Source organism: Arvicanthis niloticus, chromosome 9, assembly GCF_011762505.2.
Source record: "Arvicanthis niloticus isolate mArvNil1 chromosome 9, mArvNil1.pat.X, whole genome shotgun sequence".
In the NCBI taxonomy this organism is placed as follows: domain Eukaryota; kingdom Metazoa; phylum Chordata; class Mammalia; order Rodentia; family Muridae; genus Arvicanthis; species Arvicanthis niloticus.
In genome coordinates, this window is record NC_047666.1 from 59,141,548 (window position 1) to 59,428,113 (window position 286,566).

At 46.5% G+C, this 286,566-nt stretch overlaps 4 protein-coding genes and 1 long non-coding RNA gene across 14 annotated transcripts; 3 read left to right on the forward strand and 2 right to left on the reverse strand.

The window, feature by feature from the left end:
- Positions 1-12,381: 12,381 nt before the first annotated feature.
- On the forward strand, positions 12,382-32,761 carry Usp18 (ubiquitin specific peptidase 18). Its single transcript, XM_034511786.2, has 10 exons — positions 12,382-12,632; positions 13,789-13,885; positions 15,084-15,229; positions 20,784-20,863; positions 21,094-21,240; positions 21,824-21,919; positions 22,383-22,550; positions 30,133-30,264; positions 30,858-30,907; positions 32,344-32,761. Exons 1-10 carry the CDS (start codon positions 12,485-12,487, stop codon positions 32,387-32,389), a joined length of 1,110 nt encoding a protein of 369 aa, XP_034367677.1. The 5' UTR covers positions 12,382-12,484; the 3' UTR covers positions 32,390-32,761.
- A 33,418-nt stretch (positions 32,762-66,179) lies between these two features.
- Slc6a13 (solute carrier family 6 member 13) lies at positions 66,180-103,283 on the forward strand. 5 transcript variants are annotated; one of them, XM_034512044.2, is made up of 15 exons: positions 66,180-66,333; positions 68,733-68,939; positions 84,064-84,198; positions 87,557-87,715; positions 90,233-90,317; positions 90,955-91,087; positions 91,819-91,953; positions 98,008-98,111; positions 98,987-99,111; positions 100,020-100,132; positions 100,425-100,562; positions 101,189-101,291; positions 101,646-101,746; positions 102,419-102,589; positions 102,857-103,283. In XM_034512044.2, exons 2-15 carry the CDS (start codon positions 68,738-68,740, stop codon positions 102,977-102,979), a joined length of 1,827 nt encoding a protein of 608 aa, XP_034367935.1. In that variant the 5' UTR covers positions 66,180-66,333; positions 68,733-68,737; the 3' UTR covers positions 102,980-103,283. The 5 variants fall into 5 exon arrangements, with proteins under 5 accessions (XP_034367935.1, XP_034367936.1, XP_034367937.1 ...); XM_034512045.2 differs by having other exon boundaries at positions 87,575-87,715; XM_034512046.2 differs by lacking the exon at positions 102,857-103,283 and having other exon boundaries at positions 101,646-101,765; positions 102,419-102,583.
- LOC143443521 (uncharacterized) lies at positions 66,348-71,360 on the reverse strand. The gene is made up of 3 exons (XR_013112599.1): positions 70,367-71,360; positions 68,239-68,448; positions 66,348-67,966 (listed from the first exon to the last, which is right to left on the reverse strand). It is a non-coding gene; the product is annotated as an uncharacterized LOC143443521 (long non-coding RNA).
- Positions 103,284-108,733: 5,450 nt separating the features above from the next.
- On the forward strand, positions 108,734-131,363 carry LOC117715083 (sodium- and chloride-dependent betaine transporter). Of its 2 annotated transcripts, none has more exons than XM_034511747.2 (15): positions 108,734-108,809; positions 113,408-113,637; positions 118,057-118,191; positions 119,470-119,610; positions 120,156-120,243; positions 121,183-121,315; positions 122,835-122,969; positions 124,525-124,628; positions 124,924-125,048; positions 126,034-126,146; positions 126,605-126,742; positions 127,492-127,594; positions 129,118-129,218; positions 129,588-129,758; positions 130,817-131,363. In XM_034511747.2, exons 2-15 carry the CDS (start codon positions 113,424-113,426, stop codon positions 130,958-130,960), a joined length of 1,845 nt encoding a protein of 614 aa, XP_034367638.1. In that variant the 5' UTR covers positions 108,734-108,809; positions 113,408-113,423; the 3' UTR covers positions 130,961-131,363. The 2 variants fall into 2 exon arrangements, with proteins under 2 accessions (XP_034367638.1, XP_076796615.1); XM_076940500.1 differs by lacking the exon at positions 108,734-108,809 and adding an exon at positions 112,694-113,025.
- A 7,156-nt stretch (positions 131,364-138,519) lies between these two features.
- Positions 138,520-236,299, reverse strand: Iqsec3 (IQ motif and Sec7 domain ArfGEF 3). 5 transcript variants are annotated; one of them, XR_013112600.1, is made up of 15 exons: positions 235,646-236,299; positions 207,000-207,083; positions 190,674-190,944; positions 174,606-175,711; positions 172,760-172,921; positions 155,711-155,833; positions 155,169-155,335; positions 153,460-153,599; positions 152,256-152,381; positions 149,771-149,870; positions 149,493-149,654; positions 147,178-147,270; positions 145,630-145,679; positions 144,562-145,543; positions 141,927-142,066 (listed from the first exon to the last, which is right to left on the reverse strand). XR_013112600.1 is itself a non-coding variant. In XM_034511690.2 (14 exons), exons 1-14 carry the CDS (start codon positions 236,182-236,184, stop codon positions 141,622-141,624), a joined length of 3,585 nt encoding a protein of 1,194 aa, XP_034367581.1. In that variant the 5' UTR covers positions 236,185-236,298; the 3' UTR covers positions 138,520-141,621. The 5 variants fall into 5 exon arrangements, 3 of the variants coding, with proteins under 3 accessions (XP_034367581.1, XP_076796616.1, XP_034367582.2); XR_004607602.2 differs by having other exon boundaries at positions 141,942-142,083; XM_034511690.2 differs by lacking the exon at positions 144,562-145,543 and having other exon boundaries at positions 138,520-142,083; positions 235,646-236,298.
- Positions 236,300-286,566: the final 50,267 nt, after the last annotated feature.

Genomic DNA, 286,566 nt, shown 5'->3' on the forward strand with positions numbered 1-286,566 from the left:
ATGTAAAACCGTGTTGTCACGTGTGGAAAAGAATTTGATACTTCAATAAAAAATGGAAATAAACTTAAGTGAGGGCTAAACAAATACATTTATCCTATGAACTACTATTCAGAAATGAAATCGAACACACTATTGATATTACTCATCAATAATAATATGCTTATAAATAATACACTCGTGTGTATTTGTGTATGTGTGTGTATGTGTGTGTCAGAGCTAATATCTATTTATATAATGAATTGACACAGAAACACAGGGCTAGCTTCCAAGGAAGTAAAAGTTTACTGTGGAGTCACATTTGAGCGACAGTGACATGGGAACACAGAGCTAGATTACCCTAGGTTCTGACAAGAAAGCAGTTTCCCAGTAGCAGAACAAAGAAAGTCACCAACCAAGGCAAATTTAAAATACAGTGGTGGGCACATCAGAGAGGCAGCTAAAGTAAGATAGGTCTCAGATGCTATCTGAGGACGTTTTTAGCTTTTGGTCTTTTAAGTTATTAAGTTCCAAAAGTCATATCTGTTAACCACAGACTTAAATTCCTGCACAGAGGTGAGCAAGGAAATGGTTATTCAGGGGAGTTAAAGCTAGCGCAGATAAGGTCTGACTTGGCTCTGGACCAGCAACATTTCAACCCCTCCCTAGCATGATACGTCTATCCAGTTAATCAGACCCTGCAGCATCTTTTTAGAAAATCTCCTTCACAGACACATTTGAAGTGACAAAATTGTAGCTACGGACATCACATGAGTAGACACCAAGAGTTAGGGAAAGAGGTGGAGGAACAGGGACCTATGAGCTGTTCTTTCATGGAGGCAATGCTCTGGGCTGGGCTGCGTCAACACTGGTTGAAATTTGTACTATAGTTTTGCAAAACATACAGGGAACATAAGATGAGTCCAGAGTCTCTCTAATTTTCTTATAACGGAATGCATGAATATAAAGATCTCCAAATAGAATGAAAAACCTAAACAAATGAAATTATTCATCTTAGCCAGATCTAAATCTTGACAAGATTTTAGAAAGTCTCCAAATTTGATGATAATTGTACCAGGTCACAAAATAAATCCTTTGATTCTAGGAGATAGATACACAGTGAATTGTTTAGAGCTGAAGAATCTGGATTCTGTAATTTACAACCAAATAATCCAGGAAAATAGAAAAAGCCATATCTAGATATGCTTGTGGTGTGTTTGGTATATACACGTTCAAGGCTGAGAAACATTTAGAGGGTTGTACCCCAAATAACACTAATAGTGAGGAAAAGTCATGTTGGGGTCATTTCCCTTATGTGCAAATCTATTTTTCAAAATAAGACATTTAGCAATAAATTTGAAGGGCCCTCCAGTGAAGCAACACATTGCTAGAGGACAGAGAATGTCAGGGCAGGTAACAGACACTTTCTTTTCCCCACCACTGGCTGGCTGTGTTTTTTTGTCTTCTGAGCCTTTAGCTGGGAAAATGAAACTTAAGGTTGTACGTGTCTGCCTCAGCACCACCTCCTTCTCAGGGTGAGGGTGTGTGTGTGTGTGAAATTCTGTTGAGGGAGATCAAACTCACAGTCTTAAAAAGATCATTGTTTATTCTTGACTCTATACAGACCACAGACATTTAGAGTACAAAAATGTCAACATTCAGAGAGGAAAGCAGAGAAGAGCCGTGGAGATAGGGGTCACCTGATGGAGCATACAGACATGATCTTGGTAGAGAGTTACCAAAACTTTATTAGCCATTGCTCTCTTATATTTTTGGTTGTGAGCCTAGCCTTTAACGGCTGAGCCATCTCTCCAGCCTCATTGCTTTCTTTAAAACAACAAACTTTCTTACTCCATGCTACAGGGTCTGCCCTTCATATGAGCATTGCTGTCCTGGCCTCTGACAGGACTTGTCTCTGAAGTAACTTTCTCCATCAGGGAGGAGACTGCTCTGTCTCTCCAGGGCAGTTAATAATTTCTTCTGTGACAAGTTTTTGAGTGAGGTGGTTAGGCATGACGTCTTGTTTTGTAATTTAACTTTACAAAAAGCTAGATATTCTGCCAGTGGGGATTCCGATAACACCGAAATTACTCCAAGTAGGCAGTATGGACCAGCCACAGGAAAAGCTCCTGAGGGCTCAAATTCACTTTTAGAACAAGTATTGTGGTTTGAAGTTAAATTCTTCCCTCCCTGGCACTGAAAAAACACAATTGTATTAGCAGTCTTCAGAAAAAGATATATAGTACCTCCTAATTTTGTTTTATATCTAATTTTTTTGTTTTGTTTTGTTTCGAGACAGGGTTTCTCTGTGTAGCCCTGGCTGTCCTGGAACTCACTCTGTAGACCAGGCTGGCCTCAAACTCAGAAATCCACCTGTCTCTGCCTCCCAAGTGCTATGATTAAAGACATGTGCCACCACTGCCTGGCTTATATTTAAAAATATGAAACAACATAATGCCTATGGGAAAGCTGCATGCATGCCCTTTTCTGTACCCTAAAGGCAGGTTCTCTTTCTCTTTTTCCTTTCTTCTTCCCTTTCTGAGGTGGAGTCTAACTCTGTATGCCAGGCTGACCTTTAACTTGAAGCAATCTTCCTACTTCTGTTTCCCAGGTGTTGGCATTACAGATGTGTTCCACCCCCCACCCCCAGCAAGAGTATGCTTTCCAGATGATGTTTCTTCCCTCTAATGCTGGAGTGTGAAACTATGACTACTGAGGCTTTAGCAGTAGTCCCAATAACATCCTTTACAGCAGAAAGACCCAGTTCAGGACACTCGGCTTATCTTCACTACTATGTCCCCACTGCCAGTCTGGGACTGTTCTGCATACCTTGGATTTTGATGACCTCGACTAGATTAATGAAGACAGCTAGCTGATTTGCAGAACATCTGTCACTTTGGAGATGCTCAGATGTTTCGTGGGAGCAGTCAGGGCAAAGGTCAACGACAGGAGGGTAACAGGAGGGAGCTGTGTCCCTTTCTGTTCATGGCATCCTGTTACATTCTGTTACTTTACATGATTGCAACCGTGCAGACACCAGTGACCTCCACTGCAGCCGGAAGGACACTTCTTGCTGACTACTTAGTGTTTACATTACTTATATTATCTGCAGCCACAATGTAACATTACATGCAGAGTATTGCTGTAATTGGTGTGTGTTCCTGGGAAAGTCCTTTGACGTGGTGTAAATACCCAAGCCCTCCCTCCACCCTCATAGTTTACTCAATTATTCACTTGCATTGGTACAGACAGTCGTTTTCTGATTCCCTTCCCATTCTTTGAGCAGAAAGGGATCCTGCTTAGGTTCCTCTTGTGCTTTTCTTTGCCCCAATCTGGGAAGCACCATTTTCCCCAAGCATCTCTGGTGTCCTTTGTTTGAGAATAACAACTAGAAGCCAGAAGCCGTGCCTATAGATGTGCCGCTGAGTGTCACCCATCCATGCAGTCTCAGCCGGCCGAGGCAGAGAATGCACGCACACATATACACGCACACCTAACTGCTCACTGAGAACCATGGGTCCATGCAGACCCAGAGCTGCAGGGCTTGGCTCCCATTCTTCACTTTCAACTCTATTCCCGGGCAATTTAAAGTAAGTGGCCAGTTCTAAACTGTGGTCGATTTGCTCACTTATTTCTGCTTCTGGGTATAACTAGTCTCTCACTCCTACCAGCATCTTCTCATGTGGATACATTCCTCACCCTGCCTGTGTCTTCTCAGCACATGGAACCTCACTCCAGTTCTCTAGGCTCTGAGGCTCAGGAGAGCTGCATCCATTCTGTGTATGGGTGGATTCTTCAACTAGAGTAGGTTCTGACGTGGGTGGTGGGCAGTCCCCTCTTTGTTGTCCCCCTCCAAACCCTGTCCTGGGTTATTTTGGGGTACTATTGGAATCTACTTCAGGGATGCCTACCTTGCTCAGTTTACCTCCTGGTTAGAGCCTTGAACTGTTCTGGAAGGTAAGGAGAGACCAGGGATAGGGCTCCAATAGGAGTTGTAATGAGTTCTTACATCATTCAGGTATCTCCTGTCCATGATTGACCCTAGTCCATTCTGTACTGGTACAGATGCCAATCACTTGCTTCACTGAACAAGCAGGATTGGGAAAAAAAAGTCACTTGGCTATAAAGAGCTGTTTGCTAGTCACCACTGGGAACAAATACAATTTGCTCCCCAGAACTCTACAGGTATGATACATTGATCCAACTTTCAAATTTTGTAACATCCTCCTTTCACCCCCCCACCCCCCAGCTTTTTGATGTTCCTGTTTTTGGACAGAAGCAAATAGGTAGAAGAAGCTGGTCACATAATTGATTGGTTTGCAAGTGTCTTGGAGACTTAATGTATTTGTTCATGATGTGTGCAAATGCCACGTTGTCTACCTCAACCACTGATCAAGAGACTGTGTGCTGCCCTGGGCACCATACCACTTTCTACTTCCAAATATGGGAATCTTGGCTTATTATTAACAACTGTGTATAACGCATGCTTCACACACACACACACACACACACACACACACACACACACACACACACTATAGGCAGGTGGACATATTTGCATACCTTATGTTGAACTACAACAGCCAAACAGAATACAGACTCTACCAGATTTCATAAAGTCCCGGTAGCTTTGGATTAGGGGTATCTTCAAACCAGGCTTGGCTTAGGCTGTGGCTGTCCTTTGATGACCAGTACCTTCATGACCACCTAGTGAGCTAATTGCAATGGTCTGCTATTTTCCACAAAGGGCAGGGCTGGTCAGAGGTTCCGTTAGAATGTTGCTTTCAGCACTTAGCAATTTGTCACCCTGAGTTAGTCATAACCTCGTTGATAAAATAAAAATTTAACGTTTTATCCTATAAAATTGGGATTAAACGTAGAGGTACAAAAGAACATTGTGTAGATAAAATTATTTTCAGTGTTTAATTATGAGCCTGGCAACTAACAGAGATGCAGTAAATGTTATCGCTGTCTCCTTACCCCTTGGGGACAGCCTCAGCAAGGGAGTTATCTGCTACTGGCTCTCAGAGCAGAAGCTACAGCAACTGTGAGTATTTCCAATCTTAAAATTTGAGATAGAAAAGAGCGCTGTATCTGGGGAGTTACCGGGCCAGGTCCGGCGAGTACGCTGTGATCCTGGTGCAGGCGACTGTAGATTTCTTGGGGGCGCACACCCGCTCCTCGCTCCTCCCGCAGGCCCGCCCGCCCGCCTGCTGCCTGAGTTTCGCTTTCCTTTGGATCTAGGGGAAAACGAAAGCTTGGCGGTGAGGGGGGCGTGGCCGGGCGTGCAGAAGGCTTGGCCCGCAGTGGCAGGGCGGGACTGGAAGCCGCTGTGCCTTGCGGACAGCACACACTCCTGAGCTGCGAGGCTGAGAGGCGGCTTGACTGCTCTGCTCGGGTGCCGCGTCCTTCTCTGGAGTCCATTGCAGATCTCGCTAGTCTTCGCTCTTTGGCTTGACTCGGTGCTTGAGGCAAGTTTGGGGCTAACTTTGAAAGTGTCTTTCATCCGCCAGTGCTTTGCTTATACGTCTAAGATGATTAAGAATTTCCTTAGGCTCTGCGAATAATGACAGTCTGTATTCTTGGCATGCATATACTGGGTCAATGGATTTGCTTCCCAAGCAGATATATTTATTCAGACTGTAGTTGTGGTTTATGTTTAATTTAAAATAGAAACTATAAAAGTGGCTTGTTAAAATTTCAAACAATGCAGACAGATGTGTAGAGATGTTTCTCTTAATTTGCAACTCAGTATCATTTTTATGTATACTTTATCAGAAACATTTAAAATCATATCTTTAACACTGTTCTGTATCTTGCTTCTTGTTCTGTGCCTTTCCAGGCCAGTGTTTTAACTGATGCGTCCCATGAGAAGTGCGGACGGACTTATTTAAATAGCTCATGGACATTTAGGTTATGCCCTGTTTTTTTTTTTTTCTGGTATAGATGTTTTATCAACAAATATAATTTTTATGCTCTTGTGCAAGTACACAATCATACTCGTGAGAAACTCCTAAAGTTGAAAACAGTGGACTGAGAAACTGGACAGGTTTTTGTCAAACCTCATAAGTCAGGGTGTTTTAGATTTACTTTTCATCTTCTGTGAAGAAAGCTAAATATACCTTTGGGTGGAAAACAACAACACCCCCCCCCCACCAAAACAAAAACAAATCAAAACAAAAAAACCCCGCAAAAAACCCTAACACCCTGGATGTCCAAGTTCATGGTGTTTCAAAGTTACAACTTAATTTCATACTTGATATTTAGGTAGCTTATACTTTGGAATTGGCTCAAAAGTGAGGCAAGTATTTCAGAACATTTTAGAATGTTTCCTGTGAAGTGTCTTTTGGGTGATTGGATACCATCACCTCCTATGTTCATAAGAACAAACTGGGCAGAAAGTGGCATGGTGGGGGGGGAGGTGGTGAGGTGTACTGCTCTCTCCTGACTCACTACACACTAGCAGAAGACTTCAAAAAAAGAGAGAGAGGTTTTTGCTTATTCTCTTCCTTTCTTCCTTCCTCTCTTTCTTTCTTCACTGGAAAGCTGTGCTTCACAGGCTTGGCATTTTTATGCAACGTTATGTTTATAAGGGAGAAAATCACGTTGCCTCCTTCTCCCATTGAGTGTATCATGTGACTGGGCTGTGGTCAGAGCCCCAATGGGCACTGGGAATATGTATCAGCATCCCCAGGCTGAGGATATGTCTAAGGGCAGGCTAAGAAGAACACTAATTCGTATCATCCCACACAGGCCAGAGGAGCCCCCAAGTACTCTGTTACTCTGGGTTTCCTCTGGAGAGATCTGGTTTTGCCTGTTATACTCCCATTGCTCATAAATGTGAGAGATAGAAAGGAATGGGACCAATACCTAGAGATAGCAGTGATTCATGCCTTCAGAAATCCTGGGAATTTTAGCGGGGGGGAGGGGGGAGCTGAATGAGGCAGGGGGACCTAGAGTTTGGATGTGGTGGCTCAGCTCACACTTGTAATCACAGCATTAGAGGGACTGAGGCAGGAGGAGTTTTGCTGAGAATTTGAGGCCAGCCTAAGCTACATAGTGAGACCCACTCTAAGACAACAGCATGCAGAAGTCTGGGGTCAGTGGACCACATTACTAGGGCTTGTCTCAGAAGTTTTGAAGACCAAGTTGCTTAGGTATTGCTGGCAATGTGAATTTTATTGGGTGTTTATATCTGGGAACTGTTCTCCCCGATCCCCAACGTTAATGAACAGCTAGGGAGGGACTCACCACACAGAATCCCCGTCTTGTGTCACTGGCTCCTAGCTCTTTTCTCAAGAACCTTGTTGATTCTGTGGCCAATGTTGATTATTTCCACCATCTCCCCTCATTGCAAACTTCAGCAAGGATGGAGCTGGGCTTCTGCTTTGGAGCCAGCATGCCTTAAATCAGTGGGTGAGTGTGGGAACGCAATGTCCGCTGCGATGACAGCTCTATGCCTGGTCCAGCCTCATCCTGTCTACCCACTTGCCCGTACATTGTACGTTTCCATTTCCTTCCCCATGATGTTCTGCTACCTGCCTGCTCTCCCCATCATAGTCAAACTAAGCTTTGTAGACCTCCCCTCTGTACACTGGCTGTGCTACGAAAGCCTGAGCTGTACATGTGCTCTGCCTAGTGAGAGGGCTGCTTCCCTCGAGCCTCAGCTAGACAGTGCCTGCTTCCTTCCGTTGTCCGTAAGTCCACTAGCCTTAACTCTGGGTTCCAGATAATGAACTGATTAGTAGTAAAATAAACATCATGGATTGGTTTGCTCCCAAAGCAGACTGCCTCCAAGCAGCAACCGACCTTTCTCCAGCCTTGTGCCATTGCCTCGCCACAGAAATAGTTATCTAAACTTGATTTTTACTGTCTATTTAGAATTTATTTTTAACCATATGCATGTATTGACTATTTTCCACTAACATTAAGTCTGAATCTATAGTAAGAAATCAAATAATGTTTTCTGAAATTTTCTGGTGGTGGTGGTAGTGATGTCTGTGTGTGTATATGAATATTTGTGTGTGTGTGTGTGTGTGTGCGCGCGCGCGCATGTGTGTGTGTGTGTCTGTCTGTCTGTCTATGTGAATATATGCATGAAGGCCAGAGGTCAGTCACCTTCAGTGTAGTTCCTCAGTAGCTATCTAACTTGTTTTTTGAGATGGGCTCTCTTATCCTGGAGACTACATACAGATGCGCACATCTGATTTTTTTTTTTTTTTTTAATGTGAGTTCTAAGGGATCAAACTCAGGTCCTCATGCTTACCAAGCAAGTTCTTTACAGACTGAGCCATCTCCCCAGTTCTGAGATTGGATGTTTTGAGTAGGCATTTTATTTTTAAAAGATGTATTTACTTTTGATTTCTGTGTCCCAGGGTTTGCCTGCATGTGTGTGTGCACCAACACAGAACGTGGCATCAGAACCCCTAGAGCTGGAATTCTGAGTTGCCATGTGGGCCCCGGGTTCTCAACAAGAGCAGCAAGTGCTCTTGAGGCTAGGCCGTCTCTCTAGCTCCCTTGAGTAAATATTTGCCTTCTAAGATGCAGCCTGTTGTGACACGCACTGTAGTTCCTCCACATCCATTGATGAATGCGCGGTATCTATGGTCTGTATAATACAAGCAGTGCTCATATCATTGTGTTTCACATGTCTCCAAGGACACATTGGAAAATTTCCTTACAGGGCTTAGATGTAGTTCAGTGTAGACCATTTGCCTAGCATTCGAGAGGGCCTAGAATCTCCAGCAGTGCAAATGAACTAGGTAACCGAGACAGACAGACAGACAGACAGACAGACAGAGAGAGAGAGAGAGAGAATCATCAGCAACAAAAAAACAAAACGAAACAGTAAAGGAGAGAGAGACAGAGGGGGGAGAGGGGGAGGGAGAGGGGGAAGGAGAGGGGGAGGGAGGGGGACAGGGGGAGAGAGGGGGGAGGGAGGAGGAGAGGGGGAGACAGAGGGGGAGGGAAATGGAGAGGGAGAGGGAGAGGGAGAGGGAGAGGGAGAGGGAGAGGGAGAGGGAGAGGGAGAGGGAGAGGGAGAGGGAGAGGGAGAGGGGAGTGGGAGCAGGATCTTAAAAATTTGGCATTGGATTTCTGTTTAAAAGATGATATCAAATTTTTTTCTCAGTTGATTGATTGGACCTTTTTTGGTTGTGAGCTTAACCTTTAATGGCTGAGCCATCTCTCCAGCCCAAAATCTTATATAGGAGGCTGGCATGGGACAGCAGTGGGTAAAGGCCATTTGCTGACAACCTGAGTTTGGTTCCTAGGGCCTATGTGGAAGGAGACGGCTGACTCTAACAGGTTGTCTCTGATCTCCATTTGTGAGCCATGACATTCATGTATACACACACACACACACACACACACACACACACACACACACTCTAAATAAATAACACCAAAACCCTTTTAATCTTTAAAAATCATGTTTAGGCCCAGCACGATAGCTCAGCAGGTAACAGTGTGTGCTGTACAAGCTTGGGGCCTGGGTTCAAGCCCCAGACGGAACCCACTCAGTTGAGCTGTCTTCTGATCCCTGCATGTGTGCTGTGGCACACACCCATGTGTGTGTGAACACACACATTACTAAACTTTAAAAAGAAAATATCCCAGAGCAGGTGAAAGCAAGAGACCTCAGTGGAGCGGGCAGCCTAAAACTCCAATAAAGGCCTTATTTTTCTTGTGTAAACTGTCTTACATTTATTTGTAACTGTTGTAAGAGTGGACCTAGTTCTCCACTCAGCTGTCTTGGCAGCCTCCTGACTGACTTCAGTGAACTAAGGAGCCACAGGGCTCAGGCACACATGTGCGTATTTATTGTGTAGCTGATGTGGGAGAGGCTTTTATATTTGCTTTCTGTTTTTAATTCATCTGGACAATTGTTTTTTTTTTTTGTTTGTTTGTTTGTTTTTTGTTTTTCTGTTAATCGTTTGTGATCCTCCGGGTTATATAACAAAGTCTGTGCAGTTGACTTCTGAACTGTTTTTATCACAGTGTTATTTATTTATTGCTTTTTTTTCAAATAAAGTCCCCAGCATTTTCCACTGTGCATATATATATATATATATATCCTATTTACCCATATTCCCTCCAACACTTGGCTCAGTAACAGTTTTAAATATACCTTTTATTCTTAATTGACACATAGGAATAGTACCAATTCCTCCTTGGTGTGGTGGCATTGCTGCCTGCCATTCTGGTACTCAGGAGGCTGAGGCTGAGGCAAGGGTACTGAGTTTGAGATCAGTCTTGGCTACAGAGTAACATCTTTCCTCAATCCCTTCCCCCCCAACTGAATTTTTATAATAGAAGGCATGATAAATGGCCTCTCAATTCAGCACATTTGTAGTGTGTGGTGATCAGATTCTGTCAGAATTACTGACTGTTCTCAAAAGAATAGCGTAAAATGATAGCATGTCATGGTCTCAAATTGGGTCGCCATGACTGGTAGTACCAGTTAGTAACTTTCTGGACTGTTTGTATTTCCTTCCATTTTCAGTTTGGAGTTACTTATGCAAATTTACTTATGCAAATCTTTTTAAAGCTCGGCAAAACTTACCCATATCCCCTTTCCCCAGAAACCCAGCTTCTGCACACCACTCATATTACCTTCCTTTTTGCATCAATATTCAATAAGGTCTCTATAAGGTCTCATTCTGTAGCCCAGGCTGGCCCCAAACTTGTTACTCCTTTTCCTCATTCTCACAAGTGCTGGCATTACTGGTGTTTGGCAACATGCCTGGCTTAATACCCTTAGCACACACAGTCTTCCACCCTCGTGTTTTTAGTAAGCTTGGCTACAGTCTGACTTGTTCCTTATGACCACAACCAGACTTAGGTTGCTCATTTAGCCGCTGAGTTCTGACTGGCTCCTTTTACACTCCCTTGGCCAGCTTGTAAACTGGCACAAGACATGAATTAAGAATGTTCCATTTTGGTGCTGGAGAGGTGGCCTAGGATTCAAGAGTGAGTACTGCTTTTTCAGAGGACCAGAGTTTTGATTTGGGCAGCTGACAACAGCCTGTAATTTGAACTCCAGGGAGATCTGGCGCCCTCTTCTGGTCTCCAACAGTATCTGCATTTATAAGCACACATCTATACACAGACAGGAGAATTTATACACTAGGTAAAATGCTGGCTATGTGAGTAAGGACAGGAGATGGGATTCCCTACACCTATGTAGATTCTAGGTGGGCATGGTGGTCTCCCTGAAATTTTAATGCTCAAAAGGTGGGGGACAGGGAATTCCTGGAGTAATCTGGACCAGACTGTATTGGTCAGTCCTGAGTTCACCTGAGAAACCCTGCCTCAATGACTGAATAAGATGAAATGAAATCAAGAAAGACCTCCCCCCAACCACTCATACCAGCCTTTCTCTAAAAAAGAATCTAATTGGGAGAGTCCTAGCTGAGTCCAGCTGATTAGAGCTCCATAGCCAGTGGACTCTCGGGTCTCTTGTTTTCCTTCCTTGGGGAAATAGAAACACAGAGGAAACTGCAGTTATGAGCTCCAGCTTAGACCTGTGGCTATGCGGGGAAGCTGCTGGCAGAATTGAAACCCTTTCAGAAGGAACTGGGGAAATCAAATGGCACATGGCTCCTGAGGATAGTTGGGTGTTTTCCACTTTCACAGTATCCCCAGTTGAAGATGCCAATATGCCCTTTCCAGCAGGCTGCTGTGTCTGGCCCAAGCACGAGAGAGAGAGAGAGAGAGAGAGAGAGAGAGAGAGAGAGAGAGAGAGAGAGAAGCAAGCAAGGCTGGTACAGCAGTTAGGCCTTTTGTTCTCAAACATATGTGAGACTTCTGGGAATCCCAAAGAATTTTGGGGGAGAGTTTACAGGTGGCCAAGGTCTGTGTTGTCAGGAGGAAGTAAGAACAAGGGTTTGGGGTTCATAGTAGTACATTTCCTCATTTGTAATATGATCTTGTGCTTACAAACCTCTGGTTTGGGTGAAAGAGACTCAGTTGTCTTCTGGGTCTGGGAAGGGATGAGCTTAAAGCATAGCCCTTATGCTTTACCAGGAAGTACCTTAGATGTCTGCAGGCGTGTTCTAGGGGGTCAAGGATGTGGAGAGTAAGAGATTTGCCTATGAGCTGTCTCTACTCAGTGGAATGGACACCTTTTTCAGCTGTTAAGGATTGAGAAGGGCGAGGAGACCATCGGCTTTTTGTCCAGACCATTTGCTAAGACAGAGAACCCAGGAGGAAGAAGAGGCCAGTGTTAAGACATGACCATGCTGAGGAAGGATGAATGAAAGGGTGGAAGGAAGAGCTGGGATGTTCATCTTGTCATTAATTCCTGTTTTGGGGCTGTCTAAACCAGTCTTCCTCTAGCAGTGAGACCATGACCACATGCTTCTCCATCTTACTCATATCTATTGTTTGTGTTTCCACAGAGAGCCGTTTGTCTCCGGCTTGTGTAGACTCTTCCTGGAAGTGAAGTTGTGGAACCCTGACCTCCAGTCCTGCCTGTCCCAACCTCAGGGTTTGGGCGTGATCACTAATGGGCAAGGGGTTTGGGCTCCTGAGGAAAACCTGCCAGTCAGTTGTGGCTGAGCCTCAGCAGTATTCCGCACTGGGGGAAGAGACGAGCATGAAGAGGAAGAGAGTGCCCTCTAGAGAACTCGGCAGCGCCTGGGACCGCCCTCATGGTCATTAGAGCCCCACCTTCTCTTATCTTTGTATAGAAATGCTCTGTGTGCTTTGTTTTGGAAGTGGCACATTCTCCATTAGCGTCATTCTAGTGACTTTTGTCTGCTTAAAGAAGGCGCCCTGTTGATCTGTGAGCTGAAATCTGTTGCTCCTGAAACCACGTTTGCTTTGACTTGTCTCAGAAGCTCTTTGTCTAAGACTCTGAAATTTGGGATGCTCTGCTCTCTTGGTCTTTCAGCCTCTCACCGTCGGGGGTCAGCTGAGCCTGTGGGTGGGCTGGGGAGGGAGGCTGGCTGCTGGTGTAGCACAGAAATGTTATTTTTGGTTTTCCCATGCCCTTGTAAGGTGTTTCCTCTTCTTGAGGTAAGTGTAGGGCTGGTGAGACTTCCCCAAAGCTGCCTTTATTGTCCTTCATTTGTTTCTTTTTTTTCTCCTTCCTTCCTTTCTTTCTTTCTTTCTTTCTTTCTTTCTTTCTTTCTTTCTTCCTTCCTTCCTTCCTTCCTTCCTTTCTTCCTTCCTTTCTTCCTTCCTTCCTTTCTTCCTTCTTTTTTTCCTCTTTCTCACTCCTTATTTCTTTTTTTCCTTTTAAAAATTTTTTTGAGACAGGGTCTCTTTGTGTAGCTCCAGCTCTCCTGGAACTCACTCTGTAGACCATGCTAGCCTACTCAGAGATACACCTGCCTCTGCCTCCCAAGTGCTGGGATTGAAGGCGTGTGCCACCTACATTTCCGTGGAGAGGCCCGAGGGACTCCTCTCCTGGAGCTCACTGTAGACCAGATGGATACCGTGCTTCTCTCTGAGCCACACTGACCCCCATTCTGCCTCAGGAAGCAATAGCTCCCTGCATACGGTCTCAGTGTTTCTTTGCTTTTTCTTCTAACAACTGCTGTGTTGTTCACCGTCACTGTGTGATGTGTCACTGTGTGATGTCCCCTTTCTCTAGTGCATTAGTAACACTTGTATCATTTAACTTTTCAAAGCCCGACGCTCCATAGCGCCTTTTCAGATTGTTTACAAGCTCCCTGGGGGAAGTCTTCGTGTCTGTGAGGGGATTTCTCAAGAGTTCATGTCCTTAGTAGACCCCAGAAAAACATTTGAGCTTTGTTTAGTGCTGCGTCTTGCCTTCAGTATTTTTTCCCCCTCTTCATATTGTAGGTCTGGTTGGTTTACACAACATCGGACAGACGTGTTGCCTCAACTCCTTGATTCAGGTGTTCATGATGAACATGGACTTCAGAATGATATTGAAGAGGTATAACTGTGGTCCCGATTGATAATGCGCATGTCACTCATGGCTTAGAATGTTTGTTCTTTCACAGCGACCTTGACTTCGACAAGTCCCCTTTCCAGAGATGTCTGAGAAAAGATCTTTTCTTGTATATTTTGTATGGCAGGTCGGCCTCATTCTTAGTTTAAGAACACGCACATGCTGCCCTTCACCTCCTTTTGGTTTTAGGTACTGTGGGTCATTAGTGCTTCTTTTAAATATATATTTTCAAAATTATTATTTTATTGTTTTATGTATGTGGGTACCACATGCATGTCCACAGAAGTCTGAGGAGGGAGTTGGATCCCATGGGACTGTGAGCCATCATGTAGGGTCCTGTGGAAGAGCAGCCAATATCCTTAACTGAGCCATCTCTCTAGCCCCTACACACAATGCCTTTAATCTCAGCACTTGGGAGGCAAAGGCAGGCAGGTTTCCGTGAGTTCAAAGCTAGCCTGATTTATAATGATTTCCAAGACATCCAGAGCTACACAATGAAACCCTATCTTGAAAAACCAAAAAGAAAAAGGAGAGGAAGAAGGAGAGAGAGAGAGAGAGAGAGAGAGAGAGAGAGAGAGAGAGAGAGAGTCCTCAGATACTTCTGAAGTACAACCATGGCTGACAGTCACTGGTCTAGAGTCGGGACCAGGCTAACTTCAGAGGAAGTCAGTGGTCTAATAAAAGTGAACAGATGCAGACATTTTATCAGTGATTCTATTTGGCTCTATGCTTTCTCTTTTTTCTTCTTCCACAAAGCAAGTGAGAGGCACCTGTAGGTAAATGGACCATTGGCAAAACACTGTCATCACCTACCCATATTGCCCTTTCTTCCTGGGACCTAATTGAGCATTTGCTTTCGTAGTATGAGTACCTCAGGGTGGACATTTACCTGCTCACTCTAGTGTGGGCCCAGCATACGGTGCAGCTGTCCTTCCTTGATGCAATGGTTGGGCCTAGTTGGGGACTGTGTTGTTCTCCCTCTTAGTAAGGTATTCTGTACACTCCAGTCTCTGAGTCACTGAGTACACACATAGACCTACCCATTCCCATCATTCCAACTTAATCCAGAGAATGGCATGGGCACAGAGAGTCTTTGAAATTCTTTAACTGATTTCAGTTAAAGAAATTGCTCCTGGCCTGGAGAGCGATGGGTTTGAGCTGCCTGGCTGTTCTTACTTGGCAGGATAACAGTGCCACGAGGGGCGGAAGAGCAGAAGAGAAGTGTCCCCTTCCAGCTGCTTCTGCTGCTGGAGAAGATGCAGGACAGCCGACAGAAAGCAGTGCTGCCCACGGAGCTTGTTCAGTGCCTCCAGAAATACAACGTGCCCTGTAAGAGCCTTCTCAGCTCTTGCCTGCCCACTGACACACAGTGTTGGGTGGGGAGGGAACCTTAGGGAAAGAGTGAGGGCAGTGAGTGACCATCAGAGGTTTTGGTGTTGATCTGAAATACACATCTCTTTACTTAAAAAAAAAAAAGTTTAACATAGGACTTTTTAAAAGGACTGTTATCAGCTTACTGCTTTGAAAGATTGGTTCAGCACCTAGCTATTTTCAGGGTGTCGTGTGTGGATTTGACACATTTATGCAATGTCTGATAAGCACATCAGGGTAATTAGCTTGTATTTCTCCTTAAACACTAATTAAACTTCTTCTTCTTCTTCTTCTTCTTCTTCTTCTTCTTCTTCTTCTTCTTCTTCTTCTTCTTCTTCTTCTTCTTCTTCTTCTTCTTTTTTGGTTTTTCGAGACAGGGTTTCTCTGTGTAGTCCTGGCTGTCCTGGAACTCACTCTGTAGACCAGGCTGGCCTCGAACTCAGAAATCCGCCTGCCTCTGCCTCCCAAGTGCTGGGATTAAAGGCATGTGCCACCACCGCCGGGCCTAATTAAACTTCTTAAATGCTGTTGCCTACAGCCAAGGGTACCTCTGCCAAAACACACCCGTCAATCCTCCCTTTTGTCCTTTGTCCCTGTTAACTTTTAACCGTCACCTTGACACAGCCAATCATCACCTGAGAAGGGGACTTGCCCACATTTGATGGGTGTGTAGGTGTGTCTGTGGGTGATTGTCTTGATTGTTGATTGACTAGGAGGGCTCTGCTCACTGTGGCCCACACACATCACTGGGCTGGCCGTCCCAGGCCGTATAAGACAGACATTTGAGTGGGAGCTGGAGAGCAAGCCAGTCAGCAGCATTTCTCCATGGTTTCTCTTTCAATTTCTTGGCTTGAGGTCCTGCCTCAACTTCAGTGATGGACTGTGACCTCCAAGTGTAAGCCAGATAAAACCTGCCGTCCCCTAAGCAGCTTATGGCACAGTTTTACAGTTTTATCACAGCTGCAGAGTGGAACTAGAATGTCTTCTTCTGAGGACCTAACTCAGTAGCCTCGGCCTTGGGTTCCTCTCTTTCTTATAGAATACATAAGAAATATATAACAAATTAAATGGACCTACATGCAGCAGAATGCTAGCGCTTTTCCCTCAGTTTTCATTTGAAGTGTTCTGTAAATGTCTGTTGAATTTACTCGGCCTGTAGAGTTCTTTAACTCGCTGTTAGTTTTAAAAAGATTTAAGATTGTGTTTATTACTGTTATGCTTATATGTGTGTGTGAGGGGCGTATTCACACACAGCATGTGTATACATAGCATGCGTCTAGAGCTCAGAGGAGAACTTTCAGTAGTTGATCCCTTCCTGTCCTGTGGGTTCTAGGTGTCATACTCAGGCTTCCGGGTCTAAGCCAGGCATCTCACCAGCACTGTTGGTTCTTTGGGTACAGATGATTTGTCCGTTCTTGAAAGTAGGGGTGAGAAAGCACCCAAGTGCTATGTTCTGGAATCTATCTCTGTGTTTAGACCTAAGAATATTTACCGTGTATAACTGGGTGTATAATGGGTGCTCCAGTTTTGGGACTGTATACGTTTACAACTTTAAACCTTTTTGTTGAATCGACTGGATTTTAGTGAGTGTGTTTGGATTTTAGTCTACTTTGCCGGTACAGGTATTGCTGCTGCTGGCTGCCTTTGTTTCTGTTTTCTCGTTAGACCCTCTCAGCCTGCTACTTCCATTCTGTCTGTCTTTACCGGTAAAGTGATTTTCTTTGTTTTTTTAGATAAGTCAGTAGGGAATTTAACTGGTTTACATTAAATATTACCACTGATAGCTGGGGCATGCTTTTGTAAAATGATGTAAAATTTCTGTACTTGTTTGGGATAATTCTTATTTCCCTTTTCCTTTCCTCTCTCTCCATCTTCCTTGCCTCCTCCTCTTCTTCTTTTCTTCACTTCAAGCTCACTGTGTAGCTAACTTGACCTGGAGCTCCTGTCTTGTAGCTTCTGCCTCCTGTTTGCTAGGCTTAGAGGCATGTGTCATCACAGGCAGTATCTTTCTTTTTTCTTATTCATCTTTGTAAAGAGCTATTTTTCTTTTTTTTTCTTTTGTGTACAGGTGCACTATCTTCTCTTTTTAATTTTTTTTAAAAATTATTTATCTAATGTACATTTTTGTTTTCTTCAGACACACTGGAAGAGGGCATCAGATCCCATTACAGATGGTCATAAGCCACCATGTGGTTGCTGGGAATTGAACCTCTGGGAGAGCAGTCAGTGCTCTTAACCACTGAGTCATCTCTCTAACCCCTGTCATGTACTTTTATAAGCATTTCTCTTGGGGCCAATTTGGTGAAGAATTCTTCAGGTTTTTGTTTTTCTTGGAAAATCTTTATTTTTTTGTATTTCTGAGGGATAGTTTTGCTGGGTATAATATCTCTGGTTGGTGTGTTGTTGTGGTTGTGGTTGCTGCTGCTTCAGGATTTTGTATCTCTCATCCCACTCTTGCCTTAAAAAACATCTTTTCTAACTAAATTTGTTAGGAGGCTTTTGAGCTCCCCGGACTTGGATGTTTATATTTGCAATGATTTGGAAAGTTGTCATTGATTAATTCGGTAGGTTAGCTGTGCCTTTTCTTTCCCACCTCTTCTCATAGCACCTGCATTGTGAATGATTTCTTAATTAGTTGTGTGTAATATGTCCCATAGACTTTGCTTTTAGTTCTTCTTAACTTCTTTATTTTTTATTTTTCTAATTTGGTTATTTCAAAAGAGCCATGTTCATGCTTAGAAATTTTTATTTCTGCTTGATCAGTATTGTTGAGGGTCTCTATGGTGGTTTTTCTCTTAACTTATTAGATTCATTAGTGTCACGATTTCTCTTTATTATCTCTATGTGGCAGCATTTCTCACTCATATAATGCTTTCTCTAACTTAATTTCTGTGTTAATTCTCTAGCGTCATCAAATTTCCTTGTAATCATTTGTTTGAATTCTCTGTTATATAATACATTACTTTGCTTTCCTTTGGAGACCATTGCTAGAAAGTTATTGTGCTCCTTTGGAGACATTGGGATGCATAGTTTTTCATGATTCTTAAATGATCCAGAGTTTGAACTATTAAAAAACTTTTAAATAATTATGGGTGTTTTGCCTGCATGTATTTTTGTGTACCATGTACCAAGGTACGTGATACTCTTGGGGGCCAGAAGAGATTGCTGGATTTCCTAGGACTAGAGTTACAGACAGATACTAGATATCATGTGAGTGCTGGGAATTGAATCCAGGTTCTCTGGAAGAGCAGTCAATGTCTGTTGGTATTTGAATATCTGGTGGATCAGTTTACCTCTACCTTAAAAAAGGATATTCTTAATTTGTTGCAAATCATAGAGGAAAACTAAATGTGGGTTTGACACACATGATCTTTACTTTTGTTTTATTTTAAGATTTATTTACTTGTTTGTTTATTGTTTTAAACATGCTAATCCAGGCACATGAGCACCACAGCGTGTTTGACATGGAGAGCAGAGACAGCTTTTGAGGATTCTCTCCAGACACAATGAGCTCAGAGTTTAGATTCAGATCCCTCCGGCTTGCTCAGAAAGTGTCTCTACTCTCTGAACTATCTTGCCCACGCTCTGTTTTTACTTTTGGGAGCATTTAATCACTTTAATGAAGAAACAAGCTCCTGGAAGCATTTAACCATGTCATCTATATTCCCACTTTTCTTAAGCTTCCCATGGTGCTTTGTGCATCCCAGGGGACCTTTTATTCTTGTTTGAATTATGACCAGCTGGAACCTGTCCTCCATTATAATATAGGTTCCCAGGGACATGCATTTTCTTTGGTTCATGCAGTGCCCCCCCAAGTGTGAAGTATACAGTGGGATAGACAAGTATCCTTGCACTTTGTAGATGACCAGGACTCTTGGCTCTGGAAGCCCTGACAAGGTTAAAAATAATGACTTCAGATGGTGGCCATCTGACTTTGTTTCTGTTGCTGTGATAAAATACCCCGAAGAAAAGCAATTTAGGGGAGAAAGGGTTTGTTTTAGCTCACAAGTCCAGGGTATGGTCTGTCATAGCAGGGAAATTGGAATAGTGGACAGAAAGTTGAAACAGCTGGGCAAATCACACCCATTGTCAAGCTCAGAGAAAGTGAGTGTGGACATTCTCGCTTCTCATGTTTGGCTTATTCTCTCTATGTTTATATGGTCCAGGACCCAAACCTAAATAGTGCGGCCCACAGTGAGCTGGGTCTTTCCATAACAATTAAAACAGTCAGGAAAACCCCTGCAGATATGTCCACAGACCAACTCACTCAAGACAGTCCCTGACTGAGACCCTCTTCCCAGGTATTTTTTGATTGTGTCAAGTTGATAATTAAAACTGACCACCCCAGAAGCTACAGAGTTGCCCTGGCAGTTTAGAGCACTTGTTGCTCTTGCAGAGGACCCAGGTGTCACTCCCTTCACCCGTGTGGTGGTTCACAACCATTTGTAACTCCAGTTCCAGGGGGATCGGATGCCCTCTTATGACCTCCAGGGGCACTAGGCATGCACACAGTACACATACATACATATGGGGGGGGGCATCTACACATATAAAATCAAGAAATAAATCTATCAAAACAAGACAAAACTGACCACCACAGCATCTTAATCTATTTTTTTAAAAAAGACATCAGTGTTAGCTCTGTGTCAGGAAACCTTCTGCACATAATTCCCAGGCTGAATCATTTAAATGTCTGACAGACTTTTTTGAGTTGGGATTCATTATATAGATGGATTAATATATTCACATTCATCATTGTAGATTTGAGTGCATAAGGCGACGTGAATGATAGAGATTTTGCCTCCAGGGAACTTACATTTTTAGAAGCAGGACAGGTCAAAATCAAACAAGAATGAAGAGCATCAAGTCTGTGCTGTGCTGTGTGTCATGAAGGGAAGACGACAGTGTCTGGTAGAGGATGTGGCATGTTCTGAGAAACTGCCTCAGCCTGAAATGTCTTTGCATTCCGGCACAGGTCTGCCCTTTTGTGAAAGTCTGCAGCCTGTTTCTCGACTTTTCTGACTTCCTACTTCTTTGAACTAACACCGTTAAAAGTCAGTTGTGTCCGTTCCCGATTTCAGGTCTACTTACATGACAGGTAGACAGTTCCCCTGCAAAGTTCCTGCTCTTGGCTAGGATCATCTAACATGGATATTGGCCTTTATTCTTTGCACCTTTGGGAAAACCTGGTCAGATTAGCAATAATAAAAATTACCACCAGGGGGCAGAAGAGTCCAAGTCGTAGAGTCCAAGCTCAGCAGAAAAATGGGAGAAAACAGTTGGGATAGGTCCGTCTACTGACAGGGAGGATGGTGAGAGAAAGTGGTGGCAATATTAACTCAGAGAAACTCTTAAAAAAAGAATCAACACCAAGCATAGTTTTTATTTAGTCTATTTTGAAAATGAGGGAAAGCTAAGAAAGGACAAAGTGTTCACGTGGCTGGTGTCCTGGTGGTTTAACGGCATGACATGTCTCCTTACTAATTGTGCCCCCCCCCCCCCCCCCCCCCAGTGTTTGTCCAGCACGATGCTGCTCACCTCTACCTTACAATCTGGAACCTGACTAAGGACCAGATCACGGACATAGACTTGGTAAGGGCTGGAATCTGGAGAAGTCAGAGACGTGAGATGTTGCTTGTGGGACCTGCTCCCCTACTGTGTGCGCTATTGGCGAGGGATGCGGTGCGGCTTGGCGTAGCTCCCTGGTGTGCACCTTTATGTGCCAGGAAGCAAAATTTCTAGAGCTTTTGTCTAAAAAAGCCCACATAAGCTGACCTAAAGGGACTTCTAGGTCACCTCACCTCCTTGCTCTCTACTTGCAGGCAGAGCGGCTGCAGAGTCTGTTCACAATCTGGACGCGGGAGTCCTTGATTTGCGTGGGCTGTGCAGCGGAGAGCAACAGGAACAGCAAGCTGCTCACTCTCTCTCTTCCTCTTTTTGATATGGACTCAAAGCCTCTGAAATCACTGGTGAGAGACTCTTTGTTGGTGACTTTGTGTATCCCGAGGTGGCCCATTTCCCTTTGCTTTCATCACCTACCCTTGGATTTTGTAAAAGTAACTCGTGGGCCAGCAAGATGATACAGCATATGATGGTGCTTGTGGCCAAGTGTCATGACCTGAGTTTGATCCCTGGGTCCTACATGGTGGAAGAAGGGCACTAGAGACCCAGTTCCTGTTCTCCACATATATGCCTTGGCATGTGTATGCCTCCCTACCATAATCAGAAAAAAAAAAAAAGTAATACAATTTTTACAAAGTGGCCCGTGTTTCACTTGTATACCCTGGGCCAATCTCTCCTTTGACTTGGGACAGGGTACATTTTTCTGACCCCCTTTTGCTTCCTTGTGTTCTTCCTCTAGTGAGTCCCTTCCAGTTTTGTTCCTCCCTCCAGGGGATACTTTCTGAAATTCTGCCCCGTGTATCACATGTGCCCACATAGGGGGAGTGGGGCTTAAAGGGTAGCTTTGGGCTTTCACTAGCACCGGGAGAGGACTGTCTTTGAGATGGGAAACATGATTGCGACTTTCTGCTTTTCTTCTGGGTGGGGCAGGAGGATGCCTTGAGATGTTTCTTCCAGCCCAGAGAGTTAGAAAGCTCAGACAAGTGCTTCTGTGAGAGCTGCGGGAAGAAGACGCCCTGGAAACAGGTACTCCTTAAACCCAGACACTTCACTGGCCTGGGGTTGCCCCATGGGGTTTCTTGACAAGTCTTTGCAGACCCCTTAAGGGTATCTCATAGTGGCTGACATAGGGAATCTGAGTACCTAGGGTCCTGGAGCTTCTCATTTGCATAACTTCAGACTTGGCATCTCAGACCTTATCACTGAGAGGGACAGGAAGAACCTTTTTAGGGACAAGAAGAGAAGATTCAAGAACAGTAGATAGGGCTTTCCACTTAGGGTTGAGATGCCTAGAGTATATCTCACAGTTCCTGTACCTGAGCAGAGGCCTTCTGTGAGGATGTGTGGGTGACACTCAGTCACATGAGTCTTGAAGGTGCTCTGCACGTCCCCTGTGGGAAAGAGCACACTACTGGGCTTGACACTGCTCCGAACCTGCCCATTTCAGGTGCCTAAGGACTTCATCTTCATTCTGATTTTGCCTTTTTAGGTTCTGAAGCTGACCCATTTGCCCCAAACCTTGACCATTCACCTCATGAGATTCTCTGTCAGGAACTCAAGGACGGAAAAGGTCTGCCACTCAGTGCATTTCCCTCAGAGCTTGGATTTCAGTCAGGTTCTGCCATCTGAGAAAGATCTTGGCGATACCAAGGAACAGGTGAGGGTTGCCTTCCATCCCTTATTCACCCCAGAAGACTTTGTTCTGACATAACCATCCGTTCCCATCAGCTGCTGGACACACTCACCCCTAAGTGCTATAGTTGTAAGTACCAAGTTCATGCTAGAGACTTGGTCTGTGATGCAGCAGACTGTGAGGTGACATGGACCAGCATCCTGTGAGCCAAACACTTCCTGGGTGAGGCTCTCATCCAGAGGCTCAGACCTCTTGTTCGACATATTTAGCAGAACATATTTATATACAACAGTGGCGAGCCAACAGCAGCTTGGTGTGATCCACAAAGGAGGATACTTCGCTCTTTTTTAAAGATTAAAAATATTAAACTGCATTTACTTATTTGTGTGTGTGTGTGTGTGTGTGTGTGTGTGTGTGTGTGTGATGAGCAGAGTCAGAGACAACTTTTGGGAGGAAGTCAGTTCTCTCCTTCCACCACCTGGGTCCCAAGGATTGAACCCATGTCATCAGTCTTGGCGGCCATCACCTTTACCTCCCGAGCTGTCTTGCCAGCCCAAGACAGACTTTCTTTCTTAAGCAATATTTAATGGTCAAACCTATATCGTTCCAAAGCAGTGGTGGGTCATCTCCCTACTGTGGGTTGGAAGTGGGAAATGCTACATTTGCAAGCAATAGCTCTCACATACATGGCTCCATTGCTGGACTGTTTCTTCTGTTGGATCCGTCTGTTTGTCTGTTGATGCTCTGGAACCATAGTAGTAAAATAAGAAGCTCATCCTTACCTCTCAGGTGTCTGTCCATGTCTCACACTATTCACCTTTGCTCTCCTCATTTTCCTGCTCAGTCTGGTTGTGCAGTGCATTTCTATTTCTTTCTATTTAAAGGATTTCACTATGGAAAATTTCAGATCAATTCAAAAAAGTGGCGACATATATAACCAGCCCTCACCTCTCACCCAGCAGTTGACTATTTAATCACTCATTCACAGCTAGTCTTGGCCTCCACAACCAGCTTCTTCTTTTGCTCAACCGTTCTGGTTGGTTGTGTCAAGTCAACTTGACACAAACTAGAGCTACCTGGGAAGAGTTGACCTCAGTTGAGGAGCTGACTGCCTCCATTTGGCCTGGGGTAAGCCTGTGGGGATATTTTCTTGATTGATGATTGATGTGGAAGGGCCCAGCCGACTGTGCGCAGTGCCACCTCTTGGTGGGTCATCTGGGTTGTATAAGAAAGTAAACTGAGCAAGCCATGGGGAGCACACTGCTCTTTTTATTGAGGTCCACTTGGATAAAGTTGAATCATTCTAGTCTGCAGTTGGCGGCTTTACCATAGTCCCCAGCCCTTTTCTGTAACCTGATCATCATATATAGATATTGCTTTCCTTGAAACAAATTTTGGCAACAAAAGTTGACACACACGCGCGCGCGCGCACACACACACACACCCACCACACCCACCCTCACTCCCACACCACATACACACATACACATACAGACACCACACAGACAAGCACGCACACACCACACACCTACCCTCAATCCCACCCCACACTCCCACACTACACACACACACACACTACCTACCCATCCTCACTCCCACCCCCACACTCCCACACCACACACACACCACACACACACTATACCACACTACATATACACACACACATACACCACACACTCACCACATGCACACCCACAAGCACACACACCACACACAGACACCATACACCACACACCACACACACATACATACACTCACATCTCCCACATCCCCCACAGCCCTCCACACCACACACACACCACACCACACACACAGACACCACACACATATACACACCACACACACATAAGCACACACAGCATACCACACACACAGACACCACACACTACACATACCACACATACAGACACTACACACACACACACACACACACCACATACCACATACCATACACACACATACATACACCCACATCCCCCACATCCCCCACAGCCCCCCATACCACCCCCCACACCCCCAGCCCTCTCACTCCCCTCCCACACACACCACACAAAGGTACTCAGTGTTCTCCATTTTGCCCACCTGTCCTCTTCTCGGGGCTTTTGCACTCTTTCCTGCATTAATGATTTCCCAAGACACAGGTAGAGGACAGACACTGTTTGCCCATGTGGAGGAACTATATAAAGTATTCTTTTATTTATTATTAAAAAAAAAAAAACCTCCACAGGGAATGACATTTTGTTTGTTCACTTGAAAAAAAATTAAATCTAGGTGGGTATGGTTGCTTGCACGTATAATTTTAGTTCTTGGGAAATTGGCAGTGTGTGTGGTATGTGAGCCATGCGTTTGCAGACAGCCTATGGTACATAGTAAAACCCTGCCTTAAACCGAAAGAGGGCTGGAGAGGCGGCTTAGCAGGTAAAGGCACCTGAGGACAAGCCTGATGGCCTGCACTTGATCTACCTACATGGTAGAGCGGGAGAGCCGACCTTCTAAGCTGTCCTATGCCGTCCACACCCACTGCCTGCACACATGTGCTTGCACACACTGTGCACACACAGTGACACATATGTAATAACTAAATGTGATGAGTCTAGAGTCACCTTAAAAAAAGACCTAAGGAAGCTTACACTTTAGTTAATTTTCATTTGTAAATTTTTATCTTTCCTGTTGTGTGCACACACAGTTGTGCACACACTCATGGAGGTTGGAGGATGATTTTGTGGAATTGGCCTGTCCACCTGCTTTTGTATGTTTCTGGAGGAGATTAAACTCACTGGGCCTGTGCGCCAAGTGCCTTAACCTGCTGAGCCATTTGGCTAGCTTAAAATTAATTAATTTTTAATCAACAAAAGTCATGCTGGGTGTGGTGGCATACACCTTTAAACCCAGTGCTCTGGAAGCAGAGGCAGGCAGATCTCCATGAGTTCAAGGCCCCCCTGGTCTTCATAGCAAGTTTTAAGGTAGTCAGGTATACATAATAAAGAAACCTTATCTCAGCAAAACAAACAACACAAACAAAACAAAACAAAAAAACCCAACCCCTCCAAAACAAACCAAATAAATATAAATGGTATGCAATGTGATTGATATGTGTCCATACATTGTGGAATAATTAGTTAATATACCTATCACCTTGCAAGCATATCTTTGTAGGGAGAGTTTTTAAACTACTTTAAACAATTTCCAACGTGCAACACATTGTTATTTACTATAGTTACTATGCTGGTATCTAGCCCTGGTAATTATCCACCATCCTAGTCTGTTGGTATTCATTTTAGTCTAAGACTAACTTTTGTAGGTAGAAAGTCATCTTTTATTTTCTTCAGGGAGTCTGAAAGCATGTAGATGTTTTACTTCTGAATGTCTGTAATTATGTTTACTTGTAGAACAGTCACAGAAGGATACGCAGGCAGGGTACTACTCAAAGGTTGGCAAGCATACGCAGTGGGCTGCCAGCAGGACTTCTCATGTTTCTTGGATGCTAACTTTAAAGATTTGTTTTATTATAGTTTTTAAAAGATTTATTTATTTCATTTTCATGTGTGTGAGTAGTTTGCTTGCATGGATGTATGTGTATCATGTGCCTGCCTAGTGCCCATGGAGGTCAGAAGAGGGCATAAGACCCACTGGATTTGGATGGCTGTGAGCTTTCACCTAGGTGCTGGAAACCAAACCTCTAGACAAGCAGCCTGCATTTTTAACCATTGACTCATCTCTCTAGCCTATATTATATTAGCGTGTATGTGTGTGTGCCTGAATGTATATGTGTGCACTACATTTGTGCAGGTGCTAACAGAGACCAGAAGGGTGTCAGATCTCCTAGAACTGGAGTTAAGGATGGTTACATCTGATGTGGGTCATCTGCAGGAGCAGCACATGCTCTTTCTCTCAGTCCCAGATGCTAACTTTCAGAACAATATATTATAAACTAGTCATTTCTTTCTGTATATTCCTTTAAAAAACAAATCGTTATATATTTATTACTAATTAATGAATGTAGTGGTTTGAATATGCTTGGCCCAGGGACTGGCACTATTAGGAGGTGTGGCCTTGTTGAAGTAGGTGTGGCCTTGTTGGAGGAAGTGTGTCATTGTGAAAGTGGGCTTTGAAAGACCTCCCTCCTAGCTGCCTGGAAGCAAGCCTTCTGTTTGCCTCTGGATCAAAATGTAGAACTTTCCGCTCCTCCAGTCCCATGTCAGCCTGGATGCTTCCATGCTCCCACCTTGATAATGGACCGAACCTCTGAACCTGTAAGCTAGCCCCAATTATAGGAGTTTATAAGAGTTGCCTTAGTCTCTTCACAGCAATAGAAACTTTAAGACAATGATTTTATTCCTTTTTTGTTATTCTCATTTTTTCCAGTTTTAAGGGTCAGGTTACAGTAGGTTGAAACTTCATCTTCCATCTCCTCAGAAGACAGAACAGTAGCCTTACTAGAAGTTCCTTAGATGGAGCGATCCACCAGCAATTGTAATTATACATTGTATATATTTGTAATTGTAAATATACATTGTAATAGGACATGGTGCAAAAGGAAGAAGTTGTAGCCATCTTTTGGGGATGATATATCCCATTACTGTTGCTCAGTGCAACCTGTAGGGCCTCCTAGCTGCTCCCTCCTTCAATCCCATTAACACGGAGGATCCTCATCTGCCTCTCTGTGGTGCTTTTGCTTGTCTGGTTCCTCCAACGGCTGCTCTTCAAACGTGTGAGGTGCTAGTGACTTACAGGAGACGTAGGCTGTGGGTTCATGGTCTCTTCTTGGTGCCTGGAGGTGAACTATGGTGGCCCAGACTGTATGCAGCAGGTGCTGGCTGCAGCACTGAGGGGTGCTGGCTGCAGATATGGGACCTGAGCTCCAGGCCCCAAGCCTGTTGGGCAGAGTGCACACATGGAGCTTTAGGAAAGAGTTTTGATTAATGTGGTGAGCTGGCTCCACACTCTTCTTTTATCACAAGGAATTGTCTCTTATTTTGTTTTCCTATGGTTATGAGGGGGTGATATGATTTACTATCAGCTCTAACGCATGCTTTGATCTGTGATGGTGACACTGCTTTCCTGGTGTCTGTTGTATGGTTTACTTTTCTATTTCTGTGATAGAAAACATCACAGCCAAGGAAACTTACAGGAGAGTTTATTTTGGGCTTATGATTTCAGAGACGTAGAGGCCATGATGGAAAAATGGAGGTGGTAGGTGGTACACGTGAGCAGTGGCTGAGAGTCTGTATCTAGAAAAGCAAACAGGAAGCAGAGGGCTTTCAAATCTGAAAGCCTACTCCCAGGGATATACAGCCTCAAGCAAGGCCATACCCATAATTCTCTCCCAACATCCACCAATGGGAACCAAGTATTTAATTCTCAAGACTTAATGGAGAATATCTAATTCAAATTACCACATTCTGCTCCCTGGGACCCAAATGATATGTTGTTGTCATACAATAATGCAAAATGCATTAGTACAACTTCAAAGGCCTCACCGTCTTTCTCAGTTGCAACACTGTTTAAAAGTCCAGAGTACAAGTCTCTTCTGAGACTCACGGTAGTCTCTTAGTTGTAACTTCCTATAAAATAAGAAAACAAGTTACATACTCCAAACATAAAGTGACACAGAATATATACTGTGATTCTGAAAATGGAGGAATGGGGGCAAAGCAAGGAATGAGGACTAACAAACTCCAAACTCTGTAGCTCCATGTCCTGTGTCAAAGGACTCAGATCACTCTCCTCCCCCTGTCCCTGCTTTGCTGCCTGCAAGATACATATCTCTCTTGTATGGCTCTATCCCTGTGCCACGGTCTCTTTGGCAGATGTCTTACAGCTTTGGCACCTCTAACGTCTTGGGGAATCCAATGCAGCACAAGCTTCACCGAATGGCCTCTCAGGGCCTCTGTGCAGGGACTCCTCTGCTGCACACTTGGCCTTATTGGCTCTCTTAAACTGCAGAAGATCCCACAATTGCTTTGCTTGTTTTCTTCATGACTCTAAAGCCAGCATGACACTGCTAAGTTTGGCCACCAACTCGGAATGACCCCAGGACCCTTCATGTCACATTTCCAGTTGCATTTTTGTTCTTTCTAGAAAATTCCTTAGGCCTTTTTCTTTCACAAGTTGCACACTTACCTGGGTGGGGTCTTGCCCTGGTGGTACTTATTCCACTGCAGATTTGGCCCCTCTCTAATGGTGCTAATCTTAACAATTACAGACTTGCTTGCAGCTCATACCTTGGCTGTAGCATTAAGCTTGTCAGTGTCTTTTTTTTTTTCTTTCCAATTTGTAATTTTGTTTTTCTTTCTGCTCTATTTTCTCTTTTGTCATTGTAGACCTGTATAAGAGTGATTCCTAATAACCATGTGACAGAATCAATATTAGGCTGTTTTGAAATCTCCTCTGCCAGAGAAATTATATATAAATTCATTATATATATATAAATTATTCATTATATATAAATTATTTATAAATTATGTATAAATTCAGCCTCACACAAGTTCTCAGGGTGTGGGCAGAAATCAACTCCGTTGTTTGCCAAAATAGCACACTAATGGTCTAGAGCCTAGTTGCTAATATTCTTCCCCTCTGAAAATTCGTAGTTCTTAGCACTCCTGACTTCCAAACTCCCATGAAGCGCTGTTTATGGTATTCAGCCACTCTTCTAGTTTAAAGTTCCAAAGCCTTTCACATTCCTCAAAAAAAAAAAACAAAAAAAAAAAACAAAACAAAACAACAACAACAACAAAAACCCTACTATGGTCAGGACTGTCACAGCAATAGCCTATTCCTGTTTCCAATTTCTAAACCAGTTGGTTTTCCATTGCTATGATAAGACACCATGACCAAGGCAATTTATAGAAAAAAAAAAAAAGAGTTTATTTTAGGCATATGGTTTCAGTGTGTTAGAGTCTAGGAAGGTGAACCAGAGGTAGCCAGCGGCCAGTGGCTAGAATAGCAATTGGGAGCTCATATCTTGATCTACAAACAACAAGAAAACACACTAGAAATGGGGAAAGTTTTGAAACCCCAAAGCCCAGTGACATTCTTCCTCCAGCAGAGTCAGATCTTCTGATTCTCCCAAACAGCCATTGATGGGGGACCAAGTCTTTAAATGCCCAGGACTTAGGGTAACATCTCATTCAAACCAGCACATCTGTCTACCCAGGTCTTCTCCCATGAGGTCTGTCTCTGACGGAGCTTCTCCTTCTCATCATTTTGTGCACATTTACTTTGTGTCCATTCCGCCTCAGCCCTGAATGTCACCTCATTAATTCTCATGGTCTTTATCACTCACCTCAAATTTATAGCATTCGAGTTTGTTTTCCTGTTCAGTCCCTACCCTCTCCCCACCCCAGAGCTCTCATCTTACTGAGAGCTTTTACTCAGAAATCCCAGGGATCAAATTCAAATACCCCCTGTTCCCCCTTTGCAATCCAGTTAGTTACAAAGTACTTGTGGCTGGCTAGACCTCATTTTACCCATCGAGGAATCAGTACCTGACCTAGAGTAAGCAAAGAATAAAGAATGAACATGGAAAGAGATGGTTTCGCTGTTCAGGGCTGTCTATGAGAGGCAGCATGGTGGCTGAACTGTCTCTGTGTTTGTCTCCCTCCAGTCTGACATACACTACGAACTCTTTGCCGTGATTGCCCATGTTGGGATGGCCGACTTTGGTCATTACTGTGCCTACATCCGGAATCCTGTGGATGGAAAATGGTTCTGCTTCAATGATTCACATGTTTGTTGGGTGAGAATCATCATCCGAATTGCTACTTGTCTTAGATTAGCTACCTCTAGTAAACCCCAAGCCTGGGGCTACCTGGGTCCTCACCATGAAGACTGTGCTTCTGTACTCTGAACGGAGGTGCTTTTAATGGGGTGCAAATTCCTTTTAAAAAAAAGATTTATTTATTTTATATATGTGATTACATGTTCACTGTGTTCAGACAGATCTCATTACAGATAGTTGTGAGCCACCATGTGGTTGCTGGGAATTGAACTCAGTACCTCTGGAAGAGCAGTCAGTGCTCTTAACCACTGAGCCACCTCTCCAGCCCAAGTCATTCATATATATATACTTGAAAACTGCTTCTGGGCTATAACTGCACATGTTCAGCTCAGTGCCCAGGTTTCTGGTGCTCTAGGCTTGGTGCCCTGACACTTCAGACTCTGTGGGAAACTTTTCTAAAGCCAGAGTTGTAACTCTTTTGGATAGGCATAACCAGGCTTAAAGAGAGGAATAGACTTCTCCAGGGTGAAGAAGGGCACACGACAGTCCCATACATCCCAGGGATACTGAACACACAGTTGGGTGCTGACCTCTTCCTTATGTACTTCCAGGTGACCTGGAAGGATGTCCAGTGTACCTATGGCAATCACAGATATCGCTGGTAAGAGAAGGGCTGGGTTCTTGAAATACAGTGAACTCACTCTGAATTCTCAGCCATGTAAAATCCTTAAGGTTTCAGCATTTCTTACATTCTGAGGACTCTCAAGACTAATTAGTCAGTTTCATCTGTGACTAGCTTCCTACTACAGCATGCTTCTCTCAGTACTGAGATTTCAGCAATGCCTATGGATTTGTAATGGAGTCCAAATGTACTGTCTGCCATTTTCTTCCTAGTTGTAAAGCCTTCCTTATGGCCTCTTTCCGTTGTGTACAGCCTTTACAGATTGACCCAGACAGATCTGTGGGGGTTTCTGACACGCTGACTTTGATTCCTGAGCGCACCTCCCCACAACAGTCTTTTTTTTTTTTTTTTTTTTTTTTTGGTTTTTCAAGACAGGGTTTCTCTGTGTAGTCCTGGCTGTCCTGGAACTCACTCTGTAGACCAGGCTGGCCTCGAACTCAGAAATCCACCTGCCTCTGCCTCCCAAGTGCTGGGATTAAAGGCGTGCGCCACCACCGCCCGGCCCCACAACAGTCTTAATTGCTTGCTTATGTAACTTTCTTTCACATTTCATATTTACTCTTTGAGGGCGGCAAGGCCTGCTCTTGACATTTTTTTTATGTCTAGCAATGACTTGACTTGCATTTAGTAAAACTCAACAAATACCTCTTAAAACCAATCATTACAGAGGAGATGCTGGAAAGAAAAATAAGAGGCTGGAAGAAGACAGATCAAAGAGCCTTTGTAAAGGTTTCTTGGCTGTTACTTTTTTTTCCTTGTCTGGGAACAATGGCATATACAAAAGGTGATCAGAGATGGCTCTCAGCTGAGAGGCAGGCTTATCCACTTGAAAAATAAAGAGGCAGATGCAATTGTATTTGAAAGCCTCCACCAACCCTTTTGCCAGCCTTTTATTTCTTTCAGGCATCTCTATTAGATGCCAGATCTTCGTTTCTGATTGCTGTTAATGTCTTCCTGATTTACAGTAGGGACTGGCAGACCCTCTGTAAAGACAGAGGGAGGAAGTCTTCAGCCCTACGGAACACAGCTCCCACAGCAGCTACGTGGGCTCTGCCCGAGGCTGCACACATGACCGACTGACTTCAATCGGCTCTATGGCTGAATCTGTTTCCAAAACAGAGTTGGATTTAGTTAAATCTCACAGATTTTCAGCCATCATATTTAGATGTCAATTAATAGCTACCCACTCAGGTCGCCAATTTGGCCCTCTGAGGGAATGGCTAGGTGGGTCATTGACCTAAGTGTCAGGTGCTTGACCTAGGAGCCAGGAGGTTTACTGATGCATGTTGTAAGAGCCAAGAGGTTTACTGGTGCATGTTGCAAGAGCCAAGAGGTTTACTGATGCATGTTGCACTGTGGTTTTTTACTGAGGATGCTTCATTTTTCTAGGCTGACATGTGCTCTCTGTTTTCCAGGCGAGAAACTGCCTATCTCTTGGTTTACATGAAGACTGGATCCTGACTGATATACTCACACTTTCAGAGAGGGATAGACTCTTATCTCTGCTCCTGCACCCATGACTGCTGCATTTCAATGAGAATCATAATTTAAAAACCATAATTAAGCCCTATTTATAAGCAAGAATTATTATTGCTGTGGCTTGGATGTAGTTTGTCTCCTGAAATCTTACATACAGAAGGCTTGGTATTTAGGATGGCAGTGTTTAGGAGACAGAACTTTCAAGAGACAGGGCCCACTGGGAGGTAATCGGTTCATGGGATCTCTCTCTTCTGTGCACTAATTGTTCTTTTTCTGTTTCTCTACCCTGCTGTGATGCAAACAGGGCCCTCCAGCCTTCAAAATTCTGAGTCAAATAAACGTTATTGTACAGTATTCGGCCTCAGGTATTTTGTTATAGCAATAAGAAATGCATGGATATAATTGTTAATATATTAGCAATGACCCTACATAGGTCTCGATCAGTTGGAATGGATAATTTCACCAGTGGATCTGGCTAGATCACGTCCTGATTGTGACCTTCAGTACGAGATGTGACCTATTCAGTTGGGAAACTGTGGGAGTCCAGACAGATAGGAATCAGTGCCTGTAGAAGAAATTGGGTTGACAAGGGACAGTGGAGGGAAGTATTTTATTTAGTATACTAGTGACTGTACCAGTATGTACTGTGTAGGCTTAGGATTTTCAAAACCTACTTTAATAAGGGTTTTTAAATGCTTCAGCCTCCTTTCTAGGCTACTTACCAGAGGTAGAGGAAAAAGAAAGGTTAAAAGGAAATGGGGGATACGGACCTGTTTAGAAATAGTTCTTTGGGGGAAATTTCAGTCTTCGTTGTTAGGATATCAGCAGTCTAGTCCAAAACACCAAGCACAAATGAGTAGTAGTGGCTCAATCCAGAAGAAACCTAGAGGCTCTGCCAAATTGGCATGAGTTGGCAGGAGTGGCAAGAAGTGCCTCTCTCTACGAAGTCATGACAATCGAAGATAAGCAAAGTGTTGCAAGACAGATCAATGCAGGAGTGTCCTTTCACTGTCTGTGGGGTGATATTTATATTCTTTCTAAATATCACGCGACCTCTCAAGCCTCGGTTCCAGCAAAACATCATGCCCTTTCACAAGACAGCATCCAAAAAAAAAAAAAAAAAAAAACCCACCATGTATCTATTCTCAGAAAAATATCCTCTCATGTGTCTGCTTCAGCAAAACATCCTCTCATAAGACAGTTCCCAGAAAAACATTGCATGACACAACTGAGTCTCCAAAAAAAACCAGAAGCTTCCATCTCAGTACTGGCTAAAAATCATCTCAACTTAAAAAAAATAATAATGATATTTATATTATAAATAGTGTATTACATTACTGTTGTTATTGTTTTGATTGATTACTAGTGTCTGTGTGTGCCACAGAATGCATATTGAAGTCGGTTCTCTCACCCCACTGTGGGATCCAAGGATCAAACTCAGGTGGTCAGGCATGTTGTATGACAAGCCATTTTATTCTGTGAACAACCTCACTGACCCTCAGCCTGCCTTCTTTTGATTTGTTTATTTTTCTTTTATGAGTATGTGTTTTGGTTGCATGTTTATCTGTACACCACATCCATCCATGAAGTACCTGTGATGGCCACAAGGGGGCCATCAGATCCTCTGAAACTGGAATTAGAGATGGTTGTGAGTCACCACATTGGTCCTGGGACTCAGATCCAGATGCTCTGGAAAACAGCCAGTGTTCCTAACGCCTGAGCCATCTCTCCAGCCCCTCAGTCCTGACTTTAGTTTATTACACATTTACTTGGAAAATATATCGTGATCATCCAGTCTCTGTGATGTCAGTCATGTACTTTTGCATAGCCATGACCAAGATATCCGTGAGAACAACCTAAAGTAGGAAGGCCTGATTTTGACCGGCACTTTGGATGCATGGTTGCTTAGCACGTCATGGCAGTATAAATATAGCGGAAGTAGGTTCCTCCCCCGTCGGTGGACAGGAAGAGAGAGAACTTGAGAGCAAGAAAGAGGAGGGTGAGAGGAGGAAAGAAAGGGATTGGGAATCACTTACACCTTCAAAGCCACACTTCCATCCACTTCTTCCAGCAAGGCTCCACCTGAAGTTTCACCCTCTTCTCAAAACAGTGTCAGTAGCTGGGAAACTCTTGTTTAATGAAACACAATCCAAGTGCATAGACACTGAGGGCTTGCGCTACAGGAAACTGCTGTGGGGCGGGGAGTAAGCCTTCCAGTGGGAGGAGCTTAGGGCGGGGGGGGAGGGTAAGCCTTCCAGTGGGAGGAGCTTAGGGCGGGGGGGGGGGGTAAGCCTTCCAGTAGGAGGGGCTAAGAAAATAGGATCTCTGTAGGGAAAGTCACGTAGCTGAAAAGACAATATTTAAAGTTGAATGAAGTCCTCAAACATGACTTTCCCATACTGGGGAAGCAAGTGATCAGAGGTGCACTGAGACTGGGAGAGAGGTGGAAGATCTCAAACTAGGCTGAGGGGTTGGGTTTAACCAGATGGCTAATGAACTACTGAAGGGGTTAAAAAGGGAAGAAGTGCTTAGTTATGTTATAGTAACAACTAATTTCAGGTGAAAAAGATTACAGAAAAAAAATTATAGTGGGAACAGAAGTTTTGGGTGAAGAATGTGGTGGGGGTGGGGAGAGGAATCCAGAGGAGCCAATAGCAACCTGGGAGGTGAGCAGGGTAGGAATTAAACAATTCATACATTCATATACTTAACGTCTTGTTCAGTGTTTCAGAACTGTATCAGGCTTCTCTAGAGGGACTGAACTGATAGGATGGATATGTATTTAAAAGGGATTAATTAGAGTTGCTTACTCTATATGGCTTGGCTAGGCCAACAATGGCTATCTTTACACCGAGAGGCTGAGGAACAGTAGCTAGTGCTTAGCCACAAGGCTGGATGCCTCAGCTCCTCATCAGCTGCTGAAGGATTCCTCAAGAGCTGCTTGTCTTTAGCTCATGTTGGTAGGCTGAAGGAGCTGAGTTCTGGTGTCAGCAAAGATGGTGGCTGCAGTGAGAGCATCAAAAGAGTAGATGCACTTCCAGGCAAGAGGCTAAGAGAAGCAGGCAAAGAGCAGAAGCTTTCCCCTGCAAACTCTTTATATCTGGGCTGCTACTGGAAGGTGCTGCCCACATAAAGGGTGGGTCTTCCCACTTCAATTAACCCAATAAAGGAAAAGTTCGTCATGGGCATTGCCAGGTGCTCTTAACCCTGGAGACAGCTCTCCGGCTTCAAACCAGCCTTTAAATGTAACATATTAATTTATTTCCTTTTGTTAAGACTTACAGAATAGGTCTTTAAGAATATTACTATACAAAGAGAAAGCTGAGAAGATGGTCTCTGTTTTTTGTGGGTACCCGTACACATGTGCATGTACCCACAAGCCGGCACACACACCTATACATAATTAAAAACAATGAAAATAAATCTCTAAAATGTTTTTATTTGTAGAGATTATATGTCCTGTAATTTTCATTAAAAAAGGAAATTTAATGTAAAGATGTTTGATGTACATACCCATCACTTTATATATGATAGTCTCAATTAAAGCTGTTTATTTATCACTCATATATGAAAATAACAAAATGATAAGCAATAGTCTAAGAAACGGATTTTTAATGTATGTCATTTAGAGGCATTTTAGCAACATAAAGCATTTTCAGATGTTATTTGATTTGACTTGATTTTATACAGCTTCTGTAATTTCTGTAATAATTTCTTTCTCTCCATCTCAGATTCTTGAATTAACATTTGAAAGCGTCAGGCTCAAACATCCCTGCAGCAAGGAATCTCATAATTAACATTTCCATTAGTTACCTTTTACAGAGGCTAGCCTGAAGTCCAGCTTTCCCTTTACTTTCAGATTTCCCCAGTGCTTGTCTTCGACCTGTCTTCTCTTTCAAAGAGAACCCCTTGGTCCAGATGCAATGGGCTCTTACACAGAAACACTCTAGGGTTTGGTAAACACTCATAAAGTACAGCTCCCCCTAGGGGGCACTGAGGTAACGTTTTTTCAGTTACAGAAACAATGGCAGAGATCTCAAAATCCTTGTTTCCTTATCTTGACTGGTTCTACAGAATCTAATGATCCAAGGGTCCCAAGCCCTCTCCTGTCCCACTGCAAACACACCAAGTAGTTCAAGAGATTTGTCAAAGAGAGCTTCCAAACTGAGAGAGACCGTCATACAGATGACATGGTAGCCCAAATAGATCAACAAGAGAACTTCCAGAGACAAGGCCTGTTACCAAATGGCAGTTGCCAACAATGGTTCAGATGAATTCCAAGTTGCTCAAAAAACATTGGCACATGCTCGAGTATACTTCCCCTGCAACAAGCAAGCAAACAAACAAACAAACACAAACAAACAAGAAAGACCAGGAAAGCAAAGCCAGGGAGAAACTTTCTCAAGGATCAGACTTTCACAATAATCTGAAGCAAAGTCCAATTACTCCAAATACTCGCTTTTCCGAGTCACCAATGTTAGAAGTAAGTTTGGGGTCACAAAGAGGCCACCATTCCACCTGCAGTGCCGGGGACAAGGCGGGCTTCACTGTTGATCAAGAAGATGTGATCGGAAGACCTTGTACCTAGCCTTTATTCTAGCTTAGGCGGTCACTGTGTCTTTACCTCATTGGCTGGGCCCATCTTATTCAACTGGACAGTCTTTAAAGAATGGGCACCCAGGAAATGAAGGAAGGGGAAAGGGCCTCTCTCTCCCAGGCCATCAGAGTCCTGGAATGCCATAGGGGCCTTTTATAAACTGGATGTGCGTGAGAAGAATTATTTCCTTGTCCCAAACTCAAGTTTTATAGTATTTAATAAAAGAACTCATAGTTAATATTTCTTATACTAGATGGCAGTAAAGAACAGCTGCCGGTGGCCGGACTGGAGAGATAGAAAAGTGTCTTCTTGATGAGATAACTCCAGTAGCTCCTGGACGTTCCATGCTTTCCTCTCTGTCCAGGTCACTTGCTGTGAGTGGCAGATACCCCCAAGTGTGCCTTCTGTCCCTTCATGTTCACCATATTGTTACTTGATTTGGAGTAGCAGCTTGTGTTCTGTCAACCCAAGTTTGGCCACCTGTCTTCCACAAGCCAATCAAAACAGCTGATTTAATAGAAATGTAATAGAAATTAGAAAAGGGTTTTTTTTTTTTTTTTGGTTTTTTTTTTTGTTTTTTTTTCCAGTGTGGATACATTGAGTAGAGGAACAAAGTCATCTAGTGATCCCCCAAGTCCATACCCAGGGGTCTGTAGTGAGGTTAGCATGTAAGGAGAGGCCTAGCATTGTGCATATGTGAAGATCTTTTAAACCTTCCTATCAAAGATAGCTCAAGGCAGCAGTCCATCATAGCAGAGAAGTCATGGTTTCAGGAGTTTGAGGCAGCTGGTCAGATTATGTCCTCAATCAAGAAGCAGGGAGATGACCAGAGGCTGGAGAGATGGTTCAGAGATTAAGAACACTCACTGGCTGCTCTTCCAGGGGACCTGGGTTCAATTCCTAGCACCCACGTGATGATTCAAAACCATCTGTCACTCCAGGGAATCCAACACCGCTTTCTGGCTTCTGCAGACGCTGCACACACGTGACGTGCAGCCATACATGCAGGCAAAGCACCCCCACACATAAAATAGTAAATAAACCTGTAAAAAAAACCAGAGAAGGAAGGACCAATGCAAGTTAGTGCTCAGCTCGCTGTTTTCTTAAAAAATATTTGTTGTTATTGTGTGTGGGGGCTCATGCATGGAAGTTAAGGATGCTTTCTGGGGCTGCTCACCTTTATGTGGGTCTTAGGGATTGAACTCAGCCTGTCAGGCTTGCAGGTGAGAATTCTGGGAAGCAAAAGTACATTAACATTAAAAGGACAATCATTCCTCCTATCTCTAGCAGGACTGAAGGTGGACTGGCCTTCATGTGTTTTGGGTCCCTTAGCTAGCACAACTGAATGTCTCGCCCTGGGCCAGAGAGCCCATGCTCTTGACTAGGAGGTAATTGTTAAGTTTCAAACCTCGGACAATGGCTGAGGTGACTGTTTAATATATCAAAGCAGACCTGGCCTCCAGGTTCTCCCAGCATCCTTCAGTCCCTTCCTGTTACAGGGTATGACTGGCATACCCCCCTACTATCCCCTCCCCCCAATTCTCCAGCCAAAGAGGCTGGGCTGCCCTTCCATGATAAACTCTTCCTTATATAATTCAGACATTTTGACTACCTGCTTTTGTACCTGGTTCCCTTCTCTCAGTTCCCCCTTCCCTCTTTCCCCTCTCATATGGCCCAGTTCAGTCTGGTCATGTCTACTCTGGACTCTCCCAGATGTTGTGCCTCTGGCTATGCTCGCCCACATATCTATAATAAACTTTCTCCTCTACCATACCTAAGAGTCCGTCTCATGTTCTTTCCTTACTTTCCTCCTCCTTCCTCCTCCCTTCCTCTTCCTCCTCCTCCTTCCTCTTCCTCCTCCTCCTTCCTCTTCCTCCTTCTCCTTCCTCTTCCTCCCCTTCCTCTTCCTTCCCTTCCTCTTCCTCTTTCCTCTTCCTCCCCTTCCTCTTCCTCCTTCCTCTTCCTCCTCCTTCCTCTTCCTCCTTCCTCCTCCTCCTCCTTTCTCTTCCTCCTCCTCCCCTTCCTCTTCCTCCTCCTCCCCTTCCTCTTCCACCTTCCTCGTCCTCCTCCTTCCTCTTCCTCCTTCCTCCTCCTCCTCCTCCTTTCTCTTCCTCCTCCTCCCCTTCCTCTTCCTCCTCCTCCCCTTCCTCCTCCTCCTTCCTCTTCCTCCTTCCTCCTCCTTCCTCTTCCTCCTTCCTCTTCCTCCTCCTTCCTCTTCCTCCTCCTCCTCCTTCCTCTTCCTCCTCCTCCCCTTCCTCTTCCTCCTTCCTCCTCCTTCCTCTTCCTCTTCCTCCCCTTCCTCTTCCTCCTTCCTCTTCCTCCCCTTCCTCTTCCTCCTCCTCCTTCTCCTCCTCTTCCTCTTTTCATTCAGCAGTAGCTTTTCCTTAGAGGGTCTTCGGTGGCGCTGTAACAACATCGATTTCAATAGTACTTTAAAGCTATTTAAAATGCCCGTGTGCCTGCCATCATTGACATTGCTTAGCAGGTTAAAATATTCGCTGCTAAGCCTGACAACAGAGTCCTATCTCTGCTTTGTGTGATATCAGGATTGAGGAAAATAGGGGAACACAGGCCAGTCTCTAGACCAAAGAGAGAAAGAAACTCTGAAAACCATCATAGTAGAGTTCAGAGACATAGAAAAGGTGAGGAACTGAAACAAGGAACCTGTCTGCTCTGCTCCCTGCTGAGGGTGGGAAAGCCAAAGGCTCTTCCTCAAGGCTCGGGTAACTGAGGAGGCTGTTAGCCTGGAGCAGAGGGATAGGGTGCCTCAAATTCCATAGCTCCTTCTCTGCCACGCAGTTTTGTATCTGCATAGCCGAGGGCTCTAAAGTTCAGGTCCAGTGGGTTCCCCTTGCATGTCTTCCCTCCCGCAGGGGGTTAAGTGTCCAGCATGGTCAGAGCCTTAGATGAGTCCGATAGCTGATCTCAGTGCCGCTGCACCTGTTCCAGCATACCACAGCACGCTCCGGGAAACATCTTGGCTTGGGTGTTAGCCGCCCCACAGCTAAAATCAGAGTCTCTGAAGTGGGAGTTAAGAAGTGACTCCTGGGATTGCTAGAAGGGAAGCCCCGAAAGCGATTATAACGCGGTTCCGTGACTAGCCCTAGGTTGTTTTAGGCTCAGCGTCTACTCGAACAGAATGACCAGTGACCATCTTTATACCTGTCAGGATCTAATATTAGAGAAGTCAGGAAGAAATGTTTTGTGTGTCCACATGCCTGTATGTGTCTAAATTACTCTGGCCTTTTTTCTCCTCTCATCAGACCCTTATGTAACTTTTATTTTAAATACCAGCTTATACATTTAATTTTTATCTTACATTTATTTAGTTGAACGAGTATACATTTTTTTCATTGTGCATTTATTTATTTATTTATTTATTTGCTTGTTTACTTTTGAGATATGGCGCCACCGTGTAACTCTGGCTGACTTGGATTTTGTCATGTTGACCAGGCTGGCCTCAAATTCAAAGACCTACCTGCCTTTGCCTCCAGAGTGATGGGATTAAAGACATGTGCCACCAGCTTTTTTTTTTTTTTTTTGCTTAACCATTATGACTATTATCAGATGAAATCTCAAAGTAGTTTTAATGTGCAATTTCACGATGGCTAAGAAGGTTGAACATTAAATATTTTTTTGGCCAGGTATATTCCTCCACCCTTTTTTTGAACTCTCCTTAGCTCCATGCCCCAATTTTTAATTGCATTTGCTGACATTTTGGTGTTTAGTTTTTTTGTGTTCTTTGAATATGCTTAGACAGCAACCCTCTGCCAGATGTGCAGATGGTAAAAAATTTCCCTGTTCTGTGGGCTGTCTATTCACTTGAATGACAGTGCCCACGGCTATCCAGAAACCCTTTCATTTCATGAGCTCCCGTTTGTGAAGTGTCGGTTTTAACGCCCGTGTTACCAGCATCTAGTTCAGAAAGTGCTTTCCTGTGTCTGTGAACTGAAGCATAGATTCAGGATACCTGGGTTTATGTTGGGATCCTTTGTCCATTTGGAGTTGAGGTTCATGCATGGGGAGACATAGAGATCTGGTTAAATTCTTCTACGTGTAGTGAAGTCGGACCAGCATTGTTAAAGTGTACTCCCTTTCCCTAATATTTATTTTTGGTCTTTTTGTCAAAATTCAGGTGGTTGTAGGAAAATGGGATAATATCTGTGTTCTCAATTAGGGTTTATTATAGATGAATGTTGGATGTTGTCAAAGGCTCTTTCTGCATCTAATGAGATAATTATATGATCTCTGTCTTTGTATGTGGTAGACTGCGTTTATTGATTTACATGTATTAAACTATCCCTTTTTCCTGAATGAAGCTGTCTTGGTCATGGTGGACACTCTTTTTGATGTGCTCTGGAATTTGGTGTGCAAGGATTTGGTTGAGAATTTTTATGTCAATGTGTATCAAGGAGGTTGGCCTGTAGTTTTGTTGTTGTGTCTTTATCTGCTTTTGGCATCAGAGTAACATTATTTTCATAAAAATGATTTGGAAATATTCCTTCCATTTCTATTTCACAAAATAATTTGAGGAGTATCGGTGTTAGTTCTTCTTTAAAAGAATTATGTGCTGAATCCAGTCTGCCCTGGACTTTTACTAGTTGGAAGATTTTAAATTACTGCCTCTATGTCAGTGGTTTTTAATGTGTGTTTTAAAATTATTTTCTCCATTTTTGTTTAAGTATTGTTCATCATTTGGGTCAATAAATTTATCATTTCTTTTAGTTTTTTTAGTTCAGGGAATACAAATTTTCCAAATATGTCCTTATGATTCTCTGAATAATCTCAGAGTCTGTTGTAATGTCTCCACTTTCATTTCTAAATTTCATTAATTTGGATCCAATTTTTTGTTAGTTAATTTAGTTATGGATTGGTCATTTTTAAAAATCTTTTAAAAGAGCCAACTCTGTCTCATTGTTGTTTCGTATTTTCTTTTTTATTTCTAGTTTGTTAGTTTCAGCCCTGATTTTGATTATACAGTCCCACCTACTGTTTTGGAGTGTTGTTCTTGTTTGTCCAAAGCTTTCAGGTACACCATCAAGCTATTAATTTGAGGTCTAACCAAATCAATTAAAAATTGGGGCATGGAACTAAGCAGAGAGATCTCAAAAAAAAAAAAAAAAAAAAAAAAAAAGAAAGAAATATACATGGTCAAGAAATATTTAATGGTCAACCTTCTTAGCCAACAGGAAATTGCACATTAAAACTACTTTGAGATTTCCTCTTACAATAGTCATAATGGCTAAGACAAAAAAAAAAAAAAAAAAAAAAAAAAAAAAGAGCTGGGCATGGTGGCACATGCCTAAAGAATTAATTAATTAATTTTGATGCAGGCACTTAGCTCTGTAAATTTTCCTCTCAGGACTGCCTTCATTTTGCCTCATAGATTTTGATCCAGTGTGTTTCTATTTCCATTCAACTCTAGAAATGTTAAATTTCCTTCTTCTTTTCTTTTTTGATCCAACTGTCATCCAGTCACATGTTATTTGGTCTCTATGGGCTTTGGTACTTTCTGTGGTAATAAGCGGATATATGGTATATGGCTTATAGTCAGTTGACGTTAGGTAGAGGCTTACAGCCTAAGGGTAGTACCATCCGGAGGCACTGACTGCCTACATCTCTTTAGTTGGGCTAACTGGAGTCACAGTACAGTTTGGTTTCCATGATGACTATCATTTAAGACCGTACTGATATTAGGGACTAATATCTACATCTATCTACATCTATCTATCTATCTATCTATCTATCTATCTATCTATCTATCTATCTATCTATCATGTATGTATGTATGTATGTATGTATGCATGTATGTACATACGTATGTATGTATGATTGCCTACCTAGGCAATCAGTTTTTTAGGTTGTAAAGTCTGTCTGTTTGGGTCTGTATTTTAAAGAAATGAAGGCACATGAATCCAGGTTTGTGGCGGGGGTGGGGCAGCAGGGATGATAACTAGTGAGGACATCCTATTGAGCTCCAGTGATGTACACTTTTGGGGGGGAACCTTCATTCATAAATATTTCAGGCCCCACCATGCTTCAGGCACTGCCATGAGCAAGACTGGCAAGTCCTAGCTTTTACCTTGCTGGTCTCAACTTGATGCGCATGTCTCCAGCATGGCAGCTTCTATTCATGCTCTGGCAGTGCTGGTGGATGACACCATGCTCTCATCAGAGGGTGTGGGGCTGTAGGTCCTCTGGGTGTAAAGCTGTTCTAGTAAATCTATTTTTAAAAAAGGGGGGAAATTTTGTTTTTAACTTTTTGTAAAGATGCATTTGACTACTGGCTGTTTTATACATTATTTTTCATATATATATATGTCATGTGTATACATAATTTCATCATCAGCAAAGATCCATTTGGAATCTTGCCTTTTCTGCTTTTTGATAAACAAGTTCCATTTCTTCCTTGTACTCCAAGAACTTATCTATCATTACCTGATCATATTTTCCATTTTTCTTTTGTTTACATAGATAATATGTTTTCTCTGTGTGTTGGGGCTTGTCTCTGTCTGTTGGACAACTTAGTCTTACTCTGCAGTGCTGGCTGCTTTGCATGTTTGAAACACGGTGCTGTGTTGTGTGCTCTCCCCACTTCCAACCCTGTCCAGTTCTGTTCTGTGTTTTTGTTGTTAGTGAGGTAGCTGCAGGAGTTCTTATTACTAGGAAGGGGGCCGTTCATCTTCCATTCAATGTTTTATACTTCGTATTTAAAAAGTGCAGTTTGATTTGAACTCAGCAGTTGTCTTCTTAAAGGGAGGCATCGAGCAGAACTAGGAAACGTATAGTTCCTGCCTCCCTCTTTGTCCAGTCTCTTTTAAGGAAGTGTTTTCCAAGGAACTAGAAGTGAGAGATACTGTCCAGTTTCAGATGGGGTAGGTGTGAAGTTTAACTTGAAAGGTATCTTAGGAAAAGAAAAGAAAAGAGCTTTGTAAAATAAAATCTCAGTTTCTACAGATGCTTTCTCTGTGGCTCACACTGCCTGCTTTTGGTTCCTTCCTTAATGTTAGGAAAGGTTTTGAGTATTTCCACTTTGAAAGTGTTGCTGTGCTTGTGTGTCTTGAGTTTTCATCTCAGTGAATGAATGGCTTTGTTGGGGGCCGACTTTTAGCAGAAAGCGGCTATCAGCTTTGCAGCCATCTTGAGCCGTATACCCTGACATGAGACTTGGATTACAATAGCCTACAACAGCTGAGAACACTCCGATAATCTTGGTTTAGATACCTTGAGATTAAAGGTGCGTGAGATTAAAGGTGTGTGAGATTAAAGGTATGTGACTTAAGAGTATGACTTAAACGTATAGAGATCAGAGTTAGAGACAAGACCTAAGGGCATGATTAAAGGTGTAACTTAGAGGCGTGACTTAGAAGTAAGACATATAAAAGGCAGAGACAGAACAAATCAGAATCAGACATTAGGCAGAATATAGAGGGAGAATCAGACAGGAGACACTTAGAGGAAGAGAGACTGAAGAATAAACGGGATTGAATCACACCCTGTCTGGTCTCCATTCTTTGAGTCTGCCCTCACCCTCGCTCTTGCTGAACCCTGACCCGCAGACCGAAGCAGCAGCTTGGGCCGGGATACAGTGACCGCCCAAACGTGGGCCGGCCCGGGCCTCAACATTTTGCCTGGGCTGCAACATTTATTTTGGCCGCCCCAGCGTGGGGCTAGTGTGGACCCCAACATGGCTTAGGGTCAATGAATGAATGGCTTAGGGTTTCTGTAGAAATTATGAGGTAACTAATTATCTAATTAAATAGGTTTTATTTTACCAAACTATATGAAAGTTGTCACTTTATGAAGAACTTCATCCAGTTATTTTCATAAACTTCCGGCCCTCTCTTCCGCAATATTCCCTGAGACTTAGCCCCAGAGTTGTTTGTTTTGTTGATGTATCCTTTGGGACTGGGCTCCACCACTCTGCATTTTGATTGGGTGTGGTTTTCTCTAATGGTCTCTGTCTGTGGCACAAAGAAGAAAATATAATATATATAATATAAATAATATATATAATATGATAAAATATAATATACATAGTTTATATGCCTTTTGCTCTTTGTAAAATTATTAAAATACTTGTGAGCTAAGAACTGAAGGCCATTCAACCCTTTTAAAAATCATTTCTTTTATTTTTGAGATTATAGTGAAATTATATCATTTCTCACTTCTCTTTCCTTTTCTCCAAACCCTCCCATATGTCCCCTCTTATTCTCTTTCAAATTTATCATCTCTTTGTTTTCATTAATTTTTGTTGCACAATATATGTCTAGAAAATAATCTACAGAACAGGAGGTAGTCAGTTACATCTTTAGAAAAAATGAGAACATATATTTTCTTCTTTTTTAAGACAGATTTTCTAAAACATTTTCACATCCAGAGGATCTACAGCCCCACACCTTCTGATGAATTCGTGTCATTATTCAACAGCACCTGCTGGGGGCATGTTTAGAAGGTGACATTTTGGAAACCACACATATCAAGGTGATGGCACCAAGGCAAAAACAGAAGAGAAAGTATTCATTCATAAATACATAGCTACAACCTGCTCAGTCTGTATAATGCTACTTCTGCGTATGTTTTCAGGGCTGACCATTGGTATTGGGTAACCTGTTGATGTACTCCTCCCTGCCAAGGACTGTTTCTCCCACTCCCTGCATTCCTTAGTTACCCATAGTTCTCTGTGTATGATGAAGCCTTGTGGGACCCCGCCCCCTCCCCACATCTACATAGGTTGTCTACTGTTGCTGTACATGTTAAATGTTAAGGCTGCCATCTTGATGAGATTTTAGGCTGTCATGGGTGTAGCTTCTAACATCTCAAAGCAAACTTCCTGTTTCTCAGGCCCTTACAATCTTCTGGCCCTCTCTTCCGCAATATTCCCTGAGTTGTTTGTTTTGTTGATGTATCCTTTGGGACTGGGCTCCACCACTCTGCATTTTGATTGGTTGTGGTTTTCTCTAATGGTCTCTGTCTGTGGCACAAAGAAGTTTCCCTGATGAAGGGGAGGACTAGCTTATCTGTGGATAGAAGAACAAATACTTAGAGTGTAGTTTAGGAATTACGGTGGTTCAGTAAAATGGCAGTTGTAGGCTCATCTCCAAAATCCATGACTTCACCAGCCCTGGGGAGTTGGGTAGGTTATCAGTACCAGGTATGATTTCCCCCTTGTTGAGTGGCTCAACCTTTTAAAATTCAAAATGTAAGCAATAGATGCCCAGACTCCATTTAAAAACCATCTTTTCTATTCACTCTTTGTTTATTAACCACTTTTATTCAAGGAGGAGAGTTAGGGAAAGGCTGAGAAAGGTGGCTGTTTGGGTGTGTGGCTTTTGGATCTGGGTGACTGTCTGAGGAAGAATTCATGTTCTTTGTAGCGTATTTGTCTGTTGGAGACCTGGGACTCACACAAGGCAGTCTGTACTCGTGAATTGCTGTCTGTCATCTTCTGACATTTTAAATTTTAAATATGTCATTTTGATGATTCAGTTGACTTTTTCTATACTTAGAGAATTTGATTTATCTTCACCACAGATTTAGATGTCAGATAAGAATATAAGAGAAATTATTCCTCTCTTCCCAGATTTGAAAGTATGCATACGGAAAAGTCACATTAAAAGTGGATTTAGGTTTCTTGCCTTTCCTGTCTCTGCAGAGTTCTTCTCCTCCATTAGAGTTTAGCTTGTGTGCTTAACACTTTCAAAGCTGGTCATCACCGCTTTCATCACAGAGACTTTGACGCAGCTAACAGAGGGAGAAAAAGAAGTTTAATCTGCTAGCTATGATGGTGCACTCATTTAGTCCCAGCTCTTGGGAGGCAGAGGCAGGAGGCTCTCTGTGAGTTCAAGGCCAGCTTGGTCCACATAGAAAGCCCCAGGCAAGCAGGGGTTATATAGTGACTCTCAAAAAAATAAAAAAATTTAAGTATTTTATAACTGTGTGGTCCGCACATTCAGAAGCACAAGGTCGCAGTAGTTGCTGGTCCATAGTTGGAGAGAAGCAGCGTCCTCATCCTCTCTTGGGTGTTGGTTTCACCTCCTGGTGTTCCTGCAGAAGCCATGAGCAGTGGCTGCTATGAGCCAGCTCTGCCTGCCCGACTCCGACTTGAGCCACAGTGAGATTATGAATTACTGTATGTCATACTTGGAAGAGCTGGGAAGCAAACATTCAGTCTGTGATTGCCCATAACCTGAGAGGAACATGGGACACTGCCAGATCCTTGAGATCAGCATTATTTCCCTAGTGCTTCCGTTCCAGCTCTGCTTTGTGTCCTCAACAGGGTCTGAGAAATACCCATTTGTGTTTCTTAGTTTGCTGGATGCAGTTCATTGCCTGCATCTTAAAGGAGAAAGCAATAGTTTGTAGTGGATTTTGGAAATTTTAAACTATGTAAAATTTGAAGCCTCATATAACCCTAAAACCATGTCCAACAAAGTTTCACATGTTTAACTAGCTTCATGTATGTAGAAAGAAGCCTTGTTTATTTTAAAAATTTATTTTTAAAAATTTAATTATGTGTACATACATGTGCTGGTGTGTGGGTACATTCATGTGAACGTGCTGTCATAGTCCAGGCAAGAAAGTTACAGACCACCACACATGTAAGGCCAATTAGAGTCCTTTATTTAAGCCAGAAAGCAAGTGCAGGTTCTTCCCTCAAGGAAACTCTCAGCATGCTGCTCAGGGGACAGTGTTTACAGCAGCAAAGGACAATAAGATCACAGTTGGGTGTAGATCAGGGGACCTACTAACACTTGTTTGGCTATACTTTCAGCAAATGCATCTGAACCATAGCCAAGGTCATGGAAGATCCTGAATGTGCTGTCAAGGCAGGAATGACTATCAAGGGAGGGTAGGGGCTGAAAACTGTCTGAACAGACACAAAGTAGAGTGAGGGGAAGATGAGGACAAGATGACATCACCTCAGTCACTTCGGCACAGGTATCAGATCTCCTGGAGCTGGGCTTGTTGGCCAGTGAGACGCGCAATACGGGTGCTGGGACCTGAACTTGAGTCATGATAAGAGCAGCAAAGACACTTAACTGCTGAGCCACCTGTCCGGCCCTGAAAGTTGCTTTTGAAGTTGATCCTTAAGCACACTACTTTTCAGACATCCTGTCCCTTTAAATCAAACCACATCATTACTTTGAATATGGATTTGCCGGTTGGTATTTATAGCATTAGAGGGAGAGAATAACTGTTAGTGTGTCTTTGAAATTGGAGTGTTCTCTTGGCCTGGATCCACTCACCTCTGTGTGGCACAGGATGTACAGTGGGAAAAGACAGACTAGTTATGAAGGATGTGTGCTGGCTAGTTTTATGTCAATCTGACACAAGCTAGAGTCATTCTGGAAGAAGGAGCCTCACTGAGAAAATGGCCCACTGGAAAGAGAAGCTCCTGGCATTTGATTTTCGCTCTCACTGTAACAAGGTGTGATTAGCCTAGTACATCTTCTGACAGTAGTGTTTTTGGAAAAGGTGAAGTGGAAGAGGCAAGATTTCTTTCCTTTCTTTCCATCTTTCTCCATCCTTGGATTAGTTTAATCCAATGTAGTAGGGTATTAAATAGAAGAAGATGATGTTATGCAGGGAGAGGGACAGGCGTAGAGGGTGCTAGGAGGAACACAAGGGCAAATGGCAGGTGGCCGTGACTGTAGAATGTTGCATACGTGTACGAAGTTCTCAAAGAATTAAAAAAAAAACACAGAAAAAGTAACTTAATCAGATGAAGCCTTTTACTTTCTAAACATTGCATGGTTCTCCAATTCAGAACAAGTATGTCTTGTAAAATATTTTCTATTATATGTAGTTAATTAACTAATTGTGTGTGTGTGTGTGTGTGTGTGTGTGTATGAGTGTACGTGAGCCTATGTATAATGTATGTGGACATGTATATGTGATTCTCAGGAATTAAACCTCGGGAATCTTATTTTGTGGCAAAAACCCTGGGAAACCTGGAATTCCTTCCTGGAAAACGTAACCACTGATTGGAAGATATTATACGGGGTAAAGGAAGAAAACACTGCACTCGCAAACGCGTGCACTTCCCCCCCCCAAAAAAAAACAAACCCGTTAGAACTGCCCACATTCCAGAATCAAGCACTCCCCCACTCTGCCTTCAGTCAGTCATTACTAGAGGCCGATGTGATGTGTCACTTCTTAAAGCCAGTGTGACTCATAATCACTAATGACACGGGTTTTCACCTTCGCGAACGCGCATGCTCCATACCCTCCGCCCTTACAAAGCCTGTGTGTCATCATCATGCCTGCTTTGTGTCTCCCTACCCACATTGGGGCCACTCAGAGGGTGGCCTTTTGTGGCCCTCCCCCTCAATAAATCCTCGTGTGATGTTTGTTGTGTGGTGTGATTTTGTGGCATTCCTTACACCTGACCCACCAACATACTCTTCCACAGCAAAACCCTTTTAAAATCAAAACCTCAAAAAAGCCACAAATAATATTATCATATGATTAAACTTTAAAGTAATTTTGGATTTTTAAAAAACTTTTCACAGATTTACCCTTCTTTAAAACATTAATTTTATTATTAGTTATTACTAGTGTGTGTACATCCACACATGTGAGCCGGTGTGCCACAGTGTGTGAGGAGATCAGAGGCCAGTTTTCCCAAGTGAGCACTGGCCTCTGGATACTGAGTCTTACTGGTTTTCTGTGACAAGTGCCTATACTTGCTGGGTTGTCTGGGTGACCCTGTTTCTTCTTTAAGTTGTATTTCTTAGGAAGAAATAGTATTAATTACAGGTAGGAAGAAAATAAATAATATTTTATATGGTAAAGATTCATGAATTAGGTATGAGATTAATTAGGCATGAGTTTTCTGCACCTTTACTTTTGGTGCCTATGTCACAGTGGACAAAAAGGCACCTAGAAGCCTTAGAAGCATTGGGATAGCTCTATGCAGAGAATCTGTGTTGGGGAACACGCTTGAGATGAAGAATGTTCTATAAATTAAAACATTCAGTAATCTAGGTGAGAACCGTAGAATCACATAAAGTAAACAGGATAGGATTTAGGGGTCAGACAATCTGGGGTTTAGCTTTAGGTGTGACCTCATGTTAGATCTTTGGAGCATGTTTTCCTACCAGTTTTAGGTAACATGCAAGTCACTATGTAAAGTGGTTTCAGATAACTGAATTCGTGGGTCTCAGTCCCGATGACACCTTAGAATCATCTGGAGTGTTTTAAAAACCCACAACCAAACCTGCCGTTGCCCCTGCAGACCGCAAGCATCAATGCGGCTCTTTCTGGATAGCTTGGCGGAGGTGTAATTTATATTCCGAATATCTTTCTTCTTTATAAAAAAAAAATCGGTGATTTTTAGAGACTTGCAGAATTGTGCAGCCATCACCACACAGGAGAACTGCAGAGTGTTTCCATCACCCGGTTTGCAGTTGCTCCCTCTGTCCACCCGAGTCCCAAGCAGCCACCAAACAATGTGCAGATTTGCCTTTTCTAGGCTCAGGCGTCAGGATTTCTTCTGAAGCTTTCAGCTTACTTTAATAGGCAGCTGCGGTGGAGGACCACAGCTTTAAACTCATTTCGAGCAATCCTAGTGAATACTAACAGCTGGATGTAGTAAGAACACTGCACACAGTTTTACATTTGTGGCCCCACCCTTCTGGGTACAAGGATCCCTCATTAGTATGACTGAGATCATGAATTCGATAGTGGAGCTTAGTGGACAGTTCTGACTCACCTTTATACATCTTAGTACCATATTTAAAATCACCTCCATTCTCTTTCAAGTGTCTCCAAAATATCTCAAGGATGTTTTCCTGGATGCTGGAGAGACAGCTGGCTCAAAAGTTGAGAGGGATTGCTGCTCTCCCAGAGGGTCTGAGTTAGGTTCTCAGCACCCATGTCAGGTGGCCTTCAACCACCTGCAATTCTAGCTCCAGGGGTCCAACACTATGGACTCTGTGGGCACCTGCACATATATGCATGCACATGCACGTGCGCGCATACACACACACACACACACACACACACACTCTTGTGGTTTTGCACCTCACTTCTTGGGGGGGGGTGTTCCAAGTGCAGATACACAATGGGCTGGAAGGATGAAGTGGAGCCCAGAACAGGTGGGCTCTGCAGGATCTCTGTCCAGCTGTGAGCTCTCTTTCAAAATCTGTAAAGAATTGCATTGGGGGGTGGGGAGGGAGTTGGAGAGAGATAGCTGCTTTCCCAAAGAACCTGGGTTCAATTCCTAGCACCCATGTGGCAGCTCACAACTGTCTGTAACTCCAGTTCCAGGGGAACTAACACCCTCACACAGACATACATGCAAGCAAAACACAATGCACATAAAAAATAAAAAGGAATTATTGAAAAAATTTAAATAAATCTAAATCTTAAAAAAGAATTGTTTTGGAATTGTGAAGTGAATCGCATTGGCTCTCTAGATTACTTTCGATACAATGGCCATGCTTACTATGCTAATCTCCAATCCATACGTATGGGCAATCTTTCTATCTTCTACCTTCCTTAATTTCTTTCTTCAGAGACTTGAAGTTCTTGTCATAAAGGTCTTTCACTTTTGCTTGGTTAGAGTTACACCAGATATTTTATGTTATTTGTGGCTATTGTAAGAGTATGGTTTCCCTAATTTCTTTCTCAGCCTGTTAATTGTTTGTGTAAAGGATCGCTACTGATTTATATATATATATATATATATATATATATATATATATATATAATTTATTTATTTATTTATTTTTTTTGGTTAATTTTGTATCCAGACACTTTGCTGAAAATGTTTATCAGCTGTAGGAGTTCTCAGGCAGAGTTTTTGGGGTCACTTATATACACTATCTTATCATCTGTGAATAGGGACACTTTGACTTCTTCCTGTCCAATCTGTAGACCCTGGTCTCCCTTAGTTGTCTCATTACTTTAACTAAAACTACAGGTACTATGTTGAATAGATACCAAGAGAGTGGGCAGCCTTGTCTTGTCCCTGATTTTAGTGGAATTGCTTTAAGTTTCTCTCCATTTATTGGCTTGCTGTATATTGCCTTTATTATGTTTAGGTATGTACCTTGTATTCTTTTTTTTTTTTTTTTTTTTTTTTTAATCTTGTATTCTTAATCTCTCAAAGACTTTTAATATGAAGGGGTGTTGAATTTTGTCAAAGGCTTTTTCATCATCTAATGAGATGATCAGATGTTTTTTTCTTTCAGTTTGTTTATATGGTGGATTACATTGATGAATTTTTGTATATTGAACTATCCCTGCATCCCTGATATGACACCTACTTGATCATGGTGGAGCATGTTTTTGACATGGTTTTAGATTCAGTTTGCTAGTATCTTATTGACTAGTTTTGCATCAATGTTCATAGGGAAAATTGGAAATTATCTTTCTTTGTTGAGTCTTTGTGTGATTTAGGTATCGGGGTGACTGTGGCCTCTTAGAATGAGTTTGTCAATGTTTCTATTTTGTGGAATAGTTTAAGGACTATTGGTGCTAGCTCTTCTTTGAGATTCTGGTAGAATTCTGCCCTAAACCATCTGGCTTCGGACTTTCTTTGGTTGGGAGACTTTTAATGACCAATTCTATTTCCTTAGGGGTTATAGGGCTATTTAAAAAGTTTACCTGATCTTGATTTAACTTTGGTAAGTGGTATATTTACCAAGAAAACCATCCATTTTGTTTATATTGAAAATGTTGCTAGGTTTAGTAGTCTGCAATGGCATTTGCGATCTCTTTGAACGTGTAGGACATCTGCTCAGGACCTTCTGGGTTTTAGAGTCTGTTGAGAAGTCAGATGTAATTCTGATAGGTCTGCATTTATGTGTTACCTGGTCATTTTCTCTTGCAGCTTTGAATATTCTTTCTTTGTTCTGTACATTTAGTGTTTTGATTATATAGGGGTAGGATTTTTTTTTTCCTGGTACGGTCAATCTATCTAGTGTTCTGTAAGCTTCTTTTATATTTATAGGCACCTCTTTCTATTGGGGAAAATTTTCTTCTATGATTTTGTTGAAAATATTTTCTTGGTCTTGGAACTGGGAGTCTTCTCCTTCTTCTATTCCTATTATTCTTAGGTTTTTTTTCATAGTGTCCCAGATTTCCTGGATGTTTTGTGTCAGGAACTTTATAGATTTAGCGTTTTTTTTTTTTTTTTTTTTTTTTGACTGATGTATTAATTTCTTACATCATATCATCTATGCCCAAGAGTCTCTCTTCCATCTCCTGTACTCTGTTGGTGATGCTGACATCTGTTGTCCTGTTCTCTTCCCTAGGTCTTCCGTCTCTAGGATCCCCCCAGTCTGTGTTTCTTCATTGCTTCTATTTCCATTTTACGGTCTTGAGCAGTTACATTCGTGCCCCTCACCTCTTTGATTGTATTTCCTGGATTTCTTTAAGGGATTTATTAATTTCTTCTTTAATCTTTTTATTATCTTCATAAGGTTGGATTTAAGGTTATTTTCTTGTGCTTCAGCTGTGCTAGGGTGTCCAGGGCTTGTAAGATAGCTGGGCTCTGGTGGTTCCATATTGCCCTGGCTGTTGCTGTATTCTTATGCTGGCCTTTGGCCATCTGGGTTTTGTTGTTATTGTAGGTTTAGGTGCTGATTTCTGGGTTTATCGTTGTTTGATTTTTTTTATGTCCCCCACCCCCTTGGTTTATGTTTCTTCTTAGTCTTCCCATCTGAGTGGCCTGGGGTTCTGGTAAATAGGGTGTCACCACTAGGGTTTTCATGGCCTGCCTGGGCCCTGTGGTTTCTTGTGCTAAAGTTGCCCCTGGGGTTCCTATTATCAGTGTGGTCTGGGGTCCCTGGTGCCTGCCTGGCCTCCAGGAAAGCAGACAGGGTTGTGCGGCAGGAAATGAAGCACAGGGTATGGGGTGCAGTTTACTGCTGTTGCGTGTGCTTTCAGGGGAGTAGGTGCACAAGAGCTTAGGGGTGGGTTGTTACCTGGTGTCCTTGGTGCTGGCAGGTCTCTGGGAAAGCAGGCAGAGTTGTGGGCTTCATTAATTCTTAATTTCATCATTTCTTAATGATTTTTAAGAGCTATGCATATGACAGACTTATTTTTTGGTGGCAGATTGGAGGGTCTTGTAATGAGTCTTCCAGTCTTAGAGTTGTAAGATAGAAGTTATTAAGTTTTGTGATGTAAACTTGAAACATGTTATAATTCTTTATTTTCCTGTCCTGCTTAGGGTGACCTTCCCCACTGGACAATAATAAAAAGACCTTCCCGATGGCTTAATATTTTGAGAGTTTTTATTCTGTATTTACATCTTTGCTCTGTCTTGAGATAACTAGTGTGAGTAATGGCAGAATTCTCAAGATTATTCTCCTCTTGACTGTATCTCTTAAGTGGTTTATGGGATATTGTTCACATGCTTCCCATTATGAGCTATGTGCTTTTTTTCATTTTAATACATTTGTGTGTGTGTGTGTGTGTGTGTGTGTGTGTGTGTATACATGTCATGGTATGCATGTGGAGGTCAGGGGACAATGTTTGGGAGTCATATTTTTCCTTCCATCATGGGTACCCTGGGGACTGAATTCGGGCCATTAGATTTGGTAGCAAGAGCCTTTACCCACGGAGTCATCTCACCGGCCTGTGCTTTGCCCCACTACACATATGTAAATGTAGTCATTCCTAAACTTACAGTGCAAATGTAACTCATCACAGTATTTGGGCTCAGCATGTTCGCTGTGTTAACTTCTATTGCTGCCTAACAATGTCACCAGACACCTACTAGTGCCCGAGAGGTAGAGGCAAGAGAATCGGTTTAAGTTTATGCTGAGTGTTTGAGGCCAGCCCGAGCTTCATGAGATCCTGTCTCAGGAATCAAACTCAGAACCACCAACAACACGACACAGCTGACAAGCCTACAAGTGGGTGTAATAGGAACTTCCTATCAGTCGCTGAGCTGGCAGATCAGAAATTAGAACACAACTTTGCTAGGTACTTGGCTCCAACGTTTTCCAAGATGGTGACCAAGGCAGTGTTTGAGGTGTTTGAGGCTGTGACCACATCTGAAGCCAATGTACTGGAGATCTGTTTCCAGCCTCCAGTGTTTGATGGCGGCATTCAATTTCAGTGGGTTGTTGGGCTTAGGTGTCAGCTTTCAGCTGGAAAGCAGCCAGAAGCCATCTCTGGTTCCTTAGCTTCTGTACTATCTACAACGTGGCTGCTAGAATCCTCAGACAAGCAAAAGGGAGCCAGTGTCTTAAAACCAATGTTTCATTCTTATGTGACATGGTCACACATATGTGGTCACACGTTCATGCCCTTTTTGTCTTATTCTTCACTTGGTTAGAGGCTCTTCACAGCTCCTGCTCCCACCCAAGAGGACATCATAGAAGGATGGGAAAAGCCGGAGGCTTTGATCACAAGAAGCCACGTTGTCCTTCATGCCCACATAGTCCACGTGACAAATGCACTGTTGTGGGAAGCCGTGGAGCTGCTAATTCCCTTAGGCTTAAAATCCATTCTGTGCACGTTTCCCTATCCAAGACTGAGAAGGCAAATGCTTCATCTTTGCTTTCTAGAATTCGTAAGAGCAAACCCAGTCGATTTTCACTTGGGCTAAAATTTTATAAGCTGGCTGCAATTTGGTTTATTACTTCCCTATGGCCCGTCTCCTGCATTTAATGAAGCTAGTAGTTTCTACTTAAAAATAAATAAATAAAAATTTCCACATCTCATTAAATCTGCTGCTGTGAGCTCTAAATTCCACAATGCTTCTGTGTGCTCTTTGGTCTGTCAAATGGTTTGCACCATTTTTAACAACTTTTGTAAAGCATAATTATTGCACTAGACAAAGGAGTCAGATCTTGACCTTTTCATTTCTTCCTTCCCTCCCCCTTCCTTCCTTCCTTCCTTCCTTCCTTCCTTCCTTCCTTCCTTCCTTCCTTCCTTTCTTCCTCCCCCCTCCCTCCCTCCCTCCCTCCCTCCCTCCCTCCCTCCCTCCCTCCCTCCCTCCCTCCCTCCTGCTTTTTTTCTTTCTTTCTGTGCATAGCAAAGTTCTCACTTCTACTCTGGGTGCTTGGGACTCACCATGTAGCCCAGGCTGGCTCTGTATTTGTAATGATTTTAACCCTTCTTTGCTTTTAAAAGTCATAAAGTTGATGGTGTGCACAGTTAAGAGTCTGCCAGTGTGTTTCTTCTTCACATCACAACTCCTTTCTTCTGCAGCCTTGTTGCTGTACTTTCCCTCCCTGGTTGCCATTCCTAAACATAGAAACGTGAGGATTCCCTCATGGTTGAAGTTATTCATTCTTCCTGTGCTTCATGAGTTTCTGTTTTGCCCTAGGGAATGTGTCAATTGGGGTTTAGTAAATTGGTTTCTTGGGGGTACAGTGTGAATATATAGGAGGTGGAGAAGAAAGTGAAAGCCAAATTCACAGTTTCAGAATACTTTGCCTCACATTCACAAACTGGTTCTCACCTGAGGCTAAGGTTCTAGGTTGCTGATAGGCAGTTCTTGCCATAGTTGCTTGCCTACAGACCCATTTACGTTTAGTCAGAGCTCCCTCCCTCCCTCCCTCCCTTCCTCCCTCCCTCCCTCCCTCCCTCCCTCCCTCCCTCCCTCCCTTCCTCCCTTCATCCCTCCCTCCCTCCCAAGATCATGTTTAATACTCTTTCTTCTCTAAATTTGTGAATTAATACCTAGCTCCTAAATCACACCTTAAGTCTTATCGCTAAAATTTTAGGTACCCCAAACACATCAATCTTTCCATGCTTCTGTTACTCATAGGAAAGCATCAACTCCATTCATAGGAAGATACCCGATACCTGGATGAAAAGTGTGTCTGGGAAATTGTATATGTAAGTCACCCACTGTCATTCTGTTTGTTTCCAGTATGACTAATTAAGCCACCATTGCATGGTAAATATTTGTTTGCTGAGCAATATGTTTCTTACCAGGGAGATGACTGCAGCTGGGTGGGAGGCACTGAGACTGTAGGAGACACAAATGGACGGCCCCCTCCTGGGGGGGGAGTAGTGCTTTAGCTCACTCTAAATCCAAGGTATTTATTTATTTATTTAGCTGAGTTTTTTAATGTTGCACCTGCTTCCTCTACAGAAGATAGGAACATTTTTTTTTAAGGGAGACATGTATACATCTAAAATATAAAAATATGAGATTATAGATACGTTAATCTTTACTGTAGTAACTATCCTATTATACCCACACATATATCCTGTAAAATTATTTATTCTGGCTATCTCATATGAAAGACACAAAATCCTGGGGGTTTATTTACAAGCTGTAAGCCTAGATTGGGCAAATTTTATGCTATGCTCACCAATATCCAAACCATTTGCCCCTTGCTCCTTGCTGTTTGAGTCTCCCCGGACTGTGTTTCTCCACCAGCCTGTCCTTGGGGTGCATTTCTCTTGGCCAGGTGCTCATGATCCATCTGGCCTCATGGTGGCCTCCTCCTCTCTCTGACTCTTCTTCCTTCCCCCTTGGTCTCTTCTGAGACTTGTCACTCAGTCCTCAAGTCTTACCTTTCTCTCTCTACTGACTAATCACAGGCTCTAGCCTTTTATTAACCAATAGTTTTAAATTGCAGAGCAAGGTTTGCTCAACAAAGGCCAGTGTATGTGCGAACACACTCATCTGGACGGTCTGAACAGCAACCAGATCTTGGGATTCATAATTTAGCATTTGTATACATAACAACAGGCCAACCCCCAGCAATATCCCATGTCACTGTGTTGTAAACTTTAAATCAGCACACTCTATATTTAAAAACCCCAAACTAAGAAACAGAATTACAATTACTAAGGTCAAGATGGAGAGAAAGAACCATAAACAAAAGATAATGTTAGGAAATGTTTATGGCTGAAAATGGATGGTGGTAGAAAAAGCTACAAATGGAGATCTCTTCTCTTCCCTCTTTCTTTTTCCTTCCAAGTCATCTTTTCCCTGAGCAGCAACAGCATCGCTTTGTTGTCTACAGAGTAGAGCTGGGCCCAGCACCAGAACCAGAAGAACCAGCAGGAGCAGAAGGATGTCAGATGAAGGCCAGAATGGATGGACATGCTACAGGGCAAAACCAAACTCCAACAGGATTGTTAGCTGGGAGAGAGAAAGCCCACAGTCACAGCCAAAGGAACCCGGTGGTGGCGGAGGGCAGTGGAGTAGATAGTGAGGAAACCATGCTCAAAGGACTAAAGCAGGGATAACATCCTGCAGTGTCTATGAGGCACCAACCATCCCAGAAAGCTACGGGAGAGCTCTTGAGTTCATGTTCGAAGCAAAATGTTCAGACTGGACTTCTAAATAAGATAGTAGTGCTTGTGTTAACCTTGAGAAGAAAAGTTCAATGTTGAAATGAGATTTAATAGGCCCTAAAATCAGGTAATTGATGGACACCCTCTTCATGGAAAAGAGCACAAACCTAAGAATTAAAAACCAGGCACGGGACTGGGAGGTGTTTGCGCAAGAGAAGGGCCCCAAAGCAAAAGCGGTTTTATGCTCCACTTTGCCTCTGCTGCCTGAGCCAAAGAACCTGCTGAATCTGGATTCTCAGTGGGTTCCCAGGCAGCTTCCTGGTCCTCTCCAAAGCTCAGTTTCTCACTGTGAAATAGGGATGGACAGAGCCACTCTCTCTAGGTTGTTACTGAAGACTAAATAAAAGAAGGCATGTGAATGCATGCAACGCCATGCTATACTGATGGTGTTCCATAGTCCCGGGTCTCGGTAGTGATGGCTGTTGTATTTAGAACTCTAGAAAAATATCTTTAACTTATTTAAACACCCTTAATTTTCTGCTGAGTGAGGGGCATGCTCCTAGACTTTTATCTCAGGTCACATGACACCAATTTGCTGTCTTCAAGAAGCTTTGATGATGTCTAGACTGTAATTATTGATGTTTGTAATTAGGTGAATATTGCTTCTGGGGATGGCTGGTGCTGCTGGGGGAAAGGAGTGTGGGATGCAGAAGTAGAAGGATGTCCACACTAGCTCACTCACCTCTGTATGAGCTTGGACTGAGATGTGTGTGGAGGATTCAGGGCTGAAGTACAACCTGGAGAGGACCCAGTCTTGTGCTCTCTTTTACAGGTGAGAGACAGGCTCAGGAAGGCAATGGGCCTCTAAAGGCTACACTTAGGGTCACGTCCAGAATGATTCTTATTGTACGCTTTGCCTTGCCTCCCAGGATAGCCTCTCGTTCTTTTAATTTTATTTTATCTACCTGTGCCTTGTCTTCTCTCTCTCTCTCTCTCTCTCTCTCTCTCTCTCTCTCTCTCTCTCTCTCTCTCTCTCTCTCTGCATTGACAATCCTGCACAATGCTCTTTTGGTAGCCCACCTTATTCTAGTGGTCAGGCTATTGGGCTATCCTAGGCTTCTTTTAGTCTACTACTATGTAGAAAGAATTCTCTTGTTTGATGTGTTCATTCCTTTCCCCTTTATTATTTTTTTTTGTTTTTGAGACAGGTTTAAGATGACTAGCTCAGGCTGGCCAGGGACTGATCATGCCTCCTGTCTTAGCTTCCTTGTGGCTGGGATTACAGGTATGCAGCACTACACTGAATTTCTTGCTGAATTTCTTGACTGACAGAGACCACGAAATCAATTGCCTCTAACCCGGCAATGAGAATGCAGCATTAAACATCTGTGAGGAAGTTTTGGAGGCCAGAGGTGGACAAGGGTGTTCGGAACCTGGAGAGCACCCAGAGACAAGCAGCAGAAATGGCGGTGATGGGGATGAAGAGTGCAGAAGGAAGGAGAAAGGAGGGTGGGGGTGTTTATCTTGGAGAAGAAATGACTGAGGTGGCTTTGAAAAAGAATCCAACCACAGAGCATCCTCCAGTGGACAGAATGAGAAATTAGTTAACAGCAGCAAGATTTGGGCTGCAGAGGTTTTCAAACTGAGCTGTCCATTTGAGATAACATGTTTGTTTGTTTTGTTTTGTTAAAATCAAGCTTCAATATACAGTCCCATGGGATTCTTTGTGAGTGCAAATATCTGCAATGCATTTAGCACTTCTCAGGAGATTCTGATGGGCAGATAAAGATTGAGACCAGACAACAGGCGACAATTAGGCATTTGGTGAGGCTCATGTTGCTTAGGGAATGGTGAAGAATGTGGCTGCTTTTTGCCCTTGACTGAAAAGTCTACCTGACAATAAGGTAAAGAGATTTGATTAAAAACAGCCTGGTATAAATTCTGTTGTGTGGTTATAAAGTTCACTCTTATGAAGAGTATTCTGATGAAAAGGAGTAAGCTTAGAAAGAAAAAAAAATACAAAATGTATGATTTAAGTAATAAAGGGGCACCAGGAAGTGAAGTGGAGCTGAATTCGGTGTTCAAGGAGATAAACAGATTAAGGGAGTGGTGCTCTTTGGGCAAGGTCCCACCCAGCTAAACATTGTGTTTATGCTTTTGCAGTTGAACAAGAAATATTTATGTCATGATAGGTTGATAGGTGTTATTACCTGGTTATTGTTTTCATTTGGACTTTTAATCTGAAATGAACTATAATTCAGAAATGAAGGACAAAGACTTTTGATTAAGAGGAATAGTGGCCATGGAAAGCTTAGATTCAGGCATGGTAGTGCACACCTTTAATTCCAGGAGACAAAGACAAGCAGATCTCTGAGTTCAAGGCCATCCTGGGACAAAGCAAGTCTAGGTGAAGAAAAGTTTAAATCTAGGTGTGGTGGTACATGCCTTTAATCCAAACATTCAGGAGACACAGCCAAGCAGACCTCTGAGTTCAAGGTCAATCTACAGAGCAAGTTCAAGGGCAACCAAGATTAGACAGTGAAGGAGTTGGAAAGCAGAAAACTAAAGCTGGTGATAATGTAATAACTTGGCAGCTTCGGCCATATGACTGGCTTTAGAGTCACGAGTAAGGGCACTACTGGGACAATTGATGATGGTTAGCTGGAGCGAAGAAATTAGCAGTGATTAAGAAGAGACAAACATCTCTCTTTCATCAAGGTGAAATTTTCTGGAATGTGTTTTCTGAGTATAGAAAGAAGCTGTGTTCCAGAGATAGACTTCTGTCTTAGTTAAGGTTTCCACTGCTGTAAGGAGACACCATGACCAAGACAACTCTTATAAAGAACAGTATTTAACTTGGGCTGACTTATTGGTTCCGAGGTTCAGTCCATTATCATCATAGTGGGAAGCATGGCAGCATCCAGGAAGGCATGGTGCTAGAGGAGCTGAGAGTTCTACACCTTGTTCCAAAGTCTTTTTACAGCAATGGAAACCTTAACTAAGACAGAAGTGTCCCCCCCCAACTCTCTCTCTCTCTCTCTCTCTCTCTCTCTCTCTCTCTCTCTCTCTTTTTCTCTCCCCCCCTTCCCCGTGTGTATGTGCATGCGCATGCACCAGAATAGGAGTGTGGAGGTCAGAGAGCAGCTTGTGGGAGTCATTTCTCTCCTTCCACCATGTGACTTCCAGGGACTGAATTGGAGTAGTCAAACTTGGCAGCAAGCTCCTTTACTCACTAAGCCATCTTGCCCTCCAAAGTTTTTAAGCTATTTTTCGAGTTCCAGTGAAATTTCCAGCAAAACAAACATTTTAATTTCTCCTCCTCTTCTTCCTCCTCTTCCTTTTTCTCCTTCTCCTCCTCCTCTTCTTCTTCCTCCTACTTTTTTATGTCAGTATACTGTCACTGTCTTCAGACACACCAGAAGAGGGCATCAGATCCCATTACAGATGGTTGTGAGCCACCATGTGGTTGCTGGGACTTGAACTCAGGACCTCTGGAAGAACAGCCAGTGCTCTTAACCTCAGAGTCATCTCTCCAGCACCCTCCCCCTTCTTAAAAAACAACTTACTTTTTATTTACATGCATGTGTATGTACATGTGATGAAGGAAGTCCTGAGGAGGCCAGAAGAAGGTGTACCCCTCGAATGGAAGTTCCTAATGTGGGTGTTGGGTACTCAACCTGGGACTCCGGAAGAGCAATGCATGTTCTTAGACATTAAGCCATCTCTCCAGGCGCAGGGCCATTTCTCTTGGCATTTTATGTACTCACCTCTTTCTCAATGTAAACACAAGGCGTGGATTTTTGTCTCCCCTTTCCCCTTTAACATCTTAGAGCTAAAGGGTGGCATGGTAGTTATAAACAGTGTTCATTAGACCCACGGACTTGAGTTCAAACCCTGGCTGTCGCCATTCATTAGTTATGTGACCTTGAGTGTGTCACTCAACTCCTTGCCTCAGTAAGCCATCATGAACCATGCCTAGCTTGGTTCTAACAGTAATTGCTGTATAAAGGGATAGAGTGGGATGCCCATGTCACGTGACACGGTGCCCTGCACATTGGAAGTATGCCGTGAGTAGTAAAAGTAACAATTCATGGTGGTAATATATTTTTCATAAGTTTTGATTCTTTGAGACCTTGTGTTGATAGAACTGAAGCTAATCCTATCTGCAATCAGACACGAACATAGAAAAATCATGAAGAATTTCAGTACCTCTGGGTTCTGTGCCTAATACCCCAGAGTTTGTTCACTCCAGTCACACACTGGGACTGCTATAGCCAAGGAGTGAAACTATCTTAACTCACACGCCTTAAATTTTAAACTAACTTGAGATTTAAAAGTTAAAAAAAGCTTCATACATCCTGTGCTCTGATATAAGCATCTTATACAATCATCATGCAACTGTCAAAAATGGGAGATTAATATTGATAATTAAGTTAATGATCTCATTTAAATCCCACTGATTTTTATGTTGATGAATCTTTGTAGCCCAGGATTTTACCTACACTCCAATTCAAGACCCCAGGATGCATTTAGCGTTTCTCTAGTCTCCTGTATCTTAAACTTGCCTATGTATCTTTTCTTATCCTCCATGATCTGAACACTACATTAATTAGGTCTGCAGCAAAATACAAAAGCAACCTGAGAAAGATTTATTTCCGTCATGTGGGAAGGTCAAGGTGTCAGGAGCTTGAGGCTGCCGACCGCATTGCATCTGTGCTTCAGAAGCAGAGGGAGGTATGTGGAAGTGCTTGGTCTATGTTCTTCTCTTCAGCCAGCCCGGGGCTCCGGCTTACATGCAGGGCTGGTTCTCCTCCTCCAGTGAGCCTGATCTAGGCAGTTTCTCACAGGGATGCCCATCCAGTCGACATTAATCACCACAGACTCGATGGGAGAAAGAACAGTTGTTTGTTGTACACCCTTTGCTGGGGGCTGTGTTCTGCTCTCTCAGGATCAAATAGGATTATTGGTAAGGGTAGCAGTGTTTTGTGCCTGTATGAGTGACTCTTCATACGTGTTTCAGGATGGAAATGGTACTGGTATGTTGTATGACTGGGTGCCACACTTGGCTGCTAAGCTATCCTTCCTGGCCTTTCTACTATGAAGTTAACATCTTTCCCTTTGTAGTGAATATATATTTTGGGGGAAGATACTTAGAAACTATGAAAATTCTGGTTTGCCTCCAACTTTTCACAGATTTACCTGGTGCGGTGGTTATTAAAGTTGGCTGTCCAGTGGTGCTTTCCTATTTCTGTCTTTCCTTCTACACTTGCTAACCGGAATTCCATTTTAGGGAAAAGATGTATTTTGTTCCCCATTCACTTGCTTACTTTATTATTTATATTACCATGAACATGAGTGAATTTTACTCTGTGGTCACAATCTATTGTTAACAGTGTTTCTTTTGTTTCTCAGATGGTTACCATCCTATCGAGCTGTCATCAGGGATTGCTTGAGAAAAGTTCCTTGCTCCTTTCTTCCCATTAAAGGGCTCAGGTTGCCCATTTGTGAGCAGGAAAGGGTCCAAGGCTCTCTCTGCCGAATCTTTGACACTCAGAGGTGGAAACAGGCTATGCTTCTCTGAAGCTTCTTCTGTCCCTGATCTGTTCCTAGTGGAGACAGAACATACCTGGGAGAATGTGTCACGACACACTGACATTTCAGTATGCCCAGAGTCGGCTTGGTGCCAGCCACTACCCACGCTTTTTCATGAGCTCATTTTTCTTCATCCAATTCTGCTTAATGTTCAGTTATTCTTTCTAGCAGTCTCTAGAGACTCCTCTAATCCTCCTGCTGAGTGAGAACTTGTAAACACTCATTCTGACAGTGCCCGATCCTTGCTCTTGTCCCTGGATACCCAAGGGTTGGGAAAGCAAGGGTTGGTTGTCCCGTGTGATTGACGTGACACTCCAGAACAGGCAGCCTGAAGACTGCCACTGACAGTTCTACCAATGGTTCTCAAACTACTTCTTCATCACTTGGCTGAGCAGTGAAAAATATCAATCAGGACAGCATAGAAATGAAGGAACCCAGGATCACAAGCATTTAGAAAGGAATAAAGGAGCAACCAAAGAGGCAGGTGTAGCAACAGTTATGTGAAAACTGAAGAATCAACATTCCCTCATGTCAGAGCAACTCCAGAGCAATGGGGTTGACGCTGAGGATGCTCTGATCTCTGGGAGTGTTTCCTGCAGAAAAAAAAAAATCACATTATTGCATGTGTGAGGTCTCAGAGACCCAGGCAACACTGCTGAAGGCTATGTGGTACCCAGATTTCTTAGGGAACTTATTTGGGTCTCAAATAACTTCCAGCTACCTGGTAATTAGAGAGTACAAATTTCAACATTCATACTTAGTAGGTCAGTTAGTAGGCTGCTAGTGGGTACCACTTGGCATAAGGCTAGGAAGTCAGTCACATTGCTTTGGGCTTTTAGCACGAACTTGCAGCCTCTCTTTGAGAACCCTTTTAATCTTTTCTTCACACCATAAGATGAGACAGATGGATGGTTAGGAAAGAAGAAAAAAAAAAAAAGAAGCTGCTGAAACACAAGAATAATTTCTAGGGGCTGGAGAGGTGGCTCAGTGGTTAAGAACTCTAGTTGCCCTTCCAGAGGACCTGGGTTCGAGTCCTAGCATTCTCAGTAGTGGGACTAGCCCACATCTGCTCAGAAGTCTAGCTTCAGGGGATCTGACACCCTCTCCTGCTCTCCAAGGATACCCACATGGATGTACACATACACAGACATATACACAAAAATAAAATACAATCTGTTATTCAAAAAAAGAACAGTCTCCATGAAGCTCATTGTGGATAATTCTTTAACAGTGTTGGTTATTATTGGTGAACTCGATATATCATCAGATCCATTCTTTCCTGGAATCTCACACAACTTTCCAAGGTGGGAAACATTGTCTCCATTTTATAGTTGTGAGAATGAGAGTCTCAGAAGCTGAATGCTTTGCTCAAAACTCCAAGCTCCAGAGTAACAGATGCAGTGCTTGGCCCCAGTGCTGCCTGGCACCAGAGTATGCAGTGTCCCCCTGCACTGCCCTGCAGCAGGTGGTGGACCCAAGGCTGGGCTCTAGTCTTGGGACTCACAGCTGAAGGAACAGCCGGCCACCTCCATGGGTCATTCCTGCCTAGAAAGAAAGTCCTGTGACTAGCTGTCTGCCTCACATTGTCAAATCTTCCCCGCTGACTTTGTTTTAAACCTTGGCGTTTCATTAATTGCAGCTAAAAAAAAGTTCTCACACATTTTCAAATAATTCAAATAACACTGGAGCTTCAAAAAGAAGAGAAAATCCCCTTTACTACCGTTTCCTAACCCAGTTCTAGTCTGAGTGCAACCCCTATTAACTTAGAAACCTTTTTCAGACGTTTCCACATCGTGCTTGCACACATGTGCATGCGTGCCTGTGTATGTGCGCGTGTTGGATGTTTTACTGACTTCTCACGGTTTAGTAATCTTAATGTATTGTCGTTGTTGTTGTTTTCCTAAATCATCGCCCCTTCCAGAATGTCATTTGGAACCCGATAAAGTTGATATAATTTTAAATTAATCTGAATAGCACCTCATCAAATAAGCACCTACAACTCACTGATTTCCAAGAGCCTTTATGTTGTGAGAAGACAGAGTAACTGGTTGATCCCTTTACAGAGTTGCCAGAGCTTCAGGGGGAAGGGCAGACAAGCTATGGCAAGAAAGCATGCTGTAGTAAAATCACAAGAAACCGGTTGAACTGCCAGGGTGTACACAGTCCCTAGGTCAGGGAATCACTCATGTGCAGATTGTCTGGTGGCAGCTGAACTGCCAGGGTGTACACAGTCCCCAGGTCAGGGAATCACTCATGTGCAGATTGTCTGGTGGCGGCTGAACTGCCAGGGTGTACACAGTCCCCAGGTCAGGGAATCACTCATGTGCAGATTGTCTGGTGGCCGAGAGGAGGGAAGAACGTGGGAGGGGGAAGGCAGGAGGCGGAATGTGGGCCGGGTCAAGTTTAGGATTACAAGCACTACAGGGCGGTCTCCAGCCACGCTTTAAATAGCCAGCCCCTTCCCTGGCCCCCTGGAGAATTCTCGGACAGGACCTCAGGCAGAAACTTCACCAAGGTTCGGAATATTCTCTGCTCTTTCTCTCTTTTTTCTGTTTCTGGGTCTCAGAACGTAGGTTGGTGGGATCCATGGATTTACAATCATGATGTCCCCTGGACAGTGTTCTTGGTTGGCTCTTGGGTGTGCAGGTGCAAGCGTTTTCTGCTCTTCTCTTGACATTCTGAAAGGGGTGGCTCATGACTTAAGGGTGACAGGAAGAGGGGTCGAGAATCCTAATTGGAGAGGAGAATCCTTGAGTTTCAGTGTGAATATATAATTCATCTCTCCACTCAAGCCTCACAGCTGAGTCTATGCCAATGTTCCCACTGTCACAGACCAGCAAACTAAGGCTTCGTTACTCATTAACCTTAGGAGTCAGGCATGAGTGCTAGAAACGGCTGCGGTCTGAACCGGGCTTGCCTGAACCCATGCTCTTCCCACTGCTCCTGAGAAGCATGGGGCTGAGAGGCAGAGGGTTACTGCTGGGTTGCTGGGAGAGGAATGAGGCCAAGTAGGATGAATGAGTTTGCCTCACAGGAAGACATCTCTGTGATGGTTAGTTAGTAAGGGAGGGCAGGATCAGCATGAGGCCAGGAAGACCAGTTCAGTCAGGTGAGGAACAACATCCCAGCTCCGTTGCTGGCGTTTCATCTTCTTGTCTACAGCTAATTTGGATTCCTTTCCCCAGCTTGTTAAATAACCAGAGGTGTCTTCCACGATTTGCCTTTTTGGCTGACTTTTCCGGACCCTGGGGTTGCAGGCAGAACCTGAGGAAAGCCCATGGCTTGGAGGGGTTTCTGATGAGAAGGTTTCACAATCTGAATTTGTTTTGGGGTTCGGACGAAGCCCACCTGCTTAGCTGTCTACAAAGAGGCCACTCTAAATCAACCACAGTGCCTCAGGTACATAGTCTGAGCACTCGGGAAGCTGAGGCAGGGAATCACCATGAGTTTATGTTATACATCAAGTCCTTGGACAAGCTGGGCCATTGACCTTGTATCAAAACAAACAAACAAACAAACAACAACAAAAACTAAAATAAAGACCAAAACAAGAGGGGCCACTGCATACAACAAGGAGGGAGTCACTAGAAACACTAACGTTAAGTATGTTGGTAAAGCAAGGCAGTGAACATGAGCTCACTGGTAGAAGTGAAAGAGTAGGAAGTGCAGAGTGACCTCAAGTCTCCGTAGGATTTCCTACCTCGGTGGCAACACTGACTTGGCTTAACAGAGCAGCGGCTGCAGGTGTTCATGTACAGTCATCTTCTCAACGGTGACAAGGTTGTTGTAGGAATTAAAGGGACATGTGTACAATGCTTAGTCCAGAGTAGCTGCTCATTGAATTTAAATCGAATCTGAATTCATCTTCAGTCTCGCTACCAGTCTAGGACAGTGCTGAGGTAGAATTTTCTTTTCACGCCATCATCTTGGTCGTAACAGATTTTGATGCCAATTCCGTTAGTGACAGAGGAAGGGAGCAAGGGAGGAAGGGAAGAAGGAAGGAGGTGGGAAAGAGGGGGAACAGAGAGAAACTTTTTTCCATGTATGCCGAGTCAGTAAGAAATGGAGGTGAGAGGAGTGAGTTCCTAGACAGTTCATTTCTCCCAGTCCAGTTCCGGGTCCCATCCAACATTCCTCAGAAGACATTTCTTTGAACAAAACAGTGATAGATAGATAGATAAGAAAAACATTCCTCGGATGAAGTCACTAAGAAAGAAACATCTTAATGTATGTCCCAATCTTTCAATGCATGTAGCTATTCTGTAAAGTGTCTGTCAAACCTGATCATTCTTTCCATACTAATCTCACTTCCTATAGCATGGACACCCTTCTGTTTCAATATACATTTTTTTTCTGTAACAGTTTTTTAATGGCTGTATAGAAGTGCATAATACATATCTACCATAACTTACCAACTCACCTTCTATTATTAGCATGTGTATTCTTTCCAACTTCTTGTTGCTGTTATGAACAATCGACACCTTTAATAGCAGATCTTTCCCCATGACCATAGTTAATTCTTTAGGGTAAATCCTTCGAGGGACACTAGTGGTCTCGAGAGCATGTCAGCTGTCATCCTTTGGGCAGTCTCAGCTTATAGCGGCATTGAATTGCTCTTTAACGTGTCACACTTGGTTGGGAGAAACAAGAGGGAAGTGTAGACAGAACATGCATCAGGAAAGCAAAGTCTACCCTTCTGTGTCAATGCTGTCTCCTAAGTGTGACAGGAACAGGCAGTCCTAGGAACTCCTCTCTAGCTCTGCCAATGAGGGGCGCTAAGGAGGAACAGATCAGAGGGCAGGGAAGGAAATCACCCCTTTTTCAGGGAATTTATTCCCTCAGGAATTTTCTGAAGGGCGGAGGTGTCCCCTGTGGGCTTCCCACCAGTGACAGAACACTCCACTTGTTTTCCAGGTGGGATGGATAACAGGGTCTCGGGAACAACCAGTAATGGAGAGACAAAGCCAGTGTGTCCAGTCATGGAGAAAGTGGAGGAAGATGGTACCTTGGAACGGGAGCACTGGAACAACAAGATGGAGTTTGTGCTGTCAGTGGCGGGAGAGATCATTGGCTTAGGCAACGTCTGGAGGTTTCCCTATCTCTGCTACAAGAACGGGGGAGGTGAGAGCCACTGTGCCACCCCAGTCTCCCCAGGAAGGAGAACTCTTCTGTCTGCTATACTCACTGTCCCTCTGGGAAGTCCTATACATAGAATGCTGGAATTGCAGGACCCTGACTGGGTCATTGAGGACACTTTGCAGGAGTCTGAGGCTTAGCTAACCTGTGTGGGTGCCCTAGGGCTTTCTCTCGTAGAAGAGTGAGTACAGGCTCAGATCCAGATGGATCAGGCCATGGATTCTGCCTCTGCTCTTAACTCTGTGTGATCTTGGTCAAGTTCCCGAAGCCCCCAGAGTCTCAATGGCTGTTCCTGTAAATCAAGATAGCAATACCTGTTTTTCAAGGTTCTTGTAAGGATTGGCAATACTACCCACAAAGTGCTTAATAAATAGGAGCTGCAGTGACGCTGCTGCTGATACCGAACTCTTCTGGGATCTTGGGATTCTTTAGCTTTGACCTTGTGTCACCCACCACCACTCAGCTGGTACCATGACATTCCCAATACCATCTCTGTTTCCCAATTCTCACTAGAATCATAATCTTTGACCTTCATGGCTTTCCTTTAAAATCCTCCCCCCACCCTCTGCCTCTCTCTCTCTCTCTCCTGTGTGTGTGTATGTTTGTGTGTGTGTGCTCCCATTTATACACAAATACTAGCTTCTTATTTTCCTTCCCAGTCTTCTGTGGTAATCGCACTAATCCACAATTAGGGAATTTCCACACCCCTGTGGGAAGCCTTGGACAGAGTCCCCAGATACTTAGAGCTGACCGGTGGGTTAGGAAACCATGCTGTTCTGTTGATGGATAAAGCTTCCAGGGATTGGAGGTCATGGGTCTGTTTTTGTAATGAGGCTGTATCCTGAGCTGGAGGAATGCAGAACCCGGAGGTTAGGTCACCAGGGGAGAGTCTGAGAGGAAGAACACGAGCACACCTTCCCACTTGCAGGGGAGCAGAGGCCTCTGAACCTCAAGCTCTCAGAATGGATTTGAAGGCATGAGGTACACAGTCCAAGTGGTTTTGGAAAGAGGACATACTCGGCCCAGGGTGGAGGTCGGAGGGATTATGAGAGACCAAGAGAGAGGGGCCCTGTACCTATGGTGTCTTGTTCTTGGGTTTGTGGATGTTAGAGACCGGGGTTGGAAGTTAACTTGTATTTTCCCCCAGAGGAACGGGAATGAGGTAATATGTCCTTTCTCCCTAGGAATTCTGGCTAGTGGCCTGAAATCACAGGACTTTGCTCAGTCTGTACTGTGAGAGAAGGAGGGAGGTCTTCTCGTTTCTTATCTAGCCCTAGATACTTCTATGCTAGTTGAGGAGTGAGGGTCTTCCCTTCAGAGCATTAGTTGGAGGGATACGGATGGCCCAGGGCACAGACAGAAGTAAGAGGCTAAGCTGCACCCTGGGCCTGGGAGCCTAGGAACCAGCTTACCTTCTCACGTGGCAGCAAGATTAGAGAGCGAGATTTCCCCAAGCCTCTCTGGAATTGGGTAAGGGTTGAGGCAGTGATTTCCAAGCTTAGTTCAGAGCCACTGGGGGTGAAAAGGCGGCAGTAAAGGGGAGCAGAGGCGTGGCATCTGGGGATGTTGGACACACAGAGCTTCCTGTGCCTGGCAACTTTGGGATCTGAGCTTTGCCCCAGGACTTCCTGGCAATTTATCTAGTCTCCGTCTTAGAAATGGACACACAGGGAAGTCCTAGGCCCTCAGTTTCTCCTGTGGGTGCCTGGGTACGGCTGCTGAGACTCCTCTCTCTCTTGGACAGAGCCTCTGACTTCATGTGGCAGTGGAGATGTTTTTAGGGGTCCTGAGATTGAATCCAGTGTTGCCACCCACAGTTTCGGCCCTTGCTGGAGCTGAGGACTTTGTGTGCCACCTCCCCGTTTGCTGATAAATAACAGCAGCCCAGGGTTGTGGGGTGTGGGGGGAGTTCTGATGGACTTTGGAGCTAGAGGCTAATGTCCAGGTTTGCTCTGGAGGGCACGAGCCGTCCAGGGCTGCTGGATGAATTAATGAGACAGCTCCTTTGCCAAACACTGATGAGGAACCCAGAGCCCTCGCTTTTCTTTTTTCTTGCTGTGTGCTCGGCAGCTCACCCCACAGAAAGCAAGCTCCTTCAGAGCTGTGGGCTGGAGTAATTGGGTTTTGCACCTCCTTTTAGCCAATGGATAAATGGATGCCTCACACCAAGGGGATTCTTCTATGCTGATTTTGGGAAGAAGGTTGCAGAAAACAGAGAGCATTTGAACCAATTTGACTCCTTTTTTTCTTGCTCTAATGGTTTTAGCTAAGCCCATTGCTCTCTGACTTGGGCTTCTAGAGATGACCAGGATGTTCTGAACAGGTTCTGGGAAGGATGCGGGGTTCTCCAGGGAGGCACCATGCTTAATAATGTGTTCTATCAACCTGCTTCTGGACTCTTTCTCTAAGTCCACAGATTCATACAGTCACTCCTGTGCTTGGGGTGGGGGAGGGCAGGGGCGAAGGTAAGGTGAGAAGTTAGACTACTAATGCATTTGTGCTGCGACAATGTCAAGCACTGGGCATCTCCTCAGAGCTTAGTGATGTCTCCTTTGGTTTCAGCTTTCACACTTGGCAGATCTAACTCAAAGCAAGCTCTACAGCATGGAGGAGCTGAGATAGATAAACGAAGGACTGGGGAAACAGTTGAAGCTTCAAGCTAAAAGTTAGGGAAGCTGAGAGAGAGAGCAGTAACAAAGCCACCAGGACTCAGAAGCTATGAATGGCATTCCCAGGGGGATGGTTAGGAGGGGTGCCTACCTCAGTCACCCAGACAAAACCCTTCCTGTCACCTTTGGCCCAATGCCGGTGTCACCACCACCAAGGTTCTCTAGGGTTGCCAGGCTGTCACTTGTGTTGGCACGTAGACAAGGGAGCCTTGACTCTGTGCCATTCAACAACAAATACTGGGCACCCTGCACATTGTTCTAAGTGCGTGGCATACATTTGTAAATGCACCAGACTCATGCCCTGTCCTCATTCTGTCTCCAACTCTGGAGGAAGGAAACAGGTGACAGAAGTGAGGCTTTACCAAAATTATTGCAAGTTATCAAGTACTGTGGAAAAGAGCAAGAAGCCCCCAGTAAAGGGCATTAGGAGTGTGGGTGTCAGGCTGTGGCTGTTTTTAAGGGAGGTGGGGATATCATGGTGGGCTTCGTGGAGAACATTTGAGTAAAAGCTTTCCCAGAGTGATGGGGTGTTCATGTGGTCACTGAGGTAAAAATGCCACAGGGAGAGGAAACAAAGGTGAAACAGTCCTGAGCAAGAGGCCACCTGGCTATTGGGAAGAACAGGAAGGTGGCCTACAAGCTCAGAGCAGGCTGCATCGTTAGAAGGTGCAATCAAAGTGGTAAAAGGGAGGGCACTGTCTGGTTTTTTGTGCCTTTTGTTGATGAGACAAAAACCAACATCTGTTTACCATAGACAAGGCACCCACAACAGTCCCAAGAAAAGACTCCACCTGAGCCCAGCTTGCTTGTTTACAAGGGCAGGGATGACTCAGGCAGCTGTGTCACTAAAAACGACCTCCTCAGCATGCGCAAAGCTCCCTGTACAGCTGGAAGACAGCCCCACCAGAGACCTCTCTTTCTCAGTATTTGTCCGAGGTTTTACTGGTTTGGAGAGAAGAGCCTCATGATTCTAGTAAATGTCTTGAACTCTCCAAATCTTATGATCGTCCCTTCTCCCAGGAGGAGGGCATGTTGAGATTTGGAGCTGCATAGCACAGGTGTAGACCTGATAGGGCCTTGCTGGCTACTGGAAAATGCTAGCTTTTCGTTTAGTCATGAAGAGCGAAGGCAGGGTTTTGAGCAGAAATGGCAAGGTCATATACTTAGGGTACTCTCACTGGCTGTTGTGCTCAGAGCTGCCTACAGCGGACAGACCAGTTCTAAAGCTAAACATTTCGAATTCATTCCTGATACTTATGATGGTTAGGGTTGGTTGTCAATTTTACAGGTTCTGGAATCATCCAGGAAGCAAGCCTCCTGGACACCTGTTTGAGATTACTTAGATCAAGTCTGGGGCTGTTCAGGTGGCTCAGCATCAGGAAAATGCACCGGCTGCCAAGCCTGATGACTTGAGTTCAATTCCTCTGACCTCTACAAAGTTGTCCTTTGAGCTCCACGTGTGCTGTGGCGCCAACACACCCCCCCACAGATACATACACACAAAATAAATGTAGTACTAATTTTAGATTAGATTAGCTTCTGAGTATGCAGGTGAGGGATTATTATCGTGGCTAGTTTAACTGAGGTGGGACAGTCCATCCTAACAGAGGGGTGGCACCACTCCTTGGGGTTGGGTCCTGGGCAGTATAAAAAGGAGAAAATGTGTAACGTGGGCATTTATCACTTTCTTCTTCCCGACTGTGGATGCAAGGTGACCAGCTGCTTTAAGCCCCTGCTGGCTTGGCTTCCTCACCAGGATGAACTGTATTGAAATATGTTTCAGAATAAACCCTTCCTTACTTGTTACTTCTGTCAGCATATTTTACTAGAAGAGTAGAAAAGTAACCAAGACTAATTCCTTCTCTCAAAACTATTGACTATACCCAGATGTGTGATCCAAACTGTTTCAGAACACGGGTCTTCAGATGAGGCCTCTCCAACTCTCTGGACCCTGGATGCCAGCAGAATGAATTTCTCAATACCTGACACACCTCAGTTTGGAGTCTCTGTGTGAGATAATCAGAATCTGAGTCCTTGACATAATTCTTGTTGCTAACTCCCTGACTAAGCAGTCAGAGACTTTTAACCTGAAAAGAGTTGCTTTACCAGAGTCATAAAAGGCTTTAGGTTTTAAGAGAGAAAGAAGTGATTGAGTTTGAGGAACGCTGGTCCTGGGCAGCGTGAGTTTGGAAGCTGTGTGAAAGATCTGACTGGAAATACACACTTAGCTGTCACTAGCATTTTGAAAGCATTAAAAAAAATGAAAGCCTAGCATGATGGTTTATATCTGTAATCTCTGGAGGCTGAGGCAGGAGGATTATGAGTTCAGTGCTGGCCTGGGCCACATAGTAAAGCTTTTTGTCTTAGAAGAGAGAGAAATACACACACACACACACACCCCACATACACAGGGAGACAGAGACAGAGAGAGATACAGAGAGAGAAATCATCAGTCTACAAAATTGAGAAGAGAGAGAGAGAGAACCCACACAGGGACAAGGAGACAGCAGTATTGACGCAGGTCAAAAAACCAAGGCGTTTTGGAAAGGCAGCTGAAGATGCATGAGAGCAAACAGAGGAGATGCTTTGAAGGGGCTGAGAGGGTGACGTGTGAGCAAAATCGCTGGCCCACAGCAGGGAGGTCACGGGAGATTGCAGCGGAGTACCAGGCCAAACCCTGATGAAAGTGGGTTAAAGAAAACCAGGGAGATGGGCAGAGCATTGGAAACCATAAATACAGATGTCGCTGAAGACCAGCGAGGAAAGCACACCTCTGTTTTCAGCATCCTTCTTCCTGGGTGGAAGTAAGCCAGCCCAGCACCTGGAGAAGGAGCATGCCCACATCCTGCAACTGTGGCACCACTCCCGGAGCTGGAGAACTTGCTGAGGTTGTAAGCTTAAACTATTTTTCCAATCCTCCATTCTCAGCTCCTGGAGAGAAAATAAAGATGGCTTTCTCCGAAGGCCTGTCCAGCACAGGCCTCAGGCATGGGGATAAAGAGACTCTGGTCATTACAAGAGGTGTTGGTGGGGCAGGTGGAGAGGGTAGAAGAGGTAATACCATCTCATTTGGCTAGTAGAGTTTCAATTACTTACCTGTCAATCTCAGCTTTGACTGTCAATGTCTTTGATTTACATTTTAAGTCTGAGTTGCTGGCAGCCTGGAGTTTTGCATCCACACAGCTGAAGACCATCTAATATAGGACCGATGCCGCCCCCCCCTTCCCCTTCTCCAAGTTTGTTCTAATTCTCAGTCTTCACACACCCACGTCCTGGGGGCCTCTGACCTGAGCTCTCAGGTGGGATCTCTCTGGCAGAATACCCAGGGCTAGAGTCTTCAGGTGAGGCTGCAGGATGACATACCAAAGACGGACTCCATGGCAGTGGTGTGCTGGAGGGAAGGCAGAAGCGAACGTCAGCTATAGGCGTAAGAAGAGAGCAGTCCAGCGAGACCAGCATAAGAGGGCCAGAGGAAACCATTAGCCAGTGTGCTGTCTGTAGCTACAAAAGAAGAAAGTGAATGAGAAACAATTTCCCCTCACTTCCTAATTTTTATGTTTTTTAACAGTGCCATTGTGTGCATCCACTGCACACGGTACATGCTCCATCCACTGCACACGGTACAAGTTCCACTAAGACATGTTCCATAAGCTCTTAGTTCTCATGAGTCTCTTTCCTTCCCCTAAAAAGTTTGTGTCTATTTTCATATTGTACACATGCGTATGTATATAAATATGTATACACATATTTTATGTGCATATATATAAAATCTAATACAAATGAGAAGAAAAAACAACACGCCTACCTTAACTCACTTAATGTGATTATCTCCAATTACATTGTTTTCCTGCAAACCACAGAACTCTGTTCTTGTTTACAGCTGGAAAAATTTCCATCATATATATAAATGATATATATATACACACATATATATATATGCACACATATATACATATATATGTATATGTGTATATATGTATATTTGTATATATGTGTGTGTATACACACATATACACACTCACATACATACATATACATGTACACACATTTATACATATATAAGTTTCTTCTGCAACTTAGCCCTCAGAGTGGTGCTGCAGTAACATTGAGGAGCAAGTGTCTCTGGGATGTGCTCACTCGGTGTCTTTTGGTTAATACTCAGGAGTGCAGCTGAGTCAAGTGGAAGAGCTATTGTAATAGACGGCTTTCTGAGGGATCTCCGGACTGATTTCTGCAGTGACTGAACTAGTTAAAATTCCCACTGGCATCGTGTAAGGCTCCACTTGTCCTCACCCTCGACAGCATGTGTGATTTGTTTCCTTGATGACTGCCATCCTGACTGGGGTGAGGTGGGATCCCAGTGAACTTTTGATTTGCATCGCCTTGATGGCTGGTTAAGTTGAACATTCTCTTGTGTGTTTACTGTTTACTGTCTCTCCTCTTCCGAGAACTGTCTGCTCACTTACTTCATTATAACTTATTGATTAGATTGTTTGATTTCTTGTTGCTTAGTTCTTTGTATTTTCTAATATTAATCATCAGCCAGATAAATTGTTAGCAAATACTTTTCTCCCATTTTTTTTTACCCAGTTTCCTTTGCTGTACAGTCTCTTTTTAATTTTGTGAGGGGCCGTTATCAATTGTTGGCTTCCTTTCCTGAGTTCTCACCTAGGTCTATGCCTTTCATTGCATCCTCTAATTTTTTTTTTTCTAACAGTTCCCCAGTTTTAGGTCTCACATTAAGGCCTTTGATCCACTTGGAGTTAAGATTTGAGCAGGGAGAGACAAAGGTCCAGTTTCATTCTTCTGCACGTGGATATCCAGCTCTAGTGGTTGAAAAGAACTACTGTTTCTACAGTGCATATTTGTCAAAAACTAGGTGGCTGTAGCTACGTTGGGTTTATAACCAGTTCTGTGTTCTCATTCACTTTGTGGCAGGACCTCACTGTTCTTGTAACCGAGGCTCTGTAATATAGCTTGAAATCAGTATGGCGATACATCTAGCATTATCTCTTTGCTCAGGATCGCTTTCCTTATCTCAGGTCTTTTGTGAGAAGTAGTTTACTTAGAGAAATAGTTATCTTGGAAGCACATGCCAATTTGGTGAGTGAGTTACTCCATGCCCACTCGGTCTGGCTAGCGTTCATTACAGTGTAAATATTTCCCATGTGCTCACTGACTTCTGTTGCTACTGTAGAATATAGTTCTTTGTGACTTCAAAAAGTAATGGACCATTATAGGTGACACCACAGAGTGTGCTCCTTCTGAGAAGGGTGGCTAGCTGCAAGACTCTTTTGGCAGTCCCTCCCACCTCACGGGAAGTGGGCAGCACATTTTAGAATTTTGGGGGAGACTTACATGGGTGAAATGAGGGCATGGGTAACTTTCTTCTCCCATGTCTCTTCCTGCTTCTATAGAGTCTCATTTTGTAGCCCAGGTTAGTTGCATGCTTATAATCTGCCTTCCTCAGCCTCCCAGGTGCTGATATTAAAAGCATGTGTCTCTATGCTAGGCCCTGACTTCATCTTTTATTCATGGAGATCTGAAGAGGCCATGGCCCTCAGGACTCCCTCGCCTATGCTCAGGTCTCTCTTGATTAGCCTCCGATCACTGGCCCCTCCTAAGCTTCTCCTGGCGAATGTGGACTTTGCTCATGTGCTGAGGGGCAGAGCTGACCATGGGCCTGCGGTTAAACATTGGCTTGTTCTGTTGGGAAAGAGCAGGCAGCATAGATCTGGAGGCTTGAACCAGATGTCAACTTTCTGAAATGACCGGGGCTTTCCCTATAACCCTTCACATCAGCTACTGGGTTCTTTCTCCTCTGGGGTTTCCCATTAGGCCCTGGATCTCGTAGGCTGAACTATTCACAGTCTTTATTCTTGGCCTTCGGGGCAATTGAGTATTCTTCAGTTTAATGCCTGAATTGTGGTGTGGCTACAAATTAAAGCGCTATTCCCATTAACTTTCAATTAATTGGCATACTTAAGATGTATAAATTGTAGCCTCTTGACACTCACATAGCCACAACAGTATCTCCACTGTCCAGCCAATGAACAGACTTCACCCTCAAAAACTTTCTCCTGGCTATTGATAACTCCTTCTTCTTCTTTTGGCCCCTGCTGCTGCGTCCCTGTACAGACACAAAGCTCTGCTCTGCCACCGTGAATTTATCTGCTTTTTTTTTTTTTTTAAATTATGTAAGGGGAATCATGAGCTCTGTACCTTCCGCCCCTCTTCTGGCTTCTTTCATTCAGAATAATTGTTTTGAGATTCAGCTATAGTTTTCTTTTCAGTAGTTCATTCCTGTTTGTAAGGCTCCCTTAGGGAGTCCAGGAGACAGCTCAGATGGTAGAGAGCTTGTTTTGCAGGCATGAGGACTTGAGTTTGCAAAAAAATAAAAAGGAAGAAAGAAAGAAAGAAAGAAAGAAAGAAAGAAAGAAAGAAAATAAAACTAAGGCCATGATGGCGATCTCAATGCTAGCCAGGCAGAAACAGATGAATCCCTAGGGCCAGCCTAGCCTACTTGGTGAGTTCCAGGCCAATGAGGGACTCTGTGTCAAAGGAAAAAATTGTATGTGTGAGGAATAACACCTGAGGCTGTCCTCTGATTTCCATACACATGTGCACACACATACATGTGTACACACATACTCATGCACACACAAACATATGTGCCCCACCCCCAAATTAAAATAACTTTAAAAGGCTATAATGTTTGTTTTTTTTCCCTTTGGCATTTTGTCTGGTTTTGTTATCACAAAATGCAGGCTTCATAAATCGAGTTTGACAGTTTCCTTTCTTGTCAATGTTGTGTAAGATGTTTCAGTTGCATGGTGGTGCTCACCTTTAATCCCAGCACTGGGGAAGCAGAGGCAGGAGTTCAAGGCCAGCCTGGTCTATAGAGCAAGTTCCAGGACAGCCAGGGCTACACAGAGAAACCCTACTTCAACTCTCCCACTCCTCCCACAATAGAAGTTTATGTTGAACTGGTATGATTTCTTCTTTAGGTACTCAGAGAATTTACCAGTGAAGCCATTAGAGCTAAAGGTTGCTTCATGGGAAAGATTTTTAATATATTCTGTGTGTGCATGTTGCATACACGTTACATGAGCAACGTGTATGCATCCATGCATGCGTACGCATGTTGTAGTAGGCACGTACATGTCAGAGGACAGACAACCTTTGGGAGTAGGTGCTTGCTGTCCACCTTGTTAAGGCGGAGTTTTCTGTTTCTGCTGCTGCATTGCTTACTCCAGGCAGGCTGCCCTGAGAGCTACTAGGTGGTCCCTCCTGTCCCCGCCTCCAACTCACTGCAGAAACCCTTAGGTTACACAAGAACACTGCTGAGCTAGCATTTTGAATATGGGCCACGTACGGGTACTGAACTTGGGTTCCTTGGCTTGTGCAATTAGTACTTTCACCCACTGAGCCAGTGCCCCAGACCTTGTGTTGGTAATTTATGTCATCTGGAAAGTTTATTGATTTCGTTATCTCAAGAAGGCAGCTTTTGGTTTGGTTGATTTTCTCTCAGGGTTTCTCGTTTTCTACTTTGATTTAGTTTGGGCTGTGTTGACTCTTATTTCTCATTTATTAAGGAGGAAGCTGAAGTTATCGATTTGACTACTGCCATCTTGTTATGATAATAGACATTTAGTGCCACTGGAGCAGAAACTCTAATTACTGCTTTAACAGAACACACGGATTTGAGCATGTTGTCTCTTATTTCATTCTACTTAAGAAACTTTCTAATTTTTCTTTTGGTTTTCTATTTGATCTATAGATTAGAAGTTTTTTAAAAAAAAACAAATATGTAGGGGTTTCTAATGTTTTCCTTTTATTGGTTTTTAATTTAGTCAGAAAAATATCTCTCTAAATGAGTTTTTTCTTATTAAGATTCCTTTGTGGACTAGTGCATGGCTTATCTTGATAAACATTCTATATATGCCAGAGAATAACATACTTTTCTGTGCTGTTAGGATGCTCTATAAATGTTATTAATGAAATTTATAAATGGAACATTTATAAATGTTATAAATGATATGGTTTTCAAATATTTTACATCCTTATTAATTTTGAATTTGTTATTTAAATTATCGAGAGAATATTAAACATTTTAACTTTAACTAGAAATTTATATACTTTTCTTTGTGGGCCTATTAGTTTTGCTTTATGAATCTTTAAGCTCTATTTTACAGTGAATATGAGGTTGAAATATTATGTCCTCTTGATGAATTGACCTCTTTATTATTTTGAAATTATCTTTGCCCTTGAAAATATTCTTTGCTCTACAGTCTAATTTGTGTGATGTTACAATAGATATTTTTTGTAAGTTTTTCTCTGATATTTTTAGACATTGATAGCCATTAAAAATTAATTAGTATAAACAGATAAACATTCCTTAGGCATGGTGATGTGTGCCTATAATCACAGCATTGTGATTGAAAGATTCTGAGGTAGGAAGACTGTAAGTTTTGGGAAAGTCTGGTCTACTTGCTGAGACCCTGTCTCAAACCAAACCAAACCAAACCAAACCAAACCAAACCAAACCAAACCAAACCAAACCAAACCAAACCAGATTCCTACTCTCTTTCAATAAGTACTAACATGAAATATATTTTTCTATGTTTTTACTTATAATCTCTTCGTTTTCCCTAAAACCTCAAGTGCATTTCATTTAACTAGCATATATTTGAATCTTACTAGTTTTTTTTTTTAGGCAACCTAAAATTCTGAGTCTTTTAATCATTATTTAGAGCATTTACATTTAATACAACGAATCATAAGGTAGGTTAAAATATAACTTCTTGCTTTCTGTTTTATATCTGTCCTATTACTTTCTTGTTTCTCCTTTCTTCATCTGCCCTGTGTTGTAGTGATTGGATATTTTAGATATTATTCCACTATTTGCACTGTTCCTTTGATGGCTTACTAATCATAACTTTTTATTGTGTTAGTTTAGACTTTGTAGTCTGTCTCTTTAACTCATTAACATTTATTTCAAAGGATATTGTGCTACTTTATATATAACAGTTTTATACTCCCCTACTTTTCCTGATGAGTATTGTATTTTTGCTATATATTTTAGTTTTCATTTGTTATAAACTTTTTACATTAAAAAAAAAATTTGTGTGTTTTTGAGACAGGGATTCTCTGTAGCCTTGGCTATTCTAGGATTCACTCTGTAGACCAGGTGGGTTCTCAAACTCACAGAGGATCCACCTGCGTCTGCCTCTGGAGTGCTGGGATTAAAGGCATGTCCCATCATGCCTGGCTGCACCATAATTTTTAATAAGTCAGTTGTATTTTTTGAATTTTATTATTATTCCTTGACAATTCAATGTACCCATAAACCTTGGTCATTTTAAAGTCCATCACTGCCCTCTCTCATTTTTCTCCCCCTCCCACTGAAACTGTTCTCTTTCCAAGCATGCCTGCTCTACTCTGATGTCTTCTTTTTTGGGTTTGCCTCTCTTAGTTAACGTGATTGTTCTCGTGAACATGGACACGGGGTAAGCTATCAGAACATGAGTAACTTATCAGTGCTACAGCACTGAAGAAAGAAAGTGACACTCACTCCCCATAACCGATAACTGTCCACAGACCTCTTTAACTTTTCTTGTAGTGTTTATCTTTAATTCATGAGATTTTATTCTCATGAACTTCTTTCCTATGCATGATGGGATATTGACAACCCCAATCCTGTACAGGTCTTGTGGAGTTAATCACAGCTGCAGTGAGATCATGAATTCCATGATTGTGTCATGTCCAGAAGGCTGATCTTCTGCACCCTTCCCATCCCTAGGCTCTTGCATTCTTTCTGCCCCTCTTTCCGTGATGTTTCCTGAGCCTTGGGTGGTGTAGGGCTTGTTATGCAGGTCCTATTCAGGGATGCTCACTCGACAGGCATGTATCCTCACTGCTTTGACCAGTTTTGAGTCTCTGCATCAACCATTGCCTGCTGCAAAGAGAAGCTTCTCTGATGAAGAATGAGAGGTATACTAATTAATCTATGAATAGACACGTAAATATTTGGGAGGCAATTAAGTCAATTGTATCTTTTCTTTTCTTTTTTCTTTTTTTTTCTTTTTTTCTTTTTTTTTTTTTTCTTTTTTTTTTTTTTTTTGAGCAGGATGAGGAGACAGGGTCTTAATAGGTAGCCCTTGTTGGCCTGGAACTCACTATGTACAACGAGCTGACCTTGAACTCAAAGCTCTGCCTGCCTCTGCTTCCTGAGTGTTGGGACTAAAGGTGTGCACCATGATGTCCACCCTAGTTGTATTTTTAAGAATTTAATAAGGAATATTGTGAATTAAAAATTATGAAAAAAGAGTTTAATAAGGAGAAGGCAATTTTTTGTTTTGTTTTCAAGACAGGGTTTCTCTGTGTAGCTCTAGCTGTCCTTCTCACTGTGTAGACCAGGCTGGCCTCAAACCCCACAGATCCACCTACCTCTGCCTCCTGAGTGCTGGGATCAAAGGCACACGCCAACACTGCCTGGCTTGACAAAGCAATTCTTATGTTTGTCAATGGAGTTACTCACTCTGGAGTTCTATACTCCTTTGTGGATATATATTGCCATGTGGCTTTATCGTTCCCTCTGCCAGAAGAACCTCTTTAACTTTTCTTGTAGTGTATATCTTTAATTCATGAAATTTTATTCTCAAAGGATATCATACCGCTTTTTATAAGAGTCTTATAATCCTCTATTTCCCCTCTGATAGCGTGTCCTCTTGATGAACTGACCTCTTTAAATTAATTAATTAATTAATTAATTTGTTTGTTTGTTTGTTTCGAGACAGGATTTCTCTGTGTAGCCCTGGCTGTCCTGGAACTCACTCCATAGACCAGACTGGCCTCGAGCTCAGAAATCCACCTGCCTCTGCCTCCCAAGTGCTGGGATTAAAGGCGTGCGCCACCACTGCCCCGCAGAACTGACCTCTTTATTTTGGTGAAATTATCTTTACTCTTGAAAATATTCCTTGTTCCAAAATCTAATTTGTGGAATGTCAAGGTAGACATTCTTTTGAAAAATTTCCTCTAAATTTTTAAGAGCTTGATAGCCATTAAAATTAATTAGTATAAACGAATGAACACTCCTCGGGCATGGTGATGCATGCCTGTGATCACAGCGGTGTGATCTTCCTGCTGATGGGCTCGTTCTTTTCACGACTTACGAAACTTTCATTTAATTTTCATTTCGGAGCGATCTTTTTCTGGGCATAGAAGTTCAGGCTGACAGCTTGGTTTTGTTCTCCTTTTTACTATAGCACACTTGCTGCCCTCTGGCTCGCTTGCCCTGTTTCCAAGGATTAACTTGATGTTGTCCTTATCTTTACTCTTCTGTATATATGTGTCATGTCCTCCGCCGGTTAATTTTAATGTCCCCAGGTCCCTCCATACCCTAAAGTCCTAAAGGATAGTTTAGGTAACACGGTTGTGTTGTGCCTTGGTTTGGGTTTCTTCACCTTTCTTTTGTTAGGTAGCACTGGAGCTATCCCTGGTGCAAGGCTGACTATTCCCTAGTGACGAGGAATACATACACTACCCGTCATCAAGAGAGTCTCCACAGCTTTGGTATGGAGAATGGAATCAGGCACTGAATGAACATCATTATTTATAATCTTTTGAAATGGTTCTTTCCAGTAGAGGGCCAAACCACCCTGAGTGCACTCAATCTTGTCTGAATGGGTCTTTCTCTCACCTTAGGTCATTTCCTCTCTCCTGGTTCAGGTGGAAAGTTCTAGGGTCTCTGTCTCTGTAGCCTCCCTTTTCTGGTTCTCTTTCCTGTGAATTTTCTTGTCAACTTTGGCAGTAGCTGGAGGTCCATGTAAAAAAAAAATACCAGCATGTCTGGCACCTATAGCTTTTCTTTAGACAATGATTATGGAGAAAGAACGAGAACAATTACCAAAGTAATTGATTTTAGCTTGATAAAAGGCCTCGTTTATAATCCCAGCCCTTGGAAAGCTGTAGCAGGGTGATTATGACCTTGAGAATAGCCAGAACTATATGTAAGCTCTTGTCTCAAAACTTGTCTTTAATAAAAAGTCTGAAATTTGTATAATAACTTTTTTGAAAAGAATGAAGAGTTATAGCCTGTGTTGTGAACTCCTGGTATTTATCATTCAATGGTTTTCCTGCTGTTTCATGCTGTTTCCATACAAGTGGTATGTCACTTAGGCAGTAATCGATTGATATTCAGTCAGGAGTAGACCTGGCAGGCACTGTTCACACTGCACAGTGACAGCAAAGTGTGGCCCCATACGGCTCCCATATAATTTGGTGTCTCTTGATCCCTGCTGTGGTTATAGATAGCTACACAATGTCACCTGCAGCTTGCACGGCTCCTGCTCTAAGATACTGACTGGTACTGAAAGGGATGGATGTGGACCATGAAGGGAAGGTTGCCAGGTAATGGCCATCCGATTTTCTACCCACAGGTGCTTTTTTTATCCCCTACCTCATCTTCCTTTTTACGTGTGGCATTCCTGTCTTCTTCTTGGAGACAGCACTTGGCCAGTACACCAACCAGGGAGGCGTCACAGCCTGGAGGAAAATCTGTCCCATCTTTGAGGGTGAGTAACCAACTCTGTGTCCAATTCAAGGGTCATGAACTACTGTTTGTAACCCTTATTTAGGGTGACCAAGTGGTGAGCAACAGGTCAGAGATTAAAACAGAACCACGAGCCTCCATATTTATCTTTGTGACCTTGCTTTGTGACCTGCAGACTAAGGTCGTTTCTCTGTCCATCAAATGGCATGAGGATAAATGACTGAACGAGACAAAAGCTTTGGACTCAATGGGCGAGTGCAGTGCTGTCCTAATGTGTGTTTTAAATAGATAATTGTGATTTTGTTTGAACAGAATACATTTAATCAATTAGAAAACATTTTAAAAGAGAATTTTATTTTTAAAAACATATTTTTTTTAAAAAAATTACTTTTATGTGCATTGGTGTTCCACCAACACATATGTTTAGGTAAGGGTATTGGATTTCCCGAGGACTGGAGCCACAGGCAGTTGTGAGCTGCCATGTGGGTGCTGGGAATTGAACCTGAAAGAGCAGGGCTGAGCCATCTCTTCAGCCCCTTAAAAGAGAATTTTAAATGAGGACATTTTGTCCATTATTCTACTGCATTGGCATAAGGACTTAAAAATTTAGACTGCTTCATTTCATATCTTCTCTCTTTATAGATAAGATTTTAATTTATGCTTTTATTTTGAAATAAGTATACATTCACAAGGAGCTCTAAGATAGTACAGGGAAGTCCCATGGACCTTTACCAGGTTTCCCCAATAGTGACTTTGTTTAAGAACTACAAGGTATAGTAGCAAAATCCAGAAATTGACATTGGGGTCATCCACAGAACTTACTTGAGTTTCTGTGACTTTTCACCACCTCCTGTTAATCGTGTGTGGTTCTAACTTTACCACGAGTGGATTTGCTTGACCACTACCACCATTACCACCACCAAGAGCCCCATCACCATGCCGAACCATACCGATCCCCATAACATGGCTACATTCACCTTTGCCCCCGTTCTGACACACCCTATTCTCCTTTCTATTTCTGTCACTCTGAGACATTCTGTCATTTAGTGTTCTTCTGAAGCAACTCTGTGATTGGGTTTCTCGGTCACTCCTCTGCATCCAGCAATCCATCCAGGCTGTCTTGTGTGTTAATAATCCATGTCTTCTCCTCGGTGGACAATCGATTTACAACACATCTGTTTAGCCTTTTATTCATCAAGAAATATTTGGGTTGCTTCTAGTTTGCAGGGGGTTTCATTTCTCTATTTATTCTCCTTTCTGTGGTGCCTGTAACACACTGCTAAGCAATATCCATGATTTAGGGTCTGGTTTTCAGTTTGTTTTGTTTTTCATTTTCTGCACAGCGATCATTTGATGGTTTGTAAGCTTCCATCAAGTGAATATATCATAATTTAGAAATTCTCTGCATGAAGCCTTGTGCTCATTCTCCAGTACTTATAAAACTTTCATATTCTGCCTGCACCTCTGTCTATTTAGACAGCTCCCTCCTGCTTTGAAGTTATTTGTTTAGGGACAAACTCCTGGAGTAGGATCCTTAGATCAAATAGATACCAAGTTGGTGACTCCCCCTCCTCTTCCTTCTCTTCCTCTTTCTTCTCTGTCTCTCTCTGTTTCTCTCTGTCTGTCTCTCTGTCTGTCTCTCTCTCTGTCTCTCTCTCTGTCTCTCTCCCTTTCTCCCTCTCTCCCTCTCTCCCCTTTTCTTTTTTCCCAGATAGGGTTTCTCGGTGTAGCCCTGGATATCCTGGAACTTACTTTTTTGACCAGGTTGAGCTTGAATTCACAGAGATCCACCCATCTCTGCCTCCCAGGTGCTAGGATTAAAGGCATGTACTATCACGCCAGGCAAGTTGGAAACTCTTGAGCTGGTTCATTAGATTGTCCTATGGAAGTATAAACCAACTGACATGTCACAGGACATTAGTAGCATCTTTCTCTTTAAAGGTTTTTGAAAATTCTCTTCCTTTTTTTTTTTTTTAAAAAAAAAATAAACCATTTCCCCCATTTCTTGTGGTATTCAGAATTGAACCCAGAGCCTTTACATGTCTTACCATTGAATTACATTCCTAGTCCTGTAGAACATCCTAATAGCTAAACAAGTGTAGAGACCACCGAGTTACAACATTTGTAAAATCAACCAACCAACCAACTAACCAACCAATCAATAAAACAGACAGACAGACAGATAGACAAAACTTCACCTGTGTGGGCTATCACTTGGGATACTGAAGCAGGAGATGGGGAGTGAGAGACCAACCCGGGCTATCTAGCAAGTTTGAGGGCCCCCTTGTCTATATGAGACCCTATCTTAAAAAATATCACCAACGTTGTAGCTACAAAATGGTACTTTAGCGTGTTACTCGCACTCTGGTAGCTGTTAGGGATGGTGACAACTTCAAAGGTGTTTACTCAGTATTTGTATTCTTTCTATGTGAATCGCCTGTCTCTGCTTTTGTGGTTTTGTGTTTGTGTGCCTGTATGTGTGGTGTGTGCCTGTGTCTATGGTATGTTCCTGCATGTGCGTGTATGTGTGTGTGCATCTACTTGTGGTGTGTGTGTGTGTGTGTGTATGTGTGTGTGTCTGTGTGTGTGTCTGTGTGTGTGTAGGCTAGAGGTCAACTTCGGGTGTTTTTCTTCAGGCACTGTCCATTTTTGTTTTTTTTTTTGAGACAGAGTTTCTCCCTAGCCTAGAACTTTTCAAATAGGCCAGTCTGGCTGTTCAGGGAGTCCTAAAGATCTACCTGTCTGTGCCTTCCCAGATGTGGGACCAGAAGCACATGCCACCACAGCTGGCTGGCTGTGCCTCCCCAGATATGGGATCAGAAACACATGCCACCATGGCTGGCTTTTTTCTTTTTAGACATGGATTCTGGGGATGAAATGAAGATTAGGTCCTCATGCTGCAAGGCAAACAGTTTGCCAACTGTGCCCTACCTTCATTCCTGCTCTTGTATTTTTGTTTCAGAGACATGTCAGTTTAACTCTGGAGAAATAAACTAGTGTCATGGTAGAGTTAGTCTCACCTGTTTTGGGACAGGGCCTCATTATGTAGACCAGGCTGTGTTTGAACTTGTGGTAATCTAACTACCTCTGCCTCCTGAGGGCTGAGATTTCAGGTATGTGCCACTATGTCTAACTCTGATTTTAGGTATTTAAAAGATAACTTAGAACCTGATAAATATCAAAGTTCAGGCTTACCAGCAGAACACAAAAGAAACGTGCTGGACCAATCTAGGAGACCACTAGAGCTTAAAAACTCTACTCCTTTGGCCGGGAGGCCAGGCCCAGCACTTCTTGTTATGGGCCCTGCAAGTGGCAAGCAAGTCCCTTCCTGCCCAGGCATGGGTGGTGTGTGAGAATTTTTGCACTGTCCTGGCCCAAAGCTTCAGTCCCGTCCCCAGGCATCGGCTATGCCTCACAGATGATCGTCAGCCTCCTCAATGTCTACTACATCGTTGTCCTGGCCTGGGCCCTCTTCTACCTCTTCAGCAGCTTCACCACCGACCTCCCCTGGGGAAGCTGCAGCCATGAGTGGAATACAGGTAAGACCATTGCTGAAGAGCCCAGCTCCCTCTCCTGCTGTGCTACTTTAACCAGGAGGGAGATTGCACCGCATTCCAGGCAGCTAGTCCACATTTTAAACTCAGAATCAGACAAATAGATCATGAAAAAGTAAGGGGCTGGGGTGGAGTTCTGGGATAGGATACATGTTTGGTGTGTAGGCAAAGTCCTGGCTTCCCCATCCAACACTCCTCGAAAATGTGAGATGCCACTAGCCTCGGAAGCAAAATGTCACGGACTTAAACCCCCTGCCCCCCACATACTCTGTCTGTGTACTTTGCACATAGAACTGTCTTCTTCTGTGTTCACCTACTTGTTTATTTCTATCTGAAATATGGCCTGTTGGATGTCAGCTTATTTATCTGTTTTTCACATCTGATATGATTTTAAGTTTTTCAAACTTGTAAGTTATCTGGCCTCAACTTGGCGATGAGCTGTTTTGCCCATTATCAGTGAAATTTATGATCTCGATTAACTCCTGTGTTTACAAAGCCACGTGAGCAGCCTAGAACAATAGAACTATCAAATCTGATATACTGAGAACTGTTTTAACAGCAAAGCTGCCCAGGGTGGGACTTCCAGTAGCCCAGCCTATGAAGATGAACATGTTCTCTGTGCAGCCCACTGCGACTGAGCAGCTGACACATGGCCAGGGTCTGAGGTGTCTGAGGAACACTGGATGGGCTCGTGGCTCCCCCGCTGAGTACCCCAGATAAAGCACACGCTGGCTGCTGTTCTGCTTCTCATTGCTACATGTCATGGTCACTGTCCAAGTATCTTGTAGGGCTTGTCCACAAGACCGTATGAAGTGGCAGTGGCAGAGATTAATGAGTTTCTGAGCAGAGGAGTTACTTGGCTCTGAACTGGAGGTAGAATCCTTGACTTGCCAAGTTCAGACTGACTTTGGTTATGCCTTCTGGATCTGGTGTGTGCTCATTCCTCCTAGCTCACCATGACAATTCGGTGTTTCATGCTTCCTTCTCCAGCGAGCCCTTGCCTGTCCTAGGCTACCACTTGCATTCTGTCATGTTTGTCAAATGAAAAGCAAAATCTTAGAGGCACGCGTCCCAGCTCCCCAAGATTGCAATAGGCTCTTCTCAAATGTACAGGTGGCTTTGCACTGACCCTTGGCCCTCCTGGGCACATTCCTTCTTGGTGCTTACTGATGTGGTTGTTCTAATTAGCTGGAAAGGCGACGAGGCAGAACAGGTGCATTCTCCTAGCACAAGCTGGCTGCCTACCTTGTAAGGTTTCACAAAATGTCGAGGACCTGGGAATAGAGCTCTAATCTAAGACATGTGACTGCATGAAAGCAAAGAGCTCTACTGTTTGGGAGCTGTCACTGAGGCACACGGTCTTAGGTGTTTACTGTTGCTGTGTTGAAACACCATGACCAAAAGTAACTTGAGGAGGGAAGGGCTTGTGCTTCCACACCATTGTCCATCACTGAAGGAAGTCAGGACAGGAACTCACAGGGTGGGGACCTGGAGGCAGGAGCTGATGCAGAAGCCATGGAGGGGTGCTAGCTATTGGCTTGCCCCTCATGACTTTCTCAGTCTGTCACCTTAAAGAACCCGGAACCAGGGTTATAGCCTAGGATGGCATCGCCCACAATGGGCTGGGGCCTCCCCCATCAATCACCAATTAAGAGAATGCTCTGTAGGGTAACCTACAACCCAATCTTATGGAGGCATATTCTCAATTCAGGTGACTTTCTCCCTCTCTAATGACTCTAGCTTGTATCAAGTTGACCCAAAACCAACCAGCACACACACTATGAACAATGTAGACAGGAATATAGAAAGAGGTGGTGTACCTTGTCAGGCTTGGTGGTGAGTACCTTTACCTACTGAGCTATCTTGCTGGTCTCCCAAGTATCTGTCTTTATATTCATCAATATTATATTGCTGATAAAACATTAAAAAGAGTGTCAACATTCTGTCAAATTCCAAAGTGGTGTTCAGGTAACAGAGACCCACCATCTATATTTTCATGTACTGTTCCATTATTCCCTTATACTGACATCTATGTTCTAGAGATCAGGGAAGTGATGCTTGGGGTGTCAAACTGTTCCTCACCCCAGGCCACACAGCCAATACCTGGAGAGTCAGCGTTCAAGCCCCTGCTTCTGTGTTCCTGACTACTTTGCTATGTGACTTTCCTAAAACACGTTCTTACCATTCCTCCAAGATTGGGGCTCTGCCTGGGACAGTTCCCCAGGGATAGCATATATTTAGAAGCACCTGGCACGCAGAGCCTCTTCTTGAGTGCGGTTGGATCACACTTTAATGAGAAGCTGTAGACAGAGGGTGGGAAATCTACAGTGGGGGTGTGTGAGTGGTGAGGTGGGCTGGTGGAGGGCTGCTGCTCTAGACATGTGTGGTTCAGAGGGTTCTAGCCCAGGGCTTCCAGACACCTTATTTTGATCCTGTTCTCTTTAGCCATTCGCAAGGTTGACTGAAATTTCTCTTTCTTCCTTCCCTGGGGTTTATGGGTAGAAAACTGTGTGGAGTTCCAGAAGGCCAATGGCTCCCTGAATGTGACTTCTGAGAATGCCACCTCCCCTGTCATCGAGTTCTGGGAGTAAGTGAGACCCTTCTCCTTTTGGATATGCCTGTGTATTCTAAAGAAGGGCGTGGGCAGGGGGTTTCCCTGGGCAGCTCTGTGTGATTTAGATCTGTAGTACCTTTACTATGGTCAGTGCAGGATTGTTCTCAGATGAACTTTGTAAGTCTTATATTAGAGAGTGTCCATATACACAGTGAGTACCTATACACCCGGCCACCCTCCTCTGTGCCTGAAAGTGTTACATCTCATCTACACCCGATCCCCAAATGTTGTGCACCCAAGGCTTGATTCCTGACATCAAGCATCCTCAGACGGATGAGGAAGTTCATGTCTGCATCCCTCCCCCGTGCTCAGTGGACACTCTGAGCAAATTAAACCCGGCACAGTGGATGGTAGCCACACTTTAGGTCTACCTCCATATTGTGCAAAGAAGAGCATCACAAGTCTCAATGCAAGGAGCTGACAAGCCTTAGACAGGAGTATAGACGTATTGCTCTCCCTGGCATGTTTGTAGCCCTGGGTTCTAATCCTTATACAGGAACCCCCCCCCAAAAAAAAAATAAATAAAGAAAGAAACAACAACACAGAAAAGAGGGAGAGGAAGAAAAGAAGGAAATCCAAGAGAGATGACAGAGTCTATCTGCTCTCCTAGGAGGCGAGTCCTGAAGCTCTCAGATGGCATCCAGCACCTGGGGTCCCTGCGCTGGGAACTGGTCCTGTGCCTCCTGCTCGCCTGGATCATCTGCTACTTCTGCATCTGGAAAGGGGTCAAGTCCACAGGCAAGGTCTGTACTGGCAAGCTCCTGCTCTCTCCCATCCAAGGACAGCCTGCCTTTCATAGGGGCTGCCACCCTTGGTTTAGCCTAGGGAGACAGGAGCGAGTGACATGGCAGTTTATTTGGCATCCTTCCTTGATTCTGTGCTTCTCACGGGTTCCATCCATGTACCTCTGGGGGATAAATAGAAGGAGAGAGGGAGGAGGGCCAGCACCAGAGGAACTCCAGTTTGCAATCTACATTGTTCGTGAGCATCTTGCAAAGCCAACAGAGCCACGGGGCTCCCCAGTTTATAAAATAGTTCCAGTGGATAGAGAATGCTGTTAGACCACACACCTCCTGAGCTTTTCTGGAGACTTGCCCTGGAGGCCTCTCTTAAGTCTTCTTTACTAATCTGACTGCCCACAGAGGAAGGATCACGTGGCACAGACATTTGCATACCAGACACCATTGTTTGTAGCTCTAAGCACTTGTGTGGGCAAATGTCTGTTCATCCGGCCACTGCACAAATACTGAGTAGAGTGGAGGGTGGGGCTGGAGGGAAGGAGAGGTGAGTTGTGGCCAGAGGCTTGGAAAAATGGATCTGAACAGCTGTGAGGCTGAGGGTGGAGCAGGAGGGGAACTCTCTTGGCCTTTTCTGTGGGGTGAGGGCTCCTATGTCAGCCCCCATTCCTCTGCTAGGGAATTCCAACACGCCTTGCTTCCTCACTCTCTCCTTGTCTCTCCTGGGCTGGGGCCAGGTGGTCTACTTCACAGCCACTTTCCCTTACCTCATGCTGGTGGTCCTGTTGATTCGAGGAGTGACGCTGCCCGGAGCAGCCCAAGGAATTCAGTTTTACCTGTACCCCAACATCACACGTCTGTGGGATCCCCAGGTGAGAAGCTGCTACAGGGCCACCATAAAGCTCTGGGGGTCCTTGAGGTATATGGAGTACCCTGGATCCTGGATGGTCCCTAATGCATCTGTGGTAGTGGTCATCAGTGTGGTGGGGGCGGGAGATATGGGCCAGCAATTGTTTATGGTCATACGGAGCCTGCCACTGCTCTTTCTTGGTCTACAGCTGCCCCAGAGAACCCAGAAGACTTGGGATCCTGGCAGTAACCCACTGGGGCTAAGCATCTTTACTGGGAGGTTGTGCCCCTTTTCTCTCCTCATTCTCAAATCCCATGTTTCCTCCTGGGCTTCCTCCCTTCTTTCTCCCTGCTCAGCCTGCCACCCCGTGCCCTCTCTCTGGCCCAGTGACCCGACCCTTCAGCCTCTGCTTTCTGCTCCCTCCTCTGGCAGTTGGGCTGGTGTCAGATTTCCTGTCAGTTGTCTCTTTTCCTTCAGGCCCCCCCTTTTGCGGTCTACACTGCCTATGGCTTCACTGTGTCCAGGGAGGAGTGCTGGAGGGTTGTGTTACTTTACAGTGAGGAAGCACAAAGCAGCCTGATTGTGAAGCCCCTGCTTCTGGCAAGGGTCTGCTTGGCAGCCGTCTTAAAGGGTGGTCAAGTGGCCTGGGCACGGAGGAGACTGCTGCCTAGTGTTACATAATGCTGCCCACACTTCCTTGGCTCAGAGGGGAGACTGTGGGTTAGTCAGTGATACTCTCCTTGGTTTGGGGGCGACTCTCTGTATTAGTTCAAGGACACCCCCCCCCCACTGAGGGAATTGAGGGCAAGTGGGTCCCAATACCTAGAAGACTGTTGGATGGTCTTCCAAGAGGTTAAAAATAGCAAGGGACAAGCCCTATCTGTGAAGTTGCTGAAAGATAGAAAGGCAAGGGATGGGTCCAGGGCTCCTGAGTCTCCCTGTTTGAGGCTAGAGTTCTCCTTTAGGTGAAATTTGGGTTGACCAAAGTTCCCAAGTCTTTAGCCTCACCTGAAGGAATTGCAAATCTTCTCAGGCCAGCCAGGCCAGCCCTGGTCAGACTCTCCTCACAAATTCCAACAGCATCAAGTCTTCCTGTGGGATATGAACCTTTCCTCCTCCTGTCTGGGTCCTCAGAAACCACAGAGATGCAGGCTACTATCAAACTGCCACACATGGCATTAGGACTCGGTCTAGCTATAGAACCAACCTATAGGACCAGAGCTGTCGAAGTTTCCAGAACTATAGAGCTCTGACTTCTCTACTGTGCAGATAGGCAGACTGCAGCCCCAGGCTGGACACAATATTTAAGTGATGTTTCTGTTCCACGATTCAGAAGCCCCTTGTCTTTACCTGAACCAAATGGTTGTGGTGGATAGTGGACAGTAAGCAGGCCTCTCTGGGGCAGCAGTGTAAGCAGGCTAGGTAAAGTCAGGCTAGGATCCACATTGTAAAAGGGACCCTTTGAGATTCTAGAACAACAGAGCTAGGAATCTGTGGGGAAATCTCACTTTTATTGTAGGTAGGGCTGAAAGCAGAAAGGCAGGACCAGGCAGGTAAACTGAAAGACCAAATGAGTCCAATATTTATGGCTTTGTCCTAATCAGTTATTTTAGCTAATGACCTGTATATCCCTGGCACTATTAAGAGGTTTCCGTGTCTTATTTTAGCTAATCCCCACAGCATATTAATGAGCTACTTCTATTTTATAGATAGAGAAACTGAGGCCTAGAGATCCTTAAGATTTTGTGGTTTTGGAGATGACGACGGCAGGGCATCATGCAAGCCAGGCAAGTTCTCTTACCCCTGGGCTTTAAGGCTGTTTATATTCACATCTGCAACTGGAAGCAGGTCTAGATGCTGACAAACCCCCACAAACTTTCTGATCTCTTCTGGAGGGCAAGGTCCCTGTCTCTTCACCTTGGCTTTCTTGCGCAAGTTATTCATCAAAACCTGTATTGAGCCAGGCCCATTCTAGATGCAGTGTTTGCTATATAAGTTTCCAGAAGATATGAGTGTGGGCCAGGCAACCTTCAACTCCAGGGGTTCATAAAGCTGTGTCTCAATTGCCTCAGAGAGGAAGGCTTACTGAGCGCCGAGCTCCATGCAGATTGGAGCCATGGTCCAATCTGCAGGCTGCTGTAGGCTGCACGGGGAACTTGCCTGTTCCATAGGCTCTGTGGCTGTGGGCAGGGAGCAGTTTCTAGAGTAGCTCAGTTGAAGGTAGGTCTTGTCATCAGTGAGCTGAGTATTGCCTGCCTGCAGGGTGGGACATCCTGCTAGGCCCTAATTGAATGTAGTTGGCACTCCTCGGGGAGTGTGATAATTCCAACTGGTGTTCGCCTGGCACTTGAGAAAGGTACAGAATCCCCACTAGGTAACACAAAGACTAAAGGCATCTCTCCCGCCAGGAGCAGAGGCAGAGAGCCAGGGGAGACTGCTGGGTTCCTCTCTCATTTCCGCCTCTCTGCCAGGCTTGCTGTGTGCTGGCTGGGTTCCTGCCTTTCCCAGGCTCCAGGGCTCATGCTGAGAACTGGCTCATAGGAACACCGCACCTGCTTTGCTCAGGCCATGCATCTCTCCCTCACCCTAACCTCTTGCTCTGCTAAACTTTGGCTGATGAATAAGGACAGGGAGGGGGGGGGTGTAGAACATCCGAAGAGCCCCGTGGAATCTTTTAGCCCCCATGTTGCAATTCTTACGAAGTTGTAGCCATAGATCAGAACTCGTTCTTTCTTGTGGTGTCATCTATGAGCTTAAGCAGAAGCTGCCCAGATGTGCGATGTGCCTATATCTTGCCGGATCTGACACGGTTGGATTGTTTCCATCATTTTAAAGATGGAGACACGAAAACTTAGGAAATCGAAGAGGCTTGTTAAGAAGTAGAAGCTAGTATGTGGGGGGGGGGGGGGTTGATCATGACTACTCACTTGGAGTTTGCTGCCTGACCTTTCATCTTTGATATTTTCAGAAAAAAATATATTTAAAGAAGACTCGTGTAGCCTGCGTATACATATACATCCACAGCCACATACATATACACATATGTAGTCCAGGCTGGCCTGGAACTTGCTTTATAGTTAAGAATGACCTTGAATTCTTCTTATTTCTTCTGTCTCTGCCTCCCAAGTGCTGGGATTACGAGGCATCCACCATCAGGACCATCTGAAAGCCTATGAATTATCTTGAGTTCTAAGGCCTACTTTTGCATTACTCTAGTGCAGGGAATTAACATTTATTTGTACGTTAAGCATTTCATATGTATTGTTTTATTTGCTGTTGTGTGGATTTTCCTCGTTAGAATGGAATGGCTCAGAGAGGTTACATCAAGCAGCCAGGAATGACTGAAGGTGGGGCTGGAGCCCTGATGTGTTTGATCACGGTTGTTCTGATGTAAGCCATTGCCCTTCTCAGAATAGCAGGTATTTATCCACAAAGTATAAAGACATCAGCCTTGGACATCAGGTCCCTCAATTCCTGTCTCCCCTAAAGGCCTCTTTTACCCTCACCCTACCCAGTGTTTTTCATACTCCTTTTTATCTGGGTCAATCTTCTGGCCCAGTGGGAGACACATCAGAGTTTTGTTCTGAAACCTAGGGTGCCTGGAATGATCAGGCAGTGGGTTGCCTGTGGTGGGGAACAGAACAGCTTGCTCTGTGTGTTCCTGAAGTCCTTCTCCCCCCCCACAACTCCAGCAGGCTCAATGGGCTGCAGCTGCACAAAGTGAAGCCTGCCAAGCTCACAGCTAGAGGGCTCTCGTCAAAGGCCACATCTGACCCTTGAGCTAGAAACGCTGGCCCTCCTGTGGCAGCTTCTCTGTTCTCATTAACCTCTCTCCTGACATGGCCCTTTCCTCTCTCCTGTCCCCAACCCCTGCTAGGTGAGGCAAACAGCCAAGCCACGGTTTCTCTGAAGATTTCTTCCCAAAATCCAAGATCAAAAATATTCATGGTCACAGGATGGAGCCACTGCTTGCCTAAAGGCCATCCCAGTGTCTCTGTAGGGACACAGGGCTGCCCTTGTAACACAGGGCCAACACAGTGAGGCATGGGGCCAAAGTCCAAGGCTAGCAAGGCTTGCAGGCTGTACAGCCATGACCTGAATGCCTATTTGGAAGAAAGCAGTTGGCATTATGAGAGCTGTCCCATTACCTCAACCCTCTCACCTCCAGTACAGGGATGCCCTCTCTGTCTAGGCTCAATGCCTCTTGCCTCAGTGTTCTGCTCTTTAAGTGGCCTGAGCCCTATGGAGAATTTGGGTAGAGCAATATGAGTGTAGAGAGAATATCTTGTGCATTATATAGATGCATTGCTGTCAGTTAAAAAACCTATGGCCTATAGGAAAGGGTAGAATAGAAGGTGGGGCATTCGGGAGACAGAAAGAATCCTGGGAGAGAGCCAGGAGCTGGCAGTTTGCCCAGGATGATGTAAAGAGATGGGTACATAATACCTGTGCACAGGTAACCAACCACATGGCAGAATGTAGGTTAAAATGATTGGGTTATAATAAGTTATGATCTAGTCAGAGAAGAGCTGAGCTATATGGCCAAGGTATTTATAAATATATTTTGAGTCTGAGTCTTATTTGTGGGAGGATAGGGCTGAGAGGAAGACCCAGGCCCTAACTTCTACAAATGAGAGGCCAATGAACTTCTCTGTGAAAGCTGGGACAGCTTTTGGAGACCAGAGGATCTGGAACATCTTAAAGGAACAGCCACACATGGGTGACTTCATTCCGGATTCCAAAAGTACCCTCACCTGTCCTTCTGGTCTTCTTTGGGCCCTTACTCTGCCTGCCCCATTGCAATTTCCCCTCATGGTTATCTGGTGTCCCCTGTGCTGTTGTTGTCTGGTGAGCTCTGGCGCTTCCCCATCCTCTGCTGTTTCGTTCTACTGCTGGCTTTTTCCTGGAAGGGGTTCTCGGTGAGTAGAGAGGACAGAAGGCTTCAGACTCTTCCCTGTTCTCTGCCATCTCTCTGTTTGGTCCCCATGCCTGTGGAGACAGAACTATGTAAGAGGAGGGGTAACTGGCCTCTGCCATCTTCTCTCAAGGACTATATGAGAGTGATCCTGTAGCATCACCGGGGAGCTTTGGAAAAGGTATGAGTTCTGGGTTCTCCTTCAGCCTTTGAGATTCAGAGTCTCAGCTGTGGATGTCACCTGAGGACCTGGAGTGATTCTGAGGTGTCAGCTGCCTTGGGTCCCCCTAGACACCCAGGGTATAGAGGAAGATGGGTACTTGGATAGGACTGAGTGTGATCAGAGAGAGTGGAGAATGGGGTGTGGCTACAGCAGGGAGATGAGGGTGTGGCTATGCTTAAGGAATTGGGGATGGGCAGGAAGTGTCTGGAGAGCCTTGTGTGGGGCCAGAGGGGGCACTGGAGGTTGTTATCTGTGGAAGGAAATGGTGGGCGGTCAGAATGCCATAGCCTCCGGAGCCCATCTCCGGCAACCCTGCAAATGGCTTAGCCCTGAGCCCTGGTGTTTTTCCTCGTTGGGTTGTTATTCTAGCTGTTAGATCTAAACTACAACATGCAAGGCCAGGTCAGCCAGCTGAGATAACAGTGACCACCACACTGAGGTTAGGATGGAGGAATTTTTTGCTTTCCACTTCATCCTCGGGACCCCCATGAGAGGGGGATTATTCTCGCTCCCTTTAAGACGTAGATTACTGTGGAACAAAGCTTCATGCTTTGAAATGGCTTTGATAGTGTGGACCACATTCCTTGAAATGCCTTCACCATGGGCCACACTGCCATGAAACTAATAGGAGGACAGGAGGCAGAGCCAAGGGCTTTGTAGCCATGATTGAAAAACTGATACCCAGCTCCAGGTTTAGAGCATCCTCACCTCTCCTCCAAGCCTCTGTTAGTTTTCTTTGAATGCCCAGCATCTGTTCCATCTTGAGGCATCTCTAAAAAAAAAATCCATTTAGGGAACCAAGATAGAGAGGCTAGGTGAGCAGTGGGAACAGGTCTGCTACTATTGCTAGCCAGGGGCCTGGAGCATGCCTGCATTCTCCCATGGAGACATACATACAGCCTTTCGTATGGTTCAGCTTCCTCCTTTCCCTTGTGTAGGTGTGGATGGATGCGGGCACCCAGATCTTCTTCTCCTTTGCCATCTGTCTGGGGTGCCTCACAGCCCTGGGAAGCTACAACAAGTACCACAACAACTGCTACAGGTGACTCTCCTGCTTCTTGTCAAAGTAGACCAGGGTGGATCGCACTAGCTCATGCACCCGATCCATCTGCATCTTATCTTAGTATCCCAGGGCTATGGAAAGATCTAAGGGCTAAGGGCTGAGGATTACTTTTCAAAAGGTAGGATGGTTGTGATTGGCTGGAAGGCCACATAGGGTTCCCAACATTCTCTGGCTTATTAAGAGGTTCATGGGTTCAAGAGAGCTATTCCAATAAGACTGGGAAGTGATTATAAATGTCGTGTAACGGTGACTCTGTCTTGGTGACTATCTGGCAAATGATGTGTGCCCTTACATGTTCTCACCTCACTGTCCCAAGCTACTTCCCAGATACCCCTCTTCATTTTATGGTCCCCCTCTAGTGCTTACCTGGCTCATATTCAAGAGTTTAAGCCAGTTTTAATGTTATCTGAAATACAGCCCAAGATTCTACTGTACATTTCAAGATCATATTGAGATGTCTTAAGAATTACTTGTCATTTGTGATTATCTATGTCCAAACTTCATGGGCTCATACCAGAATGACCGTATTCCCAGACGTATAGCAGCATTGTGCCAGGCTGGAGGGGATGGAGTACCTGGAACGTTTAATGCTTCCCTTCTACACGGCATCCTTGCCTCAGGACCACTATGGTTATTCCACATACAAATCAGTCAGGGGTTAAACAGGATGGATGAAGGGTGCACTTTGAACAGTCTGAATTCTGCCAGGGAACCTCACCCTTGGCCTTTGCCACTGTGGGGGAGGCTGTGCTCCTCAGAGTCCCTGCTAGCTCCTGGACAGGAAGGAAGTCCAGGCTCTTGGTAGTTCTTTTCTGACCTGCTGGTTGCCTCCTTCTCCCATCTGCCTCCCACAGGGACTGCATCGCCCTTTGCATCCTCAACAGCAGCACCAGCTTCGTGGCTGGGTTTGCCATCTTCTCCATCCTGGGCTTCATGTCTCAGGAGCAGGGCGTGCCCATATCTGAGGTTGCTGAATCAGGTGAGTGATCTGGGGAGGATGAGGACAGGTGCACTTTTGGTGACCAGGATCCAGAGGTAACGTCAGAAAAGCTTCCAATTTATTTTCAATACAGGGCATTGAAGCAGTATCTGGCTCATGCTATGTGGAGAGTGTGTGGCCTGTACCATGTGGGGTAAACCCTGGGAAACTGATACTGATACTCTACCAGCTGTTCTAGTGTGGGAACTGTGTCCAAGGTCACAGGGTACCCTTGGCTTTCCAGAGGAAGCTTCCTGTGGTTTAACCAGGCTTTGGCAGGAGAATTTGTTCTTGCCACTTGAATCAGCTGAAGAGCAGTGATTTCATAGTAAACGTGTCAATGGATTCTAAAAGTAATTTTAATTCACTCATTGTGGGTACAGAAAAGGCTTCTGGGTAGTCAGAGTGAATTGCAAACCAAATGCAGCCCTGGAGGAACATCCTTTTTTACTACAATTGTTAGCACAGTAAAACAACCGCCCTTTCCTGCTGTGGTTTTCAGCAGCGCCCCCTCCCCCACCCCCACTCCCCATTTACTCTTACTTTCTTTCAGGTCAGCTTCTTGGATTTGTTTGGCCCGCTTCTCCTGGATCTCATTCTTAGCTTGAAACCTTTGGCTTGTTTGAGCCAGTAGACTCGCTTGTCCGGAGCCCTTCTTAGATGCAAAGTTCTTCATTGCTAGGGTCCCTAGGTTCTCTTCTTGACAGTGCTACAGCGGGTGGTGTCTTGGAAACTGGGAACCAAGTAGAAGTCTGGGTGGCTTGTGTCAGGATGTGCTGGTGATGATAACTTTGAGGGCAGTTTCTTCCAGCTTTGTTATTCCATGGCCCCATTCTGGGAGGCCCTGGGGTTGCAGAGGCCTGGAGTTGGCTCAGGCTCCGGGCTGTGTTCCTCTGCTCCCACTGTAGGCCCTGGCCTGGCATTCATCGCCTACCCTCGAGCTGTGGTGATGTTACCCTTCTCACCGTTGTGGGCCTGCTGTTTCTTCTTCATGGTCGTCCTCCTGGGACTAGATAGCCAGGTATCAGAGGCGGCTGCTCCAAGCCTAAGGGATGAATGGTTGCAGAGGGTGCTGGTTGAGTTTCTACCCCATGAGACCTTGAATCTCTGGGGACTGGGTGAACATCAGAGGTGAATGCTTTTCCAGGGACCCAGGAGGAGCTTTCAGGGTAGGTCAGCCATACCTACATACAAGGCTAACTGCTCTTGGGGGCTGGAGAGGGAGGCGGTGGGCTGACAGAAAGCTGGAGCTGGCTGACAGGGCTTGCTGAGGGAGCTTTCTTTCCTCCACTTTCTCTTACCCTCTCATCCAGTTTGTGTGTGTAGAAAGCCTGGTGACAGCGCTGGTGGACATGTACCCCCGGGTGTTCCGTAAGAAGAACCGGAGGGAGATCCTCATCCTTATTGTGTCCGTCATTTCTTTCTTCATTGGACTCATCATGCTCACAGAGGTGAGAGTCTGGGATCTGGATGAGGGCTGGGTTAGCAGCCAAACAGACAATGACACCCACTGGGAAGAGCCAGACAGGCCTAAGGGATTGGGGGCATTGGGACTCCCTCTCTAGGACTCTGGTGAGAACCTGTGCTTTCCCAGGAGTGACCTCAAAGGGAAAGTGGCACCTCGGGGATGGGTGGTCTTCTGTCAGTGTCACACTGGAGAAGACAGGTGCCAGAACCAGACACCTTGAGACACCCAGTGGTGACTGCCCTGATCCCTCTTTAAAACACTGCATACACTGTCTGGAGCTTTGGGGGCTAAGCCTAAATAGTCTCAGGGACAACAATAACAATACCAGCTCTTGGATATGCTCTATCTTCTATCCAAAAGCAATGATTAAAACCAAGCAGAAACAAAACAACAAAACAAAACAACCCCCACCCCCACCCCCCAACCACAAAGCCCAGCCTATGGTTTTCTGCCTTAGTCTGCTCAGGGCTTCAGAGCGTAAAGCTCTCTTGTCTTACTGTCTGTGAGCCTTACCACCTCTCCCCAGCTGTAAGGCTGCAGGGTCATAGGGGTCAGAGGGGTCACAGGGGCTGGTCCTTCTGCTTCTTCCAATAATCATTTCCCATGCAGGGCGGCATGTACGTGTTTCAGCTCTTTGACTACTATGCAGCCAGTGGCATGTGCCTTCTCTTCGTGGCCATCTTTGAGTCCCTCTGTGTGGCTTGGGTTTATGGTGAGTGGCTTCTGCCCTGGGCCCAGAGCCTAACCCACTCTTCCATGCCAGGACTCTCAGGCCAAAGTGAGATGTTTGCTGCTCACTCGTGCCTTTCTTGTCACAGCTGTATCTAATGCACCCAGAGAGTCCACCTCCTGTTCCGTCTGAAGGTTTTAAACAGCCGCAGTCTTGTCTTACCTCGATGTTGCGTGTGCCAGCGAATCCTACTTGACTTCTTTCTCCCAGTCATGGTTTCAAAGGGCAGCTATGTCTCTTGTCTGTTTGTCTATACCCATCCTAGTCTGTTTGGTCCCATTTTGACCTCTCACAGCCTGAAGCTTGTCTTCTATCCTTTTTTCTTCTCCTTGACAGGAGCCAGCCGCTTCTATGACAACATTGAGGATATGATTGGGTACAAGCCATGGCCTCTTATCAAATATTGTTGGCTCTTTTTCACACCAGCTGTGTGCCTGGTAACAGAACCCTCAAGGGGTAAAAGCAGGGTGCTGGGTGGAGGGGAATTGTGGGTACAGTGGAGTGGAGGCCCATAGCTTCTTAGGCCTTGGACATCACCTTAGATTTTCATTCATCCTCTCATTGGATAAGATAGGAAGATGAATTCTTTGTTTCCCTTTCACAGAGGGATTAGTTCAGGCTCAGGTCACTGTCAGAGGAGTTGACCAATGGTACAGTGTGAAGCTGATGTCCTAGACAGGACTGGAACACACTGCTCAGAATTATGCCTGTGAGCATACAAACACACACACACACACACACCATCTCAGCATCTCGTGGGAGAAATGTCAGCTTTACACCCGCTTTATAGACACACAGGCTCAAGAGATGAAATACTCAGACCAGCTAGAATGTTTCAGAGAGTTGGGACTCTTGGTGCGGGAGATGGCACACAATTAAGTCCTAACTAGAACGACTGAGGAGAGAGGGACCCAAGAGCCCTCCCTGCAGTGACAGAGGGTGACTGGACATGCTACCCAAGAGTGGATTTTGAGCAGAATGTGGGTGGATCTTGGAGATTGACTGATAAGCACCATGGCCTGCTGGGAGAACAAACCCTAGCTGTGGGGGTGGGATGGCCGAAGCACAGGGCTCCAACACCAACCTCTTTCTCTTCTGTTTTACTGCAGGCGACCTTCCTGTTCTCCCTGATTAAGTATACACCACTGACCTACAACAAGAAGTACACATACCCATGGTGGGGGGATGCCCTGGGCTGGCTCCTAGCTCTGTCCTCCATGATCTGCATTCCTGCCTGGAGCATCTACAAGCTTAGGACTCTCAAGGGCCCACTCAGAGAGGTAAGAGAAAAGCAATGGGGGATAGGAACCTCACAGGATGGCAGGAGAGTTGCTGGAGTACAGAGGGACCACCCAGCTATGGGTACCAGGGATCCAGAGGAAGAGTACTTGGGGGTCTTAAAAAGACACACAGGATAACTGTAAGACCCAAGCCGTGACTGTGGGGTTGGCAGCTGGAAGCAGGCTATAGCAGAGAAGGCAGACAGACATTTGTAATGAGGAACATTGGCAGGCACCCATCCCTTACAATGATAACTGTCCTTTCAGAGACTCCGCCAGCTCGTGTGCCCGGCTGAAGACCTTCCCCAGAAGAACCAACCAGAGCCGACTGCTGCAGCTACACCGATGACATCCCTTCTCAGGCTCACAGAAGTGGAGTCTAACTGCTAGGGCCATGGCCTTTGACACAGCTGTGAGCCTGGCTGTGAGGACAGCTGTAGATGCAGAGGGCAGAACCACCCCTCTGTACTGGGGCAGAAAGACAAAAGGGGATATTTGGGACCCACCTTCTGAACTGGGTACCTCCTATCTTGATGCCCCTATTCTAGGGTGGTCCACACATTGTGAGACGCCCAAATCAATAACACCCTTTTGAGGCAGCTTGGGAAGCCCAGGGAGGGCTAGGGAGGTGACAGCCTGGCTTGTCGCTGGATCCTCTTCCTTTCATGCTATTAAATCCAACTTCCTCCCACAACTGCTTGTCAACATGCCTGGTTTCTGTCCTCTGTTCATACCTTGTCCCCTGTTCGTTATGACATTGTGGCTCTAGGGTCCTGCCTATCCCCAGCTCTCCTTTCTTCCCAAGTTCTTATGAATCACATAGCAGGCATAACTGCTGTGGTGGGGAGGGAAGGCAGATAATGGGGCCAGGCCATTGTCCTCCATCACACATTTAGATTGAACGAAGTTGGCCTCCTCTCTCCACGCTTCCCTAGTGTCATGTGTGGTCCCACCCCCACTTCCCACCACTGTTCCACCCTCCTCTCCCTTGTCCTCATCATGGGATAAAAAAAAGAGAGATGAAGAGAAGGACAAGGGGACCAGGCCCTGGTTACAAGAAGGAAGAAGACAGACTGACTGCAGTTTCTTTCTTTTCAAATGATCCCTGCTATGTCCCTGCTTGTCAACACTGTCCCATGTGCATCCATGGGCTGATGCAGGAGAAGGAGTTGATGCAGGGTGAGAGAGGATTGCCAGCAAGGCCTTTGCTGACCAGAGGGGGACTTACAGAAGAGGTCCTGCCCAGACACTGCCAGCAGAGGGACTCCTCAGACAGTTTCATTCTCAGCTTGCAAGGGGTTCAGACACTAGGTACCGTCACTTCCACATGTGACCACTAGGGGGAGGACTGTCATGTCCTCAGTTCTAGTGTCACGTCTGAGCTTCAGGGATGAAGCAACCCTTAAGTGCTAGCTTTCAAGAGACCAGGCAGGAGGCCAGCAAAGTTCTAGGATGTTGTCTGGAGGTCAAAGCAATGCCCCAGGCAGGCCTTTACAACTAGCCTCTAAGGGGATAAGAAGAAACTCCAGTTGCTTTTGTGTGTTATGGAAGTGGATGAAACTTGACTCTCTACCCATCTAGCTTAAGGTCTACCTGAGTCCCTGAAGGTTCACTGGGCTTTCTCTGCTGCTGCCTGACTTGACTAAGTGTCCTATGACTCTCTGAGCTGTTCAGGCTCCACCCCTGCCCCCAGGTGTGGTTTTTTTTTTTCAGCTTGTGACCTGTCAGTTTTTAAGGGAAATGTTTTGAAATCTTTGCTAGTTTTCCAGTTTCTGTCTCGTGTTGGAAGAGTCTGTCGAAATCAGGGACAGTGGCCCTCCTGACTCTGTGGGGACCTGGACTCTTTCTCCTAGGTGACTGACTCCATGGCTACAGACTCAGTCACGGTCCTGCTGGTTTAATGTTCCCAAACCCAGGATTCTACACACCATACTCCCTCACCCACCTGACCATGTTTCTAGGACACCTATGGCTTCAGGGTTATGCTGAACTTCACTACAAACATGGGCAGAAGCCGAATTCAACCCATTTCTTTTATTTCTTAATACAGGATGTCACTATTAGCTTTGGCTGGCCCCAAGCTTGCCTTTAGAGCAAGATATCCACTTGCCTCTGCCCCACTAGCTCTGGGATTAAAGGTGTGCACCACGGTGTCTGTGTCAGTTTCCTTGACAAATGAACAAAGGGCTTCGAGAGGGAGTCACTAAGGGTGGAGGGAACCTGGGCGGGCAGTTCTGAGTGTATGCTCTCTGCCTCTCTGTCCATTCGTTTGGTCAGAGTTTTATAAGTATGCCGAGGAAGTGAGGTGGCTCAGTGACAGTCATGTAAGCCCTACTTAACAGAGTCCCAAACGGTGGCATCTGCAATGTGAAAAACACGTGTGTGTGTGTGTGTGTGTGTGTGTGTGTGTGTGTGTGCTTCTCCGACTTGTGTCCACTTTGTGGACAGTCTTGGTAGAAACTCCTTGGAATTCACACTCACTTTTCAGATGTGGCTAACACCATGCACCCAGCCCACACAGTTCTAACACAGGGATCAGATGAAGTCAGGGCCCAGGTGCTCTTTTAGTCCAGTTTTGGGGACAAGCATGGGAGACAACGCTGGTTGACAGGGGGAGAAGGTGGAGATTGGAGAGATGTGGCTGGTGTCGTCAGAGTTGGCCAACAGTGTTTCGATTTTGCTTTGTTTTGTTTTGAGACAGGATCCCAGTCTTAGCTCACATTGTCCTTGAACTCACTGTGTAGTTCAGGGTGGTCTTGAACTCACAGAGATCATCTTACCCCAAATTTCCAAATGCTGAGATTATAGATGTGTGTGGCCAGGTCTAGCAATAGTCAGAGTTGGGAGCTATGGTACTTGAGTTTGGCTTTGACTGAGGTAGAGGCAGAGGTGAGGTGAAGGGTTGAGGAGAACTGTGTCCCTATCTGGAGGGACAGAGGCTGGATCCTGCAGTTCCCTGAAGAAGAAAGCAAGACTGGAAGGGGAGGCCACACAAAGAGGTCAAGTCAGTAGGCGAGCATTAGGGGAGATAATCTCTGAGTACAGAAGGCAGAAGCATAGGGACTACTGGTACCCGAGAAGATGCTCATGGCATCAGAGAGGCACTTCCTAAGCCCTGAGCCCACTAGGCTGCCTGGAGACCTCAACTGCCCAAGGCTCAGACTTAAGTAAAGTCTCCTACCCCGGCCATCCTTAGACAGTGTACACCTATGCGTAGGTCACCTGGGTAACCTCAATAGAGGCTTACAGTCTATTTTGGATCTCAACGCTCACATTTGATAACAGACAAACTAAACCTCTCATCCCCAGTTTTCTTCTCTAAACTATGCTAAAACTACTGCTAAAACTACAGCTTACCCCATAGCATCACCAGACTCCAGCAGAAACAGGCACCCAGGAAGCATTCTGGGTAAACACTTTCATTTACTGTGGCTGCATCCCAACAGTGGCTCTCCTCATAGCAAAAAAAAAAAAAAAAAAAAAAAAACAAAAACACAACACAAACAAACAAAAACCCACCCCAGGAGGTGTCCAGGACAGCATACCACCTCTTAGCCTCAGGAAGAAGGATGTATATCTACTGAGCTAAGTGAATTTGCTAGGAAGTGAGGGAGAAATAGCCCCAAAGTTGCCCAATGGCCCTGGGGCTGGGCCCCTTCATTCCCTGGTTCTGAGAGAGCAGCATATGCTGTCCTAGCAAAGAGATGAATATGATTGTTTCTCCTGCAGTGGTAGTCGTCTCCCTCTTTCCTTTCTTCTCTGTCTCTACCCATCCACCCACCTATCCAATACAGGCCACCGGGCTGCTCTGAGGCAGCACTATTTTAACTGCTAAAATGGCAGCAGAGACTCATGAGATGAGACTCCTGCTTGGTAACTGTTCATGATCCTAGAAAGGCGCGTAAGCTCTCAGAACTGAGAGGTACAGGTTCCAATCCCGGCTTCTTCAGTACTGCGAGTGGTCACAAGGTGAATTGTTTTGCTTCTATTCACCCCAGGATTCTTCTCAGGAGGAGTCTTCTCATATCTACACCCCAAGGCTCCTAAAGGTGACAAGACACAGTGTACTCAGCCTGAGGTAGGAGCTCAGAAAATAGGCTCCATGCCAGGTACCTATGAGTACGTATAGGGTCAGAAAATGATGGTTGCTAATGGCTCTTCCTCCAGGGAGATGGTATATTCATTTCCTCTCTTTGCGGTACTTAGCAGATGCTTGCAAAGACATAATCTCGGCTTCGTGAGTTTCCATTGGTCTGAATAACAGCCTCCTGGTGCTGGGAAATGTGGACTTTGGGATAAACTTGATTAAGGGGGACCATCGTTAAGAGAGGGAGACAAAGGTCTGAGGTGGTAGGGTAAAGAGAAGAAAGGATTAGGTAAAATCAGACTTTACCCACTGGGCAGAGGACTGCCAAAGCTGGCTATTTTGTTTTTCATAGACTCTGGCATCTCCTGTGTAAGAAGCACCAGAGTGGTGGCTCGAAACCTTCCTAACACTGTGACCCTTTAAAACAGTTCCTCATGTTGTGGTGACTCCTGACCATACAATTATCTCGTTGCTACTTCATAACTGTAACTTTGCTACTGTTATAAATCATAATGTAAGTATCATAATGTAAGTGTGACCCACAAGGACGTCACAACTCATAGGATGGGAACTGCTGTATTGGGGGTCATGATGGTGGGTCAACGTGCAAGCACGGAGCAGACCCAGCAGGCAGGGCAGGTTGCACCATGCCAGCTGAGCACGGGAGTTAGAAGTTAGAAGTGTAGGGCTCCTGGCAGGCAGGCCGTGACTTTTTTCTCCAAAGCTGGTCCCCAGCTCCACTTCCGGTTTCACCGAGGCAAAGAGGTTGAGAGCCAGACTCATTCTGGTTTTCCTTGATGGGCAACAGAGGCCGAAAGGGGGACCTGAGGGCTGGTGAGTGGGGTGCCAATGGAAAATTACAGACTGCCAGTCTCACTTAACTCCCTCCACTGCTAAGACGTTTTTTAGCAGATAAAGGGGAAGTCCACGCAAAGGAAAATTTCCCTTTCTCCCCACAACTTCCCCTGTTTCCATTCCACCCAACACTGAAGAAACATCTTGATCTTTCCAGAGGCCACAGGCATTTTTTTTTTTTTTTCATATCCATGCTCTGAAGGCTTGCCCAGAGAACCCTGTTTTGGAAAATCCTCCCACCATTGCTGAGGGCACACACATTTCCCACGGGTATGCACATTTGACAGCTGCCAGGTTGTTCCAGACAAGTCTTTGGTGTGTGGCTCCCTGCTGGAAAGAATCAGAGTGTCTAGATCTCAGAACCCCCACGAGAGTCTACAACAAATACTGACAACTGTCCTTAAGTACCTGTGATTTCCCAGCACAGCCATGTTGACTTTAACACCCCCACAGCAACCTTGAAAAGCACCCATTATCCACCTTTCCAAAGTGGGAAACTGAGGCTTAGAATCTTCCTTGGCTGAGAGCAGGGTGGGGGTGGGTGGGTGAGCTGAACCCTGGATTCTATTTGCATTTCCCTTCCTGGGATATGCAGGTCCTGGAGCTTTCTCTAGGAAAATCCCAAAGAGAAGGCAGTGACTGCGAAGGTCTAGAACTTTGCTGGGGAGACACAGAGGCCAGGTACTTGGTGGAAAACTCCAGTGTGTGATTCACCCTCCTCCCATGCCCTCGTCACTGAGGCTAGCGCCCCTCCCAAGGTCCTCAGTGTCCAGCCTGAGTTGGTGGCTCCCATCCCATTGCTCTGGTAAGAGGGGCTGTACCTTGCCTAAGAGGGAGCCAGTGTTTGGGGTGGAGGTGAGGATAAGGGTGAGAGGCCAGGAGCAGGAGGAGAGAGGTCTGGGAGGTAGGGCTGCCCGAGGCAGCTCTTCAGCAAGGTTCTGGGGGCTTGTTCTGGACAGTGCCCATTGGGAAGACACTAGTCAGGAGTGAGGGGGTCTGAGGGGACAGAGAGGCAGGGTCACGAGGCTCAGTGCCCTGAGGGTAGATGTTGTAATCTATGCTTATAGACTTCTCAGTCTCTCTTGTTGCATGTGGTATTTTGTCCCTTCACTTTCTACAGGCCCCCTTCCTGGTCTGGCCATCTGTCTCAGGACCACTGGGTGGGGCTGAGGCAGGGAGGAGCAGGAGCACTGAAGGTGAGAATTCCTCTTCCAGGTCTGGAGCCTCTAACTGCTTACTCATTCAGGAGCAGGAGCTTTAGCTGGGCTGAGAGACCAGGTGAGTGGGAAGCATGCACAGAGCGCTCAGTCTGGTTATCATACGGTCCGCTGTACCCCTGAGTCTGGAACGCTAAGGGCTCAGAGCAGAGGCAAGACCCTGCAGAACTGTGTGTCTGGGCAGGAAGCTGGGAACTGCGGTCCCCTGAGGCCACAGGGAGTCTGATGCCACCCTCACTAGCCACACAGTGAAATTGCTCAGGGACAAGCCCAAGTAGTAGGAGAGTCCACAGATGGGGAACTGGCCCCAGGAGGCGGGCCATCTGCCTGCCAGGGGAGGGCGGTCAGTTTTCAGAGGTAGGAAGGGTGAGTGGATGGATCTGGAACTAACGGTCACAGGTTGGAAGCGCCAGCCTCCTAGTCAGCCAGGGCCAGAGCAGAAAGTCCGAGCTCCTCTCGGGAAGGGGGACACCAGCTAGACTGGGTCTGGGTCTGAAGGGGGGAGGGGGTGCTGAAGAAGATGTGGGCCGCCACTGTGGAGTGCAGCTGCCTACCAAGTGTGAAGGGCTACGAGGAGCCAGGCTTTGGGGCCATGCACACAGGTATGTGTGTGCAAAGGGACGTGACGGAATGGCACCGGCATGTTCAGGGGTGGGTGCTGGTATGTGGGTATGGGCTGAACAGGGGCTGGGTCTCTCCTGTGCTGGGAGAGGGAGTGACGGTGCCTGGGTTGAACCCTAGCAGGATGTGGGGTGGGGAGGGTTTCTGGAGGTGCCTTCTAGAACCAGGGTGGGCTTCCATCTCATCTGCCCAGCTCCTGAGAAGAGTTAAGACTGTACTTTCTGGGCCTTTGGAGACAGAACCCAGGATTGGCTCAAGGGCACCCAAGTATGGTGAAGTCCCTCCCCTGTCCCTAGAGCAGCACAGCCTGGCAAAGCAGGTGGACAGCCTGTAGAGATCTGTGGCTGCGGAGGTAACGGAGCTTGGGAAGGGGAACAAGTTGTCCTTGCCGTCACAGAATCATTCCTAGCAAACAGACTAGAGGTGGAGGGGCATCCTGGGGGCGGAGGCTGTCTTTTTGAAATTTTTTTGTTGTTGTTGTTTGTGGGTTTTTTGTGAGACAGTCTCTGACTGTGGAGCTGGGCTGGCCTGGAACTTTACCATCCTGCCTCGATCCTGAGATCCTGAGTTCTCAGGCATATGCTATTCACTATACTGACCCTTGTGCTTTTAACAAGTAATAAAAAGAGAAAAGAGGGGGTCCTGTGCAGCTTGTTTTTACGGCTAACATCCTCCTGGACATTTCTTCCCTGAGTCTAACTTAACTGCCCAGTGCTGTGGTTTCAGCCTCCCGTCTCCTGCCTGCTCACCGTGGCTCTGAGCCATCTCTCCTTTTGCCTGCCTTTGATTTTATTCTGTGGTTCCAGTCTTCCTCTCGAAAATGTTTTAAAGAATTTTTATTTGTTTATTTTTATGCATATGGATGTTTTGCCTGTGTGTGTCTGTGTCCTACATGTCTGGCAACTGAGGGAGCCAGAAGAAGTGTCTCCTGGGACTAAAGTTACAGACAGTTATGAGTCATCATGTAGGTGCTAGAAGTGGAACCTGGGTCCTCTTCAAGAGCAGCCTGGGCTCTTAAGGGCTGATCCATCTTCCCAGGCCCAATCTTTTATTTATAGAAAATTATATTTATATTTATTTTTATTTTCATTATATAATAATATACTAATCTATTAATATCAATAATATTGTTGATAATATTAATTATATTATAATTATATAATTATAAATATATAAATATATAATATATAATATATATGTAATATATATTATATATAAATATATAATATAATATAATATAAAAATATAATATATATAATTAATATATTAGCATATATATGCTAATATATATGAGCACTGTATTTACATAATTTTTTCTTTCTCTCCTTCCTCCCACTCTTTCCAACCCCCAATACTGTTCAAATACATCTTATTTAATTATTGTTCATATATGTATGTATATATGTATACATGTATAAGTATGTATATATATACAAATACTGATAAAGTGTTTTGGGGAAAATATATTAGCATATTAATATATTTATATAAATATAATTTGTATTAATATATTTATATAAATATAATTTGTATAAATATATTTATTTATAGAAAATTATAGAATGGCCCATGGCCATTCACTATCTCAGGTCCTGTTCTTCCTTCTCTTTCTTAATAAATCTTAATCTCAGGCCCAGACTAGGTTCTGGGTTTGCTCCTCTGACCTCCCCCTTCTCCCATCTTTCCCATCATGCATTTCTCATCTATTCCTTTCCCCGCCGGGTCTTCCCCTCTTACCCTGTTCATCTTTCGATGGCTGCCAGTCATGGGGAGAGTAGAAGGTTTGTCTTCTGCCAGTTCCCTTGGGCTTCCTTGTGAGTGGAGCTTACTGATCTCAGCTATCCCATGGCTTAGCAAGCAGAGGCAAGCTGTATGGCCTTTTCCACATCTCTTCACTTTTACCATTCCCTTCTGCCAATACCCCAGTCCATTATCTCTAAGATTTAAAGCTTAGCGAGAAGGTGTTATTTGCCTGAGTCACAAAGCAAGAGCCTTCCTACTAGTGTGAATTGGTTCAGCCTTTCAAGACGCACTGAGCTGAGCATGTGCTGTGTGTCAGGGGTTGCTCCCCATCCCTGGGCCTCACTTCCTCATCTATAACGTAGGTCTAATAGTACTAGGTACTTCAGAGACTTTTAAGATGGGATTTGATAGCAGACATCAAGAACTGTGTGTCTGTAGTCCCATGGTGACTCAAAAGTTGGACCTTTCATAGTTGTAATTAGCAAGTCTGTGTGAACTTGACTTTCTGTCTGGTGCTTTTTCAACAGTGTTTTCAACTCATTTATTAGGTCTTTATTTGTTTGTCATTTATCATTTGGACATGATTCAGGGCTCACTCTGCAGGGTGCCAACAATTTCAGTCTGGGTTTAGGCCTCAGTGACTGCTCCCCTGGCACTGAGCACCCATGGGCTCTGGTTCTGCAGTCCGGAGGCCTTTCTCCCTGCCTCATCTTTCTCCCTTGTGTCTGAGAGGCTGGAGCCTGGAGTTTGCCCCAGCTACTCTCCTTATGCTTTTCCTGTACAGAGCTGGCAGTAAGAAGCTGAAAATATCCCAATACCAAAACCTCACCTTGCCATGCCTTTTCATTCCTGGGATAGCCTGCACCCTCCAAATCACCTTCAAAAATTTTCCACAACTGTAGCTGGTTTCTGCCCACGCCTTTCTAACGGACTTGGGCTTGGGCTGTTGCCTGGGTTAAAAGGACCAACAAATAAACATAGAGTCTTCCTTCATAAAAAGACTCCCTTGTGTACTGGAGGAGTATGGAGTACATGGTAGGCCTGGTAATTTGATTCCCTGAGTGTCCCTGAAGGTGAGGGCCAATGGACAGAGCTTCCCTGATAGTCCAAGCACCTCCTTCTCAGCATTTCCCTGGGAGGAAGGCCCATAGTAGCCTCACGATAATCAGCTGTATGGAGGCAGGGAGGAGAAAGCAAGCATGGGTTCCAGATGCAGTTGGCCTCCTGGCAAGTGACAGACAAAAGGAACAGAAAGAATAGCCAGGCTATTCTTGTAAGAGACGGGCACTCAGCATCTTGAGGTCATCTTGAAATGACCACCATCCAAGTGACCCCTCCTGGGCCCAGGATCTCCTACGTTTCTCAGGACAGACAGACATAGAAACGGCCTCCCTTGAAGGCCTACAGCTGGACCTGATGCCAATTTTGTCCTAGGCTGGCCTTACTTAAAGGCCCCACCTTCTCCTTCCCTCCCAATCAGAGCCCACATTGAGCCAGCTCCCATGTTTACCAGGCCTCCATCGATCCCGATTGCTCAGGAAAGGTCCGTGAGCCACCTCGGCCACACCTGCCCTTTAACCCAGCACCTCTGACAGCCCATGAGCCCTTCTGGTCTGGAGGCCAGAGGCCGGGTTGCTGTTATTCTCGGTGTACTGAAGATCTGGACAGAAGGGCCAGCTGGAGTTGTGGCCGGCCATAAAGATCAAAGGGGATCTATAATGGGCTTTTAATCACAGCTCTACCCCTGGGTGGTGTTGAGCAAGTCTCTGACCCCTGAAAACCTGCTCTGTCTGTTGCTTTATCTGCTGAAGACTTGGCAAGCTAAGATCTGATTCCTGTTGGCTCAGCCTCATAACTCTGAGAGCTAGAGTGTCACTTTAGGTAGAAATGACATCAAGAGCTTGGGAAGAAAGGTAATATGCTAACAGGACTGGGAGGGAAAATCAGGGAGAAGGGAGAAGGGTATGCAGGGTGTGTGTACGTGTGTGTGTATGAGTGCGTGTGTATGTGAGTATGTGTGTGTGAATGAGTGTGTGTATGTAAATATGTGTGTGTGAATGAGTGTATGTGAGTGTGTATGTGTGTGAATGAGTGTGTGTGTATGTGTATGTGTGCATGAGTGTGTATGTGTGTGTAAATAAGTGTGTGTGTATGTGTGAGAGTGTGTGTTTCTCTCTCTCTCTCTCTCTCTCTCTCTCTCTCTCTCTCTCTCTCTCTGTGTGTGTGTGTATGTGTAACAGTCCTTTTCTTCCCTCATTAGGTTTCTGCCTCTCACAGTCTTGCCTTACCTTACAGGGCCTCCCTCTCCAGTATGGATGGAAAGGTTGCAGTCCATGAAGATGGGTATCCTGTGGTCTCTTGGGTCCCTGAGGAGGGAGAGATGATGGACCAGAAAGGCAAGGGCCGGGTGAAGGATCGAGGCCAATGGACCAACAAGATGGAGTTTGTGCTGTCAGTGGCTGGGGAGATCATTGGGCTAGGCAATGTCTGGAGGTTTCCCTATCTCTGCTACAAAAATGGAGGCGGTGAGTTCATGTTCAGGTGATGTGGTGGGAAGTACAGCATCCTGCCAGCTGCACTCCTCCTCCCCTGAAAGTGTGGTCAAAAAAGGGGGCACAGCCATGAATCTGGAAGGCTCCTGTTGGGTCCCGCCTCCATCTCTAGCCTCCAGTGTCCCTCCTTCTGAACTGGGGGTGATATAATATCCAGGACTAGGTGAGATTTAAGTGAGACAGTGAGCAGAAGCACAAGGTCTAGGTTTTTTTTTTTTTTTTTTAGCTTCTGCGTCATTCCCCATAGATGATAATGGCTAAAGGGGTTCATTCATTGATCCATTCATTCAGCTGTCGTGACTGCAGGCCTCTCACGAGCCAAGGCTCTGTTCTACATGCAAGTCAGAGATTGCTCTGTGTGCTGCATCCTGATGAAGGCTGCAGATCACAGGCAAGAAACACACGTGGCATGTCATGGTGATGACTTGAGTGACAGAGAGGAAAGGGAGAGGGTTTCCAGGGCAACATCTAAGCAGACATGAAGAGTGTGGAAGAGGGGTCCCTTGTGTGACTGTTGGGATTCATTCTTGGGTCTGAAAGGTGGTGGTTCTTGCACAAGTGGCTTATTTTTATTGTAAATATCAGGACCTGTTCCAGGAAGAGGAAACACCCTTAGAGATAGATAATCAGTGTTTAGAAAAGCCTTCTAAACCCTATTTATATTTAACTTGATAAATATCTAGCAGGTGTGTCCATCCCTTTGACATGGGTTTAGCGTTGATGGAGACAAGCTCTTATGGGTCAAAAATATTTTTTTAAAACGTTGCATCTGTATTATAAGTAACACAGCCTTTACAGATCACTCCATGGACAGGAGAGTCTAACATCTTAATGTGAGCTGGGAGTTGTGACTGGGTCCTGTATCTGGGACTGCCATTTTTTATGTGGGAGGCTTGAATGCTGTGGGTTTTGACATCATACTGATTCTGAAAGTGTTCTCCCAAGGCTACCAGGGTTGACTATGACTGCGCAGGTGGGCTTTTGCCTCAACCTTTTTCTCTCCTCTTTAACATGAGGGAGTAAATGAGGTCTGGGTTCTCACCTTGGAGTCACTGTTTTTTGGGGGATTCTAGAAAAATAATAAGAAGGACCAGCAGTCAGTTCTTTCCTTATTCCAGATAAACTGGGAACAGATTTAGATGAGAACATGATGTCAAAGATGAACCCAAATGTCACTGTTTTGCTTTAGGCTAGAATCGTTCTAACTCCCTGTGATAACAGGACTCACCTCCCCCTGACCACAGGCCCTACTTGATGGAAGTTCATTCTTTATTAAGATATGTAGAGAGATTCATTGATTATTGGTTAATAAACACAGCCCTGCACAGAGAATAGCTTTTCCAAGGAGCAGAAAAATAATAAAGCCATAATATGAGGTCATCTCTGGGTGTGAAAGAGTGGGGTCTTTTAATTTAAGCATCCTTCAGAAATGCCTCATCCCAGACAGAGCCTCCTGTAAGTCGTACCACTGACTCTGAGATTCAGGGGAGAGCTGGTGGCCAGGCCACTGGCTAAAGTAGACTGGAGCAGAGGAAGAGAGAATCTAAAATAACCTCAAGCTGAATCTCCAGTGGCTAAGGTCTCCATGGACATTGTCAGGCTGCTTATGTACACAGCTGGATACACACCACAAGGCTGTGGCCAGGCAGTGTTCCCAGGCTAGGATTAGATCAACCCATGTGAGGAGAGGACATTTGTAGTGCTGATGTTCTGGGAGCTTAGTTGAGAGCTGTGTGCCAAGGATTTCCTCTACCATACTCAGAACCAGCCTCCATCCAGCCCCAGAGAGCCCGAGGAAAGCCTATCTCTGGGTCTCCAGGGCTCTGCCTCTTCTGTGGGGTGAAAACCCACATTCAGGGCATAGGAAAGATACTCCTGCAGCTGGTGGGAAAGGCCTGTGAGCCATGTGCCCCCATGGACTTCCTGAGAAGGGCCCTCCTTCAAAGTGTGGAATCGGTACTCAAGGGGCGTTAGTTAGTCTTTATTTATTTAAAGTTTTTCTTTTCAATTTATTTTATTTTACATGAGTGACTACTTTGCCCACATGTATGTATGTATATGCACCACCAATGTGCCCAGGACACATGGAGGTCAGAAGAGGGTGTCCCTGGAAATGAACTCATGGATAGTCGTGATCTGCCATGTGGGTGCTGAGAACTGAACCCAGGTCCTCTGTGAGAGCAATGGGTCTTTTAACAGCTGAACCATCTCTCTCCAGCTCTATTAGTTAGCCTTTAAAAGGGAATTATGGTGTATGCTAAGGCGTGAGTGAATGTGAAGATATATCAATGAAACAAGTATAACAGGATAAGTGTTAGGGTTCCATTCATGTATTACATGTGAGGTGCCCAGAGTAGGCAATCCATAGAGAAGGAAAGCAGAATGTCATGCGCAGGGGCAGAAGAAGCAGAACTCATGTTGAATGCACATGGAGTTGCAGTTTACGATGATGCTCTGGAGACAGATGCACAGCCCTGGGAACACTTTCCTGCTATGGGAGCGTCCGCTTATGAAAAATGTATATATTCACATTGTACATATTTTAACATGCACATATACACCAAGAAGAGAGGAATTCCTCAGCAATTATGCCGAACGAAATTTGTATGGAGGAGCAAAATTGGAAGCATATGTTAGGATGCAGGCGTTTTTTTCACTGTAACAAAAAACTAAACACAAATCTAAAAGTCCAGTGTTAAAACACTAACAATAGACTGTCCCCCACACTAGAACATTCTACAGGTGCTGGAGTGGTGTCATGTACTTATTGTCACAAAGAGGTTTGTGATATGAATTTAAAAATGGTTGTTGAGTAACATACTGTAATTTTTGAGAAGAAGAAATGCGTGCTTACAAGAAATCTAGAGAGAGGGCCTGTAGTACCAATACTTGGCTCAACCAAGGACGAAGCATCATAAGGTCAGGACCAGATGGATGACACAGTGAGATCTTATCTAACAAAACAGAGCCAGGCGAATTCTGAAAGAAGCAATTGAGGTGCAGTTCCATGGCTGAGCACATGCCCACTGTGCACGTGAGACACTGGGTTATCATCCTAGTGTCAACCCACGAAAGATGGTGTTTCAGTCAGGGTTTGTATTCCTGCACAAAACATCATGACCAAGAAGCAAGCTGGGGAAGGAAAGTGTTTATTCAGCTTACACTTCCACATTACTGTTCATCACTAAAGGAAGCCAGGACAGGAACTTGGAGACAGGAGCTGATGTAGAGGCCATGGAGGGATGCTGTTTACTGGATTGCTCCCCCTGGCTTGCTCAGCTTTCTTTCTTATAGAACCCAGGACTTTTAGCCCAGGGATGGTACCACCCACCATGGGCTGGGCCATCCCCGCCTTGATCATTAATTGAGAAAATGCCTTACAGCTGGATCTTAAGGAGGCCTTTCCTCAAGGGAAGCTCCTTTCTCTGTGATAACTCCAGCTTGTGTCAAGTTGACACACAAAACCAGCCAGTACAGATGGGGATAGATGGAGGCAGGCAGGCAGGGAAACTTCTGGAAGTATATCCAGTACTCCGTGCTTTCTTTCCCTTCATGCTCCCTGGTTTTCCTCCTTAGTGGGAGCGATGACTTCAGAGGCACTATGGTGTAACCATACGTAATGGTCAGGAGTGAAGCCTCAGGGTCAGGATACCTGGTATGGTGTTTGTTTCCTCATCTATACCTTCATTCTTGTGTTTTCAACCTGGCCTCAGTTTCTTTATCTGTAAAGGGGGATGAGAATAGTATCTCCCCAGTGGGAGATTGACTTGTGAGGGTTCAACTCTGGTGAAGCTTAGAAGAGTGTCCTGCACAGAAAGAACCAATGAAGTGCTAAGTTGCAAGAGAAATAAGAATCTTCTCCCTGGGGGGGACCTCTGGGTCGAGATGGTACCCTAGCAGAAGTGCAGGTTCCTGTAGGGTCTGCTGCAGAGCAGGCAGACCAAACAGCCCCAGGGCTTGGGGAAAATCCTCTGAAAATGATTGGTGAGAAAAGAATGCTTCCAAGCTGGCTTGGTCTGTTTATGTCTAAAATGTATCCATCTTGATAGTCTAATAAGCATATCAAATTATGCAGAACACATGTTTTTGTTTCAAGACTAATACATTAGTTGATTTGTAAAGCGAAATAAATGGCTCATTTATTCGAGCTTCCAATCTCAAGAGTCATTTCCTTTTCTCCAAAGACTTCTCCTGACTTTTTGTGTGTGTGTGTGTGGGGCCCATGTCAGGATCTTCTGCTGGGCACCCCTGACAGCATGCACAAGGCAGAGGGATGACGCACTGTAGGTCTTGGGCATGGTGAGAAAGGAGGCTGAGGGTAGAGTTGCTGAAGGGGGTTCAAAGTCTGGAAGCAGCAGGTGGCTCAGACTCCGCCTTTCTTTTTCCTCTCAGGAGCTTTCTTCATCCCCTACTTCATCTTCTTCTTCAGCTGTGGCATCCCGGTGTTCTTCCTGGAGGTGGCACTGGGCCAGTATAGCAGCCAGGGGAGTGTAACTGCTTGGAGGAAGATCTGTCCCCTTCTCCAAGGTGAGTGTCATCCCCTGACCCCCCACCCCGTCCTTGCACCTACCGTCCTGCCCAGCTCCACGCATTGTCAGTGCTTTTCTGTTCTAGGCTCACTGTCCACGCAAACTCACTTGCCAAGCTCTCCTGTCCTGTGCTATGTGAAATCGGCCTCTTGAGGCTAAAATTTAGATGCCCAGGGAGAAGGACGTGTCAAGAGAAACAGTATAGAATTACGGGTACCGAATTAGATGTGACTGTTGGAAGATGCAGCCAGGGACCTGAACTTTAACCTTCATCTGACTCAAGGAAAGTAATGTCTCTGATACTATGTTGTGACCCAAACAGTCTTCAAAAGACTTCACAGGCACAAGAATGCTGCTGATGGCTATAGCCAGCATCTGAGAGCCCGGCTGTGTCTGTGTTCATGTGTGCACTTTGTGTGCATCTGTTACCCAGGCTTCCGTCACTCCCTTGATGGGGCCATTCATTGAGAGTTAAAACCAGGGCCCTGTAAGCTCTTTTCTTCTTGCCTCTATTAGAGACAGCTTACTCTTCTCTGTAGATCTGTGGTGGGGACATAAGCAGCTAGGGTATCTTTTACCAGCTTTCCTTAGTGGCTCAGCCAGTTCTGGGCCTTCAACAGAGGGCTCAAGAGCTTCCTTGGCTTTGAGACATCCCTTATACCTCAGATGCAGAGAGGGTTCATCCCTCATGCTCATCCCTGAAGGACCACCAGGGGTCAGGCTGCCTGAGTTGTTTGTCCAAAAAGGGACCAAACTGAGTGTACCTGATGAGAACTGGGTACCCTGGCTACCTGACCAAAGACTGGGGAAAGGCAAGGGTGGTTGCAAACTATACCTCTTGTAGTATCCGGGAGACTTCTAATGAGGCTACAGCCCAGCAGAGCACTACAGCTAAGGTCACTGTGAGAATTTCCACATGTTTCTACTGAGGAGATCAGGTTCTAGCTTCAGCCTCAGCGGCTTTGGATGCTCTTGCCAAGCTTGCCCTGCCTCTTCTCGCTTTGCCACTTCTCATTTTACCAGTGATGTATGATGGTGACAGGAAAATAGAGAGAGTGCAGGCAAGAGAGCTAGAGCTTGAGATGAGGATGGCGACAGACACAGAGGGGGTGGGGAGAAGGAGATGCTAGCACTGCAGTGGGAGCATATGTAAGATAATGAACTTATCCCACTTTCCCCGAGAAGATGATATGAACGTTGGTGTATGGGCATATGTGACAGGCAGACCCTCCCTGAAATTCTTCTTTGCTTGTGCCAATCTTTCTCTTCCCCATAGGGATTGGCATGGCTTCTGTTGTCATCGAGTCTTATTTAAACATCTATTACATCATCATCCTCGCCTGGGCCCTCTTCTACCTGTTCAGCTCCTTCACCTCGCAGCTTCCGTGGACAACCTGCACCAACTCGTGGAACACAGGTATCTGTGTGTCAGCTCAGCCACTGGGCCTGGCTCAGGAGGTTGGTCAGTGGTGGCTGGTGACAGAGTGCATCATGGACCTTGCCTTAGAGCTGACCTGTGTGGACTGTGCTCTCAGTTCTCCTGGCTGGCCCTTTTGTGTGCAGAGTCCTTCTTGAGAACAGTACAGGGGAAGTTCAGTGTAGCATCAAGGTTCTTTGTCTGTAGGATGAAAAACCAGTGTGGCACAATGGGCAGGCCAAAGGCAGGCTATTGATGAGAGCTGCCCACACGGACTGTGCCTGTCTGTGGTCCATGCTGCTCTGGAGGACTTCAGTGTTATCATTCATAGGAGTGGTCAGACTCACCAGGAACAAGTGCAGGGGACACAAGCTATACAGGGAGGAGGAGTTGGTCCCACTGATATCCTAGCTCCTGAGGAATCTCTTGGGCCTAGAAATGGTGGGAAGGTCTGGTTGATAGGTCAGAGGGTAAGTGCAAAGGCATTTTTCCTCATCTGGTTCCTAACTGATCGTTCCCAACATTCCCAACCCTGTCCCCTACAGAGCATTGTGTGGACTTTCTGAACCGCTCATCGGCCAGAGCAGTGAGCTACTCTGAGAACGTCACCTCACCCGTCATGGAATTCTGGGAGTAGGTCCTGGGCCTGGTTGCCATATGCCAGAGGCACTAAGAACAGGGAGCCTGGATGTCTGGATTGTGCAGACATGAATGTTGGTGGTGCATGCTTAAGACTGAATGCTTTCTATTAGCACCTCTGCCCATTGGACAGTTATCACTTAGCGATAAGGGCACCTTCACATCCAGCCTTGGTTGCCGACCTACCTATATCTTCATACTTACCCCAAGCCTTCACTTGTCTGCTTGCATTCTTCCATCTGCATCCATTCATTCTCATGGCTCTCCTCCTATGACATCTCCATACTCCAGCTGTACCCACACATCCCGGACCTCTATCCACAGAGTTATAGAAAACACCTTTATTTTCTTCTGGCATCTGGCTGTGTGCAGCTCTTCTAAACCGCGTTCACTGGTATCCAGTTGGTAGCTTGACGCTGACTAGGATTTGCACCACACAGATGTGCTCACCATTCGCTCTCCTCCAGGATGGTGCACACCTCCACCCCCACAGGCCATGTCCACTACCTGCTTTTCCTTGTGGTCTACCTGTGTCTTCACACCGATTCACGCTGCACACATTCACACTCTTCTATCTACCCATGCCCTCTCCCCTGCCCACTTTGGGTGATCTGAGCTCTCCCCTAGGCAAACACATCTCCACCCTCATCTTTAGATGTTAGCGCACTTCTGTTCCCTACCTCTGGTTCTGTTGTTGTCTCTGACCTCCCTCAGTATGCATGTGTCTATTCTCCCCCCAAACTCCTGTGGGATTACAGCGGTTTGGTCTTCTAACAGCCAGGGAAGATTAGACCACAGGTGGGAGCATGGTGTGACCATGGAGAGGTTGGGGAGGGAAAGGATGGGACAGCTCCGAATCAGGAGACTTGGTGATAGAAGCAGATTGTCCCCTTTGGGCTTTCAGCTGGTTACTTATTTTTCCCAATCCCTTAGGAGACGGGTGTTGGGTATTACTTCGGGAATCCATGACCTGGGGTCCCTGCGTTGGGAGCTGGCCTTGTGCCTCCTGCTTGCCTGGATCATCTGCTACTTCTGCATCTGGAAGGGTGTCAAGTCTACAGGCAAGGTAAGGGATCCTGGCTCCTCGTGTATACTTACAGTCACAGAGTCCCCAGGGACACTTGAAAGAGGGCCCCCAGGAGAGCAGAAAGAGCAGTCCAGGAGAGATACATTTATGTAAGAGTAGAAGGGTTGCAGGAACATGGGGATTTGGGTCAAAACAAGGGGAGACCTCCAGCCTCCAACAGATTTCAAAAGACCTGTTTATCTAAGTAATACAAAATAAACTAGAAGAGTCTCACTTTGGGAGCTTACTGGTTTCCAAGCCATTAGCAACATGGGGACAGGGTTGTTTCCTACTCTTCTTTGCATGTGTGCATCTGTGTATCTGTCTCCATTATGTATGACAGGGTTACATATTCTTATGACATGCCTGTTGTATTTAAATGAGACATGAAGAAGAGTTTCCATAGAAATTAGCAAACAGAACTGTCTTTGGTGGTGGTGGTGGGGGGGTAAGTTCCAATCAGTGAAAGGGTTTAAGCCAAGAATGGGCAGCAGTGGGCTTGCTCTGTCGTGAGATTTTAGACCTAGGCTTCATTTCCAGTCGGGAGGACCAGAAATGATGTCTCCCACTTTTCAAAGATGAGATTGGCAGGTACTGAGTGTTCTGATTGAGCACTGTAAGGGAGGACAGGTTGATCTCAGCGTGGGGTTTCAGGGAGTGTAGTCACGGTGGAGAATGTGGATCATGACTGTGGTGGCAGGAACTTGACGCTGCTGGTCATTACATGATGGTGACTAGGAGGCAGAGAGTTTGGGTGGAAAGCAGAGCTGGGTTGTAACAATCTCCATCCTTGTCCAAAAGTCCCACAACTTCCCCACATAGCACCACTAGCTAGGAACTAAGTGTTCAGCACAGGAGCCTGCCAGGGACATTTTCACATCTAAATGGTGATACTCCTTCTTCCTTGGGTTGTGGTTCAAAGAGGCAACAACAGTGAAAGTAAGAATAACAATGGTGGTGGTGGTGGTACCCAGACAGACACAATCTGATCAGGGTAGTATAGGATCCCTTTTCAGTCTCCAGGGTGTTCATGGACCACTGCTGCTGCCCCAGTCATAATCTGGAAAAGTGCAATCTGGATCGCCCTACTTATGGCCAGCAAACCTGGCCACCTTCCTCCTGGAGAGGGACCCACCCTCAGGGGCTTTGGGGAGGGCACCCAGGGTGGTGGATGGAAGGGACCAGGTTCTGGACTTAAAGTCCTCTTTGAAATGTTGTGGGCTGGGAGCTTCTTCTTCTGTCTTCCCCACTGGCACTCTCCCCTCCTGTTGTCCCTGCTGATGTGTATCACACTTTGCTGGGGAGTAAGAGCCACTGGAATGTGTGAAGGGAGGTGTGGAAAGTTTCATAGGCTCGCCATCAGCTGACTGTATGAAGCTGGGGGTCTGAGCTCCCCATGGATGGATGTGGTGTGATCTGCTCTGCCTGGGGTCAGGCAGAGGCAGGACAGGACAACCACTGATTCCCCTCTGCCTCTGTGTACCAATGCCAGGAGTGGTTTTGCCTGCTTGCCTTCCAGGTTGTTTACTTCACGGCCACTTTCCCCTACCTGATGTTGATTATTCTCCTGATCCGGGGTGTTACCCTTCCGGGAGCCTACCAGGGCATCGTCTTCTACCTGAAGCCAGACTTGCTCCGCCTCAAGGACCCCCAGGTGGGCACCACAAGGGGATTATTAGTGGATATGTGTCTCCCCCAGACTGTACTGGACTTTCAAAGTCTTCTATTGCTTTTCTTTTGGTTTAAGAGAAATAGATGTTAGCTGGGGAAAAACTAGCCATCATAGAAGAAATGTTTGACACATGAATGGAGGTACCTTGAAATCCCACCACCGCCATTAGCCATTAGTGTATCAGTCTGCTTCCTCTCACCACCCCCCAGGTTGTGTGCATATATTAACACAACTGAGGAAATTTTATTTAGAGAAATAGATCCTTTTGACGTAAATTATATTATACACTTTTCCATGCTATTAAATGCATCTTTAAATGTCATCTCAGTGTCGGTATAATATTCCCGCCAAACCTAATTTATTCAACAAAAATACCCCAAGGGCCTCTTAATAGCTAGGCACTACCTGGTGCTGGGTCACAGTGGAGAAAACAAACCATCTCTCTGCCCTGCTGAAACCTGAGCTCCAACCTCAGACATTGAGGTGATGTCTACTTTTAAATATACATAGTCTATCAGTATCTGGGGGTGATTGTCATGACACCATACCCACTACTCTTTGGTCTCTCCTTAGAAATGGTGCAGTCTTTGTGTCTGACACAAGCTTGACCTAGCACACACACTAAATCATCTCTAGATTGCTTATAATGCCACAATTTCAACTTTTTTTTTTTTTTTTTTAACAAATAGTTGTTCTATTGTGTCCATACAGGGAACAGTGCTAAGAAAAAAGTCGGTCCTTGTTAGGACAGGTACAATATATTTTTTTTCTGAATATTACTCAACTGAGGTTTGCTTACCCCCCCCTCCCATTCCAACCCCCATCCCCAGTGTGTCTCTCATCTGCCTGGGACTTAAGGCAGACTGCCCGGCCTGAGGTCTGTGCTGGGCTTTACAAGTGCCTATCAGCATGCCTGGCTTTTTAACCTGCTTATAGGACTAAGCTTAGCTCCTCAGGCCACTGCTAATACCCCAGTACCTCAGCCCCAGTTAGAATGTATTGTACTCTTTGGTAACTTTGTAGACTCAATAGTAGCACTTTATACTTTGTTTTATTGTTCACTACAGGTGGGGCTGGGCACGTCCTCAGGAATGTATTATCCATTTGCATTTCTTCCTCTAAGGCTTGCCTAAACACTTTTTTTTTTCTTCCATCAAGAAGCCTTGGTGGGTTTCTTTATATTTTTAGGAGGTAGCCTGTGTACCAGGTCACAGTTCATAAGGTGCCATGTAGACACACTGGCTGAATGAATGCCAGGGACTCTTCACTTTACCTGGGTCTGTAGATGCCACCTGGGAATGAAATAGCCCACAGGCACTTGATACTTCCTGAGTAGCCACAGAGCCAAGTCGGAAATGGGTCCTGCCTATGGGAAGGTGGCTTCGGAGAAAGGGGACAAGTTACCGGGCAGTAGGATGCAGGCATGATGTTGTGCAGGACATTAAGAAGCGGGCTGTGCTGTAGGCAGGCGCTACATTCTGCTAGGCACAGCTTGAGGCCCTGGTTGCCTCTACTGACTTTCTTGGGCCTCATGTAGGTGTGGATGGATGCGGGCACCCAGATCTTCTTCTCCTTTGCCATCTGCCAGGGGTGCCTGACAGCCCTGGGCAGCTACAACAAGTACCACAACAACTGCTACAGGTGAGAGGGTGCGAGGGCAACCCTGCCTCCATGGGAGCCAAGCAGGGCTTGTGTGGGCACCTTTCTGGGACAAAGCTTCTTTCCCTGCTTGCCTGGTCTCCTCTTGCCTTGACATCTGGTGTTTTGTTTCGCCTGTGCTATCTCACGCTCCCTGCTTTCTCCTTTTTCTTCTGCGTCTTTCCATTTCTCTCCCCTTTCTTTCTCCTTTACCATCTGTCTTTTGATCGCTCCCTTTTGGGTTGCCTTTTCTCCTTTCTCCTTTCTTCCCCATCTCTGACCTCACTTATCCCCACAGGGACTCCATTGCTCTCTGTTTCCTGAACAGTGCTACCAGCTTCGTGGCTGGGTTTGTTGTCTTCTCCATCCTGGGCTTCATGTCTCAGGAGCAGGGAATACCCATATCTGAAGTGGCTGAGTCAGGTAAGGGACACTCACCATGTGCTGCTTGGGACTCCAGGAGAGGAGGGTCAGAGAACAGACCCCTCCTGAAGAGAGGGAAGAGTCCCCATACCAGAGCTAGGGACCTTTTTAGCTTGGGGTTGGGGAGGGGTTGTGTGACATAAGCAAAGCTTTTAGAATTGTGAGAGAGAAGAGGGGAAAAGAGAAGAGAAGTAAGCAGAAGAAAGGAGGAAAGGTGTGTGCAAGTGTCCCAAGGAAGAGCATAGAGTTGAACTTGCTTTAAATGGCTCCACCCACATGCCTACACACAGAGATTCACAGATGCACTAGATGCACATATAGGCACACATAGGTGCTTGCAAACACATATTCATGTGGACACTCAAAAATGCCCAACACCCACACAGATGTTCACAGATGCACAGAGATACGCATATTAGACCATGGAAGTCCAAGCTCAAATGTTCACTGGCACACACATATGCTCACAGAAGCACATGGATATATTTAGTCATTTACAAAGAATCCTATGTAAAAATTCACACACACACACACATGCACGCGCACACACACACTCATAAATGAACATAGCAGCACATACAAAGCACAGAAATCCACATTCACAGGTGCTCACAGACACACACAGATCCTCATATAAGCTCAGGGCATATGTAGATGCTGACATGCTCAGAATCTCATAGACCCTACAGATGTTCACAGATACAGACACTTGTGGGCAGATGCTCACAGCTGCACACAAACATTCATAGAAGATTCACATGCTTATGAACAATAACAGACACACATAGATGCACACACATAGAATCTCACAGACACGATGCTCACAGCACATAGACCCTCACAAACCCGCATGGTACTCACAAGCATGTCAAGATGTACACAGATGTCCCCACACTCTCCTGAGTGCTCCTGGTGCTCAGGAGAAGGTTCTTCTTCAGGTAGTGAGTGGTCTGGAGCCAACTCAGCTGTATTGTGTGCCTGGCAGGTCCTGGGCTGGCCTTCATTGCCTTCCCCAAAGCCGTGACAATGATGCCTTTGTCCCAGCTGTGGTCCTGTCTCTTCTTCATCATGCTCCTATTTCTAGGACTGGACAGCCAGGTATGGCACCCTTGTCTGGGGTCCCTCTTGCAGCTTCTGTTCTTCTTGGTGGCACTTTTCCTCACGCACCTTCTCCCTGACTATGGATCAAAGACCTCACTATGGTTCAAGTCTTTTGCCTGATGCTCTGATGGGTGGTCCCAGGTGTCCTCCAGAGCTTCTTCTGTGAAAGGCTACCACTATGTTCCACAAATACTCACCCCCAGCCTCATGATCCAGCACCATTCTTCCTAGCCCAGGGGTACAAAACCTCCCCTCTTCCAACCTTCCGTCTGGGATTTCTTGATATGAAGTTGTAGATGAGAGCAGGGCTGGCTTAAGCAAAGACTGCCTCTGCTTCCCAACATCAACATAGGTTAATAGGGTGATGCATAGTAGGGTTATGTAGGGCCAGTGCAGGGCAAGCCCTGTGTCCTGGCTGCACAGCTGACCCTCTCTGCCACTTTCTTGACCCACAGTTCGTCTGCATGGAGTGCCTGGTGACTGCTTCCATGGACATGTTTCCTCAGCAGCTCCGAAAGAGTGGCCGGCGGGAGCTGCTGATTCTTGCTGTTGCCATTGTGTGCTACTTGATGGGGCTCCTTCTGGTCACCGAGGTGAGAGGGTAGCATTGGGCTGCTGACCCTTAGAATCATTCTTTTCTTCTGCCCAAGGGCTTATATCCTCTGTTTCCCTCTCATGGTGAGATTGAAGGTCCCACTCACTGAGATCTAAATGTTGGTAATGAAAGCCCCCCCACCCCCCGCCCACACACACACAATTGACCTAAGCACAAAGGGAACTGAATGGGGTTAGTGTCTGGAGCTATTTTGGCTTTTGTGAAATTCGTGAATCTACCTGGAACATCGCTGGGCATGTTCGTTTCTGTGTCCGTCTCCCTTTCCTCAGGCCACTTGGCTCCTAGGCAGTTTTCTCTCGGTGGCAGCTCCTGGTACCTTTCCCCATTTAGTGAACCAGGCTTTCTCTTGAGTTTGACAGGTGTTCAGGTTAAGACCTTTCCTTAGGCTTACAGTATTGGAGAGGACGGCCACAATCCAAAAGGAATGGAGCGAGGGATACCATTTCCACCAAGAGGGGACACTGGGCAATAATACACCACCATAGGCCCAGCACCTCTCAGGTGTTAGGGATTATTATCCCCGAGGATGATGGTAGTTCCTGATGGCAGAACCAAGCTGAGCAGACTCCTGGTAACTGTAAAACCTCTCTTCTGATCAGGGCTGGGCTGGGATGGGCAGGGCAGGGCTGGGCTGGGCAGGGCAGGGCAGGGCAGGGCAGAGAAATTCACCTTGCTATGGGAACAGGTGCTAGTCCTGCCCAAGCTCAGCTCCCTCTTCCTCCACAGGGTGGGATGTACATCTTCCAGCTCTTTGACTACTATGCCTCCAGCGGCATATGCCTACTCTTCCTCTCCTTGTTTGAGGTGATCTGCATCGGCTGGGTGTACGGTGAGTGGGGCAAGTGACTATGGAACAAGATGCCTCAGGGCTGATGAGGGCAGGCTCTGACCAGGATGGGTGTCTAGGTCAGGATGGCCTGATTCCTTTTTCTAAGACTGTCAGACATACCTGGAAGCTCAGTGTCTCTCTTAGACTTAAGTCAAGGACAAAACAGGCTTCCTCCATCAGTAGAATTTTAGTCAGAGGGGACCTTTAGGGATGTTTGGACTGACATCTCCCATCCTTAGATTCCTTCATTGCCTTTCCAGCAGCCAAGCCACTTGTGCCAGCTTTGTTGAACATTAAACATTCTACAGACAGTCCTCATGCTTTCAAAACAGTTTTTTCCCCCATTATATGTGGCTTTCTTACAGGGAGGTGAATTCTGTTGTGTCTGGACTTTCAGGGATGGCCTAGGCCCCTCAACACTGAGATCATTAAGTTGCCTCAATGTTTAAGCCATTGTCATGCTTAGCAACAGCTGGGGTTCCAGGCACTGCACTGTGCAGGTCACATGCCACTTCAAGACCTACATATTAGCCTCATGTAGTGGAAAGGCAAGTTCACAACAGACACTCTTTGGCCTAAGCTTGTACAACTACTAAACGGAGGTGCCATCTCCTATCCAGGCTCCTCAGCAACAGGTTGGGGACACCATGCTAGTGTCACAAGGCCCAGAGCAGAGAGAATAAGTAGATGCCCCATATTAGGGTCTCAGAGGAAGCCTGACCAGGGAGGTTCTTACTTCCCAACCCTGGTATTCCTATGGTGTCCTTTCCTGACCTTGGAGCTGGCTCCTCTTCCCATGCTAAACATTAGATATCTGCCTGACTCTCCTGCAATTCTTGTTCTCAAAGGCTCGAATAAACTCAGTCAAGGGGGCGGATATTCCTCCTGGCAATATTGGTCTTGGAGCTTGGACCTTTAGAAGTCAAAGCTGTGGCCCTTGGAGGGCTGGCATTCAAGTGACAGTGGTCATTAGGAAGGCGGTGAGCCTGGGTTAGAGGAATCCCCCAGTCGTGGCCACCAGTGAATGGTTCTTCACATCCGAGGAGACCAGTTCTCCCTGAAAGAGGGCCAGTATGAAAGTTGACATAGGCAAAGCTAGACAGTGCCTTCACTAAGCGCAACCCAACCTGGCAGTGCCCAGTGTGAGGGATTCACAGCCCTGGAATCAGGAGCACCGCTGTCTCTATTCCTGATACTTTTCTGGCTCTTTTCCCCTCCGCATTACGGGTCAGTAAAGCTTTACTGGGACTGGCTCATTAGGCCTGTATACTCCTGTGTGCATAGGACAGACACTATTCACCCTTAGACAGGGCAGCAGAGGTTGTTTCAGCAGCCTGTGGGTAGTAGCTTTTGCCACTGCTGCTGCTGCTCCTCTGTGGCTGGGAGGCCAGGCTGCATTTCTTCATCCACTCTGTTATTCTCTGTATCATAGCTGGGGCTGGGGGAGGAGTGGGAGTCTTTCCCAATGACAAGAAGCCTTCACCTCTGGTTCTCACCTTTTTTCTCTCACTCTGCTGGCTCAGGGGCGGACCGTTTCTATGACAACGTAGAAGACATGATTGGCTATCGGCCATGGCCCTTGGTGAAGATCTCCTGGCTCTTCCTGACTCCTGGTCTTTGCCTGGTATATCCCTACCCACTGCCATGTCTCCCTCTAGTCTGCAGAAGACTTGGTATCTGAGGGCTCTTTCCAGCCTAAGCAGAAGGGCTGGTCCCTCACTCTCCCTTTTCTCTTAATCTTCTCCATCTGAATTCTGCTTCAGCCCCCTCTCACAGCCCTACATATCCCTGACAGGCCTCTTCCTGTCTGTTTTGAGCTCCTTAAACCCATGCTCGCTACCTGCCTCAGTCCCTGTGATCGATGGCTCAACAGAATCGTCCTATCTCAGATGCCCCTTGATGTGGTTGGGTGCTTCTCTGTCCTTGGCTGTTGGTATAGCCAGGGGAGGGACTCAGTGGCTCCTGTCTCACCCTGCCCCTCTCTCCCTTTTAGGCTACCTTCTTCTTCTCCTTGAGCAAGTACACACCTCTCAAATACAACAATGTCTACACGTACCCTTCTTGGGGATACTCCATTGGATGGCTCTTGGCTTTTTCCTCCATGGCCTGTGTCCCACTTTTTATCATCATCACCCTCCTGAAGACCCAGGGCTCCTTCAAGAAGGTAGGTGGCCATGAAGGTGGAGGGGACTCAGTGAAGAAGGCCCTTGAGGGAGTCTTAGGCCAGGATCACATCAGCTCTTCATGTAGGAAAACCCTGGGGTTGTATGGAGATCTTTAAGGCCTTTGAAGACCAGGCCTCTGGAATCTTAGGTTCATAGAATTTGACATCAGGCTGACCTCGAAGGCAAACTTCGGTTAAGGGAAAACAAGGACCAAACAGGGGCCAGATGCAGGAGGGTTAAATTCTGGAGTGGGAAAACTGACAACTGCACCCTGGCCCCTGACTTCTTGTGCCCAGCTGGGACACAACAGATGACTCCTATGTAGTTTGAGGTATGCCTTCCTGAAAGAAGCCATTGCCAATGGCCCATAAAGACCTTAATTTTGTCTGTCAAGTTCAGATTGTCCTATACTAAGGGAGAGCGGATCTTCAGTAGTTCAAGCAAATGGGCTTCTTGAATTCTTAGGTACCAGGAAGGTCAGAGATTGAGAGCATTTGGTTTGGCTGCAGAAAGGCCACTGGGGTCCAGTCTCTTCCTGTGTCCTTGTACCTATATCCTGAGCATGCCATGTCCTCATTGTTATGCAGTCATAGTGAGGTTGTCAATATTTCCAGTGCCCATCACCATAGCTACATTCAAGGCCAAAAGGGGCAGGGCTGGCATAACCAAAAAATAGCATCATGAAGTAGTAGCCTCTTCCCACTACAGGTAGCTGGGAAAATACTTAAAGGGGCATATAGCATTGGTAATTAGAATGGTAGTAAGGAGAATCATAACACTTATTTATCCCTTGCCCTGTGCCAAGAACTGTCTCAGTAGGTGTCTCATTATCTCCATTTTACAGATGAGGAGAGTGAGGGACAGAGGGATGGAATCACTTAGGTTGTTCTAGTCAGAACCGGAGCTCAATTCATACTTTTAATTGCCTCTCATTGTCTGTTCTTATCTCTCCAACCTGGAGTATAGCCATGAGTGCCTGACTTTGTTTCTAGGGACATACACAGCATCTTCCTGTTCACCCCAGTGCTTACTCACTCCCTGCCTCTCTTGCCCTTAGCGCCTTCAAAGACTCATCACGCCGGATCCCAGTCTGCCCCAGCCAGGGCGGCATCCACCTCAGGATGGCTCCTCATCTCAAAACTGTTCACCCTCTCCAGCCAAGCAAGAACTCATTGCCTGGGAGAAGGAGACTCATTTGTAGGAAGTGCCAGAGGCCAGGTGACTCCAGAGCCAGGAACCTGGTCAAGGCTAGCTCCACCCAGGGATAACCTCTGCTCCACCCTGCTGAGACCTCTCAGGTCTCCGGATACCCCTGCCAGTCTTCTGGGAACCACTCTTCTGTTCAGCTGAAACAGCTTGTCACCTCTCAGTCCTTTCCAAGTGTGCTCCAGGAAGCCGTGTTTGCCAAGTATTTTGAACTCAAAATCCTGACTTTTTGGATTAAAAAAACCTAAGAACCTGACAGGCAAAGTGATATTTTCAAGGTCACACAGCACGTCAGAGCCCTAGAGCTTCCTCTGACTTGCTGATCTTTGCTGAGGCTTGTGAGCCTCCAGTCTCACCCCTGCAGCAGCTAACAAGTCTGTGTGGATCACCTGCTACTACATGCGTGTCTCTTCCTTGTCTCACTCTACTCCAGCTGTTTTGTGGGTGGGACGTCACCTCATGCAGGAGCTTGGGACTGGGGACATACCTTGTTAAATTCCCTTCTAGCCTCTACCTATCAGACTTCTCTCAGCTTTCCATGTTCTTTTCCTGGGTGGTAGGTCTATAGGCAGGAGATGTCATTGTCTTCTTCTTCTTCTTCTTCTTCTTCTTCTTCTTCTTCTTCTTCTTCTTCTTCTTCTTCTTCTTCTTCTTCTCCTTCTTCTTCTCCTTCTCCTTCTCCTTCTCCTTCTCCTTCTCCTTCTCCTTCTCCTTCTCCTTCTCCTTCTCCTTCTCCTACTCCTCCTCCTCCTCCTCCTCCTCCTCCTCCTCCTCCTCCTCCTCCTCCTTCTCCTCCTACTCTTCCTCCTCTTCCTTTTCCTTCTCTTCTTCTTCCTCTTCCTCTCCTTCCCCTCTCCTCCCCTGCCTCACCTTCTCCTTCTTTTCTTCCTTCTCTTCTTCCTCCTCTTCCTCCTCCTTCCTCTCTCCCTCTCTGCCTCCCTCTCTCTCTGTCTCCCCCCCTTCCCTCTTTTTTGTCTGGTCCCTTCCATTGGGACCATTCCTTCCCACTTGCTAAATGATACAACACAGCCTCTGGCTTCTGAGGGTTCCAGAAAAGCAGGCTGCAGGTGAGTTCATGGTGGGCCTTCAGAAGGCAAGGGAGAGAGGGAATGGGGTCCTGAAGACAGTGTCCTGGGCACAGAACCCTACTCCCAAGAAAGAATGCATAGATAAACAGAGTCAATGCCCAGTGGTTAGGGCGATAATCCATAGCCTGACCTGCGTGGGTTCAGATAACCTCTGAGCATTCCCGCCTTCTCCTCTTGAGAAGGTGCATCTGTGGACTCCAAGTGCTTCAGTTGGCCTGGCTCCTGGCAGCCCTTGCTATCTCCTTCTAGACTGTTATGTGCACTTTGCTAATCCTCATTGGATTAGCTAGTGAGGAAAATAAGAGATTCAAGAGAAGAATTCTTAGAAACCTTACCATTGCAGCTCGGTGCTCTAAGAGTCCAGGCTTCTGCTTTGAGGCCGATATGGAGCTCTTTTCTGCCCCCTTGTGGCAGAAGAAAGTAGAACTCCCTTTAAAAAATATTTATTTATTTATTTATTTATTTATTTATTTATTTATTTATTGCTGGTAAAGCCTAGAGAGCACCCTTAGAAATCAGGTTTGGTGCCTCATTGGCACTTTTAACTATTGCCTGGACCATGGAAGGTAAAGTCTCTGTGGACGCTGGCTCATTTGTCCTCTTCCGGTCTATGTCCTCTCCCTCCTTGGGTGCCTCTAGGGCTCCCTGACTCACTTGCTGTCTGCCTCATTCTGAGGGACCGACAGTCTTTGCCTCTGCCACTCCCTCTGTGCTCCACATCCAGCTCCCTGGTGACCGGATCCACATTGCTTCTTTGTTGATTTAGCGGCTCACTGAAGTAATGAGGGCCGATTGGATCTGACAGGGATGAAAAGCTTGTTAACCACCCATGGAGAGAGGTCAGGAAGGACACATGGAATGGGAAACAAATATAATCGGCAAAGCAGGTCTGGCAGGTCATGTCAGGCTGAGATGGGATGATGCCCCAGGGCCAGCATTCTGGTTCCACATCCTGTGATAAGTGGGTTGGGTTTCCCGTCTGGTCTAAGGAGCCTGTCTGTAGGTCACATAGGTAAGCATAGAATTGCCACAGACAGATGCCAAAGCCCGAGCAGGGTCTATCTGCAAGAGAGGAGGTCAGTCCCATTGCTGTGACACGGGTCTGCCAGAAATGAGGCAGACACATTCTGAGGCTTGCTCTGTCCACTTCAATCCCAATAGCATGGGGGTAGAAGCTCCATTAGCACCCAAGGCCTGGCTCTGAGGCCAGACCCCATAACCACTCCTTGTGACTGGGGCAGACCTGTCCATCCTGGCAGAATGTTCATCATCATCATGGGAGTAAACAAAGGGGCCTCATGCTCTCCTGGCTGGGTCAGGGCTCTACCGGAGAGGTAGCATTTGTTCAGCTGTGGAGAGAAGGGTCTCAGGGGACACGGGAGCTGTCAGGACAGTCTGGGAGCAGCCAGCCAGCAAGAGATCGGAGTTCTCTGCCTTATTGTGGCCTCAACTTAATTGTTTTGGGGTTTTTCATACAGACAAATGAGCTGTCTGGAACTAGTCACCATGTTTTCCTAATCAGGGCTGCTAATTCCTTTCTCCTGTCTTCCATCCCTGGGTGCCTAGAATTGGCGGCAAGGCGGGATGCTGCCTCCTTCCCAGTTTTGACAAAAATCTTAACGGTTCACTACTGAGTGAGACTGTTGGTGCAGATGTTTGATGGATAGTATTTACTAAGTGATGGCGTTTCATTGGCTCCACTTTTGTCTTATTTAAAAGAAATAATTATGAGTGCTGAGCTGGGTGTGGGGGTGTGGTGATGAGGATGCTGAGTCCAGTGGGGCTGCAGGTGAGAGCATGTCTCAAAGGTCAAACACTAACAGAAAACAGGAAAAGAAGAGGTGACTTTAACTTGTTTCTTCTTCTGCATCTGTTAGATGACCTTTTACTTTGTTAATGTGCTGAAATACATGAATCGATTTTTCTAATGCTAAGCCATCTTTCTATTCTTGGGACAAACCCAACTTGGTCACAGAATGCTGGGTTTTAGCCACCTGATGCCAGGCTCAGATGGTTAATACTTTGTGTATAATTTTTGTATGTAGTCTCTTAAGGCTCTGTACCCTCCTTTCCAAGTTCCCTTATGGGCAGTGAGGAGAAGGGTCTTTTTGTTCTTAAGGTTGTGTTGCACTTACAAACAAGGAAGCTGGAATGAGTTTTGTCTTTTCTTAAGGGGTTTGTGAGAGATTAGCATTCTCTGTTCCCCGAGTGTACATAGATATAGTCACTCACCTGATTCAGTGTCAGGCAGAGATTTGGGGACTACGTACACCAACTTTTAAAAACTGCACTGTCACTGTCATCTGTCTCAAAATGTCTTTCCTCCCCCCCCTTACTTTAGGGTTTAAAAAAACCAAACTCTGGCAAGCTTTATTAAAGAAAAATATCTCCTACTTAACTTTCTCCAGTGTGTACTGGCATGCTTCTAATAATATCAGGAGCCCCCAGATCAATGGCAGCCAAGGGTGTGCACGCTACAGTATTTTCTGCATGCTGTGCCCTAGTCAATATTATTGCCACTGTGTTGATGGGCAATACCTTTGATCAATCACTGCTTTAGCCTTCCTCAAAGCTGGGCAGTTGGTGAGCATGAACCATTTGTCCTTTGCTCTCTCTGATCCTCTTTAGAGTCTGTTTAGAGCCCAGCATGTACTTTCTACTGCTCATTAGTTGGGGCCTAGAGTTGATCATCTCCAGAGATAGTTTGTTTTCTTTGTGGCAGACATCTCTCTGCCTTAGGTGTAGAATGGCCCCCAACCAAGATGGCCAGGGTATGAGAAAAACTTTTGGTTTTCTGAGAAAGGGTCTTACTATGTAGCCCAGGCTGTCCTTGAATTTACAAATCTCATGTTTCAGACTTCCAAGAAGTCCGGGGATTAAAGGCATGCACTGCCATACTTGGCATTATTTGGTCTTACATTGTGGTAAGACGTTTTGGTAGTTATGAGCTTACGGTTTCTCTGTAGTGTTTGTTTGCAGCTCTAACTTCTGTACTCACTGGCTCAGCCGTGATCCATCTTAGAAGTCTGTCCATTTCATGGGCCATCAAGTGAACATTCAGATCCACTACTCTTTCTATTGCAGATTATTTTCTACTTCATCTCCGCTTCTGTCTTTCTTATGCATTTCCTTTTACTTATTTTGGATGATTCTGTTGTTCTTTTTCTGATGTATCCACAAGAAGAGTAGCTAGGCAAGTGGTGTCTGTGCACACCTTTAATCCCCGCACTGGGGAGGCAGAGGCACGTGGATCTCCATGAGTTCTGGGCCAGCCTGGTCTAAAGAGTGAGTTCTAGGATAGCTAGGGCTATGCAGGGAAACCTTGTTTTGAAAAGGAAAAACAAAGAACGATAGCTAACCTAGTTAGTTAAAGTAAATATCCCTGAAGATCTGGTGTGAAAGGGGACACAGCCCTCTTACTCCCCTCTTCTATGTCCTAAGGGCAACTGCTTACAAACACCGATGTCTTGTGGGCCAAGGAGATGAGGTCCTTAGGAAAGGAGAGTAAGGCATGTCTGCCCAGGAAGCTTGAAACACGGGGGTGGGGGTGACGGGTTGGGGGCGTCAGATCTCTAGCCTGCCTTGCACGTAGCCCTGGTTTTCCTAGAGTCTAGCTTGAGCCTGAGGTCACTCAATCCTGAGGTCGTGAGAGCAGGAAGCCCTGAGTTGCAAGGGGCTGGCTGGTTCTCTAGGGAGCAAACCCCACAGACCTGTTGGAGGGGGGTGGGGTAGGGTTTGGAAGGGATTCCATCCCTCCTGCTTATGTCCGGTGCCTGTATTTTCTGGTGTAATCCAGAATGGAGTTTTCCTGCTGGGACCAGTTCTGAACTTGCCCTTTCCCATCCCAGGTCATTTAACCTTTTTGCTTCAAAAGGCCTAGCTCTGGGCCTGATTGCCTACCTAGGAAGAAAAGGGGAACAGTAAAGAACATGGCTCTGCTTTGCTTCTTATGCTCTGTCCTGTGGCCTCAGTCCTTCCAGAGGAGAGAGTTCTTCACACTCCAAAGGGTCTGCTTGGAGGGATGTGGAATGGACCTTGCTTCAGAGAGTCATATGTGTGTACCCTGGGACGGGCTGTTTTCACAGTGTCTCCATACTCATCCATAGCTGGGTGGGTCAGAGAAGGGAGTTGGTGGGAGGGAAATGAAGGGGCCCAATGGACAAGGTTTTTGACAGGCTGTCAGAATGAACATTTGCCCAGAAAGAATGGCTATGGACCCTGAGGGTCAGAGCACTGGGGAGACAGAGAGAGCTTCTTTCATGAGGACTCTCTATTATCAGGTGTCAGACTCATGGATATGTATCCTGGTTTGGTTAGGCCTCACCCCACAAGTGTCTGCCTTCCAGCTCCATGGGGGCAGTCCGAGTCCCACAGCAGGCTCATTCCCCAGCTCTGCCTCCTCTGAGTTATCTGCTCGCCCACCTTCATTGGTCCAGGCTTCTGGCAATCATCTGATCTGGATAATCAAAAAGGCCAATCCTATGATTTCCTAAGAGAGTGTTTTTTTTTTTTTTTTTTTTTTTTTGTTTTGTTTTGTTTTGTTTGTTTGTTTCATGTTTACACCTTAGTGGAATTTTTTCAACATAGGTAAATTTATATATTAATATAGTCCTTTTGTAGATTGCCTCGGCTTCTACCTCCAAAAGATGCGTCTCCTCTTCCCTGTAGATGTAGTTGCCGATTGCTTCTCTGACCCTGACCTGGATGAGCTGTCCTCTTTGGACATTCTCTGAACACCCACTTTAACACCTGTCTTTACCACCCTTCTCATGTCACCACGCTGTGTAGATACAACTGGACATTTCTTGTTCCTGTGGACTTTGCCTTGAGTGGCCTTGAGAGCAGAGGTCTGGCGGTGGTGATGTGTATCCACCCACCCACTGCTTGTCAGTGTGAACAAGCTTATTGTTTAATTCACCAACTCTGGAACCAGCATCTTATGCTGACTCATCGCTCGCAGTCAGAAACCCATAAATTCTGGGACCCCTGGACGATTTCTAAGTCAATCACCAATGAGTGAGTCCTCCATTTACAAAATGTCATCAGAGACATTGGCCTAGGACAGATGGACCCAGAGACTCCATTAGAACAGTCTGGTCTCCTTTTCTTTCTGGAGGGTATCCTTTCTCCTGGACCACACTGCAGGGGCCAGAAAGTTGGGAGAGTAGAGCTGCCTGCTAGCCTGCTTACATCATTGGTCTTGAATCCTCTTGGCCTTAGGCCCTCTCCCAGGCCTAACCTTAGCTGAACCCCTCAAGGATGGTCTCAAGGGGCCAGCCTTCTGCTTTCTGGGTCAGAGAATTCCCAGGATGGGACAGGTCTAAGCTGGTATCTGCTTCTTCTGGAATTTCCCATTTCCTGGAAAAGGGTGAACTTATGATCTGAAAGGTTTTAATAGAAGTGCATGGAAATAACCTATGGAGCTGTTTAGATATCTGGGTCTTCAGAGTTCTGGGCGCCTGGGAAGCTAGGCATCTTCTTTGCAGGTACCAATCATTTTCCTCCTCAGAGAAAGGTTCTCTGGTGCATGGTTGAGGCCCTTTCCTGTGAGGAGAAATCACCCCCAGTGACCTCCTGCCTTGTCCATGGAGCTGAGCTTGCAACATCCTTAGTTGTGAATGTGCACAGCAGCCTTCTCTGCTCGGCTTTTATTCTGGCCTCTTAGACATATCTTGTTTGTGTCTTGATATATATATATATATATATATATATATATATATATATATATATATATATTTCTAGCTGGCATGGGACTCACTATGTATCCCAGGGAGATCTCAAATTCCTGGTGATCCTCCTGTTTCAGCCTCCTGTGTGCTGGGATTATAGGAGTAAGATACTATGCTCATCTCTGAACCCACCTCATAGTCATTTGGCTTGTTTTCTTCCCAGAACCTTGGATTCTTGTTCAGCTCCCAGTGGGAGATCTGGTACGTGGGAGGGCTTTGGAAATATTGTTTTACTTGTAGCTAGTGGCTCTTGCCCCAACAGTGTCCCATAATTCCTTCACCTGAGCCTATTACCCTGGCTTTGTTAATTCATCCCTTAGATCAGGTGTCAGACGTTGGGTGTGAATGTCGGTGAAAATCAGAAGCAGATGGTCAGGCTTTGCTCCCCACCGGATGCACACATGTATTAGTTGGGATAGAGGCAGGTTGTACTTGCAGAGCAATTATCTAGCCTTCTACCTCAGCTCTGCTCTGGTACTCACCCACCCACCTTACTATTCTAGCACCCAGACATCGATTTTTTAAGACAGGACTTCCTAATGGATTTATACCATAAGGCATTGTCTGTCCTGGGGATAATAATGGTTGCCACAGTCAGAGAGGAGCCCAGTAGCCTCAAGATCTGAGGGTCAGTATATTGTCTCTTTGGACCCTAGCAAGGAAGACATTGTAACTTAAGGTGGTTTCCCCACTCCCACCCAACACCCCACAAGTGTGAAAGAAACAACGGACACAAGTTTGCTCAAGTGACACAGTTCAATAGAATCTCTAAAACTCTAGGAATTGAACAGATAAAATACCTCTGGGCTATTTTGTTACAAAATATTTGCCATTTGGATTACTTGCTGAGTGCAGCCACCCTGCCTGTCCCCAGAGAGCTGTCACTCCATCTGGTGAGGGGTGAGCAGGGGAGGGGAGGTATCGCTGGAAGATGGACAGCTGAAGCAGAGACAGACAGATGAATGACATTGGGAACCTCTACTGGGTAACAGAGACATCCTGGCACACTTTGGACATTGGGGTGGGTGATCAAAGACCCAGGACCGATACGTATTTGTGGGAGCAAGACATCTTTGCAGACAAAAAGACAGACAGGCCAGCTTCTAGGAAAGGGTGCCAAGACAGGACTACATCAGGTGGGATAGCCTAAAAAGAGGTAAGAAAGCTGGTTCCACCTCCCACTTGGTTCTGGAATTGGGGCCAAATGGATAAATTGGAAGAGGGGCCCAGGCTCCCCAAAGTAAGGCCTAGAGAGTTGATGGACTGGGGCATCTTAGGGTGCTTGGATCTCAGCTAGCACTCCACTGCTCTCTTAATTTTGAGACGACTGGAGTCTCAAGAGCCTCTTTCTGGGCCTCTACAAAAAATGGAGGCCCTGCCATGGGGAAGGGAAGGAGACTTCTCCCAGGTCTCTAGGAACTAAGATACAGGTGAATCCCACCGTTTTCAGGTTGGCTGATAAGAGAACAGATGCAACACATGCTAAGGGCTCTAATTTTGCCTGACCAGTAAGGTGGGCCAGTTCCTTCCTGCTCTGGACTACTGGGGGGGGGGGGGTTCAAAGTCCTGCCAGCTCAGAGCTGTTCCTTGCTGTGACCCCAGGCAGTGTGGCTTCCTGTGCAGGACTTTGCTCTGGCTTGCAGGGTGTAGGTGAGCTACTGCAGCAACCGTGGGTAAGCCTTTCCTTGGAGAAAAGGTGCACGGTGCTGAGACTCTGGGTTCTCAGAGCCTGCACAGGTGGGCCAGCCCCCAAACCTCTGCTGGTGCTGGAGCCCATCTGGAAAGTCAGGCTTCAGCTGAGGTTGAGGGGGACAGAGGGCACTGTTAGTTCGAAGCCAGATGTGAACAGGGAGCAGGGCGTGGTAATGGGAACTGGGCTATCCAGGGTTATGACCCTCTTCATCAGCCCTTGACACCATGACCTCTACTCCAGAAACATGCATAGACACATTCATAACTCACTCTCCTTCATACCCCACATCCTCCATATTAGTCATAAATTCCTCTCTATTTTCAGCACTCTCTCTCTCATCCAATCACAATCACAATCAAAGCTAACCCTTTGTGCTTTAACTCATATGGGTGAGGTGTCTAAGCGTGGCACCTATTTGTCAGCTGTTTCAGCCTGACAGATTCTGATGATTTTCTGAAACATGGGTGCTCCAGAAGGGCCCAAAGCAGCCAACACAGACAGGGAGCCTCTGGGGAGATAGTGTATCGGCCAAAAGTTACAGGAATAGGACAGAAACAACCTGCGTGACCTTTGGGTGAAAACACACACACACACACACACACACACACACACACACACACGCACGCACGCACGCATATACATGCATGCATGTGAAATGGGGTCATTTGGCCCCTCTAAAAGCCTGGGTTGCTTTTGCTTCCTATCTGGTTCAGAGTACTGAATCTTAGGGTGCATAGTAGAGACCAGGAAAAGCCAATTCACTTCCAATTATGACCATGTTCACTGTGCGTCCTGCCTCTTCCAAAACTTTGAAAACAGGCTCTGAGTAGGAGGACATCTCGAGGATGGTCAGAAATAGCTGTTGACATAGAACAAAGGAGGCTAGCCTGGCTTATGACAGGTGGTCCCTGAAAACAGCATAAACTTGACAGCCCATGACACCACCCCTGTTGTCTCTGGGGCTGCCTCATCTGTCTGGGATGCTGTAGGGCCAGGGCTATCTGTACTGACTCTGGTGCTGGTGGGCCTGGAAAGCTGATAAGCTTTCTCTGCTCGGCTCTACTCTGCTCTGCTCAGCAGTATCAAAGGTCCAGGAATTCTAGGCCATTCCTGTTGGAAGCCAGCGTACGTTTTCCAGGGAGAGACTGTTTCAAGGCTAGGGCAACAGGGGTGACACAGTGACTCTGGAAGCTCACTGCTTCACCTTGTCTGTGTACACAGAGGCTGCAGAGTCATACACCAGGAATCCCTGACTCCAGGCCAAGTCATGCCTCTGCTGGGCAGACCGGCGCCCCATTTCCTTGCTTTTGGTTCCACAAGGAAGTCATCAACATGGTTCTCACTCATGTTTATGGGTAACTGCCTGTGTACACTCGGCACTGGCCAAGTGTTTAAGGCTAGAGAACCAAGAAATGTTCTTAAAAAGTGCACTTTGAAGACATGACCTCACAGTTCCAGGGCTGTGTTGACCTGACCCAGACAGACCTGAATGCCCCGCCCTCTTGTCTTTCTTGGATTTTTCCTGGGTCTGGAGGAGGCAGGAGAGCAGACATGGTTAAGGTAGCCAACGTCCCTGGGGAGCTAAGAACCAGTTTCCTGATTATAGGTTTGGATAACTAATGCAGCAGACAAAGCTCTCTTTTCCTACTATGTTTAGGCCCTGCCAGGGAGCCAGGGATAGCTTTCCTTGATTCAGCTTGGCCATAGATACACCTTATGCTGGGGTAGTCTGCCCCTGTCCCAGGGTGTGCGACTGGCAGGTCCAGCTTTTTGCTCTTGTCCACTGGCCCAAGACATGGACACTAATAAACCAAGATTGCAAGCCTATTAACCCACAGGCCCCTTGGTTTCAGTTTCCTTCAGTCTACAGTCTAATTAGGGGAGCATGGTGAACATGAGGAGAAGGCCCATCTGGCCATGTGGAGCCCCTAGAAGAGTGAGAAGGTGGTACATATTTGTGGTGAGGTACTCAAATCAGTTAGTGAAGGATGGTTGGGTCAAGCAAACCATCTTACCAAGGCATTCTCTTTCCACAACAGTGACCAGTGGCCAGGAAGGCATTACGCCAAGATGTGAGGAGTGCCAGGGAGTAGCCCAGATTCCTGAAGGACAGCCCACTGGAACATTGGGGTGCTAAGGGTAGAGCCTACACCAGGCTTCTCGAGCCACTGGAGTAGCGACGCCGGAGCAGCATAGAGCCTGGGGGACAGAACTGATGAGGGTGGTTGTATGGGGGTGGGGGTGGGGGCAGTGGAGGCTGGTGGATGACCTTAACTGGGGAGCCTGGACCACGCAAGGGTGTGGAGCCACAGGAGTCTGAGGAGGATGAGGCATAGCAGGACAGAGCCTGGCTCAGCAGGGGCTCCATGCGGGCCAAGCAGGGTTTGTCCAGGACAATGACCTTGACAATCTGCTGGCACTGTACCAGGGTGCCTGGGGGTGTGGGTGGTGGCAGTGGCAGCAGTGGGGGCTGCTCCCTCAGGGGGCTAGGCTGTGGGTCTGGCGGCAACGGTGGTGGTGATGTTGGTGGTGATGGTGCTGGCGCTCCCTTCTCGACCCCCAACTTGGGGCTGTGCTGGGACGTTTGAAGCCTGTTGTGAATTGACACCTAGTTTAGAAACAGCCAGAGAAGCATGAAATGTTACCACTAATTCCCAGCTGCTGGGGCTGGCCACCCAAGCCTCCCAGAGCCTCCCTCCAGATCTCTCCTGCCTAGTGTCCATAGGATGCTTTTCATCCTGGTTTTGACACCTCCCACCCCCAATGCTAGTCTCTCCACCCATAGGGAAACAGTTTCTCAAACCACTTTTTTGTGGAAGTATGGAGAATACCAACCACTACCATGGTTCTCCAGACCCCAGTCTCATCTCCTGTGAGATGATTCTGCAGGGCAAAGTCCTCCCTATGTGCTCTCTCTATCCACTGAGCTTGAGAAGCAGGGCCATCTTCCTTGTGGCCCAGCTTGTGACTAAGAAGGAAGCCTCATCATTGCCATTAAGGTGCCTGAGCCCTGAATGCCGGGGAACCTTGAAGGGGTCCTGTGGACCTAACCTGCCCTGTCCTCCTACAGTCTGCCAGGCCATGACCTTTGCATCTGAGAGCTGTTGAGATAGTCAAGGGCAGAGTCAAGTCCCCATCACCTTTCTGCCCCACTCAAGCTGGTCTTGAAAGGCAGAGAGATGGAGAGCTCCTATCTTGACTCCTTGCATGGGTTGGGAGCAGGTGGCCAGGGCAGATGCATCATAAGAATGTTAGAATTGCTGCTCAGGCCATAACTCCTGAAGCAGCAGTCTTTTCCTTCCCACAGACACCAAGAGGTGCCTCCCCAGGGCATTGCCTCCGAGTCTCTAGCTAACAGGTTTCCGGGTGCCAGAGATTCTCACCCAGAGAAGTGCACTAACATCAAGGTGGGTATTAGTGGTCACCACACATCCTTGACTCCTGTCTGTGAATCAGAGAGCCTGGTCGCAGGCCCATGCTTTCTCAGACAGTTCTAAGAAGACACTTCCACCATGCAGGCCCTGATTCCTCTCTCTAGATTCCCATTTATGGTCTGTCTCTAGTTCCGGGGCCTCTCCTTAGAGCCAGGCCATGTTCTTGTCTGTCATCTTTCTGTCTGTCTGTCTCTGTTCAGGACGTTAACAACTCCTCTAATAAACTCCTTACCCCACAACAGTCTATCCCTCTTGAACCTGCATCTGAAACCCATTAAGTAGGCCCAGGAGTATGAACACATTGAGTGCCCTCTTGCTAGCAGAAGAGGTGGATGAAATAGACCCAAGGGGGTGAGAATGATATAATTCTCCACCCTCATCCTTCATCTCCCTAGCTGGTAGCTAACTGTGAGACACCACTATCTTCTCCAAACACATGGGCCTTTCAGGGGTGCCTGGAACCCTTCTCTCTGAAGATGCTTTTTTCCTGGGTCTGTCTGTCCTCAGGTACCACCTTGTAGGGCTAATTTCTAGGGCACAGAAGTACATGCTAAAGCTGCAGGGGAGAAGTCCTTATTCCAGGCCTGGGCCAGAACATCTCACATTCTCTCAGAGCCCCAGAGCAGCATTTGCCAGTGCTGTTTACTGTCTAGAAGTGTAATTTCAGAGCTCCCCCTCCTTTCCCAGACTTGTGCAGTCTCCCATCAGGCTCCCTAAGTCATCACTCAGATTCTCAAGCCCCAGCTCTGAAACCAGCCAGTTACAAGGCTTCCCCCCCCCTCCTCTCCCTCCTCCTGGGCAGCATTGCCCAGGCTGGAGATCATCCTAGGTGAAGTGTTCTGAGTTCTTTGCTGTTGAGACACATAGACTGCAGAGGGCATGGTCAGCATCTCTGTCCTCTCAAAGGGGTTTGCGTGGGGGCTGTGGGCGGGTGTCATATAATTGAGGGCACAGGCTAATCTCATATCTACTAGGATTCTGAATAAGTCTCCAAGAGAAATAGCTAGAGACAACCTGACTGGGCTCACACTCTTTGCTTCCCCACCTCACAACACCCTGTGCCTGGTACACCAATGCTGGGCTACCCAGTCCAGGACCAGTGAGCCTTCCTTCTCCCTCATCCCATCCATGTAGCCCACAGCCTCAGCCTGCATACAATTTCTGTTTCCCTCCATCCGCATGACAGTCCCACATCAGCTTAGATCTTTAAGACTCAGTAAGTGAAAAACCTCAGAGAGAGAGAGAGAGAGAGAGAGAGAGAGAGAGAGAGAGAGAGAGAATGAACATGAGTAGCAGTCACAATAGCTCAGAGAAGATGGAGGAGCGCCTGCCATAGGGGCTTGGCCAAGCAATGCCAGAGGAGAGGGAGCTAGGGCCAAGCCGAGAGGCCATGGGGTAGCCAGATTGCCCTCTGTTTAGGGAAGCAGAGGCTGGCAGGATCCCTGGAGCTAGCTGGAGGGGCGAGGCAGCCTTGCAGATAGCCATGTGGCCCCTTTGGGCTGCTAGGACGGAAGAGGGGCACTATATGGCTGGTCCTCCCTGGGTAGCCCCAAGAGGATAAACTGGAGGGCTGGTGACTAGGGTTATCTGCAAGGCTGAGAATGGGCAGCTGCGGGAAGATGCGGGCGCAGGGCAGGGGATGGAATACCCACCCTGGGGGCTGTTCAGCTGCTGGGGCGGGAAGCTCCTCCGGGTAAAGGTGCCTCCTCCAGAAACACGTGGGGGGTGGGGTGCAGGGACAGAGAGAACCTGAACTCCCAGGTATCCTGTGGCTCCCCAGGGCTTGGCAGGCTGCTGGGTGGGCATCTCCCTTACATCTAGGGGAGCCCTCTTGCTGGTGGGCATGGGAGAGGACTGTCTATGAGCAGTTGGTGGTCCTCAAGGCCTGGCAGCCAAGGAGAGGGTCTCTATGGGAGGCAGTGTGTGCTGCCTCTAGGGGCTGCCTTGGGGCTGGCAGAAGCCAGCCTTTACCTTACTTCTAGGTTCCTTTCACTTGTGACTTGGAGATAGCATCGGCTCCTCCAACGAGGAGGGTCTTTAGCTTAATGAGCTCATCCCCCAGAAAAACCTCCGAGAAATCCTAGCCCTGCTCTGCTTCCTTTTCTCCTGTGCTCACCCCACCCCATGGCCAACTTTCCAGAGACTAGTTTGTTCCAGGGAGAAATTCCTTCTCACTGTTTCAAACCCTGGTCCTCCAGTTTCCCCAGGAGGTAGCCAGATGTCCCTAGGAGTGATCATGGAGAACTTGGCTTTAAGGATGATTTTGGGAGGGAGCCCAGGCTCCCTGTACAAGGAATGAGAGGACCTAGAGAGGGACCATTGAGTCTCTGATATGGCACATATTTGGGGGATAGCAAGCTGTGTATTGGGGGGGGGGGAGTAAGTAGATGTGCGAAGAGCGTGGAAGGGAGGGCCACTAGTGTTTGTGGGTTTATCTCCCCGGGCTGGGCTGGGAGCAAGGCCCTGGAGGGCAGTGGGCTGGGTGGGCTGGCTGGCCGGGGAGCAGGTCTGGCAGTGCTTGCGGCTTAACTAGGCGCTGGAAGAGTGGCGATACCCATGCTAGCAGTAACTTTTAATTGTATCTCTTGAAATTGGTAAAATGGTGAGTCGGGCTGGGGAGGCATTGATTAATACCTGAGAAGAGAAACAACAGAGACGTGAGAAGAGGGACAGGGGGGTCACAGGGTCACTCACCTGGATGCCACCAGGCCTCCACTTACCTCCCCCGAGCTCTCCGCCGCTTTCTCTCCTGCCATCGCTTCCCTCTTGGCTTTGAATGCAAACAGCACAGGACTCATTCTCCACCAGTCCTGCCTGGAACCCTTGGCCCTCTTCCTCCCCATCCGGCATCTCTGCCTTCTGGCAGGTGTGGGTAGCAAGACTGTAGCTGCCACACACTCTCCACTGGGGAACTACCTAGCGTAGCAGTCAGGATATCATTTGCTATGGTGACTGTGACTTAGTGGCATTGTGGAGTTTTAAAAATCTAAAGGCCCATGGCACATCCACCATGGTGCTTGCCATCCACATTGTAGCTAACGGCCTGTAATTAGGACTACATTTTCTCGCCACCGGATATGCATCAGGGACCCTGTGGACCTCCAGGAATGGCTTGATGATGCTTCCTGGCTATGGTCTTCCGAACCTGAGCTCCTTGAGTTTCTCACTCCCCATCCCCAGGGTGGCAGTTTTCAGCCCCCTGCTTTCTGAAGTGCAAAGGAAACTGCACAGTCAAGGACGCCATGGACAAATCCCTGGAGATACATATCCAGATCTGACAGGGGTTTGCAGCTCCCCCCAGAGAAGCTGGAGGGATGAGTAATCTCAGCTGAGAACTGAAAGTAAAATCCAGGCAGTCCTGAAAGCGAGCAGTGACCCATATCCCGAGCCCTTAGAAAGTAAAGGGGGCTTCTGGTTTAGCCAGGTGGTACTTCAGTTATGGAGACATAAGACACATATAGATAACATCTCAGAGAGATGCTTTCCACAGCACAGAGAGACCAAAGCCTTGCTGGGGAAAGGGAGTGACATTCCTTGGCTGGTGCAATCAGCCCCTGGGATGCTGTCAATCCCCAATCTGGCATTGGGACCAGCTGGAGAGGTATGGAGGGCTTGGGGCTGTAGGAGTCCACTGTGTTCTCGGCTCAAGCAGCTGTCCCGTGCCTGCGGATGCTCAGAGTGCCCGGGCTATAAGCTCTGAGTGTGGGATGCAAGACAGGCTAATGCATGAGCTATGCATGGGGTTTCTGAATATCTCTAATTTCTCCATATTTGGGGATTATGGGGGGACGCACAGCCCACCTCCCCTGCTCTCTGCCAATGGGTAAGACTGAGTGAGATAGCTGGCAGAAAGGATAGAATCAGGCAGGAGAATCAGGCTTCAAAGGCTGAGCAAAAGGAATACTAAATTCTTAGCTCTCTCTGACTCCACTTGGCTAGAGGGGAAATTTAATCTCAAGAAACCACTTAAATAGAGTTTGAGGCTCATCTGGATTGAAGCCAGGCTCTTGGCCTGACTCCAGGGGCAAGTAGTGACATTTCATATACAGTCTTGCACTTTGGGACAGTTTGCAAAGCAGATACATTTCTCTGTCACCTTTTTTTTCCCACACTGAGCTAAGGACTAAAGGTTAAGGACACAAGTCTGGAACTTCTCCATGGAGAGAAATGGCTGGAGGAACAGCATGGCCCCACCCAGAGTCCCTAGAACCAGGTGCAGGACTGTGGTGACCTCTGCGTGGGCTGGGTAAGGCAGAGCCCAGTCTCACCTGTAGGTGATCCTTGCTTCGACTGTGGGTCCCCCTGGGCTCCAGCAGACCTCACGGAGAGCGTCTTTGTTCCCTGCTGCCTCTCCAGTTCCCCTAAGGAAGGGAGAAGCATGAACAGAGGCAGCACTCACAGCACCAGGCAGGTAGTGAGCAAGGGATTGTGGGACGAGCAGGAGGAGGTGGGAGGAGAAGGCCCTCCTCTCTGATAGGGAGTTGGGCCTGAACACTGAGAGCCAGTTACATCTCTCCAGCAGCTCTTATCTGTGAGTGATGCTGACGGCCAGCTTTGGACTGTCAGAGGGGCCACGAGAGAGACTGGTGTGGGGCAGGGCGGTGGACTGCTGGGATTGGCATCCCTACTGATGGTTCTCAGGCAGGTCCCTTAGCCTCTTTGATCCTCCCTTGAGGAGACAGATGGGCTCACTGCCCAAGGAAGATCTCCTGAGGTAAAACACATAGAACGAGGCCTTACTTGGGCAAGTGTTTCTGTAGTAGAACAGTGTGTAAGGCAATGCAGCATAGTCCCTAGACACAGTTGGTAACATCTAGTCCGTCCACACGCACATAGCAGGATTGTCACCCCACCCCACAGCGGCTGAGCTTCCTGAAGGACGTTTTTCATTGCCTCCCCAAGGGGTAGATTCCATAACCCGTGTGGCTGGGACACATGTCCCAGCTGGCTCTCCACTGGAGCCTCTCTGCACTAGTAGCTATCCAGTTTATTCTCCCAGAGGCTCTAGGGAAAGGCCAGTTGCCATCCATGTCGGTTTGACAGGTATTATTAAAACATTCTCTCAGCTTCTTGGTTCCATGGGACACGATTCAAGTTTCCTTTATTAAAACTATCCACTTGGGCTCCATTTGCTGTTTCTCTGGCTGTTTAGAATCCAGGGACACTGAGCAGTAAGTGTCCACACCAGCAGTTTGCCCATGTTACGGGAACCACACCATCCCCCATGTGTGTGCAGTCTTACTCAGCTCAGCAGCAGTTGCCTGCTGGTTCTCAGAGGGCTCTCCTGGCATTGGGGGAATTAGTGCCATAATTACACATGAGCCCAGGGGACCTGGGCATGATGTTCACCATCACTCACTGTGAGAACTTGGACTCCCTTTTAAGCTCTGCTGGCCTCAGTTTCCTTGCTTGTACTAGGAAGGGAACAATATGCACACAGGGGAAGTTATAAGAATAAAACAAATGGGTCCTGTCATCTGCCCAATGCCAGGCACATAGCACATACTGAAATGGTGGCTCATTTTCTCTGCTGCCTTCCTCCATGGCCAGCCCTCTTCTGTCATCTGCTCTCACCCTACTTTACCTTCATCTGAAGACCAAAGGCCAGCCCTCTACATATGTTCCTTCAGGCTTTCTTGTTCCCCAGTCAGCTGCAGAAGCTGTTTTCTTCCCCCACCCCTTGCTATAATGAATCCTGACTGGGATCTGCCATTCTGCTGCTCTGAGAATGAACTTCTGAGCTGCTGCGGGGCCAGAAGAAAAGTACCTCTCTCAGTGGAGCCGAAGCCTAATGTTCTGACTGGGAGAAAAGTAAATCCATTTCAAGACACACCTTTAAGAATGTTCAAGAGTAAATAGCCAAACTGGATCCTGTATGTGACTAGTCCAGCCCTTGCAAACAGTTTGTTTGTGACATCCCTGAGTCCAAGAAAACCAATGTCAGCACAAAGCCAGTGTGCACTCAGTGCACCCCCTGCCCCAAGTAGCAACTCCATCTTGCTGGGTTTCATTTTAGCCTCGTTTTGAGTGTGTTCTTAGGATATTATACAGAGAACCTATTATTTCAGTCTCATAGTAGAAAGACCATGGGGTAAGCACCATACTCAACTGCAGATGCCACCTCTGCCTGTGTGCTAGCACTGGTTACCATCTCTGAGTCTTATCCATCAAAAGGGACAAAACAGCTTCCTTGTAAGCTACTGCGAACATATAAGCAGGATGTATCTGAAGCATCTCACTCCTGGAACTGGATCTGCTCTTACCTGGATCAGCTCCCTTGACTGTCTTGGCTGACACAGCAGTGCTTTGGGTGTGAAAAGCCCTTACACACCCCATGTATCTGGCAGATGTGCACACACATGTATTGCTCTGGGAGGTGGGGGGTCACATCAATTGTGAAGCAACCCCACATTGGAGTGGGATGTTGCAGTGGGCCTAGGAGTGCAGGGGAAGGTAGTGGGGCTCATGTTGGGGCAGTGCAGACATGACAGTTCTCAGGAGGCAAGGGTAGATGTGTTTTCAGGCTGCCTCTGCCTTTGAGGACCCTATCTGTCTGCCCTGGGAGCCGGGAGCCCATCCTTACACTCTATCCGAATCTGTTCCAGCTCTGTCACCTCAGCGATGGACTCCTTCAGGTCTTCCACGAACTTCTGCATCTCGTCGGAACCCAGGGCGCAGAAGTGCAGCACCTGCTTCTTCTCAGAGCCCGAAAGTGGAGTTGCCAGAGTGATGCCATGGGAGTAATCTGGAACCCAGTAACACCCCACTGGTGAGCTCCCTGCAGCAGGGAGGCTCGGGCAGCTAGGTGCAGGGAAGGCTGGTGTTTGGGGAAGCTCCCATCCTCTGGACCCCAGGACTTACACTCGTTCTCAAAGAGATGAAAGCGCATGCCTAACAGGCCGACTGCCTTGCAGAAGGTGTATGTGAAGGAGCTCTTCTTCTTTGGGCACAGCTTGAGAATCTGCCCGGGGGAGAGACAAAGACAGATGAGTGGGCTCCTGTAAGTACACATGCACATAGACAACACCCAGGGACACCGTGAACGTTGTCAGTAGACACAGATGCACACCTATTCACATCACAACAATCACACCCTTGGGGGGGGTGTACACATGGGCCATCACTGATTAAAACCCACCGGAACCCATTACCTCTGCATTAGAAGCCCTGGCCTGTTAGTGCTCCCAGATCTAGCCTCTGCCCCAGGTTGGCTTTATGCTGGCCTCACGGTGTCCTCTGTTTGTAGCCTGAAGCAGCCTAGCTCAGTCCTACAGCAGCCATTCCCTTTCTGCAACTCTCCCTGAAACCTTCTGCATGGCCAGAATCTGCTCATTATTTAAGTCAACCCAGATGCTCCTTAGAGAGGGCTTCCTTTTAAAATCCCATTTAAACCTACAAACTAAAAGCAAGCCCCAAGTTTCCTCTGCAACCTTGTCACCCTGTCCCACCCCCATTTTATAGATTTCATAGCCACCCTTCCCATCCGATATGGCTCTGTCTGTCTGTCTGTCTGTCTGTCTGTTTGTCTCTCTCTCTCTCTCTCTCTCTCTCTTTTTTCCTTCCTTCCCTTCTTTCCTTTTCTTTCTTTTTTTTAAAATTGTTTCTACCTAAAATAAAAGATCATCTCACCAGTTGCTTCATATATAAACTTATATTTTATTTAGTACCTCATGTGAGCTGGGCACAGAGGATGCAGAGGGATAGATGTGCCAAGAGCCCTGCCCTCGTGTGATGGGGGAGGAAGATGGCTAAGAACAACCCCCCTCTACCCGCCCAGCAAAAGCAAAGCAAAGCAAAGCAAGGCGCAAACGAGGTAATTTCAGACACTTAGACGTGTTTTGATGAAAGTAAGATAAAATTAGAAATTGAAAGTGCTCGGGCAGACTGCCTTGCTTGGGCAAGAGGCCACCCAGGAAGGCCACATTCAATTAAAGACCTGCTTGAAGAGAGGAATGTGACCACACCCAGAGAAGCCTTTGAAGGGAAGCGAGGGAGCAATCGGAAGAGAGGTCTGACCACTGGAGGCAGCTGCTGGGGCCGAGGTGTTAAAGCAATCCAGGAGTGTGCAGAAAATGAGACCTCTGGGGTTGGGGGAGGCTGGGGCAAAAGATGGGGGTTCTTGTTATCCCACTGGAGCTTAGTAGAGGGTAGGCCCTGATGTGCAACCCAGAAAGGTACCAATGCTCTGTGGAAGTGATAGCAGACAGGAGGGACTGAGAGGAGCACTCTAACATCCTGCATAATACAGACCCATTTGTACTCCATATTGCAAAAAGAGGAACCAGCACACACACCCACACCCCCCCACCCCATCCCCCCACACACACTATCACTGGCTGCCCACACTTACTGTCAATAATTTGCTTATTCTGAGTTGAGCCCCTCCCCCTAGACCAATGCTCCTGCAGGAATAAAGGGCTACGTAATACAAACAGGATTAAGTATCACTAACTAGCATCACTAACTAGACTCAGGACTTCCAGAAGTGCCTGAGCCCTAACTTGCACTGTAGGACGGAAGAGGGCAAGGGTAGGAACAAGAGGAGTGTGGTCATCACAAGTCCTCCAGATGACTGCCTGACTGAGGGACAAAACTGAGCTCCAGAATGACTCACTGCCTATGCCCCTCCAAGTCCCCCTAACCTGCTGGGAGGGGGTGATATGGAAGTAACCCACTGTCTTCCAGATTGTTTTGCTCTCTGAGTAAGGTTTAGCTTCCACCTTTTGGTATTGGCTCTGTGAGTGACAGGCACCAGGGTGCTGCTCTGCTCTTCTGGCTACAGAAGGACGACCTGAGATTGTCACTGGGCCTGATTGGCAGGATGGGGAGTGAGAGGTGCCTCTGTGGGATCCTGCGCAGGTTCTGCATGACACGGAGACAGCCCAAGAGGACAACTCTGTGGAGCTCATTCACCCCTGCCTGCTTCTTGGCACTGGGGACAAGTCCCTGCACAGTGGATGGATTATTGATTTACTGATGGGACACTTGTTTTCAGAGAAATACACCACACATACACATGCTATCCAGCCTCTCCCTGGGCCCAGGGACAGTGGTCTTCTCATGACCTCCAGAGCAGGATTGTGGCACCAATGCTGTATGCCTCACTCCAGGTTTTTGGCACCATGCAGAGGCAGGTTGTCTGGGGTCTGGCTCATTTTCACATTGACCTGTCTCTGTGCCTTAAATTCATAGTGTATCATGTAGGAACCTGGCATATCTACATCTTCAGTATTGGTCCACTCTGCCCAGGGCCTCCATGCTTAGTCTTGTCCTGTCCAGTCCCATTCGACAGGGACTCAGGACAGCACCAGCTTCAGTTATCCCTGCCTTGGCCTGTACTGCTTACCACCAGCAGATCGTTGAAGAGGAACACTTCTCTCTGGTGTGCGGCTTGTTTCTGTAGCTTGTTCACATCGGTCACCTCGAAGAGCCGGCTACAGCAGACCAGGCGGCGGTGTGGCATGGACAGCACCTGGAACCCAGATAGGGTTCTACAGTGAAAACCTCAGAGATCCCAGGGACCTCTTCCCATCCAAGGGGCTCCATTTTACAGAAGAGATGGGGGGTCCAGGGAGTGGGCATGGTCTCTGCTCCTGTGGGAAGGGCAACACAACCCTCTACTTCTCATCCTGGGGCCTCTATTTCCTTCCTAACACCTCTAGGGCAGCATACTCGGAGAAAGGATTCATTATGCCAATGTAATGAGATTGAGGGATGAAGAACAGATTTGAAATAAGCCTCCAGAGTGTTCAAAATCTACCGCTAGCCTTTCCCCCTCTATGACTAAGCATGTGTGAAATCCTTACCCATCTCTTCATTGCACACCCTTATGCAGGTGTGCAAAGGAGAGGGGATTATAAGGACCCTGGGATCTACTCCAGTAACTGAAATATCAGCTAGCTTGCAGATCAGACGAGTGCTGAGCTCTTGGCTTTAGAGGCTCTGCGGTGAGATCCTTCCTGCACGAAGGAGGGAGTTTGCAGGCGGAGCTCAAAGGCCGCTCCAGTGGGAGGGTCATGAAGCGTCCCCGACTTCCCTGCACTCAGTGTAAGGTGCCAGTAGCACAGAGAACCACAGCAGATGCCAGCTTAAGACTCATTGTGCATCAGGACATGTTTCCTGGGCCCAGTTCGCCAAAACCTACAGTCTACGTAGTTCATTTTCTGCCTGTCTGCTTATCTGGACCAACCTAGTATGTGTACTATCCACCGTCTCTTATGAAGGGCATCCTAAACTTTCCTGACTGGCCATCCACATGCTGCAGCCTTAGATCACTGGCCAGTCCCTTCTGATATCTCACCCTAGTAACAGCAGTGGGGGCAGAAGGGATGGGGAAATTATGCAAAGGGGCAAAGGATGCAGTGCCTGGCACACAGCACAAGCTCGAGCCCTGGCTAACAGAGAGACGATTTTTTGAAAGGTGAGGAAGAGATTGGGGGAGATTTCAGGATGAAGGAAAGGACAGGAAATGGAAGATCGCTGGCTGATTAGCTCACCACAGGAGAGGAGGTCAAGCGCACCAGGGAGTGCTGCTTTGTGTGGGCCCTTACCGTCTTCATGCCCACGATGGACTTCTCCACCTTGGTGACATATGTGACATGGTCCTCATTGGATTTGAGCTCCTTCTGCTGGATCCTTTCATAGATGCCTACCACCAGCTCTCTGGGGATGTCCGCACCGTCATCCACACCTACCAATGTGGAGGGGTCAGAGCCTCATACAAGAGGGACGCGATTTCCCTCCACGTTGAGGTACTAGGGAGATGGCTTTGATTGTGTCTTGTCTCTGACCTTTACCAACTGCTCCACACTCCCACCAAAAGAAAGATGTTTTAGTGATGGAAACATAGGAGCCAGATTGAAAACAAAGGGAAACACTGATCAAGGGAAGATGGGAAACTGTAGCCACCATACTCTGAAGTGTCTGCTTTGGGCTGTGTTTACTCAAGTGTTTCTATCCTGCACTGATTGTAGTGGTGGTGGATGAGCAAAGTGAATAAAAAAATCTACATGATAGAAAATTTAAGCAATGCTTAAAGTAAGAATTTACTAAGTAAAAACCCCAAACAGTATAGAATGTATACTGTGTGAGTCCACTTCGACAGCTCAGGGAAGGAGAAGGGTACCAGACAGCACTGAGAGACACGATAGTGGTAAGCTCAGAAAAGTGTCTTGGGTGGGATGGGTGAGAAAGGAGGTTCTGAGGTGATGGAAATGGCCATTTTGTAGACACAGGAGTGACCACATAGTGTCCACGAATATAAACTGTTGTATTTATATATCTTATATAGTTTCTGTTTAAAACAAGGGATAGGAAGAAAGAAACGGCATGCCATTTATTGACGTGGAAGGAGCACTAAACATATAGCCAACAGGCTGGGGATATAGCTCAGCAGAAGGGGGCTCGTCTAGCATTCAGAAGTCCCTGGCTTCTATCCTAGCGCTGTAAAATAAATCAACAAGCAACTGAAAACTATTGAAAGTGTAGCTCTAGGGAATGGCAGGTGACAGGGACAGGCTCTTCTTTTCTGTAGTAAACCTTGTAGAATTATTTTACTTTATTAAATACATACATGCATAACTTTGATTTTTTTTTGTTTTAATTTTTGGAGGCAAGGTATCATTTTATAGTCCAGGATGGCCTTGAACTCACTCTGTAGCCCAGGCTGGCCTCTAACGAGCAGCAACCCTCCTGCTTTATTCCCCCCACCCCACCCCCGTGCCGAGGATTACAGGTTCATAGCACCACAGCCAGCACTTTGAATCTTTTGATGCCCAGAGCGCTCAGTGTTCCATGCATCATACACTGATAGGATATGTTTGATCTGGTGCCTGTGAGAGATGCATGGTATCGATCAGGAAGGTTTCTCTGCTTGGATGCTATCAAATAACTGCAAGGCTGGATTCAAGAAACTTAGAACCAGAAGCTCTACTCCCAATTCCTTCTCTCCTACGTCATGAGGTGAGAAGGGCTGGTCCCGTGCAAACACCAGACTAGTACCAATGATCCTGAGGTCACCCAGTGGGGATGGTCTGCAGTACACAAAAGGCAGAAGGTATTGCTATAGCCCTGTTGCATTGAGTAGGTCTACAGTACCTGGAGACTCAGTATGAAACTTTCCCAGCCTGCTAGGGATTACTAGGTCCTCAGGGACAAATGACATCTGCAATTAGGGCTCATGTTCACAGAAGTAACAGGAACAGGACTAGGCTGCACTGTGCAGCACCCTCACCTCACCTCCCCCGTCCAGCCTCCTCACCTCGAAGGTTTCGGATAAAGTCCTCCAGCATCATCTTCCGGTCAGGCTTGATGTTGGGGCTGTACATGTCGGTGTTGAGAAGGATGATGGCAAAGGCCAGGATGAAGATGGTATCTGGGTTGTGGAACTGTTGCACCACCTCAGGATTGCACATGCAGTAGCGCTGGCTGGTGTGTGGCAGGGGGTGGGGGTAGGACCATGAGTTCTTCTGTCAAAGCTCTTGACGGATTTTGGGATCAGGGAGGCCACTGGCTGTCCACCCTCCAATATCCACCTCCCACACATGCTTAGTAAAATAGACTGTCTGTAGGTAAGCAGGAAGTATCCATGGGGAGGGTCCCACGTGGCTTCCAGCTTGAAGGACTCACTAAAGGATTCTGTTCCCTTGTTCCATTTAGCCCACCTTCCTGTCTATACCAGAAGGGCTTCACTGAGCAGTATCTCTGCGCCCAGAATCATGGCAGCTTTTCTTCACTACTTCTGTTTCCCAGGAATCAGGGATGCTTGGAGGATGGGGAGAGGAGCTGGGAAAGGACTCTCACCTGAAAGCTTCTATGAGTCGCTCCACCTTCTGGGCTTCCCCCTGCACGCGGATGTGTGCTTGAAACTTCCTCAAGGCTTCATCCAGCTCCATGTTGGAAAAGTCCATTTCATCTACCACACAGCTGAGGGCAAGCAGAAGGGGGTTGTGGGTGAGGTCAGTCCCTGTCAACTCCTCTGGAGCTGGGGGAAGGGGGTGAGGTGAAGCCACCCTGGCGGGGTGAGGAGACCTGGCTTGTTTCTAGCCAGGAGAGAATGGGGGAAGAGTCTTAGAGCCTTGCTTACCCCTCTGGGGTCTCCTCCGAATAATCCAGGAGGACATCTTTCTTCTGCCATCTCTCATCTCAGGCGCAGCTCTAGAAGTCAAGCTTTTGGCTGCCATATCTGCCCCACAGCCAAAAACCTGAGGCCCAGAGTGATGAGTTGCTGCCCCACACCACCAACAGTAGGGAAAGCTGAGCTCAGACCTTTTTATGTTCTGGATCCAGGTTCTCCCTAAGCCCTAGAGGATCTCAGCGTTTAAAAACAAAACAAAACAAAACAAACAAACAAACAAAAACCAACTTGTAACTGAAGTTTACCAAACAGTGTGGCTCATACTTATGGTCCCGGCTACTTTGAATGTTGCGGCAGAAGGATCCCTTAGGCACTATAATAATTCTACCTCAAAAAAAAAATGGGGCGGAGATAAATGTTATATATTATATCCTATTAAGATGGATAGAGAGTCTCTTTCTCCCCACCAGGGTCTCTGAGTGGGTGAGTCTTTCCTGGATCCCTTTTGTGGTGGTTTGAATATGCTTGGCCCAGGGAGTGGCAGTATTTGGAATAGGGCCTTGTTGGAGTAGGTGTGGCCTTGTTGGAGGAAGCATGTCCCTGTAGGTGTGGGTTTTGAGAGCTTCCTCCTGGCTGCCTGAGGAAGACAGTCTCCTCCTGTTTGCCTTTGGAAGAAGATGCAGAACTCTCAGCATCTCCTGCACCATGCCTGCCTGGACGCTGCCATGTTCCTACCTTGATGATAATGGACTGAACCTCTGAACCTGTAAGCCAGCTCCAATTCAATGTCCTTATAAGAGTTGCCTTGGTCATGGTGTCTCTTCACAGCAATGCAAACCTTAACTAACACACCCTTTCCTTAGGCTGCCTGGAAAGGACAATGCCTGCAGAATGTTCTCCCTGTTGACCAACCCCCATCCTTCCGCCTCAGTTTCTTTTGGGGTGTTCTATTTCCAGGGTCTTGTGTGCGGTGGCAGGAATTTGGGTGTGGTCATGTTGCAGACATGATACTTCCAACATCAGACCTTCCTGCCAAGAGAAGCTTATCACAATATGGCTGCCATGTGCCCACAGTCTCCCAGAGTTGACACCTGTCGTCTCTGTCACAACCCCATTCTAGTTACCTCCCTATTGGCTCCTTCACAGCTGGCCCCTTGTTGTCTGCTCAGTTCTCCTGGCAGACAGCATCACAGAACAATGTGAGCACAAGTCATCTTGTCCTTCAAGGCTGCTCCCAGCTGTGAACCAAGCATGTAGCTCAGTACCCAGCACTCCCAACAAGGACTAATTGGGCATCTCTAGAGTGGCCAGTTAAGGTGTAGACTGGCTCTGAGCAGGAACCACCTCTTCCAAAATCTCAGAAGACCCAGACCCTCAACTCTGTTGCCATTTGTCAGGAGGAAACAAAGAAAGATGCCAAAAAGCAGTGATCTGGGCATGAAGGTGTGTGGACTCTGCCATCCCACTGCGGAAGTAGGGAGAGAGGTCAGGCCCAGAGACTGCAAAGAACTGGGGGACTGGGAGGGAATAGGACCCTTCCTCTTTCCTCTCCATGCCCTGGGTAAATCCATAGCCAGCCTCAGCTGAGCTTGCTGGGCTTCTCTCAAGCTTGTCTCAAGCTTGTCAGGGTGGGTTAGTGGATGGAGCAGAAAGCACACCGAGGCAAGGAGCTCTCCAAGCCTGAAAACCAGTCTGTGCTGGAAAAGGCTTCCTGGATGTCAGAGCCTCCAAATCTGCCCAGGCAGAGACCACTCTGCTTTCTCAGTGGAAACCTGAGTGTTTGCTTCTGCACTGAACTTTCCTTAGCTTGGTGTGAGCTGTGGGAGCATCAAGGGGATGGTAGGTGCTCATAACTCAGCCCAGACAGGAGCCAGGCATTGAGCCATATAGTGTTGCTCTCTTGGAGAAGGAAACAGCCCTAGTAGGGGACACAGAGGCAGAGACAAAGCTGATGTGATATGGTCACAGAACCCAAGCCAGGGCCAGACATGGGAGGAGACAGCCTTGGTAGTATGAGTCCTGTAGACAGAGCCACAGAGAAAGGGGTCAGGGAAGGCCAACAGAGAACCGAATATAGACAAAGAAGCAAAGAGATGATTGGAGGAAGAAGAGCGGGGAGAACAAGAGGAAAACGGACATGAGAAGAAAGGAGTAGACTGAGTAATGTGGAGAGAGACAGGAGAAGTCAGGCAGAGATGATGTTGGGCCAGGAAGACCCCATGTATTGGGTGAGGGGCCTGAGTATGCAGGAGCAGAGAGGTTGAACACATTGTGCCCTCTTACTGCAGAGCTGGGGACCCTGATAAGGACAAGGAAGAGGTCTGAGGGCTCAGCTGGGCCAACACTGACTAGAGGTCCTGGCTCCTCCAAGGCCCAGGCTAACCCTTGGCCATAATGGACTGATTTCTGGTAGCTTCGTAGGCCTGGCCCATTGGTCTGTCTATCCTTCTCTTCCCTCCCTCTGCTGTGGGCTCCTGAAAACTCTCTTCCCTTTCTGTATCTCTTCAGAAGCCTCTCTCTATCTTCCTCTGCCCTCAGAGCTCTGGGACAGGTTGATCTCCTACATGATATGGAAGTGGCTACTGGATGCAGAGTTCATGGGAGAGATGGGGAAGGAAGTGGTAACTGAGGGGATGGGATCTGCCCAGCCAAGCACAATGGCCTAGTTTCCAGTCCTCTATTCAGGTAACATGCAGCCTGCTATCTCACCGGTTCACTGGCTCAGGGGCTGTGGCTAAGGATTCCAGTAATGAGCTGAGGGTTTAAACTGTCCTTGTTCAGGAGAAGCAGCCAGGTGAAACACGGTTCCCATCCTAAGACAGGCGTGGGAGGACTGCTGTGGAACCAGAATGCCTCTAATTCAGAATCTTCTAGGCTGTTTTGAAACCCCTCAGTTGTGACAGAGAAAGTATTAGTTAATATATGCAGCTCTCTGGGCCCTGTCCAGATCCAGTGGGTTAGAACAGTTGGAGGCTGACCTGGGAATCTGCATTCTTTATCAGCTCTCGAGTGATACTTAAAATGGGGATAACCAGGGGCTGAGCCAAAGCAAAGAGTAGGAGGAAGCTTAGCTCATTGGCAGCTTTTGAAACGTGAGTCTAGCCACTACCAAGCCCCAGGGACCAGTCTTGCACGGGAAGGTGCTTTCTTCTTCCAAGGCTATCAGGATTGCTCTGTGTGTGGGAAGTAAGGGACAGAAAGCTAGGATTATAGATAGGTGCAGCATCACCCACCCTCAACTTGCCTCCCTGTGATGCACCCTGAGACATCAGTTTTTTTTTTTAATGTGTGTGAGTATTTTGCCTGCATGTATGTATGTGCAACATATTTATGCAGTTCCATGAGAGGCCAGAAGAGGGCGTCAGATTCCCCTGGAGCTGGAGTTACAGGCAGTTATGAGCTGACACGTGGGTTCTGGGAACTGAACCCAGGTCCTATGCAAGAGCAGCTAGTGCTCTTAACTACAGAATCAGTGTTAGATAGTAAGTGCACTCCTGGAACTCTTACAACCTGGGGAGAAATCCTAATGGTTTTGTGGCTGCAAAGGCCCGGCAGGAAAAGGAAAAAAATGGGTTGAGCCATGGGAAAGCCCTTGCTCCTCCACAGAGGCAAGTCACTCCTCACATAGCTATGGGTTAGCCATGCTGAATTCGTAGGACCTGCCCCGCCCTCATCTCAACTCTGGTATTCCCTGAGCAGGATACAGAAGCAGGGTGAGCTCACAGCCCACCATGATAGCACAGTATGATACCACCTAAAGTACCACAGATGCTTCCAACAGCAGCAGACAAGGACATGGCAGTCTGGATAACATGAAATTCATCTCCCTGTGATGAGCAGTGGCCATTCTGCCTGCAATTCAGGGAGTCATTCTATGCTTTCCCATTGGGGTCTGTGTCCTCCTGGAAAAGCTGATGGGGAGGGAAGTCGACTGCGCTGTCTCCTAGCAGTGTGCTCCAGTAGACACTCATCTTCAGGACCATTGCCCATAATCTTAACAGCGTGGGTTCCTTCAGTATGGATTTGGCTGGCACCTCCTCACCCTTTACTTTCTTCATTTTTCTTCTCTATACTTCTATTTTGTAGCATCTGCCAGTGTTTAAAATCTCCTTCCCATCTTCCTCTGTCCCCCAGAATTGCTAGAGAAAACAGACTGTTGATCAGCTTGCCAAATCTTATTGCTGCTGGGACCCAGGGCAGATAACCTTGCATCCCTAGAGTCCTCTTGGCTCTTCTCATCTCCCAATTTTATACAATGCACCTTTTAGGCCACCTAGAGGCTTGCCCTGTGCAGCCAGAACTAGGGGAGCAGGCTTTCCTGTGATTCTGGGAAGCTCCTTATTGTGGGGCTTCCTAGTGTGCACACGGGACATCAGCTCGGATGCTCCCTCTGGAGTCTTGCTTATTGAAGGTTATTTTAGGGCTTATTATGTGTTGGGTATGAGCTGTTTCCCACAATCCCATGTGCTTGAGTGCCTGGATCCCACCTGGTGGCACTGTTTTTGGAGGTTATGGAACCTTTGAAGCTGGCAGTAAGAAGCCCCTGGCAACTTTCTTCTGGTTACATCTCCATTTCCTGATCCCCAAGACATCAGCAGCTGTTTTCTCACACTTGTGCTACTGTGGATGGGCCTGCCCCTGCCACTGTGGCTTCCCAGCTTTGATGAACTAAAGTATGTGTCTCCCTGAAGTTACTTCTGTGAAGTATTTTGTGAAGTGATAAGAAAAGTAACTAATGTCTCTAAAAGAACACAACAAGCCAATCCTCTGGATTTTATGAGATATTATCTATTACCTGCAAGTTTTGCAACACTCTCTAGAAGAGACTGGCCCTGTAGGACTGCACAGACTCTGGGAACACCTCCTGGGAAAGCCTGGCCACCTTTCCCATCTCCCTAATGTTCCTTGCTTCTCAGTGGTTGGTGCTAACTGGTTCTCCCTGAGGGATTCTGTCTCCTCCAGATCCACAGTGGAGGCCTGGGAGGTGCTTGGGAGGACATCTGGACACATTCAAACAGTCAGTAACCACAGATATAGATATGTGAAAAGTCTCTCTCTCTCTCTCTCTCTCTCTCCTCTCTCTCTCTCTCTCTCTCTCTCTCTCTCCCCACCGCCCCTCTCTTTTGGTTTTCCGAGACAGGGTTTCTCTGTGTAGCCCTGGCTGTCCTGGAACTCACTCTGTAGACCAGGCTGGCCTCGAACTCAGAAATTCGCCAGCCTCCCAAGTGCTGGGATTAAAGGCGTGCACCACCACTGCCCGGCAAACTCAGGACTTCTGGAAGAGCAATCAGTGCTCTTAACCACTGAGCCATCTCTCCAGCCCTGTGAGGAGACTCTTGATTGACAGAAGTTGTCAGGGAGGTTGCATGGTTACCTTCCATTTCAGGGCCCACCTGGCACATACCCCACAAGAGAGTTTGCACTCCTGGCTTCTTGTCCCTCTCCCCACTTCTAGGCCTTTCCAGTGCTCTTGGAGTGGTTGGCTGGTTGTCTTGCTTTTAACACATGCACTGAATGGTTCCTAAGTACAAGGCTGGGCAATAGAAACCCTGACAATGACAGGGAGCCATGCTTTAAAAGCAGGGTCAAAACTACTTCTTTGTAGCTAAGTGTAGTGGCAGGCACCTATAACCTCAGGACTTGGAAGGCTGGGTCGGAGGATCACATGATCAAGGGCAGCTTGGGTTCTCTCCTCCCGTCCGCTAAAATTCTTCATATCCATTACAGGTTCTATGTAGAGAAAGGACAAGTTTCACACAAAGACAAAGAAGAAATATCTTGTATTGCTTTGGCCATAAAGACTCCTAGGAGACATGCAATTTCAACTGAGATCTGAAAGATGAGCTGTGCTGTTGAGGTGAAGTAGGCAGACTGAGGAGACTGAGGAGGCCGAGGAGGCCAAGGAGACTGAGGAGGCTGGTGAATACTCCAGGGTTGTAGTAGACAAGAGTTCCAAGCATCTAGAAAAGGTTGGTGAGTGTGTAAAGCAGAGAAGGGGGGAACCTGAACGACACAGAGGCTTGGGGCAAACAGGATTTTCACCTGCCAGTTATAAGGAGTCTAAAGTTTATCCTGAGTACTGCAAGATTTCATGAAGATTTCTCTGGTTGCTGGAGGTGGGGGCAGGGAGAAATGAGAGGGAGGGAGCAGAGAGCAAGAGGGGGCAGTGAGCTAGAGGGGTCAGGGAGTCCAGTCAAGATGCTACTTCAGGGGTCCCAGCTAGAAGTGCTAGGGCTGACTCTAGGTTGAGGCTGAGGATGGTGGTGGTGAATGCAGGGTCTGAGATGCTGTTCAGAGGAATCTGGCACTGGAGGATGGAGGGGGTATGGGAGCTATGCACAGAGGATCCAGGATGAGTCCCATAAATCGGCCACAGTACTTAAGGTGAGTAGGAGACTAGGACTGAGGTTTTACCTTGGGACCCTAAGTTAAAGAAGTTGTGTTGAGTTGTATTTCTCTTTTACTAATCCCTTCCTTCCCCCTCTCTCTTTTTTTCTTTCTTTCCCTCCCTCCCTCCCTCCCTCCCTCCCTCCCTCCCTCCCTCCCTTCCTTCCTTCCTTCCTTCTTTGCTTCCTTCCTTCCTTTCTCTTTTCTTTCTTTCTTTCTTTCTTTCTTTCTTTCTTTCTTTCTTTCTTTCTTTCTTTCTTTCTTTCTTTCTTTCTCTCTATCCAAAGTCAGTTGTAGATCTACAGCCTTAGACACAACTCTACCACTGAGCTACACTGTAGCCTTTCAAGCCTTTATGAAGACCCACTGTGTGTCTCCTTTAGTGTACAGACAAAAGCCTTTGCTGATGGCTCCTCATTGCCCAGCCTCTCCCTTTGCCTCTGCTTTTGTTTAGAGCCAAACATCAAGAAGACATCCGTGTTCATGCTGTCTTGTGGCCTGACCTCTTTTTACATTCTAGTCCAGTGTGTGTTCTCATCAGCCTGTCACATGTCTCTTGTCAAGGCCACCACTGGTCACCCTGTCACCAAGTTCAGTGGACTCTATTTGTCATGCCCTCAGGTATGGGGAACACTGACTCTTTCTGGGGCGACTCTTTTCTCTTTCTAGGCACTTATCCTCTATCTGACCTCTCTTAGAGGTGGCCCCCAGATCTTTCTCCCTGTCTTAAAAATCCTTCTTTGGGAGGCCTTGCTGATCCCAGTGGCTCCTACTACTTCCTGTAGCTCGGAGTTCATTAGATTGTTTCTTACACCGAGTCCCCTTATTGCTGGGTCACTATTGCTCATCTCCATTGTTTATAAGAGTCAATGATAGTGCTACCCAGCTGGGGGTAACAGCATCATCATTGCCTCCGAATCCCAGTGGAGCATCAGTGGTACCCCTTTTTTCTGGTTGAGTCATCTGAGGTCTGAACGTCCTTACTGGGTGACAATCATGAAAATATAGGATGTCCCAACTTCTCTTGAATAGAGGACAGGCTGTGCGTCCTTTGTTTTACCTGATATTTGACAGTTTGACTTGCCTAAGCAAATATTCGGCAATGTCAAGTTCGAATCAGTTCTGCAGGTGAGATGTCCTGAGGTGCAGCATACCCTTCCAGTTTAAACTGAAATTATGTATGTGCATGTATCAGGAACTATCTGCACCAATGCAACGAGCCTGGGCACAAGCAGTTAGTTCTATGCAAAGATGAGTGTCCTGAATTCTCACCCACTCAGGTGGTCACTCAAGGTGACACAGCGTTCTGCTTTCCTCCCACACCTGCCACAGGCTCTGAGATCCACCCACGTCTCTTCTGCTGCAGCCAGAGCTGTGGCTAGTGACCTGGCCTTTCTTACTCCCTGCCTTCAGGTCATCCTTGAGAGTCATCTTTTCAGGACACTTGCCTGGTCTTCACTGGATGCCCTGTTTGCTTTTCTTCAGAACCTTCCACATCCCTTTTGTGACGTTTCCCAGCAGAGCAGGCTTTTAGCATCTGGCTCCTCTTGCCCCTCCCTCCTGGCTCCTTCCTGAAGTCTTGCCTTCATACTGCCTAACCCAACCTTGAAGTTCTGTAGTCTCCCCAGCTTCCATGGGTTTCTGGACTTGTCTTCTGTCTACTTTAAAAATTCCTTGTATGGTTAGAACATGTTGCTTCTCAGCTTTGCTTCGTGATAGGCGAGCTGGTCTCACCTTGTTTCTCTAGAGTATATATGAAGTCGTAACCTTTGTAGGATGATCGTAGGAGTGAGTGAAAATCAGTTGGAAGAAGCAGGATCATGTGCTATTGAAGGTTAGCTGGAGAAGAAGCTCAAGGACCCTTGGGAACTCCACCCAGGGGCCTAGGATCTCTTAGTATTCTCTGTCAAGATGATCTGGAATTGACCCCAGACGTCTGCCAGGGAAATGTCCTGGAGGACTGTTGATGCTGGCCAGTGACGCAGGGCCAGTGACGCAGGGCCAGTGACGCAGCAGCATGGGTCACATGCACTTCTTGCCTCCTTCAGCTGCAGAAACAACCGAGTGTGTAATGAGAAGTGGAGTGTGTGCACAAGCACTGATTGGACCACTTTTGAGAGAGTCTGGACCTGCTCAGGAGGGTTGTGGATGGATCAGCCAGTGAATCGGGGTGGGGGTGGGGGTGGGGGTGGGGAGAGAGGGTTTGCTTGGGCTTCCTTCTTGCCTGCATGTTTTGGGGGATGGGATGGGGGCTGCAGCAAACAACTCAGGAGGGCTTGGGAGCAGAGAGCCAGCTGCTCTTGCATCTGTGTGAACAGTACACTCTTGCATCAAATTGCTTGTTAACATCGATCTGTTCACGCAATCAATTCGTGTTGCGGGGAAATGAAGCATCCTACACAACTGTGATCAAAACGAATTGCGTCATCTCAGGATTTTTTTTTTCTTTTTTAAAGGAGAGCAAGACAGTGTCTGCCAGACAAAGGAACTGGTTGGGAGCTGAAAATAGGTAATAGCAACAGCAGGGAGTTTTTAATTGGCCAGAAGAGATGGTGAAGATATTGTCAGTGAGGCCCAGCTGAGGCCTGGGAGGGAGGCAAGTAGCTGCTCTTCAGGGGAAAGGCTGTGAGATGCACAGACCCTGCTTTTATTCTACAGTGCTTGCTTACACAATTTAATTAAAAATATCCTCATCCGCTGGAGGGTTATTTTTTTCTGGTCAGAACTCATAACATGCTCTGTGAAGGCCTTTTAGAAAAGTGAATGGGGAAGAAAACAGAATGAGAGGATGCTGACTCAGGGACTGACCAGTGTTCCTGTCATGGTGCTGGGGCACAAAGATCCTCCAAAAGGATGGTTGCCAGGTAGAGACCCAGGAACCAAGAGCACTCTGCTGTAACTACCCAGGCACACCGGTAGTCATTGTGGATGCCAGAACAGATTTTTCTCTTGCTGAAATTGGCAGCATCCTGGTGGGCAGGGGTCATGAGTCCCAAACATGTCTCAGAATCCCCTGGTGCTCATGCCAAGCCTGGATTACTGGGCCCCAGAGTTTCTCATTCAATGGGCCCGGAGCAGAGACAGAGTTTGCATCACCAGCAGGCTTCCAGGTGATACTGATGTTGCCAGTTGGGGTGCTACATTTTGAGACATAAGATTGTGTACTGTAACAGCGTGGGGCACGGGAAGAGGTCAGGCCTTTCCATTTGAGTCTCGTTTCTGTTGTTCAGCAGTCTGGCTCAAGCCACTAAGTTTCAATGTGCCTTACTTCTCTCACTTACAGAATGGACACAATGCCTGTCATGTCTTCTGGGCGGGGCTGGTGTGAGTTTTAAGGAGCTGACATACACAAAGGTCCTGGTATAGCCAGACTTAGTAATGGCTTTCATTGTGTTTCTTCAGATCAAGCCTGTGTTGACATGTTGACAAGTGAATGGTTTGAAGCCCCTTTCAGCTGAGGTGCTGAGAATACTCCTAATACTGCCTGAAATGATGGCGTCAGCCAGCTATCTGAGGGTGCTTTAAAATGCGCACCAAGCAGGAGAAACTGGATCTAGTGCAGGCCTCATGAGACTTGGGAATCACACTCTCTGCTCTGCTCTTTCCCAGACGAGAGGATCAGAGCACAGCAAGTAAAGTGGAGGAGAGGGATGGAGTTGTACCTGATTCTGCTCAATTTCCATTGGTCAGTGGGCAAGTCAGTTCTGTTCTCTGGGTCTGTTCTACCCAGGCAAGACGAACGGACTAAGCTACAGCTGAGCCCCCACTGGGCTTTCCAGTGCTGAGATTCAGAAGCAGAGAGTCACAAGAACTATGAATGCAGCAGATCATGCTTCTTATGGAGTGTGGCACAGACAATGTTGTGTTGTGGGATTATGGGCTCATTCTGCCTGGCTGCAGGTCTTAGCCATCTATAAGCTGTGTGGTGGAGGGGAAGCTCCCTAACCTCTCTGTTCTTTGATTCCTGGATTATTAGAAATGGGCGCTCCCATGGCTGCCACTGAGATGGAATAACGCCTTGATTGGGAGATTACTGGAGCTGTGCCCGTCCTCTGCACATCCTGAATGCTTGAAACTGTGTGATCTTTACTGTGCTCCAAGGATATTCCTGTAGAAATCATCAGGGCAGGCTGACTCCCTGGAAGTCCCTCCTAGAAGTCTCATGTTAGAGTGGTTGGTAGGAGCCTCTGATACAATGTTACCCAGAGGGTGGGAATGGCCCATCCTGAGCTGGTTTATGAGAGACCAGGCTGGAGACATCCATTTGTGTAAAATCCCAATTCATATGCCTTAAATCTGGATTTGTTTACCCTATCTTCGGGGTCCACAAAGTCTCCAATTCAGAGAGTAAGGGAGTCCAATTCCATGACTATTTACTATTCAAGAGAGTTCTTATCTATCCATGTCAAGGGTAGAGCAGGCTGTCCAGAGAGGTGGCAGGTCAAAGATTAAATCTATAAAGATAACACTAGTTTTCTTTTCTTTTTTTTCTTTTCTTTTTTCTTTTCTCTTTTCTTTTCTTTTCTTTTTCTTTTCCCTCCCTCCCTCCCTCCCTCCCTCCCTCCCTCCCTCCCTCCCTTCCTTCCTTCCTTCCTTTCTCTTTTTTGGCAGTGGGACTGGAACCTGAGGCTTTGTACAAGGTAAGTTAAGTGCCTTACCACTATGATATATATTACCCCAAGAAAGCACTTTTAAAAGACATCCCTCTTGTTCCTCTGGGTGGTAGAAGAGAACTTTTCAAAGCCTTGGAAATAAATAGCACTAAGACCTTTTCCCACATGGTTCTTTCCCTCCCCTTCTCTAGATCCCGGAAGGGTCTCCCTGAGCCACAGCCTAACCCTTCTCTCCACAAGGGAGTTCCTCAGGCAAAAACTCTGCTCTGAAATTACAGCAATGAGTGGGCAAGATGTTCTCAAAGAATTTCTTGCTAGCCAGAAAGGCCACAGCCTTCCAGACTGTTGGGTATTGACAGACAATCTGTCTTCGTTTAAAAATGTCCTGAGAAGAACAAGCCTGTTACATTCTGGCCAACAGAATGCTGGTGGAAATGACGTCATGAAAATCTGACTCCAATATCAAATGCTAATTAGTGTGTACTGGAACTTCACACAGGACAAGACTAGTGGAAGGAAGGAACATGCCAAAAACTTCCTGCTGTCTGCGTTACCCTAAAGCTGCCCTTAGAGCATCTCCACTGAAATGATAGACAGAGGTATCCTCCTCATACATGTGATTCACATCGGAAAGAATCAGCCACGCTAGAAGAGAGACTGCTCACAGCTGGCCCAGAACATTCTCCCATCAGCTGGACTTCAAGACCACTGAAGCGGACACTTCTGGAAGGAAATAGAGCAGAGCTAAATTCCCAGCTACAGGAAAACTGTGAGTGGGCGCAGTGGGCAGAGTGGCGGGCACAGCTAGCCTTAAAAGATCCCAGCCCTGCCTGGCTCCTATATCTACCTGGGCTTGCAAGGTGTCTCTTTTGTACATCCTGAAGAGATGTCTTCAGGATACAGGGTAGTCCCCAGAAGGAGCCAGTCCCATCTTGTTCTTTCCCGTGTCTCCCTGGAAAAATCTAGCAAGTTGTCATCTGATGAGTGGATCTGACATCAAACCCAAACCAGCACACTCAAGCATCTCTGCTCTGAAAAAGCATCGGAAAGGTTCTAATGTTTTAGGTAGGAGACAGCTACCTGGAGACAGCTAACATTTATAGAAATCGTCCTGGGTCTCAGGCAGTTCAACACGTCACATGCACTTAAAAAGGCACAATTCAGCAGATTACTATGACTTTTATGTAACAAACATGGATGTCAAAACCAAACAGCCAATGTCTTAGAGTGGGCTCGGCCCTTTTATAGCTTTATTCTTATTTGATTATAAGCCTACTAGAACTTACTCTACATTGGTTGCTTTTCTCGAACTTTGACCAAATACCTGACAAGAAGCAACTTAAGGGAGGAAGGATTTATTTTGGCTTGCAGTTCAGGGGAACACAGTCCACCACAGTAGGGAATGGCAGCAGGCAGCTTGGTGATCGGGGGAGCTTCAGGCATCTTAGTGGATTAGGAAGCAGAGAGCTTGGGTTGGAACCAGGACCTATAACCAACTAGTTCTGCCCTTAGAGCCCTGTGTCTTCCAGGTAGGCTCCAAGTCCAAGAGGTTCCACAGTCTTCCAAAAGGGCACCGTGAGCTGGGAACCGAGTGTTTAAACACATGAGCCTGTGGGAGACATTTCACACTCAGACCATCGTATCCTACCTCTAACCCCCCATTAAGCACTTTTTCGAAATGCCAAATGCATCCAGTACAACCAGCCACAAAAGTCACTAAAGTCTTATGGTTCCAGCAGTGCTCAAAATTCCAAATTCCAAATTCCAAAATCCCTTCTGAGATTCAAGACAGTCTCTTAATTGTGAACCCCCATGAAATCCAAAGACAAGTTACATATTTCTGGCAAGGAAGGATGGGAGCAGCACAACACCGAGGCTCAACGCAGCAAATGCCAACCCTTGCACCTTCACATCCAGCACCCAAGGCTCACAGTGGCCTCAGGATGGCGTCTGTTGTATTTGCAGTGAGTCACGACTATGCCAGACTCCTCTAATGCCATGCCACCTCAAAACCAGGGTCCATTACTTCTAAATCCAACCTCACTAAAAGCTCAGAATCTGGGTAGGACCCAGCCAGATGCTTTAACAGATGTAGCGTCTGGTTCTAGTCCAGGTCCTGGTAGAGTTTTGATTATTTTTTTAGCCCCAGGAGCAGGACCTTTTGTCATCTGTGTTTCAATCAGCATCTTGTTCTTCCAAACAATAACTGTGATTGCTCTACCCATAGCCTTCTAAGACTTCTCTAGCCTAAAGCTCCAAACTCTTCCATGTTCTCCTCCTGTCACCAGGTCTTAAGGCCCAATAGCCACATGGTCATCCTTATTAGAGCCATGGCCCCACTGCTCAGAACCAGTTTTCTGGATTAGCTAGTTTTCTCATTATTGTGGTCAAACACCCAACAGGAAACAACCTAAGTGAGAATGGATTTGTTCTGGCTCGCGGTTTGAGGGGATACAAGTTCAACATGGCTGGAAAAGCTTGGCCAGGAAGCTTAAAGATGGGGAGTGTTGGGACACTAGGTCACATCTCAGCAAATCAGAAGGTAGAGAGATAGGGTCAGAACCAGGACTGGGCTTTATAATCTTCTATCTTCCTCATCCTGTATCCGCAAGCCAGACAGATACCAAAAGATTCTATAACCATCTATGAGAATAACACCAGCTTGGGATCAGGTACATGAGCTTGTGACACTTCCCATTCAAATGAAATTGTGTCTTCTGGGAAAATGATCCCAGAGCCCAGAACCATCAGTGGCCAAGAATGCCAGGGGCTGCACTCTGGGATCAGGGCCCATGGTGGTGTATGCTCAGGCTTGGGAAAGCATCTGAGCTAGCTCCTGCTCTTTTCTTTTCCCTCACAGGTGTGAATGCTGCCTCTGAAATACGAATTGTCCCTCTGAGAGTCATTCCAACTCCATCTTCCCTTCCACTGCCACTTGCTGGGGAACTCTGTGGCTTGGCATGTCTCAGTCTCCGAGGACATGGGTGATTTATCACCTTTTGTTTGGCAAACAGCTATGTATGGAATAGATATGACTTGCTGAATGTCTTCATGCAGGGGCAGGGGAGGCCAGGGCTGTAGAGTATCCCAGGGAAGCTTTTCCAGTCTGGGCAAAGCCATACCAGGCAGCTGTGACTTCTTGTGCTCTATCCAGTGGGAGTAAGGAGGGAAGAGCTGATTATTTAATGGTTCCAGGTAGCAGGCTGGAGTGGGAGGGAGAGACCAAATGCTCCCAGTGTCTTGCCTCTTAATGCTGACACCTGACTCTCTTTGTTTCTCCACATCCTGCTGGCTTTTTTTTGCAGGAAGATGCTACTATTTCTTGGGCACAGACTAGAGAGTTTTGAACTTGGGGTATAGGGCTCTTTTCTGTGGGGTTGAATCAGCCCAGGAGCTGACTGTGTCAGAAGTTCAGATTCTGTGGCAGGATTTGTACCTGCGGAATAAAGCACGGGACATAGGATATTTGTGGGCACAGCATCATGCCTTTCCTCTGTACTCCACCCTTCTCCCTATCCCCAGTCTCAGGATGCCAGCAGAAAAGCCTCTGTCTTCTTATTGGCTTAAAAATATATTCTTCTTCATCCTTCCCTGTCCATGTTGAGGTGTGTACATTTCCCGAGACCATGAGCCTTACTCATTCCCATATACACATACAGAATGCCCAGTCCAGGTCTATTCTTAACATAGAACAGACACTCAATGTTTGTTAAATGAATAATAAATGGTCATTTCATTCTTTCCCGAAGCCCCACCACTGCCCTCAAGCCTAAGGGCAGCTCTGAGACTCTGACAGGGTGACCAAGCATAGTCCCCACATTTAGGGCTGAGACTCATCTGCCCTAATGCATCAGCAAACGCTCCAGGGAACAGGAAAGATGACAGATTCCACAGAGCTCAGGGGGACTTCTGAGAATGAACAGTCCAACTTTCTCATCTTACAGATAAGGAAACAGGATCTAAGCGAGCACCTTCCCCAAGCTACCTAGCACCCGGAAACAGAGACAACCGTTACTTAAAATCTACTCACCAGCCCCCTCTCACCAGAAATACTAGCTGATGTGGCTCAGGCCTGGGCTCTGAGGTTGCCAGCTTACTCTCTAGCCTGGGCTCTTCCAGCACAGGCCACAGCAGCAGGCTCGGGTCTGAAGCTCTTATCCCTCACTGACTCTCCCATTCTCTGTCATGCTCTGTCTCCGAGTTGTTCAGCACAAAACCTGTGTCTCGAATGTGCCAGATCAAATGTGGGCTTGGTCCTGGAATACAGGCCAAGTTGCATGGTGATGGGGCATGGCAGAAAAAACAAACTAACTAACTAACAAACAAACAAACCAGAGGAAGCCATGAGGAGAGCAGGGTCACTCTTGTCTGCCAGAGGAGAGAGACAATCAAAGTCCCCTGGGAGTGTGGGACAGTTGGACAGAAGAAGTTAGTGGAAAGGGACAGAAAGCCAACGACAGAACAGGGGGTCAGGATGGAGTTGGGGGGCGGAGGATGGAAGTGTGGTCTTACTCCTCCTGAATTGTTTGGCATGTTCTGGGTCCCTGCGCCAGTTCTTGGGCATCCTTTTGGGATACAACACCTAACAGAGCTGGCAGGACAGGGAAAGTGGGGCTGGAGGGAGAAGGAAAGAGAGCAAATGGGAACTGCTAGAGTTTATCAGTTCTCACTACTCTTCTAGTGTGAAACTGCAGGCTCAGGCCCCAGTTCCCAGAGAGCAGGGGCAAAGCATTGGTTCTGCCTAGCCAATGCCATCCAGGGAGGCAGAGATGCTTCAGACAAGGCTCAGCCCTTGCTGTCCTACCTTCATGGAGACAGTACTTCCCCGTCACCATCAGTGACTCCAGAGCATGCAAAGAGTTGCTGTCTGGGCCTGTAAGTTGTGTTTTCAGACCATGAGGTGTGCTAGGATATCCAACCTCATTCTCAAAGAACAACTGGTCCATCCTCAGGGCCAAATCCTCCCATCCCCATAGGCTGGGACACAGAGGACCTGTGCCATGTCTACTTTGCAAGAGTGCTGTGACTGCCTTATTAAGAGAAGTCATCTCCTTGATCATCCGCTCAGCACTGGCCAGAAACACTCACAGTGACCATCCACGCTCCCTGCCCTGCGTCCTTCTGGTAAGAACAAGAACAGGCTTTCCCAGGGGCTCAGTGCAGAACCCTCCTCACCTTTCCCAGGGGAGAGGAGGCTCTAAGGCTGTTCTCCAGCTAGAGAAGTGCCACCCTGCCCTCTGGAGATGAAGCTGCTAAGCAGCTCAGAGACCAGCATAGCTGAGGCAGTCCCACAGCCCTCACCCCAGCCATTTCCTGGAGTTTGAGGCATAGGCTCTTCCGGGGGTGATTTTGTCAATTGATTCATCTTTATGGAATCTTAGTATTTTTCTGTTGTAATAGCCCTCAGTTTAGCCCCCTTTCTCCATGTTTTGGGTCTACCAATATGAAAATGAGCCTTGGCAAGGGTGTCCCGCAGCTGCTGGGGCAGGTGTGGAGAGAAGGTAGGCTAAGGAGCGGTCCAGGAACAGAAATGGGTGTGAGCTGCTCAATTCATTAACTGTTTTATGCCCCCTTCCCACTCCTGTTTCTCATGCCTTAGGGTGTCCCTGAGAGCCGGAAGGCTCCAGGCTCATCCTACCATCAAATGAAAGACTGTACCCATAGTTACACAGGAAGCCAGAGCAAGGAGTGCCACCTCCCAGGAAACAAGAATTCTTGGGTCCAGGGCATGGATGAAAGGAGGGAGGGCGGGGCCCCACCACCACGGGCACTCACTCCAACACATCTCGGTTGAACTGCTTCTTGCTGATACCCAGGAACTCTCCTATCATCTGGCGGCTGAGGCCTTTGCGCTGGAGGAGGAAGTGGGCCACACCGATTGGGGTGTCGGGGATGAAGCCACGTGAGATCAGGAACTGGATGCCCTTGTCCGGATTTCTGCAGAAGGGTTGGAGTTGGGAGGAGAGAGGAAGTCGAGGTTGCTTGGGGCTGCTGTCTTGTCTCCCATAAACCCAGTGAGATCTACTTCCCAGGCCCACCCTGAGGCTCCCCATGGGAGTAACTGTCACCAGAACATCACAGAGGGGTGAGGTGGGGGTGCTGGGAAGGTGTGGGGAGTGGGTTTGGGGGTGAGATGGGGGCTGGGGACAGGTAGGTGGTTTGAATTGAGAAGAGGAAGTCTGACTCAACAAGCACCCAGAACAAGTCAAGAAGCTCCTCCCTTCTCTGTCCCTGTCTCTGGATACCCTCTAAAGGCCCTCTAAAGGCCCTCTAAAGGGAGAGGCTCCTCCTCCAGTCTGCACCTCTGAAGCATTCACCAGTCCGAGGAAGTAAGTAATTGCAAGGAACCTTTTCTCAAATGTTTGACATTTTCAGGACATCCAAGCCTGTGACTTCTCTCCCAGTAATTCATTTGTATTGTGTTTTGCAAAGGTATCATCTACCCATCTATAGGGGAAGGGGGATACAGCTGGTTCTTCACTAGGGATAGGTTGGGAATCACTGACTTGAAGGATAAGGATATCTGATTTCACATGCACACAGAAGTGATGGGGGGGTTGGGGTCACAGTGGGGGGCTAGGGTGGAGCTGTGCTCACCAGGTGGCAGCCTGATCTACAAAAGGATGAATGGCTCTGACCTCACCTAGGTTTAACCTCTTACTAACAGTTGAACAGTGTGCAACCTTCCACTCCACCCTCCTGTGAGCCTGTTTGTTAATCTATGGAATAGGAGGATGTGAACAGAAGTGAGCATCGCAAGGCCAGGAGCTGTGTCTCACTCATCTGTGTGGTACAGGCCTGACAGTTATATGAATGAATGAGCACAGGAAAGGATTCCTGGTCTGGGTTGGGAGCTATGAGGGAGGAAGGGTTAATGAGTATCAGTGAGTATCTCCCAGGGATAGAAGCATCTACTTCCTCAGCGCGGCCCTGCCCGTGTTCTTGCATACAGTCTAGTTTGAGTCTCTGAGTTCTGGCAGGCATTAATTTCTCTCCTATTTCCTAACCCCTTTTCTATTCACATGGCTTTCTCTATAGTTCTTTTCTGTCTTACCTATTCCGCTACTTTACAAAAATTATTTTTCAAATAAATTGTTATTTTGGGGAGAAGGAATGGCCTTCACAGGAGGTCAGATGACAACCCTATATCTTCATCTTTCTCCCTCCACATTTACGTCTGTTCTGGGGACAGAACTCAGGCTTGCTGACTGAGCTTTCCACGGGGACTCTACCTTATTTTTCCACTGTCTCTTCTGTCTCTGTCATTTCCTCATTTTGTGACCTCAGTGAAGTAACACCGTTTCCCTGACATCATTTTCGTCCTCAATGATTCCTGCTCAGTCTTCATATCGCCTGCGCTCAACTCTGTATTTTCCCATTTTCCAAACCCACCATTTCACCTTAGGAAGTAATAGTTGTAAAAACCTGTGTTTAATGTGTTGGTCATCTGGAAAAATATACTGTGTATTTCTTAAACACTGCCTAGGGGCTCAGGCGAGGGTATCAAACTAGGCACAAACTGCCTCAGAAGACCCTGGGAAGACGCTGTCAGGACTTGGTACCCTTCAAGACTTCCAGGATTCCTCCCTCTTGTCCTACCCTAGACTCCAAGCTCACTCACATGTTGAAGAGGTTGAGGCCGATGCGGTACAGCCGCTTGCGCAGGGTGTCCGTGGAGAGCGTGGGGGACCTGCAGCTGGCTGGGTTCTCGCAGTGGTAGCGCGGCAAGCTCAGGATCACCGCCTGCAGGGCCTCCTTGGAGGCAGTAGCAGAAACCTCTGAGCCAGATTTGGCAGACTTGGTAGAAGCGCTGCTGCTGCTCAGCTGCTCGGAGTTGTCGCCCCCCTCGGCTTCCGCCCCTTTCCCTGCCTGCTTGGCCCCTTCCTCTTCCTCTTCTGCTTCCGTAGCCACTGATTCCTCCACCATGGCCTCGGTCACCGCGGGTTCATGTGCGCTCTGGGCGCGGCTCTCCGCTGCCTCTGAGTTCTCACTGGGTGGGTCCATCTCTTCCGAGGCTGGGACTTCCGAGACCTCTTGAGCCGCGGTGTGCCCTTGTTCGGTTTGGGCGGCCACCGGCTCGGCTGTGGTCTGGGCGGTCTGTGCGCCCAGACAGTTGGCCACAGACAGGGCGGTGGAGGAGGAAACAGAGATGTTCTGGTTAGCGATCTGCACCGTGACGTCCCGGAAAGCCATCATGAGGGTACCGCTGTGACCCTGCGGTAGGCCACCCGCCTCATCTCCAGACCCTGGGTCGCTCTCCGGCTCCCGCGCCGCCTCGGTCTCCAGGCCTGGCTGTCCGGCACTTGGGTGTAGCGCCTGGTGGAGCTGGTACGTGCCACTCTCCTGCAGCGAGCACATGGTCTTGAGGCTCCAGGTGCTGAGGGCGTCGTCGATGGACTTGGCCAGGGACTGCACCTGCTCGGTAAAGGAGTCCTCCAGCTCGGTGAGCGAGCCAGCGAAGGTGGGCGGCAGGGAGGGCGAGCGCCCCAGCGGGAGCCCTAGGAGCCCACAGCCCTCCAGGAGCGCCTTCTCTGCCACCAGGCTCTCCGCTGTGGGCGCCCTCACCTTGCGCAGTGAGATCCGCCGGGGCAGACGGCTCTCCAGGAGTGAGTTGCGGATCTTCTCAAAGTTCTTGCTGAGCTGGTACTGGCGAAAAGCGGTTTGGATGGTGCACGCGGCGCGTCGGGATACGAGGTGGCCCCCGTATTTGTGTTCTAGCATTTCAATCTGCAGCAGGGACAAAGAGAAGGGCTCAGTTAGGGAGGATGGAGGTAGCATTGATTAAACCAGTACAGCTCACCACGAAACCCAGGTTCTGGGTCCCCAGTGCACAAGTGCACAGCTTTACAGGGAGCTTACATCCAAAGATCCACAATCCAGACACACCTGAGATGCCAAGTCCTTGGCAAGACTCCTGGGGGCAAGAATTTTGTCATGTCCCCTGTGGCGGTGGGCAGAGGTGTTAGGATGGAAGTCCCATTTAGCTAATTTCCTGATTATTAAAGAAGGCTTACATCAGAGACGCATGCAGTATTTATGAGTAAAATACTTATCTTGAATTTGTATTAAAATACAGTAAAATGTACTAGCTAGCATGATATTAATATTAATAAAACATTAATAAAGATGGAGCTTGGTGATGGCTGTATGGGAGTTTATTACGCTATTGTTTCTGCCTTAAAAATAATTAAAAATGAAAAATTAAACAGCGATGTCAAGATCAATCAATCAAACAAACAAAACCCCTACTGTGATCCCTGTTCACCCCACGGCATCTTCAGCGTGTTCACTTCACTTCATGGGGTGCATATGTTTCCCTGGGGACACCAACAGCTTGACATCTGGGTCTGACTGTCTTTGCATCTCCAGCCCCCGGTCCAGATTCTGGCACTTGGGAAGTGCTCAGTAAATGTAGACATAATGAGATGGACCATGGCCGAAGAGTAAGATCCTTCCAGGGTATCATGACTCATATCTCCTTTGTTTATCAACAGGAGGTGTGCAGCCAGGACCAGGCTTGGTTAGAGCATCTAACCTTAGCAGAGGCCCCATGGCATCTGTGTGTTCAGGGTTCTGCCTCATTTCCTTCGGCTCTGCTCTCTATCTCTGAATTTTTGTTTCTCTGTGCTGTGTTCTTGCTTGCTCTCTTTTATCAAGACTTCTCAAAAAAGGACTATGGACGTCACCTGTAAGAGAGCCAATCCCTGACACTATTAATGATACTCTGCTATGCTTGCAGTCAGGAGCCTAGCACAACTGTCTCCTGAGAGGCTTCATCCAGCAGCAGATGGAGGCAGATGCAGAGACTCACAGCCAAACAACCAGCGGAGCTCGGGAGCCTTGTGTGTGTGTGTGTTGGGGGGTGGGGTGGTAGAATTGAATGAACTGGAGGGGTCAAGGACACCACGAGAAGACCTACAGACTCAACTAACCTGGGTCCATAAGGACTCTTAGAGACTGAACCACCAACTAGAAAACATGCAGAAGTGGACCTAGGACCCTTTACATATTTGTAGCACATGTACAGCTTGGTCTTCCTGTGGGTCCCCCAACAATTAAAGCAGAGGCTGTCTCTCTGACTCTGTTGCCTGCATTGTATCCTGTTCCCCTAACTGGACTGCTGGCTGGGCCTCAGTGGGAGAGGATGTGCCCTCTGGGAGGGGGGGGCACTGGGATTTATAAGGAAGGGACTGGAAGGAGAGGAGGAACAGAAGGGCGCAATTGGGATGTAAGGTGAATAAATATATTTTTAAAAGACTAGGGAGATATTCCTCCTTGCACCATACCCCCAGAAGCAGCTGACCATTTAACTATGCCCCTTGGAGGGCTTTGTATTTAAATAAAGGATCAGGCTAAAACAAAGGAAATGGGCTGAATTAGTACTGCAGATTCCCCAGTAAGTCCCTTGAATCCTTTGTGAGTGAGAAAGTAAACCTGGACTCTGAAATTACACTTCGCTCATCCTGCCCCACCCCTTACACACTGTCTCCTTCCGAAACTAAAGGTCTGGGGGCCACTATGGCATTGCTGTTCTGACATTCTCCAGGAGTCAGTATGGGGAGGGGCACAGGTAGATTTGCTACCCATGGAGCAGATGGATAAGCAAGCCCATCCCTCGATATGGCACTCTCGCTTGCTTCTTGATCTTCTCAACCCACCACAGGCTGTGTCTGGGATGACTGGTACAAGGCTCTAAGCATCATGAGGAAGCACTACAGTGGTGTTAGAGCCATGTGTTGCAGGGAAGACTTTAAGGTGATATTAAAAGCATACCGGGATGGGCTTGGAGACATAGCTCAGTGACAGAGGCCTTGCCTAACATGTGTAAGGCCACGGGTTTCATTCCCAACACTGCTTTAAAAATAATCATACCAAGTATGCTGTCTGTCAAATTACTAAACACTTAGCAGCTTAAAATAACATGTATTTATTTTCTCAGGTTTTTTTTGTTTTTTTTTTTTTTTTTTTTTTTTTTTTACATCAATAGTCTAGACACAGTTCAACTGGGTTCTCCATCCAGTGCAGTATCTTTGGAGGACTTTCCCACCTGAGTCAAGGCTGCATCTCCATTCTAAGCCTCAGTGGACATGCTAGAGTTCAGCACTGAGAATCAATCGTTATAATTCTTTTCGCTCTAGAATAATGTCTGCAGGGGCAGGAACAGATGTCTTGAGGCAGAAAGCCAGGTTTCTTAGAGGTACACAAAGACTTACATAGAGAAACCAAGTAGGCTGCTCTCTAGAGGAGTGGTAGATAGAATCCCACGGTGGTCCCAGTGAGTCTCACCCTGCTGCATTTATCCTATATGATTCCCTCCCTTTGAATTTGAGCTGGCCTAGTTAATGTGATGAGATTATTCCTGTGAATTTCCAGTATATTAGAAACATGTTTCAGTCAACTGACTTTCAGTGAACCAAAAGGAAAATTGTTCTGGTGGGTCTGATGCAATTGGGCAAACCTAAAATAAGATAAAACTTAAGGTGGATGTTCCCTGCATGTCCCAAACTGCCATGTTGTGGAGAGTAAGACAAATAACAACCCCCCTTTCTGCCATTGTTTATCCTTTTTCGAGGACTATGAGGACTCACTCAAGGCCTGGATTTCATGTCTCTTCCCCATTTCTAATTCTGGAGAAACCAAGACCCAAGAGAATCTTGACAGGTGATAGGATTCCATAAGCAACTGAAAAAAGTTGTAGAAGCCCACTACCTAACATAGTTCTAATATGGTATAGAATCTATTTGTTTGGTTTGGTATTGTACTGGTTAGATGATTTTGTTGTTGTTGTTGTTTTGTTTTCAACTTGACATAGTCTAGGGTCATCTGAGAAGGTCATACTTAAACCTTAATTTAGAAGATGTCTTCTTCAGATTGGTCCATAGGCAAGCCTTTAGGGTATGTTTTTGACTAATGATTGATTGATTTGGGAGAGTCTAGCTCATTCTAATAGCGCCACACCCCTGGGAAGATGGTCCTGAGTTTTGTAAGAAAGCAGTCTGAGAAAACTGAAAAAAGAAAAGCCAGTAAGTAGCATTCTTTCGTGGCCTCTGTTTCAGTTTCTGCCTCTAGGTTCCTGCCTTGAGTTCCTGCCTTGACTTCTCTCAATGATGGACTGTCATCTCTAAGCTGAACAAACTTTTCCTTTCCCAACTTGCCTTTGGTCAAGATGCTTATAGCAATTGCAAGCAAACTAGGATAGTTGCCGTCACCCTCAAAGGCAGAAGACTGGACAAGGTGACTCTAAGATGCCCATCTTCAAGCTCAATGTCTATGCTGTTTGAAAAAGCCAAGCTTTAGATTCCTGTCCATGTCCTACCAAATCATTCTAATATTGTAATCCTCTATGGTTCAAATCTGAAGTGTCTCCTAGTGGCCCATGTTAAAGTCAAGGTAAAATATTTAGGCCTAGGTAACTGTTACCTGGCTAGCCAGCTGTTATAAGGAAACTTTATCATATGTTTCTGCTGTTTCTAGGAAACTTTCAATGCCAAGTCGATTACATATACTGTTATGTTCTGTGCTCTTGGAAATCAATCACGATAGACATCTATAGAACTCCTTTGTTTAGTTAGTTAGCCACAATATGTTCGGACCTCAACCAACTACCCAGCAGCACTTCTTGCACCTGTGGATAAGCATTTATGGTGTTTGCCTTTATGAGCTGCCCCTGAGATAGACCCCAGCATAAGAGATAAAAGAAACTATTTAAAATGAGACTTCCATTTTGAGTGGGGGTTGAGTAAAGTTTAAGTTCCCAAGACCTTCCTGGGAACTGACATCCTTCTGGGCAGAAAGAGACATGTACGTGGGCAAGGGGCACTCTGGTTGGCAAGTTAAGACGTAAATGCTAGATAAGTCCCATCCTGGTAGGCAAGTTAAGGCATGAATGTTAGACAAGACAAGTTCTTTGCTACAGTTGAATATCCTGACCAGTGGGAGCAGGATAAACGTGCACCAAGGACATGTCCCTAAGGACATCCCCCTCTCCCTAAGTCCTGATTGAGGGAATAACTTGACACAGATGTTTGTAGATGTCAAGCTTAAAAAGTCCCATAGGATCTTAACTTAGGGTCATGGTTAAGTTCCAGAATCTGGATCATGTCCCTGATTGATCAGTCTTGGGGTGTGGTGTTCAATAAACCATCCCTATTTGACTGAGATCACTATTTGAGAGGTTTGTGCAGCCATTCCTGGACCCCAACACCATACTTTGAATGCTTGTTTCCCAGTTGGTAGTACTGGTTTTTTGTTTGTTTGTTTGTTTGTTTGTTTGTTTTGTTTTTGGTTTGGAAAGTGTTGAGCATTTTAAAGAGGCAAGGGTCTATCTGGTGGAAATAGGTAAGAAAGGACAGGTTATAGCCAGCCTTTTCTATCAGTTTCTGTTTTCTGATGACATGAACAACCCCTACCAATATGAGCTGAGATGCCACACTATGCTTTCTCTCAATGGTGGACCAAACATCCTCAAACTGTGAGCCAAATACATCTTTTTTTTTTTTTTTCTTTAAATTGTTTCCCTTAGGTGTTGTGGTCACAGCAACACTAACCATTTCAGAAAACTGGTATCTCAGAAGACGTTGTTACTGTAACTAAGTCTGCCTATGCGGTTCTGAGGCCTTTGGAACTAGTTTTGTAGGAAGAAGTTGGAAGAGTTTGGAGATAGGAGTTTAAGAAATTCCAGGATGCTGTAAGTAGAGGTTGATCAGTTGAAACTAGGGAGACTAGAATGGTGATAAAAACATGGACAGTAAAGACTGTGCTCATGAGACTTCAGATGGGAACAAGGACTCTATTGGGAACTGGGCTACAGTCATTTGGATACAGCCTGGAAACAGTTTGTTTGCATTCTGCCTGTACCCTGAAATTTTAAGTAAGACAGAATTAAAAAGTAACTTTGAGACAGCATAGCATTCAAGTTGTGATATGGTTTTTGTTGCATGCTTTCAATTAGGTATGTAGTCACAATTTGGAACAAAAAGCCACACAGAAAGATGTGGAAAATGTTGTTTGAACACAATAGCAGCTATCCTGGATGGTTTTATGTCAATGCCATAAGCTAGAGTCATCTGAGAGAAGGGAGCCTCAATTGAGAAAATGCCTCCATAAGATCAGGCTGTAGGCAAGCCTGTATGGCATTTTTGTAATTGCAATTGATGGGGAGAGCCCAGCCCATTGTGAGTGGTGCCATGCCTGGGCTGGTGGTCCTGGGTTCTAAGAGAAAGCAGGCTGAGCAACCCATGACAACCAAGTCAGTAAACAGCACTCCTCCATGGCCTCTGCATCAGTTCTGACTTCAGGGTTCCTGCCCTGTGTGAGTTCCTGCACTCACTGCTTTTGATGATGAACTGTGATGTGGAACTGTGAGTGAAAACTCCTCAAGTTGCTTTTGGTCATGGTGCTTCATCACAGTAATAGGAACCCTAACTAAGACAGCAGCATATTTAAAGTGGCAAGACCATCTGCTGGAGACTCAGGGGTGTAAAACTGCAAACTCATTCAAAAGACTTACCTTTGAAAAAAGAGTGCCACTGGAGCATTCCATTTGTAAGGGGAGCCTAGAGAAGTACTTTCTCAGGTTTAACCACACAGGCACTCAGAGGCTGTAGTAGCTGTGCTCTAAAAAGTCTGGCTACTGCTGAAGTTATGGGCAGAACGTGGCATCATCTATATGGCGCTGGTTTTGTAGGCATCCAGAGTACAAGAGTTACGAGGTCACAGAGGCTTGGACCCATATTTTAAAGGAAGGGCTGGAAGGTCAATGGGGCCATATCCCCACTTCAGGGATTCCCTGACAGAGAGATTCGTGAAACTTTGAGGGTAAAAGCATGAGATACAATAAGACCTCAGGATGCTTGAGATGTTGGGAATATTGAATGTCTGCCAAGGGAACCTGTGGGGATTGGTGGAATCAGCTCAAGAAAGAGGTCGTGTGGATTGCAAATGGCAGGAGTGCCCAAGCTTGATGGGGTTGCAATGGTGTCACAGCCACCAGTTCTCAGGGATGGAGCTTGAAAGCTTGATAGTTCCCTGCCAAGTTTTGGTTTTGCAGTAGTTCTTGTTTCTATGTTTTCATTTTGACTTTTTTTTTTTTGAATGAGAATACTTACTTCGAACCATTGCATATTAGAAATACGTAACTCATTATTTTTTAAACAGAAGCTCACAATTAAGAGATTGCTGAGTCTTTATAAGACCCTGCAGCTTAGATCCCTCCAACTTTTGGGGGGATATATTCATTATTCATAGCATTTAGTTTAATAAGGACAGTTGTTCTCAAATATATCATGTACTCTGACATATTTGCTTTTACTCTTTCCTCTCTTTTGTTCCCACTCCCCTGAGACTTGGGTTTACAAATGGTGTTGGAACTGTTAAGACTTAGATATGCTTAGATTTGAACTAAATGCATTTTGTATTATGAGAACCACAGATCGAGTGTTTTGACTTGAATGTAAGATGCTCCCACTGGCTCATATTTTAAATGTTCAATTCCTAGCTGATGGTATCATGTGGGGACATTTTGGTATCATTGTGGAACTTTTTAGAGGTGGAGCCTAGCTGGCTACTTGGGGTGGATCTTTGAAGGTTAGACCCAGGGTCTGTCTTTTTGTTTGTTTGTTTGTTTTGTTTTGTTTGTTTGTTTTTTGGTCACAGTCTCTGGTTCCTGTCTATAGTGTTGCAAAGATCCCTTCCACATGCCCCCATCACTGTGGACTGAGCTGTTGCTCCACCCCTTTCCTGCTGTGATGGAACTGAAACTGTGAAACTTCTTTTTTCTTTGAGCTGTCTCTGAGAGCTGGGTGGTTCCAGTGATGCAGACAGAATGGAAACAAAGCCCTGTGAAGGCAAAGACTTTTTTTTTTTTTTTTTTTTTTTTTTTTTGCCATTTTCACTGTCTGATCTGCAGTCTGATCTGACAGTATCCACCACCCAGTCAGCATCCTATATAGTGAATAAATGAGAGAACAAATCTCCCTCCCCTGGGTTATCCATCAGACCCAGAGCAAACAATCCAACAGCATCTGTCTTCTCTGGATGTTCCTTCATCCTTCTGTTTCTTACCAGCACTTTCAGCTTCTACCCTTCTATCTGTTGCTTGTCTCCTGCTTTCTGAGTCCCTGTTCTCAGAAGACTAAAATATGGCTCCACTTGACTCTCCTGTGCACAAGGCAGCAGTGTAATTTCTTTCTGTTTTCCGCTGACCCTCTTGGACAACTAGTGTACACTCTCTGCCTCCTTTCCAAACCGCCAGACTCCTGAGGAGTTACCTCATGCTCCACCTCCTTGTGAGGTCCTCTGAAGTGATGCCCAAGAAGACCAGCTATGTGTGTTCATTAGCACAGGTCCTCACTCATCCCTCCTCCCCCTCCTTTCTGCAACTCTTAATGCTCCTCCTGTGAAACTCCTTGACACTCAGAACCCTTGTCCCAGCCAGACTATCAACCCTAGACTTTAGCTATAGAATCCCATGCATGCCACTCACAACTGCAATTTTGTGACCATTTTCAATTCTCTACATACGTTTTCCTTTCTTCCCCTATCCATTTCAGAGCATCTTCCATGTTTTCTATGTTGGGAATCTAAGGGAGCAGCATTTGATGGCTGATAATTATCAACTAATTAAGATGGGAAAGTATCTCAAGGAGAGCCTTTCTCAGGACTCCAAATATATCCCCCAGTGACTGTCTTCAAGCCTTGGCCACTATCAGAATACTACCTTAGTAACTCGATAAGAAAACATTAGGAAAGAAAATAGCACCTTTCAGATTTGCCTCTTCTGTACTGGTGGACCTTGGGCATGTTTTTAACATCTCTTATGCATTAAATGAGGCCATTTTTTTTCTGACCTTGAGGTTTGTGAAGCTTAAATGAGACTGTGAGGCTCCCAACATGTGGTGTGTGTGAAGTGAATGGTAGTTATCTGAACATGACAATAATGGACACGTGTAAGTCTCAGATCCATCTCCATTCCGAGCCATGCTCCTAGAGCCACATGCTCAACAGTCTTACAGGTATCTCCGTCTGATACTACAAAGCCACTGTCCTGCCTCATGTCACCCCAACCAGCTCTGCCTTCTTTGCTTCTTAGAATTTTGATTCTTACACCATCCAGTCTAGGCATGTTGTGTTTATCCCTGTGTCCTATTTTGCCCTGCCCTCTGAGTTGTCAGACTGGAGCCCTCACTTCACCTTTTTGCAACCACACTGATCTTTCTGTGACAATGTCACCACAAGGAGATGCGTGTGACTACTTACTTGGGTCACCCTAAGAGCCTCCAGGCAGGATCATTTCTGCTTCTGATCCTTCTTCATTCTGACACTCTATGAACCTAATCTACCTTTTAAAAACAAGACGGGTTATCTGTTGCTTTAGAACCACCACCCACAGCAAATGGAAACTCTTCTCCCTTGTTTTCCAACCCAATGGATCTGGCCAGGTCACCTCTTGTTCTTTCTGTGCAGCTTATATGGCAGCCAGCCCCACTGCTAACTCTTCCTAGCCACACGAACTTCTTCGATGGGCCCTGGCTCAGCCTCTCTTCTCCAGGTACAATATGGTTCCCTTTTTCTAAGACCTGTCCCAAATGCACCTCTCTCTTCCAGAAGGCTATCTTAATGAGCTAGTCAGCTAGTATGGAATGTTATTCAAACTGGTCTTTGAGACTCTGTTTTTCCATGAATTTGGGGGTATATTTAGACTACCCACTCCTCTCCTTGTCTATTCTTTTTACCCCAGACTCAACAGGAGCATCAGTTCTTGGAGACATTTGCTATACTTCTGTCACCTTGGATGCTCAAGCAGTGCCTAGCACAGAGAAGCTGCTCACGGCAAGCATAGACATTCATTATTACGTCATCGCCCTCTGCTCCAGTCATTTTGCACAGCCATCCCCTGCTGGCTCCAGCTGTTTCCACTACTGCCTTCCCATCCTTTATGGCCACCTATAATGATTGCACCTCTGCTGGCTCTGAACTCTCAGTACTCCCAAGCTGCTCCTCAAAGCCATCCCTTGTGCCTGGTGCTGGGCCAGACCCATGGCTGGGGTTTAGTAAATGAGTGTGGCCATGAGCTAAATGAACTTTTTCCTATGCTTGGGGGAAATAAAAACCTAGACTTTCTCTCTGGTCTAGGCTGAGAACCAAATTCTCCATCCTTCCTCCTCCTCCGTATTTCCAGACAGAGCCTCATAGGACCGAAGAGCTCTGCAGTGTCCACAGTCAGGCCTACCCAGTCACTTCAGTCTGTTCTTAACAGGGTCATGTGGAGAGCTAAGGGGTGATGTGGCAGCTTGGAGTGCCCAGGAAGGGAAAGGAGGTGACTAGACCCACTGGCCAAGGAACATGTCTGTTCACTTCTCCCCGAGCCCATGATTCATAGGTAATAAGTTACGGCCCTGCCTGCTTCCAAGAGAACGATCTCTCACCTTCTGCCAGGAGCAGCAGTGAGGGGCTCTCAGTGGCCTTAGAACATGCTCCCTCTTTTCAGAAGTCAGACTAGCTGAACCTGATGAGGGCCCTGAGAGATGGCGGCCAGTGAAAGTGGAGAAAGAGTTGCCGTCTGGGGGAGGGGCACAATGCTGGGGAGCCTGGGCTGGGTGGGGGTCTTCTTTCAAAATCAGGGAGGGTTTCTTCTGGCTGAATTTCTCGATGGAGAACATTAAAAGCATGTTATGAGTTTCTCAGAGCATCAGGCCGAGAGCAGACACCTCATGAGCAGGGCTGCTTCACTTTGAACAGCAGGTCAGGCTGAGTGCACTGACCTGTGGAGCCTATACAAGTAGTTCCCTGTGGTGACCAGAGATGGGAAGGAACCAGGTAAACACTATAGACTGTGTCTTACTTTGTCTTCCCATCCATGCTATGGTACAGTAACAAGATCCATAGCTGAGACACAATGTAGGGCATTTGTAAGGGCGCAGTGTAAGGCTTTGCACTTCGCCTAACAGATAGCCGGTTCTCAGGTAGCCCTAGATGGTACCTACATGTCACTGTCTACTACAGGAAGACTAATTCTGTGGCAAAAGAGATTGTGTGTTTTGCATTATGGTGTCACCAGGTCTTACAGTGAGCCGAGAGGGCTTGGTAAAACCCTTTCTGTGAACGAAGCCAAGAGGGGTAACCCTTCTGAATAGTCTTGTCTTCATCCTACCCTCTACAGCCTGCCTGGTCCTCTGACTCCCTTCTTACTCACGGTAAAAATCTCACTTTCCTCAAGAATAAAAAGAGCCTAAGGATGCTTCAGCAGAGCCCCAGAGTTCACAAATGAGGAAATAGGCTCGGAGAGGAGAGAAGATTTAGAAACATAGCCAACCACTTCTTGGCAAGTGCCTCAGGGTAAGGCTGGACTTTGAAGCTTGGTGTCTAGAAGATATGCCAAAGGAGGGGACCAACTGTCACATGTATGGATCCTGGATTGGGGAACAATGCCTGGATGCTGCTGACCACAGCTCCATGGCCCTGAGGTTTGGTAAGATCAGGGAGCTCTACAATCTGGACAGCCAGCCAAGATGGCTTTTCTTCAGCAGCCACAACAGAAAGCAGGGTGCAAAATCTTTGGAGAGCTTCAGGATTTGGGGATCACATCAGGCCCTCTATAGTACAGAGGATATAGCTGCTTTCCTAAAGGGTATGAGGAACATACACGCTTACTCAGAAAGAGTAAGCATGTCCCCTAGATTGAACCCCCAAGGATCATTGCAAGAGGAAGTGAGCAGACCAGGGCAGAAAGGGTAAAAGGTGTTGGAGTAGGGTAAGGGATCTTCTTCCTGAGGCAGGGTCTTGGGGAAAGGGTCAGTGAGGTGCAGGGAAGCTTGGGATAGATGTCTTCCACTTGCTCATACCAGGGTGACCGTTTCCTAGAATCCAGAGACTATGCTGAGTGCTGGAGAACTGTGGCTGAGAGCAGAGCCGCAGCTAATGTGCCACTCCATAGCTGTCCGTGTAGATTGTACTATGAAGTACAACCTCTGCCTGACTCCCACTCCACTCCCAGCCTCACCTCTCCACACTGTGAGCATTCAAAGGACAATCCACTCAGCTTTACAAGGGCCAGCGAACCACATGGGCCTTGTCTGTGTGAGTGGGGCTACTCCCAGTCAGCCGTGTAAGTCATGGACACTCTGTACATGTGCTCACCCAGCTTGGAGCTCCTGGATGGACCTGAGTGTAAACTGAGAGCACCTGAGAAGCACAATGGAGCCAGCTTAGGTTCAGCACCTCCAATGAAGGAAGCAGCCTGTGTGAAGAGCCAGAGGCAAAGGCTAGCCAAGGGGATTCATGAACTGTGGAAAGGAACAGTAGAGACCCTGGAGTGGGCTTGGGTCTGTGGCAGAGGTGGGGTGGGGGTGCAGAAAAACTTTTGTACTGCACATAAAGGCAGCAGTCAAGGGTTTCAAGCAGAGAGCACTGTGATCACAAGTGTGCTTTGTGGGGATGACTCAGCTGTGCTGTGGAGGCCAGGGTGGTGAGGCCTAGCTGAAGCTGGAGCTGGCAGGAGGGAACCCAGGGGTACAGGCAAGAGGCAGGCTGGCCCGGCCTTAAGTGGGGTGGTGGAAAGGGTTGGAGAGAAGTCAGAGGTGATCTCAGTAAGGGTTAAGGATGGAGATGATGTAAGGTAACAAGGAGTCAGAGAAATGCTTCTAAGTCTCGACTGGCTGACAGGGAAACCTGGGTAGGGGAAGACCAGGAGGCCATGGTTACTCACAACCCCAAGCCTGAGAACTGCTGGATTCTGTGTGATTGTGGGTAACCACAGGGTCAGAATACTAATCCCTCTCTCTCAAAGAATTATAAGCAGTCAAGACCCAGCTTGAGCTTCAGGCCCATTCCCATCCCTCTTAGTCACAAAGTCATTCTCTCTCCTTTTCAGTCTTGGAACATCTTTTTCTTTGGATTTTCCCCTTACATCTCTGGTATTTTTATACACTTTAAATTGACTTTGAAGTTGGCCTAACAATGATATTTACTGTGGCATTCCATACTTCATTCTCTTTTTATAACGACTAGGGTTTTATTCATTTTAAGGGCCCCCTCCCTGTGGTTTAACATCACCTCCCTGTGATGCTGGGCATAAAGCCTGGAGCCCCATAAGCTTCAAGAGTGTTCTACCATAGAACATCTTTCCGATACCAGGTGCTGAGCTGGGCACTCAGGGGACAATGCTGAGAGGCCAGACAAGCTTCCAGAGAGGCGAGGAAATACCTCCAACAAGCCGGAAATTAGGAGGCCAAGGGCAAGAGCCCCGGGAAGAGGAAGAACCTCAAAGACAGAGGCATAGGGGACAGCACACAAAGCCTCAGAGACACATATGCGATAGCTGAGGCCCAGAGAAGGCAAACAGCTTGCCCAAGGCCACACAGCTCTTTAGCAGAGAATGGGGGAATTCAGTCTACTGTAAATGGGTGCCATGCTTCAACTAGCTTGCTCTGGTCTCTTCAATACCCCTTTGCCTACTCTCCTCCCGCCTGCCCTACCTATGGCTGGTCTAGAAAGATACGAAATTCAGGGGAGGCCAGCTGCTCCTCAGGCTGAATTCATGTGACATACTACCCAGTCCTAGTGGCCCAAAATGCAACCCCATTTGTTAGGATCAGGCTCATCACTAACAAGTCACCAGTCAGAACTGAAGCCGCTATAATTCTCCATCTCTCAGCATGTCAGCCAGCACTTGGACTAATTTCTCCTGCTCAAGCCAGGCCTTTTTGGTTTGGTTGATGAGACTCTAAATGTGATTGCGATCCCTCCAGGGTGGAGAAGACGCTTGCCTTTTCTCCTTGGTGTCTGAATGCTTGTTGCTTTGTGTATCATAGTTAGTAAAATGATACCCACTCCTAATCAGTACTTACTACATCCAAGACACTTTGCTGGATGCTGGGGGGTGGGTGAGGGGAGGGTACAAAAGATGACTCCTGTCCCAGAGGGGCAGAGAGAATGGTGAAGTGTGTTCACAACTAGCCCATGCCCCAGGCCACACTGTCCTGATCCTCATAGAGCTTCATCCTGCCAGAAAGAGCCCAGGACCTCATAGGCCCAGCATCTGTACCTAATCCTTAAGCTAAAACGCTCTTCATCCTCAGGATATTCATGTCAGCGCCTCTGTATGTTCCTGGAACGACAGGAAACCCATCTCATTGCTTTTCCATACCTCAGCCCTTCCACATTTCAAACTTGTCTTCTAGTCTATGGTTTCTTTGTGCGACCATAACCTGTTCTGTTTTTCTTCTTCAGGACTCCCAGAGTCCTCATTTTGCATCCAGAATGCAGAAGAACCAAAGGACTGCTGAGGTATAGGACTGTTGGCTGGCCATCCCATTGTCCTGTGGCTTTAAGGGATCTGCTCTGAGGTCCCCTCCCTCCCCCTAAGGCTGTGAGTTCTGTGTACCCCAAGCTCACTAACAGCAGAAGTCTGTGGGCTCACACTCAACCAAAACCCTGGGCTCCTGGTCCAAGGTCACTTAACACACAGGATACCAATGCCTCGGGCAGTGTGAGACTATAAGCAGGAGTTTAGAATTCTTCCTATTTTCTCTGACTTATTTTTAATTAAAGCATCTTTCCACCCATTAAAAAAAGAAAGCAAATCTCAGTTATTAATGTTCTTGTTGCTGCCCTTCAGTCTTATCATAACACTTGATAACTATAAACTTTCATATTTTTGTCCAGTGCCCTCTCAAAATGGGGACTAGGCAGAAGCAAGGACAGTGGTCGCGTTCCCTGCATGCCGACCAGATAGAAAATGCTGATGATTTGGGGTTTGGTTTCAGCCTCACAAGTTCTACTTTTGAAAAACACACCTGTCTGTGTTGTCATCTGATCCCTATGATCCTGTCTTGTCACATAGATAACATGAAGGATTTTGCCAAAATGCTTTACTAAAAGGCGGGCACATTGCCCATTGCTGGTCCCAACCCAGATGATAGCTTGGCATCAACATCCCCCAAAAGGAATGAAGTTAGTTTGGCTTTACTCAGTCCTGGCTTACAGAGATTTGCCTTGTTCTCAGGCCAAGACTGTGTTCTTCAGGGCCTACACACTACAGAACTAGCCGCGCTATTGGCAGGAAATGGAGGCCTAGTTCCAATCTTGCTGAGGAGAAAAGCACTACCCAGAGGGTTTCCGGGACATTCCTGAAGGAACCATGAGGACTGGACCCCAGATCTACCTCTCCAAGTTCAAATCTGTTTTCCGATAGACTCTGATAGTCTCCCTCTAAGCATGTGTCCCTTTCCCAGCAGGAGGGATCTGAATGCCCGAAACTGCATTGGCCTCGGAAATCATCTCGACCTAGATGCAGCCACCGACTTTGCACATTATTTTGCCTTATTTTGCTAGTGTATGCCTAAGAACTGGGCTTTCCCCTGGAAGGTGTGGAAATAAAGCTATTCCTTCTGGGTAAAGCGGAAGTGAGGACTCCCCCGGTTACAGCTACTTGTTTAGAGGTTTGCATCTTGTAAAGGGCAGAGCCCCTGGATATACTAGCTATAGGCTTTGTGGCGCAGGATGTGAGCCTTGCCCCACAAAGGCCAGGATGGGAGTTAATAGTGGACTACTGAGGGAAGGGCAGTTAGGTAGCTCAGCTGGGGAGAAACATAGAAAGAACGTGTACCTGCCGGTCCCTGGCACCCTGGACAGTCCCCAAAGGCAGGGCCCTTCAACCACCCTCCCCACCCCCCTGGGAGGCCCTGGGTACCTGTTTATTCTTTAGGTCAAGGGAGAGTTCGTACTCGGAGGCAGCAGGAGTGTGGGAGCAGGGCGCCGTCGCCAGGGCAGGCTGCTGCTGGCCAGGGGAGGCCGCGCGGAGGGGGCCAGCCCGTGGGGAGCCCACTGCCCCTGGCCGCTCCTCCTCCTGCTGTAGCTCCGGGGCTTGAGCCTTCGGGGCATGGGCACTGGGTCTGCCGGCTGCCACCGCTGCCACCACGGAGTCCTCCATGCCCCCACCGGCCTGGGCACAGGAGCCATCACTGTGAACAGAAGGCAACGGTGCTCGGTTGGGGAAGAGGGGGATGGTGCATGTGGCCTGACCTGCCTGGTGCTAGTCCTTTCCAATGAGAGGGGCTAATGGGGTATCTCCTGCTGCCCCTCTAGAGAAGGGCTCTTATGGCTGGAAAGAGCCTCAGGCAGGGGTAAACCTGAGATTTGGGGGTGGGGGGGAGTGCAGAGCACTCCAGGTACAGAGAGCACCTTGAGTTAGGAGTCAGAACAGGAGTGAAATGGTGAAGGGTGACCGGGCTCACATCTGGGATCTTCATCTTAACATCTCGGCTATCCTGGCGGGTAACTTAATGATCTGGGATCTGTTCCCAGTCTGGAAATGGCCATGTTAACTGTGCAGGCTTCATGGGAAGTGGAAAGTTATAGGTAACTGCACATCGTCCAACTGCCTGGCTTGTGAACACAGTGCTAACCATTGTGGTAGTCACTGGTCTGGCTCCATGGGCATCTCTCAGAATGTTTACTGGGACTTGCTATACCTTTAGGTGGCTTTTAGGGAGTGATATTAGAGACCAAGCTTGAGGCTGGGCCTGTGGAGAGGAGGGACCTTGCACTGCTGGGTTTAAAGAGGCCTCTGTTCTTTGCTGGCTCCCCTTTCCTCCCTTGGGGCTCCCAGCTAGGTGAGCTATTACTGCCTCCCTCTTGCCTACCCTAAGAAGATACAGAGTTAGCAATTTGTGCCCTACTTCAAGGCTCGGAGCTAAGCCCTTCTCTAAGAAGCTCCTCGGGATGACTGTGGCGTTCCCTGGTCTGTCTTAGAACACTGAGGGCCATCCTCAGAGAGTTGTTGTACACTGCCTTCACAATAGAGAAAAGTGGTGTAGTTGACAGCCAGCTCCAGTCCAGCCCTGGCTGTGTGGCTCTGGCCATGTTGCTTTGCTTCTGAGCCTGGGGTTCCTTATCTGCATAACCAGGGTTAATACTGACTTTAGTGAGTTACAGTAAGGAACACAGGAGTTTATGGATCTAAGGTCAATTCTGACCTCAGTGAGTTACAGTGAGGATCACAGGGGTCTATAGTGTATAAGGGGGTTAGCACAGGCTACATGCTGAGAGAACTCTTCTTTCTACACTGTCTCTTCCTAGAGGCCAAGACCTGAATTCTATTTGATTCTTAGTTCCCCGCTGAGAGCTGAGCAGATGATAAATGCACACAGTTACTGATGAATGACATGAAGTGAACCAAGGGTCTGGAGAATGCTCCTACAGCAGACAGCAATAGAAGGTCAGGATTGTAGGAGACCTTGGGGTCATACAGTGACGCCTGTTCGGCTGTGATGGAGGAGGAGCAGGGGGTCAGTGAGGGAGGTGGCTCTGGCACTGGAAAGCTGCAAAACCTCAGGAGTTAGTTCTTCCAAGACTGTTCCCACAAAGGTCCTCTAAACTCTGCTAGAAGGCCCCTTCCCATGCTTTCCCTGACCTTGGGGAACAGAGATACTCCTTATAGAGTCCCAACCCCCAGAGGTGGGGTGAAGAACCCTCTTGTCCCCATCTCTACCACCTGTCCCAGCCTTCCTTATTTGACACAGATGAAGAGCTCATGGGTGTGCCTTAGCCACAAGGAGTGTCACTCCACAACACAGGAGTCCAGTCTATCATTTCTTGTGTGGCTAACGGACAAGCCCCATGGTGAGATGTGGCACCCTAGACATCTTCCATATTTTCTCACTACAGTCACCAGAAAGTTCTTTTTGCCACCCTACTTCAACACCTCTTGCTATATAACACATGTTTCTTCTTCCTCCTAAGTGCATGGAAATGACCCTCACCCATAAATAGGTCGGTCACCTTGCCTCCAGGGCTGAGCAGAAGCATACTCTTACCCTCTTTTTTTCAGCCTGTCTTTGCCTCGGTCTTGGCCCTGACACCTAGAGCTACTTGATGCTCTAGGGATCTGGGCAATTCTCAGGGCTACATAGACATTTGTTTCCTTTCATTGTTGACATGGGCCTGTCAAGAGTCCTTATGGAGCTGGTATCCTTTGATGGGTGTATTGTGCCCATGACACTGTAGATTGGTGGATAAGTCCTGGCTTTGCCTTCCTTCCCTGGGCTCCCTATAAGCAACATGATGGGAAGTGGCCATGAGCCCCTGAACTGCTCTCACCAATGTGGTCAAGATTAGATAGTGGAGGGAGATGGTCATAGCTTCACTATCGGGAAGCATGAATTATAATTCTGCTCTGTTTCTATCTGTGTGACCTTGGTCCATTAGCCACCCTCTTTGCAACTTTATCAGTTCATCTACAGACTGGATAAGTACCTTGCAAGGCTTTGGCATAAGAAACAGATAAATACATATTCTGTGCCTAGCACACACTTGGGACTTAATAAATAGAGAGGGTAGCTTGCTTCTGAGCCAGAATCACACAGCACGAACTATGCTGAACTATACCATATGGCCGTTGTCAGCCCTCCAGATGGACTGACTTACTTGACCCCTATTCTATGCATGGAGAAGAGCTCCTGGTTCTGAGCACTGTCACCTGTGGGATTGTTGGCTCCTCTCTGCTCACGGCCTCCATACAGACTCCTTGGGGGTCACAACATGACCTTCCCTGGATAGAGACATTGTCCAGAGTCCATTGTGTGATCCTGTGAATTGAAGCCTTGGCCAGGAAGCAGAAGAGTTCTCCATGCTCGGAACCTTTATTTTGTGTCTAAGAGCCAGCAGAATAGACCCTGTGACCTGTTTAGACAGATATTTAAAGAAACTCTGGGAGTTTCATTTGGAGCTATCCTGTTAAGCTATCGCAGATGGAGGACTAACTACTCCAACCTAGAGGTGATGATCTTAGGTGCACATCCCCTTGTATTTGAACCCAGAACAATGCTTCTTCTAGGATATAGGCTGTGTCTCTGAAGCTCCTTAATGGGTCACGTTCTAGACAGCCTAGCCTTAGTAGAGGTTCTGTAAATGGAATCATTCACTCATTCTGCAAACAAAATAGCTTCCTTACAGTTTTGCCTCTGAGAGTCTAGAGGGTGTCTAGGTGAGCTCAGCTCCCTTGGGCCCTGGACATTGTTAGCATGTGAGTAGAACTGTTCACTATGTTCTTCCTTGCTCTTAGGCATCTACTTGAAAAGTAAAAAAAGTAGGATGTGATGGCACTGAAAGGAAGGGCTCTGAGAAAGTTTAGAGTCTGTCCATGTGACTTTAGGCCCATATGTCTACAAGGGCCTAGGGTACCAATAAAGGCTAGCCTGTACTCGAGAGTACAGTAATTTACATATGGGGAGTGAAGGTCTTTGGGACCACCAGTTGCTCAAAGGACCATCACAGGTGCCCAGCAGCAGGTGACCCACGTGTCGGAATTAAACATCACACGTGGAGAAGGCCACTTAGTTGGGAATTGGCCTGTGGTTTGAGGGTCACTAGACGCCTGTTGTGCACGCCCCATCTTGGCTTATGTTGGCATAGATATATCTTTCCTTGGGCTTCTTGTGACTTCTCCATGCTGTCCACTATGTCCATTGTCAATGCCACCTTCCTGAAATGCAATCCTCTGCCCAGAATCCCTCAATGAGTCTGGGGCCGGGGAAGAAGTCCATTTATAACTAGCCCATTGAATGACCTCTACTCATCCTCACCACCACCAAGTCTGCCAAGTCCTCTCAGATCACTGCGCATCTCACAGGATGCTTCTCTTCCTGCACGACCCTTCCACCCACACTTTTCTCCTTCTTGTGACCTCTTTCAGGACTCACTTAGTGCCTGTGGGAAGAGAAGATCCTCCTTCTACATCCCCCTTCTTTCCTTGGACGGCTAAGTTTTGACACTTGATTCTCTTTCAGCAGTGACATTCTAATTATTTACCAGTGTGCCTCTATTCTCCACTAGACTTCCATGTGCACCCCCGCCTTTAAATCATAGGTACTTATTACATCGGGATGGCTCATAAGATGTGTGTAATAAATGTTAATGGATGGATGAATGGATAGGTGGGTAGATACATATTGCTTAATCTTTACTACTTTCCCAAGGGCAGAGACACTGGAGTATGCTTCAGTATGTGCTATTTTAATTTGCCTAAGGATTGGTTTATTGCCCATCTACTGAGGGTGCTATGGGAGGTTCTCTTTGGCTATGGGTGCTATTGTTCCTACCACAAACTACATCAGCAATAGAGAGCTTTCTGTCCCCAAGACATCCTCCTCAGGAATGCCCCCATGACCAACTAAAACAGAGATTAAAAGTTCACTGAGACCCATTGGGTCTCCCCCCCACCCAATGCTTATAACAGTTTGTCTAAGACTGGTGGACTTTTTGCACTTGAACTTTGCCTCTGCTGTGTCCCTCCTGTCCCTATAGAGGTCATCCAATTGCAATGCAAGTAAAAAGTCAACACATCGAGGTCACAGTATGCTGACCAAACTCGCACTGGAGGCCCAGCTTGCTGTTCCTCCTCTTTTCTGAATGGCTAGGATTATCTTTGTCTCTTGCTCTCAGATCTATAATCATTTCCAAGACCCAAGTGCCTTTGCTAAAGTCCCTGGGTTCTCTCATCTACATGTTCTCTCATCTCATGCCTACATTCTCACATCTAGCATGTTGTGAGGTAGAACTTCATGCACATATCCGAGTAAGAACACTCATTCGGAGCAATGGTCACGAAGACGTTTCTGTGCCAAGAGCTGCAAGTATCTCTGGGGACACAGGGAAGGTGCTTAGAGAAGAAGCTCCAGACAGCTTTGCAGAGATTTGTCATTATCTTCAGTGCTGATGGAATGCTTAATCAAAGGCCAGAAAGCCTGAGAGGCATAAGGCCCCTGCTTCTGCACCCGAGCAGTCAGATTCCCAATGCATTGCTCTCTTGTCTGAAAAAAAAATGGGGATGTGAATATCTTCCTTCCAGGTCAGCTGAAGATGGAGTGACCTCACAGGTAAACTGTCTGTGTCCATAAAGCTCTACCAGGGAGCTGACTAGGGAAAGGACTGTCCCCTTTAGGCTCCTTAGGTGTCCCTAGTAGGTCATACTTTGCAGTTTTGGGAGCTGTAGGGGACGGGGCAACTTGAAAACAGGAGAGGAGATAGGGGCTTTTTTGGAGAGGGGACCACCTTTCCTCAGGCAGAGGCTAGCCTGCCTGGTGTCTCTGCACACTGCTGGGATAAGGTGAGAAAGCCCACAGACCCCAGGGGTCGGTGGTAGCAGATGTTGACCTCTGTAAGGGCCAGATGTGTATATTTTTGTACCACTGCAGTAGCTATAACAATAATTACCAGGGACTTTGCTGGAAGGGTTTTGAAAGCTGAAGGACTCCCCTCTCATGTTGAGGCCCCTCCCAATGGCCTGGACACCCATACTAGATTACTCCTGACTCTGCCACTCATTCTCAAAGCTCTTCTGGGACAAAGAAACAAAGCATTTTCTAGACAAAAGCTAACAGCACACTTCACATCCCCTCAAGACTTTTCATCTTTTACTAAAACGCATTTCATTTTTCTCCTTTCTTCGAATCAATGGAGTGGTTTTAGATGGTCTGAGTGAGTGTAGAAAGCCAAGTGTCTTTTCAGGCCCCAGATGGGACCAGGGAAGGGCTGAGATTAGAGAAGGTCAGCATGAGTGACAGACAAGAACCACACTGGAGAGAAGGCGGAAAAATCCTACACAAGATGGGCAGAACAAGGCCAAGGCTGGTCTCTCTTCCTTCTGTGTTCTCTGGCACTGGGGCATCACCTCCCCTCAGTGGACTCTGTGTCCTCATCATGCAGCAGCATTTTAGACAAGATGTTCCAATATCTGGAAGGAAAGAGAAGCTGGCTTTCCAGTTCTTGAGACTGTGCGCCATCAAAGGCCATACCGTCCCACCCCCACTCTTGCTCGCAACCCTCAGCTCACCCCAGATCCTATACAGAAGCCTCACATGTCTTCCTGAGAGCATTTAACATAAGCTTCCCTGGCCCACAGCTCCTTGACCACCATGACCCAATCTGGAGGCTAGGTCTGCCATAAAAGCCCTGGGAGGGGTCTTAGATTCGAAGCCATAGCTCTGGTGGTGATAGTCCTGCTCCAACAACGCCCTAGGGCCCTAGTAGAGATGTTATTTTCTTTTCCTGTTGGCCTCACGGAAGCTTTGGTCTCACAACTGCCTTACAAGGGGCTGTTGAGTTTATTTTGTCTCCAGGGCTTCATGTCAAAGTGAAAGTAGCTTCTTGTTTGAGTGCCACCCCACACCCTATCATGCCAAGGCCATAGAGGTGGTGATCTGGCAGTTCCTGTTTTATCCATGCAATGAGAGCCATCACTCATCTGCCAGGTCCCAAGACACTCCAGGTGGCTTGTCTCAGTCTCTTATGGACAGTGTCTCTCTAGACCCCAACCCGAACCTAATCTTCTCATGTTGATGTCTTCATGTTGCCAAGCATGTCATCTTTCCACAACCACGATGGAGTTCTGGCATTAGAATTGCATTCTGAGACCCTTCTCTGCCCTTTGCCATCACACAGCTCAGTTTCTCAGATCCTGGTAGACAGTGGAGGAGCACTGTAAACAGCTGGCATTGTCTTGCTTCATCTGTTAGCCAGTCCTCTAGGAAGCTCCTGTCTTCTGACACCATTGTCTCCCTCAGCCTTATGATGTGCCTCCAGAAGCTTCCCTGAACATACATATACCCTAATGTAATATCACAGCTGGTCCAGGCAGCACTTAAGATTTCCAGCTGCACATGCACTGTGTGTGACCCCAGCATTTTGAGGCTGAGGACTTAATTGTCTATCCACAAGGAACCCTCGTAGGGCTTGTTAGAGTGACTGCCTAAACCTTGTCCACGTGACTCATCCATGAGACCGAGCAGGGTTGTGTCTTCCCACCTGTAGAGTCCCATCACTGTGACTCCTCCTGTTCCAATCCTGGCCACCCACCTTGCTTCTTCGTCTTTGTCCCTGAGCTAGTTCCAAAGAAGGGAGCCGCCCACAGGCTCAGTATGATCACATGCCACAGGAAGATCTTTCCTCAGGAAGACATGGACTAGGACTTGCTGAAAACGGTAGCCTGGTACCTGCTTTCATTTGATTTATCAATGCCACCCTAGACTCATGGTTTAAAGTCTTAGCCCTCAGCTGGTAATACTGATTTTGGAGCAGTGGTGGTCGGTTAATCTCAGTCGTCAATGTGGTGAGCTCTAGACTCACCTGAGAGGTTGGCCTTCTGGGCAGGACTGTTGGGGATTATTTTGTTAGAGCAGCTGAGGTGGGAAGATCCACTCACTGTTCTCTGGGCTGGAGTTCTAGACTGTACAAAATGGAGAACGTGAGCCGAATGCACATTCGAGTTTCCCTGTTCCTCAACTGTGGCTGCAACATGGCTGCTGCCTCAACCCCCCACCCCCACCCCCCGCTGCTGTGACTTCCCTGCCATGGTGCAGACCTCAACCTCAAATTATGAGCCAAACCTCCTCCTTAAGTTGATTTTGTCAGAAGAGCAGTCAAAGTAACCAAGACAGGAGGCTGTGGATACTGGGATAGCCAGGGCCCAGCCTGTAGAAGAAAGTCGCTAGGAGCAGGGTTATACCCAGCCTCCGCTTCCTGCTTCCTGCTTCTTTCTCCACTTCCTAGCCCTTCATAATTTGGACAACCCCTACCACAAGCTTCCCCCACCGTGAAGTTGTTCAGTGGTCCTGCTATGCCGTCCCTTCCATGATGGACTGAAACCTTTGGAAACCTGAAGGGTTTCCATCGGGGGACCGTGATCATTATGAAAGGTAATTACTGCAGGACGCAGGGTTGGATATAGCAGCATCACTGGTAGAGTAAACGTTGCTTCAAACACTCTCAGTAACTATGGAGGCAAGACTCTTAGAGCATCCCTGGAACCCCTCTCAGTTTTCCTCCTACAAGGCTTTTCTAGAGTCCTGCTGGCTTTTCTTGCTCTAGTAGACAACAAGCTGTGGTATCAGACTGGCACCACTATTTCCCGCAGTCCTTGTAGGAAGGAATGCTGACCTGCTGCAGCATCAGAGATGACGAGCATTGTCCAGAGCCTCTCCGCTACACATTGACTTTGGGAGGAAGCCTCGGAGAACCCAGCTTGCTCAGCAGCTGTGGGGCAGGACTGAGCCATAAACCCTTCACTCTTGAGGTTAAATTATTTTCTCCTCTCCAAGGAGCAGACAGACAGGCTCTGGGCTGGCAAGGAGACTTCTCTGATACAACGCCCAGCTCTCATCACAGCCTCCATGGTGACATCCCAAGTCTGGTTTAACCTCTCAATCTCCTGCCTGATGTCTAGAAAATCCCCCAAGTCTGTTGCTCTCGTTGCGTGGCATTTATCTGAGACAATCCTTTTATGATTTCTGACTTAAATAAGACCATCCATTAAGAGTCTGTCTTGAAATGCCAAGTTCTTTTCAGCCAGTACTGTATTTGCCACAGGTCTCTTTGCATGAGGAGATCCCTCCCAGTGAGCCCACCACCAAAAACAAAACAAAACAAAACAAAACAAAACAAAACAAAACAAACAAACAAACAAAACCCCTCTCTCTGAGGGGCCCAGCACAGTGGCTGTTAGAATTTCGGCCTGAAGCGCCCCCCCATACCACGTGTTAGTTGCTAACCTGTGGCTCTACTAGGAAGCAGAGGAACATTTAGGAATGAGGTCTGGTGGGAGGAAGTCAGGGCACTAGAGTGTGTTCTTTAGAGGGATAGTGATATCCTAACCCTTTCTCTTCTTTTCTGTTCTTTCTTCCCTGCGAGCCCATCTCTCCTTCCATCTCACTCCTTCCTGGCTGCCATGAAGGAAGTAACTTTCACTATCACGTGTTTCCTCCATGATATGTGGTACTCCCAGGGGCCCAGAAACAATGGAACCCCACGACCATTGATTACAGCCTTTGTAACTGTGAGCCCAAATATACCTGCATACTTTAAGTTGTCTTCCACTGGTCCACCCCTGGCTGTTGATCTAAACACTTCGCAGTTGTATTGAAAATCTTGTTCCCCCACCTCTTGAGTGTGTGTGTGTGTGTGTGTGTGTGTGTGTGTGTGTGTATGTGCTGGAGTAGAACACATGGTCTCATGTGTTGTAGGTAAATACTCTACCATCAAGGTATTTCTAGAAAGTTCAGCTTTCAAGAAGCTAGCATTCACTGCGTTCTTAGGACATGTCAGGCATCTTCCCAACTCATCATCATATTTAATGCCCTCCAAACATCCCAAAGGTGAGAGTTGTTGCTGACCCTGCCTCACACTGGTGAAGGTGAGAGCCATTAAGTCACTTAACCAAGGTTAAGTTTGTAAGTACCATGCCTTGATTTGAACTTGAATCTGGATTACTCTAGGAGTCACTGTCACCTGCTCCACAATGGGCTGTCATGAAGTCTCCCTGCATCCATCTTCTACTGCTGAACACTTCACAACTGCCTTGCCTTTGGAGGGCACCAAAACCCTTTGGGGACCATCTTTTGATCCCTGGAAGGGAAAGGGGAGTCATGGTTTTAGTAATATACAAACAGAATCTTGCTCACTAAGGTGATTTTCCATCATGAATTAGCCAACTTATGCTGTTAAGATACATCAATCTCCTACAAATATATTTGGTAAGATAGCTTTCCCCAGTGAGCGAGGAGTTCTGACTGACTCCCTAGACATTCCAAGCTTTGGCGTAGACATAGAACACGATGGCCACACTGAGAGCTCACCAGTCTGTGTGGGTGCTGGTACCTGCGGTCCTACCAAGGTGAGACATTCAAACATTAGTAAAAGAAGCAGAGGTCACAGTCACCACTGGCTGCTGCTATCTTTGAATGGTGTCTGGTCTTCATCTCTGCCAGCCTCTACCCTTCTGGTCCATCTTCTCCAAGGGGACACAAAATTCTTTCCCAAGGTCAGTCAGAAAGATACCTAGGCTACCAGTTCCATACTGAGAAGCATGTAGTTGATATGTTGAGACACTTCTTGTGAAGACAAAGATGAAGGCCAACCTCCTCAGTCCTCTTTGAATCACACGTGTACTTGGAAAAGAGTTTCTAAGTCCAGGACAAAGGCTGGGATTTGACAGTGCATCCCTCAGACCATATTGAAGAAACTGAGGCACAGAGAGGGTCTCCTTTCTTACTGTGCTGGGAAAAGTTCTGGGCTTCTGGAGGCCCTAACTGTGCATCAACTCCAGCTGGAACAGAGATGACAAGCCTCTTCCGCTGAGTCCCCGGCCCCTCTTGCCCCATGCTTTTACAACACTGGACACATTCTCTTCACTCCTACGGCTCTTCCTCCTGCCAGTGACAGTCGTACACATGGCCTTTTCCATCTCCTCACCAACAGTCTTTGTCTTATTAATTTTTCTTTTGATATGATCTTCCTATGTAGCTCAGGTTGGCCTTGAACCTGCTACAGCCTCTGGTATGTTGGAATTATAGGCATATTGTCACCACATCTACTGTTTTTCCTCTTAAGAGATCTTAAAAGAAATCTCTAAATGCCCCCTATCTTAAAGCATCTTCAGCCTCTAAAAAGGCTGAATAATGAAGTAATGTCTTTCAGAATGCCTGATACAATTAAACCAGTCTTGCTATAGAGTATTTCTTTTCTCCAATTCTTGGTTTGATTATTTATTTATTTATTTATTTATTTATTTATTTATTTATTTTTGGTCTAACATTAGGTCCCATTGTGGAAATTATAAATTATTTTTATGGATGGGTGATAGGTTAAAAGATAATGCATTAGTAAAAGTGCCTTTCAGAAGGGAAATAAAACAAAGCTTAGGAAGGTGTGGGTTAGAAAATCTTCAGGCCTTCAAGGAGAGGATGGTGCTCACGGGAACCAGAAAAGAACATAACAAGGATTCACATAAGACAGTTTCAGTAAATAAAATTAAAACAGCTTTACCAGAAAAGTGGGCCATCTGTGCTGATGACAGGCACTGTGGGAACCCCAAGGCACTCCTGGGGTGCTGCAGTTCATTCTGCTCTAGAAGTCCATGAATGAGCTTTTGATGGAACCAAAAAGGGAGAGGCCGAACAGCTTCTCAGCATCAGATTTCTTCCCCTCCAAGACCTGGTGCTCCTCGTTCCTTTACATGGCTCCCAGACCCAGATGGGTGCTGTCTCTAGGGTACTCAAAAGTCCCAGTGAGGAGCAAGGCTAGACTTCCATGTTTAATCCCCCTTTCTGCAGGGGCCACTCTGTCCTGTATTCTATATATAGGAGGCTTAAGCTTCCACCTGAGGACTAGTGGGTCAGCTGTGCCAAGTCAGGGCCTGAGGAAGGGACCTCTGAAGGAGGGGTCCTTTATTTTCTTTTTTTTGCCTCCTCTGCCATGAATTGCCTCCCTGGTGTGAGGACACTGAGGCCCCAGGGCCAGGGTCCTGGCAGGCTAGAGGGCTGCCCCAGGTATCTTGGAGGATATCATGGGAAGATGCCCCAGCCGTGTGGCCTGGATGACCCCCTTGGCTGATCTAAATCAGTGGGTGAGATAGGTTTCAGGAAGCCTTCCGGCCTCAGTGACTACAGGAGCAGGCATATGAAAACTGTAATTGCCTAGTAAACACAAGCTGGTCATTTGATCTGCTTCAGGCCGGTTACAGCCAGCTGGGTGAAGGATGGAGGCGATGAATTAGGGGTTTTCCCAGGCCAGTGCAGAATCTGCTTGACAGAACAATCCTGCCTTGAGAGTACTAAGTTGGTTCAGCATCCTGTAGATGTTCAGCATCCTAGGACCTGCTGTAGATGGTTACCAGGTGAGGCATGGAAGTCACTACCCAAGGCAGGCATGGTAGGACCAGGGAAGCCTGGTTAGGATTGGAGGCCCTGGAGAAACTACAGTGCTGCCCACCAGAGAAGGATGCAGGCTACAAATTCCTCTTCTTCTTCTTCCTCCTATTCTTCCTCCTCTTCCTTATTATTCTCCCTCTTCTCCCTCCTCCTTCTCTTCCTCCTTCTCCTCTTCTTTTTTTTTTTTTTTTTTTTTCGAGACAGGGTTTCTCTGTGTAGCCCTGGCTGTCCTGGAACCCACTCTGCAGACCAGGCTGGCCTCAAACTCAGAAGTCCGCCTGCCTCTGCCTCCCAATTGCTGGGATTAAAGGTGTGCGCCACCACTGCCCAGCTCTCCTCCTCTTCTTTTAATGGTGGAAAAATGTAAAACCCAAGGCATACAGAAACAAAATAGTAGAAGGCTGTCCACTCAAATATTATCAGTAGTTAATGCTGTATGATTGGAGAACCTTTTCATTTTTTTTATTTCTGCATCTACTAGACTTTCTAAAGGAAATATATGTGACTGAAGATCAAATGAAATGGCTAGATAAATTTTTCTTGAGCTCTAGAGGGGTCAGCATCCAGGGAGGTTAGGCCTTGGAGTTGGACCTGGCTCTGCTACCAGATTTCACTGGCCATGGTCCTGTTGCCATGAGTCCTTGTGTGCACTTGGATATCACATCTGTCTCACAGATGTGGGTATACTGGGATAACTGTCTGGAAAAAGGGTTGAGGCAATGGAGATGGAGCAGGCACCAAGGGAGAGCTCTCTTCTGGATGCTGGGGCCCCAGGCTTCCCAGCTGTGGGTTCCTCTTCCTCCTGCTGGGTTTCCTCTGCCACATGCCAATCCTGCCACCCACCTCCCATTACTCTAATGGAAGCCAACTGTCCTCACCTCAGGCCTATCACCACCCACGGAGAGAAGTGGGCTGCAATTCTGAGAGCAGTTGGGAGGGGGCTGGCCAGCTCTTGGGTCATCCATTGTTCTGAATGTCACTGGTAGCTGCAATTACAACCTTATTCAGCTCCCAGAGCACAACCCTGTTTTCACAGTAGTGAGGAGGAGGGAGGGAGGGGGGCCAGTACTAGGTCCCCAGCCAGCGGTGAGAAGAGAGGGAGAAGCTAGTACATAGCTGCTGTTTCCTGCCCACTCACAGGGATGCAATGTGATGCTGCTGCAGGAGTGGGGCTCCTCTAGCTCCCCAAGGTCCCACTTTAGAGTTCACTTCCCTGGCTAGCAGGCAAAGGCTGTTTGTCCTAGCTGTGTGGGAGTCAGTCTCTTCATCCTGCTTCAGCACCCTCTGCCAGTCCACAATGGCCCCTTTGCATCTGGCTCCCTGGTGCCTGTCCCTGCCTCCCCTTCACAGACAAGCTTTCAGATGTACTCATTTTCAGCTCTTCCATCTCTACCAATCAGCACTCACTGGCAGGCTCCAGGTCCAGAGAGAGTCATTCCCGACATAGCTACCAGCTGGGGAGCCGGGGAGGCTGTCCTCTTTTCCCTATGACTGGGTTTCTCTGCTTCTTTGGGAGTCAGTGGGGGTCCCTCTAGACCCCTGTGACTTTCTGTCCTCAGTGTTGGCCTTAAGATAACACAATTTAATAGATAGGTAAACTCTTGCATCCCCTAAGAGCCCAAGGATTAAGAAACAGGTAAGTCCCTGACTCAGCCCTGCAGTACGAGAATGATATGCTACAACTTGTGTTGACCTTGACCTCATCGGGAAAGCAGAGGAAAAAGAGGAGAAGCTTTCCGAATTGAATAAAAGATCTTACTAACTGGTTTTGAATTCTTTGTCACTCAAAGTTTTCTGTTGAGACCAATTAAGTTTATCTCTAGAAGTCCTTTGTCTGGAGACTGACAGAGATGGTAGGAAACCGGTCTGGCCATGGCAAGGTGTTTAAGGATAGTCCAGAGACTCTGGCATGCCTGTGCTAGCCTATAGTCTGATCTTTGGCCTTGACACGTCTTCTTGATGAGCGGTCGGGAAGTTTGGTCTATTGTCTCTGGAGGTGGGATGCCTCGTCCAAGGAAGGGGACAAAGGGCTGTGTAAGGCTTAGGAGCAGATGTTGGGATTCTAATGGGAGAAAATGTGTCTTAGTTTTGAGTTTTCCCAGAAACCAAGAGACATATGAATTGTTGAGTAGTCCTCCCAAAGAATTCTATCAGACCAATAGATAAAACAGATTATAGGAAACTATAAAGCAGACAGACAGGACTATAGCTGAAATCTGGAGACAGGCCACCGAGCTGGGATGTCTGCCTGTCTCATGCAGAAATGACTCTGTTCCATGTAGGGGCCTGAGAGGCTCTCCTAGAACATTCCTGAGAGACTCCCACCTCTTGTTCTCCCTTCTCCAGTACTTCTAGCCTATTGCCTGAACTTCTAGCAGAGACACAGCAAACCTTTAGGAAATAAGAGAAGGGTTTTCCTATCATTCACTCTAGGTCTTGAAAACCTTCACCCTTAGAGGGTACTGCATTCCCTCCTGATGCTGCTGGATATGGTGGGTCCAGGGGAGCCATGCAGCAGGACATGGAAGACTGTGAGAGTGAAAGAGAGGCAAGGAAAGAGTCTGCCCCACCCAGGCCTTAGCATCCCTGTTCACCCTTCCCAAAGGAGTCTTGTGCTTACGCAGTATTAGCACAATGTTCACTGAAGGTGGCGTTGACTGCTTGGGCAGGAGGCCACTTCTCCTCTGCCAACTGAACAATGACCATCCAAAGGAAGGAGCCAGTGCCCTCTGTCTTGTCCTGTGGTATCACGTTCCCCTCCCCCCCGACTCCCACAGAACTCTTCTCCTCTTTTCTCCCCTCCCCTTCCCTCCTTTTGTGTTTTCCATTGCTCTTCTTTCTAACTTCCTCAAGAGCTGTTTTCACTTTATTATCCTGGACCCTACTAGATGGGAGCAGAGGGCTTCTCAAGGGGTCAAGTGAGACTTGCCTGTCTTATGCACCAAACTTGGAAGAGACCACACAAAATGGAGTACACCTAGCCCTTCCATTTTGTCTCCTCTTCTCCATCCTTGCCAGCTTCAGGGAACCCCCACCTCTCCCTAAGCCTTGGATTTAAGAACCCAGACTATGTGTCCCTCTGTTGGCCCCTAGCATCTGCCACAGAGTCTTGTCTTTTTTTATTACTCCTCTTAAGGATATCTGAGTAGCAATGCCTTTTGGTGTGTGTGTGTGTGTGTATGTGTGTGTGTGTGTGATGTATGTGTGTCATGTGAGTGTGTGTGTGTGCTTTTTTATATTCCTTATTGTTTCCCAAGGAGTAAAAGGAGACACAGTTACAGAATCTCAAATATGAAAATGTTAAGTATTGAGAGTTCAAGTCCCCAAGTTCAAGTCCAGGTGTTGGCATTGACTACATATGACTGTGGACTGTCTGTGAATCAACATCCCTCTCCAGTCATGAACATCAGGGTGCTCTGCCTCACTGAGCTACTCAGAGATCAGTGACATTACATGTAAACGCTACTTTCTAGACAGACCCAGCCATTCACTCTACAGATGAGGAAAATGAGGGCCGGGAATGTTAAAGAATTAACGTAATTTCCACGTTTAGAGGTTCAAGATGGGGCCAGAATACAGGTGATGTGAAGGAAAGAGAAATGTGAGAGATCAGCAGAGTCTGAGGAAAGACAGAGGTGACAGTGATGTGGGTGAGGAGGAGGAGGAGGGCCACTAAAAGCACAAGGCAGGGAGGGAGAGACGCACAGAGGGGGTGTGGTGAAAGCTGGGTGACAGGACCACAGCAAAGGTGACTGAGGCAAGAGGGAATGTGATTGGCTTAGACAGAATGAGGACAGCACAGGGTAGTGACACCAAGCCCGCCTTGTCTCCACTGCCCTTCCTCTCCAGGTTGTCAGCCAGCTCAGTGAGGGTTGAGAAATCTCTACAGTTAAAGCCAGTCTCCTTGGACCCTTTTTGGAAGGATAAAGATCGGTAGAAAAACTGAATCTGCCACAGGAAGGCCAGGCAGAGTGCATGGGTGGAGCATACGCTGAGTCCAGCCACCCGCCAGGTCACAAGGAATACTCATATGTGTAAAGTCAAAGTCATTTCTCTTGTTTGCCAAATCCATAATTTACACAAGCTGATCAGAAGGAAGGAACATGGCTGGGTACAGAGCATTGGGGTATAAAGACCTTGAAGAGTGGGAATCGGCACGTAGGTCCAGAGGAAGGAAAGGGGAGTGGGAGGATGGGAAGGCAGAGAAAAGCAAACAGACCACACAAGACTAACAGGAGGCCAAAACAGCTAGTGTTGGATGCTGGGCTCAGAGAGGAAGGAGGGTGGCAGGGAGCAGAGGGAGATCCAGTTCGCACCTTTGGGAAGCCAGGTCAGAGCAGGCAGGCTTCTGCTCGGTGTCAGCGGCGGGGCAGCAGAATTGGTGCAGCACGGTCTCATTCCTGCAGGCAGATGGGGGAGAAGGTCAGAGTGTAAGGCCGGTTGAGCCCTGCTCTATAAGACCCCTCAGCAACTCTCCCACCCCCCAACCTGGCTTCCCTTTCCCTACCTGAAACCATCCCCACCCCCACCCCCCGACCAAACACTGCTCTAGAGAGTCTACAGAACACATTGTTCATCCAGGTTTTCCCAACTATTCCCTGGCCAATTCAAACGCGGACCCTTAGCACAGTCTCCCTGGTCTCCCGTTCTTGCATTACAGTGTGCATCTCTGCAGGAGGCTCCCACCCGAGATTCTCTGATCATGTAGCCATCTTTTATTCTAGTTCTTTACGATTCTGTTCCTTAGAAGTTCTGTAAAGCAGAACAAGGTCTAAACACGAGGACTTGGCATCTGTAAACCGCTGTAAAGCCCACCACACGCAAAGCCTCCAAGCTTGCAGCCGGACTTCGTGTTGCCTCCTGGAAGTTCAGGGTGTGCGGCTTGGTGAGAGATGTGAGCAAGATGCCTGATAGAGAGGAGAGAGTGGAAGTGTGGGTTCTCATTGGAACTCTGGATGCCCAGCTGTATTCATGTTTCACCTCTGTGGGCCTCCATCTGTCTGCTCGACTGAGACAACTTGCACTTTTACTGAGATCAGGAAGTTGAACTGGAGAAGTGGTTCTCAACTCTAGCTGCCTATTAAAGCCACCAGACTTTAAAATATACCGGTGCCTAGGTTCTGCACCCCAGGGACTCTGAGTCCTGTGGTCTGACAGGGGTTCAAGAACCAGTTCCCTTTATAAACTGCAGGCTGCCAAGGTCCTCTCCCTAGCATACTGTGATTCTGGTACCTGGTTTGAGCCAACTTGGAGCTAATACTATACTTGTTGAGTGAAGTTACCTTGTCCTGAGGTCAATTCCCCCCCCTCCTTTTTTTGTTTGTTTGTTTGTTTTTGTTTTTCGAGACAGGGTTTCTCTGTGTAGCCCTGGCTGTCCTGGAACTCACTCTGTAGACCAGGCTGGCCTCAAACTCAGAAATCCACCTGCCTCTGCCTCCCAAGTGCTGGGATTAAAGGCATGTACCACCACCGCCCGGCACAATTCCCCTTTCTTAAGTCTAGACTAGACAGTCTAGACGGATCCTTCCTGGGTCATCTGAAAGAGGGTTTCAGACCTCTTTTGGGTCCAGAGTATCTTGTCCAAACCAACGCTTCACTTAAAGCACATTTTGTAGAACAACAAAGGGGGAACAGGTATGTCTCTGGGGAGCAGAGACTTTGTGCCACTTCCCAGACCTCCCTCCCCCAGCCCAATTTTGGACTCTGCTACCCGGGCATCTCTTAAGAGTCCCTAAGTTCTGAGATGAGAGATCTATATAGGGCACAACATTCAGCTATATCCATGGAAGAAAGTAACAATGGAGCCTACCTTAAATAGATGAACATAATAACACGGAGAGTATATGTTTAAGCAAAAAAAAAATTATCAGAAGGAAACAGAACTATAGCTTATGAGCTGGGGAGATGTTTTTGAACAAAACAGAGGACAAAGAGGCAAATAAAAATTTATATTGTCATTGTGGTGTATCAGAAGCTGAGGCAGATGGATCAGCTTGAGACCCGCTTGAGCCGTATAACATGTTCAAAGCTAGCAAGTGCTATGTAGTGAAAGTCTATTGTTATACAACAATACTATTACAAGTCAAAGGCAATAGACTGGGAAGGTGTTTTGTACCATGTACAGAAGGTGTTAAGAGTTGAGTTGACGTTCCCGTGGGCTCCTGGGCTCCTGTGTTTGAACACTTGTCCTAATTGGTGGTGCTATTTGGGATGGCTGTTGAACCTTTAGGATAAGAGTCATGACTGATAGAGGTGGGTACCTGGGAACCCTTTCTGGTTCTGTCTCTTGCTTCCTGAGCTTCTAGCATATGAATAAAACCACACTGCAAATCATGGTTTCAACCACCATGGTCTAAGCTGCTCCAGTCCCCATGTCTCCCCTGCCATGCTGAACTGTGACTTCTAAAACTAAGATAAACCTCTTGCCCCTGAAGTTGCTTCTCTCTGCTATTCTGTCAAGTTAACAGTCTTCTTACATTGAGCTCTAATACATCCACAAGGAAAAGACAAAGCCAGGAGAGAAAAATGTGGAAATAGTTCTTGGAAGAAGAGGAAGTCTAAAGAGTCAATACGTAGCTTGTAACCGTCAAAATACAAATTAAGCTAGCACCGAGGTACCACAGCCTCTCCATCAGATGGGCAAACATTAACAAGACTGCTAACTCCTAGCGTTATAGGCTGAGGGATATATGGGCTCTCAGCTCTGCCTGAGTATGAATTCTTATAGCTGCTTGGGGGAATTAGAAAGGACATGTCTTCCCATCCAGAAATACCACGCCTGGGATTTTATACTTGCAAGGACTCAAATATTTCTCAGAAAGGTATTTATTCCAAATGTGTGAGGGAGCATTGCTTTGTGGGAAGAAAGAACAGCTAGAAATAACACCCCAGGCAGCAAGGAATGAGTGATAAACCTGTGTGATAAACCTTCATCCACACCTTGTAATTATATGCCTGTCCAAAAGAGCCAGACTTTATCACTTGGTCTGTGAATAGATGTCCACACTTAGGGCTAAATTGGAAAATCTGGGAACCTCAATTAAGAAAATGCTTGCATTTGATTGACGGATAGGGAAGTCTGTGGGAGGCATTTTCTTGATTAATTATTGATGTGGGAGGGCCTTGGCTGCTGTGGGAAGTGCCACTCCTGGGCAGGTGATCCAGGATTGTATAAAAAAGCAAGCTGAGCAAACCACAAGACGCAAGCCATTGCATGCTGCTCCACTGCTCCTTGGTGGCCTCTGTGTCAGTTCTTGCCACCAGAATGAAAATTAAGCTAGCACTGAGGTGCCTTCCTTTGTGAGTTCCTGTACTGCCTTCCCTCTATGATGGACTGTTAAATTGAAGTGTAAGCCAAATAAACCCTTTCTTTCTCAAGTTGCCTTCGGTCATGGTGATTATCGCAGCAATAGAACGCAAACTAGGACATCCCCAAAGGTGAATTCTACATGTGTGCGCTCCATGTATTATGTGCAGACTAAGCTGTTAACTTTGACTCCTGCAGCAGAGGATGCTGAGACAAAAAGAGAAGAGGTCAGAGGTACAAGAGAAAAAGCAATGCTTGGTGTGACAGTGACCAAAAAAGTCAACTGTAAATTCTTGTTTGTGCTATTACTGTAAATACGTTAAAAAATATATATACTTGGATGGGAACAGAGAGTGTCAGAAACCAACAGGAATAACTGACCTCACTCCAGGAATCACATATGGGTTTCATTTTGATTTTTGTAATTTAAAGGATTGTCAATTGTAGGTTAAGATACAGCCTATGATTATAGATTTGTTAATTTGTTATCCAACTAATATGGCATTATAAAAGGGTAAGGGCTGAGGGCATGGCTCAATGAGAGAATGAAGGCTTGGCATGGCTAAGAGCATAAATTCAACGTCTAATATGGCCAAAGAATAAATAAAAGGGCAATGAAGAAAATAATTGGGGCTGGGATGGTGGCTCAGGAGTTAGGTGCTTGTCACCCAAACATGAGGGTCTGAGTTCAGGTACCCAGCCAGCACTCCAGCTGTCAGGGCACAGAGATAGGAGGATCCCCAGAAACTTTCTGGTCAGCCAGTCAATGTTCAATCAGAATCTGTTTTCAATGCCTCCCCCCATCTGCTTCCAACGACCCCACAAAAAACCCAAAAGGAAATCCATGGAGGAATATACCCAGTGTCAGCCTCCGACTTTCACATGCACAGAGCATGCACATCTGAACATATACCCCCTACAGAGAGAGGTTGGGGAGGGGAGGAGGAAGAGAAGGAAGCAGGGGAGGAAAACTAAATGTCTGGCTCTAACCACTCATGCTACAGATGAGAATTGAGACAATGCATCTAGAATTGACCCCTCTTCAGCTTCCTCCACTACCTGCTCCAGCTTTGGCTTCCTGGAACAAATCAGAAACTTTATAGAGAACTGTCTGGAACCCAAAGCCATTGTAATAATACCCAGAGCTTCCTGGCTTGAAAGGGGAGTTGAAGGCAGGACTCTTGTATGAAGCAGTCGGGCTCGGAGCCTCAGCAATTGGGGGTGGGGCACGCAAACCAAGTGTGCAGGTAAAGCCTCGCCTACTCATCCAGTCCCAGTCCATCAGCCTCGCCTATGTCCACGGGAGGCTTAGAGTTAGGCTTTAGAGTTCCTGGCAGGGTCGTCAAGCACACAGGCAGGCAAGCAGCCTGTTGCCCAGCCAGGCGGTGGCATTTCAGGAATGAGAACCTAGCAAGCTGCAGTTGCCCGCTGACAGAGTGCCTGAGGGAACTGTCCATTTCTAAGGCAGGCTGTGAGCTGCTCTGCTGTCCAGTCATGGAAGGCAGGCCCTGAGGGGCCCCAGACCCTCAGTTTCCTAACTCCACTGACACATACCATGGCTGATAAAAGCCTAATGTCCAGGAAGCCCTCTACTCTCCATGTGTGGCTAGTTGGCAATGCTGCTGGGTTCAGTTGTTGCTGAACTTCATGCTTTGGGGTCCCTTGGAGGCTGAGGCTTCCATCCCCTTCCCACTGTCCCTCCATCCACTTCCCTAGAGCCAAACTGCTCACAAAGCTTCTTCCACTGAGGTTTTAGCCCACACTGAGTTGGAGGTTCGGATCCCTTCTGATGCCCAAGGTCATGTTCCAAGTCCCCTGACCTGAGCAGGCCTTAGCTTCCATGGGCTAAATGTTACCTACAGCCTTTGCAGACTGCCCTTCCCTTTACCCTGAAGAGGAACATTAAGGAGGGAGCCAAAGAACCAACTCATTCTCACTAAAGAGGAAATGGGATCTGCCATGGGAAATGGGCTTCCCCTGTGATCTTCCTTCTCTGGAACTCATAGGCTGGGTGTGAGCATGAGAAACACATAGACGGTTTAGGTTCTAAAATAGGGATACTCCATAATACTGCCCCCCAAACTTCTGAGAACATAAAAACCACAGGAGATAGAATTTGACGCAGAGGAGATAGAATTTGACGCAGAGGACACCGAGGAGACACAAGAACTCCATGTGATGTACTAGGAGCACAGGTCCTGGACCACAAAAGGGACACCAGTGGAAAAACCGGGAGAGCCCAGGTACGGATGGTCTCAGGTCTGGGTGAACAGGAAGGATTATAGATGATTGGTAAGTGACAGATGACAAATAAATAATGGTTAAACGTGGAAGAAAATACCAGTAAGTGTTTTATCACTATATGCTGTTCCTAAATGTTTTTACACATATGATCGTTCATCTTTACAAAACTCCAACCCCCAACAAAACTCTCTCAATAGAATAGGAAACTGTGTTTGTGTTTGTGAACTGCCACTGGTGTGTCAAGTTCACTCCCTCCTCACTGCAGCTCTTCAGGGTGCGCACTGCCAGCCCCTTTTATACACAAGAGAGAGGGGTCAGCAGCTCGCCCAAACTTAGCACAACATGGACGTGTGCTTGATCACTGGGTTCCCAGCTAGTGCCATTATGCTTTGGAAGTCTGTATACCCTTTAGACATGGAGTCCAGCCTCTGAAGATTCTACTCAGTTCTGGTTTGAGCCAGAGCTCTCTGCTTCCTGGTCTGGCTGCCATGTGAGGAACCCTACCACACACTCCTGCTGATGCCAACTGAGCTGACCCAGGCACTGCGTTCACCCCTTCTCCACTGGAAACGTGAGTCAAAATAAACAGTTCCTCTCATAAGTAGTTAGCATCAGTATTTGGTCAGGGCAACGGGCAAAGTGGTTAATACAGTCGCAAGGCTGGCTAAGGTACAGCAACAGCTTAACAGTCTGGTTCAGGAATTGTGCCCCTGGCCCTTTTGGGAAACTGAGATCAGTGCCTGGCACAAGGTTGGTTCTCAGTACACTGACAGAGGCTAAAGCTCCTGTGTGGTTACAGTTCACTCATGGAACTCATGAAAGGAAGCCACGAGTAAGCTCAGGAATTACAGCCTTGATTGATCTCCTCTGCTCAGGTCTGACGCTTACTCTGCCATTGTCCTAGAGCCTGTACCTGGTTCCCTAATCAGCAGGACACAGCTTCTCGATTCTCTTTCTCTCTTCATTCTTCTCTTCCCAATCTTCTGAAAAACCACCCCCACGGAAGGAACTGTGTTCCAGAAGCTGTGAGGGAACCCAAGAGACAGGAATAGCAGGTTTGCTCCTGGGGTTTTTAGGGTGGGGTCAGCCCAAGGCTCTTTTAGGGCAGAGCACTACAGCCTGCCCATGTGAAGGGTCAGCGTTCCTAAGTCCACAGAGTCCAAGTGAAGCATTTCTTCCTGACCTGAGGTCTTGCCATCATCCTATCCCAGGCTGGCTTGTGGGACAGCTGCAAGGCATTGTAAGTCCCCAGACATGGATCCCAATCCCTATATGTTCACGAGTCACTTATCTTTCAGGACACCCGTGTTCTCAACCAACAGCAACATCTGGCCTTGCAGGGCTTTTAAGAGGAACAAGTACAGCAGTAAATACAAAGGCACATCATGGGAGGGCAAGGCCATGTAGGTGGCCTTTCATTCCTGACCACAGTGCCAAGTGTCGCCATGGTTGTGCAGTTCCCGGAAGTTCCACACTTCCAGTGGGAAGGCAAAAAGGAAGTCTGGAAGTCTCCTATAAAGTTAAATACACTCTTGCCAGATGCCCCTGCAACTGTATTTACTCAAGATAAAAACACATGGGGACACAAAACTGTTCATAGCAGCAAAGAAACACATAGTAGGGGGAAAAGGGGAACAGTTTAAATGCCCAGTTATCTCCTAAAGGGACAAGCAAATTATAACATATCTGTAAGGTGCAATACATGCCGTGTAAAGGGGAACCAGCTCACATGCCCCAATATAGATGAATTTCCAAAGTGTACCAGTAAATCAAGTCTAGAAAAGGCAGAGGGTCTGTTTCTGCCACACAGGAAAGGCCTGATACAGAAGGGGCATGGGTCATCTGGGGCTATGGTAATGCTCTATGTCTTGATAATGACAGCAGTTACACAACGGCAGACGTCTGTTGGAGCATATCAGCCCATGCCTTTAGAGTGAGTGGATTTCATTGTATATAATCGCACCCGAATAGAACCGATTTTAAAAGAGAAAAAGACCAAATCTGTGTCCCCCCCCTTTCTCCCTTCTTACTTTTTCCAGAGGCTATTAAGCCATTTCATCTTTAAATCCTCCCTCTACCCACAACCCCGGGTCACTTGAGTATTAACCTCCTTCCCAGCTGCAGGAGGAGATGCTGTATTTCCTGCTTCCTCCTGCTAGATTGCTTTTGCCAAGACCAGATGGCTCATCACTGAGATGGAGGAGTGCAGGGACCAGGAAATGGGACAAAGAGAAACCTAGGGGTGGGATAGGTGGATGGGAGAAATTAGGGAGCTGGGACCAAGGCCTGAGAGTCCCTGGGATGCATGGCAGAAATGACCTGAGCTGAAGGCGGACACCTGCGTGCATCGTAGCCCACTCTGGAATGCATTGTCTGGAATGCAATGGTAGTCATTGCAAATGAGGCTCCTGTCCCCAAATTGTCTGTCTCACTGAGTGGTGGGTATTTGACTCTGGATGGAAAGTCACCACGAGAGAAAGTTAAGCCCCATGGAGGGCCAGACTCTTTTAATGACTATTGCTAATACTCTTAGTCTCTGCTCCAGGGACTGGCAGTCATAGCTCGCTGCTGTAGACATCAGTGTAGATGTCCTCTGCTTAGTGGCACACTCTGACAGTGACATAGAAGGGTGTGGAAGATCTCAGTATGGCGAGTGATGACACCTCTTCCCAGAGCTGCTACTCACAGCACAGAAAACAACGTTGTGTTAGTCTTGGGACATGGTGACCGCCCAGTCAGCTTCAGGGCTCTGCCAGAGCCTGCCCGGGGCTGGCATCTCTACCTGGAGCTCCGCTGCTTTCTCACTTTCCTTTGGGGTAACCTTCTCAGATCCTCCCACCCCTGCCACCAGGAGAAAGATGGGTGACAGAGCCCTGGATAGTGGGCATCTGCCTGCCTTCAGCCAGACCTTTCTTGAGAGCATGGTGTAGCTTATCAGGTGTCCTCATGAAGAGAAGGCTGGTCTTGTGGTGACCCACCAGTGGCTCCAGGAATACCAAAGTTAAGAGGGCAATAGAGAAAGAAGACCATAACCTTCTCTTTCATGGAAGTATGATGTGGTCTGTTTGTGCCTTAGAGCTGCTTGCTAGCTTTAATTTTCAGGGGAGGAGTTTCCTTCACGGGGTCAAACACGAAAGCAACCTGGGAGGCTTATACCTGCAATCTGAACACCCCAGACCAGTGCTTCTCAACCTTCCTAATGCTGCGACCCTTAGTATAGTTCCTCGTGTCGTGGTGACCCCAACTGTAAAATTATTTCATTGTTTTCTTCATAACTGTAGCTTGCTACTATTGTGAATCGTAATGTAAATACCTGATATGCAGGATAGCTTATAGACAACCCCCAAAGGGGTCGTGACCCTCAGGTAGGAAACTACTGCTTAGAGAAGATCAAGTAAGAGAACTGCGTGGGCTCATGGTCACCCCAGAGTAGTGACTTCCTGGCTGGACTTGCTGCAGAGCAAGACTCCATGTCAGAAGCCAACTCTACTTCCTCAAGTAAAACATCTAAACATTCTAATCCAAAGTCCTTGATCGTCACTGAGGAACCTAGCCCTACCTCATTCAGCCCTGCTCTTGTAGAGAGGAGCTGCCTGCAGTGCCCCTTGGCAGCCCCGCCCTGCCTCACTGCGTACAGGGAGCCTTGATGTGTATGCAGTACTTCCTAATTCTGTGAACTTTACAGCCATTTCTTCATGACGGAAGAAGCTAGGAAGGGATGTGGTGTAATTACCTCCGTCTGTCTGTTTCCTGTTGCTGTCACCAAATTCCTGATGCTGCATGTATCAAAAACAAAAAATTTCTTGGCTTGGGATTTTAGAGGTTGGAAAGTCCAAACAGTATGGCTACGGGAGGGTCTCCCTAGGTATAGCAAAACATAGCAGCAGACACAAGATGGCAGGTGTGTGTGTGTGTGTGTGTGTGTGTGTGTGTGTGTGTGATCATACAGTATGAGGACAAGAGATCTAAGAGAGGCCGAGCTAAGTTATGGCAGGCTACCCCTGTGGGATCTAATCTGCTCTTGTGGGAATTAATCTACTGCTCTGAGGCTGGCATTAATCCCTTGAAGCTCATGACCCAGTCACTTCCCATTAAGTTCCACCTACCAAAGGTCACACCACCTTCAGACTTTATATATGATATATACCTAGGACCAAGCTTCAGCACAAACTTTGACAGGGACAAACTGCATCCAAATCTGTAGCAAAAAAACTGAACTTCATTTAAGAGTGGTGCAGAGAGGCAAGGAGTTCGAGCACCCAGCATTTGAATAGGAGTTAACGTCATCAATGGAAGCCGCTAGCAACATGCCCAATGTAGGCCATCTTTTCCCTTCTCCATGTGGCTCTGAGTAACAGGTCCTCTCTATCCCCCATCCTTTCTCCATCTCCTACCGGCCTTCAAGGCTGTTAGTTTCATAGGCTGTTTTGTTTTGGTACAAACACTTGCTTACATCTCCGGTTATAAACCCATGATTTCTCTGTTAGTCAGCTCTCCTTTCCTCCCCGACTAGCTCCCAGAAGAGTCAGTGCTGAATGAGCCTCCCTCCCCTTTGCTCTCTTGTCCACCTGCTAGAATCTGATGTCTTCCTCAGACCCTCAGCGGTACCTTCTCATGAGGATTCCCAATGATTTCATTGCCAAAATGAGGGAATTTTCCAATTCCCAGTGGCCTCAGCTCTAGCAGTGGTCAGTGGTCAGAGCCTCCTAAAATCATCGTTCATTCATGGTTTTTCTCCTTGGCAGAGGAGTGAGCTATTTTGCTTCCTGATCCTTTTAAAAAAAAAATGGTAATAACAGGTAACCAGCACTGGGCGGAAGTCCAAGCAGCTGCTCCAGAGAGGCCCACGAAGAAAGGAACCACCAACCAGCCTCTGCTGCCAGCCATTTGATGACTCCCCTAAAGACAAGGCTTGCTGCCCAAGCCAGATCTCCCTCGTTCAGGCTCTGTGGAACAGAAGAGAATCTTCTCCATGAAGCCCTGGACAGGTTTCGGTTTTCTTTAAAGTAGAGACTTCATTGCATGCTGAGTTTGGGGCTTGCTTTTAAGACACCAGTCTCACAGCATGGTGTGGCTGTGTGCCTGCAGTCATGTGACTCTGGGAGGGAGCCACTCATTCATGGGGAGAGAGATTTTACAGAGGCCTCATCTTAAATCATAGCAGAAGGCATGGGTCCCAGAACAGCAATAGGCTGTAGATTTGTGAGACCTGACTTCAGATGTTGTCTTCTTACTGAGATGGCTTTGGATTCACAGGCAGCTTCTCTGACCTCTTTCAGCTCCGGGCTGCTCAGTTGTTAAAGAAACGCCCTGAAGCACGCACCTGTGAGCTCTCAGTGGCACTCCTGATGACTAACAGGCTGTGACATCCAGTTTTTTCCTGGTGCATGGCTGGGGTTTATATGCATTGCACAGCTCCCTATACTAGAATGAGATTTCCAGAGCCACTCCTGTGGCCAATTCATTTCCACGTCCAGTGCAGGACATGGCCAGGCACATGATAGAACAGCCGCTACTTGTCATAGGATCCATAAATAAATCCTGGCTCCTGAGGGACTGGGAAAATCAAGCGAGTACACTTATATACACCACACACACACACACACACACACACACACACACACACACACACACACACAAATGAAAGCAGCAGTGCAGGCCATAGACATATGAACCTATTCATCACTGCCACCACAGGCTCGAGGCATATAATCCCTTCCCATATATTACCCCAGTATAACCGACCCTTCACACCCATCTGGAAGGCTGGGAAGGTTCCCTCAGAACAGAAAGTCAGTTTGCAAGTTGAGTGAGCGATCAAGTCTCATCCAGCTTTCCTTCTCCCCTCTAGCAACCTACCCTAGCCCCAGAAGGTCGGGGCTCATGCTGCCTTCTCTGCTTCTACCTTGCAAGCCTGGGCAGTTAACTGTCCGGCTCAAGGTCTGGTTTAATCTGAGCCCCAGGAGCTAGGTGGCCTCCCAGTTCCAGGCTGGCAGCATCACATGAATTACAGAGCCGAGCCTTCACCGCATCTTGCCAGCTTCCCTCAAAGGATACCTCTTCATTACTTGGCAGACTCGAGCCTGGCTGCTGAGCAAAGATGACTCCATAGGGTGAATCAGGGCTGTCAAGCCAGTGGCAGCTCCAGAGGCTGACTCACCCCGAGGCCTGCTGCTCAGCACCAGAGCTGCAGGAACCTAAAATTCACCTTCCTTCAATTGTAGGCATGTCTTCAGGAACGGTCAAGTCTGGCCAATGATGAGTCCTGCGTTTGTGCAGTGTTCCTGCCTCACAGTCATGTCCTAAGAAGAGCTCCATGCCTAATACATTCTTAATAGTACAGCCTGGTTAGTACATTATGTTAATAACCATAATTATGCACTGATGTCATTTGGACGATGGAAAACCAGAGTGAAGAGGGGTCTGATGACCTCCGGGAGACCAGTGGCTGAGACTTCAGCTGTGCCTCTTGCATCACCTCACACTGCCTCTGGTGTCCCTTATATTCCACTCCTCTACTCCAGGCCTCTGTGGGTGGTGGGGGATTGGGGTGGGTGGTTTCTGGTCTGTGAACTGAAGAGGCTTGATTATGTCTTCTATAGGAAAAGCTCTAGAATTAGACAAGAACATTGGACCTCACCCAGCCAATCGCCTGTCTCACTGCTTTAACCGACCTCTGAACACACACACACACACACACACACACACACACACACACACACACCTCTCTTGGTGCTAGCATTTTCATTCCTATCGTCACACACACATCCAGCATACTCGTAAAAATGCAGCGTTCTCATCTAAACTTCTAGTCCCTCAAACCTATTCTTGCACAGTCTTGCACACAGAAGCACATCTACACACACATACACACACTCACTCTTGGATCTATATCCTCACACATCCACATTTTCACACACAGGATTGTATATACACACATGTTAACCTGTGTGCGTGTACACTGAGGTCAAACCAAGGATGCTTTATCACTTACGTGTACCCTCTTGACCGTACACACGCTGGACATAGAGTTTTGTGATGACCCGTAAGCCATCACCCTGTGACTACATGTGAGTAACATTCACCAGTCCTGCCTGGCATGACAGAGATCAGTGAGCCAATGGCCAAGTTCACAGCTATGACAACATGAACAGCTATCATACAGGCATGGAGCCCACCAGCCTTTTTGTCCTTAAACCCTGGTTTATGTCCGAGTCTAGGCTTTGCTTGGGGGAAGAGGGACTCTTCCTTAAGACTGAGATAGCCATGTCAAGATTTAACAGACTACAGAGCTTGTGTGCAGGGCCAAAAGATGGCTCTTCTTTTTTTCTCTACTGCCTTGGGTAGGTCACTTTACTTCTGTGGAGTAAGGATAGTGATACATAACCACCAGGGCCATGTGGATAAACGAGGTAATAAATGCCCATAAATGCCATGCACAACAGAAATGAAATTCTTCAGGACTGAATATGGAATAGCAATGAGTGACCTCTCTTTTCAGCTCTTAGCCCTTCAGCTGTTTAATGTGCTACTGGATGACATCGCTCCTCTGTTCAGCGACCCCTTGACTTCCCATGAGTCTTGAGCCCACAAACTGCTCTGGAAAGCCCTTTCCAACCCGGCTCCATGCCTCTTCCCTGCTGTAACTTATCCAGGTGTCTATACTCTCCTTCCCTTCTTGTTTACTTAGAGCATATGATTGTCTTATAGCCGAGGGTCTTTGCATGGACTTCTTTCCCTATAGAAAGGTCTTTGTGCAGATTCAAGCCTGGGTGTTGCAATGCTGGCAGCCAAGCTCAGCTCGGCACCTGTTTTCTACTGTAGGTTTTAATTTTTCTCCGCTCAAATGTCACCTCCCCAGGGGGTCTTGCCTAACAGTTCAGCTCTCCTCCCAGACAGCCTTTAATTCTTTCCACTCTTATGAGCTTGGACAACACCTTCACAGGTTTCTTTGTTGTATTGTTCATCTCCTCACTGTGAGGAGATGCATACATGCACAATGGCAGTCCCTTTGATCTGCCGGTGAGTCCCCCATGCCAATGACGACAGCAGAGCCTGGCACGGAGGATGTGCCCAACAGATACAGTCTACCTCAAAAGATACCTGACTCCTTCCTGAGGAACATAAATAAAATTGTCCATCCCTAGCAGACATACCCTCAGTTCCTTCTCTCCACTTTCTTTTCCTATTCAGCAATGCACTGGGTTTCTAGCCTTGTTCCATGCATGAAATTAGGGAGTGTGTGCTGGCTAATGAATGTATCGGGCTGAACTAGCCTAATGGTTTATAAGCAGGGAGAGGCATCAGAACCTCAGGGCTTAATTTGAACCCTTTCTAAAAGCACTCCCTTGGGACCAAGTCCAAGGGAGGTACTCAGACAGGTTCATTTGTAAAACCTTCTCTGAGAAGCTTAGATGCTCACGACTGTAGTCATCCACAGGAAGGAGGCAGGAGAGGAGAGAGGCTCTCAATGCCAGAGCTGTTGCCTGGGTTTCAATCTGAAGAGCCACCTCATGTGGCTTGGGTTGTGGAATGGAGCGGACTCATTACGTTTTACTAGGACATATTGAGAGAGAGTCTGTAGGGCATTTATACGACGCCCACCCCGTGGTAAGTGCGCGCTCACATTTCCTGTGCACTTACAGTGATTAAACAATTATTTTCCTCCGGGAGCCTTTGCTGATTGCTTCTCAGTGCTTAGGTTAGGAGTTTTCCTGCAGTGGGTGGCCAGTACATGGAGCTGGCTGGCGTGCTGCTGAATGGAGCCTGCTTTCCTCCATGGAAAGGAGCAGTGCCTCCATCACCCCAGTTTACCCCAGTTTATCCATCTTTTCACTGCAAAATTCATCAAAGAGATTGATTGCTTCACACACTCTATGCAATCCTCTACATCCTATCTTTGTCTTACACTCCTTCCCGGGAAACTTCACACACCGCTGGCTAATCTTCATCCCCGTATTTTGGTGGAGTATTTTTTTTTCCCTTAAAACAAACCCCAGAAATAACATCATTTTATTCAGCATGCATTTCTAACAGGTGAGAACTTTTAAAAGCTATAATAACAGTATCATTATCACACCTACTTGAATTAATGGTAATTCTCTAATCTCTGCTAATACCTTGTCTGCATGTAAATTTCCCTGGTTGCCTTTAAAAATTTTCTCTTTCCAGTTGCTTCATTTACATCAGGATGAAATCAGGCCCACACATTTGCATCCGGTTTGCCTTTTCTCTTAAGCCCCTTTCCCTTCTCCCCCCCCCCCAGGCTCACCCCAATAATGCTTGCTATCAAGGTCACAATTGCTTAAATATTGCTGAAGGCAGTGGTCAGTTCTTCCTTGTCCTGCTGGGCATGGTCATGGCTGCGATTCCTGGGGTTTGCCAAGCTTTTCTTACCTACATTTGGCCACTGTATCTCAGCTCCTCCTCATTTCCCAGCAGGGTCTACCCCTGGTCCTCTTTAGCCTCCCCCTTCTCATTAGGTCACCTGTATTGTTAGGTTTCAAAGACTTAAAAGCTGACTCAAGTTTCTGCTTCTAGACCACCCAGAGGCCCACCCAATATCTGCCCAACCCCACCCCCACCCTGTCACCCCTGGCAAAGGTCTTCTGGACCTCTCAACTTTCACCTGTCTAAATTTCAACATCTGCCTTTCTGATGACTTTGGCTCCACCCTTGAACTCGTCCCCAACCATGATCTCGCTCAGGTGCATGCTGTAAGGTTAGGTTTAAGAAGGGCTCCGAGCTGCACTGTCATTTGTGGTAAGAGAGTAGGGAATTACTAATGCCATAGATAGGCAGCCCTTGTGGGGTTCTGAAGAGCTCAGTCCCTTCAGACCAAGTGAGGTTTCTTTCTTAAGGTTTCTGAGGATTCAAGGCCACATCATAGGTATCCAACTGACTTAAATGCCTACAATTTTGGTTGCCTGTGATTCCTTTCCCTCCTCAGGCAGTCCATTGTGACCCTGTCAACTGAGCAACAGTGTCTGGAGAGGGGCTGGCTGCAGGGGTGTGGCCTGGTCTCTGAGAAAGTAGCTTCTGATCTAAACCACACTAATTTACTTACTGAGCAGCCCAGCACCACTTTACTGCCACTGCTTCCATCTTAGCTACCACCATGTTCTTGGATTTTTGCAAACCTTCTACCTGAACTCCCTGCTTCTGTCTTCTTCTCCTCTCCAATGTCTTCTCAACTCAATATTCAAAGTTCTCTATAAGGATTCTTTACTCAAAATTATCCTGTGGGTCCATTTTCCTCAACACTTCATGATAGGCCTTGATTCCCTGGACAAGAAGCATTGGTACTGTTGGCCGAGGTCTTCATGATGTAGGCTACACTGGACACTGCAGGACACTCCACAGCATCCTCTGGGGGATGCATGCATCCACAGTGGGCCTTGACCCACTCAAGGCTGGCTGAGACATTCTCACCCAGCAAGTCTATCAGCCACTTAGAGTTCTGGGATGTCTGTATGCATTTCCAAAACTGCCTGGGGTAGAATGGAATCCCGGTTGAGAAACTCTTACCAGATCTGCTTCACCCTTCACCCTCTCTGTGATGATTGGTTTTGTCAACTTGTCAGTCTAGGTTCACGTGGGAAGGTAGTTTCGGTAAGAAACTGTCACAGATTAGTCTGTGAGGGATTATTGTGATTTCCTTAATTGAGGGAGGAAGACCCACTGTTGGGTGGTACCATTCCCTAGGCAGAGGATCTTAAACTCTATAAGACTGGACAAGGTGAGCTTAACACACAGATACAATTTATTGATTCATTCCTGTCTGCTCTTTGACTATGAATGTAATGTGAAGAGGACTTCCCACAAGGATGGAGTATATAGCCTGGAGTGTGAGCTAAAATAAAACCTTTCTCTCCTAAATTGCTTTTGCCAGGGTATTTTTATCACAGCATCAGCAACCACAACAGCCACCAAGCTCTCTGATTTTGCCGCAGGCTGTGCTCCTTGCATGCTTAGGTGCTTGTCTAGCTGAACCCCAGGAGTCCAGAAGCTACCTCCTTTCTCCAGCTCTTTGTTTAGAGACTACCTTGCCTGTGTGGACTTCATAGCCTACATTTCTTACTTCCAGTCTTCTCTACTTGCCCTTTCTCTAGAGCAGCTAACTCACCAGATACACTGTGAATTTTCATCACTTTACTGGGAGCACTTCTCCAACCCTGAGAACAAAGAGAGCCCCAAAGAACATAAGCATGCTCAACCAGAGTTTTCTTTTCACCCAAGAAACATCCTCCCTGTGGATCTTTAACTGCAATTTGCCAATGTTCATGGGGTGGGCGGTGGTGGGGGGAAGAAGAGGTGGTATTTCAAAGGGAGACCCACAGTAATGTTTGTCTCTCTTTCACCCGTCTTGCTAACGGGAAAGCACATGCCAAGTAACTACACAGAGGCAAACTGTCCAGAACTTGCCTTCCAAAACTACCAGCGGGCTCCGAGGAGCCGAGATTCATGGCCATGCAGTGAACTCAGCAGCTATTGAGGTAGTTCTTTTGATCACAAATGTGGGGGGGGGGAACTGAGTACAGAATAGCAGCTAGTTACTACAATCTGTGTAAAAGGAACTATGTACATATGTATGTATGTATGTATATATTTATGAGATGAGAAAATTTCTTATATTGGTTGCTCTAAGATGGAGTTAAGGTGAAGTGTGTGTGTGTGTGTGTGTGTGTGTGTGTGTGTATGATTGGTTATATTATAAATTGGTGTGGGAGTGGAAAGATACTTCATCAAACATTGTATATACATCTTTGCTTTAAAAAAACTGTATCAATGTACTATGTATCTGAAAAGAACAAATTAAAAAACTTAAAGGTCATGATTAGACTGATACAATGTAATTTACCAGGGCTACATGAAAAGTCCAAGCACTAGGGATGGGGTCGGGGCAAAGCTCCTTGCACAGGTAGAGGTGTCCAGAAGCCCAGAGCTAGAGTACCCTGGCATGTGGTAGTCTGGCTGGCTGGTTCTTGCTGGCAGCCAAGGGCTGGGAAAGTCTGTGGATTCCCAGGCCCATAGCCCAAGCTCAGCAGTTCCCAGACTCTGTGGTATTGGAACAGAGTCTGAGGAGGAGCCTGCCTGTGCCTAAGCTATGTGACCATGTGCCCTCTGTCCTTCAGCTCACTCCTTGTTTTTGTGCTGGGGTGAGACTGAGGCAAGTTAGAGTCATCTCATAAGCAAGAGTGGCAGGAGGTTCTAGGATGGAGACAGTCTGAAAGAAGACAGAGATGGTGTGGAGTGAGGGGTGAGCTGTCCTTAAGTATAAGAGAGAGGGAGGGAGGGGGGAGTCCTGTTCTGAGCCTTTTAGATTATTCAGGAGGTGAGACAAATCAGTGCTTCCTCAAAAGCACTTCCTATGTTCTTGCCACTGGAAGGGTCCCCAGTTAACAAGAAGTACCAGAACCACAGTGGGACTTCTCAGTAGGTCCATGGCTGGCCTTCCACTTTAATCACCATTCCCTCTCTCAGAGTGAAATACCAGGGCAGTACCCACAGTCAGTGGTCACAATTACTGAGTCAGGATTTGAACTCTGCCCTGGACCCTAGTTACCTAACATTTTAGCTCCAACCAGGAGGCACTTTGGGATTCTAGGACTGCAATTCTTCTACCATATAGCAAGAAGGCCAGGATTCTTCTGCAGGAGTGTCAGGCACAAGAAGTCCCCCCCCCCAACGTGTGTGTGTGTGTGTGTGTGTGTGTGTGTGTGTGTCAGAGAGAGAGAGAGAGAGAGAGGTGGGGGGGAGTGGGAGAAAGGGGGACAGAGAAAGGGAGGGAGGAGGTGGGGAGAGAATGCTGGGCAGTTAGGCAGTTATCTCGACTTTGGCAAAACCATCCTCATCTAAGACCCTGCCACACCTGCCTTTACTTCCTTTTCTCCAAAAAGAATTACCAGGCAGACCTAGGCTAGACCTCAGGCCTGACAATGGCACTTTCAGCACCAGGTGACCAGCCCTGCCCCCACCCCTATTGCCAATTCTGAGGAGAGGTGCAGGCCACCACGCTGTGGTGGAGGGGATGGGTTATAAAGGGATGGAGAGTGAGTATGGGAAGGGGTGGGGTGTGGAGGTTGGTGGGGGCGAGAGAGAAGGCTGGCTGGCGAGCCAGGGGCGGCAGGAAAGTATGGAGAGACACCGGGGTAGTTGAGAGCCCAGCAGGAGGCGGGGGTCGGCGCACAGGTGAAGATCGCTCTTCCCCCATGCGCGTGACTCAGCTGTGGGCACGAGCGGGGCGGCGGGGGCGCGCGGCTTCCCCGAGCCTGGGGTGCCCGCCCCCGCGAGGGAGCGTGACGCCGGAGCGCAGAGGGGGCGCGTGGGCCGGGAGATCCTGTGCTGTTCATCAGCAAGCCAGCCGCCCACACTCCCAAGCCCAGCCTCCGCTTTCGCCCCTAGCCGGGAGTCCCAGGAGTGGGTGGAAGAGGAAGGACTTTCCTGGGTTTGCCCTTGGCTTGGGCACTAGGCAGCCTATGGGGTCTGGCGAGTAGGGGTGGGGGCGGAGGGGCGTCCCTAAGCTAGGGTGGGAGGCCGGCTGGCTGGCTGCAGAGCCCTCTCCTGCTGTTCTTTGGGTTTAACCCTTGATGGCTGCAGGGGACCCAATAGAAAATTTCAGGGTTCTTAGCTCTGGAAGCCTCTTCGGGATTCCCCTTCATTCCACCCTCCGGAGGCTCACGGGCCACAGTTCCCCTACTTCCAGAAAGAGAACATTTAGTCTCTCTCGGGCTTCCTTCCCAGGGGCTTGCCTTGAGATGTGTTCCCCACCAACAGCTGTGCTTCAGTATTCTTGGTAAGCTGAAGGTACAGGCCAAGGGAGGAAATGATTGGCCCAGCGGAGCAGGACAGAAATCAAGGCCCAGGCAAGGGGAGGGTTTGCTGCAAGGCTGTAACTGGGTCTGTGAGGGAGGACTAGCATCAACTGTGTCTTGGCTGAAGGATAAGAATCCAGTTGTGTTAAAAGATAGCGCTGTCAACCCACTGCCTGTATGTGACTCTGCAAGTCCTGGGGATCGGAGTTCAGAGTTGGTGTGTGTGTGTGTGTGTGTGTGTGTGTGTGTGTGTGTGTGCGCGCGCGTGCGTGCGCGCGCCCTACTGAGTAGCATGAAATAGTCAAAGCTGCTGGGCAGGGCCTCTTGTATGCAGTGGCTCTACTGGGGGAATCCTGATGCTAGACCCAATCAAACAATTCCCAAATGCTTCGCAGAGTTTTTGTTTCTGTTGTTTTTAAATAATCATTGTGTCAAATTTTAGGACTGATTGAAAATTGTGGTAGATTGGAACCATTCATCAAGGAAGAAATTGTGGAGTTCCCTGCCTGTGCCAGGCATGGGAGCTCATTCCTGGCTGGAAGCAGGAGGCTGGTTTGACCTGGCAAGTTAAAAGACAGGCAGCTAGTTAGTGCCAGTCCCTGGCCACAGGACAGCAAGTGGGGGAGAGTCTGCAGAGAAAAGCATGCAGGTTTCTCTCTATTGTATTTCACTGTACTGTAAAATTGAAGCTCTGTAACAACTCCTGGACTCAGCCGCAGCACGGACCACTTTCTAGGGGTCCTTCTTCCTCCCAGAGCTTCACTTTTCCGGTGGTGGGGTGGTCTAGGAATCCTGCCTTTCCCAGATAGAATACCAGTGACAGAAGGATGGGTGTGGAGGTCCAGTTTTGCAGAGGATTAAAGAGGTGAGGTGGGAAAGAAACAGCTAGCTGGGAGAAAGAGGGGAAGGGGGAGGGGGAGGGGGAGGGGAGGGGGAGGGAGAGATGAAACTTGCCATGAAGATAGGGAAACAGAAACCACCACCACCACCACCACCTGGGTTTCTGATAGTACTGAGACAGGCCTCACTTGGGGACAAGGGGTGAATAGGGAAGTGACAGCTGCCTCACTGCTAGGCCTGCACAGCCCTGGGTGCACCTTCAAGCCCATTTCAGTAACACACTGACCTAGCCCCACAGACACACCCCCACCACGTGTCCACCACCCTCCATCCATCAGGATCTTAGCATCACCTAGGAAATGTTTCAAGGAATGCTTGGCTGAGAGGCAGGACTAGGGGGTTCCTGTTGTGTCCCAGGCAGAATGGCGATTCCCCACCTCATCTTCCATCTTTGTTTCTCCTCTGCCTTCCTCCTCCTTCTTCCTGGGGTAAAGAAGGATGGAGCCTAGAGCTTCCTGTGTACCACAAGCCACAGCCCAGTCTTTCTCTTCTTACTGAGATAGGCCGTGCTTCAGGACTCCATCCGGTAGAGACATTTTCTATTTATTGCTCGTTCACCCTCCGAGGGTATGTGTGTGCCTAAGAGATTCATTAGAATCTTTTCTCATGCTTGGTTATTGGTGCGTTTCCTAGGCTAGGAGGCTAGTCAGAGGCTGGGAATGAAGGGAGAGGTGAACTCTCCTTGCTCACAGACAGGAACAGTGGGATCCATTACAGATGGACAGGTATCTAGCCTGGCGTGCTGAGTCCCCAGATCTGCTCTTCGCACAAGCTCAGATGAAGGCTACTAAACTCAGTGCTGTCGGGCTAATTGTGAATTCCAGGGGGTTGTCTTCTGGTCAGCTCTTCCTCAGCCCTGACACCATGCCCCTTCTCTCTGTCCACCCCAGAAGCCAAGAACTGTCTGTCTTGGCTCTACGGACACTGGCTTTTTTTTTTTTTTTTTCTTTTCTTCTTTCTCTCTCTCTCTCTTTCTTTCTTTCTTTCTTTCTTTCTTTCTTTCTTTCTTTCTTTCTTTCTTTCTTTCTTTCTTTCTTTCTTTCTCTTAACCAGCGTTCTTTCGATGGGTACTGGCTCAGTGCTGACCTCTGCTCTTGTCCCACATCTTTGGTTTCACAAACCATCAACCCGTGCTTGCTGCTAGTCCATACTTCCTGCTCTGTACTAATGCCTAACACTGTCATGGGACACTTTGCTGTCCCAAACATCATCTCAAGATCCTTGAAAAGAGCACGAGCTTTCCCAGCACCCAGATGCTTCTTCAGTACTTCCTTTGTGGCCTTTGTGGCAAGGGTGACCTCACAGGAGAGGCTGTCCTCTATAACCCAAATATAACAACCCCCCCCCCCCCGTGAGTGAGCTTTGTGCCCTCCCCCTCCCCTCAAGGGGTTTCAACTCTTATAACATGTTAGTGGAGATAAGGATACACTTAGGTCCTCAGCTACCTCTTTATGTCCCTTTATGTCTCTGAGCCTCCTGCCCTGGCCTTCAGGCAGCCAGTGCCTTCATGTAGCCTCTCTGGCTAGCACCGTCCTGGGAATTGCCCTCAAACACACTTCAACATGGAAGCAGAAAAGACTGATAAAGCTGCGTAGATGGTCTGTATCCTGCCCTAGAAGGGGCATCTTAACCAAAGAGATAACCTGGAAGTGCTCAAAATGATCTCTTTGTAATTGTGGCACCGGGGGTGTGTGTGTGGGGTGTGGGAAGAGATTCTGGAGAGCAGCCTTGGACCTCCTACAGCCCTCCAAGCCCCAAGAAGTAGCTACAAGTTTGTTTCTGATGCCATGGGACCATCCAGATGGGTTCTTTCAATCTATCACCACGAAAAGCCGAGGAACAGGATGAAGAGTTAAGGGAAGGGGTAGTGGGGGATGGGACTTGTAAGGGTGGGACTTGCAGGGTGTGGGGGGGCTGCAATTGGGTTGTAAGGTTAATTAATAAATAAATTAGTGAAAAAAGAGTAAGTTGTAAACCCAGTCCTGCGACTAACTAGTTTGGAAGCACCAGACACTTCCCTTCTGACTTTCATTTTCTCGTTTGTGGAAGAAGCCTGGACCAGGTGGCCTTAAAGCATCCTTCTAGTGCTGACATTTGCTTGAGTCCCCAGAGGGCACCATGAGTCCTTTAGTCCTTGTAGCTCTGGATAAGATGAAATAACCTGATGGCAGCACAGAGCACGGGGCCTCTCAGGGAAGGGACTCTGCATACCCTCTGTCCATAGCAGCCTACCACGGGGGAGGGACAGGTACCAAGCAGCAGCACAGCATTGGGCTTAGTTACATAACCCTCCTGATCCCAGCAAAGAACAACAACAAAACAGCCTGTTCCCAGAGCACTCAGAATCCCAACACACACACACACACACACACACACACACACACACACACACACACACACACACACAGAGCATTAGGGGCTTTGTAGCCACAGGCACCTGTGAAAGGATCTGAGAATCTTGTATGCGTTTTCTTTTTTCTAGAAGTTTCTCATTTAAGAAAAATATCTGAGAGAAGTCTTATATCCTTTAGGTCTGAGCAGAGATAGTAGGGCCCTCACAGTCCCCTCACATCATTTAGCATCATAAGAGCCTCTTGTCCTTTTGGTCTCTCCCTGCTTTCTTTCCACCTCTGAGGGAGCTCTGTAGTGAAGGTCTACCCTCCATCCCCAGTAGGAACAGTCTACAGAAGGGACTCACTAGACCTGCTTTTTTTTTTTTTTTTTTTTTTTTTTTTCCCCGACAGGACAGAGGAAGACATTTCTCAGGTTTTATCCTCACAGGTCACTGTCCTCCCTGGTAGGTCACTTTGCCTTTTCCTTGAGGAGACTGTGACTTCCTGTTTTAAGAAAAGTGGCAGAGTTCCTTCTCACCAGAGGGCATGGTGACAACCCACGTGTCTTTGATATCTTAAGAGAAGGGCAGACAATCTTAAAGTGCTGCAGGAGAGCTTGCAGCTGGCATAAGATGCATTTTCAAGCTGCGAAGTTGTCACATCTCATAGAGATCACAGGCCACGGTGGCTTTGTCCTGCCTGGCTGCTTGACAAGGTCGAGCTGATAGTCATAGCTCTGAAATACTCTGGGTGTGTGTTGTCTGGTGGTAGAGGAATAAAAGAACGAGGGACACATGTCCAACGGTGACCTAATAGACCAGAAGGAACCTGAGTGTGGATCCTGGTCTAGTGATGTTATCTGAGAGTAGATGATGCATTCATCTTTCCTTGGTATACGTTGAAATACTGCGCTGTAAGTGCTTAATAAAAGCCCAGAATAGTGCGAAGTAATAGTTCAGAGTTCTTAAGAGTTGAAAGAATAAAGTGGGATGAGGTGAGGTACCCCAGCGATAAGACTGAACTCCTGCCTGTGTGTGCCTCTGAGATCCCCGGTTCTCAGATGCTTAGATCCTAAGTGTGCTGGGCTTCAGTGGTTTCCCAGGTTTTCAGCCGAGAGCTCCAGCTTGTCTCCTCACTTCATGCCTATCTTTCTTTCCCAAAGGCTTTCAGAACCAGAAATGATGCCCAGCTGCCCACTTCCTGCACAGAAATGAGAAGCCCTTTGCAGCTTCTGTAGAGACCAGTACTTGGTGCTTTTCCAGAGTGAAGCAGAAAGTTGCTGCAGTGTCCTGAGCTTGGAAGCCTGCCAGAATTCTCTCGGTTGAGAACCTGCCAGTGTAACGAGTGTCCCCAGAACCACTTATGAAGCTGCTGCCATACTGGGTCCTGGACCATGGAGTTTATGTTTGGACCCCTGTTGTGGGGGAAATGTTCTGACTTCTCAATAAGGGAAGTTAGTGTAAAAATCTTTACATGGGATTTAAATTCAAGAGCTGCATTTCCTTTTAGACCCTGGTTCAGCTATGGGTTCTAGCTTACTCTTCTTTTTCATTTCATAACCCCCTTCCTTCCCTCCCCACCCATTCCTAACCCAATCTCTCTCCCTCTCCTCCCCAGGAATCAACCTTTAGAATTCAGGCTGCACAGATACTTGCTGAATCAGCGGTACCAACTGCTATGCCTCTTGCCTGGGTTGGGGCCAAGAGGGACCTGTGCCAGGATGGCTCTGTGGGGCCCTGTGGTGTGGTGTTGCCCACACAATGTGGTAAGAGATGGGGGAGGAAAGGGAGACGTGATGCATGGGGTGGGGGATGGCTTGAGTCTTGAAAACTGTGGGGTTTTGCTGTTGTGTTTGTTTGTTTGTTTCTGGATTAAAGGGCAGAAGGAGGATTGGTCTGGACCTTTGCAAAGGTCTGGCATGCAAATTTTATAAAGATCTGCTCTGTACCAGCTTCCAGGAGTGAATAAAAGGCTTCACTCCCTCCTCAAGTGAAGTTTACTCAGACCCCACTTTCTAACAGGTTTGTTTGGAATCCTCTGCCTGTTGATGGCAGCAGATGGACAGGGTGTGGTTAGACAAAGGAGTGAGCTTTGGCAACAAGGCAAGTCTAGGCTCAAGACATGCTGAGACTGCTCCTACCCACTGACATGGCTCAGACAGGGACGCTTTGTCAGAGAAAGGAGTGACGTCTGCATGTAACACAGATGTTTCCCAGGACTGAATCTGATAGTTTCCTATCTGGCTATCTTTGGCTCTTACTATTTTCTGACACAAACCCTCACCTCTAGCCAAGAAACCCTTCCATCTGGTTCCAAATTTCTGTGTATGCCCATTCTTTTTACTCTATAATATTCAGAGAGAAGATGGCTCTAGGCAGCTGCAGTATGCTTACACTCGTTTAAACATTTCTAGATGTGTCTTGTTATAAGTCATGTAAGGACCACTTCCTTCCTTCCTGTCTTTCCACAGTACAGAATCCAGGTTTTTAAACAGACTGAACACCTGATACATTTAGCTCACAGATAGAGCTCTACACTTGGGAGAGCTTTCAGGGTGAGCCAGCCAGACACTTGACACCTTCAGGAAGACCACCCTCATCCAACAGTAGAGATACCTGTTCCAATCAGCATCCTAGACAACTCCGCCTAAAGGACATATGCATAAATCATTGAGCTGTCCGCTGGCCGTAGGCAGCATGATGCTAAGGAGCTCTAGAGATGACTGAAGATGTGTTTCATGTGCTGTTGGTGGGTGGGAAGCTCCGTGCTAGAACATGTACTTAGCATGTACAAAGCCACGGGCATGGTCTCCATTAGGAGAAAACAAGGGGGAAGAGAGGAAGAAAGGAGGGAGAGAGAGAACATTCAAGGAAAGAGGGGGAAAGAAAAGGAAAAGGAAGAAAGTAATGAAGAAGGGGAGGGATGCCCAGGAGGGTGAGGGAGAAAGAGACAAAGCCCCAGTAAGCATTGCGGGCACTTGGACTTTCACACTGAGTCAGGGAGCTTGGAGAAAAAGCTAAATTTGAAGCACAATACTCAAACCTTACCTCAATGTGAACAACCACCTGCCTCTGGGACTGGAGACCCAGGCAAGCCCTGGGATCCCAACTGAGCATGTAATTGAGTAGGTGGGCAAGTATGCTGTAATAGAAGCCATGGTCACAAAGGCAGCACAGGGGACATGTGCTTCCATAGCAAGGGGTCTTTTCCAGATCAGGCTGAGACCTGGCTCCAGCCAGGAAAAATATAATAATCAATTCCATAGATGCTGTGAGCCTTGATTGAAAAAAAAAAAAAACAAAGAGGAAGAAGCTATGTTTGCTGCTTCCATTAAATAGCATAAACAGTGAGGGCTTGTGCTTGCAGGAGCAGGAAGCCAGCAGAGAAAGGATGCTAACCCCTAGGGCTTCTGTAATATGGCTGTACTCACCCGCCTCCACACTGCCGCTTTCTTAGTCTGAATCCTAAGGCCAGCCCCTTTGTGTGTCTCCCAGCTGAAGGAGGGAGAGAGGCCAGGCTGCACACTAATGCCCATCAGATGGCCACGAAATGACCCAACATTTCCCTGATCTAGAGCTCTTGAACTCCTTCCCAGTGTTGGACAAGAAGAGGACTTCAGGAGAGAACAAACTTTGTGTCTGGTAATATGTGTGCACACGTGTGTGTGTGTGTGTGTGTGTGTGTGTGTGTGTGTGTGTAGATGGTATCTAACAGTGTCTGACACTTTGAACCTTTTACCCATCTGTAGTCACCTACGTAGACCCACATTCTTCTGTAACGAGGACAGGGAGGAATCAGCAAAGCTTTGCAGAAAACTTGTGATCTGAATCTCTTCCTCTTCCATCTCTTTCCCCTCTGCACAGCAGAGAATTGACTTAGCAGAAGCATAGTATAGAGACCAGGTGGGGCTCAGGGTTACAACTGCTGATTCTGGTCCCTTCCCCCTACCACACCTTATACATGGAGGTCTCTGTCTACCTGCTGGCTCCATTTAGTCCTGCCTCATGGAATAAGGGATGCACAAAAGATAAACACCCATGAGGCCATGGATGGAGGATAGAGTGAGCTAAATACTTAATGAGCCACAGTGACTCATTCCTGAGTTCTAGGGGGAAATGTCAGGCAAAAAATGGGAGAGAAATAGTATTCCAGGGGCCTCCAGCTATCCATTCTCCTTTTTCTTCACAAAAAGAGAAGAAAGTTGCAGGTAAGTTAGGTAACTATGTTCTCACTCTTGACATTTCTGGGCATCTAGGCCTGGGAAGAAGGGAAAGGCTAGAGATTCTGAAGAAGCTAATGGTAGGATGATCCCCTTAGTGCCTGACACAGGTTTCCTAGTTAAAGGTTCCCAGCAGCTTCCATTACTGTCTGCCATAATGGTTGGGTCTTAATTTTGCTCCAGGAGAAGCGGAAGCAGGGTAGGGATGACAGAGCAACAAGGATGTCACATGGTATTGACATGTGAGGCCGGAGAGGAATCCAGGTGATTCCTCAATCTCTGGACTCCTAGCAGGAGCATCTGTATAGAAGGCGTTGGCTCTCTAGGACTCTTTGGGGGTCACAGAGAAGTCTTTCTCCAAGAACAAGATTAGTCATCAATTCTTATCAATCACAGCTTCCCAACAAGTTGCAAAGATACTGAGGCTGTCATAGGAGAGAAAGAGGACACCAGATATCACGAGGAGAGAATTCAAGTGAAGAATTCTAAGTGCCAGGCCTCTATGGCTGACCCCAGGGGAGTGGGGTGGAATTGTTCCCTATATTGAGGGAAAAGACCATATAATGTCTTGGAAAAATGTTGCCTTTAGCTGAGATATGGGGCAATGAGGAAAACCCAACTCTCTGGTTTTCAGGCCAGGGGGGAAAAAAAAAAAGACAGCCATAAAACTGAAAGACAAATAGGCCATGGAGGATTTTCTTGGGTCTTGAATCAGATGCTTCAAGGTCTATCAAGCCAGGTCATCCTAGATCTCCACCCCTGAGCTCCTGTGCTTGTGGCCAAACCTACCATGCATGTTCAAGCATGCCTGGTCCACCTTTTTATCTCCACCTATATGGAGAGGAGAGTTAGGTAGGGGGCAGAGAAAAGGTGAGCTTTTAAGTAATGCAGTCAGTCTTCACAAGTGTCCTCCAGATATAAAGCACATGTGAGTAGAGATGAGGCACTCAGCTCTCCTCACTTGCCCCTCCCTCTTCTGTAGCATCACATCACCAAGGCCAGTGCTGACCAGGTACTGATTGCCACAGGGCTGTTTGTCCCTCACCTGTCTAAAAAGAAGCAACACTGACAGGATCGCCAAGCTCTCCCAATACAGAGGAGAAGACATTCCAGCCCCCTTTATCTCTCCTCCCACATTCCTATACCATGGCCCTCACAAGTGAAAAGAAATCTCAAGGCCCCAGAGTCTGTGTGGGGGACAATTAACATTTCTCGTGGAATCCAAGATGAGGTTTCCTAATAACCAAAGGGAAACAGGACTTGCCATAAGAGGCCACCACAGAAATTTATAGAGGCATTACATTCAAGAAACTGTTTTCCAGCCGTCTCTGATCTCATTGTTCTCTTCCCATGATCTGAACCCAGATAAGCCTCTGAGTCAGTGGAGAGCTCCAGCCAGGTGAGTCCTCATGCTGTAAGAGAGACATCCAGGAGTCTGAAGGGTTGTTTCTGCATACCCTTTGGCACTGTAGGGACTCACACAAACATGTTCACTTGGGTCAGAAGAGAGAAAGCTTCCCCAAGTGAGCCACTCCTGGCTCTGACTCCCACTGCATCAGATAAAGAGCCAGCTCCTTCCCCTGGGCAGCGCTGTCTCCCACCATTCATTTTCCTGTATCCAGCTCCCCTGCCTGTTCACATCACCCTGTCCTTTGCTTTATCCTAACCACTCTAATCCTTGCTGCTGGACCCCAGGCCCTATGAAGCTCTTAAACCTGATCAAGCCTGTCTCGGTGTCTCACTCTTTATTTAAACAGTTGTACTATGTAAACTCCCTTTTGAATATTTCCTGGCTTAAATCCTTCGGTGGTCTCCTGCTTGGACTTCATTTGTGCCCCCAACTTCCTTTCCTCCCAATTTTATCTCCTTTAATTCCTGGAAGTTAACAATATTCCCAACCAGCTAAAGCCCATTCCTCTCATTCTTTGCCCCACAGATGGTCCAGATACTTCCTTTTGCACTAACCACCACAAATCTACCAAAGTGGATCTCAAGCCCTCCTTTGCGGGACTCTCCTTGACACATTTTTACCCAAGGCATTTTCGCCCGCTTCACTTCACAGTACTCAAGTCCGTCACTCTTACACGCAGATTTCCCCTGTTTCCTCACACCCACTTGCTTCTCCCACCTCCTTGTCCCCACTCACTCGGGTCTCCTGCTCAGGACGCCCTTGCCGAGGGCGGCGGGGGATGCGTGCTGAAGCAGGGCTCCCGCGGCAGCACAACAACTCGAGGGACGCTCCTTCTCCTTGTCAGCTACGGCCCCGGGTGCCACCGAGTGCTGGTGGGGCGACTGGGGAGTCTGAACCCTGCTGCTGGGGGCCGGCTGGGGCTGCGCCAGGAGCTGTCCGTGGTGCTGAAGCGGCGGCTCTGGCGTGGCGGGTATGAGCTGTCCGTGGTCCTGAAGCGGTTCCTGGGCCGCAGCGCCGGCCGGAGAAGCAGTGGCTGCAGGAGCAGGCAGTGGGGCAGACGGCGGGGGAACCAGCCCAGGCGGAGGCTGGGCTTGCAGCAGCTGCTGGTGTTCCCACAGGCTGCGGTTCTCCGCGCTCAGCTCGTCTAGACGCCGCTCCAGCTCATCGATACGCTGGCGCTGGGTATGGATGAGGCTTTGCTGGTTCTGCACGATGGCCGTGAGCTCCTTGAGGTAGAGCACGGCGCGCACCGGGTTCTCCAGCAGGCTCTCCATGCCGCCCGCCGCCGCCTGCGCCCTGCCTGCGCCTAGGCGGGCGGCGGGGAGCGTGAGCGCGCAGGAGCCCAGCAGCCCAGCAGCTCTGGCGGTCGGTGGCCTCCCTCCCTCTCTCTCCCTCCCCTTCCCGCCGTCGCCTGCGCGTCACCGCCACACAGGCATTCGCACACGCACTGAGGGGCGGTCCGGCGCCAGGGCCCACCTCCCACCTCTGGGCTTCGTGAGGAACTCTGCTTCCCCCGGGGCGTAGGGGAGGCGGGTGGCGGGTGGGGGGAGCAGAGGGGGAAGAGGCTGAATCGAGCACCATACTCTCTATGAGAACCCAGGATGGCGATCAGTCTTACCGGGGAGTGGGGGGGGGGGAGGAAGAGCCAACCCAAGCAGAAGCGCTGAGAAAGTGCTATGGAACTAAGACTAAAAGGAAGCCGCCAGAGAAAGGAAGAATAAAGGGAGACTGGCACAGACGTAGAGAGAAACATAAGCACCCAGCTCGAAAAGGTCACAGTCACGTTTTCCTGTATCTAGCCATCTTAGAGGCAGGGCCTACTTTTAAGACCTTCTAAGGAGGAGACACATCTGCCTTTTTGATGCTCTACAATTTGCTTTGTGGGATGTCCGTGAACAATTAAGAGACCCTATAAAACAAAACATGTGTCTGTTGCTTAGTTCTGGCAGGGGTAAGTTAAGGCAGGAAGGCTGCTCATGCAGGGATTTTCTCTGGAAATGAGATCTTATGGCTCTTTGGACCACTCTAACAGGAACAGAAACTAAATAGAACAGGGCCTCTGAGGCTCCCACTTCCACAACCTTCTGAAGCAACCATTCTGACATCTAGGAAGTGCATGCAATTAGTAAACGCTGGACTAGGAGGTAGCATAATAAAAACTATCAGGATGGATTTGTTGGTTTATTGTAGCTTATAAGCAGTGGACAAAAGACTTAATAATTAATTTTGAAAGGTGGGAGTAAGACAGAGTTGTGACCAGAGTTTTGTAGGAGCCACCAGTCTGGGGATTTGGGAATGCTTCTTGGAAGAATTAACATTTGAGGAGGGAAGGGTTTTCCTGGAAGATCAGAGACATGAATCAACATGGAATTATCTGTTCATTTCTACAGTCTTTGCATATGACATCCACTGAACGCAGCATTATATTAGGTCAGCAAGGAGGAAAATTAAGGCAAGAAGATGCTAGTGTTGTGTTTTCTCTAGAAATGAGGTCTCAGGGCATTTGGAGTAATAATTCATATGCAACAATCTGTGCTCATTCTGACTACACAGCTCCGTGGATTTTAACAGTATACACCAATCATTCATCACCACAAATAAAGCTGTTATATGTGATAAGCACCCCTCAGCTCTGTTCAATTTCTTATCCCCAGCCCCAACTAAGCACTCATCTGCTTCCTCTAAAACACGTTAGTTTTGCCTGTTGTGGAATTTAATATTAACAAAGTCACATAATGTATACTTGCTTGTGTCTGATGTGTCTGTGGTTCATCCATTCTGTTACAAGTACCATTAATTTCTTTTTATTTCAGAGTGGTATCAACAACAGACATAGCATAGATTTTTTTTTTCATCTACTTCCTGATGGTGGATGTTTTTTGTTGTTCTGCACTTTTTTTTTTTTTTTTTTTGCAGGTGCAAGCTGACAAGTGACTCACTGTTCTGAAGCTGAGCTCGAAGACAGCTTTAGGTTCTCTCTCTCTGTGTGTCTCTCTCTCTCTCTCTCTGTCTCTCTCTAAGTTTACTTCAGTCTTTTATTGGTTACACACTTCCTTGTTATACAATAATACATAATCAAAAGCCTTTTCTTTATTTTCCTCAGACCTTTAATTTTTCCTGAAAAACTCCACACAACTATTTCACCAGAAAGCACGATGCACACACAAAGTCACAGTTCAGCCTCTGCAAAAACAAGTTATACAGTAACTTTTGACTCTCAGAAAGAAATAAACCTCCAAATCACAGGTCATCCAGGCATGAACCTGCTGTTACAGCAATACACGAGATCAGAGAAGTAGGGCTTTTATTTTAAGAAAGAAAAGTTCATTGAGTTCACTACACAGGGAAAGTGAGCTGGGTAGTAATAAAAACACGGCTATCAATAGTTGTCTGCTCCAAGTGAGTGTGTAGAATAAGCTGTTATCATTATTAAAGGCTTTGTCAAGAATGAAAACCTAGAATTGGGATTTTGGATTGTTTGAAATGCATGTTTAACTTAGGATGAATCTTCCTAGTGACTTTTGCACACTGGGTGTGCTTTGGTTCCCAGGAGCAGCACTGAGGCTTCTGGGTTGTATCCTTGCTGGAGCTTCTCTTCTCTGGGTTTAGTTCTGGGCCGACTTTTAGTTTCTTTCAGTACTTGCAAGCACAGTTCCTGGGTCCTTGGCTTGCATTTTCTGACAAGAAGTCTATGCCCATTCTTACTCCCATTGTGCCTCAAAATAAGGAGAAAAACAGAAACATTGAGTGACAGGGAGTGGAATCCATAGGCGCGGTCTGGAGACAGCTGCTCTAAATATGTTTAAGGGTTTAAAGATATATATGAACACAATGGGGCAAGAAATGTGATTTTAAAAAATAACTAAATAGAATTTCTAAGCAGTGTTTCACTCCTTAGGAATGTAATATCTGAAATGAAATTTGTACTGGATGAGATTCCCAGCAGATATATATTGCAGAAGTTTTAAGCATCAGTGAGACCAAACATAAACTGTCTAGATTGTCTAATGGTTCTCTATAGGTCATTGAGTCTCTGGTGTCATTTTCTCAGTTTTTTAATTTACTGTGTTACGGTTTGAAGATCCAGCTGTATAAATTTCATCTATTTCTTTCTTTCTTTTTTTTTTTAATATTCTTCCAATTTCTTTCTCTGCTCTGCTTATTTTCTCTTATTTTGGGCTTTCCTTTTCCTGCCCCTTTACATATGTAGTAATTTTTATTACATGTTATTTGTGATTTCACTAAGTCCACATTTTATTATTTTTCCTTTAAAGAGCACACTGTCTGTTGTCCTAGCAGGTAGATATGTTTCTTGGAGGCCGGCTTGGTTTTGAGCTTTGGTAAGTCAAGTCTAGGATGATGACCACTCTAGAGCTGATTCATCTTCCCTTCTGAGGGCTGGTCTCTGTGCCATCTCTTCCAGTATATATGAGTTTAAAGTGTTCAGGGCACAGCCCAGCAGTGCTCAGGGTGATCCCACTGTGCTCGGTGTTATGAAGTCCCACTGTGTGCATTGCAGAGTAGTAACCATGAGGCAGGATAGAGAGGAAGAACATAAGGAGTGAAAGGAGCTCCTCCCTAGGAACCTTGTTGAAGCATTTCATAAAGGCCGTTTTCTCTTTCCAGATAAAGGTTTGAAAATTTGTAGAAATCTTGTCAGAAATTCTCTCTATAATTAAATGGTGTCTTCTAACTCCCTGGTGCAATCCCAGTGACTCCTGGTTCACCCTTCAGATTATAAACAAATCAAGATACCTCCAGAACCACCCCATAATTTCACTTACCAAAAAGAGTAGCCCTTTAAGATGTAGCTTAATAATTACCAACATGGAATATATGGCTAATTTTAAGACAATTATGACTTTTATAGTGGAAAACAACTATTTAATTCTAATGTTTACCTTAGATATTATAGTAGAGTCATGGTATCTGGGGTGAATATTAGAGGGAAACAGTTGTTTTCTACTACAGGCTTCTCTTTTGAAGCCATGCTCACTCTTGAGTATGTCTTCTCCGCCCCCCCCCCCCACCTCCCAGAGAAAATCTCTCTCTTAGCCATTGTGCTTAGAATCTATGGCAAAAAAATGTCCTCTACTAAACTGTAACCTTCCCCTAAGAAGTCCACACCCATGCTCTCTCACCACAGCCATGCGCTCTCTCACCACACACACACACTCTCCGGTGTATTCTATCCTCCCTTTTAAAACAATAAACTCCAACTCTGCCTCATACTGGTTTGTCCTGAAATTCTTTTCTGCATCTAACCAAGAATCAGTTGAGTTCCCTAAGACAGTTAATGACCTCCTCTGGCTGCTGTGAATGACAGTCTTTCTTTACTACTATCCTAGTTTGCTTTTTATCGATGAGATCAACATCAGGACCACATGCAGCTTGTGAAGGAAAGGGTTTAGTTCATTTTACAGTTATAGTATATTGTGAAAGAAAGTGAGGACAGGAACTCAAGGCAGGAAACTGAAGGCAAGAAAGAAGCAAAGGCCACAGAGCAAAACCATTTGCTGGTTGACTCTCTGTAGCCTGCTCTACCAGTTTTCTTCTATAAGCTAGGGCCACCTGGCCAGGGGCAGCACTACCCACATTGGGTTGGTTCCTCTCACAGCAATGATTAATCAAGAAAATGTCTCACAAACCTGCTTGCAGGCCAGTCTAATGGATGAATTTTCTCAACTGAGCTCTCTTTTTCACGGATAACTCTAGTCTTTTCAAGTTGACAAAATACTAAACAGCACACCTAGTTCTCTCTTCTCTCATGCCTGATGGTACATGTCAGTGAGTTCAACATATTGCCTTAGTATCCCACACCTACCCCATGCCACGCTGTGTATTCTTAGCCCAGAGAAACTCATGTGTTCTGCTTTAGCTTGCTCCATCATTACAGCCTTAATGGCTCTCCGATCAGACGGTCAAGGTTGACAAGAGAACCACCAACTTGACTTTCTTAGAAACTGTACATAGCTCTGAGCTGCTGGCCGGAAAACTGGTTTTTAAACATACATGCATACTAGATATGTTTTTATAATGATCAATAGCTGGAGGACAAGTGCAGCCTTGGGTCTTGGCTTGTGGGCGATGTATTAGTGCTCAGTGCCCAAACCTACATGTTCGTTATATTCCCTGCTGATTTGGATGCTCCCTAAGTGTGCACACCCAGGCTAGCGGGCAGTGAGTCATTTCAAGGATGCAAAGCAACCCCCACTTTCATGCTGTGAGTGGGGCAGGTGAAGGAGTATTAGCTCTCCTTCTTAGGATACTATCATCTATCTATCTATCTATCTATCTATCTATCTATCTATCTATCAATCAATCATCTATCTATCTATCTATCTATCTATCTATACCACGAGTAGAACCCAGTGCCTGATGCACACTTGTTAAGTGCTCTATCACGGAGCCACATGTTCATTCTGGACATAACATTTGAGTCTCAAGGTAGTGTTGACTTTCACAGGCAAGGCACTGTGGGAACTGCATCTCAAGGCTTTCGAATCTAATGTTCAGGCTCTTTCCTGGATAATTGTGAGGAGTGGGAACCTTGGAAGAACAGCTTTGTTATGAACTTTGGATTTCCATCCTAGGCCATTCTGGTAACGGTGGTTCCCGGATGTTCTGCTGCTTTCTGTCGTTCTCTGCCTTACTTCAAACTTCTCTTTCAGCACTGTAGAAGTCTAGCCTTTCTCCTAGTGATTCCAACCAAATGGTCCAAACAAAACTGGACCATTTACTCTTTCCCAAAGTCAACCACATCTATCTTTCCAGTGTTTTCTACTCTGCCTAAGGTGCTCTTTCTTATCTCAAATTACTACATATTCAAATCCTGTCAGATCAAGGCTCTGTACCAAAGCCCCTATGCCATCCATGGGTAGCTTCCAATGTCTCGTCTTCCTGGGGATTCCCATGTCAGCTGGCTTTAGCTCTTCCTGGCTGTCACTGTTCTCTCTGTTGCATAGTTAACTGTGGAACTGTCTTTCCCTGTAAGACTGTAAACTCTTTATGACTGTCTCATGAATCTGGGTACCTACTTATTACTCCATCCTGCCCAAGTCCAAGGCCTTGGGCACAATAGATGTTCAAATGATATGTTCAAATGAATCATGAGGTAGTAAGTTGCTGAGATGAAAAGACAAAAGACAATAAACAATTGCTTTTCGTTGTGGGTAATAAGCAGCCATCTGAAATGGCACTCCAGGCTGTGAGCTGGATGTCTCATTCACTGAAATAACATTATAGGGATAGAAAGTGTACTTAAATGCTGGTCACCTTGCATATCATGCAAGAGTCCCTGGGCTCCATCTCCAGGATGGCAAAATGAATAAATAAGAAAATAAGAAAAATAACATTATCATTGTATTTGGATAAATTGTGTGTGCAAACATACACACACACACATCACAGGTGTATGTATAGGTATCACATATATTACATTCACAGAAAATATATACTTTATATTTTCTACACACACACATACACACACACACACGCACACACACACACGCACACACACACACAGAGAACTGACAATAAAATATTTCAAAATCAAGAACTATTTGACTAGATAGGTCATAGGCCCTAGGAAAGAACCCACTACTATTCTGTTTAATGGACATAGTATTTAACCAGCTTCTAATGAGTTATTGTTATATGTATAGATTATTGCTTCTCCTCTTATTAGGGAAGCTTCTGTTTGCAGTAAATGGTGATTAACTCAGAGACTCCACAACTGGTTAATGCGCAGACAAGCTCTGATTTTCTATGTCTCTACTGTGGCATTCCCAGCCCTAAATGGGACATCTACATCACACTTCCTCCTCCCAAGGCTCAGGAATTTCTGCAGAGGAAGAGCAGAAATAGAGTGAGACAAGGTGGCAGATCACTCCAGAGAAACAGTCTTGTGGACACAGAGAGCAGCTGCACACATGACCTTACAGTGTGACTGAAGGCACAGGACCCATGAAAGCTCCAGCCAGACAAAATCCCAGCATGGAGAGAGGAGACTGGCATGAAGTCCTGCCCCTAACTGAGAGGCTATAGGCAATTGATAAAGTTTGGGGGATGAAGAAACAATTTTCTCCAAGAATGCATCTCCTTCTAAGTTGACCATGCTGCAGTGGAAGGCCACACATCCAAGCAGTGCGAGTTGAATCTGATGGGTGTAAGAGGGGGAGGTGAGAGGATACAAAGTGTTGGATAGGTAGGGGAGGGGTGGACTTGAAAGGGGCTGGGGTAGGGGTGAATATGGTATAAACAGTGTATGAGATGCTAAGAGACCTTTTTTTTTTTTTTTTTTTTTTAAATGAGGTTGTAGAACAGGTAACTTCTAGGCTCCCTCTTAGCTGTGATACATACATGCTGTGTTGGTTAATGTTAACTGTGAACTTGATCGGATTTAGAATCAGCTGAGAGATATGCATGAGTGACTGGTAATAAGATGTTTCAAATGTTGCCTGAGAGGGATTATCTCCGTTAGGTTGGTTAAGGTGGAAAGACCAAAATGAATGTCAGCAACATCGCTGCCCAGACTGGGTTCCTGGGCTGAATATAAGGAGGAAGCAATGAAGGCCGAACACTGAGTGGGGGGTGGGGGGGAATTCCAGGGTGGGGAGGTGGGAGTGTGTGTGGGGTAGGTGGGGGCACATCCTCATAGAAACAGCAGGAGGGGGAATGGGGTAGGGGGTTCCTGGGTGGTGGGGGTAATGGGGTAAGGGGATAAAATCTGAAGTGTAAATATAATACCCAATAAAATAAAATAAAAAAAGAAAGCAAACCAACCACTTCCTTCTAGCACTTCCTGTTCCTGCACATGGACCAGGGTCCATGCCTTAGATTCTGCCATCATGACTTCCCTACCAGGATGACCTATATCTTTGAACAGTGACAATATAAACCCTTCTTCCTTAAGTTGCTTTTGTCAGGGTATTTTATCCAAACAGCCGGAAAAGTAACAAATATGCATATTAAAACTAATAATTCTGCAGTAAGTTGATAGTGCAACAGGGGTATTGTAACAACTGAGATGGGTAAAGACCATATGCCCTTTGGTCCTCCTAGTCCATTGTACTAACTGAGTACCAACCATGTGTTCCTTCCTGTCCCTGCGGCCAGCCCACCCACGGGCCACCATCTAAAGATAAAGTTTCTTGATGTATCACAGAAGGCCCTGGGATTCTCACCTGGATCTGTTCAGCTATAGGCAAGCAGGTGCAGCTGTGGAGGAGACATTGGTAGATCCAATGGATGCCAGACAGCTAGAATGGGTGACCAGGGGTTATTTCTTTTAGTCTCTGGCCCTGGGAAAACATCAACTAATCCCTCTCCCTCTGAAACACAACCAGAACTTCTGAATCACAGGGCTTCATAAGGATTCTGTTGGCTGAGATGAAATTAATGAGGCTGTCAGCTTTGGGGAAATAAACCAGGCATCCTTTCCTGGGAGTGGCTGGGTCTGCTCTCTGTGGGCGTTTGCTTCCCTGAAAGATAATAATAAGATAATAATAAAGCCATTGGTCCCAGTCAGCATTTTTATTTCATCTCAAGGCTCAATCAGTTCTGGTTTCCTTGACTGTAAGCTGGGCATGATGACTTGCGTTTATATTAATTCATGAGAGTAAAGGAACCATGGGTGTCAGATGCCGTCATATTTATTTGCTTCTTGGAGGGCCCTAAGCAAGCCGTGTTCTGTTTCCACTTCTGTTTTTCAGAAGTGTTAGATGAGGCTCAGAAGCAATTTATGGCTTTCTTTAAGTTTCATAGCAAAAAAAAAAAAAGCAATAAATCAAATTTAAAATTTAAACAAAAACAAAATAAAAACTAAACAAAAACCAAAAACAAAACAAAAAAACAAAAGGCAAAAAAAAAAAAAAAAACAAGCCCCACAAAAAAGAAAACACCATAACCCCAGTTTTAGCCATTGCTTCTCTTGCTCCATGCCACATAGTATAACATACATATGGACAGGATAACAGCTTGGAGCTCGAAGCTATCCCAAGTCCCCAGTGTTGCTTACAGCATGGTCCTCAGCCTATGGCATCATTGTGAGGTAGTAGAACATTTTAGAAATGGGGCTTGGGGGGAAAGAAATTAGGTTGCTGAGGGCACGCCTATGAAAGAGGTGTTAGAACTTTGGCCCCTCCTCTTCCTTTCTCTTATATCAGGGTGAAGCTCTGGTATTATAACAATGGAATCTAACACAGAGAATCTGGGAAAGGATAGCAATTCCTCTAAAATCATGTGTGTGATCACGAATGTGAAGCACTTGGAGGAACATCTAATGGAGCATGGAGCAGGTAGAGAGCAGTTTCACTGCTGAGGGGGTAATGAAGTCCCGATGGAAAATGATACAGGTTCTGTGAAGGCAGATAGATGGGTTTGGATTCTCCCTCTCTTCTCTCCCAGTGATGTACTCCCCCTGACATGCACCTCTTTCATTCTTCATCCAAAGTCCATGGAATCTTATCATCAATCTCATTTTACAGAAAAGGGAACATAGGTAGAGGGGAAAATAATGATTCATCTGAAGCTTGAGAATAGCATAGCCAGAAAGCCCACTCTGCCCTCCTTTCCACAGTCTAGGGAGGGAGCTTTCCTCTGCATCTCATGCAGCCTGTGCCAGTTGGAGGATGCATTTCACACTATGGGCCTTGGAGGAGGGCTCTAGGCTACACCATATCAGTGCATCTCTCTGGGAAGTCCTGCTCATCCCTAATTGTCTGATGGATGATGGATCAATGCAAAGCTTGCCTGGTTCAGGTCCTTTCCCCATCTTGAAGCAGCCAAGCTCTTCTTGCTTGAGTATTACACTCAATTACCTTGTCAGTTGTCATTTCTTTGGGGTTTTTCTGAATTTGGGGGTAGAATAGAATCATGGAAAATAATACAGGTTCTGTGAAAGGCAGTTGGGTTTCAATTCTCACTCTCTTTCTTCCCAGCAACGTAACTTCTCTCAGGGTCCAGTCCTGGACAATGGTGTCACAGGGTTGCTGGGAGCATACAACAGGTTATGTACTGGACTCAGCTTCGCAGGAGTTGGAAGATTTACCGTGATAGGAAGGCCAAGTATGCCCTGCATGAGGAAATATCTTGGAATCCCCTTGGCTCCCATATGTGTTGGGAAGTACACTCAGATGCAAACAGAACCTTCAGATCAGGGAGAGGTAGGAACATCCATCGCCCACTGTACCCACACCTTCCGCCCTAGCAGGTCGCCTGTATTGACTTTGCAGAACACGGGAAACCTTTGAAAAGGACACACTGAAAACTCATCAAGCCGTTCAGGGTCAGCATGGGAAGACTTCTCCACCTTCTCTAATGCTGAGCTTGAAAGGGCATCTGTGGAGTGGTGTTAAGTATGTTTGGGGAAGCTTTTAGCTGGAGCCCCAGGTTGGACAGAGAACCCAAGTTAATTGACTTGACCTCTGACCCCATAGCTATGTGTGCTGGAATCAAGATAGGACTCCTCTTGGCCTAAGGAACTCCACTATGGAGTCCAGTGTGGGTGTATCAGAGAACCTAGGAGGAAAAAACAAAAGATGCTGCCTCTTCATTTATTTTTGACAATTTTATAAATACAACGTATTGTGATTAGCCACTCCCATTGCCCCTTCTTATCCTCCTGCCCCTCTCCCTAAATCCCTTTCTCTCCTCTTCCCAAATAGCTTTCCTCCTATTTTCATGTCTTGTTTTGTTGTTTCTTTTTTACTGACTGTGTTTCATTAGGGCTGTTTATATGAGTTTGTGTGAGAAGCTGGAGCATGGGCAACTTACCAGCGGCTACACTACTGAAGAAAATGGCACCTCCACCCCGCCAATAGCTCCCAGGATGGGATGGAGCTCCATGGAAATGTTGAAGGGCACAATCTTGTGCAGGTCTTATGTGGGTACCCTCAGCTACAGTGTGTTCTTGGTTGTGATGGTCTTGTTGTAACCAGTGGGCTGTGTTTATTTCATCACACTTTTTTCCATCCTCTGGTTGTTACATATTTTAGTTCTCCCTCTTAAGTGATGTTTCCTGGGCTGGAACAGGGACTGAGTACTCAACAATTTTTCTCCTCCTCCTCCTCCCTCACCTCTTCCTCTTCTTTTTCCTCTTTCTTTCCCCCTCCCCTTCCTCCTCTTCCTGCTCCTCCTCTTCCTCTTCTTTCCCTCCTCTTCCTTCTCTTTTCCTTCAACCTCTCCTTTTACTCCCTCCTCCTCCCTTCCCCCCTTCCCATCCCCCTCAGAAAGTGGTTGGTTATCCCTCAAGCAGTCAGACTACTATTGTGCCACTATTGTGCTACTATTGTGTAATACTGGCAGGGCAGTATTACAGAATTCTGGGGTCCGTTGCTGGGCAACACTGTTGAGTCTTTCATCCACAGCACAGCACCTTTCTGCACTGAGAATGTTAACATCATGGAGGGAACTTCCAACTTAGCTCCAGGTTGGTTTCTGTGTCCTCTAACTAAAGTGGGTGATATCTTTAGCAGTAGCTCTTAGCTCAGCTTACCATTGGCGATCAAGAGCAATGGCAATAACGTGCATTGTTTTAGAAAACTACTCAGGCCCACAACTCAAAGGAAGCTATCCCACACCTGGCACTGAGATTTAAAAAACCAAACCAAACAAAGCCACTGTGACTTCTGGGAGCAGCTTCATTCTGCTATGCTGAGTACTAAGAAACTACCTCCTCTTGTGAACTCTCCCAGGTTCAGGCAACCACTCAGTGCTGCTAACTCTGGTTAGCAGACACTGCTCATAACCTCTCAGGGCAACGTTTGCCCTATGTGTGACTATCAAACTTGAGGGTAACACATGGCAAGCTGACCTTTTTACTGAGGTGTAATCACCTTTTCACTTCTGCTCTCTGCTGTACCCAGTTCGGTCCTGTGAGGTCTCATCAAACGTCCTCTCTATCTCTGCCTTCTGTGATGAAAAGAGTTATGGTGAGTTAGGGAAGAGAGGAGGAAGCCCGATCCAGCTGCCTGAGCGTCTCGTGTCTCGTCTGTCTGCACACAGAATCTGTGGGCTGCTGTGTTTGACAAGCACTTCTAAAATATTCTCTTGTTCTGAGTGCTGCCTACACTTTCTCACCTATACACACAGAGACTACCCTAAGGGTGACCCAGGAAGCTGGAAGCAGCCCCGCCTCAGGGGTTGCTCCACTTTCAGTAGTAAAATCTAGTGGCTGTCTACCTTCCTTTATGTTTTAGTCATTGCTAGGTAAACTTACATGAAACTCCGCTGAAAGGATTGATGGGTAAGTTACTGGATAAGAGAATTAAGTTGTAGCATAGTTAAGGAAGTACACAGACTTCACGGGTTCAAACTTCTCCTTGACCATTTACTAGGTGTATTACCAAGAATAAGTCATATAACTTGTTTCCTCATCTGAATATAGGTAGTTTAAGGCCATCCTGTAGGAACATTGTAACTGCTGCTTGGGCTGATACACATGAAGGGTGAAGGTTACCCCCATAGCCTGTGTGCTCTGTATGTGCGCCCTATAATGCTACTCTGTTACTAAGTTCTGTCTACTGATGACTGCAGTTGGAGAGATTCTTCCAATTCATTCAGGTCCTGAGATTCTGACAGTTTTGAGAAACTTAACTTTAGAATGAGGATACTTTCATCATCCTTTTTTTTTTTTTTTTCATTTGACAAAGCAGACTATGAGAGCAAGAGACTGGGTATTGCTTGACTAAAGCCATAGAGAGGTATAGCATTGTAAACACTACCTTGAGAGGAGAGGCCTTCTGATTCATGACCTTTGTGACTTAGAGAAGACTTTCTGCATCTGCTGAGCTGTGGGCTGGGCATCTAGGCCAGGTAGAAGGATTTGGAACATGCCCAGTAGCCTGCAGAACTGACCTTGGCTGAGTTGATGTTCTCTGTCTCCACCAGAATGGATCTCAAAAGTTGCACGCTGATGAAGCAGGTGCCAGGTCTCTTTAGGAGAAGGGTGAAAATAGACCAAAGCAGTGGGCTGAGATGCTTGATTCACACTTAAGTCGAGATATGAAGGAACGAGGGGACTAATGGGAGGTGAGGCATAAGTGGGGAGAGGGATGGGAGAGGAGGGCAGAGGAGGGCAGGAGGTAGGATAGGTAACACCATGGATATTTGAGAAAGCTACATGGAAACCTACTATCCTATAAATTTTGTCTCTCATCTCTCTCTATCCATCTATCTATCCATTCATCCATCTATTCATCATCCATCCATCTAGCCATCATCTAGCCATCTATCATCTATCTATATATCCATTTATCTATCATTTGTTTATATCTTTCTACATCGATCATCTCTGCCTAGTCTATCTATCTATCTATCTATCTATCTATCTATCTATCTATCTATCTATCCATCCATCCATCCATCCATCCACCCACCCACCTACCTACCTACCTACCTACCTATCTATCTACCTATGTTTATATAAAAGAGTTTAATTGGAGTTGCTATACATAGAGGACAGTGCTCTTCTCAGATTGCTAAATAAAAAACCGCAATGCCAGAAAGCATTCTAACTAGAAGATGCAGGAGTTCATACTCTTCACCTCTAAGGAGCTGTTGATAGTTAATGGCTTTTGAGGGGAAAAGAGTCAATTTTCTCTAAGAATGTGCCTCCCCCCCCCCCGTAGGTCTGCCACACCCCAGTGATGATCGTAGGAGAATGTAGATAGCACAAATTGAACTCAGCGAGCTTTCTTTTAACAAAGAGAACACAGAGTTGGGAGGTGGTGAGGAGGTGATGAGCGGATCTGGGAGGAGTTATGGGGAGGAGTAGGGATGAGTATGATCAAAACAGTATGAAATTATCAAAGAATTGATAATTTTTTTTTTTAAATTCAGGCTACCTACAAAGATTATGCAAAGTGTGATAGATTGATTCATTAGCTTCTCCACCCTCCTCACACTCCTGCCTGAAATATTTAGGGAAGTGTCTCACCCCAGGATAGACAATCCAGGCAAGGGTACCCCTGCAAAGCATATGGGGATCTCCCAGGTGATTGAGCAGGAAGCTTTTAGAATGTGTCAAAACCAAGTGAGCTTGTTGAGCTGTGGTGGCACACACTTGTGATCCCAGAACTCAGGAGAAGAATGAGTTTGAGACTAGCCTGGGCTACAAAGTGAGACCAGATCTCAAAGAACAAACAGACAAAACAAAGCCAAAAATGAGACCCCCAAATGATTGCTCGTCTTACACTGCATGACAACCTTTCATTCATCGGTTATCTACCATACATCACGGCTATCATCAGCAGGGTAGTTCGTGTGGTTCCACAGAGTCCTACACTCAAGTGCCCTGACCTCTGTGCATACTCTGCTGTCACCACATTGAAGTGATTAATACTAGTAGCTGTCCATTGGTATTTCATAAATGAATTGTTGCCAGAGTTACTGTCCTTTTTTCCTTCATTAACCAACGTTTTCACAGGAACATCTCTTGCCATGTAACAGCAGTTAGCCTCTACCTTGTTTGTTTTGTAGCTCAGGCTAGCCTGGAACTTCCAACATAGTGCAGGCTGGCTTTGAACTCACAATCTTGCTTTCACTTCCTAAGCACTGTGATTTGCAGGGGTGTGCCACCACACCCAGCTATGTCCTGGTTTCTTATCTTTCACTAAGAGTGTATTTTACTGTAGCTTCTTTGCATTAAATGTATGGACAGTACTTTCCTGGTAGTTCAGATGGTCATTAGCATTTTAGTAACAATTCCAAATTAAGATATACAGATTCTAAAATATAATTTTAGTTGTGTTAATTTCCTATTGCTGGGTCAAAACATCTGAGACTGGGGGCAGGAGAGATGGCTTAGTCATTATAAGACCTGAATCTAAATAGCACCACAAGCTGGAGAGCAAGGCTTCTACACATGAGCCCTTGGGAGATGGTTTAGACCCATAGCGTAATCACACACGTAGACTATGAAAGAGTGTAAACATAGCTTTCAGATGCTGCAGAAAACCAGAGTCCATGTGACATGCTGGATTGTTATACTTGCTTTGTTGCAGTGGTCTGGAAATGAACCTTCAATGTCTCCAGATGTGTCTTGGCTAAAACAGCTAGACCATAGGTAGAGCATAGAGAGAAGGTCTCCGGTTCCTTTCCTGTTAGCCCTTCCTTCCTGCTTGGTAACCCAGAAGTGGAAGTGTGGGTGGAATGCATGGGCCCCCAGGAATGAAATGAAAACAGCAGGGTTAGCTTTGGGCAGTGTCTCCACTGTTCTGGAAGAACAAGATGCATATGCATAAATATTAGCTATGGAATGTGAATTCTGTGTTTCAGGTGGTTCCACGTGAGTCAAAAGCTTCTGTTTCTACTAACAACTTGTCATACGTATGATTAAAAAATGAGCAGGAAAATAAAGATACTATCATAAGAATGGAGGGAGGGGAAGGGAAGACGGGAGAAGGAATATGTGTATGTGTGTGCATGTGAGAGAGAGAGCAAGTGAGATAGATAGATAGATAGATAGATAGATAGATAGAGCAGAAGAAAAGGCTGAATAGTTTAGACTCATTGATGTTTCTTTCCCTTAGTCTTCACACTCATTTCATCTTCACTGTCCCCATAGACTAGGTATCCATTTGTGGTGTTAGGTATTTAGGTCACGTGGTAAACACGACAGCCCCTTTCCTCCTGGAGATGACAGAAATATAGTTGAGTATTCCCAATGTATATAATATGACAAGAATTATACAAGACCTCTGAGGTCCCTTGATGGTAAAAATCTAATCAACTCTCAGGACCAGGGAAGACTTCCCTGAGGAAGTGACATCTCAACTGATATATGAAGAATAACATGGGGATAGTAAGGTGAAGAAGAGGGAAAGAATGTTCCAAGCAGAGGGTACGACATGTGCAAAGGCACTGGGGCAGGAGAAGGCCTGGAATTACAGTTAAGGAGGAAATCAGTATGCCGGACCAGACACCAGATTTATAAACATTAGGAATTAATCCTTATCCTGAAAGTTACTGGAAACCATTGAGATCTTAAACAGAGGAGCAACGTGATCAAGCCTGCGATTTTAGGAGCAGTGGCTCTGCTCTGTTTCATGTACAACAGACTGAGGGGAACAAGATGAGTCAGGATAGAGGTGATTGAAGCAATCTATTTGAAGTTTGATGCTGGTTTTAGTGATGGCAGGAATAAGAGAGTCACATAGGATTAAAGAGGAAGAGAAGTGGACTGGATAAAAAGAGGAGACTGGGGAATCAGAAAGCAGGCTTGAGTGTCTGGTCTGTGCCTCTGTGTGGACAAAGTGGTCAGCGCTTTAAGTGTGTGTCAGTAATGGAAGCTAAGTTTCCATGACAGTACCGAGACTGAGGGAAGGCTATGATGTTGCCTTTCTCCTCAGTTGTGATTCCTATGAGGCATCTAAGGAGGTAGTAAGAATGCCGATGGGGTGTCTGACCAGAACACTGAAGCAAGGATTGGATAGAGGAAATAAAGTTGCTAATAAAAACTATAGCCATGCAAATGGATTAAATGGGCTCTTCACAGAATAGATTATGGAAATGGCCAATAACTATGTAAGTACTCAACTTCATTTGCCTGTAGAGGAATGCAAATTAAAACCACCATGAGATTCCATTTCACACTAGAACGGATAGCATTTGAAGGGGCTGACACTAAGTGTTGGTTAGCACACAGGATTCCCAGAGCTCTGGGTGGTTCCCGATGGACAGGGAAGGTTGTACAACCATTCTGGAATATAGGCAGACAGGTTTTTGCAGAAATTAAACATCCTTGCCACAAAGCCCAGCAATGCACTCTTAGACACCTACCCAAGAAAAACAAAAGCATCCATCCCACAAGAGCACCATGACATGATAGTCACTGCGAGTGTCCTTATCATAACTTCCGAACAGAAACACTGGAATGTGCCTCAATTATGGATAGAATAACTAATTCTGGTGTGTTCTTGTGGCATAATGCTGTTCTCTAATTAAAAGAAGCAAACTGCCGGTACGTGTAACAGCAACACCATTAGTGTGTTTGTGGGCTGAAAACACCAGGTTGCAGAGTACCACTTTGGCATCATGACTATAGCAATCTTGCCTATAACTGTCATTCTGCCCTCTGGGTGACCCTGACATGTATCCAAACCTCACAGGACAAATAAAGTTAAGTTCATCATCTGAGTGTAGTTTGCCAGTGATTGACAGTGGCCTATTTCTTAATTGATATTGTGAATACTAATTAATGGTTTTGAGTAACTTCTTGTAGGCTAAACCCCATTTTGGTCCAGCTTAGCACAGGAATTTCTTCCCATCTTGGGTGTGCACATCCACCTGTCTGCTGTTCCTTTGGTCTCAGGGCATCCTCTACCCTCAGGCTCCAGTTCTTATGCTCCAGGCCTGGGCTGTTCTGATTGTGCATAAAGTTGGGTCACATTCTAGAATGGGCAAAACTAATATCCAGAGATAGAAATCAGGTCAGAGTACGCTGGGGCAGAGATGGGGTGAGTGATTGCAAAAGGTTGGGTTGGTTTGAATTTTAAGAAGTATAGCTGCTGGTCCTTCTACTTTGTGGGTTCCTCTTCCTTACCTTTACGGTCCCCCTAGTCTCAACTCCTAACACTAGATAGGAGAGAAAGAAAGATAGATGAGAGGGAGGGACACACACACAGACACACACAGAGAGACAGAGAGACAGAGACAGAGAGAGACAGAGATCCCTGAATCTAATTTCTATCCTTTTGTTTCTTCTTTGAGGATGACTACTAACAAACCACAACCAATCCCACTGAATGATCAACAACCACCAACCCCACATCTCAGGGGCCTAGCATTTATATACATAAGGGAACTCTGAAAAGTTCCCAGAATTCCAAATGTCACACAATCACAGAAACTCTCTGCAGCTGGCAAAACCACGCCTTTGCCAGAGCATGAGGCAAATCACAGTCAGCTGCTGCAGATAGTCCAAAGCGGCCCCACACCCCACACCTCTTAAGACATTTCAGTGTTTTTTAAGGAAACCAAAATTCCAGAATTGTCACTACAGAGAAGTGTTGGGGCTGTCCAGCACCTTGGTGGGCGTGGTTACAGCCTAGATGTACTTGTTAAAGCTCACAGAGCCGCACAGCACATGAAAACGTGTGAACTTTCCCGGTAGTATGTTATACTTTAAGTAAATATTCTTAAGAGATTTATTCAATGACAGGGGAAAAGAACTTGAGGCTGTTAATCTTACCAGCGGGTGCAAGATATTGTTATCCCCGTATTTTCCTTATATCACCTGTGAGAAGACTGGGGCTTAGAGACAGGAAGTGACTTCCTCAAGATATCACAGCTACTGAGAAAAGCTGAGGTGGGAGCTCAAAACCATCTGGTCACGAGGCAATATTAGTTTGAAGTCCCTTTCATCCATCAGGCCTAACTTGTGGCTGAGCATGGTAGTCAAGCAGGTGGCTTTGTGGGCTAGGTCTGGGTCTGACTAACTCTGTGCTGTGTTCTGTGTATGAAGATGAGGCTCCTTGGCCACAGAGGTGCTTTGATGGCCAAGTATAAATAAGGACCATAGTGCCAATGATTTCATTCTGAACTAGCCAGATTCTCTCCCCCCCCACTACCCCTCCCCACCCCATCCAAAGGAATCGCCTGCAAAAGGAGGTTTGGCTTTGACTGGGGGGTTGTCCTGGTGTTACCAGACACGAGAGAACCAAAGTCAGATCTGTTTCAAGGGGGGAAATCCTGCCCTGTTTCAAGCTGCATTTGACTCTGACAAGGCCCCAGATGCTTTAGAAGTCCAGAAGCCCTGGGGACAACTATACCTAAAAGCCTTTCCCAGCCCTGGCTTCTTTGATCAGCCCCAGAAGGCATTACTTGATTATTCCCCAGGGCTGGTTCCTCAGACTCACACTGGCTTCCACAACCTTCCAACCAGGTTTTATTCCACATTACCCCAAGACCAGGCAGGAAGCCATGCTCACCACCTCTTTAGGAGCCTAACAGCACTTCCTATTCCCTGGGTGGTGCTCTGTAATGTTTGACAGTAATGGATGCAGCAGTAAAAACTGTGGAAGGGAGAAGTTAAAATTCCGAAATAGAAAAGAACAAAGTGAAGAGCAGAGCGTGTCCCCCCAGCTCCCCACCCCCAACCCCACCCCCATTATGAGGAGGTGTAGTCCTCACCCCCTGCACTCCCCCTATTATGAGGAGGCACGGCCTCACTACACCTCCATAGCTATAAGGTCCTCAGGTTTCCATTTGTGCATTACTAACAGAAATGTAATGGGAACTTCTTGCTGTGGATTATGGGAAGGATTAGAAGTTCACAGAATATAGCTAGACAGGCACCAGGTACCTTTCCTGCTTCTGGCTGTACCCACTCACCCTACATACTTCATCCTGACTGTCCAGAGTATCCCTAAGAATTCGCTACTCCCTCCACATGGGCCCCTTTCTAGGCCTTTGTCTTTCTACTACTGTCTTTTTCTATTGCAAATCTATTTGGCAAATACCTGTTTGAAACCCTCCAGCTTCTTCCCCAATCAGAGCTTATCACCGATTCCTCTGTTCGCACAGTGCATTTGCATGCACCACTCTTTGCACATTTCATTCTGCTTGAATAAAGGTTAATTCAAATGTCACTCTCTCCCATCTGTCTTGGGTGTTGGGAGCATATCAAATTCATCTTTGTGTTTCTCTGTGTGTAGCTCAGTGCCTGGCACACTGGAATCCCTGAGGAAGTGTTTCTTCATTTCAGAGGAATCTTTAAATAGTCCCATGAGGTGGGTATTATTATTCCACTTTTGCAGTAGTAAGGTAAGTGAGGCACTGAGAGTTTAGGCAACTTGCCCAAGGCCACACAGCTAATTTGCAAGTAGACTATGGGAAACAGAGAAAGTCAATTGATTTTCTCTTGTGGGAGATTTGACCTCTGAATGCATTCTTGGCTCTGAAGTATGGGTCTTGATGCAGGCTTCCTAGGTAAATGACCTAGCTGGAGAGAGCTGAAATATTCCAATCTACTCATATTCTCACAGAGTTGATGGATGATCCTCACAGGCCCCAGTAGGTTCTGGAATATGGTAGGGAGAAGTTGGAGAAGACACTAAGAACGATGGGAAGAATGAAAGGGGAGGGAGAAGTATAGAAAGGAGAGCAGAGAATCACATCAAAGGGACTGAGAAATACAGGAAGACAAGGGAGAAAGAGGCAGGAGCCTGGGAAGTGGGGACAGAGAGCAGAGGAGAAAGCCAGGATGAACAGACAGAAGGAGGCACACACCAAAGCTAGGCTGAGAAACCTAGGGGTCACTGGTTTTCCACATTGCCCAGTACCTTTCAGGACCCTCTACTCCGAGGGCTCTCTCACTCTCCTGTGGATCAACCCGGGCCTCCGGCATCGGGAGGATGGCAGCTCACTTACTACCTCTCTCTGGCCAGCCCAGAAATGTTAATTCCCTTTTCATGAAGAAGGCTGCCCAGGGATAGGGTAACTGGTGGTGGTATGCAGAGGCTGAATTGAAGGCATCACTCCTGCCTCTCATTGTAGGAGACTGACAGTTCCTATCTTAGTTACTTTCTTGTTGCTGTGATAAAACACCTTGACTAAATAAAGCAACTTAAGGGAGAAAGGGTTTGTTTGGGTCCATATTTCAGGGTTATAGTTCATCACAATGTGGAAGTGACAGCTGCAGGAACTGGAGGCAGCTGGTCACATGGCACCCACAGTCAAGAAGTAGAACAATGGATGCTTGTGCTCAGAGCCCTTTCTCTAGGGCTCTAGTCCAAGGTCCCAGCTCAGGGAATGGTGCCACCCACAGTAGACAGATCTTCCCATTTCACAGGCACGCCTAGAGGCCCAGATTCCAGGTGATTCTAGATCTCATCAAGTTGACAACAGGGCTTAATAACAACAGGTCCTGAGGTTACTCCTCAGAAAGCCCCCCCTGCGAGGTAAAGCCAGAGGCCTCCGTTTCTAGCTCTCAGATTGGGCAGTTCAGTGGTATGAGGGGCTTGGTCTGCCTTTGCACATCTTTTCATGCACAATGAGGAGTGGGCATGAACTTAGTCTCTCGAAGCAGACCTTTGTGTGGCTCTGTATCCGTCTGTCCCTTTGATCCTTACATGGTTTAGCAGATTCTGCAGCTTCTGAGAGCAGGGTTTCTCTCCACGTCATATGCTCAGAAACTGTTTCTTAATTTGAGCACCTTTTGTCATGTGGGAAGCCGGAGGATTTTCAAAATCATTGTGTCCTGATTTCTCTCTTTTTTTTTAAATGTTAAAAATCAGTTTCTCCCTCAGTTTATCTCTGTCCTCTCACATTATAATTAACAAACCCAGAAATCAGGTAGCACCTTCAACACTTTGCTTAAAGTTTCTTTAGCTTTATAACTAATTTATCCCTTAAAGGGCCAGAAAGTGTTGTGGACACTTTCTCTGCTCCTACCTAGCAGGAATCAGTCCCCTCTCTGCCCTCCCTCACCCCATCTAGCTTCTATTAAAATCACCAGTCCCTTAAGGCTGACAAGTCCAGGTTGGCCTGATGATCTAGGCTTTCTCCACTACCCTCCTTCCTATAGCCCCGCACAATACACACCCTTGTAAGCCACTGTAATGGTTTTAACACAAAGTGTCCTGCTTAGGCACTTTCAGTTATACTTGGTCCCTATCTGTGGCACTGTTTTGGAGATCATGAAACATTTAAGAAGTGAGGCCTGGTTAACCGAAGTGAGTCACTGGACACAGGCTGATCGGTTATACTGGTTCTGGCTCTGGTTCTGGGTAGGAATCCTCCTCTACTTCACATCTACCGTGGTTATGTGACAGGCTGCCATGCACTGACACAGGCCAGGCCTCTCCTGACATGGAACTATGAGCTAATATAAACCTATTTCTCCTTCAGTTGATCCTGGCTAGATACTTGGTTACAGCAATGAGGTACGTAATGAATACACTGTCACGTGGTGAAGGCACCTCATGGCCACTGAGTGTCTGGGGCAGGTTTACCATGAGTTCAAGGCTGAGTGAACTATATAGCTGAGACCTTGTGTCAAAAGCCTATAAATAGACAAGATAAAAATCTTCCAACCCCTGCACAACTCCAAGGCTAGTGCCATATTGTAAGAGCAGAAAGACTGAATTTAGATTCTATGTTCTCCACCTTGTATTGATTTTACCACAAAAGTCGAGGCTAAAAGTCACATATATTTATTTTCTCACAGTTTCTGTATAGGTCAGGAGATGGATCGTGGCTTAGCCAGGTCCTTGTTACAGCTTAAATAAAGATGTCCATAAGAAAGAAAGTAGACTTGTGGATGCTGGGAGCTGTAGGGGGGAAAAGATCTGTGGTGGCAAGGTTTGGGAACGCGATATGGTGGCATATACCTGTGATCCTGACCCTCCAGAGGGTGAGGGGGGAGTTTTATAACTGTGAGAGCAGCCTGGGTTACAGAGCAAGTTCCAGGCCACTCTTAGTTATATAGCAATCAATCAGTCAACAGGTTCTTCAGGGCAGGAGAGAGGATTAATAAGAAAAAAGACAATTAGATAACACTGAAGCATGACCCCAGCCAGTTCTGAGACTGAAGCGGGTTTAGTTTTTCCAGTCTGCTCTTATACCACTTTAAGTACATGCAAATAGTAAGATCAGTACTGGGTCAAGTAACAAGCAAGGCAATAAACAAAATCCCATAAACACCTTTCTAGGTGTTTCTATAATCAGGATGGCAAGACAAAAGGAATGCTACACACGCCTCAGTTGAGCCCCCTCTGAGCTTTGCATTAACTCAAATGTAAATATTCTTAACCTGAGCAAATTTCCTGAGTCCTAGCCCCAAATCAGATTCCTGCCTTGAGCTTACTTCTTTGTCCTGACCTGATGTCAAATTCCTGCCAAGTTTCTGGAAGCGACTCCGAAAAGCTCTCCACAAGACTAACCCCTAACCCTGTGAACACATTGAGGGCACTAATGCTTCAGAGCAGGCTCCTAATCTGGGACCTACTTGGGCAGGAGTACACTTCTAAGCTGCTATGGTTATTTTGCTTATCAACATGAGAGGATGTCTATTCTATTATAAAGGAGACACACTATGTCTGTGAGAGAAGATTAACCCTGAATGTTTACAGCACCATCCATGTCCTGGAGTGAGTAAACTCTCAATAAAGTGACTGAATAAAGTGGGGAAAAGGAGAAAATGACCTTCGTACCAGCAGCATTCATCTCTCTCTGCTTCCTGATTGTAGGTACAATGTGACCAGACACCCCGAACTCCTGCCGCCATGCCCATCCTGCTGTGATGGACTGTATCCCTGGGACTATAAACTGAAACACACTTCCTTCTTTTGAGATGCTTCTGTCAGTACTTTGTCAGTACATAATATAGCTAATACTCTGAATAACATAACTAATACTCTGGCAAAATATTCATTGACCCTTCTTTGAGTAGAGCATGGTGCTAACCAGGAATTTGAGGAAGAACTCCTCCTGTGGACTGTGGGATTTATGCAAACAAGCCTTGGAGCCATCCATAGAATAGGTCTTGGCTTGTTCCATGTAAGAAGATTATTAACATTGTCCTGCTGGAGTTGATTCTGCACCCCCACCCTGCCAAGCCACCTAGAGATCTTTTCTCTGCTTTGCTAATTCTTTTCCTCCATTGCTGGCTAGACTCATGTCTCTCTGTTACTGCCCAATATAAAGAAGATATGAGCAATGAGTGTAGTTAAAATCTCTGGTAGTTACATTACAATTTTAAGTGAAATTAAATTTAATAGTCTAACACAATATAGCCCAAACATCATCATTCCAACATGTGATCATATGAAAATATTAATGAAAGACTTGAAAACTATCATTTTTTTTTCATATTAAACCCTAGAAGCTTTGGGTTATTTCAGAATTATAGCACGTCTCAGTTTATATGTTAAGGTTTATTGGAAATTCGTGCTCTGTATTTAGACTGCAGGTTTACATTGGAAAGGTAGATTAGCAGACTTAAATTGTCTCATCCATACGTATGAATTTGCCAATAACTCAGTGGAGTATCAGTTTTAATTTTTATTTTAGAATTATTCATGTTAACAGGATGCTTTAGGTGCTTGTCATAAGGCCATCATTTTAAATATTCAGCACACACATGTGACAAATGGCCATACAGAATAGACCCACTGTTGCCTGGTTCCAGCTTTGCCACCCAGCTCTGGCTTTGCCATCCTCCCACCTTGCCATCTTCCACCTTGACTGCCATCTCTGTGTATTAACACATGCGCACGAAGAAGGCAAATCTCCTACTGACGATTCATGCTCAGGAAATCAAAATTTCAGAGTCAGAGACAATTGCTTTCTTACCTAATAATACCTCAAAATCCCAGATTATGATTTCCATCAGTCCCGAGAATGGAGATCTTTCAAGGTCCCCTCGACATGCAAGATGGGGACCATATTAACCACAAGGAGTACAATAAAGCCTCTGATAAATGAGTTAGATAGTGTGGGTGCCTGTGGGGGGCCAGCTTTACACGTGTGCGTCACTCTGTTGGAACAATCTGGTTGTTAAATAAGGGCCTTAAGGCATCAATTCACATTTCACACTTTAAATTTTTCATCATTTAAATTCCTTCCTTCAGGTTGGTATTATTTTTTTCTTTCAAGCTTCAGATCTCTGGCTAGAATTGGCTTAATTTACATAATCCCACCTCTGACACTTAGTCCCACCTCTTAGGGCCTCCTCCTTACTGTTGGCTGCCAGGCAGCTCTTGTTGGGCATCAGTGGTCCCCCTGCCCACTCCAGGCAGCCACCCAGCTCTCTCCCTGGGAAGGGGCTCCTGCTGTTGCTGCCACGGCCATTGCTGCTGTTCTCCATGATGCTGGGCTAATCCTCCCTGAGCTGTTGCAAGGATTAATCTTGCTGCCCTGTGCCGCGCTCACACATGTGTGGGATTTCAGGACTGTGGGCACAACCAGCATGAGATGGGCACAGCATCTGTAATGCAACTCTAGGCAGGGTGCTAGGCTCCTGGGAGCATGTTCTGGATTCCTGGGTTCATGTAGAGCAGCAAGTTGGGTGCTGTGCACCAGGCCCTCTGGGTATGGTCTTAAGTCTGAGAGCAAAGCCGTGGATCTCCGGGCTGCCTGGACATGCATACATATGTGTGCATGCACAAATACGTGCATATGTATTCCTATTTTGCATCCTTAACTTTGATTCACCAACCTCATTCTGACTTCACAGAATGGACATTAATGATGTATTCCATTCACATTATATTTTATGGTAGTGTATGTGTGTGTTAACATTATTTATTGAACCATCCTTCTGCATCCAAAGCTGGCTTTTTCTTCTGATATTAATTAAAATCTTGCTTCAGGCTTCAGGCACCGTGCCTACTGGAGAAGTCAGCTTGGCCCATGGCCCCTGCTTAATTCCACAGCTTGTGTATAGAAGGTGAGGATGAGCTGGTTGAAGAGCCCTAAGGTCCTCAACTGGGTCATTCTGGGCTCAGAGAGGGATGGATAACAAAGCTCCCTGACAGCTATCTAAGAAGATGTCCCTGGGAAAGCCAGACACTGCAGAGATGGTTACACTGTGGTTTTGTGGAGTCTATCTTATTCCCTTCCTCCCTGCTACATGCCAGTAAGTCTGAACATATCTGAGGGATGGCTTCTTCCAAATTAAGTGTAGACGCCCTTTGAGAGCACAGGAGACCCTCTTTAAGAACTGTGGCAGTGCACTCGACAGGAATGTTTATTAAAAGGTAGGTCCGAGGCTGGAGGATGAATGGATGTGAGGATTGCAAAGCCAGCCTGGGCAGCATAGTTTCTGTTTTAAAGTAGAAGAATGAGGGACTGGGCTTGCTGGTGTATGCCTTTGATCCCAGCACCCAGGAAGCAGAGGCTAGCTGAGACTCTCAGTCTGAGACACACTAGTCTACAGAGTGAGTTCTGGGCCAAGGGGGGCTGAATGGTGGGACCTTGTCTGAAAGAGAGAAGGGGGGTTGGGGGAAGAAAAAGAGAGGGAAAAGAGGGGAGATGCAAAGGGAGGGAGAAAGAAGAAGGGAGGGGGGAGGTAGAGATGGAGAGAGAGAGAGAGAGAGAGAGAGAGAGAGAGAGAGAGAGAGAGAGAGAGAGAGAACACAAAGAGGTGCGGACTGACCTTGGACAGATGTTTAAATCTCAAAGCCATATTTTTCTCTAGCTGAAAAGAGAATGAAGATAATGTTTTTCTCACCAAATTCTTGAAAATGTAGCATACATAGTTAACACAGGAGAGGCTCTACATGCTCCAGACTCCCAGAGGTTGGGAGGCCTGAAGACTGCTGTTGTAACAAAGGAAAGCCAAGAGAAAACAACTGGTGAAGAGAGAGGTTTATTTACAGTCAGGGCCAGAACTGGAGGAAAGAAAATTCTGTCTCTCTTGTCTTTCCTGCAGGAACGTTACAGCTTTATACAAAAGATGAAGCAAAAGCCAGGAAATAGGTACAGCATAGCTGTGACTCAGAGCCTTGTGACATCTCTTCCTGTGAGACAATTCCTCCCCCTTTGCTGCCAGGTAGCATCCTATTCTCTCTGTGTAGACTTTCCTGAGGCCCCTCTCACCCCTGGGTCCATTCTTTCTATGTCCGGAGACACTGTTACATCAGGTCTGTTAGAAAATTAGGTTATTAGTAAAATAGGTAAACATAAACATCCCACCTTTTTTTCCTACAATACAGATACCCTAATTTAAATGTGATTGTATCCTATGTATCCTATGATTGTATCCAGTGCATAGCCTGGCAGAGACTAAGATTACCCAGCAGTTATCTAGTACAGTAGTCTGGTTCCCATCCATGTCTGCCTTCATCCTCACCCCTCTGCCTTTGGTTATCAAACTGGGTACAGTTTAGTCTCCTCCCACCCCACACCACTTGCTCATTCTCCCATCACCTTCTCAGGGAATGATGACTGTAGTAGAACATGGCTAGTTCTTTTTGGGTCTATAGCCAGACTACAGTTCCCAGAATGCCTTGGAATGGAAAGTAGCCATTAAGCAAGCTGTAGCCAATGAAAGGGGACTAGAGGTAGCTGCTGCTCAGGCTCTTCTCATTGTAGGTTTTGTTTCCAGGCAGATAGCAAACTCTGTGGAAAGGCATGTGAGAAGCTGCTTTCATTAAAACCACTCTCCATTGGATATCCACAGAATATCTGGGCAGTACAAATTGGCCTTGTTGGAGGGAAAAAGACCCGAACTTGAGTGTGAAGGAACGAGCAGGGGTGATTCTGGGAAGGGTTAGAGGAGGGAGGGTGAAGACGATCAGAACTCAATGCACACAATTCTTAAGGTTCTAAAACAAAACAAAATGCAACCCAAACTCTTCATTTGAGCGCACGAGGTAACTAAAGGCAGCCTGACACCTCTACCTTCATTTTGGATGAAGGTGCAGATAACAATTTAGCAGCCCACTGTGAGGGATGAATGACTGCAAGCCTGGAGCCAGTGGGTCAGTGGGAGGCAGGATTACATTTTGATCAGCACCGAGAGGTTATATGTACATCTTGTCCTTTATTGAACCCAAATCTCTTTCTTTCAAGGCTTATTTTATTTTCTTTCATGTATATGTGTATATATATCTGTATGTGATGTGTGCATGTTGGTGCAGGAACCTGTAGAAGCCTGTAACTTTAATTTTTTTCCAAACCTTATTTTTAATGATGGTTCTTCAACACTTTAGCCTCTCTTGTAGCCCACCACCCACCAGAGGTAGTGGAAAAGAAAGGATATAGAGGTGGGAGAGTGGACTTGTTTATAAAGGTTCTTTGGAGCAACTCTCATCTGTGTTGTCTGGAAATTGGCAGTTCAGTTCATAGGTTGGTAGTGGCTGCTGCATCCACTCACAAACACCTCACAGATACATCAGCAGTCCAGTTCGGTAGAGATGGGTTAGTAACAGTGGTTACACTATTTAGCAGACACAGCCAGGCCTCAGCCTTGGCTCAAGTCAGCAGGAGGGACCCACAGGGATACCAGGAGAAGTTCTCAGTGCACAGCTGAGAGAGGCACACCCTTTCAGGGAAGTGAAGATCAGTGAAGATGCAAGATCCACAGTGTTGCACAGCTAGCTGTACCAGCAAGCCAAGCTCTGTCTCCCTCAGCACCGTGTCTTGTCTTAGCACGTGCGTCCAATCAGCCCGAGTTTGAGAAGCGGCAAGAAATTGCAGTACATCACCAGATTTTTTTGTTTGTTTGTTTGTTTGTGCATTTCTCTCTATGGAGTCCCAACAAATGCAGCTTAACTATGCAATGTAAGGCAAACCAATACATGCATGTTGTTAGCAAGGAATCCTTCATCACATGTCCTTTCATGTGCTTGCTTTAGCAGAACATCCTCTCTCCTGTGTCTGCTTTAGTGAAACGTTCCTTCAAGAGTTTGCTTTAGCCTTTCATATCTGTGTCCACTTTATCCTTCATGTGTTTGCCCCAGAAAAACACCCTCTGATTGACTTTCCAAAGAATGCTTAAGTTTCCATTTCAGAAGCCAGGGGAAGGCATTGGGTCCCCTGGAGTTGGAGTCACAGTTGTGAGCCATCTTTGGGAGTGCTGGGAATTGTGCACACGTCTTCTGCTGAGCCATTTTCCCAGCCCCTAAACCCAAATCTTGCTTCAATTCTACAAAAATGGGATTGAGGGTCAGGGGACCCCTTTATTTAGTTCTTGCCCCAATATGGACACACTGCACAACTTGTCCACTTTAAAAACTCCAGTAAAAGCTTTGCTACATGCAGCCAGGAAAAAAGGCGTCCTTTAGTGTCAACCACTTGAAAGTCAACTTTAGGTGGATGGTAAATACTGATAGTCTACATAACTGCCAGAGTCACTTTTATTTCAGGGACATTTTCTTATCTTTCCACTTTGGCCAGTGTTAGCTTCTTTCTACCAGCATTAGATAAAGCAGAAAAGTGTTTGGGCTCGACAGTTCTTGATGTTTTAACACAGTAAATTTTCCCCAACAACTGATCAGTGGGCCTCAAGTCTTGTTCTTCCTTTTCTTTGCCATTTGGGGCATCTTTTGAGCTGCTTGTGTTCTCTTTGAGTTCAGTTGAATCTCTAAAACTTATCTGACATAAAATCTGGGTTCTTTGCCTTTAGGGGCATTTCTGAGCTATGAGAGTTCTGTTGAATCATGTGGGCAACTGCCTTGTGAATGACAGGCTTTGTCATCAGGACTCCTTCTCCTTCTCCTTCTTCTCCTTCTCCTTCTCCTTCTCCTTCTCCTTCTCCTTCTCCTTCTCCTTCTCCTTCTCCTTCTCCTTCTCCTTCTCCTCCTCCTCCTCCTCCTCCTCCTCCTCCTCCTCCTCCTCCTCCTCCTCCTCCTTCTCCTCCTCCTTCTCTCCTCCTCCTCCTCCTCCTCCTCCTCCTCCTCCTCCTCCTCCTCCTCCTCCTCCTCCTCTTCCTTCTTCTTTAACAAATTTGATGTTCTATTAAATTATTTGGGAAATTGCCAGTATAACAGGAAACTTTGACTTCTGCAATTTTGTAGATAATTAGAGGGGAAAGTATGTAAGGCACATACAAGGAGGATCTGTGTAACTCCTAGAAGCTAAGTAGCAGGCTTGAAGGTCACCAGAGATGGACCTTTCTTTTTATAATTAATTGTTGGCAAAACCAGCAACTGAAATGACAGGACTTGAATTATTATTCAGAAGAATGGGATTTGCATTCCATCTCTGGTCCTACATAGAGCATAACATTCCAAACTGCTGAGACAGTCATTAATACATGACTTTTAGACTAGTTTCATTTCCTGTTGCTGTGATAAAAGACTTGGCAAAAGCAATGGGGGCAGGGGTCAGTTATTCTAGCTTTCAGTTTCAAGTTACAGCCCATCACGCTGAGGAAGCAAAGGCAAAACTTGAGGCAGCTGGTCACATCCACAGGAGTATTCAGCTCATGTCCTTCCCTTGAAAGAGTCTAGCACCCAAGCCCCGGGAATGATGTTACCATGTTTCAATAGGTCTTCCCACATCAGTTAATCGAGGCAGACACCTCTGCAGGACTACCTAATCTAGACAACATCTCATTGACAGTTGAATTGACAACCGAAACAAGCTATAACAACTATCTAACCTTCTAATCTACACCGGAGGCATTGTGGGAAAGAGCAAGGGCTTTGCATGCTCCCTTCCCATAAAAGTCAATCACAATCCGCTTAGCAGTCATCTGGGTAGGACATTGCCCATCAGAAGGAGCTGTCTTAGTAGAGGCCTTAGAAACTGTATAAAATGGATGCAAGGTGTTTTTCAGCGCAACAGTCTCTTTGTCCCTTGTCCACTTACCCCTTGAGAATATTCTACTCTGTAATAAACTATAAATTGAATTCTGCAATTTTGTGAGTGTACTTAGCAGGGGAAGGACAAATTACAAATTACATTGACCCATTTGTGACACTGCACTGTGTGTGTCAGATCAGAATTCTTTCGATGGGGATTACAAAAATCAGTGAACTGAAGGAGTCCAGAGTGAGGTTTCATTGGAATCATCATGAAAAAGATTAACTCTGCATATTTTGGTGCCTGCTAGGAAGCACTCTGGCTGACTGGTCTTTATAAGTGCATAATGAATTCTCTAAGATGGAATTAATTAGTTTAATTGTTTTTATGTGTCATTTTGCCTGCATTTATAATGACTGGCTTGGTGGAGACTGAAAAATCACTAGAAAGACATGATTTAAATAACATCCACCTGCATCCTGGAGAGAAGAGAAGATGCTCCCTCTGGTCCATTCTGCTTGAGTGTAGACAGTCAAGGTGTTCACAGAAGGAGCAGAGTCACAGGGAAGCATGGAAGAAGAGCATGTCTCACTCCTGGGTTGGAAGGAACTCCAGTATCACCCAGGAGGTACACATCGGGGTCTGTCCAGCTTCAACGTGAACTACCCACACCCATCGATGGCGGGTCTCCCAACACAAGTAAGAGGACACGTTGGCTCACTGGTGAAAATGGGAAGGAATCCACATTAAAGCATCGCGTACTACTGACCAGAACACACTCCCTAGCACTTACTCTTCCTTTAGCCAACAAGACGTGCAAGAACCTGAAATTCGATCCGCCCTCAGAATTCCTGAAAATTACTGACTAAAGTACCTGTAGCTGCTTCAAATCGTTTGCATTTTAAAAGACCCATTTACGCTAAAACTAATATTCTTGACATGCCTAATTTAAAATGTGATCTTTTTGGACTGGCGCCAGGGTTTGTTTCCTGTCTGCATTTCCTCCCCCCCCGCCCCCCGTGCCCAGAAAAACTGGCTGTGCAAGAACATTTCTCAGTCGGGCCTAACTAAAATATAAATGTTCAATTTTAGTTTTCAGGTGGGATGGTTAGAACCCAGTGCTTTCCAACGTTCATTGTAGAAACTGAGGCTCATGAAAAAAATAAATCTTAAAGAAGGGGTATTTTTTGGGGGGTATGATTTAGTTGACCATAACTAAAATGTTGATGAAGTGTTTTTTTTAAAATGCCTTATATTCAAAGTAAATTTCTAACAATTTTGACCCAGTATACTTTGCAAAAGGGTCACAAGAAAAAACCACAATTTAATATTTTGTTTTATCAGTCTTTTGATAAAACCAAGTTTTCTTTACACTTCTTGTGTTTTTATACCATGGGTCAAATTACCATGTTCAGGCGCCAGAGGTCAAAGGTCAGGCTAACTTGCAGTCAGCTGTCTCTTTCCATCCTGTGAGTTCTGGGGATTGAACTCAGGACAAATGCCCTTAGCTGTTGAGTCATTCTGCCAGCCCTTAAGGGTGAAAACTTTTAGTGACCACATTATAGTGTAAGTTAAAGAAGGTGGTCACCTGGGAGACACACTTACAGACCAGTTGACAAGTCTTTCAGGTCATTGGTTCTATTTATAAAAACATTAGAAATATTTCAGAATGTAAATTTATTTAAGGGCCTTTTCTATGTTCTAAACTTAATGTGCTGAAGCAGAGCTAGAACCTAGTTCTATGTGTCTAAAGAAGAAAGCGTCCTTTTAAATGTTCTCATATCTCAATAACATTTACAAAATTTGGCTTACAGAGCAGACTGTGTTTTACTAAGATAAATTTTGTACATTGTCTTCCGGTTAGGTCAGACGTTTGACTACTTAGAAAACCGAGTCTGTACAAAATCAAGGTTACTTTAAGGATCTGTTAGTGTTAAAGTTTTTTTTAAATGACCATTCTACAAACAACTACTACTTCAAAGCGATTTAGTGCTTTTAATATTCTATGTGTGTGTGACTAAATCATGTAGAACCGTATGTCCACATTTTATCTAGACATTATGTGAAGAACAGCTGAGTAAGAGACATGAAAGTTTAATATGTACAAAGTGACCAACAAGGGCTTCCTTTTATGTGATGTGTTCTGCATGTGGATATCCGAGTTAGAAAATGGCCAATAAAGTTTAGGTTTAGGATGTTTCTGATATTTGTAATCAGTACCATTGAAATGGAAAACTGGCTACGTGGACTATCCTATTTAAGCCTGGCATCCATCCATTTGAGTCTGGCATCCATCCATCCCATTACTTTCACTAACTAGGAATCTCGTTATTGTGTGTGTGGGACACACTCATATATCAGAAAGCAAGTTTATCTCTGTCTAGTGCACTTGTGCACACTTATAAAAGTTAGAAAGCCCAGTATCTGTCAGTGCTACAGACCTGTTGTGTGTGTGTGTAAGTATGTATAGATAGATAGATAGATAGATAGATAGATAGATAGATAGAGTGTCTTCTGGGTAGCTGTATTGCTAATGAACTCATTTATATATTGAACATATTCATCTCCCTTCAGTATGTAAACCTTTGCAAATAGAAAGTTAAGGAAACACTTTCATTATTTTTTTTCCTTCCTGTGACAAAACCTTCTGACAAAATCCATTTAAAGTAGGAAGGGTTTATAGAGTTTATTTTGGCTCACTATTTGGAAGTCCACCATGAAGGGGAAATCATGGTGGCAGAAGCATTTGGCAGAGGTCATGCTATGTAAACAGGAAGCAGAGAGATGAATGCTGGCGCCTGGGGCACTATCCCCTTTTCATTCAGTCCAGGCCTGTCTGCCCATGGAATGACACTGCACACACAGGGTAGATCTTAGCTCTGTGAACCCAGTCTAGAAACACTCTCACAGATTTGTTTTTTATGTAATTCTAGATCCTGTCATATAGCACTTCACCAAACTGGGAATCTCCCAGCTAAAATTCACTGTGATCCTGACCTCTCCTCCCTTGTGCTGTGTGTTCCTAACGGTACCATGATCATCATCTTAAAAAAAAAAAAAAAAAAGGAAACCACACTGTTTGTCCATTGCTAAGCTTTCTGCAGAATTCTAACTGTGACTTTTCAAGGTCTTTTGTTATTCTCTGATGGTTCTTCTCTACAGAGTATACAAGCAGGTCATAAAACATGACTCTAACATGTACTCCATTTTCAAACCGGTTTTTCTTTATTATATACCCAGGCTTCATAAGGAGACATTGGCTCACTGTGAAGAACAAAACTGGAGTCATTTGGCCCTTCCAAAAGTGACTAAAACTGAGAGTTTATGGGTAAATGGTTCTTATGCATGGCTGCTTGAAAGTACATCTGAGCTAGACTACTACTGTGCATACTTAGAGCTACTTAACAGGGAAGATGACCCTCTACTGAGTTTATTTAGTAGGTGCCTTTTGGCTTTCCTTTTTTGTTATCTGCTTTATAGTGGCACTATAAACACTGCCTTATAGTGGCACTATAAACACACTTAAACATCTGCCTTTGTTTTGCACCAATGTTTTAGCCAACTCAGCCCATCTTCTTCTCTTGTGTTAGTTTAACACTAGGCCAGGAGACTTCTATTGGAGTGTGGTTTGTGCTATGATGGAGGGCGTAGAGGTGATTGGGAGCACATTTTTATCATGTAGATATGTTATTAGTTAGGTAAATTAGATAGATAAGGGCTTAAGTAAAATGACCATTTACTTCTCACCGATGAAGTATCCAAGTCAGCAGTTTTAAAATTATGCTTTTGTATTTTATTGGTTGATTGAATCAATCAATCTCTCTCTCTCTCTCTCTCTCTCTCTCTCTCTCTCTCTCTCTCTCTCTCTCTGTATGTGTGTGTGTTTGTGTAATCATATGTGAGTACCATGGGACACATGGAGACTTTGGGGGTCTTGATTCTCTCCTTCTACCTTGTGGGTCCGAGAGATCAGACTTTTCATTAGCCTTGGGTGAATGTCCCCTCCTCTCCCATGCCCTGGAAATAAATAATAATATATATGGCACTCCAGATGTTTTTTTTTTTTTTTATGACAATAAACCATTGACAGTAACTAGAAAATGCTTACCTCATTTGCCTTACAGAGGAGCTTAGAATAGATTTATTTTTCGTTCCCATTATGCATTTAAAAAAAAATCTGGTTAATGTAGTGGACTGGACAACTGATAATGGAAATTGGCAGCCAATGAATGAAATTCTATTTAAAAGAAAAATAGAAATTGTTCATTGAGCATGCTACGGCAGGACGGCTAGCTGAGTAGTAGCACAGGGTAGCCCTGTAGCATAGGTTAGCATTGTAGCATAGGACAGTTGTGTAGGGTGAGAGTGGGGATCCCTCTTGGGAGACTTACTTTATGATTTGGGAGTTTCTTTATGTGCAGCTTCCTGGCATCTAGTCTGCTGGAGGACAGTCCACACTGTTGTACGTACAATTCTGGGAGGTTATCATGAGCTGCTATGTACATGATTTTCAGCTGTAGCGTCTCTACTGTCCAATAATGTCCATGGAAACTGGTCAGCAAAGTGAGAGCCTATCGAAATAAAACAAAAGACATACAAACAAACAAAGAAAATACCATCACTTATTTTGATTCTTATGCTAGAGCCTAATCTAGGGTGTCTCTTGCCTGCAAAAACAGAGATGCACTCCACTAGAATCATAGGAATGTTGAGGGAAAGAAGGAAGGTAGGTTACACCATTCATATAAATGATTTTGAAAGTGAAAAAGCACAGGTGAAACCTGCACTATTCTTTATTTAGCCAATCTACCCGAAATGTCATTTCAGTGCGTCATCAGTAGGAATTTCAGGAGATAACTGACACCCTCTGTTCCAACGAGGGCTGTGGAGTTTAGGTGTGCATTTCATACTTACAGATCTTTGTGATGATTCTGGTTTTTTTGTCATCTAGACAGGAGATGGGCCTCTGGATGTATGTTGGGTGTTAATCTTGATTGAATTAACTGATGTGCTAAAATCCATCTTACCTGTAGGTGGCGCCATTCTCTGGGTGGGGATCCTAGATTGTAGAAAATAGAGACAGTGAGCTGAGCCTTGCTTCCTGATTCCTGACTCCTGTTTGTGGGTGCAATGTGACCCACTGCTTCAAGTTCCTGCTGCCTTGACCATGGAGTGTATTTTGAATTGTGAACTAAAATGAGCCCTTTCTCCCATAAGTCCCTATTGCCAGAGTATTTTATCATTAGAGTGGGAAAAAAATCAAGATAGGTTCAGTTCTGTCCGTCCACACTTCCCAAGCCCCACTGAAGAAGCAGCTCGGGCCACTGTCCTGGGTACCACAGGTCTTGTGAGGGCTAGAGTGGCAAGCTCCTTGTCTAATGCTCACTGTCTCACCAAGACTTCCCCAAAGGTGCTGGGGTACAGACTGCAGAAGTTTATTCTCCCTTAGCATGCAGGCAGGAGTACCTCAGGTCCTTCTACCCAGAATGCTCTCTGTATCCTCTCTTCCGGCCTTGAGGAGAGGCAGTGATTGTGGTAAGAGGCTTTTCTGGACTTCCCTAACCCCAAGAGGGTTTCTCGGCCTCCAGTACTGTACCCAGAGCTCGCGTAGAATGCTTATCAAGGGGAAGTTGTTTGCAAGTCACTCTGACTGCCTGGTGTCCTAACATTTGCAGCCTGTGGAGAGCATGCTGATCAGTAGATGTACACAGACAGAATGGTAAACCACTAGCCAGCTGTCTCGCTATTAATTCTCCAAGGATCTTGCTGCTTCCTGACCTGGGGGCTATGCATCTGCAGTCCCCATTGCTGAGTGAGGCTGGTTGACCACACACATCCAGATGAGGTAGCTAATGAATTCATCCTGAAACACACCATGTACAGAAAGTCCCCTCCTTTCCCCCTTCCAAACCCTATAGTTTTGAGATGTGAGACATGACCTGAGTCAGTCTGGCAGGTTTGCATGAGGCTCGGCACAATGACGGACAGCAAGCATGGGTGTCCTTGACTGTTTCTGTTCTGGTCCTCAGGGAGTTAGGCACCTTGGATGTTTGGGAAGATGCTCTCGATCCACCTTGGTGACAAGTAAAGAGGGGAACGATGGGTATTCACAGCACTGGGAACCCAAGAAGTTTCTGGAAACAATAGTTTGAGGGAGGAGTTGAAGGCTAGACTCATCAAATCAGACTGGGGCAATGCCACCCATAGGAAGGAGCCAGAGGCACAGAAGGAAGAACCTGGGAAAAATTCAGGAGGAGTGTAGAACAGGCTCCTACTTGGTAAAGGTGGTGTATTGAGATGCTCTGTGTAATATTTGCATGTGTATTATTGGTGCTAACAGCTTCTCAGAGAGCCATGTCAGCCCCCAGTGTGCAGAATGGGAGGTGGGCAGACTCAGAGGTTGAGAGAAGGCAAGCAATTCATCAAGGTCACACGGCACTTGAAGTCCAAACGAAGCCTCCCAGCCCTTCCTGCTACACTTAGCCCAACCTCACTCACACCTCTTTTACAACCAAGGGGCCTGATACGGCACCTAAGAGCAAATCTGGGGTGGGTGCCAGGTCTGATTAATGTCTTCCTCACCATCTTCCAGTGAGGGGCTGTGATTAGACCTATTTATAGGGGCCTGGTGTCTTAATATTCTGCCTGGCGCATCTCTTGCCAATCAAATCAGTGCCGTCTGCAGTGTGATTGCTGCTTTAGTGGCACCAGGGAGCGGAGTTAATTAAACCCAATATAAATAGACTCTGCCCGCGCCTTGCAATTCAGAAGCATGCTTTTCCTTCCTGTCCTCCACCCCCGGTATGTGCCTCCTTCCTTCTGGCACCTTCACACTGACCTGGGGATCACAACATGGACACTCCTCTTCTTAGAGGCAGTGGCTATTGCCTTGCCTGTCTCAGGCCTGCTTTTGGTCCTTAGGTAGTGTTTGTGACCTCCATGTTTCCAGGACTTGGTAGTCTACACTGGTGATTCCCTCCTCCCATCCGTCTCTCTGCTTCCAGTGTCTTTTGTGTTTATCCAAGCATGGGAGGTTGAACTGAGCTAATGTGTTCAGGGAGCTTGGCAGGATATGACCTACCTTCTGCACTCCTCTGTTATCCCCGCCAGTGGCTTCTCACTACCCACTCAGCAGGCCTCAGCCGAGCATCTCCCATGAGCCTCTGGCCTCCCATTAGGTGCTCTCCTGCTTCCGCTCCCATGCACAGGCTGCAAATGTGCAGATGTCAGGTGCCTCCTCCTCAGCACCACTATGTCCCTGTTCTTGGCTTTGGTTTCCACTCACAGACACCCTAGCTCTTATGGGGACCCAACATCCCCAGACCTCCACAGAGCTCTCATTCAAACAGATCTGTGGACCTGTGGGGAGAGACACTGATCTAGTAGTTGGAGACATCCTGTAAAGTCTTCAGATCTCCAGAGATATTCTAGCAAATGTGAAGAGCCACCAGCTAGCCTGATAGAGGGCTGGTCCTGACTTGGGCAGGCTTCTCTTCACTTCCACAGATGCATCCTATAGGAGCTGCCCCTGTGGTGAGCTTGTCCTAGGGGACTTGGCTTATTTCCTATGTGAGAGGGGTTCCAGGAAGTTCACAAACTTTCTCATGAGTGGGAGCACTCACTACCAACCCAGTGTTCTCTATAATGCTCCCTGGCTTCCTGTGGGTTCCACAGGCCTCAGTGGTGACTCTGCACTTCCTCCCACTGGACAGAATCTTGTCCTTCACTGATTCCCTTAGCCAATCCTGCCTCAGCACACTGGTGTGCGTGTGCGCATGTGTGTGCATGCACGGGTATATGCATGTATGAACTTATGGTTCAGTGCTTTGTCCTAATTACAGCCATTGGCAGTATTCATAGCCACCCAGAGTGTGATCTGGTAGGAGGGACAGATCTAAATCTTATCATGTCCTCCTCAACACCAGGCTAGGTTCTGAGAAATGCATCTTCAGATGACTTTGTGTGTGTGCATCAAAGTGTACTGTGGACATCTGCAAGGTGTGGTCACTTCGTGTGGCTTCTTGATGCAAGTAACCAAGAGCTACTGTGAGCCTGAGGTGAGTGCGGCCACACTGCTAACCCAGCACACTGTACAGGAGACCTCTGTAGAAGCGCACTGTAGAGTAACAGAAGGAAATAAAGTATAGGAAATGCAGAAATCAGTAAGTCTGTTACTGCGACCCAGCATCCTGTACTGTGCAAAACAGTACATGGTTCATTTATTTACTTCCCTTGTGTATTTATGCTTCTGTGGTACTAGCAATTGAGCCGGGGGTTTTGCATGTGGTAGGTAATTGCGCTATCACACCAGCTCTTGGACTTCTATACAATGGGCCATGCAGCCAGCTCGCTTATGAAGCATCTCAAATCCACAGCGATGTGCTTCTTTGTGGCAGTATTAGAATGGCTGTGTCGTAAGGTGACTCCACCCACAACCCTTTACGAGGCAGTACTGCTCTTTATTCTTTGTAGATGAGGTAAACTGTGGCATTAAAAGACCAAGAGACTTAGCCTGGTGACAAAGGCAGGATTCCAGCCCCGCGCTGTGGTTCCAGAGTCCACAGTGTTTCCATCTCTGAAGGCCAGATGATTTACAGTGACACCTAGTAGAGGCCTTGGCTTGATCTAGAAGGATCAATGAAGATATGTGTAAATAAACACCCTTTCATGGCAAAATATGGGAGTAAGAATTAATTATCCAGGAAGGTACAGGGGCATGAACAGAAACTCTGGTGAGGCAGATCAGTGTGCCTGGGGCCAGAAAAGGCTGCTGATGTGAGCATGGCCCCTGACACCATTAGTGTTTTTTTTTTTTTAATTTATTTATTTATTATTATTATTATTTGAGATGCTCATTTTATCTTGCTGTGACTAAATACGTGAGGCAACCACAGGAAGGCACAGGAGCTTTTCTTGGCTAAGTTTCAGACTATTCAGCTGCTGGGCACTTAAGCCACATTGCTTTGGGCACAGTATTTTGGTGGGTGTTGATTGGATCAGCAGTAGAAGCTTGTTCACCTCACTAGCTAGGCTCTACTCTGACTAGATCACAACTAAAATAACCCAATCATTTTAACCTACATTCTGCCATGTGGCTGGTTACCTCTGCTCAGGTACCATGAGCCAGTTTTATTACATTTCCCAGGTGAATCTTCCGACACCTGGCTCTATCCCAGAATCCTTTCCCTTCCTGGATGTCCCACCTCCTATTTCCTGCCTAACCCATAGGCCATCAGATTTATTATTGACAGACAAAAGATATTCTATCTATGCTTTTTTGGGAATCCCTCCTCATAGGTCAGTCTCTATCTGGACTTTCTATAAACCCCAGACTGACTCCCTGGCACTTCCTTCTCCACTGACTCCCTGCCTACCCCAAATGGGGCCCACAGCAAAGGGTATTACTGATGTTACAAAGGAAATCACTGCTGTAGCATCATGCCTTGGTCAACTCTGCCACTGTTGACTTGCACTGTAACCTTGGGCACATTGCTTAACCCCTTTCAGCCTCTGCTTTCGTTTGTATAGTTAATGATAACAGTGTCACCGCCTAGTGGGACTATTAGGAAGATGGGATGAATTAGAGCATCCAGAAGAACTAAACGGCATCCTGCACACAGCAAGCATTCGGCAAATGTTAGCTCTTATCTTTTGAGATCATTTCTGCTCACTGCACCTTATGGTGGCCGTACATCAACCTGCCATCAATCACGGGCAAGTTAGCAGCCTCCTCTGTGGTTATTTTGTACTTAATGTGCCCCAAGTGGCACATAAGCAAGAGGAGATAGGCCTCCAAGAGCCATCAGCCCTGGGTGATGGCTGTGCTTGGATTGAATGTAAAAATGAAACCCTGAAAAATGTTTGCATTTCATCGAGACTGTGACCTCACTGCTTACCCTTGTCTAGGGGGAGTGTTGGATTTTGGCACAGGTTGACCATTCCCATTCTGACACTTGGTACCTTACAGATAGATGGACTGAGGAGAGGATGGCAGTCTGGGGAGCTGCAGGGCAGGGTTTTACTGAGCATGAATGCAGAGCTTCTAGGTTAGGCTGCCTCATACTTCTCCATGTTCTGTTTGCTGTGGGAGTGCCCTAGAGCAGCAGGAGAGGAAGTGAACAGGGCTGTAAGCTACAATTTGGATCAGGAACTTGGGGTCCATGCAGAAGTACTGGACTTAGAGTGTGATCCAGGAATTCCATATGAGGTCCTCAAGTGGCCAAATAATGGGACAGTAAGCTCTGAAAAGCCAAAGGGGGATAAAAGTTGGCCACCCTGCATGCTTGAGTCAGACCTGACAGGAGAGGCTGTGGACCTAGCCTTCGGAGGCAGGAGAACTGGAGAGACATTTCAAAGGTCACAGTGATAGGCTCTAATGAGATAGGACCATAAAAACAGGAAAGATAGGGGTGCGTGTGGGGTGGGTGGGGAGTGCAGAGCAGTCCTCCACCTGGCACACCACCCCCCTGCACCAATCCACACTCCTATAGGCCTTTTATTTCTCATGGGTGGGCTTGTGGGGCAGAGTCCCTTCCCTTATACATGTCACTTGCTTAGGAACCTCAGATAGGTGGAAGAGAAGACTGTCTTTCCATCCACTGCCCTTGGTTTCTGGCTTGGCAGGACCCAGCCTCAGAGGAACCTGGGTGTAGTACAGGCTGGCCAGCACTTAGAGCTGGCCTCTGTGCTCCCTTCTGTCTCAGCAAGAGCTATGGAGGCCAGAGGGAAAGACCAGCTCCTGTAGGGCTCCCTCCAGCAATTTCTTGCAGGAAACCTTCAGAAAGTGACCTAAGATGTCCATCTACCCAGAGATGTCACCTGACTACCATGACTCAGATGACATGTGGGAGTTAGGATATAGACTAAGAAGTGGATCTTTGATCCACTTGGGCCTGAGCTTTGTGCAGGCTGATAAATATGCATCAATTTGCATACTTCTGCATGCAGACCGCCAGTTAGAGCAGCACCATTTGTTGACGATGCTTTCTTTTTTCTACTGTATGGTTTTGGCTTCTTTGTCAAAGATCAAGTCCTTCGGTTTATTCTGGGTCTCTGATTCTATTTCATTTATCAACTTGTCTCTGTTCTAAAATGATGCTGTTTTTTACCACTATTGCTCTGTAGTACAGCTTCTGGTCAGGAATGGTGATTCTCCTCAGAAGTTCTTATATTGTTCTGAATTATGTTGGTTATCCTGGCTTTTTTGTTTTTCCATATGAAGTTCAGCATTGCTCTTTTAATGTTAACAAATGGAAAAGATTTGTTGAAGTTTTAATGTGGATTGAACTGAATCTGTACATCGCTTTTGGTAAGACAGCCATTTTCACTATGTTAATCCTACAAATCCATGAGCATGGGAGATCTTTCCATCTTCTGATATTTTCTTCAATTTCTTTCTTCAGAGACTTAAAGTTCTTATACACATCTTTCACTTGGTTGGTTAGAGTCACACCAAAATATTTTATATTATTTGTGGCTATTGTGAAGGGTATTGTTTCTCTAATTTCTTTCTCAGCCCATTTATCATTTGTATAGCGGAGGGCTACTGATTTCTTTGAGTTAATTTTATATCTCTATTTAGCTACTCTGCTAAAATTGTTTACCAGCTGTAGAGGGCTAATATCCAAAATACATAAATAACTCAAGAAGTTAGACTCCAAAAAAACCGAATTACCCAATTAAAAAATGGGTACAGAGCTAAACGGAATTCTCAACAGAGGAATCTTGAATGGACGAGAAGCACTTAAAGAAATGTTCAACATCCTTAGTCATCAGGGAAATGCAAATCTAAACAACCCTGAGATTCCACCTCACACCAATCAGAATGTTTAGATAAAAAACTGAAGGGATGGCACAGGCTGGCAAGGAGGTGGAAAAGGGGGAACACTCCTCCATTCTTGGTGGGATTGCAAACTTGTACAACCACTCTGGAAATCAATCTGGCAGTTCTTCAGAAAATTGGAAATAGTTCTACCTGAAGACCCAGTTATACCTCTCCTGGACATATACCCAAAAGATGCCCCACTATATCACAAGGACACATGCTCCACTATGTTCATAGCAGTCTCATCCATAATAACCAGAAACTGGAAGCAACCCAGGTGTCCCTCAGCTGAAGAATGGGTACAGAAAATGTGGTTCATTTACAAAATGGAATGCTACTCAGCTGTTAAAAATGAGGACATCATGAAATTTGCAGGTAAATGGATGAAACTAGAAAATATCATCCCAAGAATATCATCCTGAGTGAGGTAACCCAGACCCAAAAGGACATGCAGGATTTGTACTCACTGACAAATGGATATTAGCCCCAAAATGCAGAATATCCATGATACAATTCATAGGCTGTATGAAGTTTAACAAAAAGGAAGGCCCTAGTGAGGATTCTTAAATCCCATTTAGAGGGGGGAACAGAATAATCATGTGAAGCAGAGGGAGGGAGGGATATGGATGAGAGAGGGGAGGGGAATGGGGAGGGGAAAGGGGGGCAAGGATCAGATACTGGTGAGACAGAAGAGAGGCGCAGAGGGCCAGGAGAATGAAAATATGCAGTTGTTGAGAGTGGCTGGTTGGGGGAGCCTCTAGAGGGAACCCAGAGACCTGTGATGGAGGAGGCTCCCAGGACTCAATGTGGGTGACCTTACTCGAAATGTTCAACACTGGGGGATATGGAACCTGAAAGAGACCACTTCCAGTAGTCAGGCAGAGTCACCTGTGGAGGGATGGGGACAACAGCCCACCTACAAAACCTAAAGTTGCTTTCAATCCAAAATTGCTCCTGTCTAAAAGAAATGCAGAGACAAAAATGGAGCAGAAACTGAAGGAATTGCCATCCAGTGACTGGCCAAACATGGGTTCTGTCCCATGGGTGGGTACCAATCCCTGACACTATCACTGATGCTATGTTGTGCTTGCAGACAGGAGCCTAGCATGGCTGTCCTCTAAGAGACTCTACCAGCAGCTGATTGAGACAGAAGCAGATACAGCCAAGCATTGGACTGAGGTCAAGGGGCCCATATAGAAGAGTTAAGAACTAAAGGAGCTGAAGGGAATGGCAACCACATAGGAAGGCCAACAGTCTCAACTGACCCAGAGCCCTGGGAGCTCCCAAAGACCAAGCAACCAATCAAAGAGCATACATGGGCTGATCTGAGGCTCCCAGTGCATATGTAGCAGAGGACTGCCTTGTCTGGGCTCAGTGGGAGGGGATGCGCCTAATCCTGTAGAGACTGGATGCCCCATTGTGAGGGAATACTTGGGGGGGGCACACTCAGAGGCTGATGGGGAGGGGAAAGGAGAGGATAACCCTTTGAGGGGGGGACTAGGGGACAACATTTTAGATGTAAATAAATACCATAATTAACTTTTAAAAAAGAAGGGGTGGCGGAGCCCGAGTGTGCATGTGTGCATGTTTGCCATGTGCCTTTCTCACAGTCCCGATCGGGTCACATGACCCTGGGAGCAGCAGGTGATGCCCAGTCTTTCCTCCTTTTCCTCCTCTGCCTTTCTCCCCTACTCCCCTTTCCCACCTTTCCACTCACTCTTTCCTCTTGTCTTCACTTCCTCCTGGCTTCTTCCCTCCCTTTCTCAACACTGACACTCCAGGCCTCAAGGTTGCTTGCAACAACAGTGCCTGAAGAATGAGCAAATCCTTCTGAGTTTCCAGAGAGTGGAGGTGAAAGGAGGAGCCAAGAGCCTGCCTGCTTTTGTGGTGGTTTCCCAGTCCAATGACCCCATCAAAAGGAGGTACAACTGATTTGTGTAGATGCTGGTCCCCAGGATTCACCTTTTCTTTTTCTCTGGGCTTATGGACCATCTCTCCCACCCCGTTTAATAAAACACCCCAGAAACTGCCAAGGCTTGTACAGAGCCATCAGCTCTTCTCTGCTCTCCTCAATGGCACTGAGTAGGCAGAGTCTGTCCCATATTCTCCTTCTCTTTTCGTGGACTCCAGAGTGGGGTGCCTGTATACCTCCAAGGGTGCTTTGGTGCAGTGTGGCATGCTGAGATCTGGAAGAAGATGAAGCTGCTGTGTCTGAGTCCCAGAGCAGTGAATGCAGACTGTCAGTGTTGGAGACAATGGCTCCTCAGTAAGCAGATCCAGTAGGTGGAAGGAAGCCCACCCCTGTTCCCTTTCTGCATTGCTCCCCTTCTCAGACCCACCGCTCAAGGAGAATCAAGCTGCTTAGTGTCTACCCAGCTCTTCCACCTCAGTGAGCCAGAGCTACGGGACTGGATTGACATGGTGGGCATGGGCACTGTAGGGTTTGGGGGAAGGGGCGTGGCCTAGGAGGCTGGGACTGAATGCCAGACTGTTCGTTTTAGCTTTAGAGAGATCCCAATGTTCGGTGGTCCTAGGGCTCCTCTGCCATCCTATTTATTCCTTTCCTCATGACTTAACCTTGGCCTCTGACTCCCCAGTGCCTGGGCTTCCAACCTATGCTGACTCTCACAGGCCCAGCGCTCAGAGGCCGTCACTGAATGGGGAAGATGATGGTTATGGGCAAAGGTTGTGGCTGGAGAAGAGGGGAGGGGAGGACGCCACAGCACATGAGGTCAGAATCCATTTAGCAGGGAGAAACCTGGCTGTGGCTCAACAGTGTGGCGGCAAAGCGAGGCTGACACACGGAGCACTGGGAGAAGGGTCTCTCTTAGTTACTTGTGATGCTGGGTGAGCACCTGCAGGCGCAGGCAGTGTCTGGACACCAGGGTATAGCGGAGACCAGGCGAGGTTTCGGAGATCTCACAATCAACGGATACAATGTGAGAGCAAAGCATCTGAAGCACAGACTTGTTAGAAGCCTTTTGGAATCCGTGGTCCACGGAAGGAGCTAGCCATGGTGGTGACTGAGTAATGACTTCCCGTTTGATACAAAAGCGATGAGAATGTGTTTGGCATGTCAGGGCACAGCAAAGTCGCTAGGGTTAGCAAACCTTTCTTTCACAGGAACAGGATGGAATGAATGAGGACGGAGGCCACTCAGAACCTTGTGAGCCATGTGAGTCATAGTCAGGACTCTGAATTCAGTCCTGCGAGCTATTGACTAAGTGTAGGGCGATTCCTTAAGAAGCCTGGGAGTTATTTGGGTAGTGGTGCAGGGGTCCTTCCTGGACACACAGAACTCTAGTTTCTCCTCTGCAAAGAGACCAGAAATCTACTTGCATCCTATGACTGTGGAGGGGGAGGGGCACAAATGCTCTGCCAACTGCAAACAGCTGTGTGCCTCCATGAGGACTATCTATGTGCTGTGCCTGAGGCTATAAATCCTGGAGGCAGGAGCCATGTCCTCCCAGATGGTATGCATAGGTGCCAACTTGGAGGGTTGGCCGGGGTGGACAGTCACTGCTCAGGGCACAGGCAGTTTCTGGATGCTGCAGGCTGAATGATTATGATATGGGTAACCTGGATGGCACCAGGATTGGCCCCGAGAGGCAGATGATGGCCTGCGAGAGCTGGTCAGAGAGCACTGGTGAATCCCAAGTCTGCGGGTAGAACAGGAACTGTGGAGGATTCAGGCCCTGGGGCAGCCCCTCTTTACCCCCACATCTCTCCTGTGGCAGGAGCTCTCAGTGAGTGATGTTGAGCTGCAGTCACTCACAGGCCTCTGGAGAGAGGGTCTCCTTGAGTCCAGATGGCCCTGTGCTCTGTGGCTGGTGCACAGTCCCTCCATTTTTCTGTGCTCCCACCACACCTTATGCGTTTCTCCTAATCCCAGGCCGACTGAAGTCTCTCTGGACTCAGACCATCCCTGTGCCTATGGGTATTTTCCATGGCTAAGCACTCAGCCACCTCTGTGGCAAGATCTTCAGGATCCTGGCAGCACAGATCCACGTTCACTGGAATGCAAGGTCCTGACCTGCAGAGACAGCCCTCCTGTAGGATATAGTACAAACAGCAGATCCTAAATGGAAAGGCAATGTAGGTCTAACTGCCTACGTGTTCTCATGTCTGGAGCTCCTGGATACTGGGGGAGAACCCTGAGGATCAAGTATAGGCTACTGGCCTTCCAGGAGGATCCTGACTGGGATGGTTTGATCTTATACTGAAACCCATAATCTGTCCTTTTGTGACCCTTTCCTAGGAGAACATGAATCAATCAATCTCTCTCTCTCTCTCTCTCTCTCTCTCTCTCTCTCTCTCTGTCTGTCTCTCTCTCTCTCTCTCTCTCTCTCTCTCTCTCTGTCTCTCTCTCTCTCTCTCTCTCTCTCTCTCTGTGTGTGTGTGTGTGTGTGTGTGTGTGTGTGTATGTGTCTGTACACCAAAACACCAAATAAAATCTAAGGGGGAGTTGAGTAGAAGTGTGGGGGGTCTCCCCAACAACACAAGGTCCATCCGTTCCCCTGTTTTTCAGGACTACCGAGAACCTAATAATTGGAGGAAGTCAGTGGGAAGATGAGGACTGAGGAAGGAAGAATGGAGGGAGGCTTACAGCTTCCAAGAGTCTCAGGTTGCTAACAGAGCAGATGCCTTTGCTTGGGCTTGCTTGTAAAACCTGGGAATATTCAAAGCAAAATGCTCCCCCTTGAGGTGGACAGAAGCTGGGATTTAGAATAGGTGAAGTCTCCCTGAGTCCAACCCATTCTGCAGGTACGAGTGTGCATTCCTGGACTCTCTGGCAAGGGCTCAGACAGAGACCTGTATGATCCTGGGGACAGAGATGCAGAAATTAAAGCACCCCACTGTCCATCATCATTGAGAATACAGCTGGAGCACAGACGGGCAGACTTGGTGAGCACTGGTAGAGAGTTTCTCTAGAGCAGGGTTCTGCCAGCCCCTTGCTTGCATAGCTGTGGGCTCACACAGGCCCTGTAAGGAGGGCGGACCCCAATCAGGTCTTCCTGGTTCTGTAAGTTGTAGAGAACTGCTTCAACATGTCAGATCTGGGTTCACTGCCCGAGACCCTACCTCCTCATATCACCATGAGTACCTACCTGGGTCCTGCATGGCAGATTGACCCTGGCACCTTTCTACAACTCATCACCTTCCACAGACATGGATGAACCTTCCAACCCAGGTAACTGGGTCTAGATTTGAATCAGGGCCAGAGAATCCCTAGTCTATCCCCAGCCTCACATTATCAAACTGTGTTTTGTTCCAGCCTTGGAGGACTAACTCTCCTCTGCAAGGTCTGTAACTTCTAGAAGCTCTCAAGAGGCTGGCCATTGCTGCCTGCCCTTGGATACCCCTTCAGGTAGGCTTGGTGTTGGGTTGGCTGGTGGGTATTTTCTCCTGAAGACACCTCAGACTGTCCCATGTCTGGATCCAGCAGTTCACACACGATCCGAACTCGGTGTCACCAACTTTCAATAACACAACAGGAAAAGGGAGCCATGACTGAAATTTCAGAACTCATTTCGAGTATTGTCTTCTTGCCTATCTCCTCTCTGTGCAAGGGGCATGAAGTCTCTTTCCTAGCTTGTGTGTCATGCTGGGGTATTAATGACATAATGACTCATAGGGACCACCTTTGCAGAATAACACCTAAATGGGAGGGGGTTGAGAGTGACTATGCATGGCTTCACACAAGGTCCCAGAGCTTGGTAGCCACAGAAGAACCTGGGTTTTTCTTTGGAGAAGAGGTATCCTCCCTCAACTAGGTTCTGGAGGCATTCTCAGCATTAGGCTAGACATTGCTGTCTACACAAGGCCTGTCTCCACAGCTTGCCCTCATTTTCTCCACCCAGCTACAGTCTAGGGAGCTCCCAAAGGAGTGATTGACCCCCTCTGTCACCAGTCCTGACTTCCTTTCTGCTGTGGTGTTGTGGGGTATCCACCAGAAAGGACTACTTGGACACGGGTTCAGGTCAACAGAAAGTGTTTATTAGCCAGCTGGTGACTATAATGGGTACTCGGGCCCCAGTACAGTTCTGAGCCTTTTTCAGGATGAGCTTTTAAGCACAAAACCCCCCTCACATTCTGGGTTGATATACTTCAGTTAGCCAATAGCAGTTAGCCAGAAGTGGAACTACAGAAGCCAAAAAGCAAGGTTAGTACATTGAAAGACTTTTCCAGAACTATGGAGTCTGATGGATTAGGTCATTGTTCTTGTGTTAGCATGTATTGTTGCCTACATGCTGGATTCAAAAACTTGAAAGGTGCTTCCTTCATGGCATCAGTTGTGCTAAGGTCGGCTGCCAAACCAGGGGCATTGGAGAGTATTCCAGGGGCAGGGGACCTAACCCTCTTCCTCTTGACCCTGTGAAAAGAGCTAAGAGGTCCCTGTAGTGGCCATTCCTGGTTGTCAACTTGACCATACCTGGAATGAACTACAATCCAGAATTGGAAGGCTCACCTGTGATCCTGGTCTTGAGGAATAGTGGCTATGAATCCCAGGAGACCAAGGCAAGGAGATCTCTGAGTTCAAGGTTATCTGGGATAAAGCAAGTCCCAGATCTAGGCATGGTGGTACACACCTTTAATTTGGGCCACATCTTCTGCTGGAGACCTACATAAGGACATTGGAAGAAGGAAGACTCTCTCTTCTTCACCTGCTTGCCTTGTGGGGCTGAGCAACTGCTAGATCCTTGGACTTCCATTCATGACTGCTGCTGACCATTGTTGGGGAGTTGGACTACAGACTGTAAGGCATGAACAAATTCCCTTACTATATAAAGACTACCCATAAGTTCTGTGACCCTAGAAAACCCTGACTAACACAGAAGTTGGTATCGGCTAGTTTTGTGTGTCAACTTGACACAAGCTGGAGTTTGTGTGGAAATGCCTTCATGAGACTCAGCTGTAAGGCATTTGTCTCAACTAGTGATCAAGGGTAGGAGGGTCCATTGTGGGTGGTGCCATCCCTAGGCTGGTAGTCTTAGGTTCTATAAGAAAGAAGCTGAGCAAACCAGGGGGAGCAAGCCAGTAAGTAACATCCCTCCATGGCCTCTGCATCCTACTTCCTGACCTGCTTGAGTTCCAGTCCTGACTTCCTTTGGTGATGAACAACAATGTGGAAGTGTAAGCTGAATAAACCCTTTCCTCCCCAACTTGCTTCTTGGTCATGATGTTTTGTGCAGGAATACAAACCCCGACTAAGACAGTCCCCTTCCCTGATGGCTCTTCTGTCTTCTGCTGCTCATGGTAATCTAGGCCCTGGGAAACTGTCTACCTCTGTACCTGGTCCCTCTTCACAGGATAGGCTGTGTGCATCATCTGCTTGGCTCTGCTGTGGTGGATCTGCATGCCCCTCAGTCAGGGTGTGGTTTCTCTTATTGAGATTTTTGGAAGAAAGCAGCGATATGAAGGAATCAAGAAGGGGAATGTAAGAACTGAGTCCAAGCAAAACTTATGCTTAAAACTGAGCAGGTGTGGCTGTGTGGGGTACAGTGGGCTCTCAGGGGCCTGGCCTTTTCTGCATAAGTAGTCTCCAGGCAATGGTCAAAACATCTGACATGACCAAGGTCCTTTCTTGGCTTGGGGTGAAAAGAGAGGGGAAGGACAGATGGAAGGAAGAAAGGATTTTTCCACAGTGAGGGGAAAATGTCCCAGTGATAGACAGAGGGTCTCTAAAAATAGACATGCTGAGAGCCCAGTGGCCCTTGGCGTAATCACTGATGTCAGGGTAGGTGTCTTGGCATTTGTTCAAGTGGCTGAGGGCAGGAAGTGCCATTGGCTCCAGGGAGGAGCTGGAGTCAAGCCAGGGAGCTCACACTCCTGAGGACAAATGAGGCCAGACCTGAGGTTAGACAGCAAAGCTGGGTGCATGGCACCCTATGAATGGCACCCTATGGGTGCCAGTGACTTGGAAATGAGAACACATGCAGTTTGGGTAAGTTGTGAAATGCCTAGAAGAGCTGGTTTTAGCTGGAAAAAACAGAGGTGGGGTGAGGAGGCTTGTGAGAATGGGGACATTGCCCTACCCACTGCCTCCTGCAAAGGCCATAGCAGGAAGCTGCCCCTAGGCCATGATGAATGGGGAAAATCTATTCCAGGGGCAGCTACACTGGCCTGGGCAAATGAGGCCAGACCCTGCTGTTCTTACAGGGCGTGCTGGATTTGCTCCCACTGTCTTATCTGTGTAAGCCTGTGCCCTGGTGGCTGGTGTCTCTAGCAGGTCAGCAAATGCCTTTCCTTTCTCAGGATCAAGATAAAGGCTCTGGCAAGCATATAGGGCAAAGTAAGAGTGTGCACCAGGTAGGAAGATGACCAACCATCAGGAAGGCTGCGGGAAGCCATATCATGAGCCAGAGCAACTTATGAGGAGGGAAAGGGAGCCCCAACCTTCTGTGCAGCAGCAAAAGCAGGGTCAAAGGTGGTAGGCAAAGGTAGCTTTTCCCACATGACTATGTCAGGATGAGGGTGAGCATAGTGGTAGCCCAGGAATGTGACTTCTGCAAAGGCCTTCTGCCTGGTGACCTTGCCTGGGTGAGCATAGAAGCTAGGCTCCGAGTTAAGCCTGCTTCCCACAGTGTGTGTCCATCAGTTGCCCCTCCTCCCCCCACCACTTCCCCCTTCCTTGGCT

Excerpts from the sequence above, each read along its gene's own strand:
- Usp18 (XM_034511786.2), top strand. The coding sequence starts at position 12,485 with ATGGGCAAGGGGTTTGGGCTCCTGAGGAAAACCTGCCAGTCAGTTGTG. Across the intron at positions 15,230-20,783 it reads CCAGAAATACAACGTGCCCT|TGTTTGTCCAGCACGATGCT; the intron begins GTAAGAGCCTTC and ends CCCCCCCCCCAG. Across the intron at positions 21,241-21,823 it reads CAAAGCCTCTGAAATCACTG|GAGGATGCCTTGAGATGTTT; the intron begins GTGAGAGACTCT and ends TGGGTGGGGCAG.
- Slc6a13 (XM_034512044.2), top strand. The coding sequence starts at position 68,738 with ATGGATAACAGGGTCTCGGGAACAACCAGTAATGGAGAGACAAAGCCA. Across the intron at positions 68,940-84,063 it reads CTGCTACAAGAACGGGGGAG|GTGCTTTTTTTATCCCCTAC; the intron begins GTGAGAGCCACT and ends TTCTACCCACAG. Across the intron at positions 100,563-101,188 it reads GACTCATCATGCTCACAGAG|GGCGGCATGTACGTGTTTCA; the intron begins GTGAGAGTCTGG and ends TTTCCCATGCAG.
- LOC117715083 (XM_076940500.1), top strand. The coding sequence starts at position 113,000 with ATGACATCAAGAGCTTGGGAAGAAAG. Across the intron at positions 118,192-119,469 it reads GATCTGTCCCCTTCTCCAAG|GGATTGGCATGGCTTCTGTT; the intron begins GTGAGTGTCATC and ends TCTTCCCCATAG. Across the intron at positions 119,611-120,155 it reads CACCAACTCGTGGAACACAG|AGCATTGTGTGGACTTTCTG; the intron begins GTATCTGTGTGT and ends TGTCCCCTACAG.
- Iqsec3 (XM_034511690.2), bottom strand. The coding sequence starts at position 236,184 with ATGGAGAGCCTGCTGGAGAACCCGGTGCGCGCCGTGCTCTACCTCAAG. Across the intron at positions 172,922-174,605 it reads GGCCTCAACCTCTTCAACAT|AAATCCGGACAAGGGCATCC; the intron begins GTGAGTGAGCTT and ends ACCCTTCTGCAG. Across the intron at positions 152,382-153,459 it reads CCATCGTGGGCATGAAGACG|GTGCTGTCCATGCCACACCG; the intron begins GTAAGGGCCCAC and ends TCTGGGTTCCAG.